This window comes from Atractosteus spatula, chromosome 7, assembly GCF_055471065.1.
Source record: "Atractosteus spatula isolate fAtrSpa1 chromosome 7, fAtrSpa1.hap1, whole genome shotgun sequence".
Lineage (NCBI taxonomy): Eukaryota > Metazoa > Chordata > Actinopteri > Semionotiformes > Lepisosteidae > Atractosteus > Atractosteus spatula.
In genome coordinates, this window is record NC_142712.1 from 47,099,232 (window position 1) to 47,387,589 (window position 288,358).

At 38.7% G+C, this 288,358-nt stretch overlaps 11 protein-coding genes across 17 annotated transcripts; 7 read left to right on the top strand and 4 right to left on the bottom strand.

Moving 5' to 3' along the window:
- The first annotated feature begins 10,497 nt into the window (after positions 1 to 10,497).
- Positions 10,498 to 46,537, top strand: dmxl2 (Dmx like 2). 5 transcript variants are annotated; one of them, XM_088921064.1, is made up of 45 exons: positions 10,498 to 10,904; positions 15,082 to 15,207; positions 15,372 to 15,443; positions 16,128 to 16,206; positions 16,915 to 17,059; positions 18,136 to 18,202; positions 19,126 to 19,298; positions 19,592 to 19,772; positions 20,243 to 20,417; positions 20,911 to 21,117; positions 21,874 to 22,133; positions 22,457 to 23,159; positions 23,351 to 23,472; positions 23,642 to 23,731; positions 23,873 to 23,987; positions 24,222 to 24,341; positions 24,538 to 24,765; positions 24,968 to 26,665; positions 27,917 to 28,027; positions 28,701 to 28,870; positions 29,053 to 29,150; positions 29,499 to 29,664; positions 30,959 to 31,223; positions 31,656 to 32,761; positions 32,848 to 33,039; positions 33,448 to 33,524; positions 33,689 to 33,819; positions 34,322 to 34,570; positions 35,157 to 35,312; positions 36,897 to 37,078; positions 37,553 to 37,686; positions 37,909 to 37,994; positions 38,160 to 38,361; positions 38,474 to 38,591; positions 39,163 to 39,228; positions 39,722 to 39,808; positions 40,047 to 40,168; positions 40,268 to 40,406; positions 41,394 to 41,454; positions 41,700 to 41,827; positions 42,612 to 42,689; positions 42,895 to 42,986; positions 43,248 to 43,300; positions 43,869 to 44,086; positions 44,977 to 46,537. In XM_088921064.1, the coding sequence occupies exons 1-45, from the start codon at positions 10,818 to 10,820 to the stop codon at positions 45,184 to 45,186; spliced, it is 9,345 nt and encodes a 3,114-aa protein (XP_088777190.1). In that variant the 5' UTR covers positions 10,498 to 10,817; the 3' UTR covers positions 45,187 to 46,537. The 5 variants fall into 5 exon arrangements, with proteins under 5 accessions (XP_088777190.1, XP_088777186.1, XP_088777187.1 ...); XM_088921060.1 differs by lacking the exon at positions 35,157 to 35,312; XM_088921061.1 differs by lacking the exon at positions 35,157 to 35,312 and having other exon boundaries at positions 33,692 to 33,819.
- A 728-nt stretch (positions 46,538 to 47,265) lies between these two features.
- On the bottom strand, positions 47,266 to 58,255 carry gldn (gliomedin). Its single transcript, XM_088922202.1, has 10 exons — positions 57,926 to 58,255; positions 55,680 to 55,731; positions 54,509 to 54,526; positions 53,954 to 54,052; positions 51,948 to 52,040; positions 51,427 to 51,549; positions 50,373 to 50,456; positions 50,166 to 50,291; positions 47,900 to 48,050; positions 47,266 to 47,813 (listed from the first exon to the last, which is right to left on the bottom strand). Exons 1-10 carry the CDS (start codon positions 58,253 to 58,255, stop codon positions 47,348 to 47,350), a joined length of 1,542 nt encoding a protein of 513 aa, XP_088778328.1. The 3' UTR covers positions 47,266 to 47,347.
- Positions 58,256 to 72,517: 14,262 nt separating this feature from the next.
- cyp19a1a (cytochrome P450 family 19 subfamily A member 1a) lies at positions 72,518 to 81,748 on the top strand. Of its 2 annotated transcripts, XM_088921232.1 has the most exons (10): positions 72,518 to 72,587; positions 74,072 to 74,231; positions 76,045 to 76,195; positions 76,495 to 76,649; positions 77,186 to 77,362; positions 78,223 to 78,337; positions 79,568 to 79,679; positions 79,822 to 79,984; positions 80,519 to 80,760; positions 81,131 to 81,748. In XM_088921232.1, exons 2-10 carry the CDS (start codon positions 74,090 to 74,092, stop codon positions 81,368 to 81,370), a joined length of 1,497 nt encoding a protein of 498 aa, XP_088777358.1. In that variant the 5' UTR covers positions 72,518 to 72,587; positions 74,072 to 74,089; the 3' UTR covers positions 81,371 to 81,748. The 2 variants fall into 2 exon arrangements, with proteins under 2 accessions (XP_088777358.1, XP_088777357.1); XM_088921231.1 differs by lacking the exon at positions 72,518 to 72,587 and having other exon boundaries at positions 74,063 to 74,231.
- A 14,877-nt stretch (positions 81,749 to 96,625) lies between these two features.
- Positions 96,626 to 124,299, top strand: tnfaip8l3 (tumor necrosis factor, alpha-induced protein 8-like 3). Its single transcript, XM_088922057.1, has 2 exons — positions 96,626 to 96,835; positions 122,411 to 124,299. Exons 1-2 carry the CDS (start codon positions 96,790 to 96,792, stop codon positions 122,971 to 122,973), a joined length of 609 nt encoding a protein of 202 aa, XP_088778183.1. The 5' UTR covers positions 96,626 to 96,789; the 3' UTR covers positions 122,974 to 124,299.
- A 5,775-nt stretch (positions 124,300 to 130,074) lies between these two features.
- ap4e1 (adaptor related protein complex 4 subunit epsilon 1) lies at positions 130,075 to 145,209 on the bottom strand. Its single transcript, XM_088922060.1, has 21 exons — positions 144,944 to 145,209; positions 144,475 to 144,546; positions 142,583 to 142,706; positions 142,061 to 142,134; positions 141,854 to 141,975; positions 141,163 to 141,322; positions 139,777 to 139,943; positions 139,503 to 139,576; positions 139,282 to 139,404; positions 138,888 to 138,997; positions 138,353 to 138,496; positions 137,941 to 138,049; positions 136,259 to 136,377; positions 135,650 to 135,952; positions 135,143 to 135,254; positions 133,325 to 133,463; positions 132,760 to 133,018; positions 131,767 to 132,333; positions 131,475 to 131,665; positions 131,048 to 131,208; positions 130,075 to 130,353 (listed from the first exon to the last, which is right to left on the bottom strand). The coding sequence occupies exons 1-21, from the start codon at positions 145,082 to 145,084 to the stop codon at positions 130,193 to 130,195; spliced, it is 3,432 nt and encodes a 1,143-aa protein (XP_088778186.1). The 5' UTR covers positions 145,085 to 145,209; the 3' UTR covers positions 130,075 to 130,192.
- Positions 145,210 to 146,309: 1,100 nt separating this feature from the next.
- On the top strand, positions 146,310 to 160,909 carry scg3 (secretogranin III). The gene is made up of 12 exons (XM_088922423.1): positions 146,310 to 146,850; positions 147,495 to 147,547; positions 148,351 to 148,390; positions 148,523 to 148,744; positions 150,444 to 150,586; positions 150,934 to 151,089; positions 151,597 to 151,783; positions 152,453 to 152,569; positions 155,305 to 155,388; positions 156,089 to 156,199; positions 157,121 to 157,210; positions 159,893 to 160,909. Exons 1-12 carry the CDS (start codon positions 146,754 to 146,756, stop codon positions 160,009 to 160,011), a joined length of 1,419 nt encoding a protein of 472 aa, XP_088778549.1. The 5' UTR covers positions 146,310 to 146,753; the 3' UTR covers positions 160,012 to 160,909.
- A 1,054-nt stretch (positions 160,910 to 161,963) lies between these two features.
- On the bottom strand, positions 161,964 to 172,944 carry lysmd2 (LysM, putative peptidoglycan-binding, domain containing 2). The gene is made up of 3 exons (XM_088922425.1): positions 172,675 to 172,944; positions 170,912 to 171,270; positions 161,964 to 163,171 (listed from the first exon to the last, which is right to left on the bottom strand). Exons 1-3 carry the CDS (start codon positions 172,918 to 172,920, stop codon positions 163,117 to 163,119), a joined length of 660 nt encoding a protein of 219 aa, XP_088778551.1. The 5' UTR covers positions 172,921 to 172,944; the 3' UTR covers positions 161,964 to 163,116.
- A 15,411-nt stretch (positions 172,945 to 188,355) lies between these two features.
- Positions 188,356 to 212,173, bottom strand: tmod2 (tropomodulin 2). 2 transcript variants are annotated; one of them, XM_088922427.1, is made up of 10 exons: positions 211,981 to 212,173; positions 204,729 to 204,929; positions 204,102 to 204,258; positions 195,097 to 195,219; positions 194,188 to 194,262; positions 193,874 to 194,004; positions 193,585 to 193,692; positions 192,804 to 192,947; positions 192,070 to 192,214; positions 188,356 to 190,589 (listed from the first exon to the last, which is right to left on the bottom strand). In XM_088922427.1, the coding sequence occupies exons 2-10, from the start codon at positions 204,852 to 204,854 to the stop codon at positions 190,558 to 190,560; spliced, it is 1,041 nt and encodes a 346-aa protein (XP_088778553.1). In that variant the 5' UTR covers positions 204,855 to 204,929; positions 211,981 to 212,173; the 3' UTR covers positions 188,356 to 190,557. The 2 variants fall into 2 exon arrangements, with proteins under 2 accessions (XP_088778553.1, XP_088778552.1); XM_088922426.1 differs by having other exon boundaries at positions 188,356 to 191,469; positions 211,981 to 212,153.
- A 2,186-nt stretch (positions 212,174 to 214,359) lies between these two features.
- LOC148831193 (uncharacterized) lies at positions 214,360 to 227,403 on the top strand. Its single transcript, XM_088920018.1, has 12 exons — positions 214,360 to 214,498; positions 215,487 to 215,612; positions 216,110 to 216,195; positions 216,606 to 216,816; positions 216,947 to 217,080; positions 218,693 to 218,825; positions 219,355 to 219,498; positions 221,605 to 221,687; positions 222,722 to 222,863; positions 223,576 to 223,779; positions 225,249 to 225,418; positions 227,042 to 227,403. Exons 1-12 carry the CDS (start codon positions 214,360 to 214,362, stop codon positions 227,144 to 227,146), a joined length of 1,677 nt encoding a protein of 558 aa, XP_088776144.1. The 3' UTR covers positions 227,147 to 227,403.
- Positions 227,404 to 229,985: 2,582 nt separating this feature from the next.
- On the top strand, positions 229,986 to 239,850 carry leo1 (LEO1 homolog, Paf1/RNA polymerase II complex component). The gene is made up of 12 exons (XM_088921430.1): positions 229,986 to 230,056; positions 232,968 to 233,693; positions 233,853 to 233,957; positions 234,457 to 234,551; positions 234,865 to 235,013; positions 235,175 to 235,259; positions 235,720 to 235,814; positions 236,486 to 236,620; positions 237,507 to 237,642; positions 238,544 to 238,736; positions 239,002 to 239,099; positions 239,553 to 239,850. The coding sequence occupies exons 1-12, from the start codon at positions 229,999 to 230,001 to the stop codon at positions 239,655 to 239,657; spliced, it is 1,980 nt and encodes a 659-aa protein (XP_088777556.1). The 5' UTR covers positions 229,986 to 229,998; the 3' UTR covers positions 239,658 to 239,850.
- A 32,579-nt stretch (positions 239,851 to 272,429) lies between these two features.
- mapk6 (mitogen-activated protein kinase 6) lies at positions 272,430 to 286,431 on the top strand. Its single transcript, XM_088920682.1, has 6 exons — positions 272,430 to 272,474; positions 275,571 to 276,791; positions 282,507 to 282,651; positions 283,115 to 283,279; positions 283,527 to 283,728; positions 283,925 to 286,431. Exons 2-6 carry the CDS (start codon positions 276,237 to 276,239, stop codon positions 285,027 to 285,029), a joined length of 2,172 nt encoding a protein of 723 aa, XP_088776808.1. The 5' UTR covers positions 272,430 to 272,474; positions 275,571 to 276,236; the 3' UTR covers positions 285,030 to 286,431.
- Positions 286,432 to 288,358: the final 1,927 nt, after the last annotated feature.

Consider the following 288,358-nt stretch of genomic DNA (forward strand, 5'->3'; position numbering starts at 1 on the left):
GTGTGTCTTTGCTGGGTGCTCTGGCTTTCTCCCAGAGGCCAAAAACATGCTGTCTGGGTTATCTAGGTTGTCTAAAGTGTTCCCTATACAGTATACACTCCCTTGTAAATGTATTCATCCCCTTTCAATAATGTACCTTTTTTGTTGAATTACAAATTAACTACATTGATTAAAGATGTACAGTATTCACCACCCTGACTCAACACCTGGGGCAAATATCTTTGGCAGCAATTACAGCTGCGAGTCTTTTTGGATATGTCTGTACCAACTTTGCACACTGGAATGGTGCAGTTGTTGGCCAGTCTTCTGTGCAAATGTGCTCAAGCTCTATCAGATTGGTTGGGCAGCAATTTGCAAGACTTTGCACAGATTTCCTATTGCATTCAAGTCAGGAATTTGCCGGGGCCACTGTCCAGAATGTATCCTGTTTAGTGCCTGTTGTCTGCCAGGATACTGACTTTCTCTCTGCATTGGCCTATGTACAATGTATTATATCTAAATTTACTTAAAATGGATGGATAGCAATGGAAACAAGATATATTAAAGTACTGGATAAATAAACAGAATAACAAGTTGGAAAGATGTAACACAGTCTAATAAGGACTCTTTTGTGTTCTGCTGTTTAACCAGAATGGCCTAAGGCATTTGTCCTGGAGGGCTTCTGGTTTTCATTCCACTCTGAATCCTGAATTAATGACTTAATTTGAATCAAATGTTCACTTTAATTGGTCTATATTACCACTGCTTCCAGGTCTTTACTCATTAAGGCTTATAAGTTATACATAAAAGCTGGTGAACAGCAACCCACTAAGAGCATGATTGAGAATCACTGGTCTAAGATGAGGTGTGGTCTATAGAGAGAAGACATGGTCAAATTAAGTTCTGCCTACAGTAAATGTACAAGTAGCTGGCTACAGTCAGATTCAAAACCTGATGATATCATCCATTTTCTAAATGCTTCGTCCAATACAAGGTCACAAGAGAACTGGAGCCTAACCCAGCAAAGCAATAGGTACAGGGCAGGATGTCCCCTGGCTGGGATGCCAGTTCATCACAAAGCAGACACAAACACAGACACACTCCCTTTTACAGATGTTGGAAGGGACGAACCAATGAATGGCAGGAGAGCGAAAAAAGACCCTATGCGTAGCGGCGGGACGGGGATTAGCCCAGGCTCAGCTGTTCAGGAAATGCTGTATACGTAGAAAACTATGCCCTCAGGCCACAGACAGAAGAAGCGAACCTCAATGCTGAGTGAGGAGCAGAGCAGACACAGGAAGTAAATAGGCTACACAACAAGACACACCAGAAAGACATGAATAATCAAAGGAACTAGGAACAGGACAAAAGTAGAGCGCCCTCTAGGTGTACTGGGTGTGACACTCACATTGGGGCCATTTTTCCATCAACCTGCCAGACCCAGGGCCGCAGCGGTGTGAGGCAGGAGCAATAACCGCTGCACCACCGCACCACTGCACCACCCAATGCTGATACAGTGAAGGACTAATGGGTAATGTCATGTGCTGTGCTGTCTATATGACGAGTCCATTATTATTGAACTATCTTGTACATTATTGAAGTCATTGTGAAACCACGCAACAGTTTGCTTATGAGCTGAGATATGATGATGTGACATATACTGTACTGTATGAACAGAGCGGTGGCAGTGTGGCTAAGGATCTGCGCCTGTGGCTGGAAGGTTGCCGATTTGTATCCCACGGCCGGCAGAGGAGTCCTACTCCGTTGGGCCCCTGGGCAAGGCCCTTAACGATATCTTTTCTCATAATTCATCATCTCTTGAATCCAGTTAATCTTGAATCTTGAGCATTCTTGAAGAGACTACAGATGCAATGTATGCATCTGAGTTTTTTAGCTCTAAATTTCATACTCAGAGGTGGAATGTACCTTGCGACTCCATTGTCAAGCCCAGTTTACAGTATGTAATCTCATGTTTAGTACTGTACATCTCTCTATGTAGAGTTTCATGTAGTCTTTCCTCAGAAAATATAAAAAATAGTCAAGAAAAACCCTCCACACACTTCTTGGGTCCTGATTCTACTGTCTTGCTTTCTTTAAATGTGTACTCTGTCCCCATCATCATGCATATAATCAATGGATCATTAAAATTGCATTCTTGGTGCTTAAATGAGCAGATATTATTGCACTATAAAAAGATGGACCTTGGACTCCAACCTGTAAATTAATCATCTGCAATTATGACAATTAAGATTTGGCATTTGCAAAGGCCCTAGCATAGGTTGCTGCTATTCAGGTATGAGATTATTGACCTGATCAAATAAGATATATGAACTATTTCTGTCTGTGTTTAGACTGATGAATGGTGTGGCAGTGGTCGTTAGGGTTACAGATGATTTACCATTGTCTGCTGACTCAGTGTTTTTATCCACCTTTATCTTGCTGGACCTCAGTGCTGACTTTGATAGAGTTGATCATATCCTCTAGCAGAGCTGATTGGAAAGAGCTGTTGGTATTGCCCGATCTGATCTTGTTTTGTGGTTTAGATCTCATCTGTCTGAAAACATTTTTTCCCAATTGGATATTGTTCCTCCTTGAGGTTCTGTTCTTGATTCTATTGTCATTATTATTATGCTAAAAAATGAGTACCTTTTCAATTCTGGACTCTGACAAAACATATTTTGATCCCTTCAAGTTTTCTGGTCAGGAATCTTGGTGTTATCATTGATCCATGTCTTGTATTTGACAGCAGTGTTATGAAGGACTTTTTTTACCTTTGTAGCATGGCTCATATCTGTCCGTGCTTTTCCACTCTGCTAAAATAAAGCTAATGTATGCTTCTGTCTTTTCCAGGCTTAATTAATACAGTCCTTTTTGGTGTATCCAAACAAGTTCTTAACAAGTTGCAATATGTTCAAAACCCAGCTGCTTGGATCTTAATTAATACCAAAATGCATTAACATATTTCTTGTTTTAGCATCCTTGAACTCAATCCCTGTGGATTTCAGAATAAAAAGTGAATGCAGTGTTGCTCGCTTTTAAGGGCTTGAATGGTTTGGCTCCTTAATGCATTAATGAACCGTCCCAGTACACTTTTGTTATGGACACTTTTTGGCTATTTAGTTTAGTTTCCAAAACTAGGCTTTGAACTGTGGGAGTTGTTCTTTCTGTTTGGCTTTTTCTAGGCTGTGGAATGACCTCCCATCCCATATTAAATCTTAATGAGTCTGTTAACACTTTAAAATCCTACCTTAGAACTTACATGTATTTACTTTTAATTAGGTTTAATTTAATGTATTCAATTTTGTATTACTGTTTCTAGCATTTTTGCTTTTGCATTTCTTTTTTGCATGTTTTAAAATGTGGTGAGATGCCATGTCATGTAGAATAAAGTTTATTATTAGTACAATAATGTGGACTATGTTTCGTAAATGACAGACAGACAAAGAAAAGAAATTAAAGTTAATATTAATGCTTTCTAGTACCTTTGTAATGTATAAAGTATATACATAATTTCTAATACATACTGTAGTAGTGTGTTTTGAGGCTTCATTTATGATTTAATGGTTTTGCCCATTACATCCCTTCCCCCTGTCAGTCTGTTAAAACGAGGGGTTTTCCCTATCATGGATTAAAATGGTCTGTTTACCTAAAATTTAAAAACAAATCACAGTGCAACTCTGACTCAAGCATCCCAAAATCACTAAGCAATGAGACAAGAGCTTCAAGTATTATATATATTGTATTTGCTTCAAGTCACACTGAATGTTGAATAGAAATGTGTGCTGCAATCTGATGAAATATTACAAATCTATTCCTTTGTGAAATTATCTGACTGGAAAAATAATGCAGCATGTTATTTAACTTGTTTAAAAGTCACACTTACCCAGGAGAAATTATGTGCTAAAATGAGGATAACTGCAAACTTGGTTGAAGTGCAACTCTTTGGTGCCACAATACGCAGTACTGCTTTAAAAGCACAAATGTTCATTAAATTGTTGCTTTATTGGATTTGTGTCAACTAGGATTTGTGTCAGTGCTAGGAGGAAAAAGGCCATCCAGCCAATAAGTTACCCCTTGTTATGAATGACCTTTTTCATTTAATTTGTGCATACACGAGGGAAAGCAAAAATAATTATTTTTTTGAGCCAAACTCCCCTTGGCTTGGAAACAAGTTTGAAACTGAAAATATTGATAAATACTACGTCATATGTATATTGTGTCGGAGTTTGAAAGGTCACTTGTTTTGAGTTGCATCTAAATGAATGTTTATGTAAGAACGTAAAAACTATGTTGTTTAGTGTAGTTTCATACTAATTTTTGTTATGTTGTTAATTAGTTTTACAGTCATTTATGCCGGAGACAGTCAGAAGTAGCTGCTGCTATTGTACTGTATGATGCCCATTTTTAATTGAATTGCAGGGAACAACAGGGAATTTATTTTAAACACATTAGTTCTCTGACTACATGCGTCATGGTTGCACTCGGTGTCATGTTTCCAAGATGCAAGATATTGATGCCTCAGTATTTAGTAAGACTAATTGCCTTTGTTGTTTTTCAAATAATGTGTTTAAATGTAGCACAATATATTTTATGTTAACTTTTAAAGTGAAGTATTTTGAAATAAATTCATAAAGGTGTTTTATAGTGCTTTCTGTTTAAATAAAATGGGACATCCTGATCACATCTGTTAGACAGTGGATAGGACATGCTTTTCTCATTTCTTCTTCATGTGATTTGTTTGTTTTTTTGTGGAATATTTTACACCAGGTTAGAGGTCTCTGCTTGACATTATAGGATAGACTGACAAGGGGTGTTCATTTTTCAATCCCATCTTTCAAAACAAATATTTCCCTACAGTACATCTTTTCTTTCTTGTCTGGTCAGGAAAGCCATGAAATATAAAACGTGGAGCAAAATGCTCAGCACAAAACTCATTTATTGGTCTTAAATATTGTAAGTTCAATGTAAAGTAACATTACAAAAGACTGAAAATGAGAATACACTAAGATTAGTACTATTCTATTTATTCTCAAACTACCTCACCATTCCTGCTTTAACTATGAAATACAGAGTTCAGATGAATTTCTAAAATGGTGGATTTACTTTGATTAAATCATTTACTACTTATTTTCATGTCAATAATTGTTTTCTTTTATTCTGAGTAAAACACTTGTCAGTTTTGTCCAGGTAATCTCTGATACCGTGAAGTGCTTATCTTGACAGGCTTAATTTTCATTCATAGCTCCTACAGATTTATTATGAGAGCCACTTCTGAAACATTTTGTACTTTATATTTCTCAATGGGTGACACTAATTTCTGACATTCAGCTTCAGCACTCTGACTTAGATGAAATTGCTATGATTTATTAGGCCTCCTCTCTTAAGCTTGGGATTTTAAACCCCTTTAATAATTCAATTAAATATAGATTTTGTTTTCCAGCTGCAGTGTAAACTTAATTGTTGTTTCCTCTGTGTGTAGTATTTTATGTTAATTTTCAGTCTATATTTCTTTGAATATATCCTTCAGGGTAAATAAATGCCAGTGAGAAGACAGATCTGAAAGATAGCATTTTAATAATAAATCAGTATCAAGGCCTTTGGAAGAAATACTGTCTTCTTTTTCATATAACAAGTCAGGACAGGCTGTAAATTTCTGGTACATTCATTACAGTGTAGCTAATGCACACAGGACACTGTAAAACTCCCTGCAGCCAAAACTGAACCATGAAGAAAACAAAAATCTATAACTCCCTTAATTTTGCTCTTAGCAGAGCACATTTCCTGCTATTGGATCCAAGATGAAATATCCTAAAGGCAACAATAAAGTATGATTTTTTTTCATGTCCTTTTTGTTTTGCATTTTCATAAAACTCTTCACAGCTTGTTCAACTATATTTCTAAAACAATAAAATTCATGATTAAGAGTCTAATCATTTATTTAAAGTAATAACATCAGTTTCATTTCATGTTTATTGTCCAATGCATTTACTTTGAATATATGATGTTTATAAATGAAATTTTCTTCATTTTAACTTCTAAGAAGTGGAAGAATTGGTTTTCCAAATTGTTTTCACCTGTATAGAGAAATGTGTGACTACCGCTCGTTACATGAGTTGTGATCTGGAGATTCCTAACTGCTGATGACAAATGTTGGCAGATTTATTGTAAATTATTAGCTGTATCATCTTGATACTTTGTCTTTTCTAAAGCCTCTAAAGTACTGGTCTCCCAGTAAAAAGAATTACATCACACCATCTTCAATTGTACTATGATGTGTCTGCATATTCTCTGCCAATAAAATGCCAAAGAATACTAATTCTTTTCTGTTTTGCTAATCAAAGGAAGTTGTTTCTGGCCAAGTACTCCATTAAGAAATTACGAGTCATCCACTTTGGTACACTGTAACCTTGTAAAATGCATGACTCAGCAAAACAAGCTTAAGCAGCACACGATTTTCCCTATATATTTACCTAATTATATTCATTTTCAATTGATTTATCAAAAACATCAAAAACAAGCATTTTTAGGTGTCGGGTTTCAAGAGCATTTGGAAGGTGAAATGTTATTTGCTTCAGCCCTTTTTTATTTGAAATGCTGTAATGTTTTTTAAACATGCAGTATCAAGTAAGAATGAAAGAATTTAGTGCCTTTGTGTATGAATAATCTAGATATTCTGCATGCTCTTGTTGTTCTGAGCAGTTTTAAGGCTGACAAACTGTCTTGATGCTAAACTAACTAAGCTTCTGTCATCATCCAGTCTGTCATGAAGCCTACAGGCCACTGCCTCCTGTTCTGTGATTGTGTGTCTCTCAGGTCTCCTTCCATTAGTCTTTCCTCTCCGGCTGACTCACCACCTCCAGACGTGTCACCAAGAACTACAGCCTGCTCTATCTGCATTGCCACCTGAGCATCTCAGCTTAAAAACAGGCTTCATGAGAGACATATTTGATTTCTAAGTAACAATAATGATGACTGAAATATAGCTTGTTTGTACGTACGAATTTTTAGGCATTTGTCTTAATATATACGTCAATTTTTAATTTTATACTGGCAAGGTCATAGAAAATGAAGGTTTGCGTAAACCTTCTCCTGCAAATTAAAAAATAAACTTTTTTTCCTTTAAGCAACAGAATAGAATGTCTTGCTTTTAATAAATATGGAGATTTGATCTACAGATTTATGATACCTAAAACATGTAAAGAAATAAAAACAACAATAGAGAACTAAGATGTATTATTTCAGATGGGTAGCTGAGTCAGCATGCGTAGGCCGCAAAGGAACAAGTAATAGGTTTACTCCATGCTGAAAAAAAGAAGAAAGAGAACACAACGTTTCGGCCGTGGAGCCTTCTTCAGGTCACATACCTGAAGAAGGCTCCACAGCCAAAACGTTGTGTTTTCTGTCTTCTCTTTTTTTTCAGCATGAAATAAACCTATTACTTGTTCCTAAGATGTATTATGAATTCTAAAAGCAAAACTAATCACAGTTAAGAAACCAAGTCTGGTGCCTATATCAGATTTTTTGCAATACATGTTATTTCATACAATCAATTCCATGTTGCTAGACATTAGTTTCTATTGGCCATTAGAGGTGTGAAAACACACCTCTCTGGCCTCCTAGATCCTTCACCATTTACATTCACTATATTACATTTTCTCAGCCTGTTGACTAGGGGACCTGTTTACTCCTGCTGTGTCCATTTGCTTCCTGCCTGGCTCTTAAAATGTAACTGTCTGAACATTCTCAGGAGGTGCTTCAGCAGGATGGTTTGTTTATGAAAGTTCTTAGTCTTTGTGGAAGGCTCACAACCCCTCTCTCCTTGACAACCGAGAGTCCACCCCCCACTCTCTCAAGTCTGCAAGGATGGGCCCTACCAACTCCCTGACTCCCCACTCCTTGTTGTGCAGGATAAAGGAATTCCTTGCCAAAGTCTCTTCTTCATAATGGACACCAGCAGTACCTGGATGGGAGACCTCCTGGCAAAGCTAAGGTTGCTGCTGTAAGAGGTGTTGTAAGTGAGACCAGTAGGGGGAGCTTGCGTTGCAGTCTGTGTGGGTCCTAATGCCCCAGTATATGTAAAAAAAGGCATCACCTTCAGGTGATATGTAAAACTGAGGTCCTGACTCCGTGATAATTAAAATTCCAGGGTTTTTCTTGAAAAGAGTAGGAATTTGTGTTACCCTGGTGCCCTGGCCAAATTTCACCCTGTCCTTTATCAATCATGATCTCTTAATAATCCCCATCTATGAATTGGCTCCAGTACACTTTTCCCCATCCCACTGATAGCTGGTGTGTGGTGAGCATACTGAAACACTATGGCTGCTATCTGGATGCTGCACATTGGTGGTGGTGGAGGGGAGTCACCATTACCTGTAAAGCGCTTAGAGTGGTGTGTCCAAAAAGTGCTAAATAAGTGTAAGGAATTATTCGTTATTATCATACAGGTGGGGGTTACACATTGGTGGTGGTGGTGGAGTGGAGTCCACATTACATGTGGTGCACTTTGCCCAGAAGAGCAATATATAAGTGTACACAATTATTTTTATTATTTATTATCATCATCATCATCATCATCCAGTGTATACAGTTTCTCGGTTGTGACTTTTCTCAGATTTTTCTGAAAACTCACAGTGTCTCTCTGGTGACTAATTCCTCCCTCACTTCCTCTGCCTTTATTCTAGTGTTTGACATCTGGATCAGACGCCTCATAGTATTGGGAACCAGTGCCTGACACATCCGATACCTGGTGACGTACTCGTACCTTACCCACCAGATGGAGTTGAATACCACTTCCTGCAGTGCCCAGCTGAATGTGGCCGATAGCATTTACACCATCACCAGGCACACCAAAGCTGTTTTCAGTATCTTTTTTTTTGCAAAAATAAATTTTATTTCAGCTCTATATAGACATTTACATTGTGAAATTCAAAACATATTGCATACACTCAAGGTACTAAATACTGTACAGTTTCTGCAGGCCATTTGAGGTGTGAAATCACTCCTCTCTGGAGTCCTCTTCAAACTCCTTCAGCATTTACAAATATTTACATTGTAACAATTCACATTGATGGAGAGTAGTTTACCCTCTGCTGTTTGCGTTGCCCTCCTGCCTTGCTCTTGTACTGTGACTGTCTGCACGGTCACAGGAGCAGTTTCAAGCAGGGTGTTATGTCCTTAGCCCTTGTGAAGGGCCCACAGTCCTTGCCATTGTCCCTTCGCAGTAGAGAAACCCCGCTTGCGAAAAACCCTCTTCATTCACCCTCTCAGGTCTGTAAGGATTTCCTCCTCCAACTCCCTGACTCCACACTCCTGGCTGTGTAGGAAAAGGGAATTCCTTGCCTTCCAGCATTCCCTCTTCGTTACGGACACCAGTAGCCAAAACAGGCACTGTGTCCTTTTGTCCAATCCAGTCAGTGCCGGCCCCAGCATTACACTCTGATTGGTTAGCAATATCCGCGCTCCTGGAAGCTGGACTGCTGGGTCCAGTCTTCCTCACACTGCCCTAGCCAAAGCGCAGCCCCAGGAAATTTGCCTCTGTGTCCCCCCCCCCGTTGTGCAAGAGTCCCAGGGGCAGTATGGATTACAGTGTGGGGGCAGTGTGGCTTAGAGAGGGTCTAGAAAGGACTTCTCCCATCGTGAGCCTTTTTCAGTATAGCTATTCAGGCACTGGTAGATTTTAGTCGGAACCTCAGTGCTTCACAGTGACCGTCACAATCTCAGACCTTATCGTCATAAAGTAGGCTCAGGCTGATAAAAAAAATGCCACTTTCTTATTTCCCACGGTGTTGGAAAGATCACTCAAGCCTTGATTCGGTTTATTCCCAAAGCCCAAAGATGTCCATCCATCCACCCCTCCATTCTCTAACTTTCTCTTCTTCCAGTTCTGGGTCACTGGGGAGCAGGAGCCTAACCCAGCAAGCAATGGGGTGCAAGGCAGCGTTCAGCCTGGGCATGATGCCGGGCCATCGCAAAGTCAATTTGGTTTCTTGTCCTTCCAAATGCCCTGTGTCTCCTTGTGGTTGTAACAATGTTTTATGACCATACAGTAGCCTTCAGGATTAGGTGCAGCTTCACACAACCCTCCAAATATAAAACCGATACTGAAAATGGATGGATGGATGGTTTGTATTTCTTCAGGCAATTCTATTGTATGGTGTTATAATGTGTTACTGCCTCATTTGCAAAGTATTAACGTGCTTAAATATAGGTTTAAGGCATGTGCAAAATATATGATCATACAATTTCAAACAATTTTAATTTCAAACCATTACTGTACATTTCATTGTTGAAGGCTTATAAATCACCGTCCCCCTATATTCCCAATAATGAGTAACTGAAATCTTTACCAGACAGCGATCGTGACGTAAAAACTTAAGATAGCCGAGCTCCCAACGCTATCAGCAAAGAATTGACCGCAGCCGCGCGTCCTTTGACCGTCTGCCAAAGCGCGTGTCGTCATCAGCCTGGAGCGCGCGGGTCCCGGCGCCGCGCATTCCCAGAGACTGATGGGGGCGCGCATGCTTGCGCCGCTGCAGAGCTGAGTCCGTGCAGTTGAAGAGAGTAATCCGGGCATTTACGCTTGATATCGAACCAAGACTAGAAATTAAAAATAGGTATCGAGGAAACCGGACGGCGAGAAAGGAAGCATTTCGGCGTTTCACACAGGGCGTGAGAAAATATCAAGTAAACACGGGTGTTTGTTATAATTGCGCAAGGCAGGCCGAAAACTGACGGATGAGGTTCCATTCCAGCGTCCATGGAGAAACCGAGAGGCAGGAAGAGTGCCGGTGTGTTGTAAATAATTGAAGATCCACCCGGTGTCCGTAAAAGAGCGAAAAATGCATTTACACCAGGTGCTTACGGGTGCTGTCAACCCAGGCGATAATTGTTACTCGGTCGGAAGCGTCAATGACATCCCCTTCACGGTAAGAATGTAAATATTGTGGCAAAAAATCAGAGTGATACAGCGTGTAATAATATTTAGCGACCCGCAAGTCAGATCTGCCAGGGAAGCCTGCCGGCATCTTTATCCGAAACATCATTAATTTTTCATGACAGCTGGGCTTTCTGTGTGTGTGTCTGAAGGTTATCTTTGGCGCTGTCCCTTGGACTCCTGCCGACGTAGGTTTGTTAAAAAATACGCAAGTTTGGGCAAATGACCTTTGAGGAATTTCTGCGGGTTTCGCAAAATATAGAAAATACTGTCCGTGACGTGTCGCACTTAAGCTGGTTCGTGTTGTTGTTTTACCGAAGGCGAGTTTTCAGCTCAGTCAGTTGTTAACGATGTTGCTCCCGATTCCTAAAGGCTCGAGTTCACAGCTGGCACGATGACGAGGAGCATCGCACGAGAGATGCTGTAATTAGAATGGTCGTGTAGTAAAGTCATCATATCAGCTGCCCGCACCACGCATTGATCGAAGCTGTGCTTGAGTTACCAGATTACCAGGTACCTAGCTGTTGTGAGCAAAGCCGTAATAGGAAACAACTCGAGTCTGTTCAGATGAAGCACTGACCAGGATAAATGCACCACAAGACATTAAGGACGCAATCAATGAGTACTGGACCAAATAGCATTTGTTGTGTTTTTAGTGTCTTGTAAATACGACTAAATTAAAAATGTGTAAGTGAGGCCTCTTTACATCTGTTATAGTATGCATATGCATTATTTAGGGCAGTCTTTTTGCCTTTTTGTATATTTACAACGTGCAATAACTTAAACCTGTCGGGAGGTAATATATCTGCCAAAATAGCAAGTATTTGCTATTTTGTAAAAGCAACGAGAGAAGTTTGTATACCTCAGTGATTTTTTTTAAATAGACTCCACTGCTGTTGCTGCTGTGAGATTTTTTGTTTGTTGGCTGTGGTTTTCACGCGTGCTCATCACACATTTTTAAATTTAATGCAGGCAAAACGCAGACTAGTAAGTATGAGGGAGGGTTGATAAGCCGTTTACATGTGACACAGGACTGTCATACCTACTTAGGTTTTAAGATTATTTCGGTATGTTTTGTAAGTGTAAAAGCAGACAAATAATTAGTATGTCTTGTTAATTTGAAGAAAAGGAACCAAATTGTTACTGGTTTTTAGTGAATCGATTCATTTCTGATAATGGAGCCTTATAAATAGTTGCTTCTTTTTTAGGTTTTCCTTCCTGTATTTGGTAGGATTACTCAACGATACTACAACTGACATTGTTTTCTGTGTGAAATGGAGAACTTAAAACTTGGAGCAAGCAGTTCTTTTGTTCTTTCACAGCTTGTCTTGGAACATTTTTGCATTCATTTAAACACCGTCAACCATGAAATGACCCTTTCAGAAATGGAATGTGACTGATCACAGTTTTGTCTTCCCAACAAGCATTTAACTGAGTATACTATATTTAGTATTGCTTTTGTGATTCTGTGGCATCCCTCATTGGATACTAATGAAAAGTTTTTTTAACTAAGTGCATTACCCATTTAGACTATGGCATTTGCAGAGGAGAGAAAAGATGTCTGATAATGATTGTTGAAATTCATCATAATTGCTGTCCAAACTTTTACACTGATTTTGCGTTGGTAGTGTCAGAGCAATGCTAGGGAAATATGCATCAAATTCAGAAACTGTTTAAGTGTTGTGCAACTGTCATTATGTAAGATGTTATGAGTCCTGGGTCTCATATTTGGAAAATAAATTTTAGCTATGAGTGGGTTTATGTGATAGTAGTGTGACACCATAATGTACTTCAGATGGAGAAGGACCTGCACAAACCAGTCGGATCCAGTTAAAATGTAATCTAGAGTTTCACAGACACTGGGATTAGATTTCAATGTAGCCTACACATGTAGTCTTGCATCATATCTTGACGCGTTTGAATTAACAAAAATGTGTATGAATCTTCATTGATAGTTTTTTTAAAATTTATTTTTAGACAGGTCTTTGGAGCTTGGCTTCAGTTTGTGTTTAGTTTTCATATTGTGCCAAAATACCCTTGTAAAGATGGACAGTTTCAGAGCTGTCTTATTCATTTAATCTCTTCAAGCTTCATGTTGGCTTGTCCAAGGGTAGCTGCTCTCTGCCTAGAGGTTACCCAGAGTTAAAGCCTTAGATGAGCAACAAACTACTGTAGTTGTGTGTCATACTGAGCAAGTTACTGAATCCCCTTGCGGTCAGATTGTCTTAAAATTGGGGTTCTTAGGGATTCTTAAACAGTAGGAGCTTAGTTGATGAGTTCTCTTTGCACTCTAAATCACTTAGCATAAATCCTCATCTTGCGATCACAGCAAGAAATGTCAGTATGAGGACAGTCTGAACAGTTCATTGTTCTGTGTCCTTACATTGGAGCAGAGGGTTACAAGATTAAAAAAAGTTATTCTGCTGTTTTGGGTTTAAGGATTTTGAGACGTTAAACTAAGGTCCTGACTAAGATCCCACATACCATAGTCTGTAAATTAAGTGTTGAACAGCCTGGCCTCTCTTAATAGTCCCTGTTATTCAAAAGCAAAAAATAATTTCTCACTTCTCCACCTCACCCATCACCCAGGTGGTTGCTGCTTATCGGTGATGGATGAAGTTTGTCCCTTCCCATGTGTAGAGGTCTTTGAGGATTGAAAATACTATTATTATTCTGTTTATTTCATAGTTATGTCATCTGAAATTTGTTAAAAGTAGCAAGATGAAGAATATAATCCTAAATAAACTAATATAAACTAATATAAATCCTAAATCCACTTCAAAACATGCTGCTGAAGTTATTATCCACACTGCAAACTGAAGGTGGGGACAAGTTGATGTGTTACTGCAGGCTGAAGCACAGAGCTTCAGCAGGACCTGCAGGAACACGACTACTGAAAGGGTTCCCCAAGCACCATAAACAAGAGGAAGAGACATGGGGGCGCTCAGTTCTCATATAGCACATAGCAACTCTATATTTAAAATTTCAGTATTTCATGTTTTGCTTAAAATGGCAAAAGGGGCTTGTGTGTGTATGGTGTACTGAATACATTAAAATTTAGTTCTTATTTGAGAAAGCAGTGGAGAACAATTTCCAACACAGGACGACTGAGTGGAAAAAGTCCAAACTTGCAGAAATGTGGAAAATGAAAAAAAAAAAGAGGCCTGCATAGAGGGGTTATTGTGCGAGGTTTTTTGTAGCCAACGGTGATCTGCCTTTGACGTTCTTCCCCTGTTTTGTGTTTTTGATGAGTTTTTATGATGCGGTTGCTCTGGGAATGGCTGGCCCAGCCGTGACGGTGACTGGCTTTAATTCTTCAGCTAATGTACAGTGCCTGTAAGCCTTGATGAGCTCTGCAGTGTCTCGCTCGGCTGTTTCGCAGTGCTGCTGCTATGCAGGTCTCATGTGAAAAGCTAAGCCTCATTTGATGTGGAGGTAATTTCAACTCTCCTCCCCTCTTTCCCAATGCTGTAGATCACACTGAGTTATGTACAACAGGAGGCTGAGTGTCTTTTGTGTGTTTGTGTATGCATTGAGGTTGAGCGCACATGTGCCTGCATTTACAATGCAAACATGGCAGACATTGTCTCCTTCTGATGTTCCCATTAATAAATCATGATGTCGACAATAATACTCGTGATGTCCTATTGGTTGGGTAACGACAGGTGTTGGCGAAACGTTGGAGCTTTTTACCAGGGTAAGATATTTGCTTGTTAGTCATCGGGTCTTTTGGCGATGTCTGTGAAGAGTCACAGTGCAGTTGTTTCTTTTTTCATCATTGTAAAAAACTGCACTGAAGCTCTTCTTTGAGGTGTGATGCCTGAGCTGCAGAACTGCAGTTTTGCTGACACATGGTAACTGCCAAATTCCACACCAGAGGTGACTGCAGTCCATGGTATTGATCAGCGGTTTAGTTGGACACTAATTAAGCCCTGTGGTATCCTTGACTGTAGCTGGACACCACATCATTAAACAGCTTGGGATTAAAATAGCACATTGTATGCAATCATTTTACCCCATGTAGTGTAAATATGAGAACTTTGTTTATTTTAATGTGTACACTCTTGAGCCTATTGAATTAAGGCTTAACACAAAATGCAAATTCACGGTGCAGGTATTATTGAGCAGGTCATTCATTCATTTTCCTTTTGTTGTTGCATTAATTGTAGGCTTACGGATCAGGATGCGACATTGTTGTTTTGGCGAGCGACTTTGAGTGTGTTCAGATCATACCAGGTGCTAATCATGGGAATATTCAAGTGGGCTGCGTGGAGTGCTCACCTCAGCTGGGGCGAGTAAGTGCTGATTACCTTTTCAGTGAAATCATGTAGAAACCCCTTGAGGGTATACAGGGTTGTGTAGCTGTTTGGGGTTTGTGTATTTAATGGTCATCATTTGCTGTGTCCTGACTAATATGTCCACTCCTTATTTGTTATTTCATTGCATGTATTATTTTTAGATTGCAGCCTCTTATGGGAATACTGTGTGTATTTTTGAGCCAATTTCTACAAATCCACACAAAAGACATAAAGTAAGTAATCTTTTCCTAACCATCTGTATTACCACCCCCCAGAATGTTTTTCTTAATTGGAATATTTAATACTGTAATACTGTAAATAAGTGTATTATAAATAAATAGGATGTCTTTAAATAACACGTTAAGGCGCTGAAATGGTTGGTTTTCATGCATAAGAGCTGGATTCCGATTATCTAACACTGAATGTGGTTATTTTGCAAATATTTTTTTAACACGGAAATGTTATTTTCCAGTTGTATTTGAATTGAACAATTATTTAACTTGTGTGTCTCTAAAAGTGTCTTTTAAATAATGTATTTGCACTAGCAAGGTCTGTGCTCAGTGAAACTACTGTTGTATTTTGATTTAAAAATACAGGAAAGAAAGTACAGTATGTACCTTTGCAATAAGACTTTTATCAAAATATTTTGTAAGATGAAACTACAAAATATCAAATGTTCAATGATAGGTTGCAAATCAGTAATGAAATGCTTCTTTGCATGCATTTAATCTACAAGAAAATAAAACTATTATTTGAATTCATAAGGAAAAATAATGCATTTGGGGTGTGGTGATGCATTGTATTTTTAGAAGCCCTGTGCTTTGTACGCTGTCAGTTTTTACATGCCTAATAATTCAAATTGTACCTGCTTTTGTCTGAATCTAACTTTGTTTCTACTAACCTGTTTCCACTAACAGCACCTAAATTATCAATGGCAAAAGACAGGACAATTTTTCCTCAATTCCATTACCTACAATTTGGCATGGGACCCACCAGGTAACTTAGACAATGTGTTTATCATCACATTTCCAATTAATGTTGTTTTTCACCTTCATAGTTGTAGAAGCTTGAATGCGTGCACAGCATAGTGTAATGGATTTCCTTTACTGATCTGTTACTGAGAGCAGTATTATGTCTGAATTTAATCACTGAACTACAGGGAGAAGTGAACTACAGGTGATTTGAAAGATATTTGCCTACTAGCTATATAAATCTGGGTTGGTATCCAGCTTTTAGCTCACCACCATACTCACAATTAAATTGTAATTTATCTTTTGCAAAGAAAGTTTGTTAAGGCACAAAAAAAGGATAGATATTTTTGTGTTGTACTGTTTGTTAATTGAAGGTGTTTTCCCCAAAGGTGAGTGCAGATCGCTCCAAGCCAGTGCAGAGATAAAAATATTAATTGTTGATGTTTAGATGTTCGTACAGACAAGAGTGTGAATGGGAGTTGTTGTAATCATTATCGGGTAAAACATTTGAATGAAAATGAACTAAAAAGCAAGCATTGTCAGGGAACTAGAATAATAAGTCCTTACTCTTGACTGCGATTCTTAAGCCATTTGAATTAAAATGTTTCTCATTACAAATGTTGGAGTGTACCTTGTTTTGTAATATTGTTAAATTGCATTTGTGTCATCAAGTGCTTATTGCAATATTGGTGTTGTCCATGTCAAATTCCGGTTCCTGTTTTTCTCTGTCAAGGCAATCGGATATTAACAGCAACAGAGCAATTGCAGCTCTGGGCCCCGCCTTCTAGTGATGTTCTAGTGGAGGAGGAAGACTGTCACGTTACAGATGACAAAATACTACCAGTCTTAAATGACTGGAAATGTGTCTGGCAGTGCAAGTAAGTATTGTTCATACTGTGCACTTTCTGCACCCACACATTAAAGCAGAAACAGAAGTTGTGACTTCAGTTTTATAGCACTGGCTGAATGGAAAATCCATTCAGTCTTCACTAAAATATACATTTTCTTTCATTTTTTTCATTTATGGCTGTGAAAGGTGAACTTTGAGACACAGAAGGGGGTTTAATACATTACATTATTCATTTAATTATGTATGCTGTACATGTGTATATACTGCATTAAAATTTCATGCAATACAGTGAAAATATAAAGTAGACAAATATTTGCTGAACTGAACTCTGAGTTCAGAAAATTGATTCTGTTAACCTGTTCTTTGATGTTTTCTATTACCTAGAATCGCCAGCAACTGTCCCGCATTTTATGATTTTTTTCTTAGGTTGTGCAAAAATATTTGGAAAGAGCTCGCGGGCTGCTTTTTTTGCCAAAGCTTATCTTTTACCAACACGAGGACTCTGCAAAGAAATGCTTTCTCATTGTGGTGATAATGAGTAATGAGGAGTTTAGAAAAGGCAGGTTATAAACCACTGGGGTTAACTAACATTGCAATGCAGTTGTACAATAAAAAGCCACCAAATCCTAGCAGTTGAAGAAGTGAAATGTGTCAGTAAAATAGAAATGAAAGCAGTGAGCAGGCTTATGATAACAGTAAATGAACAAAACAGTCTTGTGGTATTAAAGATAAGTAAATGCCACACACGTACTTTAATGTGATATATTGTTGCTTGTCTCAGGGTGTGTCTCTTTCACTGGTGAACATGATAAACTACTGCTGCTCTTCCGACACTACTGAATGTGTGTACAATATACTGTATATACAGCGCAATACAGGATAGAGAAATCTTCTATAGGTGTGTTCTCAAAGCTTTTGTCCATTTTTACAAATTAAAATGCTGCATTGCTTTTTACACTAATGAAAATGATGAAGGTTGTTATGGAAAACCAGTTTTCTCACCAATTATAGACCTTAAGGATTTCAGTGTTGCGATTTGTGAAGCATAATTGGTCAGAGATTCAGTTTTGATGCCTCACCATATGCATTCCTTTGTTTCCTAAGGACTGCAGTGTCGGTCCACATTATGAAGTGGTCCCCTGATGGTGAATATTTTGCTACAGCGGGGAAGGTAAGGAGAAAATGAACTAAACAATTACTAAAATATAAGCCAAAATGCCACATGTCTCCCAAGGGGTTAATGTTTCACTTTGGGTTTTATAAAAAAGAAATGTGTTAGAAACAAGCTTATTGACAAGTTCCCTTTCTGTGGAAAGCAATGACTGTATTCACATATGCTGAATGTCGTACTGCTAATTTAAAATGATAAAACCTTCAAATACTCAAAAGAATGCCAATTATTTATTTAATTGTGAAATAAAGTGATAAAGGAAATGAGTAAACATGGTGGATACCTGCTGCACAAGCTAACCTGACCTATCAGCAAAGTAGATCTAGGAGTTTCTGCCTCACTATAATGCATTGTTTAACACTGGATCATTTATTTTTTTGTTCTTTTTTTAAACTTGAAGTTACAAATTGATTTCTGTTTTCATACTTCTTCCAGTCTGGATTTAACTTTGCGCCACTATGGGACAATTAGAGTTTTTTATGCTTGACTCTTCAAACTTTATTCTGAAACCCGCAGTCTTTTTCATACTGTTCGTCCTGCAGTGTCCTTAGCAAACTTAGCATTGAATTTTAGAACTGATACTGCTTTCACTTACAATCAAATGAGCTGACAGGCTGGTGCCACAGAAGTTGCTGCTGTACATCAAGCCGGGGTGTCCCTTCCCCAGCCCTGGTGAGGCTCTAGTCGGGTGTGCATGGGGAATCCCGTAGCCCAGGCTCAAGCCAACTCGCAGGAAACATGTTCGTTTCTCCCTGGCCGGTCTGGAGGGGTTACAGCTGTCTCTTGGAGTATGGCATAAAACCCAGAATCTCTTGATGGAACATGTGTCTTTGCTGTAACTTGCGAGAACTCTTTGGAATGAAGGTGTTCAACATGTTGTCGCTGCAGATGTAACATGAGCTCTTTAATGCATGTTTGTACAGGACGACTGTCTTTTGAAGGTGTGGTATCCCACCACAAGCTGGAAGTCTGCTGTTGTAATACCAGAGCTGCCTGACAAAAAGCCACCACCTGTCCATTTCTCCTTTGTGTACCTGGCACATCCTCGCACTGTCACAGGGTTTTCTTGGAGGAAGACAAGCAAATACATGCCTAAGTTAGTCATTTTTATGGCAGCTATTTGATTTTTTGTTTAAATAAGCAGATTGGACACAATCATGATATTATGGAATTGTGCACTGTTAATGTTTTACAGTTCCACTGATTAATTCTTTTGAATTTATGTCACCTTGGATAAGGCAGCAGCAAGTTAAATTATTGTTTTAAGGTTCATCCAATTATATTGTTTTGATTTTAACATTGAAAAACTGTAGAATTGTTTTATATCACTATAACATAAGCATAAAGTTTCACTGCAACAATTTAACCTTTTTTCTGTACTGTACACAGGGGATCAGTGTGCAATGTACTTCTTACCTCATGTCAGGACGGCATTTGTAGACTCTGGTCTGAAACTCTGCTGCCAGAAGACAGTCTTCTAGGTGGACAGATTTCGGAGAGCAGCACCAGTTTCAGCAGCAGTCTTCCTCATCTCGGGAGTCAGAAAGATAAAATCCAACATGCACTGGAGGTGAATACACCCATGTTTGTGACATTCTGTAGGAACATGGTGGCAGATTTGTAGTTATAACAACATAAGCATTTTTATCACAGTTCTGAGCATGTGTTATCAGAAAGGTACTTATTCCTGGAAAGGGCTGTAGCCACCTCCTAGTGCTTGTCCTGGAAGCTCAGGGCTGGAGGCAGGATTTCATCCTGGATGGGTCCATCGGAGAGATCACACATGGAATCCCACAGGGACAGTTTAGAGATACTGATTGACCTATTTGGCATGCCTTTGGAAGGTGCTTGGAATCCAGATCACCTGGCAATAACCCTGGCCATAAGAGGAGAATATTACCGCTCTACACTCCAGCTCAGCATCAGACCCAGGGCTCACGTGCTGTTAGGCAGCAACACTTTCATGCCATTGTGCCTCCTATGCTTACATATATTTGTTACAATTACTTTTATTTTACAGTGTGTCTTTGTGCCTTGCAGACAATTCATCATTTTAAACATCTCAGAAGAGGTCGGAGGAGGTCTTCAGCATTAGTGGCCCACACTGAGTTGTTACCAAGTCAGCTGGGTTCACATGAAGTCCACAGACACATTTCTCAACATGCTAACGCCCTTTGCCATTTTCACATTGCAGCAAGTATCAACCCTAACACAGGTACAGTGCAAAAACTGTTTTTTTTTCTTTAGTAGTTATTTTAGAAATTCTAATGTGAAAGTGTTTTCAAGAAGGTACAGAGGTGTGAATCTAATGCGAGTTTTGTACTCATTGTTTTTGTATTCTTATGCCCTTCGGTACTGTGGACTGTGTCCTTCCCCTCTTTGTTGTAGAATCCCTTTCTTTTAATAGTAAATGACAGTGGTAAAGGGAAAATGAAATTATCTGAAATACTTTTTCTAGGATTCCTACAGCAGGGTATTAGTTGAACCTTAATTAAATCCAAAGTTCCTTTGCAAGAGGTTTATCATTACTAATTAAGTAAAATGCCTTAATTTCAGCATAGTGTGTGACTATTTATAATTTCAGTGCCAAACTTTAAAATTTATGTACATTATTATACAATACTTTGTTCCTTTTTCATTAGAAACAACACTTCGTTTTGGGTTCATATCTGAAAATCAGAATACATTTTGTATTCTTTTCTCTGCAGACATTCCATCAGTATTGGCTGGTACAGCTTTCATATCAGATGAAGGAAACGGTGGCTTTGTTGTCCATTGGCTTAACAACAAAGATCTCAGCTTCACGTCTTCCATGGACCTGTTCATGCAGCAGCTGAGAAAGATCTCTGAGCAGCACCTAGACCCGACCACTGAGGAGTTTGACCAGGAAGGGTTACAGATGAAGTTTGACTTTGGTATGCGCTTTCAAAAAGCATTGCTCCATAAAACCTAATTGCAAGAAGTGTTTTAATTTTAATTTTGTTGTCATAACATCATTATCGTAACGGTAATTATTGCTTTTATTAGAATCATTACATCTTAATACATATCATACAAAATATTATATAACATTGCTTACAAAGAGATGTATTTGTTATTCTCAAAGTAACAAACTTAAACTGCAAGTGTTAAATTCTTGAAATTTCTAGTGCAACAGGATGCAATGGTGCTGAACATGTCACAGAAGTGACATCATCACTTTGGACCTAAGCAGTGCAGAATTCTGCTGCGGCAGACCTGATGGTTTTGAATAGTGGGGTGCACTGTTAAGTAGGAAGTGGCATTGGGTGTGTTATGATCTAGCAAGTGACTGATTGAACCCTGACAGGGGAAGAACAGAACTGCAGCTGTCACATTTGAAACCATAAAAACTTAATAAAGGGCCAGATGGCCTCCTCCTCTTGTTCATAACCATGTAGCCTATTTGATAGTTTAGTAAACACCTTGTATATGTACAATAGCCTCCTGTCTTTGGTAACCTTTCTTATGTTCTTATGTATACCTGGTGTGAAGACCCTGGTATTGTGTAAGTGCGTTCAGGAGTCAGTTCATGAACTACACTGAAACTCATTGGTACATTGTAAGCCCTTTTGGAATATATTTTAGATGTTGAAGTGCTTTTTTATTGCCAATTGCTAGCTGATGTCCTGATTGCTCTCGGTCCATGTTAGATCTGGATGATATGTCTGACAAGGGCTCATCAGAGCATGAAGAAGGGGAGGAAGGGAGCACCAAAGCATCATCCCCCGGCTCCAGCAGCAGTGTTCCACTTCCCACAATGCTGCTGGACAGGAAGATGGAGGCCCTTGTTACAGAGTGGAACAAGAGCCCTGACATGCTTTTTACTATCCATCCAGTCGACGGCTCCTACTTAGTCTGGCATGTGAAGTATTTAGATGAATACACCCCTGGGATTTTCCGACAGGTTCAGGTATTACCTCTGTTTTTGCTGTGGTTTACTCTCTGCGTCCTATTAGGTTCCAGGAAGTGAAAGTGATTTCAGATAGTCATTATCTTTAAAGTTTATGGACTAAGGTGATAAAATTAAATGTCACCATATTAACATAAATATTACCATATTACAATTTACCAATCCAACTACTGATGCCAGTTAAATTTTAAAACTGCAGTTTTTCCATCTACAGTTATCTTCATTATTAACATTTTCTGTTTTCAGTGTATTATCACTTATGACACTTTCAACTGTTTTTTTTTTTACTGATACATTACAGGTGATTTGTTTTTTGCTTCCAGGTCTCCTTTTCCTCTCGTATTCCTGTGGCTTTCCCCACTGGAGACGCGAATTCCCTTAGTAAAAACATCATGATGTATGCCTCTACCTTTGCCGAGAAGGATCCTGGTCATGCTGTGGAGCAGAAGACCCCGGTAAAGAGGATTCCTCAGAGTGCATCGGCTGCAGCTGGATTAGGCTCTGGGTTGGGGTACTCATTGGGAGCCATCGGTGGACCTGCAGTAATGATGGTATCAAAGCACATTGATGGCTCTCTGAACCAGTGGGCTGTGACGTTTGCAGAGAAGTCCGCTTTCTCGTCGGTGTTAACCGTCTCCCACAAATTCAGATACTGCGGGCATCGCTTCCACCTCAACGACCTGGCTTGTCACACTGTGCTTCCTTTGCTCCTGACGTCCTCTCACCACAACGCTCTGTCCACGCCCCAGTGCGAGAATGAGTGGGACCTGGAGAAGGAGAAGCACATGCTGCAGACCGTCCGGCCCCTGAAAAGGTTCTCCAGGAAGCAGCTGAAAAACGCAGCCACTCGAACATTCCACGACCCGAATGCCATCTACAGCGAGCTGATCCTGTGGCGCGTCGATCACATCGGGCCTTTGTCCTGCACGGGCGGCGTATCCGAGTTGGCTCGGATTAACTCTTTACATACCTCTGCCTTCTCTAATGTGGCCTGGCTTCCAACACTGGTGCCCAGCTCGGTGCTTGGTGAGTGAGGGTGTATTTATAAACATGGAAAGCTGCTGCTCATTGTGCTAGAATGCTAATTTTTATATGACTTAAATTTGTCATTATTTTGATGTGTACTGTGTTCACATTTCTTTGAATTTTTATTTGAAAACAACTACATACCTTTCTCTCAAAACACATGTTTCTTCACTGTTTTCTCCTTATGTCAGGTACCTACTGCAATTCTGCAAGTGCTTGCTTTGTGGCTTCTGATGGCAAAAACCTTAGGCTTTACCAAGCTGTAGTGGATGCACGAAAACTTTTAGATGAGCTTTCAGATCCCGAGATATCTGTAAGTTGATGCACAGCACAGATAACTTGTTTATTAAATTTCCATTGGTTTATGCATGATGAGTCTTGTTTGGAGGTTTGAAGAGAGAAACATGGGTGGGATGCCTTATATGCTCCGTTGTTTAATTGCAGACTGATTAAAATGATTAAATCCCCTTCTCTTGTTATAGAAACTTGTTGGCGAAGTCTTTAATATTGTCAGCCAACAGTCCACAGCTCGGCCTGGTTGTATTATCGAACTTGATGTCATTACTAATCAGGTGAGCAAATGAATTTTTTTTTCTTATTTAAACTAGGTGGTATTTTGTTTAGTAAAAACTAATTTTGAAATATATGAATCTGACATGTTATGCTCATAAATAAAGGTCATCTTTCTTAAAGTCATCTTCATTTTTCTTTAGTGTGGTTCGAATACACAGCTTCTTCATGTCTTTCAAGAGGATTTCATCGTGGGTTACAAACCACACAATGAAAATGATGAAATATTGGATCCCTCGTGTTTTCCAGCAGCACCAGGTATTTTGCTGTCTTGATTGTTATGTGATGTACTTTTAAAGTTTTTACTTTACTGTGATTTACAGTCTACTTTACTTTGATTTATTTTAAAGTAAATCACAAAATTTCATGTGGCAGTGTTATTTTACTATGCTATATCTACTGAAAAAACAAATGCAGCAGAGCACAAAATAACCAGATCTCTGATTATAGTTTCATTGTTACCATGATCCTATTTTTTGATGTTTTAAACAGGATTCCATCCTCCACCTTTTTCAGAAAAGTTCTTTCTTGTGGTAATTGAGAAGGACAATGACAGAAATTCTGTTCTGCAGATGTGGCACCTTCATTTAAAATCTGTGCAAGCTTGTGTGGGCAAGTACCATGTTTCTTTTTTGTTTTTCTAATGTTCTTAGTTTGTAATAACTAATTCCGTTCAATGTTTCTTTTTTGCCTTTGTCTTCTTTGCCATATTCTAATTGCTGTTGGCAAAGGTAAAAATGGTTCAATTAAAATATTAAACGCATACACAGATGTTAAATAATATGCTTTTTTTTTTGTTGCTGTGTAGAGAAAACAATACCAGAACAGCCTTTTGAAAACCAGTTAACGGTACCAGGTCAGAACGATGCAGAATCCTCACCAGATACCTCCCCAGGACAAAGCCCCCTTCCCCGCTCATCTTCAACAGCAAACCTGCAGTCTGCGAGCAAGCTCATCCTCAGCTCCAAACTGGTGTACAGCCAGCCTCTAGACCTGCCAAGGGGTGTGGAAGTTATCCGGGCCACACCCTCAGCAGGTAATGTACTTATTTTGGAAATTTATCTCTATCCATTATGTTTAATTTGAAAATCAGAGACAAGGAAATCTAAGTTAATGATCAGTTGGAAAAGTTCATATAAAGGTTTGTGTGGTTGAGGGATACTGCTGTTATTTTCATGCTAAGAGTGTATAACCTTTAAAAAAACTTGGAGTGACTTTTTCTTTCTTTTAATTTAAAGGGCACTTGAGTTCCTCTTCAATTTACCCCGTCTGCTTGGCACCTTACTTAATTGTGACAACGTGCTCTGACAGCAAAGTGAGGTTTTGGCGGTGCAATGTGGACACAGATTGTACCTCTGGGGATCCCGAGGAAGGCCGTGTGTATCAATGGGAGCCCTGGTCTCTGATGAATGAGGAGGAAGACAGCGACAGTGCAGTGTGTGTTCCAGGGAGGCCTGTTGCTGTCAGCTGTTCTTACACTGGGCGATTAGCAGTGTCCTATAAGCAACTGGAGCAGAACAATGGCTGTGTCTCTAAAGATTTCTCAATGCATGTGTCTATTTTTGAATGTGAGTCAACTGGAGGGTCTGAATGGGTGCTTGAACAGACTATTCACCTGGATGATTTTGCAAAGGTTGGAAATATTCTAGACCCCAGAGTCAGTGTTGATAGTAACTTGTTTGTTTACAGCAAGTCAGATTTATACCTTAATAAAGAAATTTCCTTGAGCCCAAATATAAAACATTTTGTTCACCTTGACTGGCTGTCCAAAGAAGATGGTTCTCATATACTGACAGTAGGAGTGGGATCCAACATTTTAATGTATGGACGCATCTCTGGGATTGTAAATGAGCAAACCAGCAGTAAAGATGGTGTAGCTGTCATTACTCTGCCTCTAGGTGGAAGCATTAAGCAAGGAATAAAATCCCGATGGGTTCTTTTGAGATCAGTGGACCTAGTATCTTCAGTGGATGGTACTCCTTCCCTGCCTGTATCCCTGTCATGGGTGAGAGATGGTATACTTGTTGTTGGAATGGACTGCGAAATGCATGTTTATGCTCAGTGGAAGCAAGGCAAGAAACCCACAGGTGAAGCAGAGAATGAGAGCGTGTCATCTTCTGAGAACATTGCAAGCCAGGCTACAGCTACAGAAAGTGACACCAAAGCCAAGGCAAAGAAGCACAGCGTGTTTGAAGGAACTATGTGCATGGAGGATGCTTTCAGAGCCCCAGCTGTCACTCAGGATGGGGGTCTTTTTGAAGCTGCACATTCCCTGTCACCCACTCTGCCCCAGTATCACCCCACACAGCTCCTGGAGCTCATGGATTTAGGCAAAGTCCGTAGAGCCAAAGCAATACTTTCCCATTTGGTGAAATGCATCGCTGGGGAGGTGGCGGTAGTGAAAGATGTAGAAGCAGGAGAGGGAGGAGCAAGGCGCCACCTCTCCAGGACCATCAGTGTCAGCGGGAGTACGGCAAAGGACATCATCATAGCTGGGAAAGAAGGCGGACGGGATTACACAGAAATCGACTCAATTCCTCCCTTGCCTTTGTACGCCTTGTTGGCTGCTGACTTGGACACCTCATACAAGGCTGTGGAGGAAATCGGGAAGGGGGTCAAGGGCTCAGAGGCGCAAATGCAGAAGTCGTCGGAAGACCAATATGCAGAACTGTTCCAGGTTCAGTCAGTTACGACTGATGATTTTGTCAGCTTTGCAACTGAAAAGAAGGAGAGTAAATCGCGTGTTATTAATCTGTCACAGTACGGACCTACTTACTTTGGTCCAGAACACGCCCAGGTGTTATCGAGTCACCTAATGCACTCCAGCTTACCTGGGCTTACTCGTCTTGAGCAGATGTTCCTAGTGGCACTAGCTGACACAGTGGCCACGACAAGCGCTGAAGTGAGTGGAGGAAGCACAGACAAACAATATACAGGTGATTCAACAGTGTTTCAAACTTTATTTTATAAGTGGGGATAAATGATGTCCTGATAACAGTAAAGGGGAAATTTGTTGCAAAACAAAACTCAAAGGCAATTCATGCCATGGCTGTAGTTCAGGATGTTAATGTGTTATGATTGATTGCTCCAAAACATCTCAGTAATGCCCACACTGCTGCACTGAGCCAACTGCGTTTTGATGTTGGAGACATGGTATTTCCAAGTTGATAATGTTCATGTGTGTTGAGGAGCACATGATTATAATCCAAAGACATAATTCATTCTGAACTGTGGCGTAGTTTTCAATTTTTATTTGGCACCAAATCAAATGGGAGTTGCAAATGTTTTAGAGTTTCCAATGAATGGACGGCCTTTCGTTGTGTAGAATGGTTAGGCTATCCTGCTGGAGGAAATGTTGATTACTGTTCCTAAAACAATGCAGTAACCTTCTAATGCATTTACTTAGGTGAATTGTTTTACTTGTACCTTTTACATAATGGCACCTTGGCTGTTTCCCTATGACAGAAATTTTGGAAAATTTACATCATAATTATTCAGTCTATTATTCCATACAGTATATACTAACTGTACTGTCAAAGTGGAAGCATAAAGCTTCCTATCTGATGTCTATTACCTTCAATTTAAAACATATTTAGTCTTTCCAGTATAATGTAGATCAGACCTTAACAGAGCGTTCCGGCACGTAAAGTAAGCATTACTGTGATCACAAAAGCAAGGTTCAAGGGTGCTTATTAAAATGGAACATGACTCCGATTGCTGGATGTAGTTGGTAATATTGCAGGTTTTTGTGGGTGTTACCGCAAAGATTAACGTTTTACACAAACTGCTTTGTGTGGGGTATTAATAAAGGTGGATCTTCCCTAGAGATTTAAATAGAACTCAGATCGGCTTCAGTAGAGTTTGTCAGCTAATATTACTTTGCTTTTTGTGCGAAATTTCCATTAGATTTCCATCTAAATTATTCATTTCTTTTTAGTAGAAAGGTTAACTATAATCTGCACTGCAAAAGACTTTTGCTTTGCTTCTGATATCTGGTTTGCTAATCAGATTGAAAGCTAGACAGGCCTAAAGGGAAAGCCTAGCTGGACAGGCTCTGTAAAGAAAGCAAGAGATGAAAAAATACAGAATGGGGATGTTTAGATAGCCGCAGGCATGTTGACATTTGCTAGTTCATCCATCCTGTCACTGCTTTTTCTGACCTGTTTTTCTGTTCATGCTTTGTCCAGGAGGCGAGACACTAGATGAGTGTGGTTTGAGGTATTTGCTGGCTATGCGTTTGCACACCTGTTTGCTGACGTCTCTTCCTCCATTGTATCGTATGCAGCTGCTGCATCAAGGTATAACTTGCCACATCTATGCGTCTGTTACCATTTAGTTTTCAGTTTCATGGGAAATGTGGGCATATACAGTACTTTAGGCAAAGGCTTAAAAGGAATATTTTTATACAGTATTTTAGATTTTTCATGCTAAAGTTGAAATGAATGGAGTTTATTGAAGACGTTGGGGAGGAAGGTTAGATCCTAAACTTGCACACTTCCCCTTGCCTACATATACAGTATGGGTCTCACACCAAGGACTTTCCTTTGTGTATCCCTAATATCCCTCAGCCTCACCATCTCTATCCTTACAGCAACTCAATAGCTCAATCTTCACAATAGTGGGCAGGTTTCTATCACATTCATTAGGATCTAACTGAACTACTGAAATAGTAGTTTGTTGCAGTTACAGTCTCATTTACCAGAATGCATTTAATTTATGTCACTTTTTCTCAATAAAATAAAGGATTAATGTAGTAAGGATTTACAGTCCTCTAATTATTGTATAAGCTCCTTTAATGATCCAAGTTTACTTAATCTATACCTATTTACAATTTATAGAAGTACAGGAAGATTAACTTATTAGCTCATTTATTTTTTGTCTGTAGCCTAGCTTTACACACTCCTGGTCTGTACGTGAGTCTGTCCCCTGTAAACTGTTTCCATGAGCCGATGCTGTGACATACTGTTCCAGGTCTCTCCACTTGCCACTTTGCTTGGGCTTTTCACTCCGAGGCAGAAGAGGAGCTTCTGAACATGATCCCAGCGATGCAGAGAGGAGACCCGCAGTGGTCCGAGCTAAGAGCCGTAGGAGTGGGCTGGTGGGTCAGGAACATCAACACTCTCAGGAGGATGGTGGAAAAGGTACTGATTTCCACATATGCCGAACCACCTTGATTTAATAACCAGAGCCACCTTGCTTTATTATCCATTACCAATGTTTCCAACTTCGTCGTGAATTTGTCTTGCGGTCAACTGTAGATATTGGACTGTATGCATGAAGCAGTTTGGAGTGTTCTCATGATTTGTTTTTTTTTTGGTTCCAGGTTGGGAAAGCTGCTTTTCAAAAGAATAATGATCCATTGGATGCAGCCTTGTTTTACCTCGCCATGAAGAAAAAAGCTGTTCTTTGGGGGCTGTTTAGGTAATACTCGAATATTAAATTTATACAACTAAGGTTTAGATGGTATACTGTATGTTGCTGCCTCAATTCTCTTGGGTTCTGGGTTTGATTACAGGCTGGGGTACCGTGTGGAGTTTGCGTGTTCATGTGGGTATTTTTGGGGTGTATTGATTTCCTCTTGCCTTTCAGGCCTGTGCTGGTTAGGTCAATTAAATTCAGTTTTCCTCAGTATTCTCTATATTAGTACAACACCTCACTGTTTCATGAGCAAAAGGAAGGCTTCTATAGCCAAAACTTTGTGTAATGTGCGTAGATTGAGAAGTGGAGTACGAAGACTTTCTTTTGCACATTGTTATTCTTGATTGGCAGGTCCCAGCATGATGAGAGGATGACCCAGTTCTTCAGTCACAACTTCAGTGAAGACAGGTGGCGCAAAGCAGCATTAAAGAATGCCTTTTCCCTCCTGGGAAAGCAGCGGTTTGAGCAGTCTGCAGCCTTCTTCTTACTGGCGGGTTCGCTGAAAGATGCCATTGAGGTTCAGAGATTTAATTTTTTGAAAGTGAAATGAGTTTGCTTCAGAAAAATGATATTTAGAATTCTGAAAGGTGTATGTGAAATATTAAGGCCTGCATAAATAATGAACAAAAATAAGTAATATGGGGAGGAAAATATAACTAACTAAAACTCGTTTTCTTGAAAGAACTCTACTTGGACCAAATGACACAGCTTTGATATTTTTACATTGTTTGTAAAAGCATAGGAAGAGAGACAAGCCTAGCTGCATTTTAGAGTTGTGACATTTAACAAAACAAAACTACTGAGTGAAAAGGTGAATTTTCTGAATATGAAACTGCTCTATTCCCTTTATGACGATTGAGCTTTATAAATCATAGCTTTGTTTCATGTCCTGTCAGATTGTACAGCTTGTCCACCTCAGGCATTCACACCAAAACTGTTTTTCTGAATGCAGCTTGTTAATAGGGTGTCTGTTAAATCTAGAAACTGTACATTTGAGTATAAATAGCACTATTACCTAGTGGGTACTTGGCCGACACCTTTATCCAAGCCAGCTTGCACTATAAGTGTGGCAGTTAGCAAAACACTAATAATTAAATGTCTGCCATCTGTACTGGCTGACGAAGGCTGATATCCAGGAATAAAGGCACACAAAATGAAATGCGTTGCTCACAATGCAGCTTAATGACCAGAGTTTTTATGTTAATTTGAAAATTACAATGTGCCATGGTAATGTTCTGTATGCTGAACATTACATGGAAAACTAGCTTGTGATTTGTTTTAGGAAAAAAAAACGTGCCTGACCATGAAGAAAATAAATGGTGTGATTGTCTCTCTGTGGTTTTGATCACTTTTCTTATATAACCCTGAGATTTGTGTTTCTTGGGAGTAGATGTAGTCTAAACTATTCAGATAAGTCAACGCAAGTACTAAGAAAATCACACGTTTAGTTTACCTTGAGGAGAATGTTTATCACTACTTATAGTCTAAACAACAAGATAAGACATACATCCATGTTAAATTCAGTCTTGTGCCTCTTTGTTTGAAGTTTTTGCAATAAAACAGTTACTGTATATACTTTGGACTAAATCTGTTAGTGTTTTATTTACTACGTTCTTATGTAGTTATGTGCTAAATTTTTACAGGATACTATTGGTTATTATAGAGTCGGTTTTTGTAGAAGCAGAAGCAGTTCTGTAGTAATTGTTTATATGTGGTGAATTTTACAGCTATCCAAGTTTACACATTTTTTTTAAAAAGTAAAATTTTTGTGGCATAAATGTTCACATGACTATTATTTTGGACTTTCGTAGGTGTGCCTTGAGAAAATGGACGATATCCAGTTAGCCATGATTGTTGCTCGGCTTTATGAGTCTGACTATGAAACCTCTTCTACTTGCACGGGCATTCTTTATGAACGAGTTCTGGGATGTATGAAAGATGGAACAGGCTTCTCTTGCACTAAGTTACACCCAGATCCTTTTCTGCGGAGCATCGCATACTGGATAACAAAAGACTATACAAAGGCTCTGGATACACTTTTAGAACAGATACCAAAGGAAGATGATGAAAATCCAGGTAATTTGATTTGGTGGTTTACTTAAAACAATATTGTGGTATATGTAAACTTTACGATTCATTTGTCTGTAGATAAATGTTTTTGCTTCTTGTTCCTGAGAAGACAAAAATTGCTCTTTGAGTTATCTGGACAAAGTGAAAGAAAAGGTTGGTATCTGTAGATTCCTCAAGGTACAGTTTGAAAGGCATTATGTGTCAGTAAGGAAACTCGGTTGATGTAGTCTTTGCAGAAATGTAGCGAAAATTAAAAATCACTAATTTGTGGTTGACTAAAAGTCTTCATGCATGTTGTTGAAGCCATTATCCTGGCTTCTTTCAAGAAATGGCTGTTTGAGATTCTTGGATCAAATAGCTAGCTATTACCTAACAGGCTAGATAAGTTGAAAGTCCTGCTTTTGTTTGTAACCATTCTTGTTCTTGATATTTTTCCAGATGTGATGGTGAAATCTTGCAATCCTGTTGTCTTCAGCTTCTATAACTATTTACGAACCCATCCTCTGCTGATCCGAAGACACTTTGCCTCTCCAGACGGCACGCTAGCTACTTTAGGTCTGACAGCTGAAAAGAGCAATGCAGATGAGATCAACCTCATCGAGCGGAAGTTATTCTTCACCACTGCTAATGCCCACTTCAAAGTCGGTTGTCCAGTTTTAGCCCTCGAGGTGCTCTCCAAAATACCTAAAGTTACCAAGAAGTCCACATCCTCCTTGAGCAAGGAGTCATCAGTGGTTAATGCGAGGTCATCTCAGCCACAGGAAAATGGAGGAAGAACTAGTGATGTGGACTGGTCAGTGTCAGACATGTCCTCCGCGGGTTTGGCGTGGGGGAGTAGTGGCGATACCGCCACAGGAATTGACTGGAGCCAGCCGGTGATGACCCTGGAAGACGAGGGCTTGCAGCTGGACTGGGGAGACGACAAAGACGAGGATGAAGAGGAGGAGGAGGAGGATGGTGGTTTAACAATGAAAGCGTCTAAATCGGATGAAAAGGTTGCACTGCCAAAAGAGCAGCTGAGCTCGGGAGCAGTGAAACCTCAGGGTCTTAAGAGAGGGGACTCCGGGGCTGCGGACTCGGAGGTGGATGTCATCGCCGAACAGCTGAAATTCAGAGCGTGCTTAAAGATTCTGATGACTGAGCTCCGCACACTGGCTACGGGGTATGAGGTGGATGGAGGCAAGCTGCGGTTCCAGCTCTACAACTGGTTAGAAAAAGAAATAGGCGCCATGCATCAGATCTGTAACTACAAGGTCAAGGGCAAGGAAGCTTCAGCCGAACTAGAGAAATGGAAAGACAGCGATTCACTGGATCAGGACGGTGCTCTAGACAAGACTGATGCGGGGGCCTATGAACGGCACCAGCTGGAGCGTCGCAGGTTGCAGGCCAAACAGCAGCATGCCGAAAGGCGCAAGGGCTGGCTGAGGAAAAACCAAGCACTGCTGCGGGTGTTTCTGAGCTACTGCAGCCTGCACGGTGCACAGGGAGGGGGAGTTGCATCTGTAAGAATGGAACTCATATTTCTGCTGCAGGAGTCCCAACAGGTCAGCTCTTTAAGCTTTTAGAATTGAACTGAACCTTTTTAGAATTTTGTACACCCTGTCTCATTCCCTTTTCTTTCTTATTGCAGGAAACTACAGTAAAACAGCTTCAGTCCCCTCTTCCGTTGCCAACAACGCTGCCTTTGCTCTCTGCAAGCATTGCTCTTACTAAGACTGTCATAGCAAACCCAGTTTTGCACCTGTGTAACCATATTCACGACATTCTGTATACAATAGTGCAGATGGACTCTCCACCACATCCTGATTTTCACGATGTAAGGGTAAGAACTGGTGACTCCAGAAAATGCAAATGTTAGTCCTGAAATTCACAAAAGCACCACAGATTCTAGAATCAGCTGTGTAATGAAGCATTTGACAGCAGATGTGTCCTGTAAAATAAGCCAGATTGGATAATAAAGCAGGTGGATAAATGTTGCATGTGTATATTAGTACAGTATGTAATATTTATTTCTCTACCTGAAGTCTTGTGTCTCTCAGTTGTGTTTTTATTGAAATATATATATGGTATGAAACATGGTACCTTCATGATTTGTTTTCTATAAAACTAAGTATAGTCGATATAACTTGTTTTTGCACAGAGTATCTTGAATATTGTAAAAGCAGCTTTAGTGTGTTGAATAACATGCTGCACTTCTGCTATTAATGATGTCAGTTGGTTTGTCCTGCAGGTTTACTTATTGCACACGCTGGCAGCTTCCCTTTCTGCATGCATCTACCAAGCCCTGTGTGACAGTCACAGCTACAGGTAAAGGTTGTATTGGGCAGCTAATTTGTGATATGTAGAGATATCTCATGCCTACATACTGTACAGTATACAGTATATTAAAAACCAAGCTAAACATTTAAGAAAAAAATATGCATTTATCTTTCTGTGTAACTCCACGTTTTTCCAATCTTCTTCCAATGAAGCAGCCAGACGGAAGCAAATCAGTTCACAGGAATGGTTTATCAGGGCCTGCTGTTAAGTGAAAGACGAAGATTACGCACTGAGAGCATCGAGGAGCATGCAACGCCAAGCTCACTTCCTGCCCAGTGGCCAGGTTTGGAATTTGCCCAGCTTCCTGCTTTTCTGAGTTTTTTCTATTCTTTTTCAAGCATTTATCCCAACTTCACTGCAGCTGTTTCCTATTTATTTTCCATTCTTGCATTGGAACTAGAGCCTGTTAATTTGCTCTTTGCACGAATCATGATCATCTCCTTCATGTCTGTCTTCATACTAACTTATAAGAGGAGGCAGGCACATCCTTGAAAACCTGTTCCGTTTTCCAAGTATTAAAAGATTTTCTACAATCCACTTTGACAGAACAGATGGCGTACTGTGTGAACGCTTTTGTAAGTATACAGTGTGAAGAACAGAAACGAGCAGAGAACAGTACTGAGATACTGTGCTTGTTACATTACATTAATTGCATAATTCCGTGGAAATACTAACTTGAATAAAAAATCTGTGACCTATCTTGGGGAACATTCCCAGAGATATCTTATGTGGGCCATACTCAGTGAGGTGCATTGCTCTGATGTCGTCCTGTTGTCTCCATGCAGGTGTGACCTCGCTCATTAATCTGCTCGCCTCTGCCCAGGATGAGGACCAGCCTAAGCTGAACATCATGTTGTGTGAGGCCGTCGTGGCTGTTTATCTCAGCTTGCTGATCCATGGCCTAGCCACCCACTCTAGCAACGAGCTGTTTCGGCTCGCTGCACATCCCCTGAACAGCCGCATGTGGGCTGCTGTGTTTGGAGGAGGTGCAAAACTAATCGTGAAGATGAAGAGACCCTCAGAGACTGCCCCAGGTATGAGCATTATTTCAGCGCTGTCAGCGGGTGGATTCAGTGATCCCTGTATACTGTATACATCTGTGACTTTTGCCCAACAGCAGAACAGTATTATAGTAAGATAATCCTTATGGAGCTCAGTTTGATTTTATAACCAGGAGAATATTTCTGAATATTTCAGTAAAATTTGCTCTGAACTAAATGAAGTAGTGAACACGTTCACGTGCCTGTAGAATGACCTTACATAAATGACAATCGAAGAAGAATAAAATAAAGCTGATTAATTATAGCAGGAAATACAATTATATCACTAATCACATGTAAAATTATTTCCCAATAAGAGAAAAGCAAGTGAAATCAAGTTTCTTTTATCTACTTTGAAAGTTTAGAAGAATCTGGCAAAATTCATCACGTGAAGTATTCAGGAATGAAACATATATGACTATGAATAATGTGTTAATAGCAACAGCTGAAAGAGAATATTAATATGTAACAGTGTTTATGCACCCAATGCCAGTATGCTTTGCATACAGTATGTGCCTTACTGTGTTGCTTGTTATGGTGAATTATTTAATGCCACCATAAGATTGTTTACTTTTGACAGCTGTGTTAGATGCAGATAAAACAGAAAGCTTGTATATAGTAGGACCTGAACAGAGTAGACCAGCACATACTGAGCAGCAATCTGCATTCCAAATCACTCTGTCTACTACTGTGAGTGCCACTGAACTTAAAGGAGACATGTCACCTCCATCAAATTGTGAGTAAAGTTAGTTGGTTGCGGTGCTGTGCTAAGCTCCTCTAATTTTCCTTTATTTTTTTACCTTATTTTCTACCTAAATCCTGAATTATTTTCAGCTTATGCCAAATGTAATTTGTTTTACGTACAAAATCAATTTGATTTTTTAACTTGTCAGGAAACAGTGTTCCCTTCAAAAAAATTACCAATCATTTTGTAAATCAGGTTGGAATGATGTGCATGTGTTTTGCAGTGTGGGGTGGATTTGCAGAGCAACGTAGTGTTTGAAATGCTGTTAAGATAATGTTACTTAAACATGCTTGTCTATCAACAATGCAGCCAATGCTGATAACATTTACATGGATTCTGAATCCAAAGGAGACCAGAGTTCAGATTGTAATGATACTGATGCAGGTATAAATTTAACATTACTTTGTGTTTTTATCTTTCAGCTGTATTTATGTAGCTCAGTGTTGCAGAAATAAACTATCCCTTCTTTAAACCAGAGCTGTTCAGACAAAAATGCATCCATTGTCATTAGACATTCTGAGCTAAATGGCACTGGTGGTCATAAATGTCCACACAAACTGTGAAAACTGTTGAAAAGGAACTTTGCATCATTTCTGTCCTTACATTTTGAAATTTCTTGAAATATCTATAAAAAGCCTTGGAGTCATAATTTGCTACAGAAGTATCAAGTCTGTTCATTTTAGTCAAAATATTGTATGATTTTTTTAACTTTTTTTAACTTTTCTTTCCCTTGAAATTGTCCTTGATTCTGACCTTTCCTGGAGATGAGAACACATGGCACTAAATGAAATAATTATCTTAACTGTATTCATCTGTATATAGCACCTTCAGAAAGTATTCACCCCCCTTGGATGTTTTTCAGAATTTGTTGCAAACTCAGAAATGCATTTATGTTGGATTTTTTGTCACTGATCTACACAAACTGCTCTGTAAAGGAAAGATACCCAAACTGGTATTATCTGTTTGCATTCATGATATCTAGCAATTTTCTCTATAAATATAATTAAATGGGGCACAAGTCATTGGTGGTGATTTTAGTATTTATCATTGAATTTATTTTAGAGGATTTAATTCCACTGTACAGTACAATAGCTGGAAGCCTTTGTTGTTTTCTCATGCATACCAAAGAGGGCTAAATAATTAAAGTTGGTAAAGTAAATTAATAATAAATACAAGACAATTCAGTTGTAGAACTTCATTTGAAGGTATAACAAAACAATTAAAGTAGATCAAGAATGAGACATTTAAATGATTAACAGAAAATAAGTGATTTGTTTTGTGGTTGTTATCTTTGCACGTTAATTTAATCAGTGTTAAAGATAAAAACTGTAATGTATTAGGGGGCAGATGTGCGTGAAGGGATGGGAAATATGCCATTTAATTAGTCACTTGAGTGGTCTTTAATTTTCCTGGTTAAAAGTGTGACATTCTCATCGGCGCTTTTGTTGGATGCGGATGAGAGATGCTGAATTAATTCTTATTCTCTTTAGAAATACCAGCATTGCAGGTGCTCATGAGACGTGACTGATACATAGACTGCTTTCTCTATTTCCCCCCTCTCCCTGTGTGATGTAGCTCCTCCTGCCCCTGCAGAAGAGATAGACAAGCATCGCCGCCGGTTCAACATGAGGATGCTGGTGCCTAGCAGGCCATCCAAAGAGACAGTGACACCTCCTCCAGTCCCCACAGAGAGGCCAACGTACAAGGAAAAGTTCATTCCTCCAGAGCTTAGCATGTGGGATTATTTTGTGGCCAAAGTAGGGGTTACAACTTTAGCTCTTTATTTTAAATAATATTTACAAGCATGCATGCATCTATCCATTTTCTAACAGTGCAACAGGCGCAAGGCAGGATACACCAATCCATCACAGGGCACACCCAGGCATAGACACACTCGCACCACTGCCAATATTCCCATAAGCCACTTAACCTACCTGTACGTCATTGAACTGTGAGAGGTAACTGGGCCACCTGGCAGAAACCCACACAAATGGGGAGAACATAAAAATTCCACTCAGATAGCACCCCAAGTCCGGAATTGAACAAAGGGGCCCAGGTGCTGCACATCAGCAGTGCTAATCACTGTGCTACAGTGCAACCCACAAGTATAAATATTTGATGCAATTTAAATGTCACTCATTAACCGTTATTCCTTTAAACATACCTCCTCTGTGAATGTGTTTAGTAACAGGACCTATGAAATGTTATCCAAATGTTATCCTTTTTTGCAGCCCTTCCTCCCATTGTCGGAGAGTGGCGCCCTGTACGATTCTGATGAGAGCATTCCAAGTGACGATGAGGATGATGACGATGCATTCCTTTCTGACACTCAGATGACGGAGCATTCTGACCCAAACTCTTACAGGTCTGCTACCTGTTTTTTCTGTTTAAGACTGCATATGTACAGTATATGTATATATACAAAAAGGCTACACTGACAACTTCTGTTTTCAGGACTGTTCCTCTTTTCATCTATTCCAAAACCTTATTATTAGTTAAGCGGTTAAAGATAGAAAGGATAGATTTTATTGTGATTATTAACTCTGCCATATTTGATGTAATGCATGCATTTATTTCTTTCCTGCAGCTGGGCACTAATGCGATTAGCCATGGTTAAGTTAGCACTGCACAATGTCAGGACGTTCTTTCCTGTGGCCGGACTGGAATTTGCAGGTACACAAATATGTACAGTAGTTTTCATGATAGGCATCTTCCTATTGCCTTTCTATTAAATTGATTTGTTGTATTGATTGCCCCTGGAGGTTGTTTTTTCTCATGTTGTAATGCTTCAAGAGATGTTCAACCCTTAATTAATGTGTTGCATGTCACTCTTTTAAGACTTACCTGTCACCTCACCTTTGGGTAATGCGGTCATGAAAACATTGGAAAACTGGGAGCAGATTCTGGTGGAAAAAATGAACAAGTTTGAGGGTCCTCCACCAAATTACATCAACACCTACCCCAGTGACATTACTGCAGGAGGGGGGCCAGCCATACTGAGACACAAAGCCATGCTGGAGCCAGAGAACACTCCCTTCAAGTAAGCACCATTGCAATGAATTGCATTCGCTTCACCTTCAAGGCTTTCAGGCTCTCACAAAGAGTGATTTTATTTTTTTTCCCATGTAAAGCTTTTCATATTGCTTTTTCAGGGCCAAACATCACCTGGCATTTCCTGTTAAACGGCTGTGGCATTTTCTGGTGAAGCAAGAGGCTCTGCAGGAGACTCTGATTCGCTACATCTTCACCAAGAAGAGGAAGCAGAGTGAGGTAAATGTGGGAAGAGCAGAGCCTTTCTGTTGTTTCCAGCTTTCTGCCTGTTCTCCCATTCAGGCAACACAAAATAATGAGCTACCAGTGTAGCTCCTATTTTGTTCCCATGCACATGTTTAACATAACCATGACTTTTTATGCATTTTTCTTGCTCAGTCCTACATGAATAGATTGTCATGTAGTGCAAAGTTGATACTGAACTAAATCCCCCTTTGCCTATCTTATTATTATTTAAACCATTTTTTCAATTGGTTGTCAAAAGATCAAGTACATTTAGAAACTCAAAACACCTTCATGTTATCAGGCCATACCCCAAAACCAGTGATCTGATTTAAGGTAAGTTATACAGTATAAGGGGGCAAAACTATGCATGACAATCACGCAGGTAGAAACCATCTGGTAAGCTCTGACCACAGTTCAGGTAAAAAGTGGTGTGTGATTGGCATTGGCAGAATTGCCCATGTGTGTGCCTTCTTTATGCAGTTAAGAATTCTTTTCATTTCTTTTCATTTCATGTTTTGTTTCTGTGCATGTGTTTTGTGTTGTGACTGTGTGATGTGTTGTGTAGTCTGTAGAAGACCATGTGGAGCAACTCAAACAAAACTGCGTAGCAGGAGATCGCAAAAGCAACAAGGTAGTATCCCTCTGCCGAGATCCTCACCTTGAGCAGCTTCCTATCTTTTCAGTGGCTTTGCGCCTTTGTTGACATGAAACATGTTCTGGGACACAACGGCTGTGGATCAGTGAAGATTCATTTTAATTGTTGGAATTGCATCACTGTTTCTTTAACAAAAGCTTTTAAGACTGCTATACTCATGCCATTAACCAACTTCGAAATTTTAAACATGTGGCTTTTACCAAAACTGCAAGGGCTTTTCTAGAACAAAAGTATTTTTGCAGGTGACTGCTCAACATAGGTTGTATCAGCATGTATGTGTGATATCAGCATGCATAAGGCGTAGAGACTTTCATCCAGGAAATGCCAAACCCACTGAACAGATGCAGTACATGGTTTTTGATATGCATGGTTTTTAACTATTTTATAAAGGCAAAGAAATACTCCAGTGCTGCAGTGCAGGTTAAATGTGAATATAATATGACCTTACAGCATGTCAATTTTATTTCAGGTGGAAGCAGATCTTGGCTATCCAGGAGGAAAAGCTAAAATTATTCACAAGGAATCGGACATTATAATGGCCTTTGCCATTAACAAGGTAGGGCATTCCATAACTTCAGACGACAAGTGTTTATTCCCGTCATGGGAGCTGCAAAGTAACAAGTACTGTATATCAGCCATCAGAAGTGAAAGCACTTACAGCATTTGCACTTGCTTTCTTAGTGTATGTTATTTCTGTAATGCTGGCCACCCAGTGTTGGTTTTTAGATTGTTTAAATTTGACTCACAACACCATGATAATAGAATGCATACTGTTTATTCCCATTGTTTTGCAGTCAAATAATAATGAAATAGTCCTTGCATCAACCCATGATGTGCAAGAAGTTGACATTTCCGTTCTTCTGGCTGCTCAGCCATACACCTGGATTGGGGAGGAGTGTGACCGGGAGTCACGGAGGTATTTTTTTAACCGCAGTCATGCTTAATGGAGCCTTTGCAGGCTGTGCTGATGCTTCAGTGAGAGAATAACGTTTTGTGTCTGGTGGTGTTTCCTCAGCTCTGACGATCTTGATCATCGTTCTTCCCACACCAATATTGCCCAGGCTAGCGCTCCACATTTTGCCTCCACTCAGATACCAGCCTCCGCATCGATGCCATGGCTAGGCAGTGGGCAAACAAGCATGGGGGCGAGCGTGGTACGTAGCTGGCTTTCTAAAGTAAGCAGGATCCAGCGGTCCTGCAATACTATCATCCTGCCACTAGGTGGACATGGTGTGCTTTTTAGAAAGCCCTGTTTTCAGACAAAAATGAGGATTTGTTATTGGTATTTTTTTTTTGCTTTGACAGTTTCAAACATCTAATCTAAAGATGTTTTAAATGTTTTGGCTGTGATTTTTTTAATGTTATTTTAAATCGAGTTATTACAGTGCAGAAATTGAGCTTGGAGTATACTGATCATTTTTGTGGCCAGTTAAAGATGATCTATATGTATACCTTTATTTTATGATAAAAGCATGATATTTTTTTAAATCGGTCCTGATTGGTTTTGAGTTTTAAAATGTAGACCCTTTGCTTAATCACATTTTACAGCATTTAATTCTTATTATTTATCTGAATTATACAAATGTATATATTGTAATATCTCCTACATGTGGATTATATATATTCACAATAGATTTGTATCTAAAGTGGTTACTTTTCATCATATCCAGTTGATGTTAATTTGCAACCTGAGTGTAAGGATGTTCCTCAGAATGAAAAAAAAGTGAAATCAGTGCCAGATCTTCCACTGTTACCACTAGCCATTAGATAAATTCAGCATATTGTAGAATTAGTTCTTACAGAATTTACCTTATGTAAATGACTTGGTCTTAACCAAAATATGATGTAGCAATTCCTGTTTTGGTGAGGTGTGTGGTGATCTTCTTTTTTTAAGTTAATGGTGTAGTAAAAAAGAAGCGTGTTTAAATAAGCAACTCCATGATGCATTACCGTGTACACTGTTGTCACACTAAAATGATTTGAACTGTGGGATTTCAGTGTGTTTCAACAATAACAAGATTCTAGTTTATCACGTGTTTTAGGCACTCTTAAAGGTTGTTTCTTTGTGCATCAATAGGAGTGAATTAAGCTCTGAACAAAAGTCTGGATAGTAATATTAGTCTTTGCAAAATGTGTTGCAGATTATGAAGAGGAACTTGAATAATGTTAAAAGAATGACCTCACATCCCGTTTACCAGTATTGTAAGTATCAGTATTTATGAACTAAGCCTTCACGGTCTGTACTGTCTTTTACGTACCGTAATGCTTGTAATGATTATTTGGAGCGCTTTTGTTAAACTTATGAAGGGGATGATGCTATTATGTATTTAATCCTGAGTAAAACATTGGTCTTTCTTTTTAACATCTTGCATGTTTCAAATGGTATTGATTGTAAAGTTGTATTTATAGTAATTCAGCATCTTTCCTCCCCTGCAAATTGCGATCAGATTTAACCGGAGCTCAGGATGGCAGCGTGCGGATGTTTGAATGGAGTCGACCTCAGCAACTGATATGTTTTCGACAGGCTGGCAATGCAAGGGTCACAAGAATGTACTTCAATTCTCAAGGAAACAAGGTAAAATAGCTTGTAAAGGAACAAGTAATAGGTTTATTACCTACGCATGCTGACGCAGCTACCCACCAAAAATAGCTTGTGTTGCTTGTGAAGCTAGAGCTGCTTGTTTTTTTATTGCATGTGGTGGATGCCAGTATTTCTATGATGTCTCTGAAATACATCTAAAAAAGTTGTGTACTTGGGTACTAAAGTGCAAACATTTTACATTATTTTAAAATAACTCCATACTCAAGGTAGCTGTAAGATTTGCCCTACTTCGCTTGAATAGGAATGAAGACCTGATGAAACATATCGCCCATCAGGGAATGGGAACCTTGTGCCATCTGTGTGTAATTTGCACTTTACTCTCACGCGTCTCATATTTAGAAAGTGTACAGAACCTTTCCTCTTTAAAATTGTTAAACTGCTGTGTGAAAAGTGAGATTTTGTTTCTTTTGTTGTGACAGTAGATTTAGGTATCTCTTAATCCAGTTCAGATTTGCTACTGTTTTTTTCCTTTTAACAATAAACCATTTCAGCAATAATTAATTATTGAATCATTTCTCAGATTTGCATTAGGTTCTTAATTTTTTTTATATTAACCACTTATTTTTGTTAGTATGCTGCATGTATGTTTTATGACATATCAGACATATGTACAGTATGTGGATGTTTTGCACAGTCTATATCCTTGTCTGCTATAAAAGTTATCCTGGGCCTTATACATTTAGGGAAGAAATAGTCCTTTTAGATTTTTTTCCAAATTTGTTCATTTTAGTGTAATGCATACATTTTTTTTCTGCAGTGTGGGGTCGCAGATGGAGAAGGATTTTTAAGCCTTTGGCAAGTAAACCAAACAGCATCTAATCCTAAACCTTATTTGGTAAGTAGAAAAAAGAAAACTTCATCAAGAATCTGTCATTTTAAGCATATAAACAGAATTAGTGAAGCGTGGTTAATTTAATATGTTTGCTAAATAACTCCATAAGCATACCATAGATTTATAATCTTTTTACATTTTCTTGTCATCTCTGAGGCTGAAAGGAGATCCATGGTCTTAACTAACACATTCCTTACTCTCACTGTAGAGTTGGCAGTGTCACACTAAATCAACAGGAGATTTTGCTTTTATAACCTCCTCAAGCCTCATTGCTACAGCAGGGCAGTCCAACGACAACAGGTAATTAAGACTGTGCCCATTGATTTTATGAGAAGCATGGCTTAGAAGTTTTATTCCTGAGAGAACTGTTGTATAAATGTAACTGCTGATTATTCTAAAACTTTGTTACAGTTGAGATTTTCTCTTTTAAATGTAAAATCTAGATGTTTTATTTTCTCCATATACGATTGTATCATATATTCTGTGCAAGTGCTGTTTAATTTCCACTAAAACTAAAGGACAGAATAAACACTATTTCTTTCCTTGTCTTGTTCTAAACAGAAACGTGTGTTTGTGGGACACTCTGATTTCACCTAATAATAGCCTGGTGCATGGTAAGTTAGTTTCAAAGAGTATTAGTGGTTGTGGGCAACATTTATGTGTGGAATGTTACTAAAGCTGTCTCACATTTCCAGCATCCTGAGTTCTGATCTATCTGTGTGGAGCTTGCATGTTCTCCCTTGTTTCTCAGTACATTTTTGCAAGGTGCTCCAGGCCCTTCTCCCCAGCTCCAAAAGATTGGCTAAATTTGATTAACATTCCTAGATTGTCCCCTTCTCTGTGACCCTGCACATGACTGTACTGCACATCCTGTGCAGGGGGAGAGCTACCTTGTGCTTCCAGGATGGGTTCCAGCTAAGCATAATCCTCACCATCAGTAAGCAACTGATGATGGATGGATAAATGTTTCACATGTACGTTCAATCTGAACACTCACACATGCACAAACACGTTTTAAGTAACCATCAGAATTTGGGGTAGTAGTAACCCTCTAAAATATTTAAATTTATTTATAAGCAGTCTCCCTGGTGTTTGAAATCTGTGAATGTGTCTCATTGGAAGATTCATTTCTGTGAATTGACAATTTCCACTGTGCCTAATGTGCTCCATTTTTCTCACTAGCTTTCCCCTGTCATGACAATGGTGCCACGGTACTCCAGTATGCACCTAAACAGCAGCTTATTGTTTCTGGAGGTAGAAAAGGCTTCATCTGCATATTTGACATAAGACAAAGACAGCTGCTTCACACATTCCAAGCACATGATTCAGCCATCAAAGCTCTGGCAATGGACTCCTCAGAGGACTTCTTTATCACTGGCTCCGCTGAAGGAAACATGAAGGTACCTGCTTTTAGAGAGCTTTTAATGTTTAGGATCTATGACGCAGATCTGGAATCAGTATGGGACGGGCTATGCCGCTAGAGGAGATAAAAGCAAGCTGTGATTCTTTATGGTCCAGTAATGGCACTAAATGTGATTTGATTTATTTTAATTCAAAATCAAATTATGTCCAAGTGAGTGGTAAGAAACTTGGAGAGTTAAAGCTACCAGTGTTGTTGTATAGAATACAGTTAGTTCACCACGGAAATTGTATCTGATAAGAGTTACACAAATCCTGCAGATTGGGCTGGTTCTCGCCTTCATACTGATTTGTTTATTTTAAGCAAATGCGTTCCAAAGTTTTTAAGGAACGAATTAAGTGTTATATTCTCAATCAACTTGCAGGACCTAGTTCAGTATTGTAATAATTGAAATGTGGCGCGGTGGGTGGCCTTGCTGCCTCGCAGCGCTTGTGTCCTGGGGTTCAGTTCCAGACCTGGGGTGCTGTCTGAGTGGAGCTGGTGGCTTCTTTCCTTGTTTGCCTGGGTTTCATCTAGATCCTCTGGTTTCCTCCCGCTTTCCAAAGACACACTGGTAGCTTAATTGATCTGTGGAAAATTGGCCCTGGTGTAGGTGTGTGCGAGTTTGTGTCTGTGTGTCTGCTCCGCCACGGACTGCCCTCGTGTCCAGGCGGTGTCCCCCCCCTTATGCCCGTTGATTGCCAGGACAGGCTCTGGCTCCCGTGGGACGCTCTAGTGGGTAAAGCAGTTAGAAAATGGAGGGACGGGAAATGTTTGATGCGGAAGCATTGCATTACTCAACACCTGCGAGATGTGGATTGTTTCTCATGCAGCACACGAGAATGTTATCATTTCTGACACTTCCTCCCATTCCAATTCTGTTTTGGACAGGTGTGGAAGTTAACAGGTCATGGATTGATTCACTCATTTACAAATGAGCATGCTAAGCAGTCCATCTTCAGGAACATCGGCGCTGGGGTCATGCAGATTGAAACCTGCCCAGGAAATCGCATTTTCACATGCGGAGCAGATGGGACCCTGAAAATGAGGGTTTTGCCTGACCGTTACAATATACCTGCAAGTATATTTGATATTTTATAAATTATACACATAAAGCTTTTGACGGCAACATTTAAGTTCCTTGATTGTGGATAGTGGCAAAGTGAAGCTTACAGTTATTTTTCCAAAGCTTGATAAGAGATGCAAGGAATTCTACTTGAGTTTAAAAAAGTTACATTTGTTCCAGAATCTCTTATAGAGTGTATTGATAGGAAAGCTATGCATGTACTGTAATTGTAAAAGCGGTGCAATCACAGGTTATTGGTAGTGCTCTGTAAAAGTACTCAATGCCGAATTTTGTTTTTTTTTAAAAGGTGTGTATCTGTTGTCATTTTGTGCCCACAGCAATTAACAAAAAAAAATCAATAACAAAAAAACTCTTAGCTTCTACTACAAACACTGTAGTTCTGTATTTCAAGTTGGTGAGTGGTCTCCAGTGTGAACTGAGTTGTTGGATCTGCATTTTGTTTCTGCTGCTTACATCAGTATATTAAATGCCTGGCCCTTTAAACCTGTTTGTATTGTAGGGTTATGGTGACAGGATAAATAATGTGTTCTTACATGCTTCCATAAACGCTGTTATGAAGTGTTTATAAAATCCATGTAAGATTGCAGATCTATACATTGGGATATTCTGTGAAATATTGTAAATGTAATTTATGTTTCATCTATTTGGTGCATCAGTTTTGCATTTAAACTGGCAGATTAATCTAACCAGAAACAGGGTTTTGTTTTGCACAAAAAACTTTTCACTTTTTTTTTCTTTGCAGACTGTTGTATTTATATTTCAATTATTGCCTTTACATTAGGAATGTAAGGTGTATTACATAGCATACAGGGACACAGTACAACACTACTTAGGTTAGTGTTATTTTTTAGATGATTTACCCATAAAAAAGAGAACCTTTGCACTCAAATGTGGGACACTACAAAACTTTATTTAAGAATACAAACGCTATGAAGGAAGAAACTGTTACATTTACAAATGAATGTCTGGCTTTTATTTGGCCAAGTAGTAAATAGTTTGAAATAGTTTTAATATATAAATATATATAAATTACCACAACAGCTTGTACAAACATTTAAGCTTTTCTTTATTCTCTGTAACATAAAAACTGAATTAGTTCTTTGGTTAAATGTATGGTATTCATTAAACATATTTGTGTTTCAGTCAGAACTATTGCAAATCATGTTTATGTAAAACTGTTTAACTGAATGTCCTCCTTTTACTTAATGTCTGTGTTGTGTATTTATCTCAAGCATTAATGCACTGTTCATGGGGACAAAACGTTTCATTGCAGAGAATTAATTCTGTGTACGAGAACGGGTAGTTCTGTCATTGTTAAGAGTTTTACCTTTGTAAGTTGAATAAATTCTTTTTATTTCATGAAAATTTATCAAACTTTGTTTTTATTTTAAAAGCTAGTTGTTGACTTGCAACGTCTTTCTGTGTTCAAGGATGAGAACATTTAATCTTCTATTGGATAAATGCCCGTAATTGTGCACATTAACAACACAAATTTAAACATTAAGAATTTTGTTTATATTATGTGCTTGTTTGTAATTAAAGTATGATCTGAATGATAAAAGCCTAATTTGAGGGAATACTTCCCTAGCTTTTAAGCATGTAAATAATGGAGAATGTGAATGAAAACATGAGTCTTTTACCTGAAATCTTAAAAGCTAGATTTGATAACCTTCTCCGTACATTATTTTAGATTTAAAGTATATTAAAAGGATTTTCATTCTCTAAATAAACAGTATTTAAGGGAAATTAAGAACTTGGTATACTTCTTATCTCAAGGCATTTTCCAGACAGTTTTTAAGAAATTGTTTACAATTAAGCATTTTTAAATTAATTCCTAGAGTCTTCACTTCATTTACTGTATTTTAGAGTGAAGTGATCGGTGTGCTCTTTGGTAATGGAATGAAAGAAAAGGTTTTTCATGCTTACAAATGTGGAGGTAATATGTAAAATTTTAAGGTTACTTTAGATGTAAAATATTTTATAAACCATGTTTTAAATGCACTTTAATTTTGATTTAATTGGACACAGACCAAAAAGTAATGAATAATGTCACAAACACATTTAAATATAATAAAAAAATAAAGCCTGCTACTTATGCCAAACGTATAAAATTGTACAAAACAAACTTTTAAAATTAAATGGTTTTGGATGTTTTTCCATGCAAATTTCTTGTGATCATTCATCTGATAAAAAGTGTACGTTGTATGCTTTTACATAGCTGTTGTCCCATGTATACAAACGATGATTTTTAGGATTATAAGACAGCATTGCCAAAACTCCATTTGATGATCTTAGATCAAAATTGACATTGACCGGTTTCTCTTTCAGTAAATCAAAGGCATATGTAACTCTCATGTCTTTAGTATCAGTAACATAGAGGACTCCACAGGCTATGAACGCATTGCCAGCTTTGGACCTTGGGTAAGTCGTATTAATGTATTGAACAACAGAAAATGATTTTTCCTCCAGTTTAGCCACCATAATATTTTCATCAGAATGTGAAGCAAAGATGATCCAAAGCCCATTTTCATCTGCTGCCAGGTTGAAGTACGTCTTGGAGTTGTGGAAGAGATAGGTGAGGTTGTGGAACAAAGCATTCTCTATTTTCGTAGTCCATAATTTTTTGCTGCTGAATTCATACCTGTAAAATAATGGAGATGCTGACAAATCAATTTCAGGGTCTGGAGGCAAGAAAACAAAGTGGCTCTCTTACTTCAGAACACTTACTTTGCAATCTTGTATGTACCACCAACATGATAGTAGAGAGATCCGTTATGTACAATATGACCGCACCCCTGGTAGAACTTCTTTATGTCCAACGTCAAGCTGCTGTTGCTCTGGAGTGAAGCAATGTTCTTATATTGCTTCACGGCTCGACCTGTACGATAACAACAAAGTTTTCCAGTGCAATACAACCAATTTCTTAAATGTTTTCCAAACACTAAAGACACTAAGAGTGCGTAGCCCTGTTGCCTAGATGTTGCTAATCAGAGCTTGGGTTGAATCCTTGGGTGACCAGGACTGGAAAGCAGTATTGTACAATTCGCTGAGACACCAGGGCTGGGTGGGTTGGAGTCAGCCACAAGTTCCATGCCTTGCTGAACAAAAAAGTCTTCGCAGCTGCAGGACAGCCACGAGCTTGCAGTGAAGTTGGCGAGTGATGCACAGTTGGTGCAAACCCCTATATGAAGCTGCTGCATTAGCGGTATGTCAGTCAGTCGGATGCTCCAACATGTGGGCATGTTAGAAGAGTACTGTACAGTATATGCACAGGTCCCCATGGGGGTTAAAGTGGCAAAAATGGATGGATATGAACCATAGAAGGGGCATTTAGCAGTTTCATTTTTTTTTAATTGAGAGTAGTTTAAAGGTAATAGTGCATGATAGCCAAGGAGGTGAATGTTGCCATCAGTTATTTCTTGTATTATATTTGTCATTAATTCAGGAGGATCTGTTTTTTTCACTTTGCTATTATAGTGTTTTGATCAGCAAAAATGGCAAAACATCCCAATTAAATACATTATGATATAATACTGTAACAACAAAATGTGAAAAAATGAAAAATGAAAAGAAAAGTTAATACTTTTCATAGTCACATAGTCATAGTCATTGTCTTAGATGGATTTTGTACAAATATGTAATATTCTATATTAAATATTAGTTATTTATTGTATAATAAATATAGCCATATTTAATGTTCAGAAAGAGCCTGCATGTTTTGATGCACAATGGGTGTATAAAGTATTGACCCCCATTGTATTTTGCCATGTTTTGTTGTATTACTAAGGGAAACCCGACAGACTTACATATTTTTTACCCTCTTGATCCATACAACATCCCCTAACACTACTGATGTGTTTAAAAGTTTGGAGCTAAAAATTAAATTAGTTAAAAATGGACAGTTCAGATGAGGGATATAAAAAAGACTTCAAAGGAATAAAGTATCCCATGGAGTACTGTTAAATTAGCTATCAGAAAGTGAAGGACATAATATTACTCAGACTCTTCAATGACCAAGTCGTCCTCCAAAACGCAGCAGCTGGGCCAGAAGGACAGTGGTCAGAGAAGCTGTCAAGAGGCTGAAAATAACCCTAAAAGACCTACAATGTTTCATAAGTGAGATGGGAGAAACTGTGAGTGAGTCAAAAATAACTCAGGTACTCCACAAATCTGGGCTGTATGGTACAGTGGCGAGGAGGAAGCCCTGTTTGAAAAATCTCACAGGACGTCCCTTTTGGACTAGGCAAAACCGCACATAGGAGCCTCTAAAACAAAATGGAAAAAATTGAAAAAAATGTGGTCTGAGACAAAAAACTGAGTTGTTTGGCCTTAATGCAGAGTGTTATGTCTGGTGAAAAAGCACTACTCATCACTCGCAAAACACCATCCCCACATTGAAGCATGGCAGTGGCAGCATCATTTTTTGAGTTTGCTTTTCATCAGCAGAGACTGGTAGGCTTGTCAAAATACAGGCGCCGAATGAATGGAGCAAAATACAGGTATAGGCAGATCGTGGCTAAAAACCTGGAAAAGTCTGAAAAAGATCTGAAACTGGAGATTTAGATTTCGACAGGACAATGACCCCAGAGCAACCCTGAGTGGCTTAAAAAGAAGGTGAAAGTCTGTATTTAAGTACAGACTTAAATCCCATGGACGTTCTGTGGCAGGAACTGAAGAACTGAACTGAAGCTGTCCAGCGCCTCAACCCTAGTAACCTGCAATAGCTGGAGCAATTTTGCAAGGAAGAGTGATCTTAAATTAAACCCGCAAGAAGTGAAAAGCTGGTTACAACATAGAGCAAAAGACCTGAGGTTTTTTTTATGCAAAAGGGGGAGCAACTATAGTATACAGTATACTGTATTAAATGCTGGTCCAAGTTGGGTTTTTCAGTTTTATATTTTTCATAAAATTTTCTTTTACAATAAAAATGATTAATCCCATTTAAATGTTGGTACACAGCAAAATGGGATAGAGGTCCAATGTCTACACCTACCTGAAAAGTGTTCGGCTACCCAAATTCGTTCATCATTTTCGGATGCAGTATCTTGCATCCATGTCCCAAATGTGGTTTCCATTTTTGTGATGTCAGTAGGACAGCTAACAAACTTTATGATGCACTCTAGTCGGAGAAAACTGTGGTTAATAACTTGAAAATTGAGCAAAAACTGAAAAAAGTAAACACTAAGAAATATATTAATACCAGCTTTCTTCAAAGGGGCTGCTTTTACTTTTTCTGGAGCTTTTCCAGCTAACGTGTCATCATTTGGGACAGCATATGACAAACCTGTGGGAGAATAAATACAAACAGAATAGTGTGGCACTTGTAATTATTTTGAATTTCTAAAAATGGAATGTGCATTTTCTATACACGATATGATATTGCTTCTGGAAAAACAGGCCCTAGTTTGAGTGTGTGCGCGTTTGTGTCTGTGTGAGCCCTAAGTTGGACTGGTGTTCCCTACAGGGTGTATCTGCCCTTGCGCCCATTGCTTGCAGGAGCAGGACACAGCTCCCCTGCGACCCTGAATTGGATAAAGCTGCTAGAAAATGGTTGGATGGGTGGATAGTCAAAGACAGAAAGGCCTATTTTCAGAGTACTTGGTTGCACTCTTGTCAGGAAAGGGAGGGGTCCATTAGACTGTGTGCCATAGACTTGTCAGCCTTGTCACCAGCAGCCATATCACTCTGCAGCTCACAACTGGCAACCCACTGAAGCTCAGCAGGTGTGAGCCTGGTCAGTACCTGGATGGGAGACCTCCTGGGAAAAACTAAGGTTGCTACTGGAAGAGGTGCTAGTGGGGTCAGCAGGGGGGCGCTCACCCTGAGGTCCATGTGGGTCCTAATGCCCCAGTATAGTGACAGGGACACTATACTGTAAACAGGTGTCGTCCTTCGAATGAGACGTAAAACCGAGGTCCTGACTCTCTGTGGTCATTAAAAATCCCATGATGTTTCTTGAAAAGAGTAGGGGTGTAACCCCGGAGTCCTGGTCAAATTTCCCATTGGCCCTTACCAATCATGGCCTCCTAATAATCCCCATCTATGAATTGGCTTCATTACTCTGTTCTCCTCCCCACTAATAGCTGATGTATGGTGAGCGTCCTGGCGCACTATCGCTGCCGTCGCATCATCCAGGTGGGGCTACACACTGGTGGAGGGGAGTCCCCATTACCTGTAAAGTGCTTTGAGTGGAGTGTCCAGAAAAGTGCTATATAAGTGTAAGCAATTATTATTATTATTAATTATAGACTTACTGATGCTGTTCTTCTGGGCCCTTGCTCTGTGACTTCTGTTGCCTGGAGGTCCTGGGGGTCCAGGGGGACCAGATGGACCGACTGGACCAGGAGGACCTGGAGGACCTACTGGCCCAGGAGGACCTTTTGACACAAGAAAAGATCAAAACAGGATGTACTGTATAAAGCCGGGGAGCAGCACAAGGGCTCAAGTCATCTGTAAGGCAATGATGTGGCAAGAGCTTCCTTGTTGGTTTGTCTTTTCCTTCATGGAAGAGCTGTTTAGGTTAATAAAAACATCTGGCATAAACAAAACAGAAAGGCAGTGCAGCATTCTTCCAAAGTGAGGAGAATGTGTTCGATTTTAAGTTGTGCAAGGATGTGAAAAGAATTCTTGGGGTTTATAACCTGAAGCTTTACATCGCACATGATGACGGTGAATCTAAATTGCAAACAGTCCTGTATGGAATCTTGGGACATCTGCTTGAAGTATGTCCACCGTGTACCTGTGTTGGCCTTTAAGGGTCAGTTCTTGGCCTTACCCTCCGATAAGACATCGTTAGAGGTTTCTCCCATTTCCCCCTTTGGGCCAGGATCTCCTTTCTCTCCTTTTTCTCCTGAATCTCCTTTGTCACCTGAAATACAGAACAGTCTTGAGCGTTTTCAGACAGTGTTTCACGTGATCACAAGAGCCTGATACTTCCCCAGATCTGACCACTTTTACTTTAACACTTCAGTAGCGCAGGAGAAACAGAACCTTGGGACAATCATGTGCATGATAAGAACCTGGGAAGGCAGGAAGCCTCACAGATTTCCCAACACATGGGAATCTAATTTAGGACTCTGTTAGGCTATAGGGCTGTGCTCTTAAAACAGTGGGTTCAGACGATTAGTCTTCATCCTTGATCTCTTCAAGGCTTTCTTGAACAGACAGCAAATTGTGCCAAAATGTTTTAGATTCCAGCATAATGAGAGGTTAAGGACTGTTCTTTCTGTATATGTTTTAAAAAAGGAAAGAAGGGGGTTTGTTGCATTCATATCCTCCGCCCAGACGGGACAGGGAGAATTCAAGGAGATCATTTTCCAAAACACAGTCATACATTTGTTCTTCGTGATGTATGTTCCTTGAATTGTCATCTTTCAAAGCCCTGCTTTCACTGCCTGTTCATTCATTGTTCCCCCGTTCTGGCCTGACTCATGGGATCAAGCTTCTGGTAGTAAAATAACGTTAGATGTTCACTGAAGTTTTCGGGGGAAATGTCAGCATACTGTCGAAACCACAGTCATGAATAACATTTTGTTGGGAAAGAAAACTTGGATCTTTGTGCTTTTCATTTCCTGTGCTAACCTATAGAGAAAAAAACTGTAGTGCCCACGTTTGATAAAACATTTAACAGCCACAGCGAGACAAAGCCCTATTAAAATGGCAAATCACCGAGTCACATAGCTAAGACTGTGACTCAGAGGCCAATAGCATTTCAGTGGATTGAAAAATATCAATTAATATAATATACTGTACATTGTGTCAAACATTTACCAAGATATTATTGAAATTGTATCACCCACAGATTTTAAATATTTAAAATCAAAATGTTAAAAGCAGCAATTAAAAGTGAGTTTCTGCCATTACTATACGATATAAATAAAATGTATTTCCTATATTTTCTCAGAAATGTAGAAAGTTATGTACGATATAAGAGGTATTTGCAGGATCCTGCTACATTTTTGCCTTCTTGTTTTATTGTTGAATCCCATGCGCAGACAGCCCATGTCACTATCAAAAAGACCACTGAACTTTTTTTATTCAAATGAGAAAATAAGGCCTCCTCTCTTCCTGAACATGATCATATGTTCAAGTAGGGTTATAGATCTTGAGGTTAAGATAAAGATTCCCCGCCCAAGTCAAACACAAATTCACTCTTTGTTACCCACTGAAATATGAGGTTAAGTTGAAAATGCAAAATCACAATGTCCTCAAGCTGCTATGGTTAATATTGTATGTTAACATAATTATTGCATTGTTCGATATTGGAAAATTATTGTGATTTCCAAAATACAGTCAGTATTTTTATCTCATAGAAATTTTAATAAGAATTTAACAAGCTGTCGAATATAAATGGATATAATGGATATAGTGTTCTTAATACTCTGGCGTTAACTCGCCTGGCTAAGGAAATTACAGTGCTGACTGTAGATCAGCTCTGTCACAACGCCCCTCACTTTGAAGGAATGAACCAGGGAGCTGCTGAAAGGGTGCAGCTGGGGAGGAGGGAAGGGGGTAGAAAAGATATAAAGAGTTGTGGGCGGCCTTCATAGGAGAGAGGAAGTGCAAGACTGCTATTTGACCTCTTCCCGAACTTCTGTTAAATAACACCATGAATCTGAAGATGATGAAGCTGCTTCTTGGCATCATTTCCAGTCACCCGTGATCTGTACGCACATGTGAGTATGGTGAAAAAGAGCTGGTCAGTTGCGATTACACATCTCCTGACTTATTTAACAGGAAACGGACTCAAGACAGTGGTTCTAAAGGGGCGTCTGCTGTCACCTTTCTTTCCACGTTTCCCCATCTCTCCCGGGTCCCCTTTGAGTCCCGGCAGCCCGTCCGTTCCGTTGTAACCCGGCAGGCCGTCCAGGCCAGGCGGACCTGCAACAGAAACCACAGCGCTGGCCTTGCCATCTGCTACATAGCCTCGTTTCACAGTAAGTCCCTTTCATTTGCGGAAGAGAGTCAATACGCAGCGGAACGGAAAATTTTGCACGAGACACAAAAGCAAACAAAAACATTGTGACGAGAACTGTCCTCCGTCCCCCAAAAATAGGAAAAGTAAAAAAGCAAATCTAAACTCAGTTCTTTTAGTATGTTTTTGTAGTTGCAAGTATTTTACAGTATATAACTACAAAGCCATATACAATTATAACTATAACATGTTATGCTGGTGATTATATGATTGTATTATAATAATGTGGACTATATTGTAACTGGTGTTTCAGAATGTGACTCAAAATGTGAATATTGTTGTGCGATTTTCAGTTAATTATATGATGCAATGCAGAATTATTCATTTTTCTCTATATTTTATTCATTACATATTTTCCTTACCAGTTGGTCCTGGAGGTCCTATAAAGGAAAACAAAGAGCAATTAGTTACACATCATTATACACATTACAGATTATACATCTTCTCTCTAGATATGTAGTTAATGTTATGTTTCTAAACAATATATTTATTATTTTCTTTTTGTAACTGGCATTTTTAATCATTGAAAGAAATTACTGTCTTATACACATTTCTAAACTATTACTTTATTTGGTTCTTGCTTCTTTTAAGTTTTATGTGTATAGCAGCCTCTAGAGCTATTAGTACCCTTGACCTGGGGTGCTATCTGTGTGGAGTTTATATGTTCTCCCTGTGTTTGTGTGGGTTTCTCAACTTCAAGCTTGGTCACATGTGGTCTTTATAATAGGATAACAGCACAAAACCTGCATCAAACCTAATGACAAATAGAGAACATATGAATCAGTTTTCTTGATTGGCTATCAGAGTCTCTAGTAGAACGGTTATAGTATGTGGTCAGGAAAATCAGCACGCAAGTGCAGGCTGTGAATCACGTGGTGCTGGAGAGTTTCTGCCTCGAGAAGTGGTTAAATAACCTTCAAGAGTACTTTAGGAAACTATTAAAAGGCTACAGGAAGAGCATGCTCAAAGTTTTCAAAGCCAAGTATTCACAAGATACTGTGAAATACCCTCAATCATGCTGCAGTATGATTGAACATAATGCATTTAGAAATATAGGAACGAGTAATAGGTTTATTCCATGCTGAAAAGAGAAGAGAGAAAATACATTTCGGCTGTGAAGCCTTCTTCAGGTGTCATATTTAGAAATATATGCAACTTTTATTGAAATATGTTGTCGTTTTACAGACAATAATGACAGTCATACAAGTCTGTAGTTTTTTGTTTGCAGTGAAAAAAAAAATGAATGTATACCTCAAATGGACATGATTTCTATGTCAAATAAACTTTTTGCTACAATATGCCAAAAGTCGGAGTGAATCTGGAAGCTACAGTAAAGTGCATTTGTTTAGTAATATTAAATGTATATTAAGATTTCACTGCATATAGTTTTTAAAATATATATATTTTTAAATTTCTATTTTTGAAAATATTTGGACATTTCTTAGTCACTGTATATGCAGTATACTATATTCATATATTGTACAAATGGGATATGAACTATGAATAATCAAAAAAAATACTTCTGATACATACCTGTTAAGCAAATTCCTTTAGTGCTGTTACAGAGATCCACCAAGACTCTGACCTGTTGGACAGCGCATTGACAGAGGCTCAGTGGCTAATTCTAATTTTGCACATCTTCAGGATGGGCTGGAAAGCCCTGTTTGCTTCAATGCAAAACCAATACCCACATCAATTCTGCACTCATTTCAATTTCAATCACCCCTGCAAACTGCCAGTAACTTTTCCGAACTATCATAATTTATTCTCAGATGGTGCTTTCGGGGATGAATACATTTAAAATGTTTTAGATGCAATCGGGGGTGCAGACAATACTCTTTCCCCTTATTGTTGAATAACTGAATACTATCTTAAGATAAGATATTGACCTCATTTTGAGACCTACTATAAGTGATCAGCTGTATTATTTGTTGTGTGGTAATGGAAATGGGCCTTTTTATTGCAGTTGAACTTGTTTTGTGTAATAAAGTGCATGCATTTGACTAATAAAATCACAGCATTGATCTCTTCCATAAAGAATGACTTAGGTAACACTTATGTATATTATACTCTATGACATCCTTTTATGTAATTTTCTGTAGATTAAGCTTACCATCAAACACAAAGCCCGTTCTGTGCAGTTTACAGTGGGAAAATTTGGTTTCAAAGAGTGTGAATGAATTTAACGTGTTTTCCTCATAATTGTTCATTGTCAGATATCACTTCTTTTCAGCAAGTGTCTAAAGTGTGCATTAATTTTTTGTGAAATATATATTGTACAATGCTATGTTTCCAAACACTGTGTTGTGTAGGTTTCACCTCATTCAAGATGTATTATTATTATGTATAGATCACATGAGAGCCCTGATTATACCTCATTACGTGTAAACGCACATTACAGAGGAACATTTTGACTGCAGAATTTGGGTGTATGACGCAAAGCTTCACATCTGAAATGTTTCTTTCTTTTTCTTATTTTCACTTTTCACCACAGACTCAACCTCCATTTGTTCTTTTAAATTTACACACTGATGCAGCTTCCTATTCAAACCATTGCTTATTACAAAGGGTCACCTTATAAAGAGTTTGCACTTCATAAATAAGACAGTGACCATTATTAACAAGAAGAAAAATAAAGGTCTTGCCATAGTTGAGGCTTCAGTCTGAATAAAAATCGTGAGTGAAGCAACAGAGCCAAAACACTGACTGACACTTGTCTGACATAAGCCAGGCAAGATACTTGATTAAATCTGAGAGCCATAGGTTCAGAAAACTACACACCAGCCAAATGGCATGTTAAGAACATAAGAACAGTTACACAAATGAGAGGAGGCCATTTGGCTCATCTGACCATGTAGTCATGTGGTTTGGAGCTAATTGATTTTTGAACGAAACTAAGGTCTCGGGTTCAACAACATGACTGGATTTTTTTTTCCATACTCTCTTTAGTAACTTCCACTGATTTGGTCTTGTAACACACTTAAGTTACAGATAAGGGCACCACATAAAAAATATCAGACTGTGACCTTGAAGCAGAATGAAGAAGAATGAGAGGAGAAAGAGACAGTGAATTAGAAAGCACCAGAAGAGAGGGGCGATGGACAAAAGCTCTTTGTGTCACAATTCAACCTTTTTATTAAAAGAACTCTGAAAAGTGAATCTAAGCTCAATATAGTAAGTTCGGATAGTTACCATAATTGTAGATTTTCTTAATTTCCATTTTATATTTTATATTCCATTTTATATCCGCTTCATGGGACTGTTATTGGGCAGCGGAGCACTTTTAGCAACAGACTGCTCCAGCTACGGTGTTCAAGGGAATGTTTCCACAGGTCTTTCCTCCCGGCGGCTGTCAGGGTGTATAACGCTGCCCTAGGCTCGGACTGTTAGCCCTTCATTTGCTCGTCTATGGACAGCATGTTGCTCCACTGTACTTTTTGGACACTCAATCTGTATATACCTAAGCACATTTTTCACATATTTTATTGTTTTACAGTGACTATGATAATATTTTTCACACACCTATGTATTTATTTTTATTTATTTATTTTATATTTATTTTGTATTACTGTACGTATTCAAATTTTTTGTCTATCCTGATGTCTGATTTTTTGGCTTGCCTTGGGCTGCTGTAACACATCAATTTCCCTTCAGGATCAATAAAGTCTTATCTATCTATATTAAAGAGTTCATTTATATTCTTATTCATTGTTCTCAGTTTTTATATTGCATTGATAGGTGTGTTATTCATCAAGAAACTTTAGCAAAATCAGACTCACTGGGACCATGGAGTACGTCATCATCATCAGCATGTCCTCTTGCTCAGCTCTGATGTGTGTCTCCCGCAGCTCCTGGCTCCTCTTGTTGCGCGAGTACTGGTACTGCCCAGCATCCTCAGCCTGGTCCCGGGTCACCTCTGAGAGGAACTCCACCACTGAGCTCTTGGAGAATTCCTGCAGACGAGCCCCCAGGTCAGCCAGCTCACCGGACAGACGGCCGTGCTGCAAGATGAGAAAGATCATCCCTGCGCAGTTCAGCATAGTCAGCACACCCAGCCCACAGAACAGGACACGCAACCTCCAAGAGCCGCTCGAACTGCTGGCTTTCATGGCTCAGCTGGTCCTTGAAGCTGCACCAGTCTCTAAATCTGTCTTAGAGCAAAACTAAGCAAATACGCCTAAAACACAAAACTGTCCCAACTTTTGTAGAGTTGGAGGTTGGAATAGAAATGCAGCCTTTGTGCTCCCGAAAGTCAGACAGTATTAATGTTGCGCAATCCCAGTGTTCTGGAAAGAACTGTAAGCCTGTTCAGGCACCTGATTTATATGCGGTAGTGCCCATTTGTGCACAGTGACTATGGCTGTGGGCTGTTTTTGACATAATTCACATTCATAGAGCAGTTAATGATGTGGAAGAAGTTCAGAGGGAGAGGGTCTGGAGACAAACGTTCTGATGCTTCTGAACACTGACTTGACCTACTCTAGTGCTGACTTCTAGAAGTCTGAAAAGATCCATGTTAAAAAAAATATTGTAATAGAATATATTCACTAGACTTCTGGGGCTTAACTGTCAAGAATTCTGGAATGTCATAATGGTTGGAAAATTATATTTTAGGGTATACCTCCCATTTAAAGCTTTGTCTTCACCATACCCAGTTAGCCTTCAAAACTGAGAATTTGATACATAATATACTGTGTGATTTTCTCAGTGGTTACCAAAATAAGATACTAATATACTAATTTTACTATTTATTATACTGTTCGAAGACCTCCCACATTCCCTCTGTATACATTTCTTTTAATAGTAATGATTGAAACCATAAATTAGTAATAATACTAATAACTGGATTAGTGGTACAATACCAACTACTGAAATATCTTTGTATTCTATGTAAAATCAGTTTAAACACATCCAGATTCTGATCACTTTAAACATGTAATGAAAACCTGGTGTTTTCACAGTATGCAATTTCAGAAAAATTATGTTTTGTTCTTATGTTTTTAACTCATAAAACCTGTACGGATAGTATTGCATGCAAAAGACATACACCCAGATATGCACTCCACTAGCCAAAGGTCATCAAGAGATAGGCCAGTAGAACTCTTTAGCTGGTGTTAATTTCACCTCGACAGATTTAGCTGAGGAGAGGGTAAGAAAGTGGAAGGGTGGGAGAATTACATTATTGAGCTCCTTCCTTTAAGTGACTGTGTCGGTTCTCTTGGGAGAATCAGATGATTAAGTTTGAGAGGAATCTTAACAGTGTTTTCAGGTAACATTGGCATTTCTGATGGTATATCACTTATCCAAACCAGACATTACTTGGTAAAACAAATATTGGTTATTACAGGCAATTACTTCTCAGTGTTACATTACATTTTGCTCATCATTAATCAAAGTATTGAAAGGGAAAATGACATTCTCTTATTACAGTTCTGATACATGGCAAATGATAACACTGGTGGAGAATTTGTATTCTTTTTTTCATTGAATTGTATCCTGTAATAAAAGTTATGTAATTTCCAACATTTTTGGTTATATTTTAAAGTGTTTATATTTTAAAGCCATTCTCGGAATAAAAGCCAATTTGTTTTACAAATCTAGGTTTTTCAAAGGCTGAAGATATAAAAATGAACCATCTAAGCCTTATTTATAATGCTTCTTCCTACACGCTCAGAAGAATTAACATCTTACTAAAAAACTTGACTGGCATCCTCTGAAATGCGTGAGGTCCTGAATGTAACTGATTACTTTGCTGAGAGCCTATTCTTGACAGCAGATTCCCAGCTGACAAAGAAGAGAAGCCTTAGCCGACCTGCAGGCAGCTGATACAATGGCTCTTAAAAATGACCTCTTTCTGTTACTCTGATTAGTTCTCTTACCAAACTAACCAACTGACATTGTGTTTGAATATAGCAGTGTCATGCACAGCAAAATGACAACAGAGATCAACATGCTTGCTCAACACACTTTTCATCACAAACCTCTAGTGTTTTATATTTAATGAATAGATCTTACAAATCATCCACTAAATCAATTAGGAACTGTCGTATCTTCTTTGAGGCAAATGCCTACTCCATATTCTGTATATACTCAGTAGTGTTTGCATTATATGCACAGGATGCTGTTATAAAATTGCCTTATTCACAAATGTTTAGGTGATTCATGTCTTAATAAACTGATCAGCACTTGTACTTGTATATTAATGTTATGGCCCCGAAGCAGAAAGCCTACAGGGAGCCCAGCAGCTGGTTATTTCTAAACTGAAGAAAACAGAGGCTGAACTGGAACAAGCTTTAAATTATATTCTTCCTTTCTAATAGAGTGTGTCTATAAAGAGAATATTGCTTCAGTGCCAGAATGTGGCATTTCAGGAAACAGACAGCAGAAATTTGATTATCATGATGGTGGAAAAACGCGGTTGTATTGGACATTTTAAAAATGAAAGCTATTTTTTTCAGAATATTACAGAGTTTATGGTACCGATGCTGTTCACGGCTGAAGGTCCTGAGTGAATAGTAGAAAAATGTCTGTAATTGTCGAATGGGCACTCTCTGTCGATGTCTCCTGCCTTGTGCTTGATTGTGTGTGTTTATGTGAGAGGTGGGGGTGAAGTGGGCTTGAGGTTGATGATATTCTTTCAGATCTTTTTGCCTTGAGGCTGTAGGTCAAGGGAAGCCAAAGAACAGTAATTCAAACAAAAGGAATAAAGTAAGCAGGATGCAATCTGAAAGAGCAGCATGTGCTGACTGTGTCCAGTGAGTACCTTTGATATACTTCACACTAGAAATTTAGTTCTTTAACACTGTTTGGGGGTTAATATCCAAAATCACTATGGTCCACACACATCTGTTCAAAGCCTCATTCATCCATCCACCCATTTTCCAACCTTTTTATTTGATAAAGGGTCACAGGGGAACCAGAACCTATTCTGCGAAGCAGTGTGTGCAAGGCAGGATACACTCTGGACAGGATGCCAGTCCATGTCAGGGCAGACACAGATAAAATCACACCAGGGCCACTTTTCCCAGAAGCCAATTAAAAAACCAGTATATCTTTTGGACTTTGGAAGAAAACCCACATTAACATGGGGAGAACATACAAACTCCACACAGACAGCACCCCATGAATTGAACCCAGGTCTAGGAGGTAGCAGTATTAACCACTGTGCTACTGTGTCACCTATCAAAACCTTATCCCGCCCATTATGTCTTTACAATTTAATTGGTCTAATTTTCAATTTTAATTTTAACAGCATGTTAAAAGGCAACACTATTGTCCCCCCTGTTCTCTTAAGGGTTACTCTTTTACTGTCCTACAAAGCTATTCTGGAAAAAATCTCATGGTTACTCCGTGGTTTCATTTTTTATTATATTTACAGAGAAAAGAAACTTACAACTACAAATCTATGAAGTTAAGTTAGTTCACCATGTTGAGTAATATTTGCCATCAATGGGCTGTTCGCTGACAAGGAGATTCACAGGTCTCACTAATAGCTGATAGTGTGTTAGAAAGTCTGGCGAGTAATAACATAATATTGTTCGATATTATGTATGCATGCTTTTCCCCCAGTAGATTATATTCGAATGTGAGACTACTTTTGAAGATTCGTAATTGAGTTATTCAGGAGACAAGAGCACTGGTTCCGGTAAACTGTGGAAGTATTTATGCTGTTGTAATTGCAGCTCAGTCCTTACTTTTTTACTGCTGCCAAGGCAATTTGTATTGATATAGCAAAGTGTCCTTCAGGAGTAACAATTAAGGCACCATACAATCGGAACCAAGTTGAATCTACAGCGCCAGATACTACACTGATAGTAAATTCTTCCCACAGTTCAGTTTGACAAAAAGAATTACTCTAGTGCTCCATTATACATACTGTACAAACTATTCTTTTGAAAACCTTTAAAAGTGACTCGCCAAAAATGATATTCCAACACAATACAACATCCATGCATCCTAAAGGATAACTTTATGTTTGATATGTAAATTAGATTTCCAGAAAACTTTGCAGCATATTGGACTGGGATCCTTAGTTTGTAATAGTGGCATCTTTATAAGAACATCTTCAGTTTGTCACAATGAAAGAGATAATACCACATTATAAGAAGCACCTTGAACGTTACACTGAGAAGCATGTTTTGTTTTAAAAAATATATGACACAAATTGAGGGGAGCACACAGTGGCGCGATGGTTAGCATTCCTACCCTCACAATGCTGGGGCCCTGGGTCCAATTAATTTTTGGGTGCTGTCTGCATAGAGTTCGTATGTTTTCATGGGTTTTATCTGGGTGCTCCGATTTCCTCCCACAGTCCAAAGACATAGTGGTAGGTAAATTGGCTTCTGGGAAATTTGGCCCTTTTGTGAGTGTGTGCATGTTAGTGTCTGAGTGAGCCCTGCAATGGACTTGAGTCTCACCTGGGATCCACCCTGCCTTGCTCCCAATTCTCTATGGGATAGATTGTGGCTCCCCCACAACTCAGAATTGAATAAAGCATTTAGAAAATGGATGGATGATGCAAACTATGAAATGCAAGCACTGCATACAATCTAAACCGCTGGTACTCTGTAATGTAAAAAGAAGTGTTAAGGAGAAATATGAATTTGGAATCGAACATAAAGCATGTTAACTATCCTTTTAAATATTCAGCTCTTTAACAATATTATGCACATGCTTGTACATGGAAGTGAAACATTTAAGTAAGCTGTTTAAACAGAAACAGAAATATGAGGCATGAAGTTTCCTTATTTGTCCTGTGACAGGACATTCACAGCAGAAATAGAATCAGTGAGAAAAGAGAAAAAAGACTGTCTAGGACTAAACCAACCAGAAAACAAATTAACCACTCATTGCAGTTTGAATGGAGTAAAGTAAATGCTGTATCAAATGACAAATGTAAGTGGACTTTTAGTGGTGAGATTCTTACACCAATATTAGCCATGATTAAATGTCCGCTTTGTTCTTTGATTGCTAAACTTGTGGGAAAGCACAGGAGGGCAATGAAATTAGGTTGTAACGTCAGTGTGCTAAAGCATTTAGACAAAAATCACTTCCTTTATTCAGAACATACAAAAGCTTTTTGCCTGTTCTGGCATGTAATCTTTGACTGAAAGCTTTTCCTTCCTGGTCTCACATTTCTTATTAGCCTCATCTTAAAAGACCAAGCAATAACATACCACATTCCTGTTGTCTTCTGGCCTAACTTCACTATCAGTCATTATCAGCAGCATATGGGTGCGTTTTGGAATACTGAATTTATTCATCTCAATTCCTACCCCTTACCATTTTCCCAGCCTTAGTCCTTACCCAAATTTAAATATCCTTTAAATTTGAGACCTAGATCAACAAGTACTTAATGTGCCAGTAATGCCACAAGCCTTGGGCTATTTGTTGCAGGTGTCATTGTATGAGTTGTCTACTGTATAAGCTGTTATTTCTCTTTATATCTGTAGTAAATATGACAATTAAATATTATCATAACAGCGATTGACACTTAAGAAATGTTATAGCAAGCACATTATAGGGCCTCTTTCATGTTAAATAAGCATTCAATTAATTACTGACTAAGACTAGTTATCACCAGGATACTGACATTTTGTTTTTTATGTTTATTTATATATAATAGGTTATGAGTTGTAATGGTAGAATCAGACATTTATATTTTTTTGTTGCACACAAATTTAATAAAACGCCTGTTTTTTTTCTAATGAGGCTGTGTTAACATGCCTATTTTACCAGTTTATCTATTTAAAATTTAACCACATAGCAAAAGTATGTTTTTCATCTTTTAAAAAACATGTAACAAGTGGGATGCATCAGGATATACTAATTTAATATTTTTAAGAAAAAAATTGCATGATTGATCTTGTCCAGAGTCTGAAAAGACTCTTGCCCCCCATTGTGAGAAGTGAGTGGCTCATTTTTCAAATTAGGATTTAATGATTAATACACAGACATATACAAAATAAACAACTAATATTTTGGTAATGTAATTTGTGTATCTAATGCAATGTGTGTAAAGTAACGGCAAATAAAACCACTGACAGTTTTTGCTTAACCTGTTAATTTATGGCCAGCTCAAGAAACTAATTAACAGGTGTACAATTTGGGTTAAACAAGATGATTACCTTTAAAATGTGTATTCTTTACAGTATTTTGTGCACAGCAAATATACAGTTGTCAAATTCCGCCAAGTCTATTTACAAAGAACTAATAAATGGATTTTTTTCCAATTGAATGAGTACCCAGAATGGCTTTTCCAAACATTATTCAAACACCTTTCCAGGACATTTAAAAGGGAACAAAATTCACACTACCCTAGATCTACAAGAAAAGACGATTCTAATCTTGCAAAAGATCTTAACTTTCTCCAATATGCTTTTCACCATTCTGCAAAGGTAATTGCCATCCTCTTTCCATTTCCTGGGAATCAATATTAAGGACCCTGTTCATTAACTATTTTTACTGAACTAGCTGATATACATGAATTACCAGGCACACAACAGAAATGACAGCATAGTGCCAAACTCCACACTTTGTAAGATGTAAGAAATTAAATGTGGCTGTAAGAAAGAGTAATTTACACTAGTACTTTAGATTTATTTTGGACTGGACTATTCTCATTTCATTCTGGCAGTGGCAAAACTGTGTGAAAGAGCATTCTACCCACCTACTCTACAAACTGCAGATGGTTTCACAGCTGGCTGTGCTTTCATTTTGACAGCTGCTGACCAAATAGTCTCTAGATTTTGTAGTGGTGGGAAGCAAGTGAAAAAAAAGCACACAACATACAGAAAATGAAGTCAAGAGTTTTGCCAAGATACAGAAGTGGAAAGTGTAGGTAACAGGATCAAAGGGGACTTTAAAGAATCAACATTGATGGGTGCATTTCAAACCACAGTGAAAATGAAATGTTCAAAGTGATGTGTAAAACTTCCAATTTACATCACAAAATAGAAAATATACAGTGGTGTGAAAAAGTGTTTGCCCCCTTCTTGATTTCTTATTTTTTTGCATGTTTGTCACACTGAAATGTTTCAGATCATCAAACAAATTGAAATATTAGACAAAGATAACACAAGTAAACACAAAATGCAGTTTTTAAATGAAGGTTTTTATTATTAAGGGGAAAAAAAATCCAAACCTACATGGCCCTGTGTGAAAAAGTGATTGCCCCCCCTGTTAAAACATGAATCAACTGTGGTTTATCACATCTTTGGAAAGCTGAGTTCAATTTCTCTAGCCACACCCAGGCCTGATTACTGCCACACCTGTTCTCAATCAAGAAATCACTTAAATAGGACCTGCCTGACAAAGTGAAGTAGACCAAAAGATTCTCAAAAGCTAGACATCATGCTGCGATCCAAAGAAATTCAGGAAGAAATGAGAAACAGAGTAATTGAGATTTATCAGTCTGGAAAAGGTTATAAAGCCATTTCTAAAGCTTTGGGACTCCAGCGAACCACAGTGAGAGCCATTATCCACAAATGGTGAAAACAGTGGTGAACCTTCCCAGGAGTGGCCGGCCGACCAAAATTTCCCCAAGAGCGCAGCAACGACTCATCCAAGAGGTCAGAAAAAACCCCACAACAACATCCAAAGAACTGCAGGCTTCACTTGCCTCAGTTAAGGTCAGTGTTCATGACTCCACCATAAGAAAGAGACTGGGCAAAAATGGCCTGCATGGCAGAGTTCCAAGACGAAAACCACTGCTGAGCAAAAAGAACATAAAGGCTCGTCTCAGTTTTGCCAGAAAACATCTTGATGATCCCCAAGACTTTTGGGAAAATACTCTGTGGACTGACGAGACAAAAGTTGAATTTTTGGAAGGTGTGTGTCCCATTACATCTGGCATAAAAGTAACACAGCATTTCAGAAAAGGAACATCATACCAACAGTAAAATATGGTGGTGGTAGTGTGAAGGTCTGGGGCTGTTTTGCTGCTTCAGGACCTGGAAGACTTGCTGTGGTAAATGGAACCATGAATTCTGCTGTCTACCAAAAAATCCTGAAGGAGAATGTCCGGCCATCTGTTCGTGACCTCAAGCTGAAGCGCACTTGGGTTCTGCAGTAGGACAATGATCCAAAACACACCAGCAAGTCCACCTCTGAATGGCTTAAGAAAAATAAAATGAAGACTTTGGAGTGGCCTAGTCAAAGTCCTGACCTGAATCCGATTGAGATGTTGTGGCATGACCTTAAAAAAGCGGTTAAGGCTCGAAAACCCTCCAATGTGGCTGAATTACAACAATTCTGCAAAGATGAGTGGGCCAAAATTCCTCCACAGCGCTGTAAAAGACTCATTGCCAGTTATCGCAAATGCTGGATTGCAGTTGTTGCTGCTAAGGGTGGCCCAACCAGTTATTAGGTTTAGGGGGCAATCACTTTTTCACACAGGGCCATGTAGGTTTGGATTTTTTTTTCCCCTTAATAATAAAAACCTTCATTTAAAAACGGCATTTTGTGTTTACTTGTGTTATCTTTGTCTAATATTTCAATTTGTTTGATGATCTGAAACATTTCAGTGTGACAAACATGCAAAAAAATAAGAAATCAAGAAGGGGGCAAACACTTTTTCACACCACTGTACATTTCCAGGTATGCTCAGCACCATATTTTTGTCATATGAATGGGAACGCGGCAGCAATACAACCGGTAACATGAAGCAGCCCTATTACATTGTAAGCAAGCAGGCTTGTGAATACATCACTTTTAATCCAACAGAAATACTGCTCTCCACTTATATCAAATATCTCTTACTTGTTAACTCTGCATCCAGATCATGTTATACTGTAACATTTCTGCGGAGAAATGTCATTTCATTGCATTACATCAGTCATTCCAGTGACCAGTGAGCAGGAAGGGCCACTTCACGTCACAATTCTCACGAACTCTTGCCCTTATGTATGGACCAGGGGTTTGTGACAACAATGCCGACTGTACAGTACTTTCACATAGTTCATGACTTTGTGCCCAATTGGAAATTTGTAACATTTTTCTATGCTGTCAATTAATTTATTTTGTTACCAATATTTAATGGCTGGTCTAAGAATATGGGACTGCAATTTCCCTTTAAAAGGCAACTCTTAGTAAAGATTATTTGGTGGCTTTTCAATTCTGTATATCATATTCCATGACTATTTTGCCAATAATAAAACTTTTGTTTGGCTATTTACTGTATCTTACATGGAAAGATAAAGGCTTTTAACACATTCTCATAAAAGACAGCAAATGTGCCTCTCTGCAAAGTCTCTGTTCTCCCCTCACCATGAATCATAACCATAAGCATCAGTTGTATTTTGCCTCAGATGTGGATGTGTTGCAGGTGCTCACTGCTTTGCACAGTAGGTGAAACTGGAATTTTGTTTTTGCATTTCTTCAAATTGAAACAATTTGGCAAAGAAGCAACATGCGAGGACAGCCACACCCATCCTTTCAAAGTCTGAAATTAACTTAAAAAAAAGATTACAAGTATCTACTGATTATGATTTTACATTTTAGGAAAGTAAAAGATCAAATGTTCCTAAATTCTGAAGAATTACAATGAGTCAGACATGTAAGATAATAGATATGAAGCAATGCTATTGAGGTACACTTAGAAAAATATAAACTTTGCTGCCAATTGTTTTTATTTTATGAATACAGTAGATTGGTAAAAGTAAATTACACAACTCAGGAATGAGTGTTCAGAGTTCATATGGCAACACAATGGTCTTATTGTGGTTTCTAAGTTTCATTTTGTGGGAACTAGAAGTCTTTACAATATATAATGAATTAAAGATGTCTTCTTTTGTCGAGAGGCCCTTTCTGAGAATACTCATTCCAGAATTCGTCTAAAGATACCAAAATGACTCTGTTCCCTCTTTTCATCTAATCTGCTGTGCCATTTTCACTTTGTCAATGAGTGCCTTTTTTCCTAAAGACTTGTAGACAAAAATAGACATTTCAATTGCCACCCAGTGGATTATAAACTTTAAGAGGACACAATAAACTCTAGTACGTGGATTCTGTATGCTGTCCTTTATACTCTTTATGTTACATAAGACAATGAAAATGGTTTTCTGTGAGAAAATGGTGTTAATTGAAGTTACTTCCACTGATGATGATGTCTATAGCTGATGTCATGCTAGTCCTCTGAAAATAATAGTGACGGAGATATTGCCAGTGTTACTATTGCTAAAAGGTTTTTTTTTTCTAAAACATACCAAAATAAAAGACAAACTTGCTTTGACTCAAGACAAGACACTCTTTCACCAAGTAACAGACTGCTGAGGAGCAATGTTTATTAAGATGCAGGAGCACATTAATCACAAGCTGAGATTTTAGTCACCGGCTCCTTGTGTGGGAACACACTGAGAGTGAGCCATTGCTGGAGCATACCAGCAAGCACTGACTGGCTGCTAATTCATGCCAAAGAATTTGTGCGCTTGAAGTCATACAGACGCCATTATGTTAGTTGCTGTTCATTACAAAGATACCCAATTGACTGCTACAAATTCTTTTGTCAGGAATGTAGGCGTTAAGTGAATTCACAAAGTTATTCATACTGTTTAAATAATGCACAGATATTCTGCTTACACAAAAGGCTACTGTAAATAATAATAATAACATCAACATAGTCCATCAAGAGTCTTGTATCCCTAATTAAAGAGTTAATATGCAGCAGAAATGACAGAACAGCCAAATGCAATCAAATACTACAAGATAAGTGGTGGTTCAGCTGATGGTTCTTGGTGGAAAGTACTCAGTCACATTATAGCCCTTGTAAGCTAAATTAACTTTTTATTTTACTTGTACTCTTTAACAAAATGTATGGCACGTATTGGCAGTTACAGACAGCACAGAGAAACAGAATGAAATGAGCTATCCAATTATGAGCCACATGGGATTACTGGTTATGGCTCTAAACAACTGGATGGTTGCTGGCTCAAATCCTAGGTGGGGCACTGCTGTTGTGTATTTCTCAAATAACTCCAAATGGATATTCAGTAGTTTGGTCAGACATAAATTAATATGACAAGGCAATTGAGATTGTAGGGATGGCTTGTTTAATATTTATTTGGTATAAGTCATAAGGCTGAGGTATCACCTGACTGTAAAGTCAAAACTGAATGGACACCCCCCAACTTCCTGAGGAATGAGCCAGGGAGCTGCTGTAAGGATGAAGATGGGTTGAAAGGGGTGAATGTGGACTAGGTTCAAGCTTGTTCTTCTCCCAATGTTTCTTTTAAAAACTCTATTAAACGGAAGTAATTTTGGATGAAAGGAAAAAATATCATATTGTTCCTGTTCTAGAAATTCAGGACCTCGATCATGTAGAATTACACCACCATATACACACAAACTAATAGAATATCAGTACCACTGTACTTCTACAGTGAGTGGAAAGGCATAGCTACCTGAACTGGAGGCTAGCTAGCTGTTGATAATATATTACTCAAAACACTAGGCCAGAGAGAATAAGAGATTATTTAATGAAGCTGTTACTTATGTATATTTCACCAAACAAAAAGCTTCTCAAAACATAAACAATCCACTTAACTGGTGGTTTCATGCAATACATTATAACAGGGTTCATTAATCAGCTCTGCCATCTACTGGCATGATCTGCAACAGGTTGCAATTAGAGAGCTGCCAGAGACAAGGACAAGATTTAGACACAGTAAGAAGCATTTTTTATTCGCAAGACCACACAGCTGAAGCTAGACAGGAATCATTTGAAAACTTCTTGATGGCACAGAAATTAAGGTCCTCAATTTAAGTGAATCCTAGCTTAATGCAACAAAATGAATCTTCCTTTTCTCTCAGTAAATACTAATAGATGGGAAAGAGATGCACCACATGGAAATAAGCATTTTTTATTTTCTCAGAAGCCGATTGACCTAGCAATAAGTCTTTTGACCCTGGAAGAAAACTGGAGAACCCTGAGGAAACCCCTGCAGACACGGGGGGAACAGACAAACTCCACACAGATAGCAAGCCAAATCTGGAACTGACCCCAGCGCCCCAGCGCTGTGAAGAGCAGTGCTAACCACTGCACCACCATGCCCCCATATATTTTACTGTGATACACATAGAGTAAAAAAAAACACCAATGCGTGTCGTATTTCTAGAAATCTTGGACAGATTGCGGTTTTACACTATGTATTTTTCAAGCTTTTTAACCAACAGTTTGATTTACAACAATACTTAAACTTAAACTTATAAATGTTAGACCCAAGTGTACACTAAATGCATAAGCAGTACTGTGTAGAATAAATTACAAACAATCCAGTTCTTTAACCCATGATGCTGTCTTTTCAATCTAAACTAAACATATATCTACTTACAGTACTAAGTACTTACTACTTACTTATGACTAAGGTGCACATTAGCATCAGGTGCATCATGTTCATAACTCAAGCAAGCAGGCTTAGTATTCAGAGAGACTAGCAATGCCAGGCCTGTTTCCTTGACTACAACAAAACACTGTGTGGACTAGGACATTATTTGTCTCTGATTCTTTTGTTTCCACAAAAACCTGGACCAACGTTGAGCCAAAACCTTCTTTAGCTGTGCGCCAGCTACTCAAAGCGGTATGACCTTAAGCACCAACTCATTATATCGTACAATATTTACCAGTTAACTAGGCCTTTATCTGAATTTTGTCAGCAAGAAATATATGTTCTTTAACAACCGCTCCAGAGGGGCCTGTCTGAGCACCTAAATTAGATCAGGCCTCACTTAGCAAATACATGTTCAATTAAATGCTGCCTTTGAAAGTGTAGAGCTTAGGAATAACCTACCACAGTAAAATGTCACAATTTAGTACAACAACAACTAAGGGGGAGTGAGGGGAATGAGGTTTGGGGCTAGAAAATTGTACTATAAACAAAATCTAAACTTTCTGCTGACATTCATCGCCATGGATTGCTTTGTTTGTATTCAGGATGACTCAAGCTACAACAGTGTGTATTTACCAGAATCGCCAATTGTACCAGTGTCAGAGTGAAGCCATGTTCTGTTTTTCTGTCCTCAAAGATGCAATCTCATTCATTAATTCACAATGGAACAAGTAATAGGTTTATTCCATGCTGTTATGGCTGTGAAGCCTTCTTCAGGCACACCTGAAGAAGGCTTCACAGCCGAAACGTTGTTTTCTTTCCTCTCTTTTCAGCATGGAATAAACCTACAGTATTACTTGTTCCTTTGCAGACTACGCACGCTGACGCAGCTATCCACCTGAATTAATTCACAATTACATTAAAGGGTTTTTAAAATCAGCCTTACAACTGGTGTCAGATTGTCACTCCAGTATTGCAAAGTCCCTATATTTACAGAATCATGACATACAGTTTTGGAACATCTACAATGAGCTTGGGTCAATTTGCAAGATTTTATGTATGATCAATGCATCACTTATAGTGTCTATATATTCCATCATACTGCAAAACATTCAAGTAATGAAGCTTTGTGGACCATACTTATGTATGATCCCATAAAAGACCACTTGAACATTAGCACTTTGAAAGCTTTGGGAATACACTTTTTCCCCCTATTTCATTGTGTCTTTCTTTTAAAATAGATTTTCTTTTGATTTAGCTGTGGAATGAGAAACAATATTATACACCTTACTCTTCTCTTCCTTTGCAGATCTCAGTACGGAATCATCCTGTATGTTACTAAAAGTAAACTGTTAACACCAGTATATAACATTGTTTCTGGTACATACTATACAGAAACCCTGCTCCGTGTTCAGTTATAGGCATTACTAAATAACTCGTTTTCTTTTTATTTTGGGGTGGGTGATGTAAAAACGGTTAAAGAGTGATTTCAGCAAGCAGGAGCCCTTTATTTTGTCTACCATAAACTAGTGTGAAGAATCTACATGGTGAAAAGCAGTTCCATATTGAGCACACATTTTGTTGAGTGGACTACATTTTTACTTAATCATCTGGAGAACTTTCATACATTCATGTGCCACAGTTCACTCAGGATTTGCTGGATAAAACTTGTGTGACCTGAATTGTTTCTCCACCTTTTATTAATGGATTGGCTTGTGTTTTATACAAATCCAGCAGTGAGGTACGCCTGTCACTAAAAATTAAGAAACAGCATTCACCCTTCTGAAATCTAATTTCTAAACTCTTTTCTAGAAAGCTGTTTTTTTTGTCCTAGTTGGTTCTGCATCACTGCATCATTGTTCAATCTGAAGAGGCTTTGGTGCAAAATTTGGGAGATTTCTACTGGTAATGGCACTTGTACCCAAAATCTACAGCTGTATCTAGGCAACGAGTAAATTAGCAGCTATACACCGTGTTATAAAAGAAAGAAGAAAAGGGATTTTAAAAAAGAAAATGGTCATTGATAAGGAAAAGAACTGAAGAGATATAAATACCTTCTGCAAAACAGTCAAAGATATTCTCTATCCGAACAGCCACCTGACACCAAGAAACAGGCACGGTATGTACTCTTCAACTCTACACTGAATCTAAATTATGTGCGTTTACTGTACGTCTGCCTTATTTACAGTGGATATTAGAAAATTTCTAATTTCTAAATTATATTTTAGGGATTATTAATGGGAATAATTAAATACAATATTTTTTTAAGTTTACTCTTCCTGAAGGTGGGGTTATCTTTAAGACAAACTTTGTGTCAAAGTAAATATTGTCATGTCTTACTGAACAAAATTATTTTAGAAAGCTGGCATAATATTTCTAAGGAATCAATCCAAATAATTGGACGCAGATGAATGCTTATAGAATTTACGTGATATTGACAATTCAAAAGATTACAGATTGGTATTTAATTGGACATCTATTTAATGATATTAAACTGCAGTTTCATATGAATTTATTTGAAAATAAACTAGGACATAATTATTGCATGTTTGACAGAAATGGTGATAAACAAGAGAAGGAAATTAAAAGTGAATTAACATATTCCAGCAACATGTGGTTGATATATCTAAACAAGTATCAGCAGGTTTCTTGTGTTTTTTCCAACATGGATTCAACAGCCATTAGGTGACATTGAATCTTTGAACCTCTTTTTCCATAATTCAAATGATCAGAGTTTGGGAGTCATGTGCTTTTACAAGTTTTTTTATGATATTTTAGAGAAGTTTTAAATGTGGAGCATTTCCTTCACTGCTAAACAGTGCTTAAACAAGCTCTTCTCTAATTTAAACATGCTGTTTTATCAATAGTATTCCTCTCCATCTCCTGACAAAGACCTAACCTGAAGGATAAAATTTAAAAATGTCCAAAATAAAACATATATATATATACTAAACATAGCAATATTTGCAGAATAATTGTAACCATTGCTGTAGTCAACAACGGAGTCAGAAAGTGTATTTTTATATTGTGAAGGGAAATCTCCCAGACTATTACGGCAGCCTCTTGACGGAAGTGAAAACTGAACAGGTGTGTCAAAGCTGACAAGGAAGCTGAATCATAGGGAAAAGGTGTTCTAACTCTGACTGTTTTGCAAATTATAGGAAAATTAAGTTTAGTCTCCACCGAAAAGTGAATACTGGAAACCATCACTCAAACAGCTGTAACAACAACACGTTAGGAATCAGATTCAAAAGCTTTCATGTCTGTGTGTTTTGGTTGTACATTTAACATTGTGTACCAACTCGACGTCACTATTTGATCTTCAAGGACAAAGATGAAAAAAGAACAGTGTTGTGGGTAAGTCAACGGCACTTAATACCAAGGTTACTCCAGGATTGTTTTTAGAAATAGAAATAAACTATCTTTTTTATTTTGACTTTTAAATCACCCTGACCTGTCTAATAACCAATTCTGTTAGTATATAAGCAAAGCCGGCTACAGAGGTGCTGAACTCAGGCTACAGATTGACATATTAATTCTTGGCGAAAGCAGTGTTGGTGTGGCAGCACATCTTTCTCATACATTAATTGGAACATGAAACAGGTACCCTTGGATAACGTGATGGTGAAGATGCAGAATCCAGTCTCACACAACATCACTGATGTAACTCCGGAGATGATGTCTGGGGCCACAGCCATCCTTCTGCCTCTGCTTGGTCTGCTTGTGGTGGCATTGAACTGCAGAGCCAAACAGTCCATACCAGGTGAATAGCTTTTCATGCATACAGCAGAAACCGTTTGTGAGCTCTTCACTTGTGTAACAGCTATACTTAACGATGGATGATACTTTATGCTAATACAGTATCTATGCTGTTGTAAGCAAAGAATATACAACTTAGACTGACATGAAAACAGTTAACGCTGGTGTTAAAAAATAAAACATAACAACGTATACTTCTCCAATAACCATATTTTCTTAAAATACACAGATTTTAATTTATTTAGCAACTTGCGATGCACGTAAACTAACACTCAAATAACCTCGTTTTTGCAGAATGCCCACGTCCTATTTCAATTGTCTAGCAAAGAGACGGTAGCTTGCAAAACATCTGCTTTTGATATGAATTTTGGTTTAAAAGGAATTTTCGTGATTAGAACAGCTACAAAAAATGAAACAATGATTATTACCATAATTATAATTAAAAACATATATGTTGTAGTATTTCAAATCAGTTACGGTGACATTTTCTATGAAGGGGCAATCGGTGAAGCGGCATTCGGCAGAAAAACTTCTAACAACATAGCGCAGAAGAGATTATACTGTATACTGTTGCTGAGGTGACCACAATTCCGCGTTAAACTTAAATTGATTGAGACACCTTCAGTTCGATGGTTCTTTCCGGATTTTGAGAAAAGGTTGAAAACACGTGTACAAAATAGTATTTTTTTATCTTATCTTCTGTTCACAAATTCGTCCTGACTGTGCGTTGAAATCGAGGTACTGTAATTGTGTGCTGCTGCCCCATCTTGCGGTGCAACAGCACTGAGTAGGCAAGAGGCATGTCTTTTTCATTATAAAAACAGTATTTAGTGCAGACCTGTATTAAGAAGCCCAAAATTAGAACATAGTATACCATTTGCAAAAGAACGGCTTAAAACCTAGTATCTTTAAAATACAAATGTAAGACTGTTTGACAACAAAACAAGGTAATGTGAAATGTTCAAATGACTGCTCACTACCGACCTTGACAATTGAAATGTCTTTTGTAACTGGTATTTTAATTGCATGGTTTAGAGATATCTAAACTACACCTACTTGGTTTCCACGTGATATAACTGTTATAAATGTAAAACTATATCATTTAATTTGAAAAAAAAAAACCACTCAATGCATTTTAATGCTCCTATAACTAATTGTTTCAAACACTATTTCTAACAAGGATCAGATCACTTCTCAATGGCAGAAGCCTAGCATATAAAAATAATACATTATCGCTGGGTCGCAATTTTATATCCTCAGTCAAGAAAGCAAATAATAATACTGGAATCTAAAATACTGAAAGCTAAAGTGTAAAATTAACAATCAAAAATTATTTCGGACGCTTTTTAAATCTACCTCTTGCAAAAGTAGCAATCATCGTTTTGAAGCCGGAGAAGATAATATATTTCTGTATTTGGTCCAGTAGCTTAATTAAACAGCATCACTCCAGTATTACTGAGGCTATGGAAAAAATGGTTTAGAAATGCTTTGGGATTTTACTCTTACAATTGCATGCATGCCCATACAATGTAATACGTATGAAAAGTTTAGTGGTGTACATAAAAAATTGTCAAAAATGTACATACAGTATAGGCAAGACAAAAACATGCAATTTTAAAGATGTAATAATCGTATTATTAACATCGTGTTATTGTATAACTAATATTTTTATCCCTACAGTGGATGCATTCTTATTTCCCAGCCTTGCGTCTGCTCACCCTTCCTATACAGCAATTACTGTACACAATACAGCTTTCGGTAGGTTTCCTTGGGAGTCGGCCCCACTGTAAGGATCTGTTTTTTGTTGTTAATGGTAGGTCCTTCATTCTGTTTTGGGATTGGGCCCATCGCTTCTTACGCCCGCTTTCTGTGGATGGGAATAGGGACGGCGTCCAATTACTTCAATGAGAAATACGGAGACATTGCGAGGGTCTGGATCAACGGAGAGGAAACACTTATCCTCAGCGGGTGGGTACAGAAAGCCTACCGGTCTAAGGTGCGGTCCCACAATGCACCCTGTTCCTCGGTTACATCGACGGGTCTGCAAAGTTCAAAAGTTCAAAACACTAAAGAGTATCCATGTCGACACAATAATGATACTACTAATAATGTAATTGTTCATTGAACGTAGTGAATGTCAATGTGGTTGATTAGTAAAGCGTTGGTTTTAAAGCCTTCAAGTGCCTTGGGTGGAGAAAAATAAACTGAATTCATTTAATGCTGTTATTTTTAATTTAATAATAAATTACCATATATACATATTGCAGATCTTCGGCTGTCTACCATGTGCTGAAACACGGACAGTACAGCTCACGGTTTGGGAGTAAGAAGGGACTTCAATGTATTGGGATGTACGGAAAAGGCATTATTTTTAACTCTAATGTTTCTCTTTGGAAAACAGTCCGCACTTACTTTGCCAAAGGTAGGTCAACAGATGCCTTTTCTAATGCCACACACACTTTTACTGCCGACAGTACCTGCTCTACTAACAATAACCATTAATTATAACTGAATGTTAAGTTATTTGAACTGGACATATTAAGATAAGATAAATAACTATTATTATTATTGTATCACCAACATAAATTAGATGTACTGTAGATGCTCATGTTTCATTCCACCATGTACCATGTTTTTCAGTTATCGCATTATATTGAATTATTGTATTAACCCTTTTTATTGTTTGACCCATTATACAGTATACAGGAAGTTGCATTTCAGATCGTGTCTGTGCACTCTGCAATGGATTAAATTAACTGGCCATAAATAATGGATAGATGAATAAAATTGTGAGCGGTCTTCTGTCCCGACTCAAATAACGCGATTCCCACGACACCCATTTGATCCTCTCTAGAGATGTGTCCGTAGTTTGAGAATTTTGTCGGGATTAGTGCGCGAGCAGCGCTTGAGATTTATCCGAGCGATTTGTTTTTCTGTTGCTGTCTCACCCTTCCCCAGCCCTGACAGGTCCGTCCCTTCAGCAGACTGTGGCGATCTGTGCCGTGTCCACTAACAAGCACCTCGACTGCCTACACACTGTCAGCAGCCCCCAGGGGCAGGTTAACGTGCTTCACTTCTTGAGGTGCGCCATAATGGACATCAACAACAGGCTGTTTCTCCGAGTTCCCCTGGACGGTCGGTGGCTTTCTTCCGTTTTTCATCGATTTTAGTTTTCTGTCTAACCTGTAGCATCTCCTTCAAGGCCTTCAGAGTGCTCAGCTTGCACGTTTAATTAGAAAGGTGGTGGTCTCACCTTGTGAGGCAATACTGATAACGACCAATAGCAACAAATATAATTATGGGTTTTAATTCGAATTACATTCTTTGTTTTAAGTAGATTTATTCTCAGTTTGAGCAGGGAGCTCAGATCCTAAAACAGTCCACCTCTTTTTATACACCTGAATGTTCCAAAACATTGTAAGCTAACAAAAGAAAATGGAAGTGATACTCTGAAAAATGTCATGGATCAGAACCTGTAGGTTGTAAAAAACCCAACAGATTAAAGTTATTTGAAGCTAAATAATCCTTGGAATGTATTCAGGACTAGAAGGTGAAATATACTATTTTGCATAATGAATGGATGTATTTTTTCTAGTTCCCCAACAATGATTTGTTACTCTTCTGTGCTCTGAAAGTTTAAGATTTCTAACTGTTCTCTTAGGCTTATTCAACTTTATTTAAATTATAACTTTATGGGAAACAGAGGGAAAAAATCAAACTTCCCATTTTAACATCAGTCATAGTAATACAAGTGAAGGTGAATCCTTCAGGGACATATCCCCTCATTGAAAATAAAAATTATTATTTCATAAAATGTTTGACAAAATTCATTGACAGAAGACAGATAGATGTAGTACTTGTTTTCTTATAGTATGGCATGCTCCTTGATTGTATTTATTTGGAATAAATGTAATTATTAAATGTAGTAATAATATTCATATAATATTTTAAGTATGCTGTTTTCCTCCATTTGATTAATCTGTCTCCAATTTCAGAAGAGGACCTTGTGCATAAAACGCAGAGGTATTTTGACTCCTGGCAAGCGCTTCTGATCAAGCCAGACATTTTCTTTAAATTCAAGTGGTTGTATGAAAAACACAGAAAAGCAGCGTAAGTAAATTACAACTTAGGCTGTACTTAGTTGACATATTATTAACATAGTATAGTGTCTTTTTGCAGCAGTTCATAAAATAAAGTATCACAATTTCACAGGTAACTCTAAGTTACATAAGCAGTAAAATAAGCAGTTATTTTATGAAAACAGGGATTATTTAGGATTTATTAATCTTGTCAAGATTACAAATGAGAAGAGGCCATTCATCCTTCTAGACTGTTTGGTAGTTAGTACTGTACAGTAGCTAATTGACTTGAATGTCTATTCCAGACCTTTCTTGACAGAAGCCAGGATATCCTTCAATGACATGACAGGGTTTCAAAGTCATTCAGAAGCTCCTTAAAAAGGATTACTACAGTATACAGTTATCTATTTTCCATTTTTATACATGCAGTGCTCATTTATAAAGATGGGCTGACTGAAACTAGCTGGATTAAGTACCTTGTTCAAGTGTACAACAGAAGCGTCTCCTTTGGGATACATCATAACTTATTGATATTAAGAATTATTGTAACATGACATTTTAGGAAAATAGTTCAAGTAGATAGCTGCGTCAGCATGCGTAGGCTACAAAGGAACATGAAAAGGTTTATTCCATGTTGGAAAGAGAAGAAAGGAAACACAACGTTTCGGCTGTGGAGCCTTCTTCGGGTGTGGAGCCTTCTTCACACATTAGAAGAAGGCACCACGGCCAAAATGTTGTGTTTCCTTTCTTCTCTTTTCAGCATGGAATAAACCTTTACATGTTCCATTTTAGGAAAATATGCTGCAGGTAAAAATAACTATTTCTTTACTAACAGAAGGCAGCTAGATATAGTACTACAGTATATGGCAAGACCTCAGATCTCTTCTGACAGTCCCTCACAGTACTGCTTCTACAAATGTGCTTTTGTGTCAACACTTGCTCTGGATTTTGCTCACTGGGGACACCTGCAGTGATCAGAGTCTTTACAGTTTCTTTGTTCAGTGTTACAATGTGTCAGATTTTAAATCAGCTGATACTCAAGACATCACAATCCTGCAGGTTTTCCATTTTTTTATCAACTTAAAAAAGTTTCAGGAAAATGGTAAACCTGATCTAATTTAAGTCCTTTATCTCAGTTATTGATGTTTCTGAAAGAGGCACACACTGCACTGAGGTCTTTAAGGGTCAGAGATGAGGAGCTTAGCCATGTACAGTTCTCATTATTCTGAACAGGTAAATGATACGGTGCTTTCCTTTGCAGACAGGAGTTACCAGAAGCCATTGAGAGGCTTGTTGAGAAAAAGAGGAAATTGCTGCTGGAAACTGAGAAACTGGATGAAATTGACTTCACGTCAGAGTTAATATTTGCCGAGGTCAGTATCTGCTAATGGCACACACTCCCACTTCAATTTTGGAAATGAAATCTATGTGTTGATGTTACATGGATGTGTTGCACTGCCTGGATTGTGAAAGAACTTGCTCATCAGTGAGTCTTGCTGGCTTGGGCTGTTCCAGAATCATGGAGATCTGTCTTCAGACAATGTGAACCAGTGTGTGCTGGAGATGCTGATAGCAGCACCTGACACAATGTCTGTCAGCCTGTATTTTATGTTGATGCTCCTCAAACAACACCCGGATGTGGAACAGAAGCTGCTTGAGGAAATTGACACTCTAATAGGTGAGTGTCACCTGCTGAGGCTCAGCTGTAAAACACTGATAGTGTAAGTGCATCAGCAGATAAGACAGCTTGAAATGTCTGTGATTATAAAAAAGGGTGAAAGCACACACTTGAAGTTAATTTGCAATCATTTCTATTTGCTTAAATGGCAAGAGATACAGCAATCCCACTTTACCAAAGACATAGATAAAGAAACTGACAAGCTGAGTTCAAGCCTATAATTATTTCAAATTTGATTCGGGCTACTGACTGCAGATTAAATGAAACTGACAATCACTGAGCCAGGGTTTTTGAGAGGAGGCTAAGATTTAAGGCTAAAAACCAGCTCTCTCTTTTATTCATTCTTCAGAATCATTCAGCTAGCCTAAACCACTTATTAAGACAGGTTTTATCATTTTGGAAAGTTTCTTAATCTAGCTATAATTGCAGGGAGATACTATATACTGTATTTCTGTACAGCTATATACTACTATTATAACATATATGATCTATAAATATGAATGAAGCCTTGAAGTGATGTATATTTTCTTCTAGGAGATAAGGATTTGCAAAATGGTGACTTGCAAAATTTGAAAGTCCTTGAGAATTTTATCTATGAGTGTTTGAGATTCCACCCCGTTGTCGACTTCACAATGCGGAGAGCATTAGAGGATGATGTCATCGAGGGATACAGAGTGAAAAGGGGGACAAACATCATCCTAAACATGGGGCGCATGCACCGGCAGGAGTTCTTCCCCAAGCCAAACGAGTTCAGCCTGGAAAACTTTGAGAACAATGTAAGATAGAATTTTGGGAGACTTGCCAACACTTCTTGCCTTTCCATAATGCAGCCAAAGAACGCTAGATTGGACTCTTTCTAGAATTTTCAAACTAGAATTGGATTCTTTCTAGTTTCTAGAAGAAATAAAATACAATTCCCAATGAAAGTGGTGAGCTGTGTGTTTTAGAAACAGAAATAAAGGAATTATCAATAACAAATTCTACAAGATATCATTCACTCAGTTTGAATCTCCAAGTCCACACTAATTTGGTTTAATTGTTTTTACTATACATTTCTTGTGGCATAAGTGTGTGTGAATCAAAGTCTGTTGGCTAAATCCTTCCATGGATGTGGTGAAGCAATCATTTATTTATTGTTCACTACAGGTGCCCAGCCGTTTTTTCCAGCCTTTCGGCTCTGGGCCCAGATCTTGTGTTGGGAAACACATCGCCATGGTGATGATGAAGGCCATCCTAGTGACCCTGCTGAAGAGATACACAGTGAGTCCGCAGAATGGGTGCAGCTTAAGCAGTATCAAACACACTAACAACCTCTCTCAGCAACCGGTAGAGGACAGGAACACTCTGGACATGATCTTCATTCCCAGACAGAAATCACACCATTAGGATATCAAGGTTGAGAAGGAAAAAAGACATTACTTATTATTTTGTATGTGTGTATATTGTAGGGTTACTTCTGGTGGACAGGTATCTGGTTTTCTTCCCAGGTATTTTAGAAAATGTGTTTTACTGCATTAACTTAATATGTACATGTATATCCTTTAAAAAAAAACAGCAGCATGATAGGCTATATGTTTTCTGTGTCAGTGAAAGTATTATAAGTAGAGGAAAATATATTATGTTTGTACAGATGAACCTTTCAGCATTCTGCTTGTGTTTTGGTGCTGTTTAGTTCACAAACAAGTTCCTGTAAAGTCACTGTACCATCTTGCAATAATGCATTGTGAATGAATATTATTCAATAATAAAACTGATATACTCTCAGTGTTTCTGTATCTCCGAGTGCAATGCTAAATCTGTGCATACAAGTGGCCCTTGCTGATATCTGCTCATAGAGCATGTGTCTGGTAACAGTTCTTTTCAGTAAAAAGAGTATTTGGATATAAGTTAGTTAAATTAAATCAGAGCTTCATACACAGGAGTTTGTATAATGTACTATTAATATTCAATGTTGCATTATGCTGATTTTTTTCTACTTTTTTCATGTATCCTTAATTTTACTGCAAAATTAAAATAACTGTAGAATGAAAGATAATTATTTATTATATATATATCTTAGTTTTGAGGAATTGACCTTTTAATTTTAATGATTTTTGATAAAGTGTGTGAGAAATAATATTGTGAGAACCAAAGGGGTGCAGACAGCAGTGAAGAGCCACTGGTCTAGACTTATAGAATAACTTAACATGCAACAGATGCAACAGCAGAGGGCGATATAATACAATATTAACCCAGCCATGTCATTAATCAGCGAGATGAATGTAGCTTAGAGAATTAGAAGAAAATGACTAACATTATTTAAGAAATAAAGATGGGTGCTAAAATACAAAATCCGATGAAGCTGAATGACACTGGGTGTGTTTATGCTTAGTTTATTTTGGATGCATTTGGATGATGTATCAAGGAATTACAAAAGCGGTCATGAAAACAGACGTCAAAGATGAAGCAGAAGGAGGAGGACAAATGCATGGATCTAAATGATTTGTGAATTCATGTATACAGTACTGTACAGCAACACATCAGCCCTCTCGGCTTGTGGAGATGGTGAAAAACAACAAAAATATGAGCATCTTGGAGCCCTGGAAAGAGCCATAAAGGGTTTGAGATGGGTTTGTCGGTAAAGCATTTGTATTCTCAAGCCTTTAATTCTCTAATGCAGGTCTGGGATCAGGTCCCACAAGAAAAAACAGATATGGTGGTCTTCCCCTGCCTCCACACTTTTGGCCAAACTCAACAGTTTCATCTGGCGAAAGCCCAGCACTAAATACCAGGAACGTCTGGGATCTGAACGTACAGTATGCTGTGTGCACTTACTGGACAATATGAAGACAGATGGTACAGTTCCTCACCTTTCACAGCCTATTATTACTGCATTATCGTCTTTTTTAAAATACAAAGGTTCTTTAGGGTACCAGCAGGACATCTGTCCCCTTTCTGTTTAGAATCCTAAAATATATGTGTTATAAACATATTATATATAAAATCAACCAATGCACTGTGTGCCATAAAGACAGCTTATTTTTTTTTCCTTTGTGTTTACAAGAGAAGAAAATAGATAAGCAGGTGGTGACCACGTACTGTGCTTCCTGGCCACAAACAGGCTTGAGCAGTGCATACCCCCAACACATGCAACTCCTACTCCTTGTGTTTCAAAAGGTCACAGGAATTGAATTTCCCTCAGGGAACTGCAATGTTAAGAGATGCAACAAAACCAGAACAAATTTCTGCCAGTCATTAGAAAATGAACAGTAACAAAGAAAAACGTCACTGGAGAGATTGCTTTGGCTTAGCCAGAATTGAAAACAATTCAATTTTAAAAGACCGGCCTGGGCTACCTCTCGGATACACTGCAGGATCCTGTGGGACTCTTTGTTTTCACATTGATGTTTTAGAGGAAACTGGAGCAATCACCTCAGCAAAAGAGCTGTGGAAACAGATGGGCACATATTCAGTTTCCATTTTATTTCAATTTTGTGATGCCACTGGTGAAACAGTCACTTTAATCTAAATTAATTTAATGTCATTATGTACTATATTTCAATATGGTGACTCAATAGTCATTTCTATTTAAAGAATACAGATTCACTCATCATTTTAGTATTTTAAGTTTTGATTTAACAATCATATCAAAACCCATTAAGGTATAATGTTCTGTTGTGTCTCTAAGTCTGAACAATACAGCTATCTGTAATTGAAAATATTTAATCAAATTTGTGGTATATTATGCCACATTGGACCAAGGGAAATTTCAGCTGTATAATACCTGTGACAATTATAAAACGTGCACTGTTTTTGAAAGTAGAGGCACATGGCGAGGATGGGGTGCAATTTCAGCAAATGTTTCGGCATGGCTCAGCTGGGAAATGACACAAGCCCTAGGGCACCTCAGAGGGCCTGAGTGAGGGCACAGCTCTGACAGAGAGATAGGCTCCAATAAACAGCAGCTGGCTGTGCTTCAATCACAGGCTCCTGATTGGCGGGCTTGAGTTGTGAATGTTAACCACATTTAATCTTTTCTGCATATCTTTGGGATGGAAAAATGGTGATATTTAACAGAAGTTCAGTAGGAGGTCAAATTCCAATCTCGCTCTTCCGCTCATCTGTGTATACATACTTACTGGCTGCTTTCAACTCTTTTCTAGTTCTTCACCACCCCAACTTCACCCTTACAGCTGCCTTCCTGCTTCATTCCTCTTATATGAGGGGGGTTTTGATCCTCAGTCAGCACTGTCATTACCTCAACCAGGAGAGTTAACGACAAAGTATTAAGAATGCTACAGCTTTTTATTCATCAGCTCGCTTTGTTGTACAAATTGACTGAACTACTGAAAATAATAAGTGGAACAAGTTAAAGGACTCCTGTCCTCGAATATTGAATTTCAGTCTCTCTTTCTTAATCAATCTTTCCACATAATACCTTGCCATTTTAAAAGGCATCCCTTTTCTTTTTTATGCGTGGTAATTAATGGAGATGAATGCTGGATCCTCCTGAGGTTACCTTTAAGTGCAGTTTTAATCAGTTCATCACTCAGGAAAGTACCCAACAGCCAGCAGTTCATCACACTTAATAATTTACCTTTTTAAATTTGAAACACTAAGGGGAATTTCACCAAATCCAAGGTATGCTTTAGCTTAAAAACATAATGTAAGTTAAAGGGCATTTAACTCATCTTGCTTATTTGATCCAAGTTGTTTCTTGAAATAAAAAAATATCAACTTCAGTAACATGGCTGTACTGCAACTAAATGTTCCAGACCCCCACAACCAAGAGCCACAATAGTATTTTATAATGTACTGTACAAAATTGGAAACAATATTCTAAATGTCATCCAACTTCTGCATTCTACAATTTTAACATAACATCCCTTGATTTAAATTCTACACTTTAACTATACATTCTGTTTGCCTCTCCACCTTGACTATAAGAAATTAATGTTTAAACAAACACCCAAACGTTTTTCGTAGTTTCTTCATGCTCATTGTTTCTCATTTTATATTTATAGATGACATTTTTCCTACCTGTATGTAACACTTGGCACTTGTCTATATTAAAGTTTGCTCATCCTCCTACTTAATTATCTACTATCATCTGTGAATTTGACTATCTTATTAACTATAACAGAATATAGATCACAGATTATGATTAGGAAGAGCAGTGGTCGTAGTACAGATCCCTGTGGTACTCCTCTAATTACATCACCCTAATTTGAGTGTTAAGCCCCTATCTGAATTCTGTGTAATTTTTCATTATCCTGGTCTCAATCCAAACACTCGCATTATCTTGAAAGTCTGTTGCTTGCAATTCGAGAATTAACCGTATAGGGATATTCTACCAAAAGACTTCTGGAAATTTAAATATACCATATCATATGCCCACACTGTGTCCATTACTATTGTTGGTGACAGTTCACCAAGATCTGTCTTTGTCCAAATCCATGTTAACTATTACCTATAACCATGTTTTTTAATTGATCACTTTAGTAATAAAAAGCACTTCAGAACAACTACTGGGTAGGCAGTAAATGTAAAACTTTTACATTTTTACATTTTTTGAACCCTTCCTACAAAGAGTTATGAGTCACCCTGTGTTCATGCAGTAAAACTGAACAGGAGCTTCTCAGATGTTTTTCTCAATTTATACTGGCTGGTAGAAAAAGGGAATGAAGACATGAAGTCATTGGTAGACCAACCCACAGACCTTAGTGTTTTCTAAAGAAATGGGGGGAGAGGAATCTGATACCTATAACTCACATGTTGAAATAAAGCAGAAGGCTTAATTACAAAAGCAGCTTTTGGATAACCACTAAAATATAACCCAGAAAATAGCTATTGCTCACATTGTCTCCCACATTCTTCAAATCAAATGAAATGCTTCTCAGTTATTTCTAAGCCTTTAGGTTTTACTATTTCTACAATATTTCATACTTTATTCATGCTTGGCTTTAATTCTAAAAAGTAATATCACATTAATTTGTGTTGCATGATACAAAGTGGCATACAACTGAATTACAATGAGGGAACAAACACATTTCTCTTTAGAAAAATCCAAGTCAAAATCTCTGTCTAATATACTGTATGTTACAAAGCCCTCCTATGGAGGAATGTCAAGCAGATATGTAACATTTAACCTTCAAAAACTGGTAAGGAAAATATTCTGAGATAACATAAGAAAGTATGTCTTTACTTTGCCCTTTGTTCTTATTTCTGATGTAATGCTGTTTCAGCAAAGCCTAATACATATAAGCACGCAAACTTCAAAAAATCATTAAACTGTAAGCACCTATAATAAAAAAATCCTAAACAAATTAGAAATGTCTATATATGAACTTACATGTAGGAGAAAGTGCCCTGTGTTAACACTTCTACATTTTTTTAAAAGGACGTTTCTTGACCTTCTCACATTTTCTGAGCAATCTAGTACACTTGCTCTAGTTTCCTGTAATACACTTGACTCAGGTTCAACACAAATGAAAAGTGTCAGTTGTGAACACAATTAACACTTAACTGTTTTCTTCAATCGTGTTTTGATGTTTATGTTAAAATTATGTAGCCTTGTCCTTTAGAGGCACTTCTTACATCAATGACAACGATATTCATTATGAAATGCTGATAAAACGGATTAAAAATCTATTGGGCAAAAGATAAAAGGATATATGGACAAAAGTGTGAACACCATTCTACTATTTAATGGAAAAAATCCTTTGTTCCTGATATTGTGAAATAATTATATATCTATTTTTTCTGTGAAGTGATGAGCAAGAATAGAAACCATTGTTGTTTAAAAGAAAGTAAAAAATATTGAAATACATAATGATTTTGATTTCCTTCAATGAACTAACGCTGCAGAAACTGTAAGTGTAATGACTGTGTTCCTTTACTGTTCATAAATAATCAAGGCTGAACTTGTTTCCTGTACATTTCTGTGACACATTTCTGCTAATCCAGAATCCAGATCACCATTTCCAGGCTGAAGAATTAAACATGGACCAACTCTTTTGCTTGTTTTAGAAAATGTACATGAAGGTCTTTGTGAAATAATGCCCCAGTTTAGGCATATGAGATATTCAGGAAAATTAGATGTTAAGATTATCCTAAACTAGGATTGTATCTTCCTCCAGTTTGCAATGGTTAGACTGCTTCCTTCCTTGTGGTGAAGTACTGTTGCTTGATACACCAACCTCTGCTGAGGTCTCTCAGTCGCTCATATTTACTTCACCTGTTTAATATTTGTAATAATTCCAGGAAATATATTAAGGAAGGACATTATCTCATTGTATTCATATTTTACTGATTGCTATGGTAAATAAGTATTGTTAATTGTGTTGATATATTACTTGTAAATAAGAATTTGTCTTACCTATTGTGGATCTTGTTGTTCTTGTTTCCAGTATGTTCCAACATTTCGTGTCACGTGTTTACCTCTGGTTTAAGTTTGAGTTGGAGGCAGAGCTCAATGCTGATAATATGCCATACAGTCTGGAAGTGAACCCGGAGCCCAAGTGCTGTGAGGAAGTTATGTTAACTACTGTGCCACTGTGCTACCCAAAAACACACTCTATTTCGCATTATTTGTTACAGCTCCTGGACTCACTACCTGACATCTCTCCAGTCATTTACAGACTTCCGGCTCAACACCTCTGGAATTCATCCTCCAGATTTCTCAATTCACATTTTGTTTGAATACATTTAATTACCTGCTTTACCTAGTCTCACATTCCCTTTTATTCTTCTGGTGCTGATGCAAGTCTTCATTTGAACCTCTTAAGAACAAATCTGTAAAATTCCATTTTAGTCATTGCCAAAATGTTGTGTTATTGTGGCAATGCGTGCCTGTGCAGAAAATGTAGGTACAGATACAGACTAATAAAGGTCACTCACATACAATTTTCTAGATCTAAATTTCATGCAAGGTGCCAGTGGTTTTTGTTAAACTAACAAAACCATCTCCCAAATAAAGATACTCTACTATATATTATTGTGCCAAATATTTAAGGTTATGTAGCATTATAATTGCTTGGCACATCCAGGTGACAGACTGTGCTGAAAGGTTTTTCGAAGAAAAGGCAGCAGAAACAGTCACTCACATCAAAAGGAGAAACAGGAAATGGTTTCTGAGTTTTCATAGATTTACATTTTAAAAGTGATTAGCACCACCAGCCATTATGTGCACAGCCAACACTAATAAGGAATCAGGTTTCATTTCATTATTATTCAGTCTGGTGACTCAATCACACCATGTTCTGGAATGATATTTAGCCAGGCATAAACAACAATATTCAGCTTTCATTACATTAGGCAAAAATAAAGTACTCCTAAAGAAGGAGTTACATAATCAATCCTGTGGGTAGGCAATGAGTTTGCAGATTGGCTTGGAATAATTAGCATATTACACTATGTGAGAAAAAAACGGCTAACATCCAGTTTACTAAACTTAGCTCTTCTAATGATGTAAGTAATCATAATGAGTAATGTGTGCAGATTAGTCGTGTGTTGTTAACCGATTCATAAATGAAATGTGCTGATAAGCTGCAGGTCTCCTATAACACAAAAAAACAGCAATGCTGGGGACGTATTAGCATTGGTTGCTGCTTGAAATCATTAGGCGCATTTTAAAATAATTTTCGTTTCATAGAATTACAAGGCAGCAAGGCTGCTGCTGATTCGATAATTATATTCATTCCCTGTATTCAAAATGAGTATAAGTAAAGGACAGGCTTAACATACAGTATTGGCACTGTTTAAATAAAGACTCACCTACTACAAGAGCAGAAATTGTAGTAATATGCCAGGACTGTTCTCTTTTGAAAAAGCACCCATAAACCAACAAATTATATGAAATAATGGCAGTCTTCTAATGTTTTTATTGGATATCTGATATCAGTGTTGCAAAGATTTGTGCACTGAAATGTGCCAAATTTATAACCTAGCACTGTGAAATAATGTGCACACAATCTCGTCATAAATGTACTGTAGTACAGTGTAACAATCAAAGGTATATAAGATGCTAAGCTTAGTGGTAACTAAATAGATCTATACATATGAGTATGCTCAATAAAAGATTCATTTGGTATCCCACCCATACAGTGTCTGGAGGTCCTCTGAACCAACATGTCTGGTCCCAGCTGTGGCATTTAGAAGGAAGGAATTCTGCCAAGTCATTTTCTGAGTATTCATATATAAGAAACCGTAAAGTAAAATAGTTGTTTTCTAATTGCCCTTCTAGCAACAAACCCACAGACAATAAAGTTTGGGATCAATTTATATCTAAAGTGGTTAAAGTGAAAATGCAGCTTTCTTCTTGTTCCTTAAGATAAGGGTCAAGGTGTCAAAGTGTAGGCTCAGCTTCAAGAAGGTAAGTGCTCCCCTGGTCTGGGGATCATTAACTTTGATGTTGCTCTTCCCTCGCCCACTGTACCTGAAGGAGACTTGGTATCAAGGTTTTTATGCGGCTGATGATACACCAGACAGGGTCACCCCGAACATTTGAACATTGAAGTGGCTGCAAAGATATCCCACTTTAACTTTCTCTTAATCCTTGCTCCAACAAAATCTCCAGGCTGGCATCATGTGGATTATATAGAGAACCTATGGTAATTTGCAGTCAATAGCTGTCTGCAAGCAGAGGTGAGCTGTGAGAGCTGTGTAGCGTAATGGAAATTATTTCTTCAACATAGGTTTCACCCTCACATTTCTCATTGGTCTCAGGCTTTGTCAAGTAATTTCCTCCTTGAGTCGGAAACAGCATTTAGGAATTATGACCAACTGACAATGTCATTATGTCTCAAGTGAAATGCATGTCTCATTGACTAAACAAATGAGAACTAAATTAGGCACCCAGAGTGGGTTTAGTATGAAAATAGTTTACAGCACAGTAAACTGAACCCAGGGCCTCAGTGCATTTCACTAGATCAGTAGAACTGTTCTCCACAAGTTGTGATTAAAAGAAACCTATAATGTTTTCTGTATTATTGTCCTTGGGGACTGGATTTGAGACCAATATTATCACCCATACAGTACTTAGGAATTGTACAATTTTCATCACAAAATACTTTATATATAAATATATAGAAGGGGAGACCCACCTCACCCAGCACTGAGTGTGAAATCCAACAGCTCTGGCAGCCCCACTAGATAACAGATCAGGTAGCAGTGAGAGATAGCTTCACCAACTTTATTGAGGGGGAAATTTAGGAAGACAAGATTGCTCAAGCCCAAAATTCAATTTTAGCCGGGGCACCAGCATTAACAACCCTACTATGTTGAACAGTGCCAAGGGACCTTAAGTGATCAAGTAGTCAGGATCCAGTTTAAGATATCAACCCAGCACCTCTTATAGCACAATGTCCCAGTGAACATACTGAGGTGTAGGCTTGGAAATTCTGGTACAAAGGGAAAAGCACCACCTACTGATCCACCAACACCACTTACAGCAGCAGCATAGTTTTCCTGTGGATTTCCTCTCATCTCAATACTGACCAGTTCCAGCCTAATTTCGCTTGTGAGTGGTGATAATGTTGCTCTCAACCTCTGTCTTCACGCCAAACTTAACATCCAACTCTCTTCTAGGCAGTGAAATCTCACAATGTACTATTTCATATAAGAGCAGGTGGGACTGCACCTTGAACAGGGCTCCACTCATTATAGGGCACACAAATAAGTGCCTGTGGAAGGAGGAAAAAAACTAGAGCTCCCAGAGAAAACTCCCTCAAACATGGCAAAGCACTCAAACTCCAAAGAGAAGAGCCTTGGAGCCCAAGTCTGGTATCGATTCCAGAACCAAAGAACTGTGATGTACCATTTTACTGACCTCTGGAGAACAGGTTTGTAGCAGAACATGTCCTCAGAGATGGAAAAGAAGATAAAGCTTCCCCCCATAGTTTTTCTTCCAACTAGCAACAGTCATTACAAGAATAAGTAGGGTTTTTAGCTATTTCATTCAGACATGGGTGACTCACTCCACTTGCCAGTGCAAAGTGTTTGAATATGTTCTTAATAATGCATAACTTATATTCTCACTATGGCATTATGGAAAAGGTCTGCATTTTTAAGTCACTGAAAATTTCCATATGAATAGTTTGTCAGACATTAACAGCACGGAAAACAGAATTAAGAGGCAGCTTTTGCAATGTGACATATTGTGATTAGCTGCTTAAAGCGTGTTTTCATAATTGCTCCTATAACGGCACTGGATCATAAATGTGAAAAAAAATCGTAAATGAAAATAATTCTGTTCTTCCACTCTGGGAAGCTGCAGTTACAAAGGAGTAGGTCTTCATCCTTAAGCTAAATCACTCAGTCATATGCTCCATGACACACTGACAGGAACAGGCTGATAACTATCTAGAGTTACCTAGTCTTATTTTAATATATCAAAATCTAGAGTCACCTAGTCCTATTTTTATATATTTAAAATTAAGTTATCTAGTCTTATTTTTATATATTCAAATAATAAAGACATTTACATGCACTTCAGACCTCACAAGTTTGCACAATGGCATCATTATCTAGCATAATCACTCTTTTATGTACAAACAATCATTTCAACAGAATATTGTTGCTAATGAGAAAACAATTTAATCTCTTCAGAATTAATGAAAAACAGCTTGTTTCTTTATGAGAGAGGTTTATTCTGATTGTAAACAGCAGGATACATCCTGGACAGGACACCAGTCCATTGTGGGGTACACACAGCCACAGACATGCACACACTCACTCAGGACTAATTTTCCAAGAAGCCAATTAACCTACCAGTAGGTCTATGAACTATGGGAGAACCAGAGGAAATCCATGCAAATGGGGAGAAGATTCAAACCATGCAGATAACACCCCGTGTCCAGACTTGATTCCAGCCTTTGATTAATCCCACCCATGTGAAAATGTGAACTTCCCAACTCTTCACCAATTATCCATTAATTAATTATTTCATTCCTATGTACATGTATAGTAATAAGTGGCCATCTAGCAACTGCAGTCCTTCCTCTTGATGTCCTGCCTCACCAGGATCTATTGATGTAGTGCAAAACATATAGAGGTTCACAGCACTTCAAAAAATACCCAGACAGAAAGTATTCGCTTGCTTTCTGTGGCTGGCTTTAATTATTTCCGGGAGTTTGCCCCCTTGTAAGCAACTGCTTTGCCAAATTACTAAAGTACTGTAATGTTTTTTCTACTGGAGAAAATATTGAAAAACAACAAAAAACATAAAGCTGGCTTATTTATAATACTGAATTGAACAGATGGACAGGAGTAAACAGAAACTGGGAAGGTCATCCAGAAAATAACAGCCACACGATCGCTTCTAATGAGAATGCTTGCGAGAAACTGAACTATTAGCCTTCTTCAATAGTCTTATAAAATATTCTTTATTAAGATTAAAATATCATAATTTCACCATTGAATTTAAGTATTAATGTACCCCTAGATGTTTTTTCATATCCCAATTCTTTAAACAGTTAAGGTAAAATATCAACATTCCTAAGTTAACTTTCTCTTCTAACTTGTTATCCACATAATAGATTTGTAGTCACCCAAAATAAATCTTCTTGTATGTTTTAAATCCTTTGGTATCCATCTACATGTAATTATATTTGGTGTGATGGCATGCAGCATCTAATTATCTCCTGATTTCAGCTGTATATAACTTTTTAGATTTTAATATTCCTGCATCATACAGTATGCTCAGGTTTAGCTGCTGTGTTTAATTATTAGCTTCTATGTGTTAATAAGCATGCTTCAAATCCAGATACACGTCTTCTGTAATTATTAATATCAGGTCGACCAGAAGGGGAAAGACTTACACCAAATCATCATCTTCAAAGAAACCTTCAGCTCCCAAGCCTGTGGCTGATGGAACTATCTAGGTATACAGATGAGCTAATGCTGAAAATTCCAAATTCTTTTAACAGGAAGATTCTGTAATCTGACAGCCTGGGATAAAACAACAATCTTGAAAGATCCACAACATATCATTATAAAATACAAAAACAGTGTAGATCTCGCAATCATATATCATATGCAATGATTAACATAATGTAAAACATATAATGCGACTACGATATGTAGCTAAATCTTGTACTCCTCATAATAAGGAGAAATTAACCTTTGCTCTCAAGCAAACAACAAAATCATAAAGATTATTGCCTATTCTATTCACATGTGAGTTCTTGATATAATCATATAAAGGTCACCCACTTCCATAGATCCAGTCATGAACTGTGTTTATTTTATATTCCAGCAGGTCAATCAATGGCAAACCCACATTTGCAATGACCGACCGGAGACCCATTTATATGAGAGGATACTTATTAGAGCCATTGCAGTAAAGTACCTTAATAAAAGGGTACGACAGGAGTAATTCATTTGAGATTTGAACCCATGACCCACTGGTATAGAGCACAGAGACTTCACCACTACTCTGCAGACAGGCAGCTCCAAACACACCCGCAAAAAGCATTACACATACAGTAGTCCTATTAATTGTTAAGTGCTGGGATGTAGCTTTACACAAAAAGGAATGCATTAGCTTTGATCAATTAGTGTTCTAAAAGGGCTTTAGAGAGCTCTCTTAAAATAGATTTATTCTTCAGAGTAATATAATTCCCAATGTTGTGTATGTAAACATTTACAAAGAGATTACTGAGCTACTCATTTGTTATAAAGAATGCAGGTTTGTGTTTGTGTTGATTATTTTACCAACTCCCACATTTTCTTAAAAGCATCATTTTTCAAGGTAAAGCTACAAAAGCTTCCCACAGAATTCCATGGTTCAAATCGCAAAACACAGTAGTAACAAGAGCAAACATGATATTAATGACTGTAACTGAACAGATATTTTGTGCAATTACAGTATAGTGCTCAGACAAGATGATTGGAACATAAAAATGAGTATTTCTAATAATTTGTGACTAATTTGTTTATATTCTTCTGAGTGTTGTCTATTTTATAAATTAACATACTGTAACATTAGACACATTTTATTTCTGTGTGAAGTACATTTAAAAGCATTTTAACAATCATCTCACATCATACTTACAGTATATATACACATCATTATAGAGCAAGAGGTTAGGCAATAAGATGTATTGTACAGTAATTAGTAATAATAATTGCTTACACTTATATAGCTCTTTTCTGGACACTCCACTCAAAGTGCTTTACAGGTAACAGGGACTCCCCTCCACCACCACCAATGTGTAACCCCACCTGGATGATGTGACGACAGCCATAGTGCACCAGTTATCAGTGAGAAGGAGGTCAGATTGATTAATCCAATTCATAGAAGTTATGATTGGTGAAGGCCAAGGGGGAGATTTGGCCAGGACACTAGGGTAACACACCTACTAGTTTCAAGAAACAGCCTGGGATTTTTAATGACCACAGAGAGTCAGGACCTCAGTTTTACATCTCATTCGAATGATAGCACCTTTTACAGTGTCCCCGTCTCTGTACTGGGGCATTAGGACCCACATGGACTACAGGGTGAGCACCCCCTGCTGGTTGTATTAATACCACTTCCAGCAGTAGCCTTAGGTTTTCCCAGAAGATTTCCCATCCAGGTACTGACCAAGCTCACACTTGCTTAGCTTCAATAGGTTATCAGTTGAGAGTTTCAGGGTGATTTGACTGCTATCTGAAAAAGATCATTTTTCTCTTAAACTCCAATAAGAAGAAGACACATTGAGAGATTTCATGCAGGGCAATGTGATACAAAAAACTGTATTTTTTAATGTGAAGTTGATATACTGTAGAACAAAATTATGATTTCCTAAAGTATCTTTTTGTAATGTCATTTTTCTCTGGCAAGGAAAAAAATCTGAGGGAGAATTTATTTTTGTGAACTTTGGAATCTTCTTGCACTTTTGGAACTATGAGTTTTGTTCTAATTCCTGGCATGTGTGTTGAACTACTCTTGCATGCAGATTTGCCTTAACTGCATGTCTTTCACAATGTAGTCTCACCCTCTGCCAAAGGACTGATTTGTGTGGTATGTGGAATGTTTATCATTCACTCCGTTGATGATGTACATCTCTGTAAACAGATCATACAGTATATATATATATCTTTCCAAGTTTCAATATCTCAGTCAAATCCAGGTTATAAGTATAAAAAAGGTTATCCTACCATTCAAAGACACTAAAATAGAATTAACCTCTCTACTGCACAATCATCAGATATTATAGTAAGCTAAAAAGGTTGATATATAAATCTTCACTTGTATTCAAACAAACCAGTTGAATGACATCTTTTTGGAAAAAAAACCATGTAATTTTGTCTTTTATGTACTTTTATGTTTGCACACAGTAATTACAGAGTACCTCACATGAAAGTGAGGTTTGAATTTTCAAAGAAACACAAATCCTCAAAACAAGAACAACGTTTTTATTTGTACAAAGAACTACAATAGCTTGTCTAATAAAAGGAAAAGTGAATGGCTGTTCCAGAGTTTCAATTTGGGTTATTTCTCCTACAGAACTCTTCCTCCTTGACTATGTACTGTAGCTATTCTTTCTATGCTCAGATAAACAAATGTTTTCTATCTGTAGGACTCTCCTTAGTATTTAGCAATTTGTGAAATAAGAGACCCTAACATTTATAATGCATTGCAGCTGTTATATGTATCGATTGCTACAAATCGGTAAAAGCCCAGATACACTTGGCCCATTAAGCATTTTACCATAACCATAGAGCAGCTGTGTTGGGGCAGGACATACAAGCATGCAAACATCACTTAGCAGGCACCTGGTACTTTTGGTTGGGTCTAAGCCATGCATACCCACATAACTCCTCAACCACTGTTTACAGTCAATAGCACAAGCTATTAACAGTTTAGCTGACCTTACCTTTCAGCAAATCACTGGAAAACCAAAGTGCAGTTCTTATCTTTTATCCTGTTATGATGTTATCTGCACTCAAGACCCCCCTAGGCATTATGGCATATTAAACAAACCTGTGTAGGAAGGGTGGAAGGGTATTCTTTAGTAAACTGCAGTCTACATAAAAATCTCTGTATGCTGCCTGAGGCTTGTCAGTTGAACAGTCTTTGTTGAAAATTCTGATCCATAAATAATTTAGCATTGAGCTCGGTATACTGCATAATTACACTTTACCATCTTACTATATACATAATATCAAAATACTGGTCTCAATTTATTCAACAGTTATTGGAAAAAAGTTTTTCACAGTAACCAAACATAAAGGTTTACACCTCAGTAACACAGCTTTTCCTTCATGTTCTCATTTGGTAAAGACTAAAAGCCAGCAGAGACGCATTTTTGACACTTCAAAATAAGAATTACAATAATCTTCTTCTGACCCAGATATGGGATTAAATGTATAGTTGTGCTAGTTGATTTATTTGATTTTGTAAATACAATGGCCGTGGAATGCTCAATACTGTCATTAGTCTACAAACAATATACATTTTATCAGAAAGATCAACACAGTTCACCATATCCTCAGTCACCGGACTCAAGAGAAAAGCTCCTGGCATTCTTATTTTATCTGCGTGTGATTGCTTAATGACTGTCTGAAACAGCCAATGGCATTCAGAAGGCTTGCCTCTGCTCTGAAGTGGCTCTGTCAGCTTTTGCTGGCTGGGAGGTGCAAAAGCTATTGCAATTCTCAGTGCTTTCAGGGGCATCCAGCTCTGACTCAGAGAGAGAGGAGGAGAGAGCGAGCTTAGCAAAGAGCAGGCAGTGTCGGTGCCAGCTCTTTTCTATACACAGCTGCTACTTCTCGACTCAAAAAGAGTTTCAGTGTCACAGTTAAAGAATTAAGTCTGCAGGAAAAGCAGTCCAACAGGAAACATGGATTCAGACTCTGGAGAGCTAAGTGAAGGAGAGCTGTCTCCAGGTAAGGGATCGGTTTTAAACCCGTTTCTTCTGCTAACTTGGTAAAACCAGGCTCTGCTTGAAGCCTTCTTTGCATTGTAAGAAAATAACTGTGGGGACTGCATTAGTTACAAGATCTTGCAAGCTCAGGCAAATGCTGTCAGAATCTTTATCAACACATTATGTTTCAAGGGATTTTTAATGCAGTGTTGCTTCAACGCATCATTAATAGATGTTTAAAAATAGCAAAAGTAGGATTTTTTTCTTAGATCAGGTAAATCATCGGATCTACCAAATCTATAACTCTTGCTCTGGATGCTGGATGAGGTTCAACTACAAAGATAAGATTTATTGTTGCTAATCACTTTCCAGAGGTTTAGCGCATTTCAGCAAGTCCACAAATTGTAGAAACATTTTGTATTTCTTTTAGGAAGTCTATTTCAGATTCATCAAGAGGAATTCTATTAAGATTTAATAGTTTGAGTATGGCATAAAACAGGCAATTTGCTGATCCTTCAAATGAATAAGAAAACAGAAGAATTATAGTGGAATGCCAAGAAAAACCTTTCAGCTATAATAAATTGCATCTCTCCTTATCTTTCTGTCAAGGCCAGTCCAACTTGCGAGATTTCGTCTGGAGAGATAGATTGTTTCCTTGGCCTTTTTGTTTCCGAACTGACCTGTATATTTATCTGCAGTGTGAATAGACCCTGAACATAACATTTGGTGCCAGTTGCTGGGTTTTTATTCTAAATTATGTTGACAGGTTAGAAACACAAACATTTATTCACTTAAAGTTATACATTTTATAGTGGTATCTTTTATAAATCTAGTACTTGTTGATCTCCTGTTGATTACAAAGCATTACCAAAACCAAGACAAAGACTGAAACTGCACACATGCTGCATGGGGAACAGTATTTTGGTCTTGAATAATGAATTGTTCTCACACTCTACAGTAGAAAGCACAAGTACTTGTCTTTGCATTGAAGAAGAAAGATTCAGTTTTACAGGTGGTTATAAACTGAAGAATGGTTCTTCATCAAGCTGATGCGTTACTATTATAATGAGCTGAATAAATGACTTACCCTTTTATTCCAGTACATTAGTAGTTTATGCCTGATACCTGTAAGTAATTATTTCATATATATATTATATAAAGCCTATAAAATTCAATTTTGATGCAGCCAAGCATGTTTTTTGAGAAATTAGGTAAAAGGAATGACTGTGTGGTGATGAAGAAGCTCCCATCTCAGTGCTGTAACATACATACTCCTTCAAGACTAATCTGACCCACTTGGAGGTGAAATTCACAGTGATGAGGAAGGTAATGACCACACAAGATTCATTAGAGTTGTGAAGAAAAGCAAAGGATGCTGATCAGGTGGGAACCATTAAATATTAGGAAAATGATTCACTTTGGATTATAGTTGTTAAAAACAGTAAGTGGTGTTGATTAAATCTTCTGCAGAGCGGGGTTTTTGTGTTTGGATATATAAGAGATTAGTAATAGTGTAGCACATTCAAAAAGACAATTTATTGATCCTTTTAAAAATTTAAGGACACACCCAAAGACCCTATATTATCGGATTCAGCATCTAGCACTCTTTAGCTTTAGTGAATTTGGCAGCTCTCTTTTATGTCAGATGTGAAGACCAACAGCAAATCTGGAGAGATTTCCAATTGATAAACTATGAATCCATAGGGATTACAGTTCTAAACCCAGCTGAGCTTTGAGGTCGCTCAAGACCTGGCAAACAAACACAAGATTGAATTATAATTTGACGAGGAATGACAGCAGCTAGAGTTTCTGTGATGGTTGAATCATTTATCGAATTTATTGAAAACCTTGGCTTAACCCGCTTGGCTGAGGGCCAGCCTCCTGACCACGGGGCGGGGACGCTAGGACCCCCTTGCTTGGTGAAAAGGTGACCCAGGGGCTGCTGGTGGAGGTGGAGATGGGGTGGAGGAGGGATGCGAAAATGAGCAAGAAGGAGGAGAGGACGATGTGGTGTATATAAGTGAACTGAGGCGATTATGCCAGGATTAGCTGCAAGTTGCGCCGGGTAAACTGAATTATTTTGGCTGCCTACATTCCACCAGCATTTTCGTTAGAACTCCATTTAGGATCACATTTAGTAATAATTAAGAATTCTTAATTAATTTGGCTCTTGGATGAAAAGTAGAACTTTGTGGTTTCTGTGGTGTTTCGATCAATGTGATATCGTCACACACCATAGTACTGATTCACATTCTGGAATCTTAATCCTTCTCAGATCTGGCTGTAATAAAGGCTGTGATTCTCTGTTCAGTGCAACTCTTTGTCAAGGAGTCGTACCTTAAAAGTAATTGGTTTGCAAATGCATTACCACACTCACTTTTGCGTCGGTGTACTGTGTTCTGTGGCTATGCCTATTGAGACCTGCTTCTTTTAAGTCTTCTGTGCACAGTTACAAAGCAACAGGCAGCATTTAATCCCAGAGAGGTCACACTCATCAATGTTATTTTGTGTGCTACTGCTCCTAATGCATGGCTTTTGTAAGTAAAACACTGATCTGGCAGTGCACACAACAGACCCTCCCAACAGATTCTCTGAATTTGCAGTCCTGTGCATCAGTAAAATTGTTGGCCCTGGGACATGACTGAAAAACTGTCAAGAAATATTTCTGTACCGTGCAGAGAAAGGTGATTCAAAGCAACTGTGAAAGTATAACAATCAACTTCAAAGACTTTGCAATCATCTAAGTAGATGACATGCAAGCTTTCTGCTGCCAAGGCCATATTTTAAATTAATACAAAATTTTCATTTTCCTTTCAAACTGCTTTGCAATGCTTATGTTACCGATAGACAGCATTATACAGTATATTGCCAACTTTTAACTAACTGCAAACAAGCTCAGTGAGCATAACACTACATACAGTATCTACAATAATTAAAGCTTGGTGTCTATAGTAACTGTTACAAAACAATTACTGGTTTCTACTGAATTACTGCATGCATGAGGTGTTTACATAGTTATGTAGTTTTTAAAACAATATCAGAAATGGTGTATGTTATGGTGTTTATTATTAATTTCTGCATGCATTTATATTAATAATGCTCATTCCAGAATTTAATCAGACTCATGAAAAAAATAGTCATATTGTATCTAATAGATGATCACAAGGTGCCCATTGGTTTCTTTCTGGCAGTGATGTCATAATAATGACAGCTTAAGTATAATTTGTTTCTGTTGTGGCTTCCTTGTTATTTTAGAAATCTATTATTAACAAAGCTGACAGCTGCAAATACAGCAGCTACCAAAGAGGGCTTTGCTAAACAGCCAGAATCACATTTGCTAGGAACAAGCTGTGATTTGAAAGTTTTTAAAGAACTGAAGGGACAAAATAAATTAATTCAGTCGATCTCTTGTGACACACAGAACAAGAAAAAAAAACACTTCTAATGGCAATCAAATGTTTTGAAGAAAAAAATCTGGTCTTGGTGGAGGAGAATAATTTGAGGGCAATAAGAAATGTAGCTGCAGAACTATGTATTTTCACTCAAGTTTTGTTGCACTAATTTATTAAATGTGATTAAATATACTCATTAGTGAGTGACGGACATCTTGTATTAAGACTATCTATTGTCTCATTAAAACTATCAGTAAATCTCTTCATGGCAGCATGATGAAACAGTGGTTGGCATTACTGCCTCACAGCACTGGGGCCCTCAGGTGCATGAAGTTCTCTCCGTGTCTGTGTGGATTTTCTCTGGGTGCCCTGCGACGGACTGGCATCCTGTCCAGGGTGTATCCTGCCTTGCACCCATTGCTTGCCAGTATAGGCTCCATCTGCCCCATGGCCCTATATTGGATAAAGACTTTAGAAAATGGCTGGATGGAACTGGGAAACAAATTGAGCCTCCCAAGAGGAGCTGGAATCTGTAGCTGAGGGAGCTCCTGCTCGACATTCTACCGCTGCAGTTTCCACCAACCAGGATTGAAAAGGGATGGATGGATAATTCTCAGCATAGCTGATGGCATATTGTTCAATTATCTTTCTTTTTAAACAGACCATTCAAGCTATGGTTGCCGTTTATACAGTACATGTTGTATATGTGAGTAATATCTGAAAAGGACCTTGCTCAAATGTACACCAGCAGAACTGACACCTGGGATTTGAAGCCATCACCTTCCCACTAAAGAGCACCTCTTTATTGTGCCACACAACACCTTTACAATAAAGCAAGCCAATATCTACATCTGTGACTAGAACAAAAGCAAAATCCAGCAAAATTAGCTCTTCATAGCAGTGACTAAAAAGGCATAACTAAATTAACCATGTCTTGTGTGTAGTGAGAGGTGTAAGATGCCTAACAAAATAGACTGAAGCATACAACATGTAGTATTATGATGATTAAAATCATGTGCTGAAACATTTTTTAAGTATTCAGAACATCTACCCAGACACACCCAGAAAATGGTGAAACTGAGATGCAAACTAAGACATGCTGCCCTTAAATGAATGACAATTTGTGACACATACTGTACATAAAGCACTATTTTGGGTACATCTCCATGCCAAATGTTTAAGTACTGATTCATTATATTTTGCAGTACACTTCCCCTCTTTTTTTAATCTGGTCTACAGATGTAGCCTTCCTTTGCGGCCTAGAGATTTATTGCAGAAGCAGCCAAAAGCTGTAGACGGAAATTCTGTCGGAGACTCGTGCTGGAAAAGAAGATGCAAAACTTTCTGAGCAGCTACCTCGCCTCAGCTCAATCAAATGCTTAAATGCAGTGATGAAGTCCAGTTTTCTTTTATGGAGGCTCAGCAAATCACTCACCCGCCTGTGAGCAGTGTGTTTGGCATTTTCTGACAACATATAGAGCTGAGCTCTGGGGTTTACATCACAGCTTGAGAAGAAGAAAAAGCAGTTTAAAGTTCCAACCTACGCACTGCTGAAATATGGCTGTGTTTCAAATGCAGGATGCTGAGCCAGATCACATTATACTGTATATTAGACAGGGAGCGCAGAACTTCTTTTAACGTTACAAGGACATCATTAACCCTGTGTTTTATGGAGCTCTTTTTAAGGAAGGTTCTGGAAATGTAACCACAGTCATTTCCTGCAGACACTGGCTGACAGGAAAGAAGGGAGAGAAGCTACTCAAAAGAGAGCAAAGGCAAAGGCTTCGCAGGTCAGTTCCAGCACATGAATAAAAAGGTCAGCTGAAGCAGCTGAGCACACTTCACACTATGAGCTTCTTTGGAGGAATTAAACAAAAAAAAACAAGGACAGAGCACCCCTCCCTGGAAAAAGAAGGCCGTTCTACTGTTGTGCCCTGCTGCTTGATAGAAGGCTGTAAATGTGAGCAAAGCAAATCTTCTCCCCCACCCTCGCTTACTCCAATGTCAGCTTGGATCAAATGTGCAGCTGCGCCGTGCCTCCAGGGAGAGAGGAGCCCAGATGTGCCGACCATGGCCGCCAGAGAGGCTGCACTTTCTGAAGGACAAGGCTTCCTGCCTCTCATTTCAAAGTGTTTCTGATTGAGCCTACCTCACCAGCAGAAAGCCGGAATCTACCGTACCTTTCTTCTGAGGTAGTGAAGACTCTGCGTGTTCCCCAGCCCATTCCTCTCTGAAACATTTGGAATGTTTTGCACATTCTGGGGCAACACTTTGCTGCCTATAAATGCAGACAACGCGGTTCATAACACAAACATTAGTTCACACGGTAAAAGTACTGATTCAGCAACTCTAAATTAAGAAAGTGAGGCATGAATGATTTTACTTTACAAGCTATAATCCACTCTAACAAATTAGCAAGCCGAAAAAAATCAGCTTAACAGTTCCATTCTCAGAAGTGCAAACCTAAGAATGCCCAAGTTTCTGCACATCAGCACAAATGCCTACGTAGCAAGACATCAAAGTTATCAAATTCACTTCTTGGTCGAGAGAGGGACAGCCTCCAAGAACCACCTATTTTAATGAAATCCATAAGAAATGTTTTTCTTAGCAGGGCTCTGCATACTAAAACTCAGTCACTCTTTTAAAAGAAAACCAGCTTTCATGTAGCTGTGCTTAAATGTCTACTGAAAAGAAACATCTCAAGTTAATTAAGAGCAGACTGAGCTGTCACGTTAGAAACATAATATGTGTTTGATACTTAATTTGACTGCCAGTCTAAAATTAGAACAAAGGTGGCCTTATTAAACTGTGGTCAGTGTTCCAAGTATTTATCATTGTTGTGGTTGCTTTTAGAAAATTTGCATGCTTTATGGGAAACTAGACACAAGAACATAGGAAAGATTGGCCCATCTAGTTTGTTCAGCTGCTAAAAGCTAATTGATCAGAGTATCGGCTTCATGAAAGAAACAAGGGTAACACCCACATGGCTGGGTATCTTGTTCCATACTTCCACAACCCTTTATGCAAAGAGGTGCCTCCTATCCTCAGGCAAGTCCTCATACAGTATAACCTTTTTTTTAATTTTAAGAATTTTAATGACCTTGTTGAACACATGCAAAATCCTTAACCTATGTCAAATTCCACGATTCAGATTAAAATAAAATGTTTCATTACAAACCCCCATAGAAACCTGCAGTCTCCCTTAAAATAATTTTCCATTTGATAGCGGCCTCATTATGTGTGCTAATAAAATCGGACTCGAACCTCCACATTTTCCTCCCTTACTAAGTCATTTATTGGTGGATCAAATTGTTGTTATTTAGTATCTGACAGAACACACAGAGCCATGTAGTGTGTTCAGCCCTCTCGTTTCTCCAGTAATGCTACAGTCCACCTGACCTGAACTCTACAGATTAGCAATGAGTGCCTCTTGCAGGAAAAGACAAGTCTGCTTTTTGCATCTGTTTACGTTAATCTGAGCCATGGGGGTCAGTTAAATTCAGTAATTGTCCATCTTGCTAATGTTGTCCAGCACACAGTTGCTGCCACTTATTGAAAGGAAGCTGTATTTTAGTCTAGTTCTGTTCTCTCTCTGCCAGTCCTGCCCACAGAACATACACTACCATCTCCAGTCAGAGAAGTAGGCTAACAACGTCATTTTTCCCTTTCAGTGTAGGAGTTCCTTTGTAGAGCCCTGCCATATAATTATACGTGTCTTCTATGTACGTCAAAATAGAGGATGTTTGCAGAGTCTGTGTCAACAAGCTGTACAGTAAATGTCATTTGCTTTTTAATTTTTTAAATGGCCACATTCAAAAGTCAAATTGCCATATATATTATTGTCTTCCTCATTAAAAACTTTAATTGCTAGTATAAAGTGCTCTAGGGTACATTCTTGATGAAAAAAAACAATGTTTGGGTTTTTTATATTTAACATTTATTATCAAACCTTTCATTTTGCTGAAACCTCAATGGCATTTATTGCCTTTAAGACAGTAACTCAAATGAAAAAATATTTTCTTGTTTGTTTCACCATTTAATCCTGGAAAATAGGTTTAGATTGCCCATAGGAGTACCGACCTACACAATAGACACCCTAAAACAATCTGGAACTCTGGAACTTAATCGAAGATTTCATTCTAATTATTTCTTCTGCAGTTATTTATTAAGAACGAAATAACACATTTTATAAGTTACATGCATTCAATTCAATCTTCCGAAATTAGGGTTTTAAAAAACCTACAGATGCAAAGTTATGGGGTTAGTTGGCAGGCCTAATCCAAAAGCTTTTTGGAGATCATGTTCCATGCTGGGGCTTGGCTACATTTTGCTCTCTTGTGCTCTGCCTAAAATGGCTTTGCAGCCTGAAAATCATTTATCCCAAACTCTTACATCATTTTCCCTGCCAGACAGCCACTTCCCCTTGAGGCCAAAGTAACAGGACTACTGACATCGCTGCTGAGGCCCAGAGCACAAAAACATGTCTGTCTCCCTCTTAAGAGTTAACGGGTCTTTAATCCATCTCTTCAGCTCGTTGTACAAACTTGGCGTGGAAAATTTTCTTTTCTACTCTGAGGTCTAGGGAGCAAATTTCATCAGACTAATCACTTGCTATCAAGCGGTCCCAAGTGACTAAGAAGTAGGGGTACTAAATTTGTCCTCATTGATACTTTAAATAACCTACTGTAAATGCTTTAAAAACACTTGCATATATGTTTTTAATATGTAGCGTGTTATGCCTCCCTGGGGGCTCCATACATAATGTAAAGTCTTCATAAAATAAAACCAAGACGTTTTTCCTCATTCTTCTAAAATAAGAAAAAACAGCTAGATTGAAGCTACACTTAACCACATGGACAAGTCTTCCTCTTGACTCTAAACAGTTCTTTACACTTAATGTATACAAACATTAAAACAACATAACCTTTGAAAATCAAACACCTTTATCTTGCAAAGACAGTTATGAGAAAGGACAAAATATACAACAGAAAATTTGGATTTAGAGACATCAAGATCTTATTTCCCCTAGAAATAAGATCTAGATCCTAATGACAGCACAAAGTGTATATATCATATTTAAACTTTATACTTTGTGAAATAAATTCAAATGATTATAATTTTGAAGATATGCTACTTTCCTAGGCACTGAAAAAATCCATTATGAAATCCAAACTAGACCACTGTTTTAAAAGTAGTTTTAAAAACACTTAAAGGGCTCATTCAAATATCAGTATGCTTTTATATTCGAAACAGAGAGATAATGCTTGACCTGTGAGGTATTGAGATTACATCTTTCCTTGGTAACATACTTTAAGATAAATGTTTAACTCAGGAAATAAAGAGCATTCTGTTGTCCAACACAATGCCATGCTTTTATTACTGAAATAGACTTTGGTCAGCGCCTTTAAGTGCATACTCGATGAAACAATAAAAATTATCTGAATTAATATATCCTTGGAATTGTGAGCAAGGAAAAATGTCAGACTAAGCTAGCAGGAAAAGAGCAAACAGAAGACAATGATTTGCTCAATATTTTCATTTTGTGCAGATCTCAGGGATGATTGACTTGCTTATTAGCTTGTTAGACCAGGACTGAGAGAGAGTGTGTTGGAAAACTGACACTTTAAAACATTTTGCCATACCTGCAGTCTGTTAATGCACCTTTCCGCTGACAATCTGCCCATATTGATGTGACAGTTGAAAAGCTTTAAACATAACAGTAACATGTCGCAGTCATGTAACTAAATAGACTCCTGACTTCCATCGTTGTCACCCAGTGCATAAGCAGTTACAACACAAACATGGCAGCAGTGCATACACTACATTAAAAAAATGTAACTAACATACCTTTGCCAAAACCTTTTTTTAACAGCCTTAACAGCATCATCCGCCGGATGCTTGTTGACAACTTTAGAATAAGAGAGGAAATGGCACCACAAAGCAAAAAAATACTGTACTTTTTAATGCAATCTACATCTACAACATTATGTCCTGTAAGTGACATAAATCACACTCACACTTCATTGGTGGGTCATTATGTGCCTATGGCATGGATGGTTTCCTCCAGGCTTGAACTGAGAGTCATGCACAGGCAGGCTGGCGTCTCACACTGTGGTTATGGGTAAACAGCAACATCTTAGTCGGAAAAAGTGAAGCCAGCAGATGGGCTCTGCCAAGACAGATGCATGGAAAGGCATTGAATCCGGTAATCTCTGTTTTGAGGGATTCTGTTTCTGTCTCTAAAGGTTGTGTGCACAGGGAGGATAAAATGACATTTTGTTGTTTATTTTAGTGTGTGTCATTTTGTAGGTGGTAGCATAGCCTGCAGTACAATTTTACATTTCTCTGAGGACTTAGGAATTGAACGGGGATACGCAGGTCAACCCCACTAATCGCAGTAACACTACAGCCGTCCTGAAAGCATGACAGAATTCCATTTTTGTGACAGTGGACAAAAAAGAGCACAATTTTGCTATCATTTGCTATCAAAATATCATTTGCTATTAACCCCCCTGAAGGTGGTAGGAAAGTATAGGAAAAATATTTTTTTTTACTTAAGAAATCCTCCCTTCCATCTCCCCCAGCAGAGGGAGTGTGGCAGTAGGGTTAGGCATGCTACACAGAATGCATTTTCTCCTTGTTAATCAGTGATACATGTTGAATATACTGTACTCTATGTAAGAGAAAATCACTCTTGCTGTCATGGGAGAAAAAAAAGCTTTTTTCCCTTCACTTTAAGAAAGAATTAATACCAAACAGTCAGTCATTTCTATCCTCTGATAGAAATGTGTCCCCAATAGGAGCTGAGCATATGGGCTGTTTTCTTTTGGTTTGGTATTTAAACAGGTTTGCTTCCGTGTTCACACTTCTCAGAAGGGCAGACAGGTCAAGTGAAGACTTGAGGACAGAAAGGACAGAGCCCTTTCATTTCTCATGACTCCTCTCCTGCCATTCTCAGAGCAGTGCTACCAGCATGGCAGCTAATGATCTTTGAAAGACAGGAGTTTTGCTCTCCTGAATGCCCCGGCGCATAGCATTGGACCATATAGCTCAGAGTCAGCTCAAATCTCACACCCTTTGGTACAAACACATCATCACATTATGCTGCGTTTAAATTCAGGGTCTGAATTAAGATTCTAAAGAGAAAATGTACTGTAACGTCTAATGAAATGCTCTATTTTTTTTTCAAAGCAAGGGCCCAGTTCATTTATTAAAATGACCTTTCCTTTATTTAAAGATGCTCAGAAAAGGCTACTTTAGAAAAAAACACCTTGGTTCAACAGATACAATCAGAACAATTTAATGTTACACAGCAGACAAGTTAAAGCCAGGATCTTCACTTAACGGGTTAAATTTCTTTTACTTCTGGGAAAACAAGCAAAGTTGCAATATAAGTACAGTGTGTGTAGGATGTACCATTTTTTTCTGATTGTGAACAGAAGGGTTTTTATTTTAGAGATCTTTATGAGTATCCAAAGAGACCTGCTGTGCTCATCAGATGGCGACCTAATTTGGGAAGCTAGTCTCTCAGGGTATTCTTGGACAGATAGAAGTGATTGATGCACACCCCAACAAAGCTGTTTGGCTATTTTATTCCCCATGGTGTCTGTTTTCTGTCTGTGACTTTCACGTGAACACAGAGAAACATTCAAAGGAAGGAAAAAAAACAAGAAGAGGTCTGAGTCATTGTGCTGTGTTCTGAAGTTTTAAAAACTAACTACATCTGGACCAGAGGAAAAAAACAAAAGCCTGGATTGTGTGTGATGCCAGAACAACCTCCACTGTTCAGTTTTGTTCACTTCACAGTTATGTGTCTTCTCCACCCTCAGCCAAATGGAAAAGGGTCTTTCATAGAGAATTAGGTAACATTATGTAATGAAGGGGAGGAAATAAGTGCTCTTATTATACAAAAATATTAAAGCTTCCTGTCACTTGGGAAAACCGTACTTGGGCTGTGAAAGATACATTATCAACACATAAGCAGAGCTTGTAAAAAAATAATTTGATGCAGTAACATGTTACTGGTCCAAAGGATTGCACTTGTAAATACCAATATGAGGGAAATTGATTTTAATAGGTAATGTATTACATAGTTCTAATACACACTCAACAAGTATCGCTGTAAAAGATTATCTTTAAAAGTTACTTCCACTCAGCTTGTTTATTTTAAAGAGTAATCTTTTACACAAGTCACCTATAACTGTAATGCAGTACTTTAAAAAAATATCTTCCCCCAACACTGTTCCTAAGTACAAAAGGCATTTCATCCCTATCATATATGAGAACAATGCAAATAGAATTCTATTATAGAGTGCTCCAGGCTTGTAGATTTTTTCAAGGACTCCGTTTCATTATATTTGACACTGCACACTGCACTGACAGATCTATTTCATCACCTCTGAAATCTCACACTCACTATAAAAGATGTTTTATTTAAGGAAGAAAGTGGAGATATGTGAATGTGATGGACAGAAGCAGTCCATCTGCTCACAGCTCTTAAAAATTGATTTATATTCATAAATCTTATTTAATTTGTAATATTCAAGATACGGTTACATATAAAATAAAAATAAAAATACATTATTTTACTGAAATATGTGTATAAAACAACTTGTGGTAAATTTTAACTTCAGTCATCAATATTAGATGACATTAATCATAAAATGTAGTAGCTGTATTTCCCAGAAAACCTGACACTGAAATGGTTTCATTCCTATGAAATTTCAAACCACAAAGTAAGAATTATATTAGATTGAATGTATGCACTGAAGTATAACATTTCTAATGCGGTCTGCATTTTCCAGAGCACAGAAACCTTTTGACACGTGTACAAATCACTGCAGGCTGTATTCACTTGTAGGTTGTGTGCACTAAAACCACAATCAAAAGGGCACTAACATGATTCACTGGGAAGTCAACCCTTTCAAAGTGACAAAAAAAACATGCTAATCCCGAGGTTAAATAACATGCTAGTGATCAATCTTTAAAGTGTGTTCAGCTTTGTTCAGTGTCATCATGTTTAGAAAAAAAATAAAACTCTGAAATTGTTACCATACCATACGTATCCATGTTTTCTTGCATTCAAAATGTTCATCACTGAAAAACAAGAACATTCATATGCAAAACCTTAGAGTTGAGCTGGTTAGCTGCCCTGCCTGTGCTCATATAATTCCATATGGACTGCATCTGATTCATTCATCATTCATAACGTTTGTGGGTTTAGTTTTGTGATTTTTCGTTTTTAATTATAGAAAAATGTAAATCATCTTTGCTCCTGGAACCCGTTTCTTGCTGCTATTAAAGTCACATTTTCACTTGCTGTAGCAGGGTTTTAGATAAACCTCATGTTTTTTGCTTGTATTTTACATGTGAAACTCACTGCACATAGTGCACTTGTATTGGTAATCCTTCACACAGTTTTTAAATACATTATAAGTCTCCTTTTGTTTTGGCTTTGACCAGGGAAGCAAGAGGAAATATGAAGATTGGTGCAAAGAAGATGGTTTATGTTCTTGTTCATTGGGGTTATTCTGGAACAAATGGAACCTCTACAAGGTGGACAGTTTGCATTTGCACCCCAGTACTGATGTTCTGGGAAGTGTACAGTATGTGTAGAGTACAGTACTTGAGCAATATTTAAACTAGGGAACTGGGAGTCAGGGTACTCGCAGCTGGCTAGTTCTTGATGGATACAGAATCAATAGAAAATGGATGGTGGTCTTATTTTGAAACGTAATGTTAAAGGCTCAAAACAAATACAAGCAATGAAGCCCTACTTCAAGAAAATATATGGCCTAAATGTTTCAATGGCAACAGTGGGAAAATGTCAGAAGGAAGAGAGCATTCTATAGGCTGCATAAAAGAGCTCGCCATTCAGAGATACATCAAGAGTATACTGAGCTACAGGCACAGCTCTTCTAGGAGACATCAGAGCTGACAAGAAGAAGGCAGAAAAGAATATTGCAACAGAGGCAAATATATAATACAAAGACTTTTTCAGTAAAAGAACTGGAAAGGCAGGAGCAGATATTTCATGAAACAATAGGAGAATCATTGAAGATGATAGATATAGTAAAATTGTTATGAGCTCCAACAGTATTGGGTGACAGTCACTGAGGGCATACAGGGAATAGGGTTGCTAAAAACCAGTACAGTACATCATCAGGTTCTGTTAGAATTTTGATGATGTTATTCAAAGACTCCCTGGCTGGAATATTAGAACTCTCACTTAGAATAGGAGCTGTACTCACAGAAGAAAGGAAGACGAAACTAAACAGTGAAACCTGAAAAGCGGAAAAGCAGTGTGCAATTTTAAAATGTATTTATGCATGTTCTATATGAGAAACCTTGTGAAATAAAAAAACAGTTCTGAAAGAACTAACCAAAAATGTTTTTAAACATTTTAAAATACAATTACACTAAATTGCTCCCATTTTTAAAATTACTTTATAAAATTGTTAAACATTTTGTGGTGATAGACTCTTAGTTACCTTCCTAATGCAAAACTAATGGCCTTTTCTGAATCCATTTTATGGTTGTTTTTTTACCATTTTCAGTGCGAAAAATAAGCCATTTAATTAAAGCTAGTAGCTTTGACCCTGAGGTACAGAGGTTACATAAGGGTTTTGTGATGACATTTATAACAAAGAGTTCAGTTCATCATATTTTCTTTTTGCTTTAAATCTGTGGCTTCTGAAAGATCGACCACTTTCAATTAAGTTAGGATTCGTGTTTTTCATAATTTATTTATAAAACCTAAGTGTTGTCAGTTGTACATAAAAAGCATATATGGTTTCAAGATTTAATGAGGCTTTGCATTGATGTAGTTAAAATGTCATCTTGAGGAAATAAGATAAATCTTTCACATGGAAGCGTGATGGAGCTTTCACCCCTTGTTAACATGGTCTCACCTTCAGCAAGAACATTGCTAATAAAGACAGAGCAGCTCAAAACACCTTTACCTTTTCTTGTCAGTGTTTGAGAAGATTAAATGCAATGGCACATTAAAGTTGCCTGACAAATCATGACAATACAAACATCCCTACACTTTTCCTGCAGATGTTTAATTTGAAGCACAGTGAAAAAAATAAACTGTTTTTATAATCCTTTCGAGGGGGTTTCTTAAATGATAAAGCTTGCATTTATATCGGGCCTTACAAAAGAATTCACCCCTCTTCCAATGACAACCTATTCATTGAATTAAATTAGATCAGGGGCAAAAAATTACTTTGACCAGACTGACATCCTTTTGCATTTGCACACTAGTAATACCTTTGAAAACGGTAGGTAGCTAAGTTCAATCGCCACTTAGAAAGGCGTTTCCTATAAGTATACTGTATATTCTGCATATTTCTAAATGAAAGAAACAAAAGATAAACAGCTTTTAAATATCCCAAAGTATAATGTTCTGCTAATGGTCTCAGATATGTAAAACAAAATTACTATGCTTTTGTAATGCTCATGTACTGGAGGGCATAAAAGGTTATAAACATTGTAGGAGCCACATACTGGAATATGCCAGCAGTCCATATAACACTTGCTTTCCATGTGGGTTACCAGACAGGAAACAATTTAGTGTTTCAGAAGGCGCAGAGTGCACCTATTCTTCTGTCCAGCACTGTGTATGAGAGATGTGAAAAGATGGCACAGGGTCTCCCGTTCGATCAAGTGTAAGATTACTTACCTCCTACTTAGCCTGACACAAAATGGCATTTGAATGGAACTAATGCCTTTGAAAATAACATAAAATCAAGAATGTTCATTCTGGGTATCCTGGCTAGCTACAAGGAGCCAAAACAATTTTTTTGTTTAATTTTGTGAGTTTCTGGAAACTAGGCACTCAGATAAACAAGTTACATGCTGAACATTTCTGTGATTAAGTAGTTCTATCACATTATAATTATAACAAAAGGAGCCAATGAATCTTAAGGGATAGCGTACTTAATACTTTAGTGTTTGGTGTTAACTTGCTTCTCTGAGAAAATATGAGCTCTGGCTGTAAGGTCAGAGCTGTCACAACCCCCATCATCTCTGAGAAATTAACCAGGGAGGCAGCTGCAAAGCTAGAGCTGGGGTGGAGAGAGGGGCTAGAAAAGATGTGCTCAGTGTTGTGGACAGCAGGCAATCATTTATACATAAGAGAGCAGAATGTGAGATTGCAACTTAACTTCCTCCCAGACATCTATTTAACAGCACCAGAAGTGTGAAAGATTGAGCTTGGACTGCGCTGTTGTCAATGCAATGATTATATACTAGCCCAGAACCTGCTGACAATGACGCAAGAACCTAAACTACTGTCTCCTTGCATTCCTATATTGAAAATCAACAAGGGTATTCAAAACACGTTGGCCACATGCGTGAAAGGTCATGTGTATAGTGTAAATATTTTATTCTGTGTGTTCAAATTGTTATGAAGCTAGCTGAGCTTTGCTCTTGTTTTTATTAAAGTATGCACAGCCATAGCAGAAAAATCATCACAAAGTATCTCAGCAGCACCTAGCAACCTGAACCACCCAGAAAATGGATCCTGGCATCTGTGTCTGCTTTTTTTTAAAGACAATGAATAATATTGACTTTCATAATGTTCTCTCTATTCTCCCATGCAGAAACTGATAATATATCTTACCCACTGAAGTAATTATGGATTTACCCATGAGTCCAGAAGTCAGCTCCCTCCACAACACAAACATTTCAAACACAAGCACGTGTACCCTGAGCTGTTGATGAGCCTGCAGGGAGCATGCACTGTTCAGTGGAACGTTTCTCTCCCAAGAAATGACCAGCTGCTACTCGGATATAAAAATTAGGCTGTCTTGTATTTTGCAAGTTAAACAATGACAAAGCCTTCAGGACATATCTATAGGAGATAAAAATAGAATATCCATTTGCATCCATAACCAGACAATCTAGCATGTATAATCTAATGTGGGAAGAGTAATGTAACATTGAAAACTTATCTGACTATCAAACATGCAAGAAGAGACACATGGCTCCATCTGTAAGAAGAATTGTGGTCTCAGATTTACTTCTAAAATTACTACTTCAACAGGAAGAGTATACACTGTAGATGGTTATACATACGGTTTTAAACTGAGATGCACTAAAATACAAGAAATTATTCACTTCAACCGTAAAAGTTTATAAATAATATTTGAACCAGGAGCATCTGTTGCTTTTTAATGTGTGTATACATCAAAGTTTTATTAATGTGGAGATAAAAAGGAATCTGTTCAAAGCAACCACATTTTTTTTTTAATAAAACCCCAGCTTGTTTCGGGCACTGGTCTGACTGGCACTGGTCTAGGTGCAGTATAGTGCGCAGTATGCCTGCCAATGTAAAAAATCAGCCACATTATATTGTACATTTTCCACTGATGGCAGAAAACATCATTCAGGGCTCTATTAAAGAAAGTCTGCTTGCTGCCTGCAATGATTACTTTAATATATATGGAAAAATGTTGGTTTGGAAAACTCTTTTTCAGGGCAGGGCAGTATTTTTAAACACAAAGCTCCAAAAACAAGATAATATCCCATCCACCACAGTTCATAATCTCATCACAGACATAGAACATTTCCAAAACTAACAAAATAGTCAAAAGAACTATATAAAATTCATGTCTTTTCTGTCCGCATTTCCTTCAACGGGTAATTGATCACAGACGATAACACTGCACAATCAGACAGTGGCTGTCCAATACTAAGCTTAATAACCAAAACCAGTCCAGGATCAAAACATAGTTCTGACCCAGCAACCAATTGCAAATTGAGAATCCACATGCCAGAAGCCTTCTGAGTATAGAAAAGCTGCTGTCAAGTTTTAATGTAATTGAGGCCTACTGTATGTCTTTTTCATATCAATAAGAGCACTGTTAAGGGATGAAGTTGCAAGCTAAATCAAAATAATATTTGTACAATGGCATTTAATAAAGCAAAGTGCTGTATATGTAAGAGAACGAAGTGCTGATGGATAAATGTGCTGGTTATTGGGAAGAGATCCCAAAAACAGAATTGCTTTTACGCTCCAGAAGCTTAGCTACAGGTAAGCTTCTCTTAACTGGCCTTGTTCCACGCACCTTGTTCATTTTCTATCATGTGTGATGTGTAAGAGTTGCATCATCAGCATTTCACAAATAAAGGGAATACCATAGTAACTTCTTAATAAGAATCACAAGTAGTAACAAAAATAGGTATTAAATCATAGGTCACCTTAAAAATTCTATTTTAATGTTGCTTCCCATAACCACATTAAAAATCTAAATAATCTTACAATCCATGTTGATCTTATGAGAATTTTATATATGCACATCTCCATTTAGACTCATTTTAACAATGTCCTCTGCTGTTTTACCTCTTCAGTACTAGAAAGCATGAGGACAACAACTATGGAAAAAATGTTTTTTAAGCTACTTAATATTAATTTCTTACCAAACCCAAGATAGTAAAAATAAGTAGTGTTCACTTCAAGAGACACAACGTTCTCCTTTACAGTGAGAAGAAAATTGAGGCTTGGTAATACTGACACTCAGGATACTCAGTGACATCATTCACTGTTTGCCAGACCCTGTCACAGTGTCAGATGGATTTGCTGACACTGAGAACAAGTGTGAGATGTCAAATTTCAGGGCCAGATATCTTTCACATTCATCTCATCTCAGTTTATTGTGGAGAGACTGAACTGACAGCAAATGTCATTCATTTTTGTTTACAGTCACTTATGGTACACTTGCCCCAGTGTTGTAGATATCTCATTTTAACTGCCACAGTTAGTTAACAGCATGCAAACGCATTGCTGTCATTCAAAGGGCTCAGAATGGAGCACAAGCAAGCTTTTTCTTCACAGTTTTGGTGAGATGTGGCACAAGTTTAGCTAACTGCTTCAGGGGGAGAAAAATGAGAATGCATTGTATTAATAATACATTGCCTGGGAGCACAACTTCAGATTCAATTAAGTCTTCTGAGGACTGACAGACGGGAACATGTCAATAGACATTTGTTGACAACTAAGTTATTTAAAACGTGGTTTGCTTTCTTTGCTTGCTTTCGTGAAATACGTTGTTAGAGGGAGTTTGCTGTCCAGATGTGAGTGGGCAAAACTTTGGTCTCCATTTTGCATCTATGACTAATATTTTGTTTAAAGACATTCCCTGGGGGCTGGCTTTTAGGTGTGTGCGAGCTCTGTTTGTTCCAGGAGAGAGAGTGGGCAGATTACAATACAAACGACCAATGGGCAGATGGGTGTACTGACATGATATAATGTGTGTCACTGAAACTGTCAAAACAAGGACATCTTTTCTGTAGGCTGAACCAAAGAAAACACTCCTAAGATAATCAATTTCCATACACTATCCTATTGTAGCTGTAGTTATATACAGTAGTAAAGAAAGGAAATACTGCAGGATCTTCAAAGAAAAAGACTTACTTGTTTATGCAATCATAATTTTTCAGGAAGCAATTGAAATGGCAAACAGAACATTATGACATACAGTAAAAATCCATCCATCAATTTTTTACCACTTCAATCAAATCAGGGTTGTGGGGGAGCCGGAGCCTAACCCAGTGAGCAACAGGCAGGATACAGTCCCACCAGGCTTGAATTTCTCAGAAGCCAATTGATGTACCAGTATGTTTTTGGACTGTGGGAGGAAACTGGAGCACATGGAGAAAATCCACATGAACACAAAGAGAACATTCAAACTCCACGCAGACAGCACCCCGGGACTGGAATTGAACACAGGGACCCAACACTGTGGGGCAGCAATGCTAACCACTGTGCCTCCATGCCGCCCCCTATAGTTTAAAATGTAGAATATAAATCAAGCTGTCATACGAAATTGTACAATACCATGGTAAGGACTCATTTAGCATACTGTGTAAAATGCTGGCCACCATATTTACAAAATATTGTTGCTGCTACTGTATATGGAATCAGTCCGAAAAAGAGACAATCAGCCTTCAAGGAATGCCCTTCAATGACAGGCTAAAAAGAACAAATCTCAGCCTCAAGCAGAGAAGACTACGAGGGCACCTAATTCAAGTACATTTTTTTAATTCTTCAAATGCACTAGCAAATTAACCCAATGAAGTGCATCGTAAGTGACGTGTGAAACCAGAGGAAGCAATTGGAAACTAATGAAAAATCATTTAAAGCTGAGAATAGGCGGCACTTTTATGCACAGGGTTGCGGCAGTTTTGAACAAGCAGCCCACCCACATTTTTGAAGCTGGTGCCATGGCATCTGTCAGGGAATGGCTGCATGAGCTCCTCAGATCAATTAGTATCTAGCAAACCAACACGTTAGATGGACTGAACTGACTCCTTTCTTTTGCAACCTTTATTATCCTTAAGTCTTAAAAGAGGGTGGGTAGGTTTAGCCTTACCCTGACTTGCTCAGGGCTCAAATTTATATTGTGCTCTTTCAGAATAAGAAAAAAGGTCATTAAAGACAGATATGCAGCAGCAAGATAAAACAACAGGATTAAACAGGTTTCTAGTGAATTTATTAAGACCCCAGGAAAAAAAAAACATTGTCATATCACCTTGGATTAAAAAACATTTCTCACGTCTCACACTTTCTGACTTTTTAAAAATTCACTGAGAGAACCTTTTGTTAAAGTGCTAATTTAAAAAGCCACACAATCTCTTTACACAGGATTACACAAAGAGATGTTTCAAAATATCATTTGAGAAGTCAAAAATATTCTTTATTTTTTCAGCTTTAAGTTTCAGTGAAACAGTTTTTTTACCATCAGGAATAATGCAGTTTTACTCTAAAATATATACTTTGTGATAAGAAAAGTCAAATATGGCTATAAAAACAATTGATCAAGTTGTTTCTTGAAGTTCCATACATGTGTAAAAATACTGTAGTATAAATATTTTGGAAGAGAAATTCTGCTGAAACACTTTTCTCATTTATTTTAAATTCTGCATTAAACATAACCAGTATCATATTAATGACTTTTCAAATGAGCAGTATGTCAAATGAAGTATTAAGGCAATTGCATTTGATCTTTGGAATGTGTGTCTGCTGTGTCATTTATAAAAATGTTGCTCGGTTGCTATCTCTCCAGCAATTTAGAAAGTACTGCCTTTTTATAAAGTACTCACGTTTTGCAGGAAGTCTAATGGAATAAAATGATGTTGATGCCATGAACAGTGGAAAATTTCAGCGCTGATGGATAGGAGCTGTGGCAATTTTGAGCAATCTATGGTTTCCATCCAAAACATGACAAAGTCATTAAATACTAAAGGCTGGCTCCAAAATAAATTTGTGCATAGCAGGGCAGCTTTCAGACTGAGTTCTTAATACCTTCTGAGTACGTGGAAGCCAACAGTCACACACACAACAGAACTACATGTAAACAGCAGGCTGCTGGCACAATGCACGAGTGTCACAAAAACAAGCAACCCTCTTCTGGCAGTGATACATGTATTAACGAACATGTTGTGTTGCCCAAAGACACTGGATCAGATTTTAAAATAATGAGGAACATCCTTTGTCGTTTGTGGCTTCATGGATGTACAGATTAGTGCTGTACTCAGTGAAAGGCATGTGGACAGAAATAATTTAAAACACATGCACATCACATGCACAGTAGTGCAGTAACGTAACAACAGAAAAAAAAAGATACACCATTTAAAAAGGTTAAGGTTTAGGTCCAACCAGGGAAAAGGAAATTCCTTTTTTTCCTTGGTAGGACCTTAAGGCCAATTTACAGCATTCTAGCTTTTTTATTTTTCCTTTTTTATTATTGGCAATTTCTTCTGATACAACATGTAGGTCCAACGCAAAAGTAGTTGGTTAAGGTAAAGAAGGGCTTATACTGGTGCAAAGAATACTTTTATCTGTGAAAAGCGAACCCATAAAGAAGCACCACTGTTATTTTGGTCATTTGATACGAATATGATAAAATACCATGGCTATATGTGCACCTTCGAAAACAATTAAAAGAGATTAACTGATTTTGAAATTAACTAATCAAATATTTCCTTCTCTTATCCCCAATCTCCACTAAAACAGGTCAATTAAACAGTTGTAAATAAGAAAGCATACTGTATATACAGTACATTTTTCTTCTGAAGCAAAAAAAAATGTATCAGTATTGATAAAATTCATTTCAAACCCTGGATTGTGACCACTGTCAATACTGGTCTAGATTTCAGTATTACCTGAAAGAAAAATACCGTGCGGTTCTTGTGTTTTAGCCATTTAACACATACAAATAAACTATAAAATGACTGTAAGCTCATTGAAAAACAAATCTCCAACACTTCCCAAACTTTTCACACATCTCCACAAAACAATAAATTCTGTCATCACCAATAGCAGTGTAGTGTGAATATTAATTTACAGAATGCACTTGTGACTGTTAAAATCATGTCATGGGGCTTTTTGAAACTGCCAGTCTTTTGTCTTGTTTACAATTTCAATTCCTATTGTGACTTTAAACAACCATAGTTAGGCTCAAGTGAGAATACAAGACTCCACAGCAAGTACTGGTTTAATGTAAACTAATCCAGCACTGACCACTTAGTCACTACAGATGTTACTTCCTTATACTCATTTCCATCTTGTGACCAATTTCCATCTAATTCAGAGTGAAAATGTTGTCCCCTTCTTCAGGTAGTGTTGCATGTTAAAAGAGAACCACGGTTTACACTTTAAATGAAGAATCAAAAAGCATCTCAGTACTTATGTTTGTTTAAATATCATAAACAGTCCCTATTTGTTGTCTTGTTACATACTGTATGAATTGTATCCCCACCACATCCCACTCAAATTTATGAATTGAGCCATTCATTAAATGGATAAAATCAACTAATCAATTCAAGCCTAAACATTTTTTAAAGATATCCTTGCAATCAGCACCAAGTTCTATCCAGCACATTGTGTTTTTTTAAATCAGTTTTAAAAATAAAATTACCAGCTTTGCTGCCCTAAGAGTGGCTAGTTCAACAATGAATTGTTCATTCTTCTTGTGTTGGAAGGCCAACCTCACAGACGCTTGTATCAGATCTCAAGACTAGGACCTGCCCCTTGTTAAAAGAACGCATTTATTAAGAGTATCCACCAACATTCACTTCTTTTAAAATACAAACTAATGTCTTATAATTTTCTGACAACTTCTGCGGTAGTTATATTTTCCCATACCAGGGCTGTAAATAACAAGCATGAAAATCTGTTTCACAGATGTTTAGACATACCATATTTTAGAGCAATTCTTTAAGACATCACAGTTTCATTGACCACAGAGGAGAAGGGAAATTGTAAAAATCTTCTAGTAATTAATGGGTACATCTGTTTAATAAGTGATTCAGAAAGACTCCCTATTGTGTTGCTACCAGGTCGCCATTCAGAACTCATGTCCCACAAAAGCCACAGTATATAAAGTTTCAAGAAGGAAATTACTTTTACTCAACACACATTTTACAATTACAATGATTCATTGGTTGTTTTTTCTTAAGGAGTTTTCTTTACGAAACCTATAAAATAACACCAAAACCTAAAAAAGTGCCAAATTTCCAGAATTTCCTTTGTCAGATGGCTAATCCTTAAATGATGCTTATCAGAGCTGAAGTCTTAAAATAGCGTTCTGATGCACAGAAATATTTGAGCAACAGCTTAGACATACAGGCTTTATTCTTTAAAACCTGTAGAAATATATCATTTGATAAAGGTGACGTTTAAACACACTTGAGCAGCACTAATAATGAGCACCCGGCTCAAGGTTACATATGGAGTGGTGAGACAAGGCTGAAGCCAAGAGACTAAACACAGGCCGGGATTTGTCTTCTTTGAAAAATTCTGCAAATTCCTCACTGTCAGGAAAAGGAAACCAAAAGTATTTCACTACTGAGGGGCTACTGAATGCATCCAGTCAGCAGGCTGTCATATATTAGGTTATAAAAGAACTGGGAAGAATTCCATATCTCCACCTCAGCCATCTGAGCCGACAGCCTGCATTCTCACCTGTGTGTATGTGCCTCAGAAAGGTCATGGTATACCAGAGTGCTACAAAAGCAAACACTGCTTTGCATACTCACTCATGTGCAACCCGGGCAAGGGATTGTACAGCTTTAAATATAAGTTCACACACAACCAGGTTACACCTTAGTCAGCAGTCATCAGATGGGCAGAGGTATATTTGCAAGTTCTGTTGTTTAAAATAAAGTGTAGCAGATCCAGATTTCACCTGTAATCAATGCTAGAACATTAATGATTTGCCTGAGATATTCTAAAAAACAATAAAAGAAAGAAATCTGAAATAACTATAGTACGTCTCCTTGGCAGCATGCCCCACACTGTTGCCAGGAGAACTGAAATGCAGACATTTTAAACTTAAACTGTAATATTTCAGTGAAACTGAACATTGGCTGAGCATCAATGTTCAAAAAAGTTCTATTTTTATAAACCACAGCTAAACATGACAGGTTTATTTTAGTCCCATTCCTACATGCTGTAAAAATGTTTCATATACTAAATGAATATTACATGTCCGATAACAAAACTTTAATGATACAGACTTTTTGAACTTTTAGGGCTTAAACTTTGAACAATCAGTTACACAAAACCCTTCCAAGGTAACAGCAGTATGAAAACTGTTAATGTAAAGTAGACACAGACTTTCAATTTCATCTTTTTAGAGAGAAAAGACCTTCTTTCTATTGCAGACCAAAAACTGCTCTCTTGTAGCAGCTTTCAGCTTAATTGGTCTGGTTTTGTAAGCAATTTGCAGCTGGGTGGCATCTAAAAAAAATCCATTATTGCACCCACTCCTCCTACACCACTGATCGGAACACCGCCGAACAGGAAGCCTGCTGTTATTTCTGGGAGAAACAGTTTTTCGCCCTTTAAAGTATTAATCATTTCTTTACTACATTTGCAAAAAGTATTCTAGTGTCTATTCATAAAGGTAACCCACATGACCTAATTTACAGACTTTGCAAAGAGAACAGCCTCTGTGTAACAATAAGGACCCTCTGCCCCTCAAAAGGAAAGTGATTAATTTTATGTGCTTTAGGCCAGAGCTCAGTATTCTACATGTTATGACACCAAAGACTGTCAAATGAAGCCTCGCCTGCAATTTCCTCCCCCCCAGAAAATGTACAGTAGAATGACTTTGGCATTTCACGGGTGAAAAAGCTTTTGAAAATTATAAAAGTATCCTGTCAAAATTCTCTCCCAACCTCGGCATTACACAGATTTAGGACATAATATTAATCTATTCTATGCTACACATACTACTGATGTACTTTGCTGTTCTGCACATATATGTTGACTCACAATGACAGAGCAGAGGTATTACTGCCGAATGACAAAGTGAGACGCTCCAGATGTTAAGTGACCAATGACTCTGCTTCTCAGTGCTGCTAGAATCACAGATGTGAAGCACTTTATTAGAACGTAACAGAGAAAAAACAAAGTACAAAAATAAGCAAAGACTCCCAAAATTAATTACTATTGACTAAACTGGACTTTAATTGTAGTTCTCAGCTGTTATAACTCCTTACAAAAGGGCACAACAATTCCAAAACTAGAAACTCCCTCTTGACTATCACATGAAGAAAAAATAACAGCTGTTTTTGTTTAATTGCTATGCAGGAATCCTCAAGACTGTATACTAGTTGTTAGTGCCTCATAAAACAATGGAAATAAAGGGATATTTTAATCTTCAGTTTCCTTACAAAGGCTATATATATACTGTATATGAACTCTCTCCCAGGTGCTGCATGACCAGCAGGGAAGTCAGATGGTACTGCTGCAGCTGTATGGGCTGTAACACAGCAGTTTGGAACAGAAGTCTTCAGTATGCTAATGCCAATAGATAAAAACTGTTCAAAAACTGAAGATTCAAGCCCTCCTCTTTATTTCATAGTCCACATGTTTCTGATCTGCACTCCATGAATTCAAGATTGAATTGTCATCTGAGATTTAATCATGGGTTTTCAAGTAGGATTTGCATTTCAATTACTTCAATGCATTGCTGATCATTGACACAAAGAAGATTCAGGTTTTGGATCCCTAATTTACTTTGACCAAAGTCAGTAATTCAGTCTTTTTTCTTTAAGCAGTCTTCAGATAAATTTAAGCACTGTATGACTGAAAAGTTTTAAAAACGTGTTGGGTCAACAGAACCCATGAGTTTAATGCCATGTGATGTTGTGTCCCAGGTAATCTTTGTCTTTTTGTTTGTTTTTGACTACAGGCCAAGAGAGTTTTAATTCCAAAAGCCTGGCCCTGCAGGCTCAGAAGAAGATCTTAAGCAAAATGGCCACCATGGTCGTGGCCAACCTCCTCACTGACGACACCAGCAGTGAGATCCTGGACGAGCTCTACAAAGTCAGCCGGGAGTACACAAAGAACAAAAAGGAGGCTCACAAAATCATGAAGGATGTGATAAAGATCGCCCTGAAGATCGGCATCCTCTACAGGAACAATCAATTCAGCCCAGAGGAGCTGGAAACGGTGGAGAAGTTTAAGAAGAAGATGAACCAGACAGCCATGACTGCGGTCAGCTTCCACGAGGTGGAGTACACGTTCGACAGGAACATTCTCTCCGAGCTGCTCCTGGAGTGCAAGGACCTTCTGCACGAGCTGGTGGAGCACCACTTAACAGCCAAATCCCACGGTCGTATCGATCACGTGTTCGACCACTTTGCGGATGTAGAATTTCTCTCCGTACTTTACAGCTCCTCTGAGGAATACAGACAATACCTTAAAAAGATTTGTGAAGGAATTAACAAACTACTGGATGAGGGAATTCTTTAACCAGCTCTGTTTCTATAACCCTTCCTGTACTATATGAACTATATATATTTTTTAAGGGATGGATGTTTTTTCATGTGGCTGTTAACTCTTTTTATGTCTGCTCAGCCCTTGTGCGTAATTGTAAAAAAAAAAATGTTCACTTTAGTGTGTAGCTTGTTTCTTTCTGGAGAAAACCTTACTGTAAATTGTACCCTGAATATCATTTTGTCACTCTTGGCTTTATCTTATGTATCTGTGCCAATGACTTGTATCTGGTTTCCATTCAACACAATTTTAACAGTACAAGAATAATTTAAGATGAGAAAATCTTTCAGTAAGAATTTGCTACAGTGTTTTCTTGTCATGGAAAACATTAAGGGAGGCACGGTGCTGCAGTGTTTAGCATTGCTGCCTCACATTGCTGGGGCCATGGGCTCAGTTCTACACCTGAGGTGTTCTCTCCGTGTTTGCATGGGTTTCCACCAGGTGCTCCTGTTTTCTCCCACAAACCAAATCCATCTCCTAATCTGCATTATCCAGCACAAGGTTGCGGAGGAGCTGGAGCCTATACCTGCAAGCAATGGGTACAAGGCAGGATATACCCTGGAAGGGATGTAGTCCATCACAGGGCAGACACGCTCACATGAGGGCCAATTGTGTCTAGAAGCCAATTCACCCATCAGTATGTCGTTGGATTGTGGGAGGAAACTGGAGCACCCGGTGGAAACCCAACTTTGTGAGGAGAACATATAAACTCCACGCAGGCAGCACCCCACGAATTGAACCCAGGGCCCCAGGATGAGCAGGCAGCAAGGCAGCAATGCTAATCACATGCCACCCGCTTTATGATTTATGCTGTCCTTTATTCTGAAGAGAGGACAAGCACACTGAAAAAGAAATGTAAGCAGAGTTAAGTACTAAAGCATGCAAACTAGACATGAAACATCAAGGAGAGATTAGGAATAGGTAGCAGGATACGACACAGTCAGGAGATAGATTTGTAGATTTATATATCAATTTTTATTTATCCCTCTATCTTTAGTGTCCGTTATTAAATCTTATACTGTAGATACAGTTGCTATCAGGAATCACTACATTCATTAACAGATGCTGTACTCACAAGAATGCTGGGCTATCAGAGCCTTTCTTGACCAGATGTTAGCTCTGTTTAGCTAGTGTCAGCATTATCAGAGTATACCAAATATATGGATCAAACATTTTCCAGAACAATCAATAGACGTTCTGCAGAAAAAGTTCTGTAAGTGTATGAACATGGTTCTTTCAATACTGTCTTTCATACCAAGGTGTTAATGGCTGTGTGTTTTATTAAAGGCTCCTCTTGAACACGATCATGAAATGTGTTTTTTGTTCAAATTTGCTGTTGATCATAATGTCAGATAACCTTCCAAAAGAAGACATTCAGAGAGTAGTTTTAAGGAGAATGTCTTACTAGCATTAAGACCATAAAAACTGTCTTAGCAAGTAAAAAGCCTTAAACCCAAATGAAATTAAACTCACCAGCCATTGGCAGATTATATTGGGTTGAAGTAAGGAAAGTCTTCCCTCCATAGGGTTTCTCAAAGTCTGGATTTCATCCATCATATCATGACACCTACTTGTAATAAGCATCAGATAATGAAACCCCTGAAATCTGCTACATACAAATCTGACATTGAGCTGAGAGGTTGGAATTCCAAAATAAAAGTACTATGTTTTTTTAGCCTGTGAATTCTATGTTTGTTAAGTTCATACTCTTGCTCTCTTCGACTTTTTACAGCCTCAGTTATACTTTCTAAGTCTCATTTAATTGCCACTTCAAACAGCGAAGCCGGTTAAAGGTTGGCAAATGTTTCCTTCCCAGAGGATCAGCCAATTAATTCCTCTAATTAACACAAGGATGCTGTGGGAACTAACCCACCTGTTAGTAAGTGGGTAAGGAGAGCCAGCAGATGACGGTTTCTTGATGAGTCACAGGGATTGGCTGGAAATTTCCCAATGCTGTTAAATCCCTGCTTCCTCATAGTGATGACGTAAGGTGCTCTGGAACCAGGAAAAAAAATTCCAAAAAGCAGCAGTAATTAAAAAAACAGGTAATCCATTCCTCACTCCACCTATGCTTTGCAGAGGGGGGTTCATATGGACATACTGGCAATTTCCGACTTGTTAATGCCATTTGTCCCCCAAACATTTTGTCAACCATACTAGATTACTTTATCCTATTCCAGAAAGGATACATGGAAAAAAAAAGCTGATACAATAAATGGTGCAGCTGTGTTAACACAGTGTTACTATGCAAATGATTGGTGATTTAAGGAGTTTTACATACAAGCTTAACAATGTTCTCCTTCTTCGAGATATCAGAATTCACAATTACTGCATGCAATAAATAAAAAAACAACAGATGTCTGTAAAAAAGGATTTTAATATGTGCTTCAAATACTGTCTAGTTATTACATCCACCCACACAGATTGCTGGATGTCTCCAATTGATCCTACTTTAGATGTAAATTCAACACAATATTCTCCTTGTTCAGTAAATTGTAATATTTTGTTATTGCACACTGAGGACCAATTTTAAATTTCTGCTCATCCGAAACGAGAGCTTTTTGCTTATACACGATTAAAAACATTTAAAAAAATTTAGGAAAAACATTTTGAAAACTGAACTTGATTCTCAGTGCAGGAATATTTAGAGTTTGAATTTATATTCCTCAACGCTGAACACTCAATTAGAATATCATACACTAAATATTACTTGACTATATAAATACTGCAAAATCCTGAAAATCTGCCAAAGAAAAAACAAATAACTTCCCTTATCATATTTAATGTTAGTTTTTAGCTAAGTATGGAATATTACATGATTTTTATATTGTTTTTGAATTTATATACTTGGTAATGAAAATATAAATATGATATGATCAAGTGCATTGCGTCACATTATGATCAATACTGCATATTTCATTAAAATAGGGAAGGTGGCACAATGGTTAGTGTTACTGCCTCACAGCACTGGGCCCTGGGTTCAATTACTGGGGAGTTACTTGTGTGGAGTTTGTATGTTATCCCCATGTTTGTGTGGCTTCCTCCCACAGTCCAAAAACATATTGTTGGGTTAATTGGCTTCTGGAGAAATTGTCCCTGGTTTGAGTGTGTGCTTTTGTGGGTGTGCATGGCATCCTATCCAGGGTGTATCCTGCCTTGTGCCTGTTGCTTTCTAGGATATGCTCCGGCTCCCCCATCACCCTGAATTGGATGAAGTGGTTAGGATAGAGAAGGATGGATAGAAGTTATGAAAAGCAGCACCAAGTCACTCTATAAGGACAATGAATCATGGGTGGAAGGATAGATGGGACCATGCTGAACCTAAGAATTAATCTGCCATGCAAATTAGCCTAAGCCATTTTGTGTATACTGTATAAACCACCATAACTACTACACTGCTCTCAAACACGTTTGATAAATACAGTCTTGCTCTACTTTGTATATTTCTGCAGAACATCTAAGCACAACAGCTGAGTTGATCACAGAAGGCTTTTTTTCCCCAAAGCAATTATTTTGACACAGGAGAACGAGCTCCAAGGCCCACCCACACAGAGAAAATGAGCCAGTACATCAGTCTGCGGTTTTCGTATGGTTTCAGAGTGGCCACAACTGTTGGCCTTCCAAACAGGTCAAGGAAAAGGTGCATCCTTGTGTGGGAAGGGTAGCTTTTTATTTTTCCCCCTAAGAAGCACAACTGTCACTTTGATTTTGACAGATCCATGGTCACTGTGGAGCTGTGGAGAATAGTGCATTAACTGCTATTACACAATCATGAGTGGAGGGATGGATTTGCAATGTAACCTAATGCATAGTTTAAATGAAGTGGTTTCCACATATATCCTGATTAGCAATTTCAGCAAGACATAAAGATCCAAATTTTATTCTCTAACAATACACCACAAAACCCACTAATTTCAAAATAACTCATTGTCACACCCTGGGGTTGCAACAATCTGGTCTTCCTAAATTTCCCCCTTAATTCAACTGGTGAAGCAATAACTCAGTTCTTGTCCGAAACTTCTGTGTAGTTGGGCAGTTGCAGCACTACAGGGAGTTCCCTCCTATACATAAAGTGCTTTGGGTTCTCTTGGGAAGAAAACATTAATAACTTATTGCATGTGCTGCATAAATTGTTCTGTAACTCCGCTGCTGTATCTTAGATTCTGATTTTACGATCTTAGATAATTAGCTTTGTTTTTAAATATCAAATGTCAAGAAACACCAGACATGAAAATGCAGCTTCTTCATAAGAAGTCAAAAGCACAGAGAACATGAAAGAGGTGACACACAAGAAAAGTCTCTAACTCATTTGCTTGACAGCAGCTAGTGATCCATGGGTCTCATTTAGCCATTACTTAGAAGATGCCAGGTACTGGTTCCAGAGCCATGAAATCCTCCTTTTGAAATAATATGAAGGTGAACAATGCATTTACTGAAGCAATCTGAGAATGAAGTACCTCGCTAAAGTATACAACATCACAACTGGGATTTGAACCCATTACCCTCTGGGTGTGATCATGACACGAGTCACCGATGAAGGGACAGCATTCGTATACATAAACACATCATTTTAAATACCTCACATCCCACGTAGACCAAACCTGTTTCTTATAATGTTTATTTTTTAGAAAAAGTGCTTTAGCATGAAAAATAACCTATGTAGAATGCACTAAAAAAGCGCCAGATACAGCCCACATATTGTAACCGTGTGTACAAAACATAATATGACATGACCAATATTATTTAAGACTGGTATATCTGTACTACTGGCTTCACCTAAACACATTAAGCTTACATCACATGAAAGACTCATGTCACCCAAATAATGTTAAGCCCATGGGTGGGTGCTGTCTGTACTGTAATTTAGAACTGGTATAAATTTTACTGTTGACATACAGTACACCTACTCATATGTTTAACATGTTTTTAAGGATGTTTTCACAACTCGTGTTCGTCTAGTGTTTTTAAAATTATTAAAAGTGTTTGGCGCCGTCTTGTGGTACTTCTTAAAAGCATGCAATATTCCGGCCATGTTTTTTGCCTAGTTTGGACGTCACAGAAGTCTAGCGCATAAAAACGAAAAATCGACGCTTCATCTGGAGAAAATGTGATTTTATTTCTCCATTTGCAGCATCACTTTCTCTGCTTCTCTTCTAGATTACATGAAACATAATATATTTGCGGATTTGAATATTACACGTTAAAGTAAACTCACCTGAAACGCGGAAGACGCAATTCAGATAGAAATACATTATCCACCATGTTTGTTTTTTAAGAATGACAGAATGACATGAAATGCATCAGTTATTAAATGAGCCACGTGTACCACAGCAACAAAAATCGATATCCTAGTAAACTAGCAGAAAACTAGTAAACTGTTGAAACATAAGACGTTTGGTTATCTTTATCGGTGTTAAAATACAAATTATTTCATTTTGCAATTTCACCCAAAAATGTTAAAAACGTGTTATTTTAAGCGCTTTAAGTTAAAATCACACATTTAACAAATTGTTACAAAAATAAAAAGCAAACTGAAAGTTGTATGAACTATAAAAATAATTTTGAACAATTGAAATACCAGTTGTTAAGAGTCAACAATAACTAGTTCAGGTGTGTATAAGTAGTCACAAGCAAAGGCCTTAAGTATTTCACCAAAATCGTGTAGAATGACCAGAGATTAAAATAAACACACTTAATAGTAAGTAAAACTAAACATGCAGATGAAGGAAATTTATTCTTATTATTTACTGTACATATTTAGAAGATTCTTTTACTCTACAAAATATACAAAAGCCTAATACTTAAAAGTGAAATTCAACAAAAATGTGTGGCTTTAATGAAGAAAACACTAAAAGAACATGCTGACTCTGCTGAAAGGATGAAACAGGCTTATGAACATAACAAATTGTTTAAGTCTCAAAATGACACAAATGAGTTATTAAATATAATTTACACATGTTCATTCAAATGCTATCAAGCCCCAAATTTAGAACATGCTACAATTAACCAAGTAACTGCATAAGCTAATTATGAAGACTGTCTGGAAAGCCCTACAATTAAGACATATGAAAAGCTAACATTTTCATACTGGTATAATAGTACTTCAAGTGCAAAAACAATTTCTTTTTTTAGTTTGGCAGCCATATACGTCATAAAACTGCAGGCTTAAATTAATTTCAACACAAAACTTATCTTTTCAAGTGCACAAAAGCTCCAATCTGAAGATGTTTTTCACCTTCCTTCACCTCAAATTTGTGAAATTGCTTATATATGTATACGTGTAGCATTTTTTAATTATGTAGGCATGCTTTAATACTACAGTCGCTATTTTATAAGACAAAGGTCTTTTATAAATGGGCACTGATCCACAGGCAATACTGCACTTTATTCCTTCGATCGGGTACATCGGTTTCTATCTTTGGCCTTGGATTATTTTCAAACACAAGACAATTGCAGAGGCTAATAGTTTTTTATGACACTGTGTATTAAAGACATGTTAAAACTGGGTTTGGGACTCTTATTTTCATATGGGACATATACGTTTCATGTTCCTCTGTTGCTGTTTACCACAATTTTTGCAGTTAAGGTAAGTCAAAGTCTTATGGTGACAAGGTGACACAAAAGAACACATTTACATCCCCGAATTCTCACATCATCTTTGATATTAGACATCGTGGAGTTGTGCCGACTTTGAGATGACATTAGTGATATTCCTGCCTTCAATCTGCCACCCCTGCCATTCACACACAGAACATTGCATGGGTTTAGACATCATTCTGCACCTGAAACCTGCTGCACAGGTTTTGATACTGTTTATTTGCAAGCTGTTCCTTTCACTCCCTGAGATAAGGGCCGACAGTATCAATGAAGAATGCCCTTCACTCTTGACATAAAAAATATATATAACATCTGGTTAAAAAAGGTCAAGCCAATGACAGCTGCAATGTAGTTATATTCAGTGACCTGCAGCACATCTCCATTCCTTACAATTAAATCAATTGAAAAAAGAAAGCAGTGTAACCTTTAGTTTTTCTTTCTAGAACACAAAACACTTCAAGTGCAACAATCATGGGACTTTTCTTGCTTTACAAGAAGTCTTCCGTAATTCCTGCTGTCGTCTGCTCTGTTTCTTACACACGCTATTGAATGCACGTTGAACAACTGGTCTCCAGGTCAATCACAACCACAGCAGCAATCATGATTCCTGGATGGCTTTTTGGCACTGATAGATCATGCAGTCTGGGAGATAGGGTGATGGGGACCTGAGCCACACCACCAGCATTCCTGCATGGACCCGGCAGTGCAGGAGGCATGGTGTAGATGGCACCAGCTGGCATGCTACTATACCCTCTTCACCTGTGGAAAACATGACAAATTCAGTGCCAGTCTCCAAACATCTACCAAACTTTTTAAAAGGTACTACACGCGACATTCACTTTTTATGTGTTCTATGTTTTATACCAGATATGCTGTAAGGTTAAAGAATTATTTCTTATATGCCCCTTGCATCCAGGCACACTTTAAGAACGATTATGTGTGTTTTTATATAAAATACCTGGGAGCACAAAATATTCGGTCTTGTGAATTATTGAGAGCCCTCACTTCAGACAGAATATTTTCTAGTGCACAACAGCCATCACAGATTAGGCTCATCCTTGAAGAAGAAAGAAACATTGCAAACTGGCTGTCGGTATTACTCGTTTGCCATCTGCCTGTCTGATGCACCCAGGAGATCTGCCAGCACTACAGACACAACAGCTCTGTTCCTGTAGGTTTTTTTATGAGGTGCTAGCAATTCAGGATTCGTGACAAGTCCTGTTGCTAAAAATCACAGAAGCAGCTGGAAGACAACATAATGAGCTTGCTTTTTTTTTTTAAAGTCTCAATGTCTGACATACAGTACAGTACACCAAAATGCAATCTACCTCTAGCCTTTTAAAACAAAACAAAATATTTCCTAGATTCATCTCAGAAGAAAACTGCAAAAGGTTTGGAGCAAGCTTCTAAATTAGGAATCACAGGGCATTATACCGCACAGGTAACTACTTACCTATGATATCAACTACGTGAATCTGCAGTTTCTGCTTTAATGCATTCAGTGGTGTTACAAGAGAATTGATTTGATCTGACAAAAGCTTGAGATTCTGTTTCACATCATGAGTACAGGACAGCCAAAGTTTCCCATACTCTTCTGTGGACACTTTCAAGGGCCTACAAATAAAAACCACAACACTTTTCTCAGAAGAGACATAGACCAGTAACTGATCTGATTCTATGTAACCTAAACATCCTAATCTGACAATACATCAGTATGTCATCTAGTATATTTTGAGGTGGCAAACATTGTGATAAAAGCCATTTATCACTTAACTGGGGGAGCTACAAAACTCCCCCTACTAAGATGATCACTAGAACAGTCACCACAGCACATTCACCAAAGATCACATGCTTTGAAGGCAATGTGTACACCACTGTACCTGATGAAATCTGATAGCACCAAGGCCACAGAGAACTGCAATTCCCATGATCGTCCAGGTTCCGTGTGGTAAGATACTGTACCAGCAAGAGGTGCTTGTGCACATGGCTCCTCCATCACCACATTTGTTTGGAAGATCTCGACACTTTGGGGTACAAGCAATGGAAAATGGTGACTTGAGCTTTTGTAAACCTAAAAAGGAAACATCAGACATGAGCACGTCTGACTTCAGAGAACATCTTTTTCATGAATCCAATCTGAAGTTCAAAAGACTATGTAGAACAAATGCCTACCTTCAATTCTGCAGGTACCAGCTGCAGTAAAACATCCATAACAGATAATTCACTGTGGTTTTCAACAAAGAAAACTAGCACCAAGGAGTCCTCTCTGTAGATTTTACAAACTGACAGAGTCAGGCGTTCATCAGAGCACACCTTTTCAATTACTGAGCGAGTCAGCTCTGACAGTTCTGTTGGCAAATGAGAAGAGAGTCTGGACTTGGAATGTTCTGGTCTCTCTGCAGAAGGCTGCACAACCACCATATCACTGCCTGCAAACAAAGAGGCCGGGGACTGGGAGTTGAGAAGACACTCTCCCTCTTGTCTCACCTTCCCTTCTCCAGTCACACCACCCAGCTCTGTGGACTCTTTCACATCGGGAGAGTTCCTCAGTGCATGACTTGGTGTGACCAGTCCCGGGTCCTGAGCTTTAGGGCTGGGTTCCAAAATTTTATCTAAGAGGCTTTCCACTGTGCTCCGCGAGGAAACCGAAGAATCTGAAAATTTGTCGTCAGCACCAGGAGACTCCTGAGCTTTGTTCTTCCGTCGGAATCGTTGTGAAGCCACCTCCGATTTACCCATCTGTACACAGAACAAGATCAATCACATTTTCTTTCGTTATGTCTAAGGAATTATATATTGTTGGCTTTTCTCTTGGTATTGCAAGCGCAAGTAATCCTGCATAAAATTTTAAAAAGATAGCATTAGGGATTTTTAAAATACTGTAAAAGGCAACTCACCGGGAAAGTGAGGATCTTGCATCAAAAGAAAGCTAGCAAATCAATAAAAAAGATAGGCCTAAAGGGCTCTGCTCATTTGCATTTCCTTTTGTTTTCTTTACACATCTTTCTACATCTGGAATCACCAATTGATGAACCTCATACCAGCACAAGAGGAATTAGAAATATGCTCACTTCCCTCTGTCTCAGAGGCCAGACTAAATCTGGCAGTGGACTATAGAACTGGGATCTTAAGTTCCAAAATAAGTGCTTTTAATGGTCCACTCACCAGGCACAAAGAATTGTGTGATCCCAGCCCTACAAACAGGGATGAAGCCAGTTGCTGCCTCTCCTGGTCCTGCTCTGGTGTAGCCTCATTGATCCTGCACTCCTGTGGAGTTGTTCCCTCCATGTTGGGAGACTGAGCTGGTGTTCTTGCGGGCTTGGACAAAGGCTTCAACGCACTCTCTTCTGGAGCCTCCTTCTGAGGTAGGTACCCCTCTTTACCCCACACCTTCCTCACCCCCTCCAGCTTCAGGGTGCTGGAACTGCAAATCAAACGATTCAGCTTCAAGCGCAGTCTGAAAATTACCTGTTTCTTAATTTTGCTTTCTTTCATCTATCCTCTGCATATTACTTAGAATGCCTTCATTATGAGCAAAATGTTTCTCTTTCACTTGCTTCCCGCCACTTTAAAGACAGCAGTCAAAAACTCGAAAAGGTATATAAAACAAACAGCACCTAGTGCTGCCTCTATTGTAAGAGGAATAAATGGTTTTGCACAATCCTGATCCTTATAAACAGCATTTCCCTTTCAGTAAATCATGGTAACTCACATGCTGCCCTAAACATACCTTCCCTTCTGTGCCATCTCTGCACTGTTCCCCGAGAGCCCGGAGCTCAGAGAGAGGCCTGAGGGAGACTGCCTGCCTGTGATGCTACAGGAGGACAGGCTCACAGGTAAGGACAGTGAATAAGGCTCATAATTCAATGCTGAAAGGAAAAGGAAAACAAACAGAGTAAAAAAAAAACTCAACGTGTTCTGATGAGGCTTTAAACAAACCTCATCTTAAAAAAGGCAGTGAGGATACAGCTTGTCTGAATAGGATGATTATCTCGTCATCTGTTAACCTTTTCTGGATTCTGCAATGTCATGAAAATAACCAAGATCAAGAGAGGTAACCCTGAGGGTGGGCTGCTTCTTTTCATGTTAATGTAAAGTGTGACAGGATCATTGCATCCTGTGTCTCATTACCTTTTGCACTCTCTTTGTATCTTAATGCAACCTGACAGCTTTAATTTACTTTTGTCCTCTTTTTTTTCCCCCCCAAGTTCTCCATTCCATCAATGCAAATCCACGCATACACCCTATCAAATGACATTACGGCGACACGGAAAAAATATATTTTCACCACTGATACATAGGAAATACTATATGGTAAGACAGTATTTTTACACATCTCTGCTTTTTAAAGCAATTGGTTTTATCTGCTATGAATTATGAATCTACTAAAAATAGATGAAAAAATGAATATATACGGAAATAAGAAAATAATATATTGAAATGCATATGGTGCTCTGAAGAGGTACAATATTTAAACTGGTGCACTGTCTTCTGAAAAGAATATGGAAAGTCAGAAATGAAAATAATACAGTTTATAATTTTGATATCGATATAAAAAATGTCCAAGGCTGGAAAATACAGTTTTGCCTGATGGCAAGTGCTATAACATCTGTATTCTGGTATAAGTTCCCAATGGGCCACATGCCACTGTATTCTGCTAATCACTGTTGTCAAGAAGCGCAATAAAGAAAGCACAAAAACCCACTGACAAACTTCAAGAATGAGTACCTGAAGCAGAAAAGGTGTAGGTTACACAAAAACCTTTTGAGCCACATGTGCGTGTCCAATGGCAATGGCAAACCAGTATATAAGAGGTTAAGCCTGATACCTTGGCCACAGTTGCTGTCAGTTCTGCTGTTGTGTGTATTTTGTACTGATTAACTAGGTTGCCCAGATCCATTGCATATTAACAGCTATTGTTTCCTTCTGAAGCAGGTGCACAAACTCCATAGGAATTAATCATTAATTACAAGTAAGGGCATACTGTTAAAAGACACAGGGGAGTGTCTAAAGAGGAACTATGTACACCAGATTGTACAATACCCAGTGCAATGCAGCCAGAACATGGGGGTTAACACAATTACATTTTTTTAATGATGCCATGGGGCCTTTAATCATTAATAACCAAGTACTCATGACCTTGGATTAATCTCAACCAAAGGACAGCACCTCCTACACCACAGTGTCCCCAAATAACCATAGTGTGATACTGGTTTGGGAATTCTTGTCCAATTAATTACCAAGAAGAGCACCACCCGACTGGTCCAACTACACTGTTTTCCTTAGATGTCTTCTATCCCTTCTGAGATCTGATGAGATCAATCTACAAGGTACTGTTCAGAGTAGGTAGAAGAGCTAACATACAGACAACTAAAATTGTGTATTTGTGCAAAGCACATAGAAATCTCTGATTTTGTCAATCATTTTTAATCACAAACGATCACTTAGGAAAAATGAATATGCTATCCCAAATCTTTTCCCCTGCTTCATACTTCATTATAAAATGACTTTAAAGTAAGGCTGAACACTTTCAAGTGGGCGATTGCACCTTTCTCCTGGGAGAGCTCCTCTTGTCTCTGGTGATGAGGTTTATAAGGTGCTGCACCAGAAGCCAGGGCCTCAGACACAAAGCCATCCAGAAATGACAGTGAGGTGTCCACCTGCATTAACAGAGATAATAACAAATAGGAGGAAGTGCACAAGAGTAAATCTCTGGCGCTGCATGCATTGCTCCGAGCAAAAAGAGGCCTGCCTGGTGTAGCGCATTCTCAGACCTGTCAGGCCCAGACAGTTATCAAATGACTTCAAAGTGAGGCTGAAAACAAGTTATTGTCAGAATACTGCTGAACTGACACTAGTTACAATTTAGGAAATGAAAGCATAAGTGTAATACCTATAAGATACAATCACTACAAGACTATTCTGCATAAAACACTTTGAAGTTGCTTTCCTTTAGTTAAAAGAACCAGAGAAAAGACAGATTTTCGTTACATCTGAGCTATGTTTGGAGCCATGGCTCAACCTTTAAAGCCTCCATTTTCAGCTACAGAAATACCTCTAGATCTTCACAGCTGGCATCCAGGGGCAGAACTTGGCTCATCAAGTCTCTGTCCTCAGTCAGGTGCCTCAGCTCGAAAGCGCACTGCCGCAGGACTGTGTCCAGGGAGGTGCTGTATTTGAGTGCCACTGCACTAGCCGTTTTGGTGCATGTTGTGCCACTTGACAGTTTTGTAATGGCTGCCATAATCCAACCTTTGGTTTCAGGGGTGACCGAACTCTGATCCAGCGATCTTGCCAGTTTATTAAGCACCACCTCATACCCTGTCTCCGATTTCAAATAGGAGTACTCTCCCAAAACCTAAGGAAGGAAAACTTAATTGTAACTAAATTGTATGCAATCCAGTAATCCCAACTGCTCTTTATACAGATATTTTATTAAGTAATTTCCTAACACTGCAAACACTCCCAAACTATATCAAATGTGCCAAAAGTAAAGTAACCAAGCACATCAACAAAGGTGGTTCTTCTACGTGGTGGATCAAGGTAAGGAGAAAGTCAACATTGTGTTAAATAACAAAAAATGACATGACTCAATCTCTAGACAACCCAAGAAAAGGAGACATGGACTATAGCAATTTAACAGAAATGCTACGGTGCCCCTTACCCAGCTCATAACTTGAAGAAAACGTTGAGGAAAGTGAACATTGTCTTGTTCGAGAAGGGAGAGATACGAATCGACTGCATACAGCCTCAACTGCCTGTCTTCTTCTTCATTGTCAAAGCCTGGTGGGAAAGCTACTGATTAATGTTTATTTAGGTTACGTGCCAAACCATCTCAACAAGCAGAAGTCAAAACGACGTCAGCTGTGAGAGAAACTGAAGCCTGTTGCTGAGGCAGTATCTGAAAGAGAACTGACAGGCTATTCATAGAGGGCTGGGAATGAACGAAAAACAAGCTGCTTTGTTTTGATTCGCAGGCAGGTTGTCAGATCTCTGTATACATTTACCAGTTCTTTGCTCGCTCTTTCTCAAAACAAAACTGGCTATTTTTACAGTCCAGGAAAGTGCTGTCATGGACAAACATCTGATGATTTGCCTCAGAAAACAAAGAAGATGGCAGAAAGACCAGGGGTCCAATGGTCCAAAACACTTCTTGCATGCGTTTTCTTTAAAATAGAAAATCATTTCAAACATAGGAAGCTGTGTTAAAGGGCAGAAGTAAACACCAAAAATGTTCAATAGTACTACAATCCTGTAACGCATACAGTCCTATTTCAACTTCTATTGGAATGAAAAAGACCAATGTTTGCGATTTAGAAATGAAGAACAGTACTACAAAACTTGCCTTTTACAGTAATAGTTCTTGTGGGTTTAATACCAAGGAAACCTAAGGTTTTACTGTACTGTCAGATTAATATACTCAAATATTAATCCACATCCATGAATTACATTGCCTTTATTCATCCCAGAGTAATGCTAAATAATCTATAGAGAGACCACTAACACTTTTGTGTGTTGATTGAACATCTCAAATTTTCTGTCATAATTAACAAATAAAACCCATTTTTTTTGCCTGCTACATAGAAAGAGGAAGACAACTGTATTCATCGGACAGCAGATAATTTACAGCAGTTAGCAGCAACTGACTGACACTAAATCTATTTCCCATAGGTGTTACCAGTTGACGAAAGCTTTACATTTTTTAGATTCTCTAAGTACTGTGGCATTACACGGGGGCCTGCCCAGTGTGCAGGCGGAGCCCTGTAGGGAGGGCGACGCCAGGCCTTTGTAGTAGCTGTTTCAGCTACTAGAAGATGAACCACAGCTGTGCAGGTCCTATAAAGGCTCACAGGACACCCCCCGAAGCGACAAGCAGGGACCACCCCCAGAACAGGAGTATCTTTTCACCAGCAGTCCCAGAGGGGATTGTACCCACGTAAATTGTTATTTTTCTTTTTGCCTGTCCCGTCACGTATCTTCACCGGGGCAGGCACACCTTTTTCCACACTGAGTTCTTATTTTGTTTTTGGCCTGACGCACCCTGCTCTGCCAGACCGGACCCCTCGGGACAGAAGAAACCCAGACTGGTCACCGCTGTGCTAAGCGGCTTCCTTTCCCCAGGCTGGACCCTGTGGCATGGCGCAAGCCCAGCCTGGATATCGCGAGGCACAGCGGTACACCTTTCTTTTTGCTTTTCGTTCCATTTTTTTCACCTTTTTTGTGTTATTTTCAGTTGCTGCTAACCTCACACCGGTGCTCGCCGCAGCTCCGCCCCCTCCCACACTGTTACACTACAGAACAAGTTCTGGGAAATGAAGTGACACTTAAGCAATTTCAATCTCTTACCTTCAGCCAGGAGCCTCAGGAAATTATTAGGGATATCTGGTTGCATCATGTCCCCACCCAGGGAGAAAACTGTATTCATTGTCTGTATAAACCACCCATTGCTTGGGGCATATGTGCAGAAATGTATAGGAAAAAAAACAATTTATTTAAAAAAATATCTGACTGAAAAAGCACCTACTCATTTTTATGAGTACATTAATCAACCATATTTTAGATTTATAGTAAGAATCTATATGTACAACATATCTGTAATCACATAACTACAACATACAACTGCAATCACAGGCCTCTCTCTTTATGTCAGTATCCAGCCTGGAGCAGGCACTGAAGTTAACAAGACTTTTACAAAGTTGGATCGGGCTAGGCATTGCTCAGTGGTCTTGCAGTTAAATCACCAACTACTCAGGAAAGGATATTTCTCAGCCAGCTCTGCCACTTTTCCCACCAGGTTGATGGTTGTATATTCATCTTTACTCTGTCTCAGAAAATCCAGCATCTTCTCCACAATGATGGTCACATTCTGGGCGTTGGTAATCCGATAGAGCAGCTCCAGCGTCTGTAAAAAAAAGTCCAAATATTTTAAGTATATTCAGCTGCACTAAAGATCTAACAGGAGCCTTGAATGTGAACTCATGCAAAGATTTTATTTAAGATATTTAATGTTAGGCTTCAGTTTCCAAAACTGCACACAGTAGATCATGAAATTCTTCTCCTTATATAGAAGACTACACTTTCCTTTTCACACAAATGTCAATTTTAACTATAATATCAGAAACCAAGTCCTAAATTCATTGGGTGACATAAGCAGAACTTTCTGATGGTAAAGGAAATGAATCAAGCTTTTTTGATTTGTGCTGGCTAAAGCTTCATCTCAATCATACAAACTTTATTCTCAAACTGCGCATCATTGTGAATCCAAATCAGGCAAAGCAGAAGAAGCTCTTCACCTCTCTCCTGATAATGGGGTCAGGGTGATCCAGGCACTCAATGATTGTCATCTGATGCTGAAGGGCTAGATTAGCATCCTGCTGGACTACAAAGGTAAGTGCTTTCAATCCTAAATTAGAAAGACACATCCAGCTGTTAGTGACAGTTAGTGACTTATGTTTGACTCAGAAATGAAACTCCAAGAGAAGGATCAATGACAATACACTTTAAAAAAATAAAACTTTATCAGTATTTCTCTGTAGATAGCCACAGAAGAGAGGATGTATTTCAAATTTCTAAAACATGCTTATAGTCCTCCAAAAAACGAAATCATAATCTCATAATGTATAGAATGCTGCGGCTAATAATTCCCAAATGCATCACATAAGGTACTTCAATGTACATTTTACTTACCTAGGTATTTTAGATTAATTTTGGGTGACAAAACAAACTTTCCAATGCACTGAGCAGCTTTTTCCAACAAATCTGAATTTGGGCTGATTGTGTAGACAGTCCTCACACACTCATACAAAATAGCTGGGGAGATAAGAAAGGTAAATTTACAGTCTTAAGTAAACCATACCTATGCAAATTGTATATTTATGCAATAGAAACTAACAATCAGTTTAACGTACCATAAGTAATATTATGATTCATTTCAGCCCTTCGCAGAGACTCGTCCAAGACATCGTACATTATTTCACTCGCACTGCAAACCAAAAAGAAAAACATGTAAAACTATAATATAGTCATTCAAAACGCAGTGTTAAGGTCTAGATTAGGCATGATCATAATTGTTAACATTACACATCTGTAAGCATGTTGCTCTTTTACGCCTGTAAGAGGGAATGAGTCCAGATGTGTCTGGCCATGCAATAACAACTCCAGTGTCAGAGTGAGTTACCTCACCTCGGGTCATCCTTCCCCAGCAATGCCAGGACCCTGAGCAGCTGAATCTGCAGCCAGGGAGCTGGAACACTGTGGTAATTGAAGTCAATGGGGAGCTTCCCCCCCACCACTTGTCTGAGGATTGTTATAAAGCTACCCGTCAGATCTTTAAAGCCACCTGGGTTCTCCTGAAATGAAAAAAAATCAGCATACTGGTAAAAACAGCTCTTGTTTTGTGTACAGGGCAGTCATTAGCTAGCTGCCTCTAGATTTGTTTTCTGTAAACAGAATAAACAATTCTATGTGTTATTTTAAGGCTTGTTACCATCTCCCTCCTTCACTACAAGGTCAAATCTCCCTGCTTGACACACCCCACACAAGACAAATTCTTATTGACGACAGCCATTTATTTTACTTTCATTTCTAGGCAAGAACAAACACAAAGGAAAAAATGTATATTTTCCTTTAAAACATTGCCTTTATTCAATTTAAGAAAAAAAAGCCCAACATCTTGAAGCAACTGGGCCAGTAATAGATGACTAAAAATGCCAGAAGTTGGTTAAATTTTTTACTCAATTCAAATTTTATTTCATCAAAGATTTAAAATCATAAAATTCTGCAGAAATACATTAATGTCTCTAGAAGGTAAACATACAAAACAGAAATTACCTCTTTTTAGTTGCCAAGTTTGTAAGAATTACAGCACATGCGTCTTCCATACCAGTTATGTTTATTACAAATTTTGAAGGAAATTCTGGTAAATTTCTGGTAGGAAAGCAGGAAACATTTCCTACCACGTTTTACTGCTGTGTGGCAACTGTGCAACCAGATATAGTTAAACGAAATCACATCTTCACTGAATGAGGTTTTAAACAAACGTTTTTAAAAAGTACAGTGGCCAGGTGGCTCAAATGGTAAAAGCTCTGAGAGCCTGATGGCAGTTTGAGTTCTAAGATCAAGGCAGCCATATTACACACAAACTGAGACTGGGGTTCTCCAAAGGGTGGCACACTAATATCTCAGCTCCCAACAGGATACAGCCGGGGTTAGTCAGCCAGGGCTCTCTCAGCAACACAGCTACCCCTGCAGCCTCCTGGGCCTTTGCAGGAACGTGGTGCCATCTGTGAGGGACATGCCTCTTCTGCATTCAGCCCTGGACCTCCAGAAACCCTCTATGGCTGTGTTGCCCGTTACATGTTAAAAAAGACAAGTGGCTTGAAGGTGGGCATGGTGATGTCTACCCACACTTCCTCATTCACCCCTGTGTGCGGTTGTGGGGTTCACAGATGCAAAAAACACACAGCTGATACATATAATTCCAAAGACAGTAACTGGCAATTTCAAAACAAAATACTGAAATGCACAACAATATTCATTTTGTTACCCGATGTAATTAACCCACCTCACCTTGATCATCTGCAAGTAAATGTGCAAAGAGGCCGTCATTACCCCAGGGTCCTTGTCACACAGGGCTTTCCGAAACTTGTCATGGATGTGCTGCACCTGATTGGGGGCAATAAGATAGAACTTGTAGAGGGCGAGCACAGCCTTCCTCCGGATTATCTCTCTGCAAGGCGAAAAATAAAACACTGTCAAATTGTATTGCCTCTTCCTGAAAAACCGTAGGAGAAAATGTTAATTGGCTACCATAAATCAAATACAACCACACACAGTGAAAACATAAATTGGTTCCAAAATAAAACTGGAACAGGCTACTCAGTCATGTTGTTGAAACCAATACCCTGGTGTCTTTCAAGAAGCAGCTGAATTAGATCTTTGAGTTAATTATCAGGAGCTACTGTAGATGGGATGACAGAACCTCTCTTATGCTCTTATAACTGCATGCTCCTCAATACCGGAGATGGAAGCAGTTTGTTAACATAGTGGAATGCTGACTGTAGTACTTTTCATATACAAGCCAGCAAATAACGTGTAAGAAAAAAATCTGTCTCAGCATCGTTATGCAAATTTCACATCTCTGTCTTTTATACTTGTTGATTTTAAAGAAAATCCATCCACTCCTCTGTTTGGAAAAACAGCACCTGCCCCTTTTGTTCAGTCCCCCCACCCCCAGAAAAAAGTTATTTGTAAATCATACTTTGAATGTGTTAACTTGTCCTCAACGAGTGGAAGAACAGCAGGTATCATGTCTTTCGGAAAAATCTGACTGGCCACAGTCAGAGCCATGCAAACCTCAATGAGATTTGTACTTTGCAAATCCTAAAACAGAAAATAAAACACTTGTTACCCAGGATATATTTGGAAGTTTTAAAAAATGCTCCTAAGATTGTTTAGAGTACAATACCTTTAGTACTGTGTTCACAAGCAGGAGCAATAGGTCATGGCTTTCATTCAGGAATAGCGACACAGCAAGGTAACCTGAGAATACATAACTATTTCAGTACTTAAAAAACATCTCAGCTGTGACAACTGACTAATAGTCAAGGCAATATGACATATGGACACAGAGATGAATAAGAAGACGACTTACACATTTCATGCTGGAAACAAAACTGAAACCAATGCAAGAAATAAGAAAATAACCATTTTAATACTCAATAAGACAGGAAAAAACTGTTTATAGAATGAAGACAGTGCACATATGTCTTAAAAATTAAATACACACAGTTAGATACGAAGCATTTGTATATAGTTTACTCTATGGAGTCATTTTCTCAGAGTTTTTTTTTGCCGCCATCTTTATTTTCAGAGTGCAAATATGTTATTTAAAGGTAATGAGTAATTTAATGAAAGTAAAATTGAGAAATTAGGAGAAACAATGAAAGTTAAGTTTATAATTGAGAACACTACACACTGCAGAACTTACCAACTCTCTTTTCCAAAACACTTCCCTGCTGGGCTAATTTAATGGCATGAATGTAACTGAAAGAGGCCTCATATCCCAACATTTCACAATAGATTGCTCTCACCATAATTTCTTTCATCTGCCTCTGAAATAAAATAATAAATTCCACAATATCAAAACACTGTGACAAGAACGCATTTGTAAGGGTCTCATTGGTTGATTTCTTATCTGCTGTTATTACAATACAACCATCATTGCTTGCACAAAAACTCTCAGAGCATTTCAGTTCAATTCACAGGAACATAAGATGGGGCCCAGATTTCTTAAACAGGTCTCAGAAGGTCAGATTGGGAAAATGGTTACCTGACACTTGCTACACTTCCACTGGATCACAACAAAGCTGTGTCTTGCCCCCCCTACTGTCCATTTTGTACACTAACAATTTTAAGAGGAAGCTCACAGAAAGACATCCCATTCCATTTAATAATTTAATTAATTGCTTACACTTATATAGCATTTTTTTAACACTCCACTTTAAAGCACTTTACAGGTAATGGGGACTCCCCTCCACCATCACCAATGTGCAGCCCCCATCTGGATGATGCGACGGCAGCCATAGTGCACCAGAACGCTCACCACACACCAGCTATCAGTGGGGAGGAGAGCAGAGTAATGAAGCCAATTCAAGATGGGGATTATTAGGAGGCCATGATTGGTAAGGGCCAATGGGAAAGTTGGCCAGGATGCCGGGGTTACACCCCTACTCTTTTCGAGAAACACCCTGGATTTTTAATGACCACAGAGATTCAGGACCCTGGTTTTATGTCTCATCTGAAGGACGACACCTGTTTACAATATAGTGTCCCCGTCACTAAACTAGGGCATTAGGACCGACATGGACCGCAGGGTGAGCTCCACCTGCTGGCCCCACTAACACCTCTTCCAGCAAGAACCTTAGTTTTTCCCAGAAGGTCTCCCATCCAGGTACTGACCAGGCTCACACCTGCTGAGCTTCAGTGGGTTGCCAGCTGTTGCTGATAAAACAACCCTGGCCAACTTATTAAATGACCCAGAAAATAATCATACGGCCATTCTAAACAATTTTATAAAATGGTGTGATGAGTTCTCTTTCAAGTCTTGAAAACAAAAGAAATGGTCATTGATTTTAGGACAAATGCAAGATTCCTCCAACCTACTGTAATCAACAGTCAATGTAGTCAATGACTACAAGTACTTGGGACTAGTCATAGAAAAAAACAGAAGATGGGACAAATGTTGTAACACCATTTATAAAAAACACCAGAAGTAACGCTTTTTTCTTTGAAAAGTCAGCTATTTTAAGGTAGATAGAACTATTTTTTCTCCAAGTCATTTCTTGAAAGCATCTTAACATACTGTCTCGCTTGTTTGTTTGGCAACATCAGTACCATTAATTGTAAAAAGCTGGGGGAAATTAGAGAAAACAGTAACAAAATGATTTAGGCAAATCAAATCAACTTAAATATCCTCTACAAACAAAAGGCTATAAAAACACAGAGAGCATTACAGAGTGCGCGTCTCACCCCCTCCACCGTGAATTTGCACTACTCCTATCTAGGAGACACCTCTGTGTCCCCAGGTGTAACAGACTCAAGAAATCTTTCATCGCTGCTGCAACCTCTCTCAAACAATGTACAGTAACTCTCTTATCTCTTATAACACTATTATATTGTCTTCTCTGTTGGTAATGTTTGTCTTCCTTATTTTTATTGTTGTACTGGACTGTGCTGTAAAAGAACCCACCCAGAAAATAATAAACTTGAATTGAATGCTACCGTCTTTCTAGAACTGAACAGTGCTTCTGTACAGTATATCTGTCTTAGATTGTCTCCGCAATTGCACTCAAAATGATTCACCTCATACCGCATACTTACCAGAGTCGTGTTAGGCGATGACGCTTGTTCCCTTATTGCAGACAATTCCTTTTTAATCAGTTTTTCCTCTTCCTAAAATGAAAGGCAGAGTAATGTGTTTTACCGCAAAACGCTGAGAAAATTAACAGCAGTTTTTTTTTCCATTAGAAATGATAAAAAAGTGACTTTGTAAAAAACCGCAAAAGGTTTGACTGTGGTTTCATAGATCATCTAATAAACAAGAACCCGAGCAGACTTAAGCCATGACGCTGCTGTTCCTCGTATCCATCTCGAGACACATTGTAAACAATATTATTTTTATGCAAAGGAACAAGCAAAGGTTAATTTTATCCTGAAAAGTACCACGAAAAAAACCGTTTCGACAAATGTCGCCAAAGACTGCAGTTAAAGACGCTTCAGACTCTACAGATTGAGTTACAACAGTGTAAGACCACAGCTGTAAATACCGCTGAAAGCAAGTTTTACTCACATGTTTGGAAGTCAGTTCAGTGATATTCCTTATCAGGCTTCCTAATTTTGAAGTAAGAGAAAGTTTTCCAGCTCCAGGCTGCGAATCCAAAAACAGAAGGCTTGGAATAGCAGTTAGTGTCTTCTCAACTACATCACTCATTGCAGCTGCTTCACATCAAAGAAAAGTAGATTTCGAAAAGCTGCACAATTAAAACAAAAACATATAAATCGATGCTGGGCAAATTCAATTCATTTACTATCATTCAAGACAGAATGCCATTTTGCAAAAACGTCATTTCCTGTTAGTTTGGAAGCAAAACTTTATGTAAAATATAAACAGTCCAAAGACTTATAATGCGTCTGTATTTACACCAGATGGCAGCACTGAATAGCACATTTCGTTTAGTTATTTAGCTTGTCTGCATTTGAAAACTGATGTGAGAAACTGATGTGTGAAAATGTGCACGCAGAATTCGTTTTTGAAATAAACAAAATAAGAGAAACGTAAATTTCATGACGCTTTCCATATTTCATTGCTATTCGATGTCGCCTTCACTAAATTACTTAACTGCGTTTCTGCAGTTAGTACCAATATCTTTTCCTACTTCTGCTCCTCCCGAATCTGTCCATTAACACAGAGCGATAGTTTTTTTTTTAATCCGCTGTACCAACATGCTGAAAGAATATCACAGACAATGGACTTGATATATTCAAAGTGCTGTCATGTAGTTATTTTAGCCTGAACTCAATCGCCACCTCATCAAAGGACGGTGTAACTACATTACATAATATTTCCAGTCGTTCCCGGAATGAGCCGCGGGAACTAATTCTACAACAGCTGTTTCATTTCATGCGATCTGTTATGGCCTGAGGTTTAAAGGTTTACAAGCCAGTGTTGCCTCGGAATAGTAAACGAAAACGTGCAGTGCCACGCAAAAAAAAAAAAGTCTATTTACGATTCTCAAGTTTAAAGGTTCATTGTAAAACCATTGTAAATGCCTCACAATAGTAACAAAACAGTCACGGAAAAATGTTGACCACGAAAGGCATTTTTCTTTGCAGTTTAAATCATTTATATCTTAATATAGTGTACTAAATATATAATTGTATTAAGTGACGCCCACTTCCTCGCTTTTCGTGTATTGCGTATTGTGTATTTAGTTTCTGTAGTGTATTTAATATTAATTCATCTTAGATTTACTGTCTTATATGCCGTTTTGTGAATGTTTAAAAATTAGCAGTGCGGCAATATTTCCTAATGTTAAAAAAATCACTGAACTTCGAGCACTGTTTGACTATTAAACAGCAAATCTGGGATTCCTATTATCGAAGCTGGGAAAGGCGTTTCAGGGATGGACTGACGCAGGTTTGGTGGGAACTGACGCACATGGGCGGATTTTCTCTTTAGTCCACCTCTTCGATTGTCTGTCAGAAGGAGGCAGACCTATTTCTTCTGGGTACCATTCAGCCATTGGCAAGCTATAGGCTTAGACAGGACTTGTATAACCTGCGAGCCTACCAGCTCATTTCCCTTTAACTAGAGCAGGCGACCTGATTTCAGCACCGCTGGTGCTGAACAGCTCCGCAGAGTGAATTTCAAAACCCGGTTTAGCGCCACCGGAGCTCTGGAGTCTGTGCGCTCAGGCAAAGCATTACAAAGAAGAGTCACCGAAAAAGCAGTAGATCGAAGACGGGAGCTGGCCCAAGATCAAGAAGATATTTGAGTTGAGTTTAAGGTGTACATTTCTGAATAACCTGGAATAAGAGCACCCCTGGAGTTATTCTCCTGGCCAACCCCGCCAACTATTAACAGCAGCTTCTTTTTCAGAATGGCGTCTAAAAGAATGGGATTTTTCCTCTTTGTCCAGATTTTCTCAGTTTATCTATACCAGCTCAATGCCTTTCCCACACCTGACGTTACAAGTGGTAAGTAACAGAATAAAAGGCGATATTTATTCGCATTTTTCTGGTGTTATTGTTATTTTATTCGTTACTTTAAAACACCAAGTAAAAGTGAAAAGGGGGATTATCTTGTATATCCGATTGGTTTATAATCAGTGGATTCGAGATTTAAAATGTAAAATATTAAGCACGTACAGTACATTGCCGCAAGACTGAAACGGATTAATAAGTAACTATTTTAATGAACGATATAAATGGTGGACACGATCCTATATGAAACTAAAGAGTTTGACTTCCATTTCTTGCTGTAAGGTCGATTGTGTGCTATTTTCATTGCTGTTTAATCCATTGATTGCCTTAATCCGATTATATCACTGCTGTTCCCGTCTGAGAGTTTAGAATGCAGCAATGAACTAAAAAAATATGTACTGACTTGGAGAAAATTCACATGAACAGACTACATTGTATATTGTAATATACATTGTATACAGTATGAGTATTATCGGAAAGGGTTGTGCGAAATTATAAATGGTTATCATTTCCATCTGATGTTTTTGGGACACAGAAGTATATAGTGCGCACTGACATGACTAAATATAATTTCTATTATAGCAGCTCATTAAACAACATTTTGTGTGTATTTAAAAATAATCTGATTTCTTTTACAGATAAAGCCGTGTACAATAGACAACTAAGCGAGGAGAGACCACTACAAGAACAAGTAAGTTGTTTACATTGTGAAAAGCCTGAAAATGTCACAGCAAGACTATTTTTTTTAAAAAGCAGATTATTTCGATATACACGTGTTATTCAATGCAAATAATGATATTTCCTTTTAAAACAACAGTATACTGATTTATTACACGGTGTAGATTGATTGGCATACATCATTTGTGATCTCTTCCCAAGGCTTGCATGCAATTTCTGACCCAACATAATAATAGGGTTCAATGCTTTTGATGCTAAGTCTGCCTACCTCTTTAGCTTTGAACCACTAGGCTGTAAAACCCTGCAAAGAGCCATGATACAGACCAAGACACTAAAAGCATTTATCTTTGTCATCCTTAAAAACTGTCAGAAGCTGCAAGCAAATAGAAAAAATAATGATGGAACTGTTCTATTTCTGTAAACTGATCACGGCCTGGGCTATACAGATTCACGGATACATTTTTAAAAAACTGGAGTGCAGTAGGCCAGGCTGAGTTGAGTGGTGTTCATCCTCTGAAAAAGGGAAAGATTTTGTAAGATTGAATCATTTTGAAAGATAATTGCTTCAACATTGGTTTTCTGTCTGCACCTAACATTTCAAGAAAATAATATCTAAAAGCTATCTATATGTTTTTGTAGAAAGCTGAAGGAAGGGGGCTTGTTAATACAGAGGGTTAGGAGAATCATCCACATGTTAATGTGGAAAACATGATCCTTTAATAAAACTGCACTGTGTAACAGAGAGAGTAGCAGGTCAAATGCTTGATGATATGCAGTGGTGAAATTCATATTTCTTCCGGCTTGTCATTGTAACAGATTGCAGAGGCAGACAGCGTTAGCAAATCAGTGGCCAAAGGTAAGTAGATGGTGCAGATTTCTTTTATGTTTAAGCAGAAATCCCATGTGAACATGACGTACAATCCCTGTATTGGATAAAGTGGTTAGAAAATGGATGGATGTCATATGCTTAATACTTTCTCCACTATAGACAACCAGTCATCATCGACAGAACCCACTATTGATCCAGACAATGATGACTTCAGTCTGCTTAGGTCCTTGGCTGAAACATCAAAGGATCTAGGCAGCAAGACTCCAAGTTCAAAGTCCATCGATACCCACTACTTTCCCGATGACGCAGATTCAACTAAGAACCGAAGACTCGTGGATGACTATGACTCCACCAAAAATGGAATGGACTACAGATATCAAGGTATGGAATAACATTTTTTGTACAGCCTTATAAAATATTTAGTCTGTGTCCCCGTTGATACCGTAACCATAGATCTCACTGTGAAGCCAAATGCATTTACCTTGTATATGAGAATTACTCTGCAACATTTCATGTGGAGCTTGCCTGGTTCTAAATTATAGGAGGACAGGAAATGTTACCTTTGAGTTGCTTCTCAAGTAAGCTACTGGAATTACATTTTACCCTTAAGTAATTTAAAGACATTGTTTAAATATTTTTGTATAGAAGGTTCACATTATCGTGTTTGATTTTCAGATTTAAGTTAGATCGTGCTGGCTAAGAATGGTGGCAAACGTACACAGTGATATGGACAGGATTGTGGGAAAACATGCACTTAATACAGCAGCAACAAAAATAATATTAAGCACAAAGCGTGTGTGTTTAATGTAATGTCCGTTGCTTTTACTTAATGGGGTGAATTAAAAAGTGGGATTCTTAAACCTGCACACCAAGCTGGCATATATTGTGTGACACCAGACACCAGAAGCCTAGTGGCAAGAGAGCAGAAGAAAGAGGTGATCTGAGAAGAAAATGGGATTATCCAAGCACCATCTGTTATTGGTGCTGTGTGCAGACTTTACGCACCCAGTCTGAGAACTGTTTATTTCTCTGGAAACATGAAAAGCATGGTGTGGCTCAAGAGCAACTCACACCTGTCCATTTCCTAAGCACACTGCCACACCTCCAGTGTGTGGAAAATTACCTCCAGCCCAAGCAATTTAATTGCTCCAGCTTTAGATATTATTACTGTTAGTGGTAGATATACGCTCCCCAGCAAATGTAATGTACAATACACATTCTTATGGGCTTCCCTTACGGTAAACTGGTCTCCATTTATTAACAAGAATTTTATTCAGTATAAGCAGCAAGATATATAAATTAAAGACGGCAGAGCTTTTAAGCTGTTTTTTACACGTTTCTGTAAACTTTAGATTTATGTGGAACCACAGCATGTGTGAGCAAATACACCACTACTGTAGATAACAAACTTTTTTCAGGTAGCTTCATTAGGAATGCCCAGCAAGGCTGTAAAAAACCACACCAGTAACGATGTAAAGTCAGCAACCAGAAAACGGTTTCTGCTGAGCATGTCTCTTTGTGCTTATCAGCTTGCTTTGACCTTGTGCTTATTGAGTGGCTTGTGTCGTGTTGCTGATGCCACACATATGACATCATATTTCAGAGAATGCAGCAGCATGCTAAATATTTTTTACCAGTGGCTATCAGAGATATACAAGAGATATACTGAAAGTACCAAGAGCAATAAAAATCACAGTTTAAAGAGTTTTATTGTCCCATTATGACAACGCTTCATTTCTGTAGTGAGCAATTGTTTTTATCTCACTAGTGTTTGGGAGATTATATGAGATGTTCAATAATGACTTTTATCCATGACTTTTATAAATTTATGTGCTGAGATCAAATTGTTGCTGTCAGAGATATTTCATTATTGCTAACGACATTTTGCACCTCAGAGACATCAGGGAGATTGGGAGTCAGAGCCTGAAAAGTGCATTCTCCATAAGGCATATCCTTAATATTCTAGTTTCCAATGACTACATACATATGTAGTAAAGATAAGTTGAAATGCTACAAAAAGTAGTCAGATGACAAAATTAATCTGCATCTACTAAAGATTTGGAGGTTTCCTTGCTTACAGATGACCCAGATGGACTCCATCAGTTGGATGGCACTCCTCTGACAGCTGAAGACATTGTCCAGAAAATAGCCACCAGGATATATGAGGAAGATGACAGAGGAGTTTTTGACAGAATTGTTTCCAAACTGTTAAACCTGGGATTGGTATGACTTTTTTAAACAGCCCATATAAAATGTATCTGAAACTATTACACATGTAAAATACAGACATCTATTATGTTTCAAAATCCTATATAGTTTTATGAATTAAGGATTTGAACAATTATCTTTAATTGTTGTTAATCATTGTAGGAAATATTGCACAGAAAAAGATTGTTCAAGAAGAGAACAAAACCCAAACCTGTTTATGTTTAGAATGATGTGTAAAACAGCAGACCTCATATTCAAAAGAGTATACATTTAAATTAGCATAACTAAAAATGACCTAAATTGAAATAGTAATACAATTACCAATTCAAATTCTTCTAACACAAACAAAACCCTTGCTACAGATCACAGAAAGCCAGGCAGATACACTGGAATATGAAGTGGCAGAGGCCCTGCAGCAACTTATAGCAAATCAAGTGAAAAACAATGAGATTGAAGACACCAGCATGGACTACCCTGCCTCCAGTACCGAAGACCCAGGAGAAAAGCAAGAGAAATCAGTATGTCTTGGTCCCTGAATGTCTGCAGAGGAAACAAAACCTTTCTGTATAATGCATAAAACTTTACATATATAATATGTACAGATAACTTAAATCTCTATTTTATGTATTTAATTTCAATTTTAAATGTGTTCACAGTCATTTTTTACATGCATCAAAACAGCTGTTGGATCACTGTAGAACTGAGTTAAAGCTCTATCACCCTTATAAGAACACAGCCTAAAAATATATTCACAACAAATAATGTTACCATACTCAGGATAATAGAACTTTATGGATGACTAAACATGAACAATAGCTTTCTTCTTCATTCAGCTTTAAAACCATACTAAACAGTTGTGTGGGATATTGATCTGTTGGGAAATCACAATAGCAGTTACCAGAAATGCCTGATTGCATGACTCAGCTGTGCCAACAAATGAGGAGTAAGATTATCTTCGCAATGTATGAATCAACCTTGAAAAAGGAAATTCAACAATTGACTTTAGACTCTCGTTCCCATCTCAGGTTTCTGAGAAGGCCAGCAGGAGGTATGAGGATCAGCATGTGAGTGAGGACGTTGATGACACAGTGGACAACACATGGGCACCTCCCAATGAGGCAGACCAAAGGAACGAGCTGTCTCCCGAGGACAGTCTCCAGGACCTCCAGTACTTCCCCAACTTCTACAACCTTCTGAAGAGCCTCAATTCAGGTTAGATGGCACATAACTGTCAGACCATTTCCAGAGCTGACATTTCGGCTGTACTTACGTTTACATAAAGGCAGCCTTTGTTTTGGTTAACTGCGACTCGTTCGCTAAATCTTTCAGATGAGACGTTAAACCATGGTTCTGACTAGTTCATTAAAGTAGCAGTCCCTACTACTATCCCTACCTACTACTACCTGACTACTACTATCATCAAAAATCCTGTGACACTGTCTCTAAACGTAGAGGTGTTAACCCTGGAGTCCGAGTTAATTTTAACTCTCACAATCTGGCCTCCAGTGGGTGAAGCATTTAATTTCTCTAGCTGATATCCTGGGACTGCTAGCACATATTGACTGTCCAGGTTCAGCAGTGAAGATGGTCCCTATACAGTATATATGTAAAGCTCTCAGGGATAAATCATGATATTTAAATGCTGAATAATTTTCTAATAAAAAGAACAGAGACAAATGCAGGAATACATCAGATTTGAATGCAATGTATCTCATGTGCAGAAAATGGTAAATGTATGCCTTTACATCCTGCTTTGTAAGGGGGGGAAGCTCACATTCAGGAACACCCACCCAGAACACACAAAATGAGTTTGGCACATCCTTCCCAGATGTATCCAACTCACAAAATGAAAAAATGAAATTGACTGTTCCCTTTTTCCAGAACAAGATGCAAAGGAAAAAGAAACTCTGATCACCATAATGAAAACACTGATTGACTTTGTGAAGATGATGGTCAAGTATGGCACAATCACGCCCGAGGAAGGAGTGTCTTATTTGGGTGAGGATGAGTGTATTTTCTAAATGAAGATCAACCAACTCATTGTAAGGATTTCCAGGGCAAAGGTGTATCTTACTTAAGTCTGCTCTAAAGGGTGTGGTGTGCTGTGGCACCGATTGAGATTCCTTCATGTCGAATTAGATCGCAATGAGCTCCATTTCACCTGCATGATTTTATATGATTCCTAAAGCGTTTTCGTTAGCGTGACTGATTTTTAAATTACAAGCTGCCATGTGCTAATGTAGGAGGTTATTTTCTGCATGCTGTCTGAGTGCTGGGGAAGCAGATCTACATTATCTCCTGTAGTCAGGGACCTTGCCTTATCTTGTTGGTGCAGTTAGCTGTTGTACTGCTTGAAATGATTAGCTCCAGGGAGGCTGTCTTTTCAAGTGGAAAGATCTGTTTACACCCTGGATGCCTGCTCTTGCCACACTGACTAGTCATTGTATTTCTTGTTTTAAAGGCAAGCTTTAAAAATAGCTTTTCAATAGTGAAGGCCTGGCATCTGTTTCTGTTTTAATTTTGCACTAAACCAAATACAAAAAACAGTTTTTACAAAAAAACCTTTTTTAACACACCTTTAAATTCCAACATTTTAAGAAGTTCTTAAGTTTATTTTCCTTTATTATTTGCCATCTTAAACTGCATAATTCAGCCTTTGAAGTCCTTCAGCTTATTCACAGCTGCTTGTGATGTTAATGCCTGGCGTTTGTCAGATTATTTTTTTCCACATTGATAAACCTGGAGAATTAGGTTCAATTTAATCTCCCCTCAGTCATTATTTTTGCTGGTCTTTATTCTTCAGAAATTAGTCTCACTATGCTGTTGTTTTTATTCCCTGTCCTTTGTATAAATATCTTTCTTTTCTGTGATGCTTATCAGTTGATTATTCGTCTTTTATTTTACACTATATACAAATGAAATATTGTAGTTTTACACACCACCGTATATTGGAACACACATTGGCCAGTTCATAATACAGCTATTGTGTTGGCTGTACTTAATCTACTAGAAAATGACACATAAGAAGTATGCTTGATTAATATTCTAGTGTTTACGTGACATATATTTTAGACATAGTTACAGAAGTCAATGACATTATCGCTTCATAAATCCTGAATGGTCATTATGATCGGTCTTGTCAGGTGGTTTAGAGATGATAAATGTCTCTGAGTCTGACCTTCATCTCCTCAGGCAAGGGCAGGAAACAACGATGCCAACTGCTCAGTTTAAAAAAAAACTTTTGACAGTAAAAGATTTCCATTAAATATTTACCTCTTCTGTTTCCAAAAATAAAAAGCTTTTCCCAAACTGAAAAGTACAATTTAAGAAGAAAGGGAATAAGATTACATTTGTTTTCTCAAAAATCAAATAGAAAAAAAGTGACTGAAGCCATTGAATTGGTAAGGTGTGCCTCACAGACAGTTAGGGCTCCAGGATAGAGGGTGCTCGTAGAGTGATTTCCATGCACTACAAACATGCTGAATTTTGAATTCTGAGCAGGAGCAGGCAACTCTGAAAAAGCACATTTCAGTGCCAAGATGTACAACATTAGTGTGCACAGCCAGCAGTGTCACATTTACAGTACATGGACCATCCACCTGATGACATGAGCTGGGTGTCCTGCAGCAGAGCTACTTGGGGGGGGGTTGTGTTCTTCTAGAGACTATACTCATCTTCTTACCATTTGAATAATGTCTGTAAATTAGAGTGAAGCAATCCCAGCACATGCTACAACCTACTGCACCTAGTGCCTTTTAAATATATACATGGGCTCAACCATTTCAAAGTGCAAGAGAATCACTACTACTTTTCTTTTGTTTGCGGGGGAGGTAGCTAATGAAGCCATGGACCTATAAACTGTAAACAGACTGTTAATTCAGTTTGATTTGCGTAAGATGGAAGTTTCCATGGTAACCTCTATGGCAGAATATGATGGTCCAAAGGAAACCATCAGATAAGGTTGTATGTTGCCTGGTAACTGATGCTTTGCTTGTTCCTTTACGATCCCATGTTTAAGATGACTCATCTATTGCAAGACTCGTGCTTCAAGAAGATCATTCTCAAGGGAGCAGCAATAATTCCCGGGGCAACCGCAGTTAGTTAAGGATTATGAATGGTAGAATTCAGTTAGACTTCGTTGCTTCATGTTTAAGGACGCAAGCAGCCCACTGCTGAGTGACTCTGGTAGCGACAAGGCTTTATTTAAGATGAGCATGGCCCCAACAAAACACTGAACAGCTGAACATTTGGGTTGTTTGCACTGTTCAAAGAGATCCATTCTGAATATGTTTTCCGCACCACAACATTGGTGGTAAAAAAGGAGGTTGTTCAAACTGTGTCGAGGGTATACACAAGCACTTAGACATACCTGGAGCTGAGGAATGAGAGGACAATGGTGTCATTTTGCTTGGTTCTCTGGAGGGCTTTTCAGAATAGACTTATTCAAAAACTACACTGAAGTGCTCTATGACCTCTTGCATCCCTACAGATTATTAGACTTGGGTTATTAGACAACTCCTCTCTGCAAATCCTGCAGGGCTCTGGTTTTCATTCCATTCTGATTAACAGAAGCCTTTATCAGTTGCTAGTGGAACTCTGTTAGTTTCGTAATAGTTGGATATTTGTGAGTAAACACATGACCACATGAGCGAAACTCCAACTCAAACTTTCATGTGAAAAGAAGAAAACATAAAGTGATCAATACATATAAATGGTTTTCCTTTGTTTTTCAGAAAATCTTGATGCCATGATCGCCCTACAAACTAAGAATAAACTAGGCAAATCGCTGGTGACATCAGACATCAGAGCACCAACAGGTAAACAGGATGAGCTTCAGCCCTTTGAGTAGGCAGTTGGTGAAGGTTGTTTATTGATTCAAGTTTTCATCATTGGGATTGAAGAAGGTAGTTCCACTTCTTCCTTTTATTGCACTGAAAAATATTAATTTGCCCCTGGAAACAGGATTCCCATCCAGAGTTAAGGATAAGCAGAGTAACTAAGCAAATGGTGGAAAGTACCTCACTCAAGGTACAACAGCAGTGTCTGCAGCCTGGACCCACAACCCTCCAGTTATGAATTCAGACGTACTATGCTGCACCACTCCCATTAAACCTTAAGGTCTGAATTTGTTGAGACACAGAATAACTAAAACTAGAATTAAGCATGTATATCTTCATAATTTTGTTCCCTCTTCATAAATCATAAAACACGTATGTATGTTCTTTTCTTTTTCTTCTTTTTTTGAATGTATATAGTTTGGTTAGAAGTAAAATAATTGTAAAATATTAAGAAAACAGATAAGAATCGACAAAATTTTAATGTGTGATGTACTGTATATTGGTTACATTTGTATTATAAAAGGATTGTTATGTAATGTCATCTGCATTTAAAATGGTATTATCTGTTCTCTAAAATAAACCATTTAAAAAAGAAAGATGCCCAAAACAAGTTCTGATAACATTGTTGTTCTAGCAGCATGCTGATGCTGAGTGTTGTGTTTTTGTATGCCTGTGTTAGACAAGACCAGCGAGGAGGAAGACAACACCAAGGAGGAAGTGGCCAAAATGGAAAAGGAATATGAATCTCTCAAGGACTCAACAAAGGAGGAGCAGGCTGTGCCGGAGTCAGGTAAGCACTGTTTTTTCCCTGTCCAAGCACCCAAAGGCATTATTAAAAGATACAGATATTGATTCTGATCACAACAAACACAAGAGTATTTTAGGATATAGAGAATCAGTGTGCCTGTTAGCAAAGAGCTTCTCAAGGAACGTTATTTGGGTCAGAACTTTGTTTTTCGAAAATGTTAGTAGTCTTCAAGCCAGCTAAAGCCACATTGTTGCACTGCTGCAGAATTCATTACATGTGATAGCCCCACGGGGAGCAAAGCACGGTGAACTAAATCCATCTGCAACATCATCAGAGCGGAACCAGGCCATTTCAATAACACTTAGAGGTAAAGCAATGAGGACACCTGCCATCGCATGACTTACTTTTCATCACTGAGCTAATCTAATTCCAGAAAATGGGAGAAAATCATCCTGGTATACAAAATACCCATGTTGATTCTTGTCTTTTTGCAAACAATGGAAAAATAAGGGATTAGGGATTACATTTAATTAGGTGTATTCTTCAAACAGCCAATGTAATTGGTAACACAGTGATCTGACTTTTAGCTCTCCACTGCCTGTGAAGAACTCACCTTGATTAAAATCAAAGCTTTCAGTGCAATCTGCTTGCATTGACAGGCACAAACCAAAAAGACCGAAATGAAATAATACTAAGAGTAAAAAACACAAATGGTATTGAGATTACAGAAATAATCCAAACTACTGTACATTTTTCTCTCTATACATGAGTGTACTGTAGCCACAGTACTGCAGATGAGAGCAAAAATTCCTGTTTGGTCCCTTGCTGCAGGAACTGCGGTTTCATGCTACTGTACAATAAACAGACTTGAAAAAGGATGCTGCCTGCGACTGTAATTGAATCTACTTAACTGAAAGAGGCACATCCATCTGAGCTGACACTAGAGATCTTTTCCTTTCACAGGCTCTTCGGGGAAGACAGAAACCTATTTGGAGGCAATCAGAAAGAATATTGAGTGGCTGAAAAAGCATAACAAACAGGGCAACAAGGAAGGTAAGCAATTAGCATCATTCCTGCAAACTGCAGAGCAAAAGGCAGTGGCAGCTCCATTTATGCACTGTTTACACTTCTACAAGACCAGGGCTGTTTCCTTGTGTTAACAGCTACTGCAATTCTCCTGGTCTAGCTTTATACAGCCTGATTATTCACGGCAAGGTTTGATCTGTTCGGTCTGAGTAAGCAATCTTCAGGACAAAAATATTCAATCATTGAAAAACAACTGCTATAGACAGCTGCGTTGGTACAGCACCTTGTAGCCAGATCTCACACGCTAATTAGGGGTGGCTCTGATCAATACGGAGATGAGTGACCTCTATGGAAAACCGCATTGCTGCTGCAAGCGGATGCTTATGGACCAGTAGGTGGTGCTCTTCTCTCTGAACCCAAGTTCCCAACAAATACACAAAGGGGACACAGTGCTTTAGGAGGTAGATGTCCTTCAGCAGAGACAAAATCAAGTCCATAACTTGGAGTTACTTGGCCATTAAACATCCCATGACATTATTCACAACAGTTAACCTCGGTGTCCTTATGTTTACATAATTACACCAGTGTTGAAACAACATACTGCTAATCCCTTTCCCTTTAATATCTGGACAGTTTTCACACCAGTGCAACTGGCCTGAAGATAGAAAAGCCTGTGGAAATTAAGGCACTGCGGTGAAAGTCTGTCTTTAAACAATAACTGTCTTTTATACCTTGCAGATATTAATGACCTCCTGCAAATCCGTTCTCATTCATCCAATGCTGCCTGCAATGTGATAGTAGTAATTCTCCACATCTCAATTTGTTAATAATTTTTAATAATTTAAATTTGTTCTGTTTAAAGAGATTTGAGTTTTGAATAGAGCTCATGCATAATATTAACCTTAGTCTTTAATGACATTCTATGTAATTTACTGTGCAGCATAGGATCACACAACACATAGGACATTACAGCGAGCGACTAAAGATCTCAAAATAACCAAATTAAAGACCCTTTTGTTTGGGAAAAATTTGCAATTGAAATAAGTGTTCAGGAGGAGTGGAAACAGCTAGTTTACTCAGAAGCGCCATGAATATTTATCAGTGACTTGATGAGCTTGCCGTAATTACAGAGTAACAAGCTTTCTTCATTTTTTTAATAGAGGCTTATTCATTCCTTTCCTCATACCTGCAATTTGCATTAATCTTCTCTACATGCATCTGCCTTCACTATTGTCTCCACTGTTGTGTGGGACCTACCCTCCCTATAAATTCAGAGGCCTCCAGCATGTCTGTTACTTTAATTTACTTTAATTACTTTTTATGGACATTTACTGAGTCCATTTTCATAAACACGTACTGTGAACTTTAAACCTGTTTTAATGGAAGAATTGCTTACTCATCATGAATGTCTTATGAGCCAAATATTGTTTGCATTCAAATGCACATGAAGCGTGTGCACTGGCAAACATAACTCACTGAACTTCGTACGGTATTTAAAAGCACAGGTATCTCCAGGCAAGAATCACATCTGCATCGGTGTCGCCCACAATGTGTTAAGCTGATTTGAATATCCAAAGCCCCTAGTTATTAATAATGATGCATTGGAATCGGCACCAGACTATTTTTACATCAAAGCAGTGTAAAATTAAAAAGAATGAGATGAGTGGTTGAAAGAGATAGCTGCCTGAGCACCAGAGACAACCCTCTTAATCAGAGCTGTAGGATATTTAAGCAAAAGCAGGTTCCTTTTCACAATAGCTAAATACTCTCTTGCTCTTAGTTTACATTCTATTTCAAATGTTAAAACTAAATGGTGTTTAAGATTCCTGTTTCATCACCATTGATCAGTCCCAGAGGCAAACAAAGCATTAGGGCACTGAGGAAAAATGTTCAGAGAAAGACAGCTCTTCACTTGGTTATTGATTGAAATAGAAGAGAAGAAAATTGGATATCACAATACCGAAGTGTGTATTGTATCCAGTCAGAGGTGTTTTATCCGTTAAAATTTAGCACTGGATTTCGTGCCTGAAATTCACATCAGTTTTTATTGTCATTTTACTTCTCTCTCATCCACCCCATTATTCCGCAGCTGGTGTGACACAGAATCTTTCCCACACAAATGAGACACAGGAAAATAAGAACGAGTATGAGGGCCAATTAAAGAACCCTAATTAAAGAAGAATATTCATCAGGATTCTGTCAAGCTGCCTCACAACAGTTGAATTTACAACTTTTACTTTCTTAAGTAATGTCAGAACTGAAAAATAACTGCAATGTTATTTATTCACTCCATATTCTTCCTCATTGCCCTTGTACTCAGAACAAGAGTCCCTCCCTAAGCCAGGTTTAAGACAGGTATGCATGAGCAATTAACATTTGCTGGGCTGAATTATGAAATTTCAGCTTTGCAACTCTTTATTGCCATTTAGAGTTTTGACTTTACTGTGGAACAAAATAATAAGAAATGGTCTTGATTGGGAGTGGCACAGTAGCTAGCTGTGTTCAATTACCTGGGGATCCATTTCCAATTCCTGTGTGTAGCCTGTGATGGACTGGCATCCCATCCAGGGTGTATCCCACATTTCACCCATTCCTTGCTGGAATAGGCTCTGGCTTCTTGCTGACCCTGTTTTGGATAAAGTAGTTAGAAAATGGAAGGATGGATGGTCTGGTTGGAATGAAGCCCTTGTCTTGTCTCGCCTCTTCCAGATTATGATCTGTCAAAGCTGAGAGACTTCATGGACCAGCAAGTGGATTCTTACATCGACAAGGGCATCCTGGAGAAAGATGAGGGCGAGATCATCAAGCGGATCTACAGCAGCCTGTAGACTCCAGACAGAAACAACTGCAAATATTCAAATATACAATTTAAAATAATATAATCTATTAAAATTAGGCAAATGTATTGCAGCTCTCACTTCCAGTCAGCTGGCTGGTGCCCCACAAACCCACCTAAACGAAATTGGGAAATACTGCAATAACTACACAGTTGGTCATGTACACTATGTCCCAAAAGCAATATCCTCTAATAGCGATAGAAAGCATTTTTTACAAAGCTTCCACAATGGTACTGCTGCATAACAAAAAGCACCCAACTAATCTCCTGTCTGCAAATTGCTGCGTGCACAACAGGGAATTGTTATGGTACAATCTGGAGTCACCACGAAATGGCTGTTGTGTATATGATTTTGTAAAAGAGATTAAAGCTACAGTACAAGCTGGAAGTGAAAGAGTTGCAAAATGCTTGAATAGACAATAGAAGGCAAACCCTATCTTTTGCTGATCCTACTGTGCAATCAATTACTCATTTACTAAAAAGAAAACACTCAATGTAATCTGTCTGGAGAATGTACCTTCACAACCCTTTCCAGCATCAGCGTGAAACACTGTACTATGGCTTTTAATTCTGCCAAAAAATAATTTTGTGTTCTGTCCAGTGTCATCTAACATATCTTTGTTATGTTATTTGTTTCTGTAGAGCTCACTAGTTCAGGGAAACATCTTTTTAAGTCCTCAGTGGACCTTCCGTGTCAATCGTTATAATTGTGACTTATGTTGTGTCCTTTTTTCCATTCTGCATGTTAAAAGAACATGAAACAAACAAGAAAGCATTGCACCCTGATGTCGTGTGAGTAAATGCAACTGAAGTATTTTTAAGTGTAAATATTTGTGAATTTTTTCAAAATACTGTAAAAGTAATTAAAAACTTTGCCTTTCTTTAATGAAGTAGCCGGGTACAGTTGTAAAGCATTTCCTCTCTATAATTTCACGACTCTAGCTCTGTTTGGTAAATCAAAAAAGTGCATTTGAAGCACCTATATCTAAAATATAATTCTTTTACCTTCATCTACTACAGAATCAGCCAGCAGTTATTGATTACACTTGAAAAGTTCGGCTCTGCCAGGATGCTGGTATTTGATTTTGAAGTCATCATTAAAAGACGGAATTTTGCTTATTCAGTACTTTACAGATTTGTATAGTACACATAAATGCCCTCAAAATATTTTCAAAATTTTAAAAATCAGGGTTATAAAAAAGTATACCTAAAGCCAGGTCTTTAAAACAGCCTGTGGTGAGGGAGTTTCATATACTGTATAAATGATTGTCCAGCCACAGTTTGTAGTGCAGGAATGACAAAAATCTTAATTCTTGGAAACATATTTCATCAGGAATAGGTGGTGTTAGTACAATATATCCAATTAGTTTAAAACAAATCAGAAATTAATTCATATCAAAAACTTTTTTTCTCTGATTTAACTACACGTAACACAGTGACAAGTTCCCCCTCCAGTACTCAGTATTACATATGGAACTGGATAAGCTTTGTTGTAAATATAAAAGCAAAACAAAATTACATCATTCAAAATGATAGTAACCTATGAAGATGATTCACAATTTGCAAATGAGAATTCAAATGTATTCATACATGTTCTTATGCTGTATATGCATGAGCAGGTAGCTTTGACAAAATAACTAGTTTAAGACAAATTACAGCTTTCCACCCCTTCCATTTGACAAGGCCAATTTAACCACAAGGAAGAGGAAAAAGGAGTTACAAAGCATATCAGTTCTAATTGGACAGGTAATTTGAAAAATAAATCAAAAATATTATAGATAAGATCTTACAATAATTGCCAAGACATTTATTATATTTTTCAACTGATAGCACGTGTATAATTAACAATGGATGCCAACAGAATAAATATGTATCAGATGAGAACACCGATGACAGGAAAATAAGACAAGCTGGCTGGTTTCAATGCAGACAGAGCAAGAAAAAGTTTTTTTTTGTGATTTAATGAGACGCAGCAGAAAGTTACAATTTAACTGCTTTAGAATATTTTAACTGCTTCATACCTTTCAATGTACATTATTAACAGATACCCACTAATGACAACTGCAAAGACAGTAACAATTGCCAATTACAAGTTAGTAAATGCATCTAAAAAAGGCATATTGAGAAGTATATGAACATGACTCTTAAATGCCTTCACAATACGCATATTTTGTCACTATGTACACATTTGTCTGTGTGAGGAAAACTAACATTTACATTGATAGTGAACATTTAACATCACAGACTATGTCCTTCTTTGTCTGATCAACTATTGCCCCCTCCCCTAACCAAAAAAACCAAAGGAAGGGGGAACAAAAAATTCCAGAAACAAGTTTGTTGAAAGGATTTCAGAACAGTCAAGTTTATTGATATTCAAAACCATAAGTAACAATCAAAGCACAATAACACCGAACCCAAGCCAAGAAGGTTTATAACTTGACGCACCACACACAAACCAACACATGCATACTTCAAAATAGAATTAACCCTCTCAAAGCATGACTTTAAATAGGCAAATGAGAAATTAAGGTGTCCATGCACCCACAGCTTATTCAAAATCAGTGTTACATGGCTGAAGAAGGAAGGAATATATTGATAGGAATGCTACATATTCAGGAAAGAAAGAACAGTTAATATAGTAAAGGGATATATTGTATAGATACTGCATGGGTACAGTGCTAATATCAGTTTTCTAACATGCTAATCTGTAATATTATAGTAAATGTGAAGAGTTCACAAGAGGTACTCTGTACAGTAGAGGTTATTAGACACCTGTTTTGTGGCACATGTAGTGAAAGCTCTCAGCGGAAACAAGCCGTGGGTGCCTGGAACAACAACGTACACTCTCGCCAATAAAAGTAAGGACCTGGGATTAAAAATAAGACTTTAAAAAAGGCAAAGCAGAACAGCTCAGTGCAAATCCATGGACAGAAAGTCCTGTTCCATAATTTGGTCAACGCAAATTAGAAAAACAAATGACAAATGTGCCGAATATTTCAGCTGTCACTGCTCCAGATTTCACCATTGGCTGTCCAGGTAAACAAAGAAACACTTTCATCTTCAAATCCTGGGTCTCCTACGTCAGCTGTCAATCGATTTAATCAATACTCTGGTATGAAGATGCTGCATGTGGCGCCTCTTCCCCCTTGTGTCTGCAAGCACAAAAGAAGAAATAAAATATTGTTTTCATTCACGGATGTTTAACACAACAGCCACATACTACAATCCGGCTAATTCGCAAACAAATAAATGGATACAATCCAATACCCACTCTACTGGCGCAGACTGACAGAGATATTACTTTTGACGCTCTCACGTGGAATTGAAATGAAATGGCTTGTTTTGATAGGAAGTGAGGTATTCTGCACTGAGAGAACAGATTCCTCCTCCGCACAGGGCTGATGGCCTGCTGCTCTTCAAACAGGGCTCATTTGGCACTGAGCCTGCTGCAGAAGGCGACATCACCCCTTGGAAGCTGGATAGTGCTGCTAGTCCCTTCTGGGGCTGGAGGTCTGGTCAAGGTGTAGTGGAATTCTGGGGAATGGCACTGCATAGCACTGAAACTGCACTCAGGCTACACACATCACACGCCTGGGACACACACTAGCAGTGCACTGGTGCATGTTCCCTAAAACTGTGGCCTCCGTTGGTTTTTGTTTCTGTTGCGGTCTCTTATTTTTTTTTACTGATAACCTCTAGGGGTTTAAAGATATCTCGCAAACCTACCGGACTACAAGCTCTCGAGCAACAGGTACATCTGTAGGCCTTTTTGAAAACCCCACCTCCCAAAAACACAAGGAGAACGAAAATGGCAAAACAAGCGCCACCTTACAATGTGTTTTTTTTCCCTCTTTTGTCTAGAAATCTTTATTTTCACTGAACAGCATCAAGCATGAGTTGCACTGTGAATGTTAGTAATAGGTGCCTTTCACACCCAGAGACCTGGTATGTATTTTGGAAGTGTGAGAGCTTTTCTGAGCCTTGTTGAGCTTCACGTGTTGGTGCCAAAACTTTGAGAATTGCTTAATAAAACTTATCTTGGAGTACAGAGTGCGAGTCCAGCTGACTCTACTAATTATGCCGCTTTTTATCTGGACAGCATCTCCAAAATATCTGTCTGATCACTCTTTTATTCTCTCTCCCTCCACCTCCCTTTGCACAGTTTGACACTTCTACTGCAGTCACGCTTATGTGACACCTCCTGCCACTGAGCCCAGCTAGCCCCACTCTCGACAGTACACAGAACATGGGCCGCACGTGGTAATTCCACAAGAGCAGAAAGTTGACTCACTGTGACTCGTGTTATCGCCAGCTCCCAGAACAATACTGCTGCCATTACACTTTCTTTTTTTGTTACTTATGTTTTTTTTTGTTTTTTTGTAAGAACAAACATAGGTAATCAGAAACAAAAAAGAAAAAGGTTGCCAGTCATCTCAAAACCTCAAGTATTCCAAATATAAATGAGTATAAAGTCTGTCATTTATCATTCTTTTGCATTTTTACAGAGGTTAAAAAGGTGAAGGAAGGTGAAGAAAAAAAAGAACAAGCTTCCAAAAACATACAATCATTATCAATAGGTAATGTAAATAATCCGTCTCTCCCAATCTCTCTCAAAAATCTCCTTCTGGAGTCTTAACCGAAAGGTTAATTTTTCCATTTCATAAATCCCTGGCACTTGCTTATGGCATCATTCCTTTTCAGACATCTTAAATCAAAGAATCTTAAAAATATGTTTTATTTCTGTGTCCTGTAAGCCATTAATCAACCTAAAACTAAAGGCTGGAAAAGGTCATGCTTTGGGGTTGTTGCGGACACTCTACCGAAAACCTGTCTACCTTCATACGTCCTTCAGTTATAAATAGCACATCCGGCTACTACCTGACCTAGAACATCCTCCTGAAAGCTCCAGAAGCACATAAGCCACCCTCTATGAAACAGGATAGAGCTCCACTTTAATTTGTGAATAAGCTTTATTATTTATTCACCAGTAACCTGTTCAGCCTGAAAGACAGCCAATTAATTCAAAAGGCCTACTGCTGTCCGCGGTCATCGTAAGAGAGAGACAATAATAAATCTGAAAAGCATATTTTTATAACAAAATCATTCAGACTTCTCTGTAGAGTATGGGAAACCATTGATTAATTTTGCTTAATAAAACAGATAAAAAGATATACACCCAGTAAAATTTGTGATTATAATTGGGGTAATTAATTTCTATAAATTCCACTCAACTTTCAAAACTAGGCTCAGACTACAATAAAGAACATTTACAAACGAGAGAAGGCCATTGAGCCTAACAAGCTTACTCGGTAGTTAGTACCTAACTGATGCCAGGAATTCATCCAGCCGTGTCTTGAAAGACTGCAAGATTTTGATGTAAACAATGCCGTGTGAATTGTTCCTTAGCCCCCTAACTCTCTGTGTGGAGCATGAGTGTCTCTCTGTTCTTATTTGCTATTCTGTTCTTACATATAGCTTCCTGCTGGCACAATGAGACCTGCCTGCTGCCTTTATTACACAGTTCTATGATCTCTGACATACGAGCAAACGCCAATAAACTAGGAAACCTTTTTGCCATTTCAGAGTGTCTTTTTTCAAATACAAGGCATTTCCTCTTCTCAAATGACAGAACATAATGACAGAAATGCTGTAAAAGCCAAAAGCATTCAGCAATGACAATAGAGAAGGAAGGCTTCTTGAGCTGAGTCAATGATTCACAGCGTGGCCCGGCTTTTCCTCCCATTAAAACAGCACATTAACTTCCACTGCTGCTTGGATCAAACATTTGAACAAAATATTAGAGCACTGCCATGAAACATATTTCAGTGCCATGCCAGTGTAATATTCAAACGACACTGTGACAAAACATGCCAGCATGTCTCCATGAAAACCATAGGGACATCTGTATGGCCGTATGGACAAGAGAAACAACAAATCAAGATGGTAATTTCAAATCAAATTTAACATTTTTAAAAGTTTATTTTATTGCTTTGTTTCAATATTATTTAATATATGAAACCCACACAACAGAACCTTTCACAGAAAATGTGGACCTTCTATCAGATTTGATTTTTTTTTAAAAAACTACGTATTTCTTTCCAATTCTCTTCTTAAGAATACAGGAGCTTTTTGTGCTTCTGAGTGGTCAGATTTTCATCAGAGCAGTAGTTCAGAATTCGAACAGAGCCATCAGTTAACCAACAGCTTCTTCCTTGTCATGTGACAGCTTCGTGGAAACTGTTGCTTGGGGCAACATCGTGTCATACCAGTATCAGCTATGGAAGGAAGGCTGCCTAGCATGGATCTTTACAAAAATAATAGAAACAGCGAGGCAGCAGTGCCACCGTGTCATGGAAATTTGCAGTTACGATGCACTCTGCTGACAGTCTGTTACACAGGGAATAGAAATGCACAGCTTCACAGCCTGAAACTTGATAAGACAACTTTTACACAGTTTTCAAATGACTAAAAAGTGCACGGTAAGTATTACACTGAAAAAGAATAATAAGAAAAAATAATAATCACCCTCATCACCAGTCCACGCTACTGCACAACATATTCATTTCAATGTACTGTCCAGTGTTCACTATTCGAAAATGAACCACAGAGCAGACAATATCTAGAATTCTCTCTCACCACTCCAGAGAAGCAGAGTTTCTTAATAGAGTAAAGTACTTCCACTGTACCATCCATTAGTGCTTAGAGGTTTAAAACTGAGAACAAGAAGCAGGTCTTTACCCAAAGGGTTGTGGGAGAATGGAACAAGCTATCAGACATGTTGTTGAAGCCAACACTCTGGCTTTTTTCCTCAAAGACGCATTGATGAAATCTTTCCATTAATTAGCTACTAACTATCAGATGGGCTCGATGGGTTGAATTAATCCTCTTTTTTTGCAACTTTACATTTTTAAATTCATTTCTACAACTGAGCGTCCCGCCCCATGCAGCAAGCACCATGGGTGATCAATCTCCCTTATTTCTGTTAGGCTGTTATAAGATCTAGAACTTAAAAAGTAATTTTAAAAGAAAAAAAAACTCAACATTTTGTGGAAACTGTTGGCCTTTTATTTATATCCAGGAAAACCCTCCCACTTTATTCCAGGAAATAACCCTTTTTCAAAATGACAATGTCTCTTCACTTGTGAGGATGCATTTTATTCACTGAGTCTTGCGTTTATACCAGTCACTTTACCCTTTCTTACATTTCACCCTTCTGGGGGGCTTAGCCTTCCAAATTAACTTACCGCTGCAAAAACACAAATATTTTCACAAATATTTTTAACTCCGGTAACATAAAAAGACCAGCTTGCGTACAAATCTACAAACCTTCTCTGCACATCATGACCAAAAAAGTAGACATTTATCTGAAAAAACATTCTATAAGTATTTTTTTCTACGAAAGGAGACAAAACCAGAGACTTTATTGCGGAGAGAGCCGCAATGATCGATGAACCTGCTTCTGCTTTCTCAAGCCTTAATTCAATTCGGCTGGCGGGTTTTGGTACAGATTTGTCAGAGCCCTTCTCCAGTCCTGACAGCAACAGAGAGAAACTGAAAGTCTCTTGGGGTGCAGCCTTCTGAAAAATCTCAGGGCTCACAGTATGGCTGGCAGAGAGTCTTGGCAGTTACAAGCATAGCCACACTATGGGGAGCAGGAAAAGAGTGGGGGAAATCACCGACGGTCCCTTAACACCCCCGACAAGGTGCAGGCAACTTCCAGCTTGAAACCAAGCGCACAAGCACTAATTAGATTTTATTTTAAGAAATCACCCCAGTCTCCCGTCTCAGCCTATTGTCAATTATCAGAGACTATGGTTGAAAACATGAACTGACTTAAGTACAAACTTCTAGCTTGTGACCATTTGGTAGTTATTAGATAGTTGATCCAAGCATCTTATCCGGCCATTACCTAGAAGAAGCCAGAATATCAACTTTAACAACGTGGCTGGGTAGGCGATTCGACACTCCCACAACCCTTTGTGTAAAGCAGTGCCTAAAACACCAGAGTAAAGAACAAGAGAAGCCTGGTTGAAGGATTCTAATACTGTATGTATCTGCCTTGATATGCAGCCATATCACCCTGAAACTCACAACTGGCAACCCACTGAAGCTCAGTACCTGGATGGGAGACCTTCTGGGAAAAACTAAGGTTACTGCTGGAAGAGGTGTTAGTGGGGCCAGCAGGGGGCGCTCACCCAGTGGTCCGTGTGGGTCCTAATGCCCTAGTATAGTGGCGGGGACACTATACTGTAAAAAGGTGCCGTCCTTCGAATGAGATGTAAAACTGAGGTCCTGACTCTCTGTGGTCATTAAAAATCCCAGGGCATTTCTCGAAAAGAGTAATGATGTCACCCCGGCGTCCTGGCAAAATTTTCAATTGGTCCTTACCAATTACCTTACCTTATCATGGCCTCCTAATTATCCCCCATCTATGAATTGGCTTCATTGGTCTGTTCTCCTCCCCACTAATAGCTGAAGTGTGGTGAGCGTTCTGGCGCACTATGGCTGCCATCGCATCATCCAGGTGGATGCTGCACATTGGAAGAGTTCCATTTACCTATAAAGCACTTTGAGTGGAGTGTCCAGAAGGTGTAATATATACGTGTACGCAATTATTATTATCTGTCTTCTATTTTTCTATTATGACAGGAACACACTCATATGACACTAGACTGATAAATTCTCACCATCTGAATCATAAGGCCTCTGTGACTTACTAAGTCTGACTGAGTAATGAACCTTAAAAATGGTCTGAGACTTTCCATGCCCAGACCATATCCAAGACCCCAACACCAGGCCGATCCCCTCACCTTCAACCATCTCTAACCATGATCACAAACACAGCAACAGCATGGCTCTAGTCCATCAAATCCACCCATTACTCCAATCCTCAGATCATAAACTTTAACCCACAGTTTTCACCCTAGCCAAACACAGAGCGTAATGATAATCCTAACATAAAACCACTGTTGAAACGGTTAAACTTGTGCCTAATGATACATAGCTGTGTAGCTAGAGGGTCTCCTTCAGTTCTGGAGCCACTCAGTTGAGCTATTGGATTCACTTAGAACCCTGGCAAGTTAAGAAAAACTTTGCCATTTCCAGAGCATTAAAAAAGATTTTTGTGTTGTTTGCAATAAGACAGCCAGCAGCTATATCATCCTGTAACTCACAACTAGCAGCCCACTGGAGCCCAGCAGTGTGAGCCTGGCCAGTACCTGGATAGCAGACCTTCTGGGAAAGCTAAGGTTGCTGCTGGCGGAGGTGTTAGTGGGGCCAGTAGGGGGAGCTCACTCTGCGGTCTATGTGGGTCCTAATGTCCCAGTATAGTGACAGGGACACCATACTGTAAAAAAAAAAAGGTGCCATCCTTCAGATTAGAAGTAGAACCGAGGCGGTCCTGACTCCCTATGGTCATAAATGCCAGGATGTTTCTAGAAAAGAGTAAGGGTGTTAAACTGGCCAAATTTCCCCCTGGCCTTTACTAATCTTGGCCTCCTAATAATCCCCATCTATGAATTGGCTTCATCACTCTGCTCTTCTCCCCACTGATAGTGTAGTGAGTGTACTGGTGCACATTGGTGGCTGTCACATCATCCAGGTGTGGATGCACATTGGTGGTGGTGGAGGGGAGTCCCTATGACCTGTAAAGCGCTTTGAGAGGAGTGTCCAGAACAGCACTATATAAGTGTAAGGAAATAATAACAAGACAGTTGGGCTTAGATTTGTGATCCTCCCTCTATAAGTTCTCAACCAGTTATCCAAATATCCGCTCATCATCAAAAAGCCTCTTATTCTTCGTGAGGGTCACAGACATTCCTGGCAGCATAGGACACAAGGTGGGACTGCACCACAAAAGGGATTACGAACACCAATAAACCCAGATAGCCTGTTTGTACAATGTGTGAGCAACCCAGAGCACATAGAAAACATGCAGGCAGAGGGAGAACTGCACATAGACGTTATACATGTGAAAGGCACAAAGCATATACACAACAGCAGCTGACTGGGAGTGCTCTGGTGGCCTAAAAAGAGACTGAATTGACCCCAAACTGTCCTAGATTTGAGATACCTAGTGCAGTGTATAGACAATATGATGGGTTTACAATTATATTGAAGAAAAAAAGGCATTTCTTTTAACTATAACCTTGAAAAATACTGAAGCTCATTTCACTGCATTGTAAGAACTCCATAGTCAGTGCCAAGACAGCAAAGTGTGGCTGCAGAAGTGAAGGACCTCCTAGGTATCACCTGTCTCTCCAAAGCTTCTAGTCACCTCCCCTTTAACTGGTGGTGAATCTTAGAGTAACAACCCTGCTCCTTCCACACCCCACACTTCCATTCAATTACAATATCAAACAGGCGAGACACAGGAACTCAATGGCTTCCAGAAACAAGGCAAACAGAGGCTGGGGATGCACAGCTCAGGACCTCTAGATCCTCTTTGTCGTGAGAACACATGCACATACAGCATTGTGCTATAGGAAGAGATTGGCTGGCAGGCGACGATTAAAAAGGTGGATAAAATGCCTTCCTTGTGCTCAAAAGCCACACAGGTTTTTTCACTTGCTTATGTTATTGCAGAGGTGGCGAGATTGTTACACTTTCATTCTGTAGCGGCTGTGCATGCAACGCAAAGCCCTGACAGGAGAAAGGGATGCGGAGCCATTCAACACCTGACTGAAGAATGAACAGGAGGAGCAGAGAGGCAGGTCTAGACTGGATCCATCTGAAGAACAAAACTTGCTCGGCCAAAACCTTTCCTACATGCTTTCATGGGTACTGGTTTTTTTTTTACCATTTCCTATTCTGCCACAACCAGTAATATTTTCCTTCATTCGGCCTTCCTGAACGTCATACAGTAGGTCATTTTGTTATGATTAAAATCTTACCCGATATCGTCCTTTTTCAGTTTCCTAGCAGCCTGTTTCGAGAGTTTGATTTGCAAGTCCAGTCTGTGTAAGTAGTCTTTAGCTGACAGCTCCTCAGGCTGAGTGGCCCGGCTGTCTGGTTCCTGGGGGCTCGGAGCAGCAGAAGTGGATGAAGATGAGCTACCCTCACCATCCTGCGTCACGCTGGGACACTCATATTTGGGTGTACAGCTGTCGCTGGCCTCGCTTTCTGGAGACTCTAGAGAGCTGAGTCCATTGAGCAGCGTGGATTTCTCCGAGAAGACTGGAATGCTCAGAGTCGTCCTTAAGAAGATACAATCATTACTGAAGAGCTTGTTTGCTCTTTTTATTTGTTCCATCTGAAAAAAAAAACAATGAAGAAAGAGAAAACTCAAGGTTTGACATTGCAGCAAAGGAAAGATTAATTCACCCAATCATTACCAGAGATGACATCTGAACTCAAGCACTTGGGTCAAGATCAAACAGACTGTTCAATTCGACTGTTACAGCCAAAACAGAAGATAAGATTAACATTAAAAGCAGACAGTATGCAACCATAAGTGCTAGAAAAATTTTGTAAAATACTGTATTGCAAACCAGAGAGCATTCTGAGCGTGTCTTGTTTCCCTTTATAATTGTGGATTTATTATACATCTTTATTAGATGAAAACATGAAGAAAAGGTAATACATTGAGCACCAGAATAAACACAACTGCAACAGATTCACAAAGTTATCATAAAGAAATTACAAGACCTGTTTTATATCAGATGAACTGACACAATAGGCATCCATGCAATTTCTAGTAACTTTTTTCCAATTCGGGGCTGTGGGGGAGCCAGAGCCTATCTGGCAACGATTACGAGGCAGGGAACGCCCTGGACAGGACGCCATTCCATCACAGGGCACACAGACACATCAGGGGCAATTTTCCCAGAAGCCAATTATCCTCCCAGCATGTCTTTGGACTGCGGGAGGAAATCGGAGCACCTGGAGGAAACCCACGCAAACACGGGGAGAATGTACAGACTCCACACAGACAGCACCCCAGCCATTGAACCCAGGGCACAAGCCCTGTGAGGCAGCAATGCTAAGCACTGCACCTCCCTGCTACCCCAGATCTCAACAAGTAAAGCAAACATTGAAATGCATCTCAGCTATAGTTAATATAGTCCTGAGTCTTGCCTGTAGTTATTTCTTAGTACAGTACAAATAAAATCTTATTTCATATTGCACCTGAATGCAATACACTGCACAATACAGAAGTAGGTAATGTTAATGTAATGTTCATTTCCTGTATTAACTGATTTTATCTATTTGAAATTGGAATGAATATATATATGTCCGCCTAGGAACGGGGTGATACCTGTAAACGATTCTTTGCATCACAATGTATATTTATGTTGCTAATAGACTGGTGCAGCTAGAACGAGTACAGAACTACTTCCTGGTACATAAGCATGCCCATATGGAAGCAGTTCCTTCTGTAGATGATGTCATGCACTGCACGAACAATATAGCTACGTTTTGAACATACTATATTTTATTAAGCTCCAGTGTTTAATCATATTCATAACAACCCGGCTGTGAATCTTTGGGAAACTGGGCGACAGTTCTTCTGTAAACAGTGAATGTCGCTGTGCTGGGTAAACCGGCGTGCTTACCCTAAGGCTCGCTGTGCCAAAGAAAACATTGTTATCTGCCCAGCAGATTTCTCTGTAAACAACAACCTGATCTTTTAAACATTTTGTTTGAAGATTCTTACCGTTACTCCGTATTTGAGAGCTATCCCTTGCAGGGTATCACTGGCCGCGACTCGGTGCACAATGTATTTCTCCGCCAGCGGGGCTGCAACGCTGGCCGTGCTACCGTAGGAACGGGTCTTGGTCCGGGCCAGGCTCTGCGACAGCTCGGTTTCGGATTCCGAACCGGAACGCGAGCGGGAAAAGACGGGTTGCCCGAACCGATCATCTCCATCCCTCAGCGGCAGCACTGGGGAGAACTCCGCCATCTTCTTTTCAATAAATAATGAAGCAGCTGTGTTTATGATACGGCTGATTCGTCCCAGTTAAAGAGATGCGCCGGCAAATTCAAACCGTGAGTTAAGGAGTAGCTGTTTCAAGAATAGTGTTGCCTGTGCGTGATTTCTGAAGAACTGTGCATTAGAATAGCATTCAGCGAAGAATGTTTTTTTTTAATTAAAAATTATGCTGCCAAAAAGGTCAGTTATTTTACACCTTTCTTTAATATGCTAATATATTGGTGGGAGGGATTTGCATAGCCTCATGCAAATACACAGATAGACATTATCTATCTCTCCTACCACCCACAGCCACAGTATCACATGTTGGTAAAAAATCTGAAGTTATCCTACATGCGCTTGACACCTATGATAATGGTTCAATTTTTTTAAAAAAACTAGAAAGACAAGTTTCCAGAAATACCGAGAAACTATCACGCAAAGAAAAAGAAACCCAGGCAGGAACAGAAACTGAAAACGACTTTGTTACTGACCTGTCTGTTTTGCCCTGATAATTCATGGCTGGGTGCCTTTTTCATGTGGTATAAATATAATCACTATATTATACAAGCCTTATACACGGCAAGTGAAAACAGTTTTGGCACATTAAAGTGACTTGTCAACAAGCAGCACAACCAGTAATGTGTTCATTTAGAGTGCATTTTTAGATCTTAGTGCCCTGAACAAGCTTAATACCAGCAATTAAGATGTAGTAATTAGCCAGATGAATACCAAGCAGCATCTACTACGCAGTATTTACTGACAGAAAATGCAGAACAGGACTGCTGTTTCTTTGGGCTCCACTGTAAAGATAAATTGCTATTCTTTTTGTCGGCCTGAAAGCAAAGCAGTTAAGGTGCAAATTACAAGAAGCAGAAACAAAGGATAGCTTCCTTAGATCTGTATGAGGAAATATGGGTGTATATGGGTTATTCATGGAAAGGATTGCGGCAACATAGAAACTGTCATGCATGTATAGGATGCATGGAAGGGCAGGACTTCACTCACGATAGGTCACCGGTCCATCACAATTTGCACGCACACACACAGTGACCATTTAGAGACTGCAGTTAACCTGGCCAGCAAGTCTTTGTCTGGAGCTCCCAGAGAAAACATGAAGACATGGGAACATGCAGACTCCACACAGAAAGCACCTCAAACCAGAATCAAACCTTGGATCAAAGATCTATACAGTAGCAACACTAATTGCCATGTCAAAATAGCATAAAAAATTATTAAGTCTTAATAATTACAACTGTCTTTGACCTTGTACATACTGTATTGTCCATCAGCAGCTTAAATTCATACTAATCTTAGCACTTTCAGACGATAATTGATTGAAGTAAAAAAGCAGATGTACATACACTGTACAGTCTCATTTCTACAGGTGCAGGGGCTGGAACCCTATCTTTAAGTGATATAAGGTAAGACAACCCTATAGGATACCCTAAATGTTCAATCAAGATTCTTAATTTAAACCACAGAAAGAACGCAAATCGAATTATGGATTAATGGATCATTCACTATTTGCAAAGCTAAAATTTAGTACCATCACATTATCTCAACACTCAACAACACTGTATTTTTGAAGCCAGAAGAGCAGGGAAAATGAATCAGTTCTATGTGAATTGATGAGAATGGCAAGTATCTGTCATCTTAGTGTGACTGGCATTACTCAGTGTCTTATATTAGATCCTATCCTAGTCTCCAGTTTTAAAAAAAACACCCTGATTATCTGTAACAAATCCTTGAAGTGTGTGGATATGTGGATATAATCTGTACTCTCCATGTGATCTGCTGAAGCCCGAGATGCTGTAAACGAGAAGCGTGTGAATGTGGACATTCAGGCACACAGCAATGGACAAAGTGTGGCTCTACATTGGTCCCATTCTTCAGGAAACAACAGCATGTAAAAATTGCACACTCTAAATGATGGCAACACATCAGTGCTCTCTTGTGAAAGAATACTCTTCAGACCTGTTTCATTGACAAACATGACAGGAAACGTCAGCCCTGCCACTGTTCTTTATGGTCAGTTTTTTTGTAGTATTATACTAGTGTTTCAGTCTGTCACTTGCGAAGAATTACACGACCTATAAACAATGAAAATAGCTTTTCCCAATACCAGTCTGGAAATGTTGGCAAAACCTTGCAGTTGTACAGAATCCCCTTAATTTAACCGATACAGTCAAAACTTTGAGGAATTAAAAGCTTATCTGGGTTTAAACAGCCCCAGAGGATTAAGCCACTTATCTGCATTGACCTTCCTTCAGACAGACCTACAAAAGGAAGGTGGAAAAAGACAGACCAAGCGTCAGGAGGAAGTACTCCACATGTCCTCTCAAACAGGTGCTGCTTAGCAGAAGAGCCTTTCTGACAGTGCTCCTCTGTCGATAGTGATTTTACTGGCCTTTTACCTAGGGTCACCTGTGAGTCATCATGAGCCGACACCATCTGCAAATGTCACTGTATCTGTGCCCTGTTGTTACTCATCTGTTATACATCATTGGCATCTGATGTAATTAGTTACTTTCTGGAGCACGTCAGGATGCACGTCAGATAAAGGAAGCTGTTATGCAATAGTCTAACCAAATCATTTTAAATGCTGTGTGTGCTCCAATCACAGTAATGGGGGGAAATGTATCAGGTGAATTGACTAGGGCAATATCTGCTTTCCACTTCGGTGAACAATACATTTATTTAATCATTTTCATATGTGTATTGTAGTTTGACAACTATATAAATATAGATTTTCATATTAAACTGTGTCCTATTTTTGTTATATAACATTTAATCAATACAGCATATAGCATATATTAAATATAAAATATACATTTCTCTATTCTTTAGATCTTATTTACACATGTATACAACCAGGCTGACAAAATGAGGCTGACTTTATTAATGAATGTGATAGCCATGCTTTGGTGAACCTAATCATAAGGGACAAGTGCACCTTATCAGACTCTGAAGGCTTGCATGCAAAGTACAGTGTTCTCCAATCTGTATTAAAAAACAGTAGCAACAGAAAACACTAGACATCTACAGGTTGACAGTTTGTGGATGACAAAACAATCAAAATGAGGAAATTTACACAAAACTAATTATTTTTCTGAAATACAAATTCTTGCTGCTTGCAAGCTAGCTCCTTACAAATAATGAATAAATGACTCACTCCTTGAAGTAATTGGGATCCCATAGCAACCAGTATTCCAGAGCACGGTTATGTTCCCTTATCAGGTAAACACCAAACCCCTGTCACAGACGCTACATTAAACAGAGCCCTGATTGTTATTGAAAATAGGATGTAACACAAAAACAAAACGAAAATGTTTCCTTTTGTTGTGATGATGTCTTCTTGCATTTGTAAGTATAATGAAAACAAGTATACAGTAGCTACTTTGAAGGAAAAATAAAGAAAGCAAAAAATAAAGAGCTCTATCTCCATAAAGAGAAATGGGTGAAGCATTCTGATTTTTTTAAAGGATTGTAGAATAGCTGTATTGTTTCATCATTAAACACGATTGTCAACATTGTATAAAAATTGTTACTTCACCTGTATATGTGCTCATTAAACAGGTTTATTACACAAAATATAATATAATAATATGGTGCCCTAACACAGGGGTCTGCAATCCTGGCTCTGGAGAGCCACAGTTCTGCGGATTTGTTGCAAACCTTAAACTGTCAATGAGCACAGATCTGGAAAGCTGGTACTGTAACTCCTCCTAACTCCATAGGTAACTCTTCCTAATTGAGAAGCTGATCCAATTAAATCCTTCAGAGCTTGGCTGAAATGAAAGACAAAGAACACTGTGGCACTCAAGGAAAGACGATGCACACCCTAGTCCCTAATACAACAAGTGCTATAAAAATACAATAAATGGTGACCAAATTAATATAACAGTTAAGAAATTATCTTCCCCAAAAAACAGATGTAAGATGGCAAGAACAAGACAACAAAACTCCTTTCACGGCCCTACTGAGCAAAATTACTGAATTTTAAAATACTTGCTTTCTCACATAGGCAGCTGAGATAACATGAAATGTTAGAGATTGCAAGAGACTCTAAAATCTCAAAATGGCATTGGCTGTGAAATCAATAGCAATATATATATATTCTTAAGGAAAAGAAAAGGTAGTTAACATGGAACAATTGCAGATATGGTTGAGAATTTGTGAAATTATCAGTTACACAGACATGATGTTTGCACTCACACTGATACTAATTGCACAAGGGCTCCTGATGTACAGCAAACAATAAATCAACCAAACAGCAAATATTGTGTCATCATTTTAAATGATGTGTTTGCTCCAATGACAGTAGTGGGGGAAATCATTTGGAAGTCATTTCTCCCCTATGACGTGTTCTGATTTCAGTAGCAGTGACTGTGAAGAGGTACCTGAGGACTGGGGTGGCATCCACTATTGACCTCTATTGGATAAAGTGGTTACAAAATGGATGGATGGTTTTGCTGGAAAGAAGCCTTGGTCTTGTCTCTTCCGGATTATGAGTTATCGAAGCTGAGAGACTTCTTCGACCAGTAAATGGATCTGTATATTGGCAAGGGCACCTTTGAGAATGGGAAAAGATCATGAAAACAAACCTTCCATTCTTAGTGATCCATACAATGCAGTAACAAATTACTGAGAATACACATTGGCATAGTGAAGGACAGTTTGCCTTAAGCTATAGTTAAAAATATGATTTGCTCAGCAGCTGTAAAAAGTTGCACCACATGAACCTGAACTAATCTGTCCCTGTAAAATCCAGATGTTGCTGGGAGGAAGCTGTTGTACATTTCAGTTGACTCCTCATCACTCAGACTGAATATACACACTACTGATGTCTTACTGCAGAACAGCTCCACCTACTGAGGGAATTCTCTCGGCGTTCCATTTCCAAAGAGGATCTTAGAAAGCCACAAAGAGGACTTCAAAATTATCTTTCAAAAATTGTAAAACAGCCCTCCTTGATAACTCCACTAAATTTCCGGCATATTTATGTTACAATGGCTTTTCGAAACATCTCAAGATGATCTTCCCCTTTTACTTTTACTCGCCAAATCCTATGTATATTTATTCATGACTGTGACTGAAAGTATCATTCTGATAAATATTGATGCAGGTATGCTTGAACTCAAAAGACTTTTTTACAAAAGACATTCTGCATCCCGGTAGCTGAAACCTTCAGACCAAGTTGCTTCAATAAATCCCTTCCCCATCTGTCAGGCCTGAAGTTTAAACTCTTAATCTACAGCTGCCTCATTGGGTTTAACACTTTCCACAAAGACCAGGCTGAATAACTGTAGCCAAGCCCCTTCTCCCCAAGGCCAGCAGTGGGTCTCCAAGACCCAACAAGTGGGTCTCTCATTACAGAAAATACAGGGGTACAAATCTGAAGGAAATCTCCTCCGACAGCTCAAAGGAAAGAGCACCAAAAGAAGAAAATCCTACACTTACATGGCAGGATTCTTGGAAGGAGCCCTTGTTCTATGGAAGGGCAGACCTACTCAGCTGCAGTATCCCACACACTGTGAGAGCTCCACGGTGCTCTTGTTAGGACCTCCTGTATAACGACACTCCTGCCATGCTGACAGAGATCCATGAAGATTGGGAACCATGCAAACCTATTCCTAGTGAATCAGTGTTTAAATTGGTTGATTCCGGATGCTTTTGTTAGCCCTCGGAATGCATCCGGTAGGAAAGTCGTGGGCTTGGTCTGTAAGGTCTAAAAATGGCATTTTTTCTTTCCAAAAAATTGGTATTAGTACACCTGGGGCCAAGGAACAAGTAATAGGTTTATTCCATGCTGAAAAGAGAAGAAAGAAAACACAACGTTTCGGCCGTGGAGCCTTCTTCAGTAAGTACTTCTTTGCAGTAAGTACTGGTTTAAACATTATTCCAATCGCTCAGTAAGTGAATAATAATGAGTTGTACCCATTGACATTTTGACCTTTCTCCCTTGTGGAATAATGACACTGCCCATTTCGTGGGTGATCAAATCTAACTGAGCATACTCACACCACACATATATTGCTGTAGGGATGTGTAATTAAAATATACAATGTCATTCTAAAGCTCTCAATCAGACTAATGTGCAAAGACTGTCTGCACTGACACAGCCAAGCAACTATCAGTAAGTTCATACCTGATAATTACCTTTTGTTTTATTTTCCACTGTAGAAGGAGCGCAAATTAATGTAACAATATATATATAAAAATCTTTGAAGGTTACATCCCTCATCACTGAACAACCAAACCTATTATTTAAAATACAGCAACTGCCTATAAAATGTTATTAGATGTAGCCTACACCTGTTAATCTGAAAAGGAAATAAGTAAATTAATAAAATTGAGATTTTAAAAACATTCATTAGTCATATGAATTAATGCAAAGAAGGAACCAACGTTTAATATTATTCATTACAAAAGCAGACTACATAGACTCAGTGACCTTATACTGAGCTGACAAATGAAAACAGTGAATTATTACAGTACTGGAACACCATATGGACTGCAGGAGCCAGCTGCTTCCCTCTAATCCAGCCTCTTACACGGGAACCTGTTTAAACAGGTTGGGTGTATTTGAGGACAGCTGGCATAGAAAACTTTACTATGCGGGTAAGCTATGGAAAGCAGGTTTCTATGGCCTTAGAATTTCATAGTGTAGGTGGAGTATTTTTAAGTACAAAAATGGTACAGAAATCTGTGCCATGGTGGTACTGTACTAGGCCCTGGGTTCAGTTCTGGATCTGAGGTGCTGTACCATATGTGTGGAGTTTTCTGGACCTGAGGTGCTGTACCATATTTGTGTTCACAAAGTTCCCACAGTCCAAAGACATACTGGTAGCTTAATTGGCTTCTGAGACAATTTGTCCTGGTGTGAGTGTGTCTGTGGGTGCATTGCAATGAACTGGCATCTCTTTCAGGGTATACCCCACCTTGTGCCCATTGCTAGCCGGGACAGGCCCTTTCTAAGGTGGTTAGAAAATGAAGAGATGGATGGAAATTTCACAAATAATACCAAATGGTAAAGTTTTTCATCCCTGGGATTTTCCTTCTTTACCATTTGTAAGGTCTTGTTTTAATGGTTGTCTCCACCAATATATACAGTAGTGTGTTATAATCTCAGTTTCTCAAACCAGCTACAATAGATGTCAAAGTAGTTCCTTAATTTTTAAAGAATACAATGTTCATGTAATTTAATTTTTTTACTTTCCTGGGAGAATTCAGCATTGTCTCTATACCATCTCATTCCCTGCACAGACCACGGAAATGTGTGTGTATGCTAGGATTTTAATTATGCAGGTGCTTTTTCTTTCAAATAGGCCTTTAGATTTATTTATTTTGTGAAAGAAGAATGCATCTTTTCAGCATTGACCCTTTATGCCACTGTTAATCTGTAACTTCATCTGTGTGACTATTTGTGTTAACATTTTGCAAAACTGCTTACTTTGAAGTTTGTGCAAGAGTGTTAGATTCGTAATCTCAACATCTGGTGTGGAAATAAAGACAGTGCAGAGGGCCTGACGATAGAATGGAAAATCACCAAACGTTTCTTAATACATATAAAAGACAATGGACAAATAACAACTTTTAGAATATGAATATACAATGGTTGCAATAAGCAAAATAACAGATGCATCAAGAGACATCAATTGATTAATAATGAAGAGACACCCTGAGATCAAGGGGGTGGTTATAGTTCATGTGAGATGATAATGGATATAAATCCACAACAGGGAAATTATACTATTAATGCATGAGGCAAAAGGGTGCAATTTACTTTCATCTAATGCACCATCCTCTTCCTTTCTGCCCAAAGTAAGTCACACAAAAGGACAATGGTGAAATAACTCACTGTGCTACAGTTTTCACTGGGTTACCTCTGGGAGACAATGAAAAGCACCTGTATCAGGCTCCTTATTTTCATTCGGCTCATGGGTCTGTGTTGTTTTGAACCATCAAGAGTGCCCCTGCAAAGTCTTTTAAACATTTATCTACAAAGCAGTTTGTTTTGATGGTTTGGTGTTTTATTTTGCATTTTTAATTAAAGAATGGAGGTTTAGTTTGATGAAGCAACACAAATATTTTAAATGTTTTGATGTGCTCACTCCTTCGTGCAAGTTTGTTCAAAACAAACTACAGGGGCCCTTTTTTCTCGTGTTCTGTGCTCACTGATCTAATAGCCAATGACATTTCAATATGTTCACATCTGACATCAGCATTTTACTGCCTATGGTATCAGAGCTCTCAGCACAGGAGCACAATCTGGATCTGAGGTTAAAAACAGGTCCTGCTACATGACTCTGAGTGTAGTGCCTGCTCAGACACAAGGGAGAAGTCAAATATAGTTCTTTATTTAGATCAAATGACATTTACTAACACCACCACTCCTACGTAAAGTAAATTATGAAGGGGGTGCAGTGCATGTGCTCGGTAAATTAACTGCAGAAAGCATTTAATTCATGAAATCCTATCTCTGCTATAATGGGGATAAGCTGTTTGGGCATGAAAAAGCAAACAGGGTACTCATTGACTATGTGCCAAAATGAAGTTTGCTCAAGGAAGTTACAATGGTAAAAGGGTAAGTATGCTCAGTCCCTGTGTGACTCGGTGAGCTTCACTAGCACATCAGCAATCATTAGTGGCCCATCTGCTACCGCAGGCTTAAGTTATAGAATAGGGCTATCCATCATACTGATTTATTCCTAATAGATGCAATTAACCTGCTTCAAAGGAGCTGTACAAAGATGATATGAGGTGAACATGCTTTAAAGTAGCCAAAAGCTCGCCTTACTGGTTGAAATGTATACAAAACAGCCGACTATGAGGTGACACATTTAGGCTGGTTGGTCTCTTCATACAGATCAAATAAAATAGGTGTAGTCATCAGTGGAAAAAAACCAACAGCCTTGAAACATTTTATATTGTATAGTATTAGAAGAGAATCAGAATTTGTGAGGCATATGAGGTTTACTTCTTAGTGTCTTAACACTTGCACTTAAAAGGATAAGTGGTCACAATAAATACATGTATTAAAGATCATAGAAACAGGTGAGGACTTTCAATGACGTTTCTTCTTTTCTCTTCTTCTGCTTCTTCCTTCTCCTCAATCTCCTTAGTACCATGAGTGAAGGCTCTCAGCTATTAATATTGGGTGCGGGGATACACAGAAACTGTTCTTAAACATTAGCATGGGGAGATCATGGAAGGTAGTGGGTCTAACGGGTCCCACTGAAACCCCCACTTCCAAAGACTCAGAACACATTTGAGTTTTGATTAATTTATTAAGTTAATTGGTTTGGGGGAAAGTCAGGAACAGCCAACTTTGGTCTCAGAGAGCTGCATTGCATTCTCATTTCAGTTGACCTGTAAACTACTTAACTGAGCAAATCATACGCTTAACTGGTCAAAGGAAAAATGTCTCAAGTGTTTGGAAATTGATTATTTGAGGGTGACCCTGTAGAAGCTACTGGACTGTGGCTCAGCACATCCAGGCCCAGGTTAATTTCATAGACATAATGAAATTACAAAAGTAATAATGTTATAATGTTATTACTTTCACTTGCCATGTTTATGCACATGAGGGCTTAAAGCTCATGTTCAATATTCTCAAAGTTTAATATCTGATTTCAGTGACTCAGAAAAAATTAAATCCATATTAAACCCTCCCTCTATTAAACAATAGCTGACTGAGACCTCAGTCCTCAGGCCACAGTAATGGTAATTAGGTAGATTTAAGTCAAACCGAGTGGTTGTTATGACGATTTTGCTGTATTGGATAAATCATGGCCTTTGTGCCTGCTGCCTGCCCTGCTGGCTTTGTTCTTTTAAAGCCTGTAAGCAGATGTACATGAAATGAAATCCCTCCGGTCTCGCTAACCTTGTTCATGAGGCTTATCAAACCACAGGTAATGCGATAAAGATGTAGGTTGCTGGACTGCCATGACACTGAAAAACATATTCCTTTTGTAAACGACTTCACCGCCTCAGATGGAAATCATAGCCGAGTCGTGAAGGCTTTCTGAATTGTATTCATTTTTTAAATATCTCTAAATCATTGTGGGGTCCACATATAGTCCTTTAATCTATCAACACACCTATTAATAGAAAGTCTCTTAAACTGGTAAAGATCACAGCATGTTGGAGTCTACCCTGGAAGCAGGGGTTCGAGTGAGAGCACACAATGGCTCTTCCCCTGAATGGGACACCAAGCCATTGCAGGGCCACAGGGAAAGGAAAAATTTAAAGCAGCCGGCCAAACCCAGATTTAACCAATAGTTTGTTTTCTTCAAGAAGGCAACATTAAACATATCCCTGTCCTCAAAAGTGCCTATTGTCTGGAATTTCCAATCCAGAAATTCAGAAGTAAAATTAAGTGAGATTGTTCATTCGTAATGTTAGATGGATAAAACGCCTTTTGCTACACACTGAACATTGACTGAACACATGTTCATTAGCATAGTAAAACTGTATAAAAAGTAACCATGCTAAATTTCAATACGAGAAGCTCACAGTGGCTTTTCGGTAATTATCTTAATCGGGCAAATTGAGAATCACGTATGCAACGCAGAAATATGAATACTGTAAATCGTTATTTTTCTTTAAAGTTCATCTTAATTTTGTGTGGTGTAATTTGATTACATCGTGTTTATCATGAACAGGTACCATAACCTTATTTCTATTCCTTGTGTGCAGCATTGTAAATGTCCCAATACTTCAACCCTGCCACGCAAGAACAAGTCAGAGTGCTGTACTGCACTGTATTCAAAACCGAAAGAGATGTATTATCAGTTAGAACTCTGCTGCCCTCTACTGGGCAATCACCTTTACAGCATCAGGGACATCGTTTCCCACCGAAAGCACAGTGTATGCAATACATACAGTATACGGAACACGTAGTTCAGGTGGGTAGCTGCGTCAGCATGCGTAGGCTGCAAAGGAACAAGTAATAGGTTTATTCCATGCTGGGAAAAAAAGAAGAAAGAAAACACAACGTTTCGGCCGTGGAGCCTTCTTCAGGTGACACCGAAACGTTGTGTTTTCTTCTTTTTTTCAGCATGGAATAAACCTATTACTTGTTCCTTTGCAGTATACGGAACACGTCCAATTCAGGGTTGAGGGGGAGTTGGAGCCTATCCTGGCAAGCAACGGGCGCAAGGCAGGGTACACCTTGAATGAGACGCCAGTCAATCGCAGGGCACACACCACTCACACCAGGACCAGTCTTCCCCGAAGCCAATTAACCTACCAGTATGTTTTTGGACTGGAACTGGAGGACGCGGAGAAAACACACGCGAACACGGGGAAATCTTGCGAACTCCAGTTTCCCGGGTCCAGAACTGAACCGAGGGCTCCAGCTCAGCAAGGCGGCAATGCAAACATCTGCGACACGGAGCCGCCCATAGGTTCTTTCTAAACTATATTGTGATTTATTTTAGAGCATCCCAGTGACTATTCACGACTGTGCAACAAGAGGTGGAAAGATTCACTAACGTCCACTCGCTATCTCCCTAAAACTGGAAACGTACTGTACCTGACACCCTACTACAGGTTTTCTGAAAGTTACTTTAAACCTCCAGCATAATATTTGTAATAATGATATGTGAATCATATAAATAAAAGAAACAGAATGATAAAAGTGATTTGTAGTTGATTTATCATGCAATTAAATTCAGACTGAGACATTCTTTGATAAAGTGTAATATTACTGTAGCAGCATCACAACATGTTTTGTATTTAAACATTATTACTGCTGCCTCCGTCTATATACTGTACCACACACGCCTTAACTCGAATGCAGTGTGTTAGCAGCTCTCATACTTTAAAACATTTTCGGATTCATAATGCTTTCGTTTTACTCGGCCAAGAATTTCCAATCAGGATTGATTATTTCTAGAAGAACTATAATTCCATGTAAATACTGTACTGGAGCTTTCAGACCACAGTGCGGCTCTAAAACACTGCTATTATTACTAACATAACCAAACACAAGCGTGGTTGCAGGAGCAGAATAACTGGGTATAAACATCTGTCGTGAAACTGCCAAACATTATCTGCAACATATGGACAGCAGGGGGCATTTCAATGCATCTGTAACCGATTAGGAATTTGGAATGCTTTTTCAATAAACAAAAAATAACTAACAACTTCTTCAGCCAAATATATCTGAACAGGTCTATGATTCTTTGGGGAAAAAGTCAGCGAAGTTGCAGGTTATTTAGCACCTAAGTAATAAATAAAATACATTTAAGATTAAATAACCTACTACATGGGACAAAAAACACTTTAACAAGGCTGGTTTATGTTAAAAGGTTTAACTAAATACGTAAAACATAATTCAGCAGTTGACGGGTGAGCGGTACTTGTCTTGGATAAACGTTCAGAAGTTAAGGCATTTTGTTTCCGCTTCGAAAGTCCTGTAAAATAAGGTAATTGATTTGGTTGAGCAGTTTTACGGCAGGGTTAGGTATGATACTGCTTCAAAACGTGTCTTAAATCACATCAAGTCTCTGCAGACTCCGTGGGTTCTGAGATTAGTCCCCAGAAAGAGACAAAGAAGCACTGTACCTACAGTTCAGTGACCTGGGACTGTTGCACAAGGAGGTTTGTTTTGTGTACATTCACTACCACGCAGCACTGCTCATGCTTTTCATTATAGTCATTGGATTTTCAAGTACGCTGGACTGTTTTTGATTAAACTGCTTACTATATAAAATTCATTTTCATCTGTTATTGGATTCCCCATTCGTGACTATGAAATGTACTTAAAAAAAACAAATTTTCTATTTCCAGCAAAACCTCCTAGAAAAAATTTCAGTCTGATTTTAAGGAATAACTGTCCAGTACAGGTTTCAGCTATGATCTCTGGTACCACCTTCCAATACTTTCTCACATAAATTAAAGTAGCAGACCACTCTGACATTTCAAAATCGATTTTAAAGTAATTATTGTGGACAGTGGACATTTGCAGAGAATATTCAGATTCACTCAATGCTCTGAGTCAGGGTCCGGCCTTTGCATGCTTTCAAGCACTTTATTATCCAATTCCCATTACTGCTCCAGGAAACAGGATTTAACGATTTAGCCTCATCTCCTAGATGTCAGGATCCACTCTGGCTCTTTGGAAATACAGCATTCAAACACCACTTCAGCATTCAACACCCATGCACTTCTGTGACTGTAATAATCTGTTCACCTCTTCATCTGAAAGATTTAAATACTGCAGTCTTGGGTAAAAAAAAGATTTAATCAAGAATTATTGCTACTAGCAATAAAGGTGCTGGGCAGAAGAGGCTGTAGGAGAGGATATTTGGCAGGTTCTTTTCCTCCCAGAAGATATCCCCCACCTTTTCTTGGGGTCTGCTGGAATTTCATTGGTGCAGACAGAAGTTACCAGGCCATGGTGTTTCATTTTCACACTGTCTGTGTTAACCAGTGCTCCAGATCCAATTTAAACTTGCCCATTACTGCACTACAGACAAAGCTTACCTCATTCAGCTTTGAGAGATGGGTCATGATTACACAGTCTGGTAATTTTCTGCCAGACAGGTGTTGTCCTGTCTGTTCCTAGTCATCTGTGCTGACTCAGGACACCTTCAGAGGAAGAGGTGTGACCTGTCAAGACACGCTCTGTACAGCTAGTACACAACGAAATGGCGAAAATGTCATTTATTACTTTGAGGTGACAGGACATGTTGCCTCAGGCTCAGAACTTCTGCGTTTATAAGAAAACATATAGGAACAATATGTAAGATCTCACAAAAAGTTATGAATTAATGTCCAAGGGCCTTGGTGTGAGTGTGAAGTGTTAAAATCACCCTTGACCTCTGTCAGGCCTGAGGGTTTTATTTGACATTAAATACAGGTTTTACTTCTGAGGGTTCCCTTGTTTACCTCAAACACTTGGCCCAGTTTTCACCTGCAGGTTCTCGGAGTATGGAACAAGCTACCCAGCCACGTTTGTGAGACCGATATCCTCATTTCTTTCAAGAAAGGGGTAGATGAGATCTTTGGATCAATTAACTACTATCAAACAGGCTAGATGGACCAAATGGCCTCCTCTTGTTTCTAACCTTATGTTCACAGCATAAAGGACCAGTATTACACTCACTCTGCTCATGAAGTGAACCAGTGACATAGTATCCAGGCAGTGCAAGCAGTCCATCAGATAAACACAAAAGACCTCCAGGATGAAAGGAACCCCCCCCAGTTCCTTCAGTATTTTTCTCCACAGCAGCAGTCTGAAGTTGGGGAGAAAAACTGCCGCTTCTTGCAAACCAAATAAATGCTGTATTCAGTGGAGGATAATAAATCTTGCTTCCAGCCTTATAGAAGCCCAACCCCATAAATGCCACAGGAAAAACCAAACTACCAAAAACTAAAAGAAAACACCAGTCTTTTACAATGCTTCAAATCAATCCGCTTTTCCAGTTCCAAAGGAAGCAGAAAAAAAAACAAAAGTTCACTGTCAGGAAACAGACCTTCAGGGATTTGTTTTAATATATACTGCCAAAGATTTTCGAAAGGTCACTAATGTGAATTGCTGAATCTTATGGTTTTAATCAAGTTGGTAATAACTTAAATGTTCTCATGGACATTTGCATTTATTAATGAAGCTGAACGCATGCCCTGGCTACAAACAGAATTGAAAATGGGATGGATTTCAATTACATCATATAACAGGCATTTAAAACAAATACAGAAACTGTCTCTGATTAAGAAGCCACCTGCAAATTCAAGGACATACAAGGACTGGTATAACTACAGTCTCCACACAAACCTTTTCCCCTTTGCGTTGATAAAACAGATGTGCTTCAAAGCTTTTAAACACAATTGGAGGTACATCTCCAGGACTGATTATGCGATCCATTTTGGTATTGCACAAGAGCATGAAATACCTGTTGCTTTTGCGGGATGGATATTTAAGCAATCATATGTTGTTCAATCCCGTAAATAGTTCAAGGAAATAAACAGTGCTTATTGATATTTAGTTCCAAGCTGGTGGCTTTTAAGGGTTGCAGCAAATTGGGGCCTGGACATTGCATTGATGTCCAGCATTCACTGGAAGGTATGAGGGAACTGAAACAACCAGCAACCAGAGGTAGCATTGAAAATCCATCCAGAAGGCACTTCAGTCCAGAAAGCAAGAGCTGGAAAGCCAGCATCACTAACTGCTACACCACCATGCCACCCCGTTCTTGAAATTCCTGAGATAATTCTGTAATCATATTGTATCACACAGATAGAATCAGGTGCATTCTACAGTAACATCTGCTCTCTAACATTGATAAATAACGAGCAATTGCTGTATTCATATATTCCGAGACAAGAAAAAAAATCATCTAATGCGAAATAACATCCCCATTTGTATGCAGGACACTAACAAACATTATAAAGAATGGGAAAATCACAAAAGCGATATGTAAAAACATTTATTGTTGCGCATGTTTTACACAGTATAGTGCCACTGAGCTATGCAGTAAATAACAGTACATAATATTTCCTTTTCTTGAGTTCAAACCTGTAGTATTTAAGTACATTATTTGTTATTTCAGCAGTTTGTAACTTAAGACACACATCTAGTATTTTACATGAGAATAACATTGCTGTGGGAAGGTACTTAAGTTTAAAAGGAACATCTACAGTACACACCAAAAGGTCATAGAATATTCACAGAGCAGGAGAGTTTTGCACAGATTTAATAATTTCCTTCTTTTCGTTAAAATAATGCTTTCAATAACATTTTTATCATACTATTACTGCACACACTCTATGTAAGTTCTTGTATAACTTGGCTAACTGCTTCAGAAAATAAGTTTATTCTTTTCAAGGCCACTGTGCAATTATAAACCAGAATTCAATTTCTAAAGAACTGGAGGTGGTTTAAATGACTGTCCCAAATACAGGTCATTACATATCAGAGCTATCTTTCCACACATATTATACAAACATCACATGGAAAAGTACCAACGGAGAATTGGCCAAGCCTTCACATTTAAAGCATGCAAATATTCCCTGCATAAATCCAGTCAATTTATAGCTAACAGCATGCTGCTATTCTTATGTACTCTACAATATTTCACTGCTGGAGTTCTATATAATGGGTTACTCGGTACCAGAGTGGAAAATTATATTGACTTTGTTTAAGGTGATACTGTACACATTTACTATTGGACTTGGACATATCCCCATGTATCTTCAAATGGCTTTTAATAAAATGGATTGAGGTTAAAAAAACTTTCCTTTTTTGTTTTTAATCTATAACTCAGCAATCTGAAATGCATCAAATAAAGCAATGCAAACTGAATATCATTAATAGCTGTCTTTGGCATATTATCTGAAAAATTATGACTTTTAACAGTATATTAGAAAATCACAAGTACGGTAAAAGATTAAGAATCAAGTTTCATACTAAAAGGGTGTTGAAACAGTGGGGGTTTTGAAGTCCATCAGTAGGCTGTTTTGCAAGTTCCCTTTTCTCACAGAAGAAAAAACTCAGTTAGAGCAAAATAAAAACATTTACCACATCGATGGTGTATCTAAAACATTTTTGGTAAAGAAACCCAATGCTTTCACTCTATGCAATGGTGCTCAGATGGATATTACATGTGATGTATTACCTACCACTACCAATAAACTTGAAATTGGAGTAAGAGAATGAAACCACATAAATGTACCATGCTTAAGCTAACAGATGATAATCAGTATGCTTCGTCCCTGTGCTGCTGACATACACGTTTACAAAGTGTTATGCTTGCAAGGTCCCATTCAGCTCCCTTTTTATCATCAGCTCCATGCTTCAGAGAGTTGAAAGAAGTCATGGACTGTCAACTGCCCTGATGAAGTGTGTGTGTGGGGGGGGTGTAAAAACATACAGTGTGGCTCCATGCAAACCCTCCTTTGCCTGTGACTCCAAACAGTAAACAGCCTCCAGTCTGTGCCCATTCTTACTGCTGATAATGACAAACTTCAAAGTCATAATAAGCAAATCAATACAACACTACCTTAAGGTCTTTAAAGGTCTAGCTGCATACCAAAAGCCTTGCACATGAATACAGGTTGAACCTTTAAGTATCATACACTTAAAAAAGGGAGTGTCCACTTAAGATATGGAATGATGCACCTTAATTACATTATATAAAAACAAATACAGAAAAAAATCCCTATGCAATGTAACATACAAAATGAGTTTTAACAATAACAAGGTAATGGTTAAGAACACCCCAAGGAGTCTGACCAGTCTAAACCGCCACCTGGTGCTTCTCCTCAAGCAAGGATTTTAGAATATTTCTACAATGTTTTCAATACCTAGAAAAAAAGTTGTGCAAAATTCCAAATCACTACTCATTATAATTCCTAGCATTTTATTTTATAAGCACAGTTTAAAAAGGTGGGTGCTATTCGAGACGTGTTATGAAAGAAAAAAAATACTTAAACAATTTACTAGACTAAAAATAACTGCTGTATTATAGGAGAGGGCTATTCCAGTCATTTCCCTTCAACCCAGACAGGTGTTCTCTGAGGATGCCTTGCCCCGGAGGTTTGGCACAAGACTTTGCAGTAGAGCTGTAATAATTCCACAAGATGCAATGTGGCATTTGGCAGGCGAACAATCCACGTTTAGACATCTCCCTCCACTCGCCTTCTGCGAACTAAACAAAAGAGCTAGAGGTTAACACATAAGAAACTTGAATGCTTTATCATTTAAGATAAATAAGCTCCTCTTACAAACATTTCATCAGTGTATGCTTCAATGATCCATATTAAATTTTTTTCTGAATCAAGTACAAAACATGAAAGTCTTCAAAAAGCTGTCACTTTAAAAAAAAATTCTATTAATAGGTGGGTTAATGACTAGATTTGACACTGAAATTAATCTATCCAAGACTAGTCTGAATGCCAAGTAGCACTAGTTTATTGCTTTAGGATCACCTAACATATGCCTGTGGTCTGAAACTAATAGGATACTCATAAACAACTGTTTTTAAACCCACTCTTACGAAACAGTGATTTTGCATGAACTGAGAAGTTTGAAACATTCTGAGGTTTGAAGTCAGGCTGCACACAACTTCCCATCTGAAATACTATAAGAAATGGCTAATATCTGAAAGGTTGCAGTTATAGCATATAAATAAGAACATCAACAAGAACTACTGTCACACTGCACACAGTATTGTAGAACTACTTCAAGAACAAGAGCAACATGCTGGTTTATCAATGGGTTAGAAGAGTTCTCTACAGACTCTAGCCACTGTGCATTCCTGTGAACACATCGCATGCTGTTAGACAGCACACTCAAAAAGCAAACCTGTTGCTTATTAGACATGTAAGAAACATACTCAGAGAGAATTGAAAAGGAACTTAGACCTTACAGATAAACTGTCATTTTTGGCAGCTTTACACACAACCCTGGATGGCAGGCTTAAGGCCAGGTGTGGGTTGTGCAGACTCACAGCTGGACAGGTGGGAGGGAGTCTGTACAATGACATAGCCTCTCACTCCAGAGCACTTTAGGGGTGAAAAGCTGAACAGCTTGGTTGAAGGAAACAAAGAAATATTTCAAAACACAAAAACATGAATGGAAAAAAGAAAAGAATAAAAGACCAAAAGCACAAGGAATAGAGAACAAAAAAGCACAAGAGAGTACAGCATTTTTCATCATTTACATCACAAAAATTCAATTCTAATTCAACAGAACCTTCATGGATAAATGATGCTCATCTAAGAATAAGGACACATGTAAAGATGGTCACATGATTACTACTAAGTAAAAGAATGTCTGTACCAAAGAAAATCACAGATAACTCTGTTTCAACTCACATTTCACATATTTTGAAACAATCTATTTTTCTGTCTGTGAAGAGACCATTGATTGCCACGTCTCTGACCTTTAGACCCAAAGTGTTTATTTAACAAACATGTAAACAGACTTACACCTAATACAAGAGATGCCTTCTAGATCTAAGAAGATTTCTGTAGTATAGAAGTCTTTGATTTATTCTTCAGGATAACAAAACTATGTTAAGTATGCACAACTTTTAAAGTAATCCTTTTCATATAAAAATACTTTTTAAAACCGATTAGAACAAGACACTGCCCAGCCAGCTGTAAAGCATGGGTCACTGTTCTCACCTAGGTCATTGTTCTTTGTGATTGCTGCTGCAGCTCTGGCCCTAGGCCCCTGCTGTGTGAAGTGGTATCCAAACTTCAGGATACTCGTGTTGTCTTCCAGCATCTTGGCTATTTCCATTTCCACTGTGGCACCCAGCTGCTGCCTCTGTTTTATCAATTGACAGAGAAAGAAAGAGATCATTCATCTCTGCTGCAGTTTTGAGGTGGAAGCCAACTCCGGAACTTTGAAAACGATTGTTACTGAACATGTGAAACAAAAAAAACTTAGAAACGGAGTTCAGAAGTTTAAGTTCAAATTTAGTAGATTTGTCTCAGGTCAATGATAAAGACAGTTGTTTGTATTCTACCACTAACGTTAGTTGACGCACTATAACTTAACTCCCAATTGAAAAGACGAATGTAAGAGGAGGAACCACTGACATAAATATTAATTACATTTAATACATGAGGGAGTTTCAAATACAGCATGAAAATACAAATGTGGACTTTATAATAGAAAGGCATGAAAAACAAGTAATTAAACAAAACAGAATTCATTTTATTTTTAGTGGACACAATTCACATGAAAAATAAATTTGAAAAAAGATGTTTAAATTGCTTTAATTCCACCCTTGATAGACACCACTCTCAAAGAGTCCAGATGAACTGCTGTAGTTTTAAGATCTGTAACTAGGGGCTTAAGTTTGTTCTTATCTAAAGATTGAGAGCTGTGCATACACTGGGTTTATTCTTACCTGATTATCAATCTTTATTTCTGTCAATGTGTCATTGTCCCTTAAGGCACCTACTAGAGCCTGAATTCCAGTCCCAGTGATGAAATTGGATTCCAGGTTCAGAGCTTTCAGTGTCTTGTTTTCTCTTAACATATCTGCAAATGCCTTGGAGAGATTGTAAAAAGAGATTCAGTACAGCCACATATGAGAAGTGGCTAGTCAGTACAATGTGCTCATTTGTTTCCATTTCTCTATATAAACAGTATTGTTGCATTGGGAACAGTCTCCCCAAGTATGAAATTCCTTTCATTTTCTTTAAAAATTAAAACACAAAGAATTGTTTTAAAAACATTTGTAACAAGATCTGAAACAATTATGTTTGTTTAAACAGGGAATAAACACATACATCAACACTTACGTCCTGTGTAATATATGCATAAAACAATTCAATTCTGTACCTGGAAAATGTCAAAACATAAACGAACTCTTCTGACCGTTACTAATTGTTATGAACTACTATTGCTACCATTATATCTTTCATATCAAAGCGTACTGTAAGTGCAAAAAAATAGAAAGCACCACAACAGTAACATAATTTTGGTAAAAAACAAGACAGAGAGATGGAAAACAAGAAAACCCAATAGAAATTAACTTGGTCCTGAGCATACATAACTCCTGCTAAGTACAAGGAGCTCTTTTGTATCCAGAGAATTCAGTTTCACCCACTTTGCAGGTCAAGGTAAATATAAACGGCATTCCAGAAAGAATCCCTGCTAAACCGCTTCTCTGAAAAGACACTTACAACAGCTATCGGGTCGTTGCTTCTCGTCGCTGCCAGGCTGAACTTCTTCACACACGTGTTCTTCTCCATGGTCTTTGCGAAATCCTTCAGCGTTGGGATGGGAATATTCTGAAAGCGTGCGGACACAACATTTCAGTCCCAGTTTTCACATTCGGAAATGGCAGATTTTATGCTTCCCTCAACAACACGAAACTCCCCAAAACTAAATGGAAGCCATCAACGTTGACATTCAGTTTTCCTTCCGGATTTAAATACAATCAGGCATTTGTAGAGAGAGAGAGAGGCATACCTTGATGTTGTTCAGATTCACCTCTGACAGAGTTGGATCATTGGATTTTATCCTCTGCAAGGTCTCTTCAACGTTGGTAGGATTAGGTGGTTCGTCAAAGACAGGTTTGACTTTTTCGCCTTTAATGACGTCTATAAAACAGTCAACAAAGGCTCAGCTGCATGTTCACAAGGCTTTAGTGCAATAAATCTAAACCACTGTTTGTACATTTTTAGAACCAGAACAGTAAAGCCCTGTAGCCAAAAATTAAATTCCATTACTGTAGTTAAATGGAACCCATTTCTCACAAGTATGATGTTAAAACTTTTACTTACTGTTGTAGCCTTCTGTACTGCTACTTCCATCATAGCTTTGAGTGCTTGTCACCAGTGTATGCACTCCAAGAATAGCTTAAAAACAATCAATCAAAATAAAACGGCTGTGTGATTAACAATTTCCAAACTTATTCTCAAAATCTTAAACCACCCCGGTCTGTCTGGTGACCTGAACACTGACCCCAGTTTTCAGATGTGCAAGCTGGCAGACATCTCTATGGTAACTACAGCAACCGAGAATTGCAGTGATTGCCTGCAGATTTCTTTTCACTAGACGTAACTAGACTGGTAATAAATATTTTAAAGCATTAACTAACAATTTCAATATTTCATGCTTTAAGTTTGATATACTGTATATTCTATAAAAACATTATGAGACATAAAAACACAATAAAGATACAATTGCTTTAAAAGTGTTTTCCTTGGATTTTTTTTTGCAAATAAAAGCTTGCATGCTTCAACATTTCTGTAAATTTTCTAGGTTAAGTTTCTTGCTATGAACCTTGAAATGTTATAAGCTTTGAATTATGGGAGACGAGAAATAATTTATTTCTAAAGTGAGCTATTAGGAGAGAGGAAACACTTACATGGAGTGAAGCAGGATCCACACTATAGCTACTGGCTTGGACTGAATGGCCTTTGTGTTTTTTGGTAAATGGGGAATAAATTGCAGCAAAGACACAGCTACATTGTAGTGTGCCAGGACAACAGACTCTATAAATAAGAGTGCAAAGTGCCTGGTTGCATTTCAAGATGTTCAATGGAATAAGACTAAATGTTGAGGCTTTTGGTGACTTTAACTCAGGATCATTCTATAAAGTTGTGTCTCTGGAGTGGTAACATCTATTAGGTTTTTGATTCCCATACAGGCCACAATGCACCAGCAGTGTTGCCCTCCTGCCCTCTTACCTGCTAGGTCACACAGTTCGGTATCAGTGGCACTAGATAGGGCTTCTTCAAGTTCCGGGTCAAGGGTCGTTACCTCCTCTTTGCGTGTTTCAATTGGCTTTTGTTTAGGTACCCATGCTTTACCTGATGTAGGCAGACAATACATCTTATTATAATATGCAACAATACATAATAATATACAAATATTTAAAGAGACACTTTCCCTTTTTGCCTCAAAAAAACATTCTAAACTGGTGACAGGTTTAGTAGGTTACTGTAATTAAATTAATTTAAAATCCAAACAATGTATTTACATAAAAAAGGATTACAGGAGAAAAGTAATCTAAAGAGGAAGTTACATTGTATACATAGACTATACCACAGCAACTGTAGCTGCAGGAACTCGATCTTAGGCAAAATGCATATAGCGTGGGTCTCAAATTCAATTCCTGGAGGGCCTAATATCTTCCGATTTTTGTTCCAACCTGATTAGTCAGTTAAACAATTACTTAATTTTCCTAATTAGACCCATGATATACATTCTTCCTAGGGTTTTAAGGTCTTTTAAAGATGACTATTATAATTACCGTTAGATTATTTTATAATTATATGTAACTAATTAGACCCAATGTGTAAGTGTTTAATGATGGAACAAGACCCAGTCGAGACCAGGCCTTCAAGGAATTCAATTTCTGTCCTCCGATGTAATGGATGAGTATTTCCTACATTTTCCTTTTGTCCTGCTTGTGCGCAAGAACAGAGAGAAACTCCACAGATGGAAAGAGAGAAAAGCATAAAATACATTAGTATCAAAAACAAAGCTTTCAAACGCACATTCAGTATAGAAACTATTTCTGGCCTACCAGCATCAGTGTAAACCATGTAAAAGCAGCCCTCATCATCACACACTCTCTGCACTGTTAAATATCTCAAGTCACAGAGTTGTTTTTAACGAGTGAATGCTTTCAGGGTATGTAAATCAAACCGGCTGTAAAATTCTGTCACGGTCATTAACTTGAAAAGGTTAGCACAGCTAATGCTGAACTAATGCTGATTTTTTCTTCTGTGGAACAAACTGTAGTAATTGGCAACTCCATAACCAGATTATGAAGCTTGTCACCTCAGTATTGTGATTTTGTTAATTCAAGCAAACCATTCTAGGCACACCGAGAGGAGGGGTATCACTATTTACAGTGCAGAAAAGAGACTGAAATTCACACTAACTAGTGAAGACAAACATGAACATTTGTAAGTGATCAACTGCCACCACCAAACACTACCTGAAATCTTTCAACACTAAAAGGAAGCTAGATAATAATAATTATTATTATTATTGCTTACACTTATATAGCGCTTTTCTGGACACTCCACTCAAAGCGCTTTACAGGTAATGGGGACTCCCCTTCACCACCACCAATGTGCAGCCCCACCTGGATGATGGGGCTGCGACGGCAGCCATAGCGCGCCAGCTCACCACACATCAGCTATCAGTGGGGAGGAGAGCAGAGTAATGAAGCCAATTTATAGACAGGGATTATTAGGAGGCCATGATTGGTAAGGGCCAATGGGAAATTTGGCCAGGATGCCGGGGTTACACCTCTACTCTTTTCGACCCTGGGATTTTAAATGACCACAGAGAGTCAGGACCTCGGTTTTACGTCTCATCCGAAGGACGGCGCCTGTTTACGGTATAGTGTCCCCGTCACTATACTGGGGCATTAGGACCCACGTGGACCACAGGGTGAGTGTCCCCTGCTGGCCCCACTAACACCTCTTCCAGCAGCAACCTTAGTTTTCCCAGGAGGTCTCCCATCCAGGTACTGACCAGGCTCACACCTGCTTAGCTTCAGTGGGCTGCCAGTTGTGAGTTGCAGGGTGATATGGCTGCTGGCTAGATGTCTCCAGTAGTTTCCAGAAAAGGAGTCCAGACCTTTCTTGGAACAGCACAACAGGCAAAAATCACAGCATCAATACTTCTGTATTTATCAAGAATTTTTGGGGGGGGGGGGGGGGAACCTGTACACTTTCTAGCTAATCATTTAATGCAAGTCTCATTCACAGCGATTAGAAAAGTCCAAGAACTGGACGACTGGTGATCAATACAAAGAACACAAATACAAAAAATACAAAAAAGAATACAGAAACTTCTGGTGATGCAGAGAATGCAGGATTTTAACTAACATTTAAACTGCACAGATAATTACGTACAGCAGCAGTTAAAGAGCTACATTTCTTCCATTATCCATTTTTTCCAGGCAATTAATTCACAAAGCCAAGGGACTAAACAGTAATGCTCGACTTAGCAACCAACACAATACATGCACAGAAGGCTGCAATATATATAGAGATTCACTCCCATATTTTGGAAACAAAAGTGCACTTTTCTAAGAAAGGAAAAGTATATGTAGTATACTGAAAAACAGACCTCAACGTACTGTCTACAAGACTCTAAAACTGAACCAGTGCATGGAGGGAGCAGGGTACTTTACAGCAACATACATAAACCTTGGAATCTCTCGGGATCTAAATGTACTTGAGAAGCAGTGCAAATGTCATTCGACCTGTTCATTCAGCACTTATAAAACCGCTCTGAACACAGGCCAGAATTTTCACACGATGACAGACTGTGGGCTTCCTCAGTGTTTGAGCTCGTAAAGGCACTTGATAAGGAGTGCAGGCCAAGTTCTCTGGTTCAAATGTTCTGGGTTCAAGTAATGTCACCAGATGACTGTGACCCAAAATTCTCCAAGCTGCAGCATACAATTGCCTGAGTGCCACCGAATGGGCCAAATCTCTCAGGTACATTTTCTCTTCAAGTCCCAGAACACCTGCAGACACAATGCATCTCAGCACAGCCTGAAACATGGTAAAAGAAAGCCCGGTGGGTCAGTACAGTCTGACTACACTCATTCTCCTACTGTGCTTCAGGGGTTTTATAGCTTTGACCCAAGACATGAACACACTCAACTGGTGATTGCAGGTTAGAACGGCATATAGCAAAATAACTGTGGGAAAAATGGCATTTTTTATCATTTTTTCACAATTCTTTGCAAAAGTTAGCCTCCTAAAAATTGATAAACCATAGCGCATTGGCAAATAAGCCCCAAAAAAGGATTCTTAGAAATGTAAAACTGGATGTTACTAAATTGAAAGCACGTGCAAAAAAAGAAAGTTAAGAGTTGCTATTCTCCATGCTCATCCATTATTTCACACTCTCAGCAGTGCTTTGTCGACTAACTTCTCTGGCATGCAGTAACGCCATCCCACTCCTCTCCTGCCAACTCTCTCCCCTCCAGGCTGAGGAGCTCCATTCCTGACGTACACAATGTAGCACTGAGGAACATATTACCTCACTTTCCCAAAACAAATGTCCCGCTAACCAGGATATGCAAACTTATCACACAACATCAAGTTTCCTCTGTGTACACATTTTGTGAAAATCACTGCCTCGTATCAAAACAAGTATGTGCTTTCCCCGGAGAGTGCTTCCACAGAGAAGGAAACTTCCTCTATTATTTCTCAAAAACAGTACAGCCTGACAAAAACCCCAATCACTCATGACGGGTGCTAAAAACCGCTCTCATATTAATAAAAGAAATCTTTTTGAGCTCTACCTTCAACAAATGGGTTCGTATTACCTCAGGATACTATTACAATATAATATTTCTGAAAAAATGTATTAATTAGTAATTACAAGCCATTCAACATAGGCAGGCTGTATAAAGTCTCCACAAAAAAAGATTTTTTTTTTTGACCTAGTATTTATTAAATGTAAATACTAATTTAATTTAATTTTTGTGACAAAACACAATCTAGGCATTTAACTGATTAAAGTCTTTAAATAAGACAAAACTTCATCCCACCTGCCAACTGAAAATTCCAAAATCTTGTTTGGTCTGTTTTTGGCATTTGATAGTCTGGATCTATGGGTATTAAACCAAACGGGATGTAGAGTCTACAGAGAGCACAGAGTGAACTTCAATACAATTTAGCTTTGTGCTCTTAAAGCTCTTAGCCTGTACATAGTGCACCACATTTCAGGACCACTCCCAGATCTCATGCTGTTGACAACAGAGGGTGTTGCCACATTCTGCAGCTGATTACAGACCATCAGATAACATAATAACATAAATGCCCTTTGCCAGATTTAGTAAGGTGTTTTTTTACCCTTGGACTCTAACCAATCAACTCTAAATCACAGATCTGTCCTTAAAAATGTTTAATATCATTTCTATTGTTTTATAAAAAAAATTGTGTACAGCAGATAAAGTACAAAAAACTCATTGTGGCATAATATGATGGTTTAGTTTGTCACCCTGGGATCCTACTGTGAATGAAAATAAATGTTTGGAGTGTAAATATAAAAAGGTTAGTGGGTTTCCCCAGTAACCATACAAGAGTAACTATACTAGGGAGAGCATCCTGCCAGCCAAACCACCATGAGGCCTGAATGACATGCCTCAGCGACCAACTGCTGTTCTACAGTACAATGCATTGAAGCACTGAAGATATTCAAGATCAGCGTCAACTCGTACAACCGTAGATAGACAGTTTCCTTACAGAAACTCCACCTACTGCAAACCCCTTACAGTCTCATCCCTGAATAGCTCAAATAAAAGATTAAACAGTATTGTGCTGTCCAGCCAGGACTTTTCCAAGTGACCACACTCATTAAACGTGTTAAAAGTTTATTAAAAGGGGGCCAGATGAGAGATTAAAAGGACTTTAAAGATGTATCCTTCGCCCCCACCCAATTATCTATAGCCATACTTTCTGTTTTGAATGCTTATGATCAAAGTGTGAAAATGAAAGAAAGGTGAAGTAAAACCCTTACTGCTTAGCAAAAGGGGGGGGGGGGTTCTCAATTCAATTCCAAGAGAACAGGACATCAGAAAGAGTAAATGGCCGTAGCAGTGCTTCCAAAGCAACGCAGTAACTGTCTGTTCTACATAAGTTTGAAGGGAGCTTTGTAAAAGCAAAGAGTATTGCTAAGAAAAAATATAATTGTGCAGCTGAGCCAGTAATTCCATATCACAGCAGCAGCAGCAAAACTTGGCGAGCATATTAAAAGACACTCTCCCACCCCCTCCTCCCCCACAGCAGTCCCCTACACTTTAATGAGGCAGAGTCACTAAGGGACCTTGCACTTCCCGACAGCCTCCAAACCAGCAATCAGAAGGTAATTAGTAGTTTTCCTGTTTTTTGTAAAGTATTGTACATGCATTGCAAGAACCCAACAAAGCAATTTGATGCACAGCACAATGTTTCATGTACTGAATGCACACATATTTTGCCATGTAGCACAAGCAGTGGTAAAAAGTTTGACAGAGACTTTCATGATGTATCATAAAAGGACACAACAAAATCATTGGGATTTATATTGTACGAGCCCTAAGCAGGCATGAAGTTAATGATCAGAGTCAGGAAAGTGTCTAGACAGCAGTAATAAATTTCCAGTCTTGGGAAATCAAAGAAATGATCACTTATAAAGCCAACTCTTCTCAGCTAAAGATCTGAAGATTACTAAAACAACAGGGTACAGATTATCAGGCACTGCAGTTATCCCACTTCTGAGGTAAAAATCGCAGGAGACGTACAACACCAGCATTCAACAGAAAAGCTTTTCATACATTTTGATCAGAACTGAAAAAAAGAAGAGAGTACTATACTATATCTTTGAACTCCATGCAATACCAACTAAAGGCAAATGAACCAGAGTGTCACTAAAAACACCAATTTAATACATAAATCTGCCATGTTGATGTTGCTCCTTTGGTCAACAACACATAAGATAGTAAGAGAGCCTAATATTTCCCTTTCAAATGCCAGACCTGTTCCAGTAAAGTCCACTTCATTTTGCAGCAAAATAAGTTCAACACTGTTTAATGGACATAAGATGCAGATTAAGGTCAGGTCGTATTGAAGAGTGTCCTCTTAAGCAAATCTATGTAATGCAGCAACACGACAGCCTGCATTACTCCGCATTCAAATGAACGCGAACATCAAAAACCACCATTGCTGACAAGTAAGTGATAATCTCAAAAACCCTTGTGTTTATCTAAAGAAGCTTAGCGTCCATTTAAAAACATGCCTCTTAAAGATTTTTTATACATGTTTCACTGATCCTGCTTGTGGAAGACACTGCAGTTTAATACACTATACTCAGGAGCAAAAGCATGCCGTGGCGCCTTTTAGCTCTGCGTCATTCACTGCTGACAAGCATAATTTCAGTAGTGAACTGCCCAGTCAAATATGGAACCTTGCATTCCTAATAATTCATGACTGTGGTCTAAAAGCAAGATGTACTACAAAGCATGGCCTTTCTGTAAGATGAAGAGCACAGAAAACAGGAAAAACATTTTTACAAATACAGGCACAAACTATCAACTATAGTGTACCTGAGTTTGTACTGTACCTGCGTGAAAGAGAAAGACAACAAGACTTTACGATTACAATTCATTAAATATCTGACATCTGTATGGCTTAAGTCAGTAAATGAAATGCATTTCCTTTTTTCAACAACAGTAGAGATACTGTACATATAAAAATACATATCAAAACAAGACATGAGAAAAGGCCATACTATGCAACAATGTATGACTTATTTCAAGCAGCAATTAAAAACAAAAACTAATGATTTAGTCATATAAACACATTTGTGAAGGCTAAGGACACTGCTCATTGTAGGAATTAAAGTCTTCAAGCAGAAACATTTAATTGAGGAAGAAGATATATATCCATCTCTTAATGTGCACATTAAGACCAAGAATCCATCAAAGTTTTAAGTTCTGTTTTTGTCTTTCTAGGACTATTTAATACATCTTCTATTTGCATCACAGAGAATGAATACTAATGGTTTTGGAATTTGGCTAAACTCCAGGCTTAACAAAAAAAAAGTGTTCCTTAACTTACAGATTTCAAATCACCTTTTAAAACAACCAAGAGCCTTGCCTTTGGAAACTCGAGGAAACTCTCATAAAAGACGAATTAGTACTAATTAGTACTAAGGTTACAGCATACATCTTTGAGGGAACTGTTTTTGTTACTTTCAGCACTGAATAATAGTTTATTTTTAACTTTGCTAACTCAATTGGTGAGCTACATTCCACCCTTAAATACAATTCCCTCTACATTCCAAGACAAAAACAGGAGTGCCTTTCTAACAGCAATTCATTTTCAATGCAGGATTTAAGTCAAGTCTATTTCCACTCATCCTATTTCAGCAATGTTTTTCTATTCAGTATATCATTCCAGAAAGCTCATGTAAGTGCTTTAATTTATTTTCCACATGCCTATTTTAACAGATCTATCACAACACTGAAATGTTTGACCCTTTATCATTATGCACTCATATTTCTGCACAATGTATTAATTCTTTCATCTCTACAAAATCCTAAACACAATTATTCCCGTACCATGAAATGAGCTACACACATAACCTGCATGTCAGAAAACAGACAGAAGAGGATTAATTGATTCACAAGATAACATGAAAATATAAAAAAACAATATTGTAAACATTAAGACAGCAGAGAAAAATTGAATCTTCCACTTGTCATGTTAAGAAAATGTGCATTATACGGTTTTTGCTGGGGTGTTACTGACAGGAATACACCATGTATTATACCACCTGAATCAGCTCACACCATTTTAGTGCATGATGATGCAATGCGCATCGTCAACATGCAGTATGAAGTCTCAGACCTTATAATGAACTCTAACCTGACCCCACCCCACAAGCCACATTACTCTTTCTACTCACCAGAGGCAAAACTGCTCTACAAAAGCCCTGCTGATGTTGTAATCAGGAAACCCAACCCCTGATCAGAGCCACGTCTCTATCTGTGCCAACAGGCAAAAGACACTTTTACTGTGACACCGCACAGCAGACATGGGATTCACATACCCTTTGATTAGAAGACAAAAGAACAGGAGGGCTGAGAACTGTAATTTGCATAATGCAAGATACCTTTAGCAATAAGAGCTGTTGTTAAACTGCTGGGTTTGAAATTACTGGGAACCTAAACATGAGTAGAAATTACAGGGGTAAAAGGAGAATAGAAGGTACTTCTTTACAGAAAAGGAATTTGTAAGTCTAGAGCAAGCTTCACAGCCGTGTTTGTTGAAGACAATACACTGGATTCTTTCAAGAAACATCTGGGTGAGATCTTCAGACTGAATGCCCTCATCGTGTCTGTAACCTTGCTTATGTTCCAATGCTGCACCTGCAGTTTTTATTTTCTTTAATTACACATGAAAATCTAAGACAATCAGATCAATTAAAAATAGTCAAGCAGACACTCATGTGAAAAGGTAGATTTTCTAAGATGCTACATGTGTAATACGAAGGCTTAAAATTCCATTATTAGCCTCTGTAATCCTGGTTTAACCTGTCTGTGAAAGCTGACAGGGAATACACTAGTGCTTTCAGAGTGTCCCCAGAATTTCAGCTCATGCACTGTTTTATACTGCTCCTTTCTTACAAATATGTAAGAAAAGGAAAACTACATATATTATTAAATTTTACAAAACAGATTAATTAGATTATAAATTGTACTTAGTAAAATTTCATTATTTGATAAATGATTTCATCATTTTAAAATCCATGAACCACTCGCATACCAGATTTAAGAAAGATGTGAAACTGTTTTACTGCACACTCTGCTTCAGCGGGCCTATATTTATTTTTTATGCCAATGGAGAGAAGTGCCCAAGAAAATTTTAGCAGGATTTAAAATGGTGCTATTTCTAAATCGGAAAAGTGTGCTGTGCTTTCCGACAACGAAAAAGACGTCTCTCAGCAATTTTATCTAATGTTAACCCAACAAGTTTTAAAAATCTTGCATTCATCTTCCAAATCCTTTCATGTATATTCTACAGACGTTTCATAAGCTTTTTTTTAACAACTACTCAGTTTACTTCCAATATTATCTACTACTGATTATTAGCAATATTAAAAGCACAGCAGTCTGACAATAGCTGAGTGAAAGACACTTGTCCCTACAGAACCTCACTGCCCACCATACCTTTCCTCTCTCCTGTGAAAGGCACTACATCCTCTCTATCCTTATACTCCAGTGCTTCCTTCTCTAGGTAGGCAAGGAGGCGTTCTCGGTTGAAGGGCCCTGTGTCTTGTTTAGTGGTCTGATCCTTCTGTCGCAATCCTGCTGGCAACAGTGCATTCTAGAGAGAAAAAAAAGGAAAAATATTCCAACTTCAATCTGCACACAGTAAATCAATCAAACACATTGCTGAGGTGGAAATTCTTAGAATCGGCAAAACCCATACTGCCAATTTACTGAATAACAGAAATCAGGCTTATAACTACAGGAGTGAGAAACAGCGGACTGAAATATATGTCAGAGACAACTTTCCAACAATCCCTCAAAAACAACTCTGAACTTCCACCTCCGTAACATTTTAATGGTTTCCCCCAGATACTACACAGCCCAGTCTTAACCCCTCACAGCTACTGACCCTTAATTACTCAGTTGTGCAATGCAAGCATCAGCAGTCCTGGCTGTCTGTCTGACTGTGCTGTGTAGTGGGATAATATGCACTGACACAGCCAGTCACTGTGCTGCTAAAATCATGCGAGAGCCCTGGTTCTCCCAGCACAGCCCTGTGAAGCATGCAGTCTGCCATGGCCTCACCTCGGGGTCCAGCTCCTCAAGGGCACTTTCCAGTTGCTTGAGCTCTTCCTCTGAGAGCTTGTTGAGGATTTCGTCCTCGTCGATCTCCTTGTACTTTTCCAAGTCCTTCTTAAATGGCAACGCCATGGCCGCTGCGTCTGTCGACTAAACAAGGTTCTGTGGCGTCTTCAGGTTCGGTGTGTCCAGCCAGGGCGATTTACACTGATCAAGCAAGCATGAACAAAAAAAATCGGAAAGGTTATGTAAGTGGAAACAAAGAGTTACATTAAGTTCTTCAGTTTCCATTCTTTTGGCTCCTTCTTCTCCATCTTTCTTTCCCTCCTCACATTGCCAATGAAACAGACTATAAACTGGAAAATGCCCCACTGAGTTCTGAGTTAACCTTTAGCCTCCATATAGCTCTGTAAAAGCCAAAGGCCCAGTTTTTGTCATTTTTCTTCCTCTGGACCACCCACTCTTGTCCAGTGGGCTTCATTTGAACCTTTCTGAATGAAGCCAGACGAGAACAACAACCTCCCAAAATGTATGCATAAAGCATGATTAACATGTCCTCTCCCCCTCCGATTCAAACTGCATGCCCATGAGCTGCCTGAATAAAGAAAGCTTTGTTAATCTTCATATTATGTGGCCTATTACTGCCCATTTTGAATGTGCTGTACATGGGGGGCATCTGTGCTACTGTGCACCAAATCTCATTTCTGATTTTCAGCAGCAGCCTTGAGACACATCATTACAAAGGGCTGACACCTCAGAAGCAAAAGGAGGCACAAAAACTCTAATTCCTTCAATGTGCATTCTGATCATTAACACCATAAAAGGAAAACCAAATTATTGTACAGTATATGTGAAAACGATAAAAACAAATTGTTTACGTAAGTTGTTTGTTATAATGTGCATGCACTTCATCAATGTCCTCTCCCACTAACCACAGTTTACACAATTACCTCGTTATTCCAGAGTTCCAGCGTGCAACAGATGTTAACTATTCTCTGAACAAAGCAGACTTTCTCATTTAACCCTTGAAATGGTACAGCACTGGCCCGCAACAGGACTCAATGTAGCTTTCTGGTTTCACTAATTCTGAAATTATTTTAGTTCTTCAAATTGATCTTTTCTGATTACTGTATTTTAACATAAGGTTAAAGAAAGGATTAAAGACATTAAAGCATGGGGAAACCAGAACTATTCGGTGAATAAAAGTCATGACCACTGGAACACTAAATGCTATAATTGTGGAACATCGGTATACACAACAAAACACCAGGTATAATGAATGCATATGACTCAATGGAGAGTTACTGGGTAAAGTGAAATACTGTACAGTAGTTGGTATGCTAATACAGTGAAACAGCTATATGTGCTGTACTGAAAGAGATGTCATAGTTCTGGGTACCTTTTTGAAAAGGACATTTAGTTACTTGCTTTGCAAGCATAGCCTTAGAAATTCACATTACTGAATGGCAAATTATTTCAGTACACATATATCCATTTTAAACCAATGCAGACAGAATCCTGATAAAAAAGGGGAATTCCTTATGATGCTGGATGGAATACAAATCAGTGCTCTAAGCAGGAGCATTCCTGACATTCAAGTCCTGTCATTCGATTTTCCCTGTGCTGATCAAAACCAGTGGCTTGCTGCCAATATAACATAGAACCTGAATGCAGAACACCTATAGCCTATAGATCAAAATGTCAGAAATGCTGCGTAGTCTGGAGATATTGAAACAAGTGGATCTGTAAAACCATCACGTAAAGAAACTGTATTTTAGTGTAGCATTAAAAAAGGTAGAGCTCAAGCACAAAACACACCATAACTTGCACCTTTGAAAAATAAAAGACCCATTTTATCAATCCCTTTGATTTACTTGCATCACAGAACCGAACCAGGTTTTCCACTGCAGAAACGCCTGCCCTCTTCCGCAGGACACAGCGCTGAGGATGGCTTGTGCATACCAGCTCTCCTGTCCCGAGAGCTAGAGAGCAGATCTCCCCATCCTCCTCTTACACTTCCCCACTAAATCACAACCATCTGGTTCGAATATTTGTGTGGGATCTCGGTGTGAGATTGCTAATGAAAAACAAAACACCACTCAAGAATTTGAACGCTGAACTGAAACAGCTGTCCTAAAAAACAAAACAAATTTGCAGATAAATGTAAATGGGGTGTCTTAAAATGTATTATTACTAAACAACTACTTTGTTTAGTTACAACCTATACCTGTAAGAATCTATGGAAAATACCAAATGCTATGTAATATTGTCCTCTCCCCCATAGCTTAGGGCTTCTTAAGCTTACATGTAAGACTGTAATCAGTCCTGTTGTGCAGCTTTCTGGAGAACCATAAAATATGTAAAACGGAATATGATAAAAGCTTCTGAGTAGCTTGTGACTGTACATTCAGGCCAGACATTGAAAGGGAAAAAGAAAATGTTCCACTCTCTGACATAATAATAACCTCTTGCTTGAATACTACTACCATTGTAGAAGCAAGTTCAATTCAAGTCTTATTTTAAAATATATAAAAATGATTAAATGAAGTAAAATGATGCCATCCAAGACTTATCCAGAGTTGATCATGCTAAATTTTTGAGATTGGGCATATTCTGAGTTTGAGTAAACTTTCAAATGGTGCTCTTACTCCATTACAATAGTTAAACCCTCTGATTTTTTCAGGGGAGCTTTTATTTTCCATTAGGTTTACATTCTCTAGCTACCTGTGACTAAATCCTTGGCCTTAAGACTGCTCATATTTTGAAACCTCTAACAATTAGCTCAGACCATTAAACTTCTCAGTAACTTGATCATGTTGACACTGGGCCAGCACAGGACCACTCTCCCCTGTAGCTGCTGCCAGAAATGGATTAGACTAATCTATTTAAATATACATAATACTCTTACAAATATCAGCATTTACCTCGTCAAAAATGCTATCTTAAATTTGTAACCATCTTTAATGATAATAACAGCTAAGGCAACATTGGTATGATCTTTAAGATTTTTTTGCAATTGTTTTAAAATATGTTTGATCAGTTTGAAGGCAAGCCACATAATACACTGCCATTGTGTGGCAGAAATCAAATCACTGGTGCACAAATATCTGGGATTCTGCACATCCAAGCTTGTCAACACTGTGCATCTCAAACACCCTTTAAACTTTCCTCACAACAATGCTAAGACTTTTTACAAACTTGAATCCCTTTGTCCTGTGTAAAAAGTTAAACTGCAAAACTGCCAACGCACAGGATTCCGTAACCCCTAACGGGCTAAGATCACTAAGCAGAGACACTACTAAACCAGCACCGAACCTGTGACAAGGTTTTTACTCTTTTTGGACCAAGTAAGTTTATTTAAAAAAAGTTAACTCTACTGCTGGTACAGTGCTGCTACAGTATGTGATCATGTGTTTAAACCCCTCAAGAAGCCTTGTTGAGTAGAACTCTTGTCAACTGTCCAGCTACACCCATGTGTGTATCTCTGTCCTTTAGGGGCCGGACAAGCTAGAAACACTACAGCCAGCCTATAGGAAACCTACAGGTCACACATTAGATTGCCATAATACACAGATGGGATTTAACTGTCTGAGTTCACTTCATAAGCAAGATAGGAACATGCACATTATCACTTCAGAGGGGATGTGAAAGGTCACTTTTTTAACCTCTTCTCTGTACCGAGGCACTCTATTTTTTTAAAAGAATTACAAAGCATCAAACAAGGATAAAAAACTTTTCTTTAACTTTTCTTTTTCTTTAATGATGCGGTAATATATCCCAATCAAAGCTCCAATAGGGGATTTGAAGCCTAACCGGAATAAATAAGACCGAGGTAGGGAAAACAGTGTTCCTCAACAGGGGACAGTGATACTAAAATGGACCAAAAGATCAAGGTGAGATGCTATGAATCATAAAACGTTATTTGGGATTTTGTTACAAAGGGTCTACAAAACCAAAAATAATGAAAACAGATAAGGGATGATCCCATATCCTTGGCTACGTCTGTCTTTAATATTTCCACCTCTCCAAGGACCTCACTTTGCCTTTCAGAACAGAGGTCCTTTAAATATTATCTTTACATACAGATTGTTACAGTTTGCCAGTTTTATTCCTTCTTTTAGTCTTTCTTCTGTTAGTGACTTGATTTTCATCACCACTTAGCGGAAAAACACTTAAAGCCTCGAAAGGAAAGAAAAGAGATTTTGAATTTATCACCGAACAATGCGGCAGATTCATCAAAGTACCGCCAAACTTTCTTTCTAGAATACCAAGAAAATACTCTACGCTCAACCACAAAGCTGAGAACTGTGATTCCCAAGCTTGTGAAGAAAAGGAATACAGCGTCAAAAAGACTGGTGGAGCTCAGCATCTGTGGTGTTTAGAAATCACTTATCTTTGTTAGTTGTGCTGAGGGTCTCTGTAAACTGTGCAGAAGAGTGTTAAGTGTCGTGAAAAGAAAAAAATATATATATTCTAGGCTTGCCTAATTTTGTTCACATTTGTATTATTTAAAGCCATTGGGATCTGCCAGCTTTAGTTTATCTGAGTTCTACTATTAATCATTTCACATGCAAGGAAATGGATTCAGCTGTTTCATACTGATTAGTCTAGGTCTTGTCCCACACAAGGTCATCAGGTCTGCTGTCTCTGACCCCATCTGTGCTGAGAGCCCTCTCAGCAAAGAATCGCAACAGTACCCCTATGACTAGATTACATCTATGGCAGTACAAAAACAAAGGAAAGTCCATGTGTTTAAAAACAGCTAAATGAATTTCACAAGGAAACATGTTAATCTCTGCCATCCTCTTTACCGAGTTCAGGCAAGAATCTAACCAGGTACAATCAAGGAAAGACTTTACCTCGCATCGGCTAAGCTGGACGATATGAGACTCAGCTTCTAACATTCCTATGTGAGAGAGAGACTATGAGCTTGTATAATGGGGATGGAATTTAAGGAGTGTATATTTATTTTAAAGCAAAACAGGGGACATGCAAAATAATAAAGGTTCTCAAGAAGCAATCTTAACCTTGAGCACACTTCCACAACTGCACAAAAGATTCTTTAGAGAAAATACCTTGAAGACTCATGTTGTGTTACATATTGTGTATGTGTTGTGTCTGTACTTTCCTGCAAAGCAATTTTCCATCTGAGACAATAAAGGAAGTAAGACCATCTCAGACAACCAGCTGCTTCACACTTTGTTGTCCTGTAGTATCGCGTTACGATTTGAAAATCCAAACTGATTTAGAAGTGTTAAAAATATTAACTTAAATTACTCCATACAGTACTTAAGAATAATGATTCTTAATGAGGGACACTAGTGGTGCAGTGTTTGCCATTCTGTCTCGCAGTGCTGGGGCCTTGGATTCAATTCCTGGGGTGCTATCTGCGTGAAGTTTGTATTTTCCGTTTACGTTTGGGTTTTCGGCCCCGGTTTCCGCCCCACGGTCCAAAGCCGTACTGTTAGAGTTATTGCCTTCTGGGAAAATGATGCCTTCATGGTGTGATGTGGGCCCTGCGGTGCTGTCTAGGGTGTATCCCTCCTTGCGCCCGTTGCTTGCCGGGATTGGCTCCGTCTCCCCTCAACCCAGTATCGGACTAAGCGGCTTGAAAATGGACCGATGGATTCTCAACTAGCTAATAACACGTTTAAAAAAACATTCAGAACGGTATTTTAACAGTTGCAGCACAGCAGTTTTAATTATATTTTAGTCTGTAGTCTTTTAAAGTCTTAAATCTTTAAACTTTTACCGTGCGTTCACGATTAACTAGGACTTTTACACCTGTCATATTCACAACTACATACCTAGGATAGCTATCATGGCATAGAACAACATATTATAGTACTGGTTTAGCCAGTTAGACACTACCGGTACATACGCGTTGCAACCTTAACCCATTTTATAAAAAACCGCACAGTCGAGAAATGTCGGTGCGCCGCGCCTGTCCAGCGCGTTATCAGCTGCAGGGCAAACAAGGTGTATGAGAAAGCATACTGGCACCAAGGCAGCAATTCTAACAGGCATGCGTGGTTTCGTTCGCCATGATCATACACTGTGCATGACTTACGAAACTATGATTTATATATACATGCACACGTAGTTTTCATCCACCCTTACGATAATATCATTAAGGGGACGGCTACAAAAAAACACTGATCGCAGCCTTTCATTGGTCGTCTACAGAGCCTTGATTGCATAAAGCTCTGTGTGGATTTCAGAGACTGCAATCTGATCACTGCCTCAACCACCCTTTCACTTCTCATCTTTAAATAATGAGAGGAGACCGCCGTAGAGGCTGTGCTCCTGCTGCGGCGGGGGAAGTCCATGTTGCGTTGTGGTGTAGCAGTAGCGTTACAACCTATAAGCGGCACATCTGGCGACTCCACGTAAATGACAAGAGCTCTCGTAAAAATAAATCGTCCAACACAAAGCGCCGCAAACTAAATGCCTAACATTAAAAGCGATGCATCCAATTCGAAGCCATCGCTTCAAGCTGGGTTGTTCTCACTTAGGCTCCTCGGATACATTTTACACAAGAAGCACACAGCGAAACAAAATGTTTTCCTGTATTGCAACTGTAGCAATAACGCTCAACAGGGGATAAGGAGAGATTCGCATTTCCGGGAAAACGTACAGTACCCCTAATTATCAGCGTGGGATATGTTATTCAACGAGAACTATTGCATTTAATGGTGAGGACGATAAGCAAACCTGTGCCCTGCAAAGTGAGCCCATTTTACAAAAGCGTTATCTCTAGCAGAGGGAGCCCCCACATAATCCCCATAACATAAACATGGTTCAACTTAATCTCGTTTACTCTTTTAATTATCCATTACTTGGGCGTAAACTCAAGTAATACACCGACCAATAGGAAACAATTCTTTCTAGCAATTCATTGCAATCTTTCCTACAGTCGGATTCAAAATGTGAAATCAGCCTCGTCCCTACACACTCAGCGGAGATGTGAGAGAAAAATGACTCAGTCCAGTACTCTCCTCCTCCCTCCCTACTGCCTCCCGCTACTTCACTTCAATCGTCTCTCTCACTGAAAACAGACCATTAAACCACTAACGGTGCCAGCCCTTTCTGTGCAATAATAATTATGTGTCGGTGTTCAAAAAGCTTATTATCCGTTCATAGCGCACAGTATCAATTAGATTACCACATTCACAGACAGCCAACACAGCAGTGTGCGTCTGATTTGGGCAGCTCTACAACCTACAGCAACTCCAAAGCCATCGCATTTGCTACTTACCCTAAGCACTGTTTCCAAACAACCACAGGCACATTAATAAAAGGTCTCTTCGAATGTAATTTCTCTTCCGTTGGTGCTAACAGACGCTTTATAACTATTATTTCCTTACTCACACCAGGGTCAGTCCTTCCACTGTTTCAACCACCAAGGGCGGTAACACAGGAAGATAGAAACTGGACGCAAGCGACGTTTCATGGGGCGGCGATTGCTGACGGCTGAGACAGCCAATAGAAGAGTCGCTGCCCGCCTCGACTCTGGTCTGCGCCAATCACGTCGCGGAACGAGAGATTCTCGCCTTAAGAGTGAGTCAGCGAGCGGTTGCAATTTGCAGAGGCTCATGGGATTTGTAGTGCTGAACGAAAATGAGCTTTTTTCTCCTGTTAGAAGTCACACCGCCTGCTGGCATTTCTGTGACAAGTTATACAGCACTTTTGGACGCAGGGTACATTCCAAAAGAATTGTGTAATGTTCTCTTTATTGTTTTAAGGGCATATCTATCGTTTCTAAAGTGTATTGATACTTTTTAAAAAAACAAATTTCTTAATTAGGTAATTTCTTCTTCAGTATCAATGTTCCTACAAATATGAACGGATAAAATCGTACCTGAACTTCATGGGTCTCGAGGTGTCTCCTTAACAGGTACGGACAGAGAAAGGGGCGGACGGTTCAGTTTTCAGGTTGGAAGAAATGAGACATCATTCATTACCATTAAATCAAATAATCCAGTTTTTTTTCCCACGCCAGTGACACTTAAATCGAAACCTGAGAAAATATTTTCAAAATTGATTCACTTTTACAAAATCCTTATTTTGACATATATTGTCTTACTTCAAATTGCTAAGGGAAAAGCACTCGTTTAGAAAAATCCATACAGAAAAAAACCTCACAAAGTCCGATTTATTCTCAATTACTTTATTTTTTATTTTTAAAGATGCACACGCCTTTCATCTGTACTGTGTGAAACAATCGTAACATTCAAATATAGTATTTTTATGAGAATTATAATTACTGTTAAAAAGTATACGATGGAGCAGAACAATTAACGTGAGTCTATAATGCTGAATTCGAATAGCTCTTCAGCTGTCACCTTGTTAGCGTGGGTGATATGCAATACAATAAGTTAAATACACGCATGCCTCATTTAGCTGTACAACAAGGGACATGATATCCGCAAAAGGTAAAAAACAGGTTAGCGTCTAAAGAGAAATGTTGCTAGGTGCAGTTTTAGGGAAACAAATATGTTTGCATGACAAGACAACTCGCAGGTAACCGAACTTTTGTTGTGATTACAGCGTTTTTGATACGTGCATGTTGCAACAGAATCTCTTAAAATGTTTTTTTTATATATTTTTGAACGTGAATGTATTAATTCCTTGTACATGAAAAATTGAAATAGTACAAAACTCTGAACCCATTTTTGCATTTTAAGCCGCCATTTTAATCTTTTAGACATTATTTCAGTTATTTAATGGCTGTATTCATATTAGAAATTTCCATCCACCTTAATAGAAATCCGGCTTTTGTTCCTGAATCAGAAGAGCTACTTTTAAATATACCATCGTGGGTTGAAAAGGTCAGAAAACTTGAAATGCATGCAATAATTAAACACCTACACTGTAACTTTGAAATTCGTCTTTTTTTTACGTACTTCATTATTTTTGTGGCGTTATCTTGCGCCTGAAGAGGCTCCACCGCAAAACGAAGTTTGTTTTTTATTTTTACTTTTCATCGTGAAATTAAACTATTCTTTTTAATTGTATCTTCTCTCAACAGAGCATAATTGTTCTGCAGGTTTTTTTGCAAACATCAGTATTGCTATGAAGAAATCCGTTTAAAACTATACACAGTATGGCGGAATCTATTCTAAAATCTCTTAAAGATCTGCAGAGGTTTGTATGTTTCATTTTATACTTTTAATATATACTTGTTTTCGCCGACCAGTTTTTAAAATAAATGCAAGAAACTAATGGGTGCGAACTATATATATATATTGTAACGCTACGAGGTTCACGTGGGCGCCCTCGCCGCTGCCGCATCAGGTCAGCCCCCCACCATCGGGGACTCAAACCCAAGCCTCCGGCGTCACTCAACAGGGACCCAGCCTGTTGAGCCAAAGGGAAATCTCCCGTCAGCCTGACGGCTGCGGTCCCTGCTATCCACAGGGAAGGGCGGTGACGTCACCGCTCTGGTAAGCCAGCTCTCGCAATCAATGGAGGCCGTATGCGTTACAATATAATTCAATTCACAATATATAATCACCCTATAGCTGTTTTTTCGTTAGTAATTTGTCTATTTAGGAAGAAAACATTATTGTCTTTCGTTTCGTTCGTTTTCTCTTACTTGAGGACGTAGGTGTCGGTAAAACACTAAGCAGCCAAAATGTCGAACTGTGTTCGCAGTTACAACAATGACGAAACCAGAGACCTTCTCAAGAATCTTTGCATGTTGTATTTCCAAAACAAAGATGACGGGAGTCGCCGTGAGCTGGCTGAGCTGCTGGTCAGGGAAGGAGGGGCAGGTAATGAAATTACCTGAGATTATGGTCAGATTTACAATGCAGTAACAGTTCCAGCAGCTGTCCTGTATTGTAGGTAGTGCATCACTTTTTTAAACTGATTCAAACTAATAATAAAACAATACCAGGTAATGTTTCTTTTTTTGTGTATGCCATTATTAAATATGGGCGACACGTTGGCATTGATGCCTCACAGTGCTTGGGCCCTGGGTTCAATTACAGACCTGGGTTTCTGTCACTTGTAAAAGTTAATTAATGTTAAATATGGAGTTTGTCACTCTGCGGCCTGTGTGGGTCCTAATGCCCCAGTATGGTGTGATGGGACACTATACTGTTGCAACGCTCCATGGAAAGCGAAGGGCATGACAAGGCACGGAAAGGCATCGTGGCCTTCCACTGCAACCAAGGAAGTCTCCAGTTGCGACGACCACTCGTAACCACTGGACCCAGGCTTCTGAGGTCGAGAGAGCGGGACTGCCCCAGTGCAACGGCTTTCCCACTTAAAACAAAGCTCTTCCAAACAGATGAGCCGCACGAAGGACAACCGTCATCGTCGGACACGACGGACAACCATCGTGGAGTTTGTATGTCCTCCCCATGTTTGTGTGGGTTTCCTCCGGAAGTTCTAGTTTCCTCCAGCAGTCTAAAAAAATGCTGGTAGGTTATTTGTCTTTCGGGAAGATTGGCCTTGGAAGTGTGTGTCTGTGTGTGTGGCTGGCGTCCCCTCCAGGGTGTACCCTGCCTTGCATCCATTGTTTGCTGGGATAGGCTCCAGCTCCCCTGTGACCCTGAATTGGACTAAATGGTTAGCAAATGCAGATGACGGTTGATATATCAAAATAAATTTTGTTGGTAAAACGAATAAAAAACCTTCTTTGGTGATGTGTCAGATATAATTTGCAAACTATAGCAGTACAGACAACATCTTTCAATCTTTCAAATTTAAGCTGGGTGTGGTTAAAATGGGTGTTTTTGTTTTGTCTCCTTGTAGAATTGCTTGTTAAAATATTCATTACACTTTCCAACATCGGCTTCTTCACTTCTAATTCTGTGTGGTTTCCTGCTTACTATACGTTAAACTCAATATGGAACTACAGTGACGCAAGTCTGCTGTTTGGTAAGTGAAGTTTGTTTAAATGTTTGGAATCATAATGAGTTAGTTGTTTTAAAGACATGTGGGTCAGACAAAAAAAGCCAATTTTAAAAAGCGCCTTTATTCAACTAATGACTTGGACCTTTTGTTTCACTTTTTTCCTTCTTAATGTGTGTATATAGTGTCTGTAGATCTGGGACAGAGAGGTAAGATAAATGGGCCATTCTAAAATTAGGTGTTTTTTTAAGTGTAATTTTGCAGAATACCCTAAAATATTCTATCCAGTACTTTCAAAACCTAGCAAGTTGTGAATTACAAAAATATTTAACTGCTTCTTCGCATTCCTATAATTATATAAGAATATAGACATACCTTTCACTCTATTTGTTATAGGTACAAAAAACATAAAACTCCTTGGTAAACGAGGAACACCAAGTATATTGAAAGGAAGCTCGTGGCTCATTTAAGTCAGAATAATAACCTACATTTCACTGCATATGCTATTTTCCTTCAACTTTCAGGAGAGGAGCTAGGTAAACTAGGACTTATTAAATACTTGGTGGCAGTCCTTGATCATGAGCCCTACAAGAGTAAACAAGAAGAAAAGGTGGGGATTTTCATGTTCTCCTTTTTAAAGCTGTGGTTGTCTGATCTGTTGCAATGAGCAATAGATATTCTAAGAGGCTTAAAAATGCAGCAAATGAGTATTGGAACCACTATAGGATTTGCTGCACTTTTAGTGCTTCTCAGAATGTACAGTATGTTTTATATATGGGAAAAAATAGAGAGTTAGTCCACACTGAATATGAATAGGACAAAAGAACATCATGTTTCAGATATTGATCCTACAGTACATCAGCCATAGTCTTTCTTTCCGAAAAACAGAGGTAAGGGATTAACCTCTACTCGTTTCTTTGCACCCCACATACTGAGGCAGTTTCCCACCTGACCCTCTCTATAGAATTGTATATGTTGTTTTAAAAGGAAATCCTAAATAATAAACTATGTGTTTTCCAGAATGTGAAGTATCTTCTGAAGGCTTCCCTCTGTACTCTACACAATCTTGCCAAGGTTCCTGAGAATAGGCCTCTTCTCCGACAGGACAGAGGGGTTGGGAAAATCGCCTATTACACTAGAGTGGATGACGGACTGCTCAAAGTGGTGTCTATCATGCTACTGGGTTACATCATTGATGAGGATGAATCAGATGTGATCACGGATGAATCAGGTGGCAGACTATTTTGTGAAGCAGCTGTGCCTGCTTTGTTGCTGTATTCGCTCAGTGTTGTGCAATACAAGAAGAGATGCTGTTATAATATTGAAGTGTGCAGTATATAGTATGCTTGTAATTCTTTCAGGTGCTGTGGAAATCATGGTAGAAATACTCCAGGGGGCTTTAGATTCCAAAGACCAACGATGTTGTGGATACAGAGCTTCTGAAATTGCGGAAGGTTTGTCCCTCATTGCAGCTTGTGAGAAGAATAAGGAAAAGGTAAAAGAAAAAAACTTCAAATTAAAGAGATTAATCCAAATCCTTTCATAAAACATACTGAGAATATGTTCTGAATTTCCAAAAGATACATTTGAAAGCATTACTCCTGAAAGCATCAAAGGAAAAAAAAATATTAATGCACTAGGAATATGAGCGCATAATGTTGTTTGAGAATTAGCCTAAACATAAGTTATAGTTTCAACACATGCTGACCAAGAACAAAATGAATTGCAATTCAATTGGTAAAAACAATATAAGGAAACAGGCAAGGTTCAGAACAAGCTTTGCTAAAAAATAGCATTATTTCAGTAAGCTGGCATATTTGATGCTGCCCTTATTTGTTCTTTATTCATGATCACATTCTCAGTCCCAGCATACTGGTGACAGACAAGCTGTTTGTCTCAAGTAGGTTTCCAGCAATGTGAGGGGTTAGCATGGAATTGTGGGATAGAAATCCTCAGTGCTGTCATCAGTACTCCATCCTGAGAAACCATCTGTCAGTTGCTCTCGGACTACAGACTTAGACGCTTTGCCAGTTACAAGATTATTTACATTCAGAAGCATCTCATCCAGTTTCTTAAGTGAGAGTCAAAGCATGATATGCTTGTGTAATTATCTCGTAAGATGTGAAGAAAGATTATGAACCATTTGGCTGTTTTGTCATTAATGTTTCCACTTAAATTTACCCCACCCTCACACACTCCTCTAGTGATTTTAGTCATTTTGTTTTTCTCAAATTGTATTTGCCTAGATGCAGTTTATTTGAACAAATTAAGAGTTATTTAAATCTAAAAAATATTAGGATATTTTGCTAAAAACAGTGTTACAGCTCTCTCTGTCTTGGCCTAATGCTTTTTCCCCAATATCCTTTAAGGTTAGTTAAAACATTCAGGATTATTATGAAAAACAACTTTTGTATCTATGAGAGAAATTTAAGCCTCAGTCACTGGTCCCGCTGGTTGTGATGAACAGTGATGTAAAATAACAATATGCACTTTAAAATTAATTCAATCAACACTAGTTAGTCAAAATGTTCATGAAAGCTAGCTCTCTTTTTGCGATTATATTTACAATACAACGCTAATTCATGTAACAATACAATGCTGTAAGAAAGACATTCAGCACATCTCATTTAAATACAACAGAGAAACCCCCTTATGATTTAGTTTCAGAATTTTGAAATTGATCAAAGTATTACCATTGCTCTTCTCTTTCTCTAATTCTCTATTTTAAAAAAAATACAGCACATCATCATCCATCCATTTTATAACAGCTTCATCCAATTCAGTGTCTTGGGGGAGCCAGAGTCTATCCCAGCAAGCAACAGAAGGGACACCAGTCCACTGCAGGGCAGACAGGCACAACACAGTCACACCAGGTCCATTTTTCCCAGAAGCCAACTAACCTACTAGTATCTTTGAATTGTGTGGTAGGAAACCAGAGCACCTGTTGAAGGCCCATGCAGACACAGGGAGAACATACGAACACCATGCAGATAACTTCCCAGGTCAGGAATTGAACTCTGGGCCCCAACACTGCAAGGCAGTGCTAACCTCTGTACCATTGTGTCAGTCAGCATGTTATCATCCTATTGATATTATATGTTTCCTAGATATTCAGATCTGGAGCTCTTCCGGTATTAATGGAGATGATGGAAAGCAAAAACAGTCAGGACAAGTTATTTGCAACCAAAGTTGTTTGGCAGCTTGCCTTTGATGCGTCAATACGAGATGAGATGAGAGAAAGTGAGTAAGTCAGCAAGATAACGTTCTGTATCACACACTCTTTTCATTCCTGAGATTTTGAGCAAAGTAATAAAACAGGAAAATGAAGTATTGTCCTAACACAGAAATCCATAGTACTACTTAAAGGCATTTAAAAATCTACCATCTGTTTCATGAACTAATATTCTTGTGTTATATTACTGCAAACAATATCTGTTCTCAAGCAGTTAGTTGCTTCTCTTTTTAAATTAATTACTGGTATCTAAATTGTTACAAATGATATAGTAATTGCAACTATTTCTGGTTTTAACCATTAATTATAGTGGCTGTCATCATCATACATTTAAGAATAAATTACATTTCTATATTTTATTCTTAAAATGCAAGATCATTTTTTCCTGGTACTGTATGCATACAACTGTCTCACAAAAAAAATGAAAATAATTTGAAAAAAATCATTTTCCCTTTTTTTGTAGTTAATATTAGTATTGCAGAATAAGAGAGGTTTGCACTTAGAAATTTACATTTATAATGGTGTTTTATTTCATAGATGAGAGGCTTATGAAGCTGCTGGAGAGCCTCTCTAAAGATAAGAACAAAGCAGTTCGTAAAACTGCCCATGGGGCAAAGTGGGTCATTGGAAAGCAAGCTGAAGAAAAATCAAAAAACAAGGAAAAAAACAGTTCTCAGTCAGGTACATTAACCTGTTTTACAGACCATATACCTTAATGTTTGCTGCACACTACAGCAAATGCTATTTTAGAATCAGTAGTAATGATTTTTTTTTATTTCTATATTGCTTTTTTTTATTCCAAAGAACTCCATATCACTTCACATATAGGAGGGGGGTTCATCTAATTTTATCCACCACTGAAGTGCACTCCACCTGGGTGGAGCAGTGGCTCTGTGGTTAAGGTTTGGGGCCTCTGTCTGGCCCAAATCTGGCCCAAATCCAATGGCTGGCAGAGGAATCCTACTCTGTTGGGCTCCTGAGTAAGGCCCTTAACCCCAACCCCTCAAGGGGTGCTGTACAATGGCTGACCCTGTGCTCTGACCCCAAGCTTCTCTCCCTGTCTGTGTCTCATGGAGAGCAAGCTGGGGTATGTGAAAAGACAAATTCCTTATGTAAAAAATTGTATATGGCTAATAAAGTGATCTGATCTAATGCTGAATAGCCATTCTGAACCAGCAGCCCCACTGCACAGCAGGGCAGGTGGAGAAGTGAGATATTATGTTTAATTAAAGTGGAAATAAAATTTAAGGAGGCCAGCTTGTGCAGGACCAAAGTGGAATGGTATTTATGCCCTTACTCTTACAGTGCTGAGAAAAAGTTTGGGAACCCCCGATATAATTATGGCATTACAATTTCTTACCATTATACCCATATTTAATGGAAACTGGTCTTTCTGTAAATAACCAAAAGCGTTTATATTTAGCTATTCAATGCTTTTTTGATATATGATGGTGTATACAGAAAAAGAAAAAATTACTAGTAATGAATCATTTGATTAATAATCAGCATATGAAAAAATAAATGAACATCTTTTTTATGTAACACATTTAAGGGGATAATTAGAATCAGGTGGTTAAATCGTTAGATAACAATTAAACAAGGTCTTAGTTTGTGCAGCCCTGTCCTGAATAATGGTCAGATTAACTGTCAGCTTGGTCTTCCCCATATAACCTAGTGAAACCATGTCATGCACTGACCTACAGAAATGTCAGAGGACCTTAGAAAAGGAATAGTTGATATGGGTCTGGAGGTTGATGCAATACCATTTCTCAAAGACTGGGACTACATCTATCCACTGACAAACAGAAAAGATTCATGATCACAGTGACAGGTGTATACTTTTGTGTGGCAGGAACCATCAGAACAAGCAAAAATGTCTTCCAACAGAAGAACATCATCTCAGCTGTCAGATATGGTGGTGGGAGTATCATGGATTAGGGCTTATTTTCCTTCCTGCCTCAGGGGCTGAACAGCTCACCATCACGGACAAAAGCATGGATTTGGCATTGATGAACAATTTCTGCAAATAGCTAATTCTGGAAAATGTCAGGATGAATGTCATGCATTCATCAGCTGAAGTTGAGCCCAACGTGGGTCACGGAGCAAGACAACGATCCCGAGCACACAAGCAGACCATAACAAAATGGCTGAAAAAATTGGAAGTACAAGTTCAGACCTAAACCCCATCAAAATGTTATGATAGGACAGATATTCTTGCAAGAAAATCCTCAAATATCACCGACATGCAACAGTTCTATAAGGAAAAATGTGCCAGAATTCCTTAAAGCCAGTGTGAAAGATTGATATACAGTTGCAGGAAGCTTCTAGCTGAAGTGATTGGCATGCTCAAGGAGATATCACCTGTTACTGAATCCAAGGGATCATAGATGTGTTCTAAGAGAATATTCACTGTTGTTTCATTAGTATTTCAATCAAGTCACTCAAATCTATAGTATGCCTTTGTGGTTAGGCTAAAGACTTTCATGAAGATCTAATTACATTTTAGGCTTAAAATATACAGGAACCTGGACCAACCTAGGGCTCTCACAAATTTCACCTACTGGTCCACCCACATCACTTATCTGGTTTTCCTTTGAGGTCTGTTTTCCGCATGTTAAAATGCTAACCAGGCCCAGCCTTGCTTAGAACCTCTGATGAGATCAGGCAACAGGATGGTCAAACAATGGATGGATTGATACTATCATACTGTACTCGGATGAAAGGGCACAAATCCTATTTATTTTTTTGGTAAAGCTAGGTTGTTTTGTAAATAATGTTTGTTTTCAGCAGGACAGACTTTGGGACACATAATGATAAGTTACCAGTGGGACAACCAAAAAACCATGCTGAAAGTCAATAAAAGACTGCAGGTTAGTTGAATATTTTGACATTTTTGATCATTTACATATGTACCAACATGTCTGTCTGCTTTGATTTACATTTTTAGAATAGGTTGGACTGCAGTGTACAAATAAATTAGAAAAAAAAGAAAATATTAGCCTTTTTAATGTTTTTATGCTAATATTGGGACAAAGGTAGCATAACCTTTATAACCTTTAAGGTAACTGTCACACCCTCTGTAGCCAGAGGGCATTCCTACTCTGTCCTGTCCCTAGTTTCCTGTGCTTTGCTCTCCTTCCGGTGTCTCTCTCTCTGGGGCTATATATTTCCGGGTCACTTATTCTGCTTGGCTTAGCATTGATGTTTGGATGTCCTGAGACCTGCCTAGCACCAGGCCGCCGCTCCGTCCGTGGCCTGAGGGCATAGGTTTCTATAAGGCACTCCAGAACTCTTTGCACTGCTGAACCCGGGCTAACTCCCCATTCTGCTGCTTCGCATAGGGTCTTTTTCCGCTCTCCTGCCTCTCCACGGTTCGTCCCTTCCGACATCCGTGACAGTAACGTAACCTGAATATAATATTTACATTTTCTCTCTGTCTGATTTACACTGTCAGGTGAATTAGATATAACTCTCAGACTGTTTACAAGAAAAATAATTCATACATTCATTATAAGCATATGAACAATTCTTGTGAATAGCATATAAATAACCTGTATAAATATGATTAATGCAGGCGGCAGTGAGAAACCACAGCTGAGTTAATATACATTCATATCCCTGCACTGACAGGAAGTCAGTGGATGATTTTCAGATCACTTTCTTCTCCCGTATCAGGAAGGCAGACTCACAGTTCCAGTTTGGGAAAACATGTTGTTTAATGCAAACAATTGCTGGAATACACTGAAACACTAAAGAGATGTAAACATTGAGGTCTTCAGTTTAAGACAAACCTTTCATAAACCAATGCTGTGATTGAATGCCTCTTTTTATACATCGATACATTGCTTTGGCAACAGTGCTGTCCATTTCTCATGTGATTAATCAGAAGTCTATTCTATTACAGAACAGTGGCTTAAGGTTGTGGATGGATGTGGAGCAGATGGCTGGCTCTACACTGCAGGCTATGGCTGAGGCTGTTGAGCAGGCTTATGCTGTCTTAATCTGCATCTCTTCCAAGTACAAAGAGAGTCCAAGCTGCAGAACTGGTACAACACCTTGCAGTATCAGGGTAGTAGAAACAGAGGGCCATCATTAATGAAAACATTTTGCGTAAACTATATATATAAGTGTTTAGTAAGTCATATTATAATTTAGTTCTTTTAGCATAATAAGTTAAAACTGGACATTAAAAACAAAAAGATACACATTTAAAATCTCAAAATTACAATTAAAGGAAGTACAGTATCTTTTCCAAGACAAACACTGTTAAATACTTATTAATATTGTGGCTGTTCACTGTTTTTGTCTTTGAAATCATTTGTGATATGTTAGAATAAAATTAAAGTACCTTGATGGTGCTTTTGTACACAAAACACAGTGCTTTGTGTGGTCTGATAACCCTCTAAAAATGCTTGGGGTGACCTTGATCTGTCCCACTCAGAGAAAACAGAAACCGAAATTGATTGCTTAGTTTTGCTGAGAGGAGAACCCCCATCTGGGAAATGATGCCAAGACCCTGTCCCGTAAATGAAATAAACACAACAGGTCTGTTTCTCTGCATTGAAACAGACGAGCATTGGATCCCAGCTAAAGAGTGTTTTGTGTACACAGATTAACAAAGTTTACCACACGTGTGCATTTGAGGTTTTTGGTGGAGTCTGTTATCTTCCCATGTGTGAATTCTGCAACGAGGCCAAACCATTACCTTCCTCTGTGATCTTCCACGTGTAACTCAGCAGATCTTGCTTTTATTTGCAGAGGCAGAATACACTTTCCAGTTAAGAAAACAAATCATTCCCCTCATGATGGAAAAGAATTACAGACCAGATGGTTGGCTTGGGGCTTTATTGGGAGCTAAACTGTGGATTGACTTCAGTAATGACCGTAATTTTGAAGAGAGCATCAGCCAACTGATAAAGGAGATTGAAACGTACACACCAATGAAATCAAATGTAGTTCTTAGTAAGTGCTGCCTTGGATTTTTCAGCAAATGCAGGAGATACTTCCTTTGTCTTACGACGTGTAACTATATGACTTTCTGTTTAACAAATGCTGTCCAATTTCTGGTCTTGAGAGACAACACAAGCCTCCAACAGGGAAGTCAGCTAAGTGTCAGGGAAGTTTGACTCATTTTCTTTTGTCTGCCAATAATATGACCTTTAAGCAACCCCGCTCATTTCTTTTTCCCAAAGGCAGATAGTAACACAGGAAATTAGAGTTGCCATCAAAGCCAAGAAAGCCCAAATCCCAGGTTTCTCAAAGTCATGTTACCAAGTTAGTTCAATGAAGTTCGGTCACTTTAGCTCTTGGGTCTTTGGCTTAAGATCAAATAAAATTGAATCCTAAGGGATCTCCTAGCTGGTGAATAAAATGTATGAAACCTTTGCTCAGTTGTGAGAAAATTTGAGTAGACCATTTAATGCAGTCTAATAAGTGTAAGTTTAAGAACTTTATTTTCTTAAAACAGCTGACATGGGTGTAAGTTGGGAAATAGTTAATTGCTTCTGTAGAGCCATGCGACCTTGAATGAAGTTGTTAATTATTAGTTATTAATGATAAATTAATTGAATAAACTGCCTTAATTGGCATCAATTCCCACTGTTTCCAAGTTAAGGGCCAATGAGGATTTTATTCAACTGTGAAAGTTGCAGGGAAATGACTGGAAATGAGTTTCACCTGTTAGAAAACCTGCAATCGCACACAGGGGAAAAGAAGGAAGTGTGGTCAGACTCCTCTGACCTGCCCACCTTTAGGCCCCTTATCTCTTAAAATATGACACAGGCACCACTGCCCCTCCTGGAGGCTGAGTTCTGATAGGAGAAGAAGCAAGTCACTCACAGGCAACACCACATGCCTGCAAGTGCCCAGGGAGCCACAAGGGGTCGCTGTTTCTGTGTGGCCACTTGGGAATCACTGTCACAATTGGCTAGTGACATGACCCAACCTCTAACCTGCATGGAGCACTGCCTGCGTTCAGGACCTTAACGGGTTTTAGCACTCAGGAGGCTGATATATACTTTTAAAAATATTTCGTTTGATTGTAGTATCAAACAGGTATTATGCATCTGTCACACGTTGTTATAAATTAGGTCTTATGATGTTGGATACAGATTTTTTAGTTGGATAATATAATATTAGGATAATATTTATGTGTAAAATCCATGTACATGTTTTTAAGGTTGTAATTAATAATTTAAAATTAAATTTTAATCCATTATCATGAAGTTGCATATTGGAGCTATTACCTTATAAATTATTGATACTGCATACCATATTAAGAAAGAAAAATAAAATTCTTATGCTTAACCCAGTGAATAGTGAGTATATAACAGAAATGATTTTCTTAGAAGATACAATGTTGAATTCAAACTTACAACAACAGACTGATGGATGGGCATAATAACATCTTTATTTACATGATGTCACTGTAGGTAAAAATGCTATTCCCCCGATGACCAGTAGGAATGATCCTGCTGTGCTCAAATGGACAAAAAAAGATGTTGCCACATGGCTGAAAGAAAGCAAACTGGATTTCTGCCTCGAAATCTTTGCAGAGTATGATGGAGCATTGATTTATCAGCTTCAGAAGGTGCGGAAAGAGGCAAGTTATTAATGTGTACATGTGACATGGAATGCTTTGTAATTTAGCTCCTAATTGAAATGGCAAACACCTTTATGTTCACTTACAAACTGCTTTAACATATTTGTTTTTACTGGTTGAATTAGTCAGAAAAATTAATATTTTAATGCTACATTTATAGGGTTTCCCATTTATACATGCCACATTCATATTTGACATATCTGAGCAAGTTAAGAAACTTGAAAATGCAGACTTTGAAACACATACCAATTTTTGTTGTTTTATTCTTCATGAATGTGATGACAGCCTAATTGTTGTTAATGGCAGATTGTAATCAATATCAATTGTAATGGACATCATTTTAAAAATGTACTGGATTTTATAAATAGACCTCTAATATGTTATGAGTAAAGTAAAAAAAACTACCATGTTTGTACTTCAATGTCATTTGAATACATTGGTGGTTTTTCTTTACCAACCCTTTTTTATCACACAAATAAATGGACCAGATATATATTATATAATATAATCTCCATCTGCCATTATTTATCCTTTTTCACTCCTCAGTTTCCTGTCTCAGTTGTGCTCCAGCACAGTTCTTCCATTTTTAAGAACTTCATTTTCTTTTCACAAATACAGAAAAACACAGAAAGAGAAAACTGTTAAGTATTATATATTCATATATATGCACACATCTAAGGAAATTTACAAGGCTAACAGACATAAGGCTAATGCTCAGGTGCATGGACTCACATGTCATTCTGAATCACTTCCAAAACCTTTGTTGACGCCAATTTCCATGAAAAATGCCATTTTTCCTTACATGATTTTTAACATCATACGATGTTGAGACACAGTCCTATGCCCTGTATTTTCCACAGATTTTCTGCTTCCTCCTTCTTAACCCTCCACAGGTCTCTGGGGTAATAGTTGTCTTTTTTTATTAAACCCACCTCCACCCCCCAACTTTGGATGACTTCTTTATTTTTATTTACTTTTTTCACTCTCTCATTTTTAATAATGACAATAGTAATAGTTGTCTTTAATAATGGACAGGGCCTGGCTACCTGCTCCCTTGACTGGAACCTCAATGCCTTTGAACACCCCACAGTTGAAAACTTTTCCAGCATGTTCTTTAGGGTGTGAACATTTAATGTCCAATGCAGCCTTAACTGAAACCTTGTGCTGCATTTTAACTCATTCTGTCAAGCCTCATGTGTGCTGAGCTCAGCAAGAGATAGCATACCTACCCATCAGGGCCAGTACATGGCTTAGGCAAGCATCTGTAATAAGATTCTATTTCACTTTAGCTTAATGCATTAAACAGTCAATTCAGCACAAAAGTATTTTACATTTGATATATAGGGATTTTCCACTACTTCACTCTTCCACTCCTGGCCTGCTGCTTGATGGGACGGTGCAGTCACTGTGCAGAATACTTTGCTCCTTAAAAGAAAAAACTTCAAATACAAAATGAAACTTTTCACCAGAAAAGGAAGAGATCACTGGAGACTGTTAACAGACGAAAGAGAATTGTACACACAGGAACATACACAAAACATTGAAAAAAGCTAAATGCTGATTCCCTTTTGAATTATGCCCCTTGTGTGATTTTAATGTATTGTTCTGTTTTTCTTCTGCTAGGCTCCAGAATTCTTCTTCACAAGCCTAAGAAAAGATGTGGGATTCAATTCGCTAACTGAAGTGCTGCTATTCACCCAAGCCCTGGAAAAGATAAACCTCTCTTAATTTATTAGCTTACATAACTTGTAGTGGTATTGTTTTTTTAATACATAACCATTTGATTAGTATAAGCCAATAGGGTAGTTAAAAATGTTTTTTGTGAAACTTTACCTAAATAAATAAGTTAAAAGGAAAACACATTTCTGTATTCACAACAAATTGAATCTTACTTTGTGTGAAACACTACAGGGACATGAATAGTAGAGTTTAGCAATGTACAGCCTTGAATGACTCAACAATGTATTGTTTTCAATGCATATTAAAGTGTAATTTCACATACCTTAGTCACAACAATTTCTTATTTTTTGCAGATCAGCTGAATCTATGAATCACAATTTTACAAACAGAAAATGCAGAAATAGAACCTTTAAACTTTAAACTTGTTAAAAACTTCCTTTATTAATATTTTAAAAATGAAACACCCTGTTCTTATTATTTTTCAGTGGGTTCTTTATAAAGCTGTTTTTGTTTTAATTTTATAGTACTGAAACACATTGATTTTAAAATGAACTAACTTTAACAAAAGTCTACATTTTTACCAGCAAATTTAAAATGATCTTATAATAGATGAGACTTTTGTCATTTGCATCCAGTCCTGCATCCCCTTGATTAAACAGGACTTGACAATGCTTGGTCTAACCAGGAAATTTAGCTTCTCAAGCAACATGATGTCATCATGTTTTTGTGGAAAACCCTCTAAAAGCTTGGAGTGCGTCAAGCTGGAAGCATAAGTGCATATTTTAGAAATGACATCGTTTCCCCATGCAGTTTTATTGGAAACCAAATGAAAACAGGAATCCAGCAAAGCTCTAGGACAAAGAAAGACAGAAGCAACTTCAGTATATAAGACGTGTGACAGGGACTAGAGAATATTCAGCACAGATTTCCACAGTTCAGCAGTTGCAACTTCTGGGATAAACTTGGTTACTTCTGTATTGGCATTTTTAATTTTTTTAAACAATACCCTTAGAATCTAGAGTATTATTACCATAAAGCAAAATTAAAAACATGCCTTGTCTGAAGGACCTATATCAAAGGTCTGACTTAACCGGTACTTGGAAATTTCATATCAGATAAAAGCTACTCAAAGTCGCACAACAGATAAGCAAACATGAAAACTACGATACATACTGTATATAGTAATTACAAATTGTTTTCAGGCAAACATTCAACAGCACAGAGGTAGGTGATATACTCTATACAGTGTCTTTAACTGTAAGTAAATCATCTATCTATTGGTGATTCATTTTGTGTTTGGAAAAAAAATAAAAATACCAATGCGAAATATTTATGTAAAGTTGATGGTCCATCTACGTACATATACTGTACAGGACGTGCAGACGTTGTGTCGTGTTTCATAAAGTAATTCCTTAAAGCAATTCAGGTATAATGTGTGGATTACTACAGTTTTTGTTCACTACAGTCTGATTAAAAAACAAATAAATCGAAACAATCAAACTGAATCGGCAACTCCTTCCAGTGGCTGACCACGTTACTGCAACAACTAGTGCTAGCCCAGCGTTGCCTGCTATCCTCGGTACACTTCAACCTCACATCATCCGTGGGTTTCATTATTTATTTAGAAACTTGATTTAGCTTTAAAATTGAATCTATTGATCAGAAAAAAACGAACCCTCTCTCTCTGGCGTACAGAAAGAATTTTACTTCCTGTTTGACCCAACCACGCATGACACTGTCTTGGTTTATACTACATAAACGCATTCAAATTTTCAAGCACTGCATATAGGGAGGGGAGGGAGTTTAGTACACACTGACTTGACAGTCTTACAGGTGAGCCTGCTTATATAAGAATGTGGAGCTGGAAAACACTGAAGAGGAAGTCAGATAAAGATATTCTTTGCAAAACATAAAAACGCACATATTCTAACCAAGCAACCAGTCGGTTCAAATGCAGAATTCGTTTTATTGAAGAGCTCCAGTGCTCCCATGCCCTCGACAGCGTATTTGTGGAAAGCTAGAGTACCCAGAGAAAGCCACGTGGCCTTGGAGGGGCCATGCAGGCTGAGGTCCTCACTGCTTGACCAGTACCAGAATGTACCAAAACTTGACCAGAATGTTGGGTGTAGACCCAGATATCCTGGCTGAATTTAATTGTGGGCTTGTACAACATGACGTTCCCCTCAAATTAGTTGGTGAGGTCGGTTGTGCAGTGTATTGCCGACAGACAATGACAGGCCTGGTGCGCACTGCACAGAGTGGTAAGACAAGTGGGTCCGTCCCATCCTATATGTGAACCGCTCTGGGGTCTTTCAGGATGAAAGTGCAATATAAATGGGAAGAAAAAAAAACACTTTTACAAATGATAATGTTATATTATTTCTCGCAGCGAGTTGTTATTCGGGAGAATTATGTTTTTAGCGTCCGTCTCACGAAAATTTATTTCGAGCTCTGAACTTCTTCGTGATATATATAATCAAATTCGCATCATGTTTATTTTTTACAATTTATAGATTTGAAGTGGCACCAGATAAAGGTGCTAGTTATTATTTATCTCTTTAACATTTCTAAACAATTTGAATATTCACGTTTTGTGAACAGGTGATCCGTTTAACGAAGTAGTGAGACGTAAATGAAAATAATAGCACCCTGTAGCTGTCAAAAACCATCTCCATTCACACGGAACTAGTCAAATTTCTAAATGAATTAAAACTCGCATGTTTCCAAGAACTGAATGTACAAACCGATGACGTAGTAGCGACTAGAGGCCAGAGCTGCTCAGCTCGTCTGCTTGCGTCGGATATACACGAAGTCTTCCGGGAGTTACCGAAGCCAGGAAGCCACATGGAGAATAATGTGGTTATATCGCATAAGCCACGGCTGCGTCACCCTTCCTAAAAATGGCGGACATGGACGACTTGTTTGGTAGTGATGGCGATAGCGACAATGAACAGAGAGGTAATGGTTATCTTCATCACTGATCATTTTCTAGTTATGATTATAAAGCGTTGGTGATTATAGTGTTTGAATGCATGTGATTCGAGAGACACTGGCCAAAGCGAAGCCGGTTCCTGACTGAGGTATGACTGTATTACGCGATCCCAGTATCTGTAGTTATGGTGGGGCTGAGGTCTGTAGTAGTTTGGATTATTGATCATTAGTTTCTGCACAGTAATAATCGTGCGATACATCGGGCACTTAGTAACGAACGTGTATTTTCAGCAAGTTAAGGACTCACTGAATTTTTATCATGTCCTTTGTTCGACCACAATTTTGGGAGAAAGGCTTATAAGTATTACAAAAACAAAACATCGGTTTTGGATAACAAGCCTGTTAAATTGTTCAGGAAGGCCTCTTTTTTCCAGGACCGAACTACAGGGTGCAGTATGAATACATACAAAACAACATAAACACTTTGAAATAAAGGTTGTGGCATTCTTGCATTTCAAGATATTAACGATTTATTTTTAGGAGATTAGTGACGTCATTTGTTTGTCTATTTTGTGGAGAGTGGACGAATGCAACATGGCAGTTTCTTTACATTTACTGTTTGAGTGTCAACCATCCGTCAGTGCCTTGTGAAAGTTCATAATTAAAAAGGTTCAACTGGTTTCTCGTGCTGGCCGGTATCCCCCAGTTCAGAACTTTTAAAAACCCAGTTGATCCAAGTTTATTGCAGCATAACTGAAAGAGACTGTTTACATTATTCTGGGAAACGCGATATGACCAGTATAATTGACGAGTACTTTTAAGAACAATTCATACCATTAGAAACCAGTTTCTCATTTCTACTGGAGGTTCCATTAGCAATTTCACTGTAGCCAGTGCTGTTCCCGGGTATCCCTTTGAAGGAGGATATGTTGAGGCTATGGCGGAGCAGTGGAACTGTGGCTAAGGATCTGTGCCTGTGGCTTGAAGGTTGCCGGTTCAAATCCCGTGGCCGGCAGAGGAATCCTACTCCGTTGGGCCACTGAGCAGGGCCCTTCACCCCAACTGCCCAGGGGTGCCGTATAAATGGCTGACCCTGTGCTCTGATCCCAAGCTTCTCTCTCCCTGTCTGTGTGCCTGTGTGTTTCATGAAGAGAAAGCTGGGGTATGTGAAAAAGACAAATTCCTAGTGCAAGAAATTGTCTATGGCTAATAAAGTGATCTTATCTTATGTTAGGACAGTGCTATGTTTCAGCATAGTGAGGTTTGTGCAATGTGATACACCGGCAGAAGACTTGAGTTTCCCAGGTACTTGCAGCAAGTTAGTACCCTCTCAGTGCTTGGTAAAGTTGGAGAAGCATTGTGGGGAGTAGCGATTTATTTGGGTACACTATATCTGAATATTTTTGGGATAGAGCCATGTTTAAATTAATTTGATACAATTTGTGTGACGCAATCACCATTGTAATACAATGATTATTGTTGTGAAACCATGTTTTAACGTGTATTTGCTAAATATTTGTGTATGGTTAGATCATGTGTGCACCGCAGGGTTGCATGCTTGCCTCCCCAATGAGGAACGAGTGCAACAGCAGGAACATTAGACAGTAGTATCAGAGTGATAACACAAGTTCATGATATTTTGGCATTTCCATGTGGTTTGATTGATATGTAATGTACCTCACTCTGCATGGTTCACTTCATTGAGAATTCAGTCATCTACAAGCACTGGCAGGAGGGTAGGTACTGAATAATCCTTTCCCACAAGGAATTCATATCTCTCAAAATAAATGGACAAAGACTAGTCTTATGGCACAGATGAATAAAAAATTAGATTCACTTTGTTGTTGTAATAAAGGAAACGTAAGCCCTGCATTCACAGGGAGCTGTGATTTCTGGACTAGCCCTGTCTTCTCCCATGGGGAAGATGTGTTGCCTTTCTCTAATCAGGAGACACCCTGAGCACCAGTTCATCATCTCTGCGGAGAAGGGTAGACTGGGGGCTGTGTCAGTGTGTGGGCTGTGGAGGATACAAAAGCTTACTGTATATCCACAGCTGAAGCATTGTGCATTGCCCGAGATTTTTCCCTCTCAGTCTAGAATTACTATGAGCACAGCAGTTATGAAAAAGTGGTTAAAGTTAGTTTTTTGCGCTGTATGCTCTCTGTTTTAGGATTGACTTTAAAGCCCCACCCAGGCATTTTGTGGAGGCAGTTGATAGCCACAGTTACACATTACAGAAAACTTTTACTTGATGCATTTAAGTATTTTTTTTTAAAAACTACACTTTTATTGTTCTGTAAATTATAAAACAGGATTCAAAGTATGTGTGGTTGTTACTTTTATCCTTCCACACTTAACCTATGTATAGGTTACTTAACCTATGTATAATTTTTGCATTCACAATCTTCTGTAGTGCTCTTAAAATTGAAGTGCTTGGTGATGTACGTCTGTATGTAAGTTCAAGTTTATTTGTTATTCCATCCATATACAAGTATACAGAGGAGCAATATATCGTTCTCCAGGTCTCCGTTGCGAATACAGACAAGACACTGATAAGACAATGCTATAGACAGTGTTGACAGACATTTCTGACAGGATACGGGGTACATAAAGTGCAATGTGCATAGTGCAATTTACTTTACAGGATTGTGCAAAGAATTGTGCAAGGAATACATCGGACAGTATGCCTGACATTAGGCAAAAAAGAACTAAGTTTCAAGATTTGGAGTAGATATAGTAGGGATATAGTAAGAGCCTGACAGCCAGACATTAAAACAACGATGAATTGCTGAAATGCGGAATTTTAGAAATAATTACAGGTTCATCTGTTAGTGAGTAATTTTTTAATTATTAGTTGTTGCTTTAAAACGAATCAGTGAGACGATAACGCATGTTTTGTAGAATTCTCCCGTCATTGCTTGTCCTCTTTTGACCCTAGATTCCGGATCCGGCTCGGGGTCGGGCTCAGATTCGGAACAGGAACGACCCAGATCGGTAAGCAATGGTTCAGGCAGTGAGAGCGAGCCGGAGGACCGCGACGACGAGGACGACGAGGACGACGGGCGCGAGGCGGGCAACCCTAGCAACAAGGAGCTGTTTGGAGACGACAGCGAGGAGGAGCACGGCAGCCAGCACAGCGGCAGCGACAACCGCTCCGAGAGGTCGGACAACCAGTCCGAGGGCAGCGTGCATTCGGAGCAGGAGGACAACGAGCACTCGGACGCCGAGCAGCCCAGCGGCTCCGACGGGCACCAGGAGGAAGAGGAGGAGGAAGACGAAGGCGGGCATAGGTCGGATGTAGGCAGCCCTCAGTCGGAAGCTGGCAGCCATCGGTCTGAGGGCGGGAGCCCCCATTCCGAGGCCCCCAGCCCGCACTCGGAGGCAGGCAGCATCCGCTCGGACGCAGGCAGCGCCCACTCGGAAGCTGGCTCCCCTCGCTCGGACGACGGTGGGAGCCCTCGATCGGACCCGGGGACCCCCCGGTCTGGACCGGTGACCCCACATTCTGAGGGGGAGGGATCGGGGAAAGAGGCGCATTCAGAGGACGAGAAGTGGGACGCACAGGCCAAGAGCGACCAGTCAGACGACGAGGAAAAGCCCCGGCATACGGATGAGGAGCATGGGCACTCCGACGAGGAAGCTGAAGAACGGGAGCATAAATCAGGTAGGAGGTGAATGGAGAAATTCAGTAACTATCTTGCCAGTGCACTTTGCGGGTGACGTGGTGGTGTTTGCAAAAGCATTCTTTGTGACCCGAGTTTTACCGTTCTGGGTTGTAAAATCTGATGTGATCTGATGGTGGGATTTTCCTTTCATTTTACAGAATCTGCAAAAGGCAGCGACAGCGAAGACGATTTTGTGAGACAAAAACACAAAAGGGCAGCCGCTTCAGATTCAGACTCGGACAGTGACGCTGGAGAAGAAAAAGGTATGAAGTTGCCCTGCTTACTGAGTGTGAAGTGCATGAATCAGCAGAAGGTGGCACAAGTTAGCAGAAGTTACAGAAGGTGGCACCAGCTCCCTGAAGCCTGGAGAGAACTGAATTGTCCCTGGTCTTTTGCTGTCGCAGATTTCAGCAGAGTAGCGCTGTATGGCCCTGAAGCTAGGGATGGCTATGATTGATTTATAGCTAGGGAAAAGCTGGACAGGCTGAGACCACTATACAGAGAACATTTTTAAACCAGTCAAATCAGTGTGGTAAGTTTAGTTTCCTGCTTCTTCATTTAAGTCAAGAGTTAATAATGCGGGCTGGTTAAGGGCAGAATTATATTACAGAGGAATCCACATCCTTGAATTGTCCTTGTAGTTTTAATTTAGAACTTTTAGGCTTAATTATTGTTGATGACTTAAGTGTCTCTCTTTGAGTAAAAGCCCTTGTTTGTCTCATCTGGATTAAGACATGTCCATGTCATGTTTTTCTTACCCAGGTAGTAAGCCTGCAGCCAGTGACCTCTTTGGGGAAGCAGATGACATCTCCTCAGACAGTGACGCAGAGAAGCCTCCTACTCCTGGACAGCCCATGGTAAATCAAGTCCAATGTCTCTCCAATCCAAAAAAGATAGATGCTGAGTCTAAATTCTTACCCTAACAAAATACTCATTACAAATATACTGTGAAAATGTCATTAGAGCCGGCCTCTCTAGAGATTCAACTTTGGTAATATTACTGAATCATTCTGTTTCCTGCTGGAGCACTTTTATTTTCCTTTAAGATATTTTGTTTTAGCATTTCTAAATGTGGAAATTATCCCTTAACAATGAAAGGATTTTTCTTTGCTTAGCCATTATGTGTCCGATGCAGTGCTTCCGTGAGTCTCACAGCTTTTTGTACGGCAGGACAATGACGATGGAATGGACAATGAGCAGCAGGAGGAAGAACAAGTGCCAGAGACAAGGATAGAAGTAGAGATTCCCAAAGTCAACACAGATTTGGGAAGTGACTTGTACTTTGTAAAGCTGCCCAACTTCCTGAGTGTAGAGCCCAGGTGAATAGTTTTCTTTAATATACAGCACAGAGATGAAATTGTTGCAGAACAAATTTGAGTACAGATGCTTGAGACTCTTCATGCTTATTTAATTGAATCCAATTAAGAACAGTCTGAAAATTTCCCTCTAAGTCCACGTTATAATTTCTCATTCTTGACAGACCCTTTGACTCTCAGTATTATGAGGATGAGTTTGAAGATGAAGAGATGTTAGATGAAGAAGGCAGAACCAGGCTAAAACTAAAGGTAGGAATATCTAAAATACATTATTATTTTTTTAAGCAATTGTAAAACGGTTGTAGGTTTTCAAGGTGGCTGTGTATTGCATGGTAGCCTGACGTGGCAAATTCACAATGACAAAATGGTCAATATGTGGTCAATACATCAATATGTGGGAGGCTTCTTAGCTTCAATCAAAATACAAAAACTCTAGAATTTCTCAAAAATAATAATCTTGTAAGCTTGAGCCCCTAAAATGACCTCACTCAAGCTTTTGTATGCTCTTCGAACCTTGTGTGCTATTCAAACCCAGCTGAGAATCTCACTTTCCAAGCAAATGTCTGTCTCCCTTGCGGCCTCTAGAGGCAGCCTGATGGGGTTACAGCACTTTGATGAGGCACTTGGTGCGTGAGCACTTGCAAATGCTATGCTTAACACGGCATTACAATAAAATACATTAAGGACTGCCTGCTGCTTCATCTTCAAGGTTGAAAACACTATTCGGTGGAGGACCCGGAGAGACGAGGAGGGCAACGAGACCCGGGAAAGTAACGCACGCATTGTGAAGTGGTCTGATGGCAGGTGAGGAGGCGGCTTTTCTTTAACTTTTGTTCACAGTAAACAAACCTCCTGTGCTGTTTTTTTCAGTTTCAGCTGCCAGCTGACGTTGGTTTTAATGTTTTTAATTCTTTCCATAACATCATTGTCTCAGCGAGGGGGGAAAAAAAACGTTTTTTTGACAAGTAATTTCAGTTCTAGTAACCATCTTAAAATTGTGTAAAATATCATTTCATGTCTTTTTAAAAGATTGTAACAATGGTAGAATAATTTTACTCTTATTGTGTTTTGTTCCGGCAAGTACAGACATTTCATGGCTTTTATAGAGTACTTATTGTAAGAAAGTCTAAGCCTTAAAACTTCAGGGAATTTAAGTGGTAATGATGATAATGATTGTGCAGTTTTAAATGTCTTTGTTATTGTGAAATTGGCCCTTGCTTGCATCATTGTAACAGCTTTCATGATGCAATCATACTTTTCAGAAGTATTGATAGAAACTAATTTGTCATTTTTAAGAATTGCTTTCCGTTCTAAGCTACTCCATAGGAAGTGCTGTTTTACATTTATACTGCACAGTGATCATGCTATGTTCCAATGTAAGATAAAGAAGTGATATTCTGAAGCATTGCACCATGTTATAAAAGGTGTTAAAATCCTTCTGGAAGAACGCTGATGGTATTCCTTTCTCTTCCCAGCATGTCCTTGCACTTGGGGAATGAAGTGTTTGATGTCTACAAGGCTCCTCTTCAAGGAGATCACAACCATCTCTTCATCCGACAGGGAACTGGGCTTCAGGGACAGGCTGTGTTCAAGACCAAGCTCACATTCAGGTGCCAGAGTACTCTTCTCTCTGCACAGTACCTTCCTGAATGAGACACAGTAAATTAACTCTTTTCAAAGCCTGAGGGGCCGTTCTGTTGATGTTCCCTTGTCTTACTTGACAGTTGTGGTTCTTTCCTGCTGAGACTCAAATTTTAATGTATATTCTCTATTATATTCTATTTATAATACAAAACATATAGAATATATCTTTAATATACTGTTCTATATTACTAATATACTGTTTTCAAAGTTATAAAAAATAGTGGAGGCATGTGACTTTGAGCCCTGGTTTTCTGACAGAAAGGTAGGGCTACTAATGTAATGTAGCCCCATCAATGCCTTATCTGGACCTTTACAGATTAGAAAACATTCTGCATTGCACTGTGCTTTTTAATGTCCCTCCCTCGTATATATGGTCTTTCATACAGCTGCTGAAGGCTGAGTGTGGTTATTGTTCTCTCTCTTAAGCTCAAATTCTACCATAAATCTGTTCTGTTTAGACGAAAAACACTTGGAAAAACTCAGTAGAGAGTCTTGCATACAAGAGCATTACGTTCACAAAGACATAACAGCAGTGCTTTTGTTTGACACTTTAGACTCATTCAGCTTACAACTCTTCTGGAAAAGTTTCAAGTACTGAGAACAGTGAGGATATGTCAGCACATGTTGTGAAAAGATGGTTTTAATCACGTGTTTGGAAACAATCAGATTTGAAAATAGAAATTAAAATTGACCAGGGTTAAACACAATTATAAGACGTTTGCTTGTGCACACGTTTGTACAAGTTTATTGGGTTTAGAACCTTCTCATTTTGTACTCCCTTGAAATTTAAAATGTCAGCTTTTGTGCTGTGAGCCTGAGCCTGTCTTATTCATGATGATTTGTTTTTTACAGACCCCACTCCACAGACAGTGCCACTCACAGGAAGATGACTCTGTCTCTAGCAGACAGGTGTTCAAAGACTCAGAAGATTCGGATTCTGCCAATGGCTGGCCGGGACCCAGAGTCTCAGCGCAATGAAATGATCAAGGTAATGAGGCAACCAGTAGCCTCATTTATAAATAGTAGATGGTTATCTGACAGGTAACTTATGCTTCGTTAAGAAATTAATGACTAATATAATGTCTGTGAAAGACACAAGTCCAAACATAAACATGAACAAGATGCATTAAAAACTGTGAAAAATGCAGTCACTCCATTGCTCTTTTTTATTGAAAGTTCTACACCTTTTTCTTGATTTGCTAAAATGCTTAAAGAAAACATTCAGAATCTTCCCTGTTCATACCAGACATGTTTAGCTCAGAGCTATTTGCTCAGGCCCATTCAGCCTGTTTGGTAGTTGTTCTTTGTACTTTTGCATGGTAAATGACTAAAATGGAAGCAGGAGTTCCAATATATATATATTTTTAAATTGACAGTCCTTGTCCTTTCATTCTTAAAGCTGACGTTCTGTGATTTTTAAATTACACAGGTCAGTATCTACTGAAATGACTTTAGAGCTCAAAGCCAGCCAAATGTTTACCCTGTTTGCTCTAATATTTCATTTTTTGCTCATTTTTTTGTGAGGGAGGTATTTTGAGCTACATTTAATGAAGGTGCTTTAAAGGTGCAGCTTCCCCCAGTTGTGTATTGTAGAGAAAGAATCAATGCACTATGACTGGAAATGTCATCCATCACGTTGTGGTGCCAGTATTATTTTGATGGACTTATTACTTTTTCTTTCCCCCATGTTAATTGTTTATAATGAGGATGAGCTCCATTGTGAGCAGTACTGCTGAGGTTTGACTCGAGAAGTTGGACTCGCGGATGTGCTGGCCTGTTCTCTTCCATAGTGGCAGAGTTGTGTGGTACAGAGTGCAGGGTTGCTGCCACCCGGGCATGAGCTCCAGCCTTGTCCCAGCTAACTCCCAATCCCTGCCTCCGCCTTTCAGAAAGAGGAGGAAAGGCTGCGTGCGTCGATTCGCAGGGAGTCTCAGCAGCGCAGGATGAGGGAGAAGCAGCACCAGCGCGGCCTGAGCGCCAACTACCTGGAGCCTGATCGCTACGAGGAGGAAGAGGAGGGGGAGGAGTCCATCAGCCTGGCGGCCATCAAGAGCAAGTACAAGGGAGGCGGCGGAATCAGAGGTGAAGCTCATGAACTCCATCTCCCAAGTGTGAATTGCTTGAATAAGAAGGAAATCACCTGTGTTTTTGGAGGGTTTTGCTACCTGAAAAGAATGAAATTAGGGCACAGGGGTTTTGAGGTTGTTTTCTTGTACAGTATAACAAGCAGAACTGGAACATCTCTAAGTCAGTCAAAGTCCCATAGCATGCTGACCAGTGTTCAGAATTTAAACTTTGCCATAATGGGAATGTCATGTCGGTGCTTTAACAGTATTTCTTCATACAGAGGAGCGGGCTAGAATTTATTCTTCAGACAGCGATGAGGGCTCGGACGATGACAAAGCCCAGAGACTGATGAAGGCCAAGAAACTGGACAGCGATGACGTATGTCCCTCCATTGTTTATTTTAAATCTCTCTTAATGCCTCAAAATAAAATATTGATTGCTTCAAAATCGGTTAAACAATCAGAAATAGTTAAACACAGAGTGACATTATCAAAAGCTGATTTTTGTGCTGTTAAAATTAATTATTTATGATCTCATAAAGACACAAAGCACAATTTTGTAATATACATTTAGAACCATTTTTTTCAAACTTAGCTTTAACGTTTCATCCTTCCAATATGCTAGTTGTTTGGGTTATACTCTCTGATGCATTACTGTTCTTGCACAGCAGTTGGTGCTGTTACTTAGGTTATGGTTAGATTAATATAAACTCAAACCCAAGCTATGTACTACATCAGGCTGTGACGTACATAATTATTTTAATCTTTTTAATTCTCCATACGTGTCTGGTAGAAACATTTTGAATTTGCAATCGGCATTTGTCTTTTACAGGAGGGAGAGAGTTCTGGGAAGAGGAAAGCTGATGATGATGAAGAAATGTCCACAAAGAAGGCCAAGAAATATGTCATAAGTGATGAAGATGAGGAAGATGAATAATTTTGTAACGGTCGCAGTATTTTGTCAATTTAGCTAGTTATTCTATTTTTATGAAAAAGGAATTTTGTTTTTGTACAGACTGGTTAAATTAAAATAATAAACAGCCTTTCAGTTGTGTGGCATTAAACACTATAGTGGAGTTTCTAACATTCCCCAAGAAAGTATTAAAGATAATGTACCAAATAGTCTAAAATGTTGGTAACCTTTCTTATATCATGCCCTAACGAGAAGAGCCCGAAGGCCCATTCAGCCTGTTTGGTAGTTAGCAGTTGATTGATGGGAGGATCTTAAAAAAAGAAGGATATTAATTTCAACAACATGATTTGGTAGCTTGTCCCATACTCCTACCCATTGGGTGAAGAATTGTCTCCTCTTCCCAGTTTTACATGCATTTCCATTCAGTTTACACTCTCTCAGTTCAGAAGAAATCTGCAGGGTCAACGTTGTCAGTCTGCCTCCATTGTTCAATTTCCTTCAACTGAACTTGAACTTTATTGCCATATGTAACCAGTACATGTACTGGTACAATGGAATTCTTACTTACAGAAAGTCTCTCGATTGTTAAAACACAAAGTGGAGACAGTGCATCAAGACAATATACAAACAAACAGTAGACAGTGTACAAGTAAACAGTTTGAATGTAAATAATGCAGACGTGTAAACAATGACTGGAGATTTGCAATAAATAAGAAATCATAATGAGGTAGATAGTGTAGGTGTGGTCCGAGGGGCGTGGCTAAATGTGTTCTCCAATCGCATTGCTTGTGGATAGAAGCTATTGAAGAATCTAGTGGTAAGTGTCCGTATGCTCTTGTATCCTGTGATGACTGTCCTCTGTGATGGCCAGAATTCTACCACGGCAGCGGTCCTCATAGAGCTGTTTAATCTCGGTGAGACCGCAGCTGATGATCTTCTGGGCCATATTGACCATTCTCTGCAGTGCCTTTCTGTCTCGAGAAGAGGTGTTGCCGTACGACACAGTGATCCTGTTGGTGAGGATGCTCCCGATGGTGCAGCGGTAGAAGTTCACCAACACAGGTACTGACATCCCCCATCGCTTGAGTACACCGTCAGTGTACTTCGGCACAGAATGAAAGTGTGTGCAGTGCAGAGGTTTCTTTTTTTAAATGGACTCTGCAGAGTTCCCAGTGTTGAATGTGAGAACAGCACTAGCCCACGGCGTGGGGTTCTGCTGTTGCTGGCATGGCTTCTCGTGGGCTTTGATTATGGGATCTGAGCTGCTGCGTCGCCCTCGGCGCACTGCTTCATAATGGAGGCTAATTAGGAGTCCAGCTGGCTACGCTGTTCCCCGTACTTCACTTGCACTTCAGCAGGTGACATGGCAGGCTGCTAGATCCTGTGAAGAGTGTGGGTTGTACAGGGCTCCTTTTAGTAACTTGAGATTTCCTACTCATCCTGCAGAAGCTGGAGGACTGCATCCTCCGCTCTCAGGACTGTGAGAGTTACATGTAAATGAAGAAATAAAAAAGATGGATACAGAATAGCTGCAAAAATATCCATCAAGCTTTTTTTAAGTGACTGACGAGCTTACGCCAAACAGCTAAGTTTGCTAAAATAATGTGGTAACCCAGGGCAAAAGGGAGTAAAGTCCAGGTGTTTGAGGGAAGGCATTGTGATGTCATGGAAAAGAGGCCAAGTGTCACGGAAAGCTAACTTTGATGGTCATGGGGGAACCCAGGGAACAAGTTTTGATTTGCAAGTGGTGTTGGTAGAATGAAATGAGATCTGCTTGCTTTGGGATTTTTATTTATTTAGCAGGGAGAATGCCCTGGAGGTCACCTCATTTTTGAGGCGGCCATAGCCAGACGAAACCGGCTGCAAATCTGCACACAAGACAAGAAGCGGTCTGTCTTAATGGCCAGGGGATTTAGCCAATATTATATAAAATGGTTCAGCTTCTGATTCTGAATGGCCTTTATTTCAAACAGTACACATAGGAGGTCAAGGTAGCTTTTAGTCACAATGGTGATCTGAACTAAAGTTGATGTTTCTGGTACGAAACCGATGTTGGCTCCTGAAAATGAGGGTTGATGCTATTATACCAGAACGAAAATCATGGAAAGGCATGATTTATAAGTCTCAGTTTTTACAGATTTTTTTTTTCTTTCTGCATAGAACAGAACAGGACATCAGTGAGCTTTAAAGTCTTATGTTAATACCTGTCTTTATCTTTGGAGGTTCTGAATTCCTGGTACTGTTGGTAATAAAAGGTTTTTAGAAAGTACCTGAGTTAACTACTTGTGAACAATTAGAGTGCTTTGTCCTGTTTGTGTTTCCAGGAATTGTCCCGGCTCTTCTGTTGTAAATCTTTCTGTGTAAATCATTTTATTTCCCTCTTGGAATGTACAGAATTGTTTTTAGAGAGAAAAAGCGCTTTTCAAATCATTTTTATGAAGTTGTACTTTAAAAACTGCTGATATCCATTTAAAAAACTAATCCAGTGTTTGCCATAAAATGGTGTCTTGAGGTAGCAGCCTGACATTGTTGACCTTTTCTGAAATACATTTTCTCTGATCCGTCTGCTCTGACGAGCAAGAATGTGGTTATGCAATACTGTCACATTGATGAACTGAATAAACTCACAGTGTGGTAAGCTCAGGACAGAGCAGGGAAGTAGAAAAATCAGGGAAGTACTGGGCCTGAGGTGCAGTAGTTCAGAAGTTCACATGAAAAACTGAGCTCACAAACTGCATTTCAAGATTAATTTGTTTCCTCCGTTTCACTTAAAAACTGGGAAATTCAGTAATACACGTGCTGCTTGCCCAAGGTACAGAGCTTTAAAATGCAAGCAGTCTTAAGATTTTTTGTTTTTATACTTATTATGTCAAGACTCCTTTTTTTTCATGCCTAATTATACAAACCCAGTTACAGACCAGTGGCGCGTCATGATTGCAGCTGCATTTTGAGATCACATCTTCTAAAGGTGACTATCAAGCCAAAGGCCATCTATCATTTCATCATACAGGAGCGTGCTCTGAATTCAGCTGCCTTAGGAGGCAATGGCATGCATGACTAAAAAGGCTTTCGGGCTGCTCTGTGTGAATGATTGATTCAAGAGCCCTTCTCTGCCTGTGAAACCAGGCCTGCAACACAGAACGGTTTAAGTCTTGTAATGTATTTGCTAAGTTTCCCAAAAGACCCCTTCTAGCAGCGTCCAGGTTTGTACTGGTCTGGGCATGCCTGGATTACTGAAGAGTTTTTAAAAGAATGAGTCAACACAGCCTTGGCACAACTCCTTTGAGATGAAAGACTAGCCAGCTCCATTTTGTCATTTTCACTATACTAGTTCACTTTGTGTAATTGCTGACGATTTGGTGGCAATAGTAACAAACTGCTGGGTAATATTTCATCCGGTGTTAATGGAAACATCCTTGTCAATACCTTATCCTTCCTTTACCTTTAGAAACCTATTATTCTCTGGTTAAAACAATTTAACAAGATACTGTTGACATGATCAAGCGATAATAGCACAGGATTAGCCTAAAACACTACTGTTGCTTATTAAGGTGTTTAGATTAAAAAGAAGTGTACGCATTCCGCAAGAAAGCTTAAATCTCAGTTCCCTGCTACATTCTTATCTTCGTCTGCTGAGTCAGGAGTCCTGGAGATGTAAATAATATGAAATGCAGACACTCCTTCTGAGGACAAAATGCTGACAAAGGAGTCACCCTGTCAGCCACACCCATCAAAAGCGTTCTTAATGATAAGAAAGGTTCTTCTGATATGAAATATTATTAAAACCTTTAGGCTATATTTAGAGATGTGTACCATTAGTTAGGAAGGCCACCAACACTATGCTGAAAAACAGAATTATGAACTGGGACCCACTTGCCCTGCGATCAGTGAAAGTTTTCATGTTAAGATAGGTTTAGTAAGGAGGTGGTTAATGGATTATTGCCCTTATCTTTCAGAATTATAACACTGACACAGTTATAACATTATAACACTACGCCTAACCTCCTACCCCCAGTAATCATATATCTTTGATCTCCATGTGATGCTCATGATCCAACTGGTGTATGTTTCCCAAGATGCTGTACTCAGGACTGGAATATCCCCATCTAACTTGCTTACGTAAGTGGTTAATTCCTGTAATCTCAAAGAAATCTAAGAGCTCAGGGCTCAAAAACGATCTCTGCTGGCACCCCCGACAGAGAGTTTACAGCGCCAGACGTGGGAAGAGCAGAATTAACACTGTGCCTGTCAGAGGGAGGCTGTTCACTCAGTCTCCCACTGCCATCCTCTTTCCAGCTGAGCTCTCAGTACTGTCCCGCACATCCATCTGGCATTTCGTGCTTTGCTGATTTTTTTCCCTTACTTTGCAGAACTGTACAATTTAGGTCAGGCTGTACCCAGATAGAAAAGGAGAAAATCCACTAACAAGGAGTTACTTTCCAAAATGAACTGCGCTACGCTTAAAGATTACGGATTAACACTCCCCTAAAAAAATGGAAGCAAAAAAACTAAGCCATTCCAGTGCAGACTCATAAAATGTGCATAAATCCCAATAATAGGTACAAAATCTCTTATTTCTAAATCTCCTTATTCTTACAAGAAGCTCCTGCCGTCTCCCACATAAATTGCCTTCTCACCAGACATTTATGTTTCTGAACTGCTAAAACTGCTTTTAATTTAGCCAAAGTGTTTGAGAGCCTGTGAAGTAGCAAGGGAAGGTGATTAATCTGCAGCATTTGTTTCTGTTTATTTGAGGCTTTCTGGAGGATGTGGAGAGAGTTAGGAGTCTGAACCTTTTTAACAGAAGGTTCTTGGTGGAATTGTATGTCTAACTTTAGCAATTTTGGAAATAATGGGTATTTTTTTTTATTTAGCTATTTTTTATAAATATGCTAAATTAATGATAATGAAAAGCAGTTCCTGGTGTTCAATACTTAATATATGTTTGATCTGTAAGCTTTATATTTAAGCTTTATAAGCTAATATATGTTTGATCTGTAAGTACAATATTACACTCCAATGACTGACAAATTTCCCTGAGGTTAATATATCAAACTTTCTGAAGACGACTGATAATATACAGAGCATCAGTTGAAATGCATGCAGTAACTATATTTAAGGATTTGTAGAAAAATAAAGATCTGGGCTACCAGCCAACCCCACTACCTCACAATACAGTATCCAGTGGCAGGGCAATACAATATGAATTTCTGGATGAGACAGAGGTGTGGACTAGTCTCTCCATATCAGACACAGTCAGAGAAGGATGTAATCGAGCAATATTCCCAGGATGAAAATGTGGATATATTGTGTTTCTCTGTTGGCATTCGTGGATTCGACCCTCTCTCATTGCTCTAGAGCAAGGGTCACCCACTCTGGTCCTGTGGAGCCCCAGTCCAGCAGGGTTTGTGGGTCATCATCAAATCTCCAATTCATGAAGACATGGAAGAATTTAAATTTGATCAATTAAGCAGGTGACATTAAATGTTTTTATCTTCAAGATAGAATTATCTTCAAGAACCAGACCTCTCTTAACTGAACAGGATACTTGCTGTATTCTTTGTTGACGATAGGTGTCCTCAATCTTTAAAAACAAATGACCTTTATGACAATCTTCACTGGGGCCCTTCAGGACCAAGGCTGAAGATTCCTGCTTTATCCATCGATCCCTTCTAACCACTTCTTCCAGTTCAGGTTTGTGGGGGAGCTGGAGCCTGTCAGGCACAAGACAGGGTACACCAGTCCATCACAGGGCAGACACAGACACCGACATACCCTCACTCACACCAGGGCCAATTTTCCCAGAAGATAATTAACCTACCAGTATGGCTTTGACTGTATGAGGAAAGCAGAGCACCCAGAGGAAACCCACTCGACCGTGGAGAGAACATGCAAGCTCCACCCAGATAGCACCCCAGGTCTGGGATTGATCCCAAGACAGTGCTAACCACTATGTCATTGTGTCGCCCATACTGTACCTGCTCTAGTCTAAAGAAATTCCTCTCTTCTCTGCATCGCTTCTGCAAACCACTAGGTGTCAGCACCCACAGGCACATATAATGGGGGTCTGTATGTCATGGAGAGAGCTCCTTGGCATGCTCATAGGGTAGGACTGAACCACCCTGGCACTTGTTCTGTCACCCGAACCTCTGTGCTGTCTGAGGTGTAACGCCTCTAATCGATGCTCTCATTTGTGTGGCATGCAGTACCCATGTAAGTGTCTGCTGGGTAATTTGCCCGTGCTTGGCAATTAAGAAGTAGGACTCTAATTCCCAGTATAAATGTTTACAAATAAACACACAGGCAGCAGACCTGAGGTTTCAAGACCTGCTGTGAACTCTGGTAGAGAGTGAACACTGACCTGTTTCCTGTTTCTCTCATCAGTCTATCAGCAATACAACTTGAAAAGCTAAATAAATAGAATTCAATTCAATAAAGAGGGGGGAAAGTTCATGGCTCAGGCTGAAGGGAGATTTATATTCTGACCAAATCTTGTTTAGCACTGCTAGGTTTTTAAGTTTAATGTGAAATAGGCAGGCAAATAAGGATATTGCAGAGAGAATTCACAGAGGTAAAGGACTCTATTTGTAATGATTAAACTATTGTGCATTGACTGGGTTAAGTGAACGGTCTTTCAAGTAGGGTTTTATACAATTGCAGTTCTTCAGTTTCTGAGAAGTATAGCAATGAAGATATATTTAGGAAAATACGCTGTTAGTATATACATATTTTCACAGGGAGTCAAAGACTGCTTCTCCAGAAAGACACCAGAAACCAAAGTTATTTTTAAAGAAGGTTCACATCTTCAACTATTGACTGATTTTTAAAAATACATTAATATCTAGATTTCTACTGTACCATACAGACCTCCCTTGGAATTCATCTCCCAGTTTTCCATCTCTTTTAGACTCCCTTTTTCGAACTTCCTCCATCGATCCTTTTTCCATTTCAGGGTTGCAGGAGAGCCAGAACCTATCCTGGCAAGCAACAGGCACAAGGCAGGATACACTGGACAGGACACCAGTCTATTACAGAGCAAACACAGACACACACACAATTTCACACCAGGGTTTATTTCCCCAGAAGCCAATTAATCCACAGTATGTTTCTGGAGAGCATTCAGAGGAACCCCACTTAAACATGGGGAGAACATACAAACTCCCCACAGACAGCATCCCAGGTATACAAATGTGAACTCTAAGTACAAATACTACAAGGCAGCAGTGCTAATTCAAGTTCAAGTTCAAGTTCAAGTTTATTGTCATTAGACTCATATACATGGTATATGGTATAACGAAATGCTATTTAGCTAGCTCTCGGACATAAGTAGTACAAAGAGAAAAAAAAAACAACAACAACAATACAATTGTGTAGCAAAAGAAAGACAGAGACAACAGGCAGTGTGCAAAAAACAACAACAGACGATGTGCAAAAAAACAACAACAGACAATGTGCAAAACAACAAAAAGGTAATAGGTTATGTACAAAAATATGCATCAACAGAATAAAATAAAGGGATAGAAATTATGGGGAGTAAGCTTTTGACATGTATGGTAGAGGTAGATTTTCAATGTGTGTTTGGGTTTTTGGTAAGAAAGAAAGAAGGGAAGAAGGCACTGTGAGGTTCAGATCATAGGTGAGAGTGAGAGTGAGAGTGAGAGAGGCTGGGAATTTAACAGTTTGATAGTGCGGGGGTAAAAACTGTCTCTGAGTCTGGTAGTCCGGGCCCGAATGCTCCAGTACCGTTTTCCAGATGGTAGCAGATCATAAAGTCTGTAGCTGGGGTGTGTGGGGTCTTTGATTATGCTTAGAGCTTTCCTCAAGCACCGTCTGTCATAAATGTCCTGTATAGATGGGAGGGCAACCCCAGTGATGGACTGGGCAGTTTTCACCACCCGCTGTAGGGCTTTGCGGTCAGCAGCACTGCAGTTGCCATACCACACTGTGATGCAGCCTGTCAGTGTGCTTTCTGTAGTGCATCTGTAAAAGTTAGTGAGGATCTGGGGACATATCTTAGCCTTCTTCAACCGTCTTAGGAAGTACAGGCGCTGTTGCGCTTTCTTGATCAGACAGGTGGTGTTGAGAGACCATGTGAGGTCCTCGGTGATATGGACACCAAGGAATTTAAAGTTACTGACCCTTTCCACTTCAGTCCCGTTGATGTGGATAGGGGCATGTCCGGTTTGCAGTTTCCTGAAATAAACGATCAGCTCTTTGGTTTTGCTGACGTTGAGGGTGAGGTTGTTGTCATCACACCATGTTGTAAGGAGATTGACCTCCTCCCTGTAGGCCCTCTCATCATTGTCTGTGATCAGACCTACAACTGTGGTGTCATCAGCAAATTTGATGATGGAGTTGGTGTTGTGTTTTGCCTTACAGTCGTGGGTATAGAGAGTAGAGCAATGGACTAAGCACACACCCCTGGGGGACCCCAGTGTTCATAATTGCTGCACACCCATGATTCCTCAGAGATGGGATTTGAACCTGTTTTCCTGGAAGCAAAGGAGCACATCCAATATAGTCATTTAGCCCATTGAGCTATCCTGACTCCCCTCCTACTTGTTCTCAAGTTTTCTTTCTGTCTCCTTCTTCTCCTGCTCCTGCCATCTCCCTCATTCCCCCACACTCCTGAAGAAGCTCCACAGTCAAAATATCATGTTTTCTTCTTTCAGGAAATTAATTTCCACCTGTTTCCTTGCAGCTTGTCCACTGACACAGCGCCACACTCTGTGTACGAAAATTGTGCTGAAGCAGTTTAGAAATACAGTGGTCTACCTCTGTGGGAAAATGCACATTTTAACTACTAACAGATTTGTGGTGGATTTTTAATGAGCTGGGTATTAACTGTAGTAAAGTGATGCGAAATTCAATGCTGCCTAGACTGCTTCTGGCATCAACAATGCTGGCTGGTTAAGTGCAGCACTGCTTTCTCAGGGGCTGCTTGAGTCCCTGTGTTCTGTTTGTGCTGCACAGACATGCATTCAATATCTCCCAACCCTGAGAGAAAAGACTAATCCAAAGAAGTTTTTTTGTTATGTATTTTTCACCCACTCTGATGTCAATCCGCAGGTAAACTCTTTAACATTCAAACGAAGGTTATTTTCACAAGGCTTTATATCACAAAACATTTACGTACTGTATATGTTTTATTTTTCCATTTCTGAATTAGGTTTGTTTTAAAGTCAAAGGCAATTTAAACAAATCCAGCATATTTTCCAAAATATCATGACTTAACTCCATGAAATGTGCCACAGTAGTCTTTAAATACAGTAGATGGTGACTAAGAGGCCTTTAAATACATAGTGATTGAATGTTTTGCTGACCTCTTCTATTGTCTGAAGTAAATATTTTTCTAAAAATTATTTTAATAAGCTGCATGAAGTAATTATAATTAATGTTTACTTACATTTAGGATTTAAAATTACATACTTAATTCTGCAAACAAAAAAATGTAGAAAGAAATATTTTAAAATACTTAAGCTTTAAAACTATAAAAATGTGGGTAGTTATGGTATTTTGTTTTGAAAACCAGTAACTTCAAATTTCTTTTCTACTGTGCTCAAGGATTCATTATAGGCCTCTGTTTATCCCTTTAAAAGAGTCTACAGATATGTGGTATAATTCATAAATCTAGACAAACCTATAAGGAATAACTATCTAATATATTTTTCTCATCATCAGAGGGAGCACGTTTATAAAGATAGTGTGTTGCATGTGTGAATATTTTTAAGCAGTACATTTTAGAGTTAAAGCTAATTACACCATTTCACAAAAACATTATCTCATCACATTCTGTGAATCATGGTTATTATATCTGCTTTCTGCTTTTAAATTGCAATGCAGTTGAATGAAATGTAACCCTTCAACACCTCATTTTGACACAGTACGATGATAGTATGAAGACCATAAAAATAATACTATCCAAAATATATTATGTCAAGAATATAAGTTGAGAGGGTAATTAACTGGAAATCTACTTCCATAAGTTCCTTCTGAGTGTTATGTTGAATAGCTGGAATATATTGGAAATCAGATTTCAGAAACAAAGTTCTTAACTTACACAACTTTTATAAACATTGTGCCAGTAACATATTTTCTGGAGTGAAATAAAAAGTAATGTGTGTCTGTCTGTACTTTCACAGTTCGTTCTTGGAAGGTTCATCTGCATCATGGAAAAGGAGAGCCAGCTTCAAGGTAAAGTCCAAAATTTAATGTAATGCATTTCTTATGCATTATTCCAGCACATCAAACTCCAAGAACTGATTAGTGGATAGGAAACACATAGTAGAAATAAGGGGTTAATGCTGAAATCGGGGTGATGAAATTTGTGAAGTGTCATAGGGGTATCTATTACAAACACTGGCCAGTGATCTAGTTAGTGCCCAATGAACTATACTGTGTGGTACAGTTAGTAAACTACAAATTCAAGTTCATAGGTGAATTTCATCTGGACTGCAAATCTAAGAGCCCTTGCTTTTTGCAGTATCTGCAAACGTATTGTCTTGTACTCAGAACATTCATTTTTATGTTGCTTGGGTCACTGTAAGAAATGGAAAGACTGTGTGCTCTGTGCTGCTGTCATAAAGTGTATCATGGATATGTGGCTGTGTATTCGGAACTACAATATATATATACACATACTACAGGCCGTCATTTTGTCATTGTGCTCTGTTCTGGAAAGAAAATATTGTAAGAAAAAAGTATTTTGGCTAAGCTCATCCTGAAACAATATCTAGTAAGTGCAAAAAACATCACCCTCTCTTAATTAATATTAATTAAAAATAATATTTGCTTAGCAAACACCCTCATACAGGAAGGATTACACTATATATAGGAAGCTTACATTAAGTACAAGAAACAATCATTCAGGTAAGCACAACAAGATATATTACTAAAATGACAACAAGGCCAGCAAAACCTGAAAGTGCAATACAAGTGTTGCACTAGGCAAAATGAAATAATAAGAATGACAATTTTATACAATGTGGGTACCATGCAGTAATGAAGACAGCCTGATGGTATGTAATTCCATCAAGATATGTTTACAAAATCAAAAGCCAAATCACATGGCCTGTCTGAGAGCTAAGAATGTTAGTGCAATACAGTGTGAGAGCCATTGAAGGATGCAATAGAGAGCTGTGATCACATGTGCTGTCTAAACAGATTGTGTAAGCCAGAAGGTGGTCAGTGACAGAGCAGTTCTGATTTCTGTTGGCAGGTTTTTAGGCCACTGAGAACTGAGGGTGCAGAAGGGTTTAGAAGAAGAACAGAGAGGGGTTACAGACGCCTGGTAGAAGAGGGGGTGCAGAAAGGAGGTCAGAGGAAGAGGCAGCGATAGGCAGTTGGATGAAATGGTTTGAAAGCAGTATTTGTCCAAGGTAATGAAATACAATGTGAGTGAGGAAGATCTATTGATGTTGCAGGAAAGTAGTTCTACCATTATACAAGATCTACAGTCCATATATACAGGATATGTAGACATGTACAAGTTTCTTCCTATTTCAAAGAAACATTCTTCACAATTTAATTTCAAGTATTGTAGTTATGATTTATTCCATCTAGACCTTGCTCTTACCTTTGGGGCCTTTAACATAACTCTGGTATCCAAACTAGGTCACCCCTGGATTACAAGAGCTGCACAGTCCTAAAGCAAATAACCAGGCCTCAGTCTGCCAAAGTTCTGTTTGCCAGCAACACCTATGGTGACTCTTTCCTGTCCATCAACAGGAGGCGCTGTTATCACCATGGTGAGGTCTGCAAACAAGGCCCAGTTTCCACTGTGATCTCTCCACTAAACACCATTGTGAGACAAGAAAGGCCTCTCTGGGGCTGTTTGCTGTTAGTGTGGCATCTTGCAGAGAGAAATATGGCAGAAATAAAGGTGTGTGAACTTGCACAGCTGAAATTAAACTTTTACTAATATTCAGTTATGAATAAACAACCAAGAGAAGAGTTAACAGTAAGAACAAGTGCATTATCATGTTCACTAAAACATTAAAATATGAGGCAGTTATGTCTGTAAGTGCCACACACTGCTACTTGTCCAGAGGAGACTTGAGAGTTTCAATACCCCTCAGTCATCTTACTCTGCTGTCCTACATAAAGACACACTAGCTGGCTGTGGGATATCTCCTAACAAGCTATAGGTCACCATGCAAATCTGCTGGCAGCTTCCTCTTCCAAATGTATCACAATTTAGTCATCACTGAAAGGCTCTTCTTTCAAATACTTAGTAACCAGGCTGCAGTGTAAATTATAGCATAGGAATCTTGACTAGGAAACCAGTTCTCATTTGAAATGCTTCTATATTTCCTTTTTTGCAACAGGCATTTGACACCCATGGTTAAGAGAGCAATGATATTGTCAATCCCCTTTGACACTTATTCAGAGAGTAAGAAGGCAGTGTCACCCATGGATAAGAAAATAAAATTGCTCTGTTCACATTAAAATCAGAAGCAGGCAGATTAAGGGACTCAAGAGCTTTCATTTCACCACACCCATTCCTAACGATCTGGTTACTGAGCTCACAATCTGCAATTTCTGTCTTGAAAACCAACACTGCAACTAAAAATAACTTGTAGTAAACATTTATAGCCAGCATGTCACAGATTCTTATTCATGACAGGACTTACTTGCTTTCACAGCTCACTGCTGGGCAAGCTCATAGCCTTAGCCTTCTTAACAGAAGGGTTCCTAAAATGTCACTGCTGGCTATATATAGGCCACTCTGCTTTAAATCTAACTTCCTGTAATGTCCTAGAAATCATGACACTCAAAGCAATATATATAGCCCTTTTTGAAATTACATCATGTTATTAAAAAGCAGTTAATCTGAATTTTTAGATTATCAACCCATATTAATTTATTTTTATTTTTGTGGGCAGTAACACAGATATCGAGACAAGCCAAAATCACCAAGTGGCAGTGATTGTAACTGCATTGACTCAACATGAATGCAACTAAAAAAAGGGTTATGGTAAAGTTGTGTTAGTGTCAATATCAGACAGTAATGTTTAATAATTACTGCTGTTTCTTAATCATGAAGAAAATATTAACAATCTTTTTTTGTCAGCACACTGCACAAATGTATGTATTATTTTGCAGGAATTGGGGAATGTGTGGCCCAGATGGTTCTCCTATAATGTCAAATTAATGTGTTTGTTTTAATTAGTGGCCATGGACTTTAATATTAAGAATCTCACTAGACTTTTTACAGATCTGATAAATGTACATCTTCAAAATTCTACTGTTTTGTTTTATGTTAGTGCAGGTAATGTCTTTGTGGTTAAAATCCTCTATTTGCTTTTGCAGACCAATGCAGGAACACTTGGAGATTGAATATAGTTTGCTGCCATCACTCACTGAGTTATCAAATGGAAGAGCAGAATGTGTTTTTTAAATGCAGGAAGTCTGATCTATAGAACGTGGAGTACCAGCTAATGCTCAATACTATGGGGTATTGACGTAGACATGCTAGTCTGGAGAGAATTGCACCATCTGACCACTAACACCAGAGCAGCCTCCCATCCCAGTACTCACCTGACCCAGCCTGGCTGAGCTTCTGAAGTCAGGTTACAAAAATAGGCCACCTGTTGGATCCAAGGGTCTGTAGTTTTCACTGATCCTGATTCAAAGGGACCAATAAAGCTATCATAAATGTTCTTACATAAATATTTAGTTTCCATCAATAGTAATGATAATGTTTAACTTAAATTGGCCCTGAAAGGGCTGAAAAGTTATTTGCTGTTAAATGCGTGCATCACATATACACTATCTGCATTTAATTATTTTTGTAGTTGCATTTGTACTAAATTGTGCAGTGGCTTTTTTCCACACTTACTGTCAAACATGACCTATCTTTGGAGCAAGACAGGGATGCTCTTTAGAATTACACAAAGCCAGTCACATGCAAAATTAATAATATAATGTCAGCATTACCAATATTTAGCATTAATGTGGCCAATAATGCTTATTCAATATAGGATAGAAAAAAAACAGTCTTTGAATTCCAAATAGTTTGGGGAATTGCTTTGTGATTCTCAAATAATTTGAATCTGAAAGGCTTTGAATAAAGCACCTTGACATAATAAGGCTCTAAATTATTCTCTGCCCACCCTTGTGGACAGAACATGTGCACGTGTGAGCTATCCCTGCACCTGGATTCAGTCATCTGGGCCTCTGTGCTTTCAAATTGAAAGACGTGTTTGTTTTTTAGTAGCTGAATTTTAATTGGAAGTCCACACAGTCAAAAATTTCGAAGGCTACCTCATTAAGAATCTGTATTATAATCTCTCTTGTTTGATATTCATACTACAAAATAAAGGATTAAATGAATTCTACACAAATTCTATGTTTATATCAGATGGCACATTGGATCAGTCCAAAGACATATTTTCAGATTTTTTGACCCCGGGAAGACTGGCCCTGGTGTGAGTGTGTGCACTTCTGTGTTTGTGTCTGTGTGTGCCCTGTGATGGACTAACACCCCATCCTGGGTGAATCCCACCTTATCTCCTTTGTTTGCCAGGATAGGCATCAGCTCCCCCATGACCCCGGACTGGATGAAGCAATTAGAAAATGGATGTATCTATGGATATTTTTATATTGGGCGGCATGGTGGCACCCAATATATAGTTAGCGTTACTGGCTCACAGTGCCGGAGCCCTGGGTTCGATTCATTCCTGGGATGCTATCTGCAAGGATGCATGTGTTCTCCCAGTGTTTGCATGGGTTTCCTCCAGGTGCTCTGGTTTTCTTCTACAGCCCAAAAACATACTGATAGGTTATCTGGCTTCAGGAATAATTGCCCTGATGGTAGTATGTGTGTGTTTGTATCTGTGTTTGCTCTGCAGTGGACTGGCGTCCATTTGTTCCCGTTGCTTGCTGGGATAGGGATAGGTGAGTTGACATCTCACTAATAAAAACTCTGATGGAAGTCACTCTTTTTTTATAACATAACCAGTTGTTCACTGGGAAACATTAAGCAAAACACTGCCTTTGAACTGACTGTTTGTCTATGATAGATGAAATCTCTATGGAATTCTCTGTTGACACATTTACCTGGTAAACAGCATATTGTCCTCTCTTAGGACTGGGCTGCTCTCAGGTGAGCTGGTACTTCCTGCTCATCTGTGCTGCTTTGGCTCAGATCCTGCCTTCCTGTGAGCCTCACCACACAACAATGTCTCTCTGCACAGCAGAGCCACTGAGGGACTGATCCAGCCTGGCTGATCTTTCTCTGCCAAGGGCTTCACTTTTGTGTTTGGACCCTGCTATTCAGCAGTGGCAAGCTAGGATTGTCATAAACTCAAGTGTAAATCATAATGGAAGATGCTTTTGTGCTCTTTCTTTGGACAAAAAAAAAAGAACAGGCCCAAAAGAGACCAGTTTGTTCAGAGCTTTTAGGTATAGCATTTGAGGTTGTCTTTTTAAAAATCTTCCTCTTTTCATTTTTAAAAATCACCTATAGAAACCACACTCCTATATATAGCTTGGGGCTCCTGCTGCTGATTCTTAAATCATTCCTTATAATTACAGCTTCCATCCCTATTTTATGCACATGTAATGCATCCACGACATCTAGGGATACTAAGATTTAGTATGTGCTCTATCAAGTTCATAAGTCCAAGAAAAGCCCCTGTGAAACAGGACTTGTAAATGAGATAAGCTTACCAAAGTTCAGCAAGATGAGTCCCATCTGATAGAGATAAGACTCACCTAACTGGCTGCACTCAAACAAAGGCTAATGATCACACATTTATCTTAGTTTCCTTGTTCTTTAAGTTGTCTTCCTTTGCATATTTCCTACTGGCAAGTATTCAATGACAATGACAACAGTAATCTTGTTTAGCGGGTAGCTATGAGAAATCACATTATGAGAAATCAGAGATAAACTGTTTTATAGCAAACTCAGTTCAGAGAGTGGTCGACAGTACCACAATGAAAGTAGTTTGTTTGGTTATATATATAATATATATCTAGTAAGATAGTAAGATTAGGAATAGTAGGAATGTTTTTAAAGTGAAAGGTGAACAGATTCCCCTGCAATATCCAGTTTCTGTTTTCATTTGAGTACTATTAATTAATCAAAAGGAATTACAGATATTTTTTCCATAGGGCAGTCACATTAAATGCTCTGAAACACGACAGATCTTCTTATCAATACTTTCAATAAAGTAGGTTTCCATAATCCATCTTTAGTGTCATATAACCCATTAAGCACACTGCAATTTGTGATAGTGTAATGCAATAACATACAGATGACTAAAAGATGATAGTGTATTCATTAACGTGCTTATTTATGGCTATGACAAGGAAAGACATTTTTGTTTTTGTAAATAGATTTTATTTTTCTGCATTCCCAACATAACAGAACAAGTTCTATCTAGTATCAGCCTGTATACAGTTATCTTGAAACAAAACATTACATGTGTTTTGCCTTATGCTTTATGTTGTTATGATAATTATATTCAAGCTGCAACATAAATCATCTGAGTTTTAAATTATGGGTGTAGAATCAGAAATACTGAATACTGTGTTAATCTGTGCAAACCAACCCCATCACAGAGTTTCACAGTTTGTGACCTGGGGGCTTGCTGTATTCATCTGGGAGAATAGAGTACAGGGATCTGAAAGCCAGATGTGTGAAGAGGTAATGAGATCTGAAGAGCTACAAAAATAATAACAACCTTTATTTTATATAGTGCCTTTCATGGTACAACATCTCAAGGTGCTGTACTATAAAACAGACAACAGAGACAGGCATACACAAATTAAAAAGAGTAAATTAAACAGGAATAAAAGCTGGAATGTAAAAGTGAATTTTAATTCCAAGATCTTATATGGACTAGGATATCATTCCTCAGTCTCAGAGCTACAGATCAGAAAGCAAAATCTCCCAGCATTCAGAGCTTCATATTGGAAACTTAGAGAAAGCCACTATCCAAAAAACACAAATGATGTGTAGATGTGTAGGAGTTAACCATTCACTGATGTTCTCAGGGGTCAAACTGTTTATTCCCTTAAAGATGAACAGCAGATGTTTTGATGTTATCCACCAGGAACCAGTGCACGGAAGCTCAAACAGGAGATAGGTATGCTCGTGCATTTTAGTTTTTAGTTAAAAAACCAGTGAGTTCAGAACATGCTGCAGAAAGTTAAGAACGTGTTTGGAGACACCAGCAAGCACTACGTTGCAATAATCAAGCCTGAAAAAAATGTAAGAAAACATGCATTGGTTGTTCTACAGCATACTGGTGGAGATGTGTACGGATATATGGATTGTCATGAAAAAGAAAGAAAGGCACCTTCACATCACTGCAGGCATGAACCTCAAATGTAATGTGTGAACAATAATGACATTCTCCTTCAGGTCTCTCTGAAAGGGACACAACACCCCTTGAGCTTCCAAAACATCTTGGAAAAGACAAAATGTCCCTGGGACAGCGTGTTTCGATCCAGGAAAACAAACAACTAAACAGAAATCAACAAAGAGGAAACTGTCTAAAATCACTGACCCAGTTTCGTACTGGAGCCAATCATCCTTTCCTCTGTGTAGACTGTGCTGCTGTCTTCCCTGTCAAGGGAAAAAAAAGATAAGAGATCATTATCCAGTTTCTTACCTTTGGACGTCTTACCGCCTGAATAGACCAGCACAAAGGACATTTTTCAGATCTAAATTATGCTCAACACTAACCTTCCTTAATTCCCTTGTATCTTTGCAGCCCAGAATGGTCTACCCACCCCCTCTCCCCAACCAGTGAGTGAAGGCAGTAAACAGCAGGCAGCTTCTTTTTAAAAAAAAGAGGCCTCTGGCACTCATTGCTAATGCTAATGAGCAATAAACAGGTCTGCTTAATTTTCCTCCTCACCATTCAGATCACTTAAAAATAACTTTAAATCAGATTATGCATGAAAGCAACAGCTCAGCACAAATGTACATATGGTGGCAACTGTAGACAGACTGATTTCCGTATAAAGCCCCTACCTATGTTTTCCATTAGGCTAGATCTTAGTCTGTGCCTTCAAGGCTTCATTATTAAGAATAAATGATAATAATAAATCTCTTTTCTCATACATACAGTACACTCACCTCCAAAAAAAGAATTTCGCAGATACAAGTGATTCCTGTTTAAAAAAGTAATAAAGAAGTCACTGCATCATAAACGCTGCTCAAACTCTGCAGACACTTCTGTGTACGCCAGGGGTCTCTCACCCCCAATCCAGTTCTTCTTACTCTAAACTGGTTTTTAAAGATTAGGAATGCTTGCAAGTTGTTGATCATTTAAACTTGTAATTTGTTATGTTCAGGGACCTCCAGTCTTTAGGACTGAAGGATATTCTGATTTCTTTTCCAGATGATCTTTATATTGCTTAATTAAACAAATGATCTATTTAATTGATCATGCTTGAATTGTTTAACAAAATTGATCATATCGTGGCTAATTGCTGTATAAGAGCTGCTTGACTGGGCTCTACAGGAACAAGCTGTAGTTATGACTGTAATGCTAGACCAGTAGGGGGCACTCCAGTGTATAAACAGAGGACACCATGCCATCTTTCAGATATTGAACCAAAGACCTGACTGCTTGGTATTTAAATTGTTAACCTTGGTGTCCCGGTTATGTGACTTGGGCATGCGCAATTAAGCTTCCTCAAACTCCCTCTTAATTCAACATTGGTGCAGAATGGCTACGACACAGTTAGGAGCTGTACTTCAGTGGTGGGTGAAGTGGGCGTGGCCCCTCCTATGAGTTGAGTGATTTGGGATCCTTTAGAATGAAAAGCAAGACAAACATTTAAGCAGTGGTAATCAAGTATTTTGACTTTCACATTCCCTTTCACTTCTCTCATTTACCCAGGTAAGATCTTTCCTAAACTATCACCCCTGTTTCCTAGAGCAGCAGTCTGTCTTTGAAGGGTTGTCAAAGAGATGGCCTGACTCTTTCTTGCCAGGAATCCAAGGCTGGATGAGACTGCGTACTCTGACACCATCCTTGCTGTAAGGGATGTAATCACAAGTTCGGAAACGAACAAATAAACCTCACAACAGCGGGCAATCTCAATGCTTGTTCAGAGAGACAGCAAGTCCACGTAGTCAGACAGCGGTCACTATGGGAACCGGGCTTTTCCTCTGTCCCACAAATCTTTCTGTTGAGACACAGGCGTTTGCACCAAAGTAGGGGGTCCACTGAGATTCTCTTTATAAAGTTCTGTAGGCTGTGAAGTGTTTTGTGCTGGTATCACAGCCAATGTTACAATAACTTAATATGTGTGTGTGCCATGAACCTGTTATTCATCAGCCAAAAAGAGGTGTTTACAAGGAATAACAACCCCCATTAAAAAAAATGTGTTAAGGAATGTTTATAGAAAATTTGGGCATAAGCAGCCCATCTGGCTAAGGGCCAGTCACTTGGCTGGAGGACAAGGAAGTGTGGACCCCCTGTGCAGAATAAAATTAACCAAGCAATAGCAGCAAAGATAGAGACAGAGTGCAAGAGGAAAGCAGAAAGGAGAATACTGGGAAGAGAGGGGCTTGCTATGGTATTCATAGCTTTCCAGGAAGTGACAGTACGGAGGATTATGAGTAAGAGCAGCAAAGAACATGGTTGCTGTCACCCCTTCTCAACCTTCGCTGAAAACTCCAGAAGCAAACAAAACAAAACACCATAATAAATATGCAGCTGCATCACGAGACTGAATAGAAGTGACGACTTCTTTCAGCACTGCAATCCTGCGGTAGTCAAAGCCACAGTAAACAGTGGACCATCTTTTCTGGGATCAAGTCCCAAATACTGTCAGGAGAGACAGAAATACAAAGTGAGTGTGGCTTCAACCCCAACAAACGTGACTCCGAGGAGGTGATTAGGAATTAGTTTACCCCCTTGGAGAGCTGGCAGCTTCTGGAAACCAGCATCGCTTCTCTCCCTGCATACTGGTTCACCAGATTCTCTCTGAAAACATGCAAATGAAAATGAAAGAGTTAAGAAGACCTTAACTGAAAACACCATAGCTACCCAGTGATTGTGGGAAGTCTTTAATCGAGTTCAACCTTAGGAACCTTGAAGACAGCCGAATTTAATCAGCATATTCTTTTGGTTACAAGGAACTCAGTTGTTAGTTAAGGAACACATTTAAATGTTAACCATTATCTTGTGTGATTTTGTATTAAAAGTGGCATTTATCTTGCCTGCCTATGAGCTATAACTGGCTCCAAATAAAAGGCTGGAGAAATATTAAATGCTCTTCCCAATCCGAATTCCAAGTCTGCCTGGATCAGTTCCGTCGTTTTGAGTAACTTCTGTTACTCATTCTTCTAAGTGTGTTTTGTTTCTTGAAACTGGAATTCACACATCCGCAGGAACTCTTGGGAGTGACAGGTAATACATTGCTGAAGCAGGTTGCGCAATACCCATGTCCCACTCTGTGTATGAACAGAGTTGTAGAACATTTAAGATGATGTTTTAAAACTAGTTCTTAATCCCATCTGTCCCCTTCAGAACAATTTCTTCATGTCTCCTTTTTAAAATGAAGGAATAGAAAAGAAAGACAGTGGCACTTCTTTTGACTAGGTGAATAAAGGATGCACTTTTTGAGTTCCTATTAACCTAAAAGTTTGAAAGAGCTTGCATCACAGTGCATTGATGGAATACAGAGTTCAGGAACTGTGTTATTGATTTTTCCTATTCATTTACTTAGTATGAATGACCACAACAACAAGGCATTGCAGAACATTGTATAAAGTATCAATACCATGTGTATCATATATGGAAAATACAAAACATTACATAAAAAGTAAATGTTTCTATCCCATTCCCATTTTTATTACAGTCATATTTTCTTTACACACTCTTTACAGTATGTGGAGAACTATACTGTAGCTATAAACTTTTTGCATTTGTTTTGCAGGATACTGAACGTTTTGCATTATGTGTCCGTCTAAATCAAGATACTGGATTATTTGTCGCTGCAGGATGGAACACATTGATCTTTGTTTAATAGTGAAAAGCACAGAAAAACTGAGGTGACTTTGGAACTCAGGGTAAGCCTGAATAAACCCTGCATTGCAGGTCTGACACCCTCCAGGAAACCAACATTTGCAGCAGAAGGAGAAAGAATACAGCTGTACAAACATTTGATAGTAAGTATTATAGACCTTTGACACCGAAGTTAAGTCACTTTGCTGAAGAATATGCGATTTGTAATGTTTTGATGAACTACATTGTAAGTTAATAAAAACAACTAGCAGAATGCACAGATGTTGAAAAAGTCAGTTATAAAACAAAATCATAAACTTCAGCTTTGTTAGAAGTTAGGCCAGACAAAATATGTAAAGTTAGGGTAGTGGATTGCTTACAATCCCCAAAGGAAAGTGTGGAAAAGAAATAAGCAGAGTAAAGTGTGGATCTTAAAATGCAAATATATGTTATGACAGCTAGGAGCTTGACACAAGATGTTAAATTATTGTCTAAACCTTTATGCCATTGAATTACTTCTGTTTAAAGTTTATCTAACACAACACTGGCTTTTTAGATTGCTATGCACAAGTAACCATTTAAGTATAAAAACTGTTGATTTTCTGTGACTCTGTGTATAAATCTTTAGCATATGAGAAATATTAACCTTTCTGCATAGGAAGCTGTCCTGAAAAGGGGACTGTGCATAATAACAAAATACAAGTTCAGCAAGGATCTGCCAATAGATTGTTGGTCAGACCAACACACAGTATTACAGCAAATGTGACCTTCTGCCTACACACTGACTCCAAGCACTGTGAACTGAATTCTTTAAAGAGAAGGTGAGGTTGACGGTAATTGACTAGATCTGGGCAGATGATATACTGTACATTCTGAAGACAATGAGGGTTACATTGTTTTTTCAGTACATACAGTACATGTCCTAGTGTTCAACTGATTGCAAGATGAAAATACTAAGAGTACCAAGACATGGTATACCCAGGATGTGCTGTACTGGGCTAAGGTAATTCTTAGGGCATTTACACAACAATCACAGCTTTTTTTCAAACACACCCTGTGAAAGATTGTATAAAAAGAAAGAACTGCTCTGCCCGCATCTTATTTTTGTCACTCATGTTTAGCAAGAGCAGGCGGAACATTCGTCTAATCTTTGACAGTGAAAAAAGTCTGATAAAGGACAAGGGATTAGCCAGAGAGTACAAGAGGCTATTAAGAAAATGTGGGTTCACAAGTTGAAGGTCAGTGAAATGAAATATGATGTGCAGGACTCATTAAGCACTGCAGCGATAATAAAAGACTGGTTATTATGTAACTACTCCAGAAATGGCTGAAGTTTCACTCACTTGAAGGCTATTGTTGTCACATTAATAACTGGGTATTTGGTGACATGTTTGTGGATTCAATCATAACAAAATCCTTTATTTAATGTAGTTTGAGTTATTAAAAGTGTTTGCTCTCACAAAAGAGACCATAAAATGCTAAAACATGGTGGTTCTTGCAAGTGAATATTAGTTTTACATTTTACTCTTCACTGAGTTTACTGTAATATACAGCAATTTTAGTTATTTCAGTGATTTTTAGTGATACAACATGCAGAATAAAATATGGACTGGCTTATTAAAAACATGAACATATATACTGTCTTATTGTTAAAATAAACATCAAAATAAGCCCAAATAAACACCCCAGACCTGAAAGATCAATTTTGCTTTCAAAAACAGAAAAAGATTTTCTTTTACAACTTCAGAGTATTTGAAAACAGAGCAGAGGTTAATAGGCCAGTAAAATAATTTTACTATCTTGGTGCATTTATGTGACATTAGTACTTCAGTAAAGTGACAGTTCACTGGAAAAACAAAGGTTTATGTGGAAGTGTAAGTTTCCATATTAACGTTTATTATCTTTTATGGCATTCCTAGAAATAAAATCTCTAGCCTCAGATGTTTTTGTTTTTTTTTTTAATTGAACTTCTAAAGCTAAATTGTAATTTGAATATTATTTATATTCTTTAAAGAAAGGAATACCTCTTGATATCAAGATTAAATTGATTGTCCTGATAACTTTGTCTTTGGAATTTGAATTATTTTTATCCTATTTTACATGCTGAATTTGTTAGTTTAATATTTCTTCAGGCTCTTGCATAACACATTAAATGTATAAACGTGCAAAGCGGTGAAGTCTGTGACCAAGAAAAATGCTTAATGATTTACAGTTATCTGACATATCATTTTCTTGTCTTAGATGAGTCTCGAATTTAACAACATCTCAGTTCAGAAAACATTAAGCAAAGATTTTTGTGTACAGTGGGGGCAAACAACTGATATTTTTGTAAGCAATTTATTGTTCCTACAGTATTTCCAACAGCACATTGAATCAGAGGACTTCCACAGTCAGTTCAGTTTTGGATAATTACTGCTTTGCACTTTCTCAAATCTAAAATGTCTCATTGCTATAGGATGTCCCCTGTGCTATCTGCAATAAACACTGAATTCAGGCTCTACATCTGAGTGAGAAGCTTTTAACCAAACACATGTTTGTACCATAACCGTCTTGTACTGTGGACTGTTATTAGATTGAATTACCCTAAACCAATCAATTAACAAGTCCCCTGTGGTACAGTATCCTAATCCTGTAACTCAAACCAAATTATTGTAATGCGCTACATCTATGAATAGAAAATTGCATTACTGTGAGCTCAATTCAACTCCGAACCTCTCTTAAAAAAGTTAATTTGAACTCTTTTGCCTGGGAAAGATATACTAAAATTTGACAAACTTATAATAATAATAATAATAATAATAAACTTTATTTTATATAGCGCCTTTAAAGGTGGCTTCTCAAAGCGCTACAGGATGACAATAACAATAAATAAGAAGACTACAACAATAAATAAGAAGAATACAACAATAAATAAGAAGATTTCACAAGATAGGACACAATTATAATTACAACAATACAACAATAACAATAGAGGAGACCGTGGATGGTGGTACTAAGAAGAGCAGAGGGGTGAAGAATGGAACCAGTTAAGTAAAGGCTTTTCTGAAGAAGAGGGTTTTGAGTCTGGATTTGAAGGAGTTTAGAGAAGGTGACTCTCTAATATCCTTGGGCAAAGAGTTCCAGAGCTTGGGGGCATAGCAGGAGAAGGCCCCGTCGCCCATACAATGTAGACGGGCTTGGGGGACAGTAAGGAGGGCAGAATTTGAAGAGCGGAGGTTGCGAGGTGGGGAGTAGGGCGATAAAAGTACAGACAGGTATTGAGGTGCCAAGCCATGTAAAGCCTTATAGGTGAGCATGAGGATTATTATTATTATTATTTTCAAGGATGTCCTGGAGTCGCACAATAGGAACAAAGTCATGTAATTTCTTTGGATTATATTAAACGTAGTGAAACATCAGCACCCAATACCGATCTGAAAATCTCACCTAAGCAAAAAATACAAATGTTTTTGTCCAGTTCTGCCTTAGTTTTGTCCAGTGCAAGATTACTGCAAGGATGAGACTTGCTGTGTCTTCCTGTTTTAAATATTAAGAAGGTTTTATGTGTGAGTGTGCATCTATTTGGGTGCTGATCTCTCACACTGCGCACTGCTATTTCAATGTTTCAGAATCCATAGCAGGTTTCAGGAAATGGACTGGCTACCCACAACCCCCTTTGAGAAGGCAGATGCTATGATCATGACCTTGATGTGTGGAAAACATGCGGGCTGCCTAGATTCTGAACTGAAGCTCATCCCGATAAAACCAGGAATTCCTCTGTGCTTGCCCCTGGATCTGTTACTGAAAGATCTTTTCTTGTATTTTTAAATGAAGATGCATCCTAATTTCGAAACAGTCAAGTACACTGCTTTTTCATTCCTCAAAATATCATGTGTGTGTTGGGGGAAGGGCATATACTGAAGGGATTATTTATAAGTAAATAAAAAAAACACTTCAGTGTAACTGCCCCCAAAACACTCATTGTGACATTTTATGAACATTATACTTAACAACTGTCACATTACTTGTACACTTAATTGCATTTAGAATTGATTTTTTATTGTGATAAGTCTGAAATCAGATTTTTAAAGCAACATAATCCCTACAAGTCTGCCAGAATTCACAATCACAGAACAGCAAAAACTACCCAGCTCTGAGGTCATGTATATTTCAAGTCAGGGTGGTGATGGAGTGCATTGTTTGAAATAATCCAAGTAGTGTACAGTATGTATGTTAAGCATCTAGGCTTGCCACAACCAGTTGAATGTCATTTGCTGTTTCTGTTGTCCCAGACATGCCAATCTAGATTCTGAATTTGACTCTGAGTGAGAATGGTTGGAAAAGTCTATCCTAGGAATTCATTTTCACAGAGCCTAGTGTCTGTCTAAATAGTTGACAGATTAAATCACAGTGCTAGATCAGCAGTTCTCTATTTTTGTGTGCGTGTAGTGAGTGCATTACATTGGAAAGTATATTTTCTAACATCCATCCAGCCTACACTTTCTAACCACTGCTTCCAGGACAGGGTCACGGGGAGCAGGAGCCTGTCCTGGCAAGCATCGGGTGTAAGGCAGCATACTGTACACCCCGGACAAGATGCCATTCCATCGCAAAGCACACACAGACACACACAGTCACACCAGGGCCAGTTTTTCAAGAAGCCAATTAACCTACTATCATGTCCTTCAACTGTGGGAGGAAACATACAAACTCATCAAAGGTAGTAACTGAGATCTGGAATTTAGCTCAGGGCCCTAGTGCTGTGAGGCAGCAATGCTAACCACTGCGCCAACATGTGTTTTCTTACATATTTAGGAGAATTGTTTTGTGTTTTTGTGCCGTTTTACTGTTATTTGCTTGATCTTTTGTTTTGGTCTCATTTTTGAAAGGGTAGAACCATTTGACCTGTCCTTTTGAAAATACAACTAAACCTTACTGCCTGACAGAGAAGGTCAGGCAAGACTGAAAGAGCCTGAATTTACAGCATTACAAGTATGACCTGAAGAAAATGCATTATGATCATTCTGTAGGTAATAAATGGACAAAGATACATTTTCCTGTAAGTTCTTCAGTTAACTGTTTAATGTTCGTTTTGTTTAAAGTACTGTAATATCCTGCAGAAACCGAAGGAACAAAATAGCATAATAAGGCCTCTGCAGGAGAAGAAGAAAGAGGGAACGTAATAATAATAATAATAATAATAATAATAATAGCCTCCCATCAGTAATTGAAATTAAGCTATTATAATAGCAGTCAGTTAAAGTAGGCATTGCAGAAGGGTAAGGGAAAGTTAAATTTATATCTGAAGGGTCTGTATCCTCTTCAGACCCACGTGAAGTGTTTGTCTAATGGTTCTTACTAAGGCAGTTGATTACAGCATTATTTTAATAGAAAAGAAGGAAAGAAGCAGTGATAATCAGAAGCCAACAACAGAGCTAGAAGGGAACATGACCTATTCAACTACTTTAAGAAGATTATAAACAGTTCTGTAAAAAAATCTTACATTCAGGCACAAGGATTGGCAGTAATAACTGTTTTAAGAATACAATCCCACAGATTTAAAGGAACAGAAATGTATTTTCTTTAATGAGTGCAGCGGAGTGAGTCATCTTGAGTCCTGTGCTTTTCCACCTGTGTTTTGTTATTCGCTGCATATACAGTATATGTGCTAACAGAGTACTAAACAAAATAACTGAGCAGTTTATTTGTTCTTTATCGCTGTCTCATTATATAGAAATAGCTGTCTTTATATCTACAGCACTATATATATAGCTTTCTCTTTTTTACTGAAACATTCAAATTCAGGGGAGGACAGGAATGTTCTACTTTGGCAGGCTGGATCTTTATGGTCTTAGATGTAAAAGACTACGAAGGGACCTGATTCAAGTACTCAAAATCCTCAAAGGTTTCAACAAGCTCAGCCTCGTGGATCTGGCAGAATCAGCAAAGAATCAGAAATCGAAAGACACAACGTGAACTACCGTACGCGGAAGTGCATTTAAAACTGAGGACAGGGGGCACTTTACATAAAGGGTTTTGCCTTCTTTTAAGACAAGGGTGGGTGAGATCCTTGCATCAATTTAGCTGCTAAAGAGCAAATGAGCTAGATGGGCTGAATGCTCGTTTGTGAACTTTCTTGTGTTCTGGATAAAAGTTACAATAGAGATGGCCCAGCTTCAGCCTATGAAATACATTGCAAATAGGAGGTAGCCATGGAACAGTTACTATATGCAGTCTACCAGAACCAATTGCAAACCCCATTGTCTTAGCCAGCCAATTGAAGAAGGTTTAAATACAACATTAAGGACCAGGTGAAAACCTGTCTATACAGTTAATCTTGAGATCCCGGTATCTGGGGCAGAAGGGTTGGAACAGGAACCCCTCTATCGGCCCGCAGCCCCACTGACGTTTGTTCTCTGAGACGCAGGGTTCCAAAAGTGACAGCAGGGCTTTCCTCCAGCTCCCTGTTCCCACAGCACCCATTTGTCTGCAAGCCCCTGATTTGCAGCTGAAGGAGATCAGCTCATGAGCTCAACATTCACAATTGCAGAGGCGCAGCAAAAGAGAGGTGGAGCAAAAAGAGGAGAGAGGGAGGGAGGCTGTGAGTGGTGTTGACACTCCTCTGCAATGGGGCTGGAGCTGGAGCTTGCAAGCCAAACCATACACAGAGCAGTCTCCTCCCCTTCTCCCATTCTATATTAATTCCCTGTGGAACTACTACAGGAACAGCTGTACATGATACTCAGAGCGCAACATCACAAACTCCAGATATCCCTGGCTCAGTCTTTGCTGCATCGTACCTTTTCTGCAGTGGACTATCATTCTGGAATACTTATTCTTCTTCAGCACAAAGGGATTATTAAGATGCAAACATGATTCAGAAGCTATCTGAGAATTTTCATGATGGTAAGTGGCAGAACATTTTAATCTGTCCTGCTGAAGTACAGGTCTGTAGTTGCTGAAGTGACTTTTAATGCAGTGATTTCTCTTTTTTCTTCCTCAGTTAACATCAACTCTAGATATATTTAAAATGTCCTGAGAGATGGCAATTATTCTTTGATTGTCAAGTAAGCTATGAAAATATTTTCATCTTAAAAATTAACAGACCTATTTATATTTCTTATTTACTGTGGTTTGAAATGTAACACAACAATTTCCTCATATATATTTAAATATTCAAACATTTCCTTTGAAATTTGCTCTTCATAAAAGTATGGTAAAAGTTTTGATTTTGATATAGGGTTTAAAAATGTTTAAAATGTTTATCAGATTAAAGTTTGTTTGTTTTTTTTGCATTGCAGATACATTGTTTTAATTTATTGTAGTAGGTTTTCATTTCATGTATTGTATTTCCCAAACCCAGATTGCATGTTTAATAAATGGAATAACAGGGAATTCATAAAGCATTAGCACACTGCTCTAAAAGGCAGTGGGCTCAGTATAACAACTCATATGCACAGCATTAACCTCCAGGTTTTTTTTAAATAAAACATAGCCTTTTCATAGAAAACTCTACATGCAGCTAAAGATAACTTCAGAAATTTCAGCTTGCACAACTATGGACTAAACATAAGCTTCATGTCATGAAATGTATTTAAAATCTACATCAGTTTAAAGTTGTGCATAATTTATTTTCTTTTAAAAAACATTAGCTGTTAAATTTTTACATATTTAGAAAACAGGAAATATTTTTTTTCACCATGTTTTCACTTTATGGAGCTCTCTCACCACTGTAGTATGTGGGACATTCCAATAGGGTTTAATGTTTTGGTTACTTAGTCTTTGCAGGGTTCACATGAGTCCGCTGAGATTAAATAGCCTGGCAGGTATAATTCTGGACTCCTTAAAAAAGGCTGTGTAAGCAATCAGGATAGATCTGCCTTTTGTTTTGCTTAAGAAATTGGAATTTATGTAGCAGCTTTCATCCCAAGGAAGCACTTTCTAGTGCAAAATTATATCTATCAGAAAAAGGAATATAAATTAATAAAACAAGCTAAGGTTTTAGAAGAATGTTTCTATTTGAGACCTCTGTCACTCTGTTTTGCAAAAGAGCAAAAGAGTGAACATTCCAGTTTATTGGTGAAAATGTTAACGTCTTAACATTTTCTCTTCTAAAACTGATATGATCTGCACTTTGGAATATACTGTACAGTAGACTTTAAATAACCTAGCCCATGAAGTTTTCACTGTGTCACTTGTTCACTGGTTTGAATGGACAGTGGCTGTTTTTAGAAGGCATTCACGCCATTATAGAACACTGATGGGGAACAAAATCACAAATGTGATAATAGTGAAACATTAAAAAATAAACAAGGTGCATTGCTTGACTAAAATGTCTTGATGGGTTAATTTTAATCTTTTAATTGAGGACACAGGGGGAATTCTCCTGTCCAATCTTCTGTGCACAAAAGAAACAATGTACTGTGTACTGATGGAACACATTGGTGCTAAAGGCTAAAGGTTTCTTTTATGATGAGGGGAGGGGAGTATTTTAATTATTTTACCTGTTGTGAATAATGAACTTGATTCAGATAGGTAAAATTATGTAAGGTTTTATAGATAAAAACAATCTCACAGCTGTTAATGATCAGCATGTAGCCTATACGAATACTTGTTGTGCTAGTAAATTCTACTTTATGAGAAAAAAAAACAATGTTTAATATTTTAGAATAGGAATATATGCAAGATAAACTTCTGATATAATTTGAAGTCTACTGTACATTCTAGGTGGTATTGACAGCTAAGAAGAAAAAGTAAAAAATCATAGCAACAGGGTGATTAAAATGCAATATAATAAACCTTCTCTGATCCCACACAAACTCCAGGTGACCTATTTAGAAAATATCACTGTAGTTATACAACCATGGTGTTTAAGGAACAGCTCTGCCAGGAAACTAATACACAGAACACTTTCAAGGCAAAATAATAATCAGCTAAAATATCCTACATATTCCACATGCAATCAGATCTAACATTCTGGACTTAATTCACCTTTTCTCTGCATTATTTAAACAAAGTATTGGACCCTGCAGTTGCCAATGTGTAATTAAATCCTGAAAGAGAATCGAGGATTGTTTCACTAGTCCTGCTGTCCTGCTCTTCTCAGACAATGTTTGTTTCAGCCAGCTCTTATGCAATTATCTTGATGCCCCTAAATTGTGTTAACAGTGGACAATTCAGAGGTATACTGTATATGATAATTACATTTTGAATTCACTGTGAGATAAAAACATGGATTAGAATTTCATGAATTAACCATGTATAATGTTTTCTTTTTAAAGAAAGTAACATATAATGGTAATTAAAATGTATCATTTTGCACAATCGTTAAAGGTCTTCATATCAAATGTGTCCAATACATGGCTGATTATATTGAGGAAAGTAAACTTCCAATTATAAACCTGGAGCACCTGGACCACTTAGCTCATTACACGTGCAGGCCAGGGGTTTTACCGAAATACTCACACTCACTAAAAATATAATATTTGTTCTATCCTGTACGAGAGACCAAAGCACTACATTTTCTGTCATTTCGTTGGGTACACTTTTGAATAGTTCAAATGTGCTTTAAAGTGCAGCTGGCAGCTTTCTGCCAACCCAGACATCTGATATGAACAAAGCATTGAGAAGGCCTAAAATGTTAATGAGCTCTGCAGGACACACTCTCGACTTCGCGAAGTCAACGTGTTATTAGATACAATGAACTGCTTATGGACAGCCGGTTCTGGAACATTAACTTCAGCAGCAGCAGTCCTGCGTTCAAATGATAAATTGGGTAAGGTGTTCAAGAAAATAGAGAACTGTATTTTGTATTTTGAAATAGTATTTCAACTTTAGCAGTGGCAACCCCTAAAAAGGAGACAGAAAACGATATGTACAGAGTGACAGAATCACAGCAGCCCTCTTTCCGAACTATGAGAAGCACGTCCACCGGCACTGACGGGTGATCCAGACAAAAGAAGCTAGAAAACGCGGTGAACTTCTCGGCGTCAGTGAGGGAGGGTCATACCGCTCGGTGGTAACGTAATGCTTTCGGGTGACCTCAGGTCAAGTCAAGTTCGTTTTTAAAGACATCGTACAAAGCCTGGAGTCTGATTTTATTTTAATTAATTTAAGCAACTGCGTACTTTTTTTTATTGTATAGTTCCGTTATGCCTGCAAGAGTGAGCTGATACTAAAAAAAGAGAAATTCAGCAGGGCACTTAATTTCAAGCCTCAGATCACATGTTAATAAACATGTCGGGTAAATTTAGTCAATAGTCTGCGCAGTAACCGTTCTGGATATGTCTAGGGGCATATTTCCCACTTATTCATAAAGACGATTTACGGTTCGATACGGTTGCCACTGTGTAGAAAAAAACCAAACGCACTTAAAACGTTGTTTTTGGTATTAATATTCTTATGATAAAGAACCAACGATAAAAAACAATTCGAATACAATTCATGCAAGGTATAATACAAGGTATTTGCATCCTCTGTGATGTTAAACGGTGAACAGAAGGATTTTTTACCATTAAAACTCCCTATAGCTGGACCACCTCTACAGCAGAAAGCCTCCTTATCCTCCTCTTGTCGCATAAACCTCCACCACACCTCCTCCACGGGTACGGCCACAGCTCTGTGCCGCATTCTCCAGCACATGGTTTCTCACATGGCCCGGACTGTGCTGATGCACTGCGAAGCTACAGCTCACACATTCATGCAAAGCTAGAGTCCCTGCTGCTCATTCATCAACTGGGAGATGAGCACTGAATTCAGATGCTTTCTCGCTCCTGGGGTTACATCATCATTTCCATTCGGATTCAACAAGTTTGTTCTGGCTGCTAAACGGAGAATCAGTATCATTCAAAAATAGCTGCAGTGCTAAAAGGTTTTTTAGACTGAAAGGAATATAAAACTAATCTGTGATTTTACATCTGTCGCCGCACAGATGGGCGTTATTGTGAAACTGACACAAACATTGGCAATAAATACAGCATATCTACATGGCAAATTAACTGAGGAGTATCTTCCAATGAGATACTAATCTGAAATGCTAATCTGAACGAATTACTTTGGCCTCTAACTGTATATATACTCATTGCTGCAAAAACCTAATCCCGTAGGATTTAAGAATGAAGGAGCTGTTCACAACAAAACCATGTAATGGAAATCTGGGGTGCTTCGCTGTGACAAGCATTAAAACAACGCACCAGAAATAAACAGTGAACCTGTATGTTTTTTTTATTTCTCTAACAGAACCGAAGGACACACCACATTAAAACACATCCTTTTTTAACTATCTGTATTTCAAAGGCTCTTTCAGCACCGCACTTCTCTGTAAAACAACTAGGTAGCTGCTATTCTGTTTAAATGGGGATGCAGAGGATTACAGTTCGAAAGGCTGACCGAATCATATATATAGTAGTTGGTTTCTTGTATTCAATGACTGCTACTTGAAGTAGGTGACTGGAGTTTCCGAGAAAATGGAAAAAAAGGATTTTCCAAAACGCTACCATTTTCCTTCAATATTTACATTCATTTATTACTCTCTCTCGCAAGACATTGATTGTAACACTGCGAGGTGTCCGTGAAACGACGTCAGCTTGTGAAGGGCTTCGAAATTAAAAATGATTTATGTAAAGACAGGAGTACCGATTTTCAGATATATGAATGCTTTCTGAAATGAAAACATGTATGAATAAAAACTGCGGCAGCCTTAGATCTTTTTTTTTTTTAATTTTGCCGCCACCTTCATCGCCCCCCTTCGGAGAGCCTCGCTGACGCAGCTTCTCCTCTTACATTAGCCTGAATGGCGATTGCAGCAGACTCGAAGGGTCGAGGGAGCGCAGTGCATATCCAGCTAATTACTACCACGAAAAACTTGTAAATGAGGCGGATACGAACAGTAAGTGAAATAATGTGTTTCTTTATATCATCCCGACAGCACTGTCTTTTGTGTGTTCTGTCCGGCGACCTTAAAAACCGCGTTATTTTCGGCTGTTGTACGCGACTGCAATGCCGGTCGGCTCTCCCCCGGCTGCTGCCTTCCTTTGTGCTGTCACGACTCGTCGTGAGAGGCTTCGTGTCGTGCTCGCACCCGGCCCCTTTTGTTGGCGTTTCTCGTCCGATTTCTGAATAAGTGAGTGCGGGAAGGACGCTGCCTGCACGAAGCTGAAGTGCTAAGGTCGATCATGTAACAGCGCGGATCTCTCTCAGCTGTGTTGAGCTTTTTGTGCGTTAATGTGTCCGTCTTGCCCTCGGCGGTCGCCGGGCGGTTCGGCTGCCGCCGCCTCGGCTTCCTCCTCAGCTCCCGGCGTCGAGCTGCTTTTGTGAGGACACGGTCGGCTTCATCCGCTGTACAACGGCGCCTTTCCCTTCCTCTTTCCAAAGAAGAGGGTGAAATGATTGATTGTTTATTGAGATCTTTTTGGTGTGGTTGTTCTGAATTAAATCCATGTATTTTGAAACCCAACTCATTACAGAGGCATTGTGCGCTCGGGGCTGTTACGTGGACGAGCATGTTTTCTCCCCGCTAAGTGTTGTAAAACGCTCTTGCTCGTTTTTTTTTAAAAGTGTATTTTTATGTTGAGTTTTAAAATATGGTACATATTTTTTAAATGTGGTAGTTAAGGTACCGTTGCAATTGACGGCAGTTTAAGAATGGCATTCTCTGTAGGCTGGCCTATTTTTACATAACACTGTTATCAACAGCAATATTGCGTGAAGTGAAAACGTGAGCTGTAAACTTTATATACCGCATACCTTTAATTACACATAACTCCTTCATTGTTTTGTTGTTGTGGAAAAATGTTATTTGATCAACTAGTACAGTAGTTTTGTTTAATAAAATGTGGTGTTACTAGTAATAAGCAATCAACTGGCCCACTTTCGTTTTACTAGTTTGATAAAAGTAAATTAAGGCAGTTAAGTGTAGGGTTATTGAACTAAATTCGAATTAAACGCGTCATTTTCAAGTTAATCCCTACAAGTAAGGGCTCTAGTTTTCTTGAAATGGCTTAACTTCCCACCCCTCAAAAAACTGCAACGTGGCCGCGGCGTCAAGGACCGAAAAGGAGATAATTCAAATCCGTGATCGAAGAGAAAAGACGAAAAGTTAATAAAAAGAAAAGTATTTGTTTTTCCCCTCTGTAGAACTCGATTTTCTGATCACGAAAGTCTTCCCAGCGAGTGTATTTTCGAGGTTTCCACAGCCTATTGTGCTGTGCGGCGTGGAGGGGGGTTTCGTGTTCCGTGACGTCATACAGCTCGAGTGGTTTCCACGGCGCTGGTGAAATCGCACTTCCTGGAACAGTGACTCAAGATCTGTGTTGTCACGGTTACACATTTAAAGGCAGACTTCCTTTTCGGTGTGTTCCGCCGGCTCTGTTGTGTTGCTACATCACGGGTGAATCCACCCGTGCGTTTTCCTGGTTCGTAAACGTCGGATGTTTGCGTCTCCGAGAATCCTCAAGAATGTGTGCACAACCACCTCTATCTTTTCTTTAGAACCCTTTGAGAGATTTGCGTGTTTGGGCTTCCTGATATACCTGTAATGTAGCTAGTGTTGGTTTTTTCCCAGAGCCTTGTGACCACATTGTACTTACCCGCTTTAAAAATACACTGGATTTCTCGTTATACTCGTTTCGTTTCCAGTTTAAAGCTGGAATTATGTGCCCTTTATATTATAATTTATAATGAAAAATGTCCTGATACAATAATTGTACAACTATATTTGACAATTATTCTAGATGTAACCATCTTTTTAGCTATAATGTTTCAGACTGAGCACCTTTAAAAAGCTACAGTTTACCATAATAAATTGACATCCGAACCACATGGCATGGTACTGTATTTTATCAGTGTAGCTAAGTGCGCAGCATGGTGGCCCTGGGTTCAATTCTAGACCTGGGGTGTTATCTGCTGTGTGAGTGTGTGTGCATGTGTGTGCCTTGTGATGGAATGGTGTCCCATCCAGAGTGTATCCAAACCTGCGCCCATTCCTTGCTGGAATAGGCTTTGGCTCCCCGTCACACTGTATTGGATAGAGCAGTCAGAAAATGGCTAAATGAATTTAGCTAAGCAAAAGAGTGTGCTGCTCCTTTAAAGCACTGTTGCGTGCCAGTTGGCAGGACAGCCTTCGTTTTCTCTGTAGTATTCTCATTCATCCTCCCTCGGTCCCCACTGCAGCATGTTTTGGATGCTGCTGTGAGCAGCTAACTGGGGAGAAATTAATCGAGAGGACTTGAAAGAAAAGTAGTAACCAAACCACATCACACTGCACAGCCAAAAGACTGAGATAACTTAGGTATAGACCCATATTTGTGAAATTATAGCTCTTAGTATATCTCCCTGGTCATGGAGGCACCCCCCCCTCAAGGCCTGAGTGTTTGGATTTCCCAAGCTCCCATGAGATGCTAGGCGGTCAATAGTTTTAAGGCTGAAATTGTGCTCTAGTGTCCTAAATAAGTGGGACTGATTAATGGGGATCTGTTAATTTCCCTGATTGTTGTTTAGGCTATTACAATATAACCACACAGTAAATTGCTATTATTATTATATATTGCTATTACAATATAACCACACAGTAAAGTGTGCACCAGGGGCACCTACCCTTGAAAAGTGTTCTACTTAGTGAAGAATAGTTTGACCATCCCTGTCCTCGTATGTACACATGGCTTGCATGCAACTGTTAAATTGTTTCTTTATTAGTAATGTCCTTTAAAGTCTTTTCAGTTGTGCTGTGTGCTACAAGAAAAAGCATGATCATCTGGTTTATCAGTGAGGAATGAGCCTACAGTGACAGACTGGGAAGCTTACCGTCTTTCATTGAGTATGTCTGCAGCCCTTATTGAAAGATGATGGTTTTATCATAGCTTTACCGAGAAAGTCTGAATTTCCGTGTATAACTATATCGCTGCCACTTAAAGATGCTGTATCCATGGTATGAAAATCGACACACAGATCCTTATGTTTTGTTCTCTGTTGTCTTTTTTTTTTTCAGGTTACCCCAATGTAAAATGGAGGATAGCTTTGATTGCGACTGTGGTGAGCTGGAGCCACCCGATCATTAACGACCGGATCCTTGCTTAATAAAAAGCTACTGGACTCTAGTTGTTTGATCAAACGGTCAAAATACTTAAAATAACAAACACAAAATAAAAAAAAAAAAATCTTAGTGCTCATAGGCACAGTAGAATGACGCTGCTCAGGACCAGTCAAACACTGAATGTATCTGCACTGTGAGGATGTTGTTGTTAGATGCTTTTATATTTATTCACTTTTATTTTCAATGTTAGCATTTTATTCGGGCCTCAAGATTCATTCCATTGTAGTCTTTCTAACACTAGTGTAAATTAGTCGGAAGGAAACCTCTTTTTCAAAACATGATGGTAAAATACATCACACGTCTACCAAACGTCAGCCTTTTCAGTTTTTCTCTTGGAAAGCTGTGAATGACCGACTGGGGGGAAACCGCTGGCCTAGTTGTTGACTTGTTTGGTAAATCCTAAGAAGAATAACAGTTTGAATGCAGAGTCTTTTGCACATGTTCGGGTTTTCAGATTTTGTTAAAATCAATCACAAGTGTCTGCTGAGCCTTGGTATTTCACAAATTAAAGTGAGAACCCTGGTACAACAACAATAATAAAAATAAAAAGTCTGCTAAAAAATGGCAGAGAAGTTTGAGAGCCTGATGAACATTCATGGCTTCGATCTGGGCTCCCGCTACATGGACTTGAAGCCGCTAGGCTATGGTGGCAATGGTCTTGTGTTCTCTGCCGTGGACAATGACTGTGACAAAAGGGTTGCGGTAAAAAAAATAATCCTCACTGACCCCCAGAGTGTGAAACATGCCTTACGGGAAATCAAAATCATCAGACGCCTCGACCACGACAACATCGTCAAGGTGTTCGAGATCTTAGGACCCAATGGAACACAGATGACGGAGGATGTGGGCTCTCTGACGGAGCTGAACTCCGTCTATATCGTCCAGGAGTACATGGAGACGGACCTGTGCAAGCTCCTGGAGCAAGGCCTGCTGTCCGAAGGGCACGCCAGGCTGTTCATGTATCAGCTGCTACGGGGTCTCAAGTACATCCATTCGGCCAATGTCCTGCACAGGGACCTCAAACCTGCCAACCTGTTCATCAACACTGAGGACCTGGTGCTGAAGATAGGAGATTTTGGTTTGGCAAGAATCATGGATCCCCATTATTCACATAAGGTAAGCTGTGCATTTGCTTTTTATGAAATGTGGCAGTTCTGGTGGGAATGAGGCTTGTTGCCATTGCCTTCCTTTGTTTTAGTTCAAAACATATTATTGTAGTGCTGTGTTCATTGGGTGTGCTAGACATGCACACCTCAGTACAATGAGATCAAGCTATCGTGCCTTCATCGGAAGGGAGTCCGTATAAGCCTAGTTGAAAATAGGAACGATAGAAATATTTCCTGAAACCCAAAAAAAATCGACGCCTTTGCTTCCTATCCCAAAGGATGTGGTTCCTGCAAGCAGCTATAAAGGATATCTCCAAATTTCCTTTAACAAATGGCAGCATCCTGCTGCTTAACCGTTAATTTAGTTGTGACCAGGCATTAACTTTGTACAAAATGTAGCTGGGCAGTCTAGTATATTTATTTTGCTCAGTTTTTGTAAATTATAATGGACTTATCCTCTTGAATCTCCCTCCTGCTATCATTAGAGAAATTTCAGCTAGCTAAGCCACTGATTTTTAATTTCTTGTTCTTTCATGCACAAGTTCTTAATGGTAAAATAGCAATTACTGTCAATGTTTGAATCTTCCAGTTATGGTGTTTCTTGGTACGGTTATTCAGCAAACAGACCCATGTGGAGTATATCACAGGTCTTAATTTTTTTAATTGTTCAGTCTGCCATCTGCATGCAGGAACTGTCTGCTTTGTGAGATTGCCAAGGCAGCTGTACATTTTAAAGCTCCTGACCGTGTCCTCTTGCAATTGGGTAATTTTCAGTGGTCAAGTGATCTTGCTGTTTATGTCCAGACATTTCTGTGTGAGTAGCTAAGCCTCAAATAATCTTGCACATCACATCTTGTCAGTTGACAGTAAAATATATTTGATTGCAACTTAATTTGGAGAGTATGTAGTTACTCGGGTGTGCATGTGATTATGTGGGTGAGGTGGCAAAACTACAGGTCGTGGGATGGCTAAGTCTGAACTTATATATTCAGGAAGCAAAGATGCTTGCTTATTTAAAATCTTGACAGCCTAAAAGAGTATCCAAAAAGTGTGCATTCTTCAGAGAAAGTCTTGTCTTTAAACTCGCTGATGGACACTATAGCAACATGCAGTGCAAATGAATGATGTCTAGCTTTTTTTAAATTGCTGGCTCTAAACTTTGGGATTGCAGAATCATTTCCAAATCTGCAGCGCTATTTCTGCCCTTTGTTCTGCTCTGTCCTTGTAGCTGGAAGAACGTGACCAGTCTTAAACATGATTGGAAACTTAGTCATGTTTCACAAAGCAGATGCAGCCAATTGTCTCTGCTTTCTTAATCTCAAATCTTGTTAGAAGCTGTTTGATTGACCTTATCTTTTTAGTTACTACTTTGTACAAGTTTTGAGTGAAAACAATTCAAAAACATTTTGGGTGGTGAAGAGTGGTATATTTCCAACTCAGAGAATTCTTCGGAGGGGTACGTTTACAATTGCCTTTTATTTCACTTGTCAGGTGTACAGATGGGCTCTCCTGGTGTGGGATTAACCTCTGCACACCTTGAAGCAGAGTCATTAAGATTCAATAAACTTATCTCTTTGCTCTTTTGATGTGCACAAAACTATACCTGAACTGTTCCAATTTGGATTTGTACTTTAAAGCTCATGTGTGCACAGCAGGCCACATGTCTGCTTCAGTAGACAAGCTGCCTTTATAAGCAGCTGTGGTCAGCAGTTACACATGATGCTGTGCCTGCAGACAGTAGTCTGGTGACTGTTCATGTGGCACAGGGAGTCTGGTGAGGTCCTCTGTGTTTGCTAACCATTATTTGCAATTGAAACGGGTCCTCCAAATGTCCAAGAGTAGGCATCTCTCCTGAACACTGGTTTCTAGTCCTGCAGATCTTGAAAGATTGAGTGGTATTTGCAATTGGAATCAACCTTGTACCAGTTCCTGAATTTCAGAACTGTTCCCATTCATACCTCTGCAGAAGGAAAAAACTTGTTTTTCGTCACATTGTTAAATGTGGGCTTGTCTGTTATAAAGAGCTCTTCAGTCTGCAGTAAAGGTGAGCATGCTGAGGAGAGTCTGCTTAAAGTCCTGTATGCTAAAGATGTTAAAAAAAGGTACTTTTGAAGTAGTATTATTTTTTCACCCTGGGCTGAGTGCAGATCAATTAACATCATCATTTTGTACAAAGTTTGAGCTCAGCAGACACAGAGGTCTCCCAGGATCAGGATAGAAAACCTTTGCTCTAAAGCAATGGTTCCTCATCCTCATTCTGGGGGAATCATTATCTCTATGGTTTTTTGCATAAGCAGAGTTATTAGTTTCAGATTAATTGATTCCAGTTGTCTGTTTTGGGGTATTTCAAATCTTTCAGTTCTTAAAATGTTAAATGGAATTTGTAACTGGTCATCTCTGCCAGTTTGAGTTTTAGGTTTTCTTCTGTAAATAAAAAAATGGTTGTGGGAGTGTTTGATACTGTACCATTCCCACGTCTGTTAATCATAAATTAATCACAAATCAATATCTGTTTAGTTTTGAAGCAAAGGCTGAGTAAAAGGAGGAGAGACATCTTAACTTTTTTTATGCTGAAGTTGTCAGAAGTGTCCTTGAAGTAGTAGGTAGTTTTGAAACTGAACTAAGTGCAGAAATTTAAATGTTACATTTAAATGCTAAAACAAGCATATCAATGAAAAGCATCAATTCAATTAGAATTTGCATTTTAGAGCTCAACTGGATCAAAACTCAGCAGACAGTGGACCTCTAGGACCCACTGGCCTACATAATGTAGTGACACTGCAGCAGCCGTGATGATGATGGTGCACTTTCAAAATGTCTTTTCAGGTCAAATTCCAAAGCTCTCTGCTGCAGTTATCATGGTTAGGCATGTGGTTTTGTCAGGGGACTGTCTGGCTACAGTCCTCTGCGTGAGGCTGGCTTTCTACTGCCAAGCACCTTAAGGCCAGTTAGGGTATTGCTTTCACAATTTGCAGAAAGGTTACGTTGAGTTTCAGTGGTAGCTCTGGCTGCCAAACATGCTCTTTGGGTAGGTTAGGATTCTAAAATAAGATCAGTCTGTTCACTTTCTAAAGTCTGTGACTTCTGGCCTATGTACAGACAAATGCAAGTATGCTCTGTACCTTCTTTTCTTGCAATGCACATATCTGCAGTTGGTTTCAATGTGTGTGAGGCTGAGGTATGAACAGGTTAAACAAGAGTTAACTGTTCACAGTATTTAAATATTGTGAGAAAAATAAACAATGAGCTGACATTTTGTAAAGGCGACTGGTAAGAAGGGTTTTCTAATTAAGGAAATGTCATTGTCTCTCAGTGGAGACATTACTGTGGAAAAATGCATTACTGACTTTGTTTACTCTACAGGCATCTGTTTTGGAAACAAAGCATAATGTTAATCTTGGTATGAAGGCCTGAAATGTAATGGACAAAGGTAGAAAAAATAACTATCCTATGAATGGAAGGTAACATCTTCTTTGAGACCATTGAAGTCATTGCTTGAAGACATAGTTTTTGGAATAAAGATTTAGGAGTTTTGGAATAAAGTTCCAAATCCTGATGCTCACCTTTAAGGACACGAACAGTTTGTCTCCTAAATACACCAGTGAGCTATCTCACTACTTGCGCTCTTCAAAGCTTAGTCTCCTTTCATTTCCTAACACTGGGAAACCATGCTTTCTGTTTTGTTGATCAAAGCAGTGAAAAGGTCTCCCAGCCCATATTGAACCTTGCTAGTCAGTCAGTACTTTCATATCCTGTTTTAAAACTCCCTTTTATACTCCTAAATGCCTCTATTTCTTGTACAAGCCTGATAGCAGAGGCCACATTTCAGACACCGAGGGCCAGTCTGCAACTCTTCACTGCCTGGAATTGTCACAAGGTTTAATTCAGAATATTTAAGCCATTTCCAGTGTTTGGGCATCCTGACATCATAGGATAGGAGTGTTGTGTTTCATTTCTTTTGTGTCTTTGATTTTGGTCCTTCCTAAGCTTTTTTTATGCTACATAAGGGGCCTTTGTGGCTTTTTAAAATGCTTCATAGAGGTTTTACAAAACTTGTTCAGCTTTACTCTAGAATCTAAAATTTTTCCTTTTGACCATGGTGGTGGTAACCATCAAAATGTTCCAACCAAAAATGACTAGCAGTTATGTTCAAGTCAGCTTTTGTAAATGTGTGATTTCTTTTTTCCTTCTAATGCTTTTGAAAGCTGAAACATCTGACTGAGAGCTACAACTGCAGTGATCTATGTGATCAGTTTAACGTAGTAATGGGTGTTCATGCCAGCCAGGTGTAATCTCTCAACAGGTGGTGTAGTTTTGTGAAGAAATGTGGCCAAGCATTCTGAATCCAGGAGCGTCCTTTTGAAGTCCTTTTATTTTGAAGATCAGTTATTTTTGTGTCAGATTGAGGTTTACTTTCACAGAAATAAGTAGGTCCCAGATTAAGAATGCTATTACATTATATTGATGGTTATTATTTTGATCCCAAATGTGGAAGTTTGAATTGGAAGCTTAGCATTGTCACAATCTGATTTAAGGCTTATTTAGTTTTGGCTCATTCAGTGCCTTATTGGGCAATGTATTTACCAGGTGATTAATAAACACATTCAGCTGTTTGGTGTTTATTTGGTCTTTATTTCTTGTTTGGTATACTAAAACAGATTAGCTCCATTTCTCCATGCAACAGGCTAAAGCTTTTACAATGATCAAAATGTTAAAAAAATCTCCAATTATGAGCCGTCTTACTTTACCGATTGCTGATACAAAATTCTCCCCACCCCTAACTTTAAAGAAATTCCTCCTGTCTCTTACATTAAAGTAAGATGTGGTAATCACCATGTTATAACATCAAGCATTCTGAAAACTGATTAAGAATTGAACAAACCGTGGGGTCTTTGTTTCTTGACTTGAGTGCTGGAAGAAGACGTGTGTATTTGGAAATCGCGGTCACTCCGTGACCACTTCGTGCTGTAGCATGCTTTATGTACTGCAGGAGGTGATGATGCTCTGATGTCCATTTTTACCCTTGCTCATGTTATGTCTTTGGCGTTTGCAATTAAAACAAAGCCTCTCTGCATGTTTTCTGTGAATCTCCTTTCTGTGTAATCTGCCTTGTGAAACTTTGCCAGGTCATTATATAATGGTCAAGTGTTCTAGTAAATTAATCCTGTTTTGGATTTAAAAAAGTGAAAGGTTTATCAACAATAGGCATCACCTGGTTTGTTCACATACTTTTGATCTTATCTGACTGAGCTAAGGGATCTTTGTTCTGTTTTTGGATTGAATTTTGTATTGTAAATGTATTGTCAGTTTGTAAAGCACACACACTGAACCTCGGTAATACCAGTGGCATTGGCCTAGAGCTGCAGATAAAGGCCTCTCACTGGTCGGCCTAGTAGGCATTCCCCTTCAGCCACAAGAGAGAAAATGAGGGATAATCCTTCTTTCCGCTGATAATGGGCGATGCCGACACGGGGTGCACATTTCTCTTGTTTTCTCTCTGCCCCCTCCCCCTCCCATGTTTAATTTTAGTGGGGTGAAAGTAACAGGGATGGAAATGGTCTGCTGGTAGTCAATGAGTTTGCCCTTGTTTTCAGATTTATCCAAATGTTATTAGGCCTATATCAGCGAGTGATATTTAAAATGAACGACACACAGGTGAGGTACAGAGGAACCTTCTTAAGATGTGCTAATCATTCCTGAGTGCATTGCATTTCTTTGTTTTCAGGGTCACCTTTCCGAGGGATTGGTCACAAAATGGTACAGGTCTCCCCGTCTTCTGCTGTCTCCCAATAACTACACCAAAGCTATTGACATGTGGGCTGCGGGCTGCATCTTCGCAGAAATGCTGACTGGAAAAACTCTCTTTGCAGGTCAGTGTAACAAAAAATTGTTCTCGTATGTTGTCGAACCATCTCTGTATTTTTATGGTTTAAAAGCTGAACACCTGGAATAGATTATTTCTTTCCATGGTGTGCTGTGGAATGCAGTGGTTTTGCCTGTAAGGGTCCATGTCTGTGCAGGTACAAAAAAAATCCTTGAATAGAAACTGCACTATTTTCTTTTTTTTTTGTATTTAGGCTGGTGTCCAAGTTAAGCCTTGTGAGTATGATTATTATGCTAGTGAGTCTGTTAAGACTCTTTGGAGGCAGGGATTCTAGTGTTTAGACCAGAGTGGTTACACTGCAGTATCTCAGCTGTTAAGAGTGTGCTGTTGCTGTTTCTTCAAATTTTCAAAACAGGTTTCCCCTCTCAAATTAGTCCTACCCGGAGAACAGTGTCGATGGTCTGAGCTTGCCTGTTGTAATATTAGGTTCTCCTGATGTGAACACACAGGTGCTCACGAGCTGGAGCAGATGCAGCTGATACTGGAATCTATCCCCGTTATCCATGAGGAGGACCGTCAGGAGCTGCTGAGCGTCATCCCCGTTTTCATCAAGAACGATATGTCTGAGCCACAGACCCCGCTGGTGAAGCTGCTGCGAGGTGTCAGCGCTGAAGGTAACAGGAATTGAAAATCAGCCCAAGGTTGATCAAGTCCACAACTATTGTCGCAACACCTCAGCCTTGTAATAATAGAAATTGCATGACAAAAGTGTGGTGTAAGTATATACTGTAGCTGTTCCTTATACAGCTGTATTTCACTCTCCATGCAGGTGATTTATGTTTCATTGGTCTATTTAGAAAATCATTTAAATGAAAGTCTTTCAGGTGCAGAGTGCTAATCTTAAACATTTCCTCTTGTTAGCATTGGACTTTCTGGAGCAGATCCTGACTTTCAACCCCATGGACCGTCTGACTGCAGAAGAAGCCTTAGCCCACCCCTACATGAGCATCTACTCCTTCCCATTGGATGAGCCAATCTCTAGCCACCCCTTTCACATTGAGGATGAGGTGGATGAGATCCTGTTGATGGATGAAAGTCACAGCCATGTGTACAACTGGGACAGGTAAATCCTGCAGCATTAAGTGTTCAGTGTTGCATTGTGTTGTATGTTTCCTCAAATGTTCAAACCCATGTGACTCATAACATCTTTGAATTCAAAGCACTTTGGATCTGATCTCTTAAAGTTATTTTTCCTCTGCTTGTTTGAGATTGAACCTTGAGGTGACCATGCCCATGGTTTCTGTCTGTTGGCATTGCAGGTATCATGACAGCCAGTTCTCAGACCAAGACTGGCACCTTCACAGTAACCATGAAGCTGATGAGGTCCAGCGCGATCCCAGAGCCATCTCGGATGTAACGGATGAGGAAGAAGTACAGGTTGATCCACGCAAGTACACAGATGGGGACCGTGAGAAGTTTCTGGATGACTCTACCTTTGACTCTCTCTTCCCAAATGAGCCTTCCTGGCAACATGAGGATCACCATGAAAACAAGTACTGTGATCTGGAGTGCAGCCACACTTGTAACTATAAAGCTGTGTCCCCTTCTTACCTGGATAACCTGGTGTGGCGCGACAGTGAAGTCAACCACTACTATGAGCCCAAGCTCATCATAGATCTGTCCAACTGGAAAGAGCAGAGCAGGGAGAAGGCAGATAAGAAAGGTAAATCTAAATGTGAAAAGAATGGCCTGGTAAAGGCTCAGATAGCACTCCAGGAAGTGTCCCAGCAACTGGCTGAGAAGGACAAAGAGAAGAACAGGGGCTTTGATTTCGATTCCTTTATAGCGAGCACCATCAAGCTCAGTCTTCAGCCAGAGCCCTCCGAGGTGGGCCTCTTAAACGAACTGAACAGCTCTGTGTCCCTGATAGAATCCAAAAGCTTGTTGTCCAAGTCGGTCAGCCAGGAGAAAGAGGAGAAAGGGATGGTGAACCTGGCCCAGCTGGAGGGCTGGGTGCCCAACCCCTGGGAAAGCCAGTTTGACAACGTGGAGGTCGGGGAGGAGAGTTGCCTGATAGATGAGGTTTGCTGGGACGTGAGGAAAGACGAGCAGCTAGAGAAGGAAAATACCTACACCAGTTACTTGGACAGGCTTTTTAGTAAGAAAGAGGAGGCTGAGGTAGCAGAGCCAGAGCCTGCAGAAGACAAGGTAGCGGAGGAGAAGGAGGTAGAGGAGGGCTTTATTGGAAGAAATGGGGAGATTGTCTTCAATGTGCAGTTTGAGTCCTTGGCTCTCCCTGGGTTTGACAGTTCTTCAGATTCACCACTTAAGTCTATACAGGCCACTTTAACGCCTTCAGCAGTGATGTGCTCCCCCCAGATAGCTCATAAAACATATAGCAGCATTCTGAAACATTTAAATTAAACCACACCGCAAGACATTTTTTTTAATAGTATGAACATTATTTTACTTGAATCATTTCATACATTTTTGTTGTGTACGGTAAATATTAAGGAATTTATTTTTTTCAAGGGTGCGTTCATAAGTTTGCAAAGAGTGTCAGACAGCACTTTGTAGACCGCGATCGACTTATTTCGGTGGTGCGGTGGGAAAAAATTGATGATCACGCCCTGATTTAAAAACTGGCATGTCATTTGCACACAGTGTACACCTAACAAATAAGGAGAGAAGGAAGAAAAACCATAAAAGAAAACAATGCAGTGCTGGCAACGTGAAATAATGAGGAAAATGCACTAATGATGATAAACTGGGAAGACCTGTCAGCAATGCAGTTAGGCCAAGTCTAGAAGAACTTGTTTTTCATGGAGTGGATCTCATATTGGCATATATAAATACACAGTGGGGGGAAATATATATAGGCATGTTTATTTTATTTTTTTAAGTAATGTGCAAAGGTCTAACTTATTAAAGTATTTTCCCATAAAGGTATCCTGAAACTTTCATACTGTAACATTTCTTAAGACACATGATGCCAGCATCATCCATTAAATGTAGACATTGGTACACATGTGTTATCTACCTCAAGGTAACAGCAGTGAGTGGGAAGCTAGGAGCCACACTAGTGCTTTAAGGCATGTTCTTGTATGTTCGCTTTGCCAGCAACCTAATACCATTCAGTGCGCATTGACTGTTTTTTAATACACATTTGCCATAGTGAAGTGTTAATATGCATCATTATTTATTTTAGCAAATGTGAGGTATTTATTTTAATTTTGTAGGTTCAATGTGACTGTTCACAATCGGAGGCATTTTATTTCAGTGCATTCTTTTGTCCAGCATTATGGCAAGATCCTTTTGTAACGGCAGAATACAAATTCATCCGCTCGAGTTCATGCTTTCTGTTTCCCATTGTTTGTTTCCTTTAGGAAAGCCCTCACTGTGTAAAGCTTTGGTTTTGTTTTTTTTATTTATAGGTGCTTGATATTTCTTTAAGGAAAAAAAACAACAGCTTTATGAATCTGAAAATGCGCCTAGAAGTCTTAAAGTCTTTTTTTAAAAATATATATAAAATAAACCTGTAATGTTAGAATTGTGTGCATGGAAGTAAAAATGGAAGGTACAATAAAACTAGAAGTTAAAGGTGAAGTATATCGTAAGTCATTAAGTTCATTTTAATGTATGTTTTTATTACAATTTATATATACTTTTTTTTCAAAAAGCATGATTAAATTAGGTTAATGTCTAGCATGTAGAACTTCTGGAAATTTATTTTGCCTTTTGAAATACTGGTACTTATTTTCTTGATCATTGGTTCCCCTGTTTAAAAAAAATAAATAAAATAAAAATGGCCAGCAAATATACACAATTTTGTGTGGTTCCACTTTTTAATGATCTAATGTTTCAGTATTTGGTTAAATTGCTTGCAAGTATGTGGTCTTGTCCTACAAGGAGAGTTAAGTGGTTCAATGTTGTTGCTACTACAAAGTTGTTCTTCACCAGGAAAGTTAGGGGCAAAAGCAAGCGTACATTAAAGCATCTTCAGGGTAGCCCTCGAGGAAAGGAATTTCTTAAACTTCAAGCTGCTTAAACTTTAAATACTTTAAAGTTTTCACTCCTGATGGATCTTTCCAGACATATTGTGAACATCTTGTTAGTGACTGCACTGCAGACAAAACGAGTAGTGTTTTTATCTACTGCTTTCAAAATGGAAAGAGGAGCTGGGAATCCTAACACAATTTCATTGAAAAGTTGATTTCAGAACGCCCATCACTTCATACTATTCTAAATCTATAAATGATAAATCCTGAATTATTTAATAAATTGTCACAAGTGTTTAAGACATTACTGCTTAATTGTTTCTGTAGCGTATGGCAATGTCTGAAAATGGCATTTGAAGTCACCTGCACCCCACTTCCATAAGCAGTTTACCACAGTAATGCACAATGGTATATACACAAGACCAGGTATATGTTTATTCCATGCTGAAAAGAAAACACACATTTTGGCTGTGGAGCCTTTTTCAGGTGCCGAAGGATTCCTCTCTTTCTCCCTGGGCTACTTGCGCCCTTCTCTCACTAAACCAGTATTCTGTCTCTTCACAGCGATCTGTTCCAAGACCAGGCCTTCTGACCACCTCCTATTCCTTTACAGATGTCGTCATTGACATCCTGAAGAAGGCTCCACAGCCAAAATGTCTTTTCTTTTCAGCATAGAATAAACCTTTAGCTGTTCCTTTGCAGCTAATGCAGCTACCTACTTGACCTTCTTATAAACACGAATTCTGACGAAGCTCATTCTAATTGATCATGCATATGGCAAGTGTAAAATTAGCCCTTGTATCATTAGAGAATTTTTACCTTTAAATGGTGCTTGGGGAAACTACTCCATGAATGATTTCTAGGCAATGAATTCTGAGGAGCATAAAATAACAGTTTTGAGTTCCACACGGTAGAGTTTTGTTGTAGAGACAGTACTCTGTGTCCAAGACCATTGTCTCTGGCTGCTGGGAGGTCTTTTCTGTTTGCTCTGGGATCCAGGCTGTGTACACACACGCCCTCAGGCCTACAGAAATTAACATTTTACTTTTCCACGATCTGATATCCAAAATAATTCCATGTTAAGGTTGATCAGGTTGGTTCAGTGTTGCTGCTGAAGTCTGACAACTGTTTCCATTTTAAAGAGAAACCCATGAAGAGTAGTGGATAAGATAGGGGATAAGATATATTTAATAGTAAAACTAATACCTCATGTTTCATTAAATGTAGAATTCCTAGATCTATGTGTCATAATATGTGTAATTAAAGGATGAATAACTTAAAATATAAGACTAAAGCGATTTTTAATGATCATAAAAAGAAAACATTTTTTCTGTTAACTATAAAGTGTTCACTTAAGCTATAGTAGTTGAGGTCTACAAATTCATCTTCAACTTTGTATAGAAGGAATTCATGACATTGGTAACTGAGCCCTGAGCAGCTGATACGTTTGTATTACTGTTCGAGAGAGAACAATTTAATGTAGTCCAATTTAAATTTTTCTTGGAGTAATTTTTAAAACCCACCTATTAAGGCTGTTTTTTGGTAACATTTGCTTTGTCCATGTGAATTCATCCCTAAAGGGCACTACATAATGTAAAAATTCAATTAGTTATCCAGTATATTTGTATTGGGTGGTAAAAATGAATGTGACAGAGAGAAAAAGCAAAAGCAAATATAGCTCTTTTTCTTCACATAATACACTTTATTTAGTTTTAAAGCTGATGAGATCTTGTAAGAAATCAAGTGATCATGTTC

Bases quoted from the DNA above. Each gene is read 5' to 3' on its own strand.
- dmxl2 (XM_088921064.1), top strand. From the start codon at position 10,818: ATGCATTTACACCAGGTGCTTACGGGTGCTGTCAACCCAGGCGATAAT. The intron at 17,060-18,135 runs GTAAGTATTGTT...TTGTTTCCTAAG, and splicing joins AAATGTGTCTGGCAGTGCAA to GACTGCAGTGTCGGTCCACA. The intron at 41,455-41,699 runs GTAAGTATCAGT...AATTGCGATCAG, and splicing joins ACATCCCGTTTACCAGTATT to ATTTAACCGGAGCTCAGGAT.
- gldn (XM_088922202.1), bottom strand. From the start codon at position 58,255: ATGAAAGCCAGCAGTTCGAGCGGCTCTTGGAGGTTGCGTGTCCTGTTC. The intron at 52,041-53,953 runs GTGACAGCAGAC...TCTGTATTTCAG, and splicing joins GGGGAAACGTGGAAAGAAAG to GTGACAAAGGAGATTCAGGA. The intron at 48,051-50,165 runs GTAGGTGTAGAC...GTTATCGTACAG, and splicing joins GGTAGCCGAACACTTTTCAG to GTCGAGCCGTGAAGCAATAT.
- cyp19a1a (XM_088921231.1), top strand. From the start codon at position 74,063: ATGAAACAGGTACCCTTGGATAACGTGATGGTGAAGATGCAGAATCCA. The intron at 74,232-76,044 runs GTGAATAGCTTT...TGTTAATGGTAG, and splicing joins AGCCAAACAGTCCATACCAG to GTCCTTCATTCTGTTTTGGG. The intron at 80,761-81,130 runs GTAAGATAGAAT...TGTTCACTACAG, and splicing joins TGGAAAACTTTGAGAACAAT to GTGCCCAGCCGTTTTTTCCA.
- tnfaip8l3 (XM_088922057.1), top strand. From the start codon at position 96,790: ATGGATTCAGACTCTGGAGAGCTAAGTGAAGGAGAGCTGTCTCCAG. The intron at 96,836-122,410 runs GTAAGGGATCGG...TTTTGACTACAG, and splicing joins TGAAGGAGAGCTGTCTCCAG to GCCAAGAGAGTTTTAATTCC.
- ap4e1 (XM_088922060.1), bottom strand. From the start codon at position 145,084: ATGAGTGATGTAGTTGAGAAGACACTAACTGCTATTCCAAGCCTTCTG. The intron at 139,944-141,162 runs GTGAGGTGGGTT...TTTTCATTTCAG, and splicing joins TTTACTTGCAGATGATCAAG to GAGAACCCAGGTGGCTTTAA. The intron at 136,378-137,940 runs GTAAGAGATTGA...CTTTCCCACCAG, and splicing joins CCTGAGGCTCCTGGCTGAAG to GCTTTGACAATGAAGAAGAA.
- scg3 (XM_088922423.1), top strand. From the start codon at position 146,754: ATGGCGTCTAAAAGAATGGGATTTTTCCTCTTTGTCCAGATTTTCTCA. The intron at 146,851-147,494 runs GTAAGTAACAGA...TTTCTTTTACAG, and splicing joins CACACCTGACGTTACAAGTG to ATAAAGCCGTGTACAATAGA. The intron at 152,570-155,304 runs GTGAGGATGAGT...TTTGTTTTTCAG, and splicing joins GGAAGGAGTGTCTTATTTGG to AAAATCTTGATGCCATGATC.
- lysmd2 (XM_088922425.1), bottom strand. From the start codon at position 172,920: ATGGCGGAGTTCTCCCCAGTGCTGCCGCTGAGGGATGGAGATGATCGG. The intron at 171,271-172,674 runs GTAAGAATCTTC...TTTTTTTTTCAG, and splicing joins CTCTCAAATACGGAGTAACG to ATGGAACAAATAAAAAGAGC. The intron at 163,172-170,911 runs GTAAGATTTTAA...TTGTGCTTGCAG, and splicing joins CTGAAAAAGGACGATATCGG to ACACAAGGGGGAAGAGGCGC.
- tmod2 (XM_088922426.1), bottom strand. From the start codon at position 204,854: ATGGCGTTGCCATTTAAGAAGGACTTGGAAAAGTACAAGGAGATCGAC. The intron at 194,263-195,096 runs GTAAGAGGGCAG...ATTGTTTTTAAG, and splicing joins CGAACTGTGTGACCTAGCAG to CTATTCTTGGAGTGCATACA. The intron at 192,215-192,803 runs GTAAGAATAAAC...TTGATAAAACAG, and splicing joins AAATAAAGATTGATAATCAG to AGGCAGCAGCTGGGTGCCAC.
- LOC148831193 (XM_088920018.1), top strand. From the start codon at position 214,360: ATGTCGAACTGTGTTCGCAGTTACAACAATGACGAAACCAGAGACCTT. The intron at 216,817-216,946 runs GTGGCAGACTAT...TAATTCTTTCAG, and splicing joins TGTGATCACGGATGAATCAG to GTGCTGTGGAAATCATGGTA. The intron at 217,081-218,692 runs GTAAAAGAAAAA...TATGTTTCCTAG, and splicing joins GTGAGAAGAATAAGGAAAAG to ATATTCAGATCTGGAGCTCT.
- leo1 (XM_088921430.1), top strand. From the start codon at position 229,999: ATGGCGGACATGGACGACTTGTTTGGTAGTGATGGCGATAGCGACAAT. The intron at 230,057-232,967 runs GTAATGGTTATC...TTTTGACCCTAG, and splicing joins TAGCGACAATGAACAGAGAG to ATTCCGGATCCGGCTCGGGG. The intron at 237,643-238,543 runs GTAATGAGGCAA...TCCGCCTTTCAG, and splicing joins AGCGCAATGAAATGATCAAG to AAAGAGGAGGAAAGGCTGCG.
- mapk6 (XM_088920682.1), top strand. From the start codon at position 276,237: ATGGCAGAGAAGTTTGAGAGCCTGATGAACATTCATGGCTTCGATCTG. The intron at 276,792-282,506 runs GTAAGCTGTGCA...CTTTGTTTTCAG, and splicing joins ATCCCCATTATTCACATAAG to GGTCACCTTTCCGAGGGATT. The intron at 283,729-283,924 runs GTAAATCCTGCA...TTGGCATTGCAG, and splicing joins CATGTGTACAACTGGGACAG to GTATCATGACAGCCAGTTCT.